The sequence below is a fragment of the Necator americanus genome, chromosome V, assembly GCF_031761385.1.
Source record: "Necator americanus strain Aroian chromosome V, whole genome shotgun sequence".
NCBI lineage: Eukaryota > Metazoa > Nematoda > Chromadorea > Rhabditida > Ancylostomatidae > Necator > Necator americanus.
The window spans coordinates 28,422,598-28,704,124 of record NC_087375.1 but is presented as its reverse complement, the minus strand read 5'-3'; the positions used below and the strand labels follow the sequence as shown (position 1 = coordinate 28,704,124).

Below are 281,527 nucleotides of genomic sequence, written 5' to 3'. Positions count from 1 at the left end.
TTTACGGAGTCAGACTATGAATGAAGACATTCTTTTTATCCTTCCAGATGAGTCTCTTAACAATTTATAGGTCGCGGATGGATGAAAGGCTTGAATGACCTGTAGCGGTTTCAAACCATCGACCAAATCAGAACCGCTTACCAGCGTGTTGCAGCCGCTGTTACAACCCAACAAATATTCTTCTTAATTTTTTTTACTGCTATTATTATATTAGGTTCGCACCTTATATATCACCAGAAACAGATCTTGCTGTTTCTAACATTCTCAAGTTTTTTTTTTTCAAGGGGCTTAAGAGTCACCTTCACTTTTTGTATGGAACATTGTTAAAAGTTAATGTTTCTGGCGCTAATCAATCCGCTTGGGATGCGCCACCACGTTCACTTCAATTCAGAATCGTTTGAGGTTTACGAACGTGTATCTGGCCTATACAATGACTTGCGGTGGCTAGCCGATGTGTCAAGTCAGTGCTTTTATCCTCCCAGACAAGTCTGGTATCAATTTATCGACCCCGGAGGGATGAAAGGCATGGTGAGCACTAGGGCGAATTCGAACCTCCGATCGATCGTGCAGGAAGCGGAACCTCTAGCCGCTACACCACATCCTCCCCTCATGGAACATTGTTATGTTCAACGAATTGACAATGATTGTAATGTAAACAAAACTGTCGGCCTTACTCGGCCAAGGTGACTGGACACTTCACTCGTCGGCTCGAGATAGGCATGAGCGGCATTGAGAGTAAACAGGTGAGGACGCTATTTGGATTATCTGGCCCTGCAGCAGAGAATGATCCTATCAGATATTCTCATCATCATGCTATCATCAGAGCAACTAGTGCCGCACCCTCCGAGCAGATTCGCACTAGTACAGAGCGGTGGCGTGGGATCACCTCTCCCGCTCCAGACCTGGTATCTCTGGATGATCAAATAAAGTTTCATGTGATTCCGAAGATATCCGAAATGATAGTCCAAAATTAACGGCTCCTCTACAGCACCAATCGAGGACTCGTTTAGAGGCAGCATACCATGAATCTGACGTGTTATGGATTTCTCACAGAAAGCTTCTACATGGGGTCTTAGAGTGAGAAGAACCACGTGATTCCGCTCATCTGTTCGAGGTTTTCGAAAGAAATGGCATGGAAATTGCTTTACTTCCCACGAGATGCGTTAGAATGCACTTTTATATACACGTTTCGTCCCTCTTAGCAATATATTCAATAAGTTGAACTTGAATAGGCTGGCGAGGAGAACTTATCGAACCTGGGACGCTCGCTCGTTGATGCGATGTGTGCCGTGCAACTAAGTCGTTTTTTACCTGAACATTTGCCTCAAAGATTTCTATATGATAAAGAAGAATAAGTTTCAATATTTAGATTTATACCTGTGTAGAAACCAATATTGCACAAATGTCAGTGAAGCAGTGATTTGGAGCAACCTTTGTAAACGATTTCCCTAATTCCGATCGCAGACTATCATTTAATTTCTGCCTAACCGGGGAAGGCTGGAGAGTCGTAAAAAGTCGCAACGACCACTCCAGGCCAAACAGGCCACCCTTCATTTCTACGGGGTCGATAAGTCGGTAACTAATTTGTCTGGGAGGATAAAAACACTGAATTGATACATCGGCTTGTTCCCTCGCGTCTCTGTATACGTCGCGGACGTGTCTACAAATCTCAAAAGATCCTGAATTGAAGTCGAACGCGTTGATGCGTCTCATAGAGGTTGATCAACGCCAAGTTTTTAAAGAAAAGTGGAGCCTCACGTACACGCAGAGGCTGTTGCGTAGGTTGAGTGAAGATAGCACAGATATTGAAAACATTCTGCGCTGAAATCATAAGACGATCATTGTTGAGCACCTTTGCAAACCACAAATTTAAAACCAATTGGTGGTTCTTGGCGGACTCTTTTAGAAATTATCCCCGTGAAAACTTCAAGTTACTGATTTCTTGTGATGCGATTATTTCCGAACAAGTTCGAGTTGTTGTTCTCCCATGGAGTTAAAGATTTCTCTGCCTATATTTGTGATGTGTATCTACCAATAAAAAGTAGAACAAAAAACGGATTGTTCACCAAATTCTGTTAGTAAATAACATTTAACATTTACCATATTATGAAATATTTTCAAAAGACCTATATGAACTACCTGAATTTAAATTCATTTCAGAAATAATTCAATTTATATCTGAAATTTATTTCATTTCGCAGTTCAAAGTTTTCCAAAAGTTTTGTGGAAATTTCAAGACTGTACCCCACTTGTCCGTGTACTTCTTACATTACTGTCACTGGTCGGTTCGTAGGAAACCAGTCGATGCGCCTTGACCCTGATCGCGCTGCTTATAAAACTCATATAAACTACTACGATCGCTTCTCTCAGCTATGGATCAGTTTCTCCTTCAGCGGCGGAATGTCGTAGTGAGTATCAAGAGTTATATTTAAGTAAGACTATATAACTTCTTTTTTTTTAATTGAGTTAGGAATTATTCCAGACTATTCTTTTGTTATGTTTCTTCGCAACGCCTCATCATTGTTTCGTGAGTAGTTCACAAGACAAAGTTCATGGTAAGTGGCACATGGAGCAGTTTAAACGTTCAAAAGTTTGAAAATTGCATAATAATAAATATCATATCGTAATGTCCTTGCTGCAAATGTACGATATAACGTATAATGGAAAAGGTGCACAAGTTCCCGAAAATTCCGCCAGTCTATGAAAAATCTCGAAAATGGCCCTTAGGTTTGAGTTGCTACGTGCCCCCAATGATACATGCACAGAGAAAAGAGATCCAAGCAAACCCCAAATTCCGAAAAGATTGGGAACATGAGTGAGTCGTCCATTATTCCATTTGATGCTCAAAAGTGTGGGTTTTTTCTCTGGAAATTTCTGGAGTTTCCTTTCAAAGTGCGTTCAAATTAATATCGATCTAAGGCACAATAACTGTTCTTTATCAAAATATTGTGAGGATCAAACAAATGAAATTTTCTGGAAACTTCTAACAGTATCGTGCTGATAATGACTTGAAATGGTTCCTGGTCTTGATTTTAAGTCAAGCGAACACAAACTGTATGAAATTGGAGTCAAACACTGTGTAGTACAGGATCATGATAGATGTGCAGGATTGCAGCTCGACTTTTTCTTTTAAATTCGTTCTTCTTCATGGAATGCTTCAATTTTCGTTTTTGAGTTCGATAAATAAACGGATAACACTACATTTGAACAAATTTGTTCTTTCATTTTTTTGTGGAGATTTAGCTCGGGAATAATTCTCAGGTGCGCAAAATGCACGATAAAATCATATAACGTGAAAAAATATACAGCTACTAGTCTTCGTTCCTTTCCAGTCGCCATAGTTGCAATTTTTTGTAGAGATTATAGCGAATTCCTAGCCGAGCTCCAAAGAAGAACGGAGTCTCAGAATTTGCCTATTTTAACCTTTCCTCGTGACAGTTCCGAATATATTGTTCTTTGAATAAGGATAATCCCTGACTCGATAGGAGACACGAAGTTATGGATTTTAGCCGGAGATTTTTTCAAACAGCAATTTCAGAGACCGGCTGTTGTAAGGAAAAACCATTTGGCGCTAGGCAGAAGTGGAACTCTTGTTTTTATTATCCTTTATTTATTTCATAAGATTTTGTGACCCATTTGAGTTTAGGAACATGTAACTCCATTCGCTGCTCCGAAGATACCGAATGCTTGGAATATAAAGGGGAAGCAAGCTGCTACAATACAAGTAGGCTTATTCACATTGAATACCGTTCAAGTTTTGAAATTTTCTTATGAGAGATCTCTTCCAGCATGTCCCGTGGACGAGGTTTTTCTACTGTGCTCCTCTGGGTGTGAACCGACTTGTGAGTCAACAACTGAAGTAAGCGATAAGCACAGCATTTGTTGAAATCTGTCAGTTTTTTCCTCGAACACCTTTGGAAAATTGCAGACTTGCAAGAATTCCTGTGGTCCACCTTCGTGTCAATGTCGACCTGGTTTCGTGCGCAAAAACGGGAAATGCATTAACAGGAAAAAGTGCTCGAAAACACCTACGAAGACGGAGACACTGAGTTTGGTTTGACTGCTGAGAGCGCAACTGTGAACTCTTTCATCTAAATAGTGAACGTTTTTTTAACTTCCAGCTGAAGGAAACCTCCCTAAGCCGTCTAACTGAGTTTCGTTCCTCTGCTCTCCAGGACATCACTGTGAAACAGTTTCTGGACAACCGCAGTGTTTGTCTGACACTGGTGGGTCTTCTCAATAGAATTTTATGAAAAACAAACGTAGCGATTGTTGACACATTTATTTTCATTGTACTCAGATAGGCTAAGCGCTACAAATTTACGAACCAGTGTCCGTTTTCCCACTTTATGACAATAGTTCATTACGGAGTAACGATCTATTGTAATTAAGTTCTTCAGAAATCTGTTAAACGTTAGAGCATTAGAGACTTGTAGAAATGTGCGATGACTGGCGCCACATAGGCTCACTAAAGTTCCAAATTGCGACTGGATAGGCTTTTTTTCTACATATTTTCTACATACATATACATATATTATCCTTTTTTCTACACAACAGCCTGAGACTGCGCTATTACGTCACTCCCGGAACATTGGAGCAGCAGTGCAGCGTTAGATTAATGTGAAAATTAAAAGAAAATCTCTTGACATTGACTCGAGAAAGATCTCATAGCCGAGTTTCACCGCTGGCGCAAAATGAGCCGGCGCTAACAATGAAATCGTGACACCTACAGTTCACCTTAGGGGCTAGTAACATCAGGGCGACAGTTTTTAAGACCAAAAATTAGAAAACGATTAGTCACGCATCCTCGCTTGCACGCCCTGGACGTCTCGTGAACAGCGTGGGACTGTCCACAGAGATATTCTGGGTATGTTTCTTTTCTGTAATATTTCGAGGGTGACATTAATGTAATTTTTGGGCCAATTTATGTGCAGGATATAATTATAGGATATAATTAAGTTAATTAATTATAAGAGGATATAATTTTCTCGCTTAATGAACAAAAAATCTCATGTCTTCCGCCTTCCTCTCTACGAAATACAATTTTGTAGTGTCTCTCTATGTATGAGGTTAATGCTACATTTTAAAAACAGTATACCACGGAATTGACGATGTTGGTGTGTATCCATAAAACAGACAGGGTTAGTGGTGTTGAAAATGAGTTTGAGCGCGTCCATGGTCAATTCCCCATAATCGTTTTGAAAAAGAGGAGCGTGGGAGACGCCCGGTTTTCGAATTTCTTATGAGGCGCTTCACTTCTCGCCGCATTCGCGAGCGAGAGGATGGAAGTCAATGAGCCCATTCAAGCAAAATGAATGGACATCCTGTTAAGGAATCTGGCACGAGTACACGTTGGCGCGTTATGAGGTGCCTCGTAGCGAAATGCGCACACAAGGGGGTTTCCCACGCCAATTTCCGCGGAAACAGGCGAATTGAGCACGAATGCGCTTATATTTTGAAGGTCAGTGCTATATTTTGGAATAGGAGTTCCTCTACAACTGGGCGCTTTAACAAGAAGAGCACCACACATTGAGGAAGAAACAATCACTTCGATCAAATTTACTACTTAAAACAGACCTTTGGTTTTGCATTAAGAAAAATTGTTCGGCATTTACTTATGCGTAACTTATTATCTATCACATTGTCCATTTTCTGATAGAATTATTTGATTTTATTGTTCCGTATTAAGTGGGAAAACATCTTCTCATTTTGGTTTCTCTTCTGAAAAGGTAGAAAGCAGAATGCGAATTTTCTCTTCAACTCTTTCACATTCCATTGTCCAGCTGTAGTCAAAAAGTAGACAACTACACAGAAGACAATTTTCTGTGACAGAATCGAAGCGGCTGAAGGGTTATTTCACATCATCTTAAGGGCATCACCCCACGCATCTGAGATGGTACTGATTTCAGGTGGATTATTCGTATACGGAATCGTAGATTAAGGAGAGGGGCGTGATTCCGTCCTATTCTTCCTAATTGCCGTAAAAAGGTTCCGGAAGATGCGGCGCCGCACAGGACTGGCGCGCTCCAATCGAGCTCCTGGTAGGAAATAGTGCGCCGGAGCGCTCGAAGCCGTATCTTCCGAGCCGTTTTCTACGGCAGTTAGGAAGAAATGAACGGAATCTCCTTTCCCTCGATGATCTACGCTCATGTATACCAATACTCCACCGGAAGTCCGTACCACTTCAGATTCGTGGGGTGATGCCGTTAAAGGACTGAAGAATTAACGTACCACGGACTCTAACTAAGTTGTTTTCTATGTGACTGATCCAGGAAAGTGCGAAGTGGGATATAATGGATCTTGTTGTTTTAGCTCTGAACCCTACTTGTGCTGTGGTTGATATTGATTGTCTTCCTGGATACCATTGTGAAGACACGAGCACAGGAATGAAATGTGCACCGGACCGAGGTAATTTCCCTCCAGCATCATCGATCTATTTGGTCCGTACAGGACTGCAGTGATTTTTGTATTCTTGGAACTTCCAGAGCAACCAAGGAGTCATTCCGCCAAAAAAGCTGTATAGCGATTATTTTGAGAACAACAAACGTCCTAAAGAGTGAAAATAACCTAAGAAATCAACAACAATAAATTATTTTTTTGTATTTTTGCATGTATGGCCGTTTGTTTTGATCTGGGGTCGTCAAAGTACAGTTTTATCGTTGGAACAATGCTTTCCTTGTAATTTCTTTTCTTTTCTTGTTTCTTTTCTTGCACTCTCTTTCAAGCTATGTGGTTTTGCAAGAACTATAAATTTTGATATTTGACCTAATATGTAAGTATGTATATATCACAAAATTGTTCTAAAATGTTTTTTCTGTATCAAGACAGTATCTAAAAGTCCAGTATCTAAGCATTTAAATAATCTCAATGAACGAGAGTTATTCGATGTCAGATGATGGAGAAGCCAAGCGAATTCCACCTCTCACCTGCAAGAATACAAAGAATCCTCCAGCATGTTTGGCCGGGTATCACTGTGAAGTCGTCAACGGGAATCCCAAATGCGTGTTTGGTGCAGGTCGAGAGTTTTACTTTTTGGTTACATCACATCATCCAAAATCCCATACGCCATAAAGGTACTGTATCTCGAAATTTACAGCTTAAGGATCAGGAATGAGCTGAGTTATGAGTTCAGGTTCCAAAAATTAGGGAGTTTCAGCGTATTTCTGCCTTGGGAATTCCAACGTACCTCTTTGAAAAGAGGAGAAATGCGAAATCGGAAGTTTTTCTTCGAAAGTTGGAAAGTCTTCACTTTTCCCAATTTTATTTTCCGCATTTCACCAAACCTTTCATCCTTCCGGGGTCGATAAATTGGTTCCAGAGTTGTCTAAAACACTGATCTGACAAATCAGCTACCCCCGTAAGTCATTGTCAGGCCAATTACACGATCGGAATCCTCGAACGATTCTGAATTGAAGTGAACGCAGTGGCGCGTCCCAACCGGATTGATTAACGCCAGACAGTTTCTCCTTTTACTTCACCCTTATGATACTTTCTAGGGAAAATCAAAAATTATCTCATTCAGGAACGTTTATTTGTACTTCTTTCCGTGGTGGTCCGAAAATTCATCACAACTAGGTGAAAACTGAAGGGTTTGAAAGAAAACTTGCATAAATTCCACAATTATTTAAACCACACTAATAATTATAAGGTAGCACAATCTTTGCTGAAGTTATATTATACTAGGTTCCAACGCGGCAAATGCTTTTTTTCTCTGAACGAAGTATCAACGAAATAGATGGAGCACATTTCAGCCCCTTCTCAAGAAAGTAAATCATCGTGCGCTTTACTCGAGTGTCCAGAAGGAGAATATTGTGAAGTTCTCGATGACGGACCACGATGTGTTGTCTTGTCAGGTCTATACTTTAAATTGACTTTTTCATGATTTTTGAGATTAGAAGATGTTCAATGATGCAGTCATCTTCCGTTTTAGAGCTGTGTGCAGCAGTAGTCTGCGCTACTGGTCAGTGTGTCGAATTCAGTGGCAACTTTGGATGCTTTAATACAAGTATGTTACTCAGTTTATTCTTATTCCATATATGCATAGGGTGGGTCCAGACTAATCAAAATAACAATGGCGAGATAAAGCTGCTCCCACCCCTTGATTCTTTGTTTTCTCTTCCTCTGGTTTTTCTCTTCGTACTTTAGAAGGACACTTTTCCAACAGTTTTATGGTTTTTTCCTGTTGAGGCGCCTCTAAAATTTCTTTTTGTAGGTGATGGATAGGCTGACAGTTTTTGGTGTAATTGTGGATAATTGGCTTCTCACTACAAATCATAAGAAGCAGTGGGGAATGAGAATCATGCGCAATCAAAAAAAGAAGAAAAAATTAGGCCAAGATCTTGTCGCTATAAAATGAAGCCTTAGAGGCACCATAGGAGCAGAACAAACTGAAAAGGATTCTGCTGCTAGTTCTAGTCACGTACATACTGTTCCACAAGAAAGAAAAACAAACAAAAAGCAGAAAGAAAGGGACCCTATCAGCCCCTGAGGAATGGGTCCTCGATCGCTTTATTCGAGAGTGTAACGCGCAACGTGGATTGTACATTTATATGCATATGTAATAATTAATGTATAAATATGGTGGAAAACTCCTTTGAGTACCCATTTTCAATAGTAAAAATTTAATTCATAAATGGAAAACAGTCACATTAAAGCCCTTTTCCAACCGCCATTTGGAACATTCTGAACGATAGCATACGAGTTCTCATATGTCAACTGCCGCATGTGCCGCATGTGCACACAGAATGGCCATTTTCGGCCCTTTGCATTACTCTAACGATCTTTTACCTTCAACTATCCAGAGACGTTCAAAGTTGGACCTTTTTTGAAACTTGGCATCATAGAGTTTGAATGTGTACTACTTTTTAAGCAGAACCAAGATTGTTATTGATCTTTATTCTGGCTAACGTTTCGGCGTCGTCGCCTTCTTCAGAGCCTGGAAAAATCAAAGACACGTTTAATCTACTCTCTCAAACGCCTCGAGATCCCACAAGATATGATTTGGCAAACAGATTATTTAAAAACGTGAAGAGAAGGTTCGTTAAGTTGACACAATTTCATTCAAAATATTCAGTGCCACTCTCGAGAACGTGATGCGAGGATTGGAATGGAATGAAATACGCCATCTTCGTTTCGCTGATAACACCGTTCTTATAAGAACAAGCATCAAACAGACGGAGCGGATGCTGGCCGAATTTGATGAAACCTGTAGAAGTATCACTCTTCGGCTGAACATAGACAAGACGAAAAACGGATGGGTTTCCGAAGCCCATTCACGCTCAACGAAATGAACATATCTGAATGCTCCAGGTATGTATATCTAGGTCTGGAAATCAGCATGATGAACGACCTGAACTCCAAGGTGGGCAGAAGGATACGAGCAGCTTGGGGAGCATTCAAGAGCATCGAGGATGTAGTGAAGAGGACCAAGAACACCCGACTCCGTGCTCCCCCCTTCAACACCACCGTTCTTCCTGCTTTGACCTACGCTTCAGAAGCGTCGGCGTTTTGCGAGCAGGAGGAAAATGCGATCAGCGTCACAGAACGCGTAATTGAAAGGGTGATGCTAAGAGTAACCCGAAATGAAAGAAGGGATTCGAACTTCACGTCTACGTCACCGGTCGAAGATCAGAGACGCTGCCGTATATGCCAAAGAAACCAAAGTTAGGTGGGCCGGGCACGTGATGCGTTTTAACGACAACCGCTGGACGGCCGTGAGCGAGATCGATCATGTTGCAGCCACTACCGAACCTCTTACCGACTGCGCTACAGCGCTCCCTCCACATGCATAGAACTATTCATTTCCTTTCTACTCATCTATGCTTAACTTTGCTCAGCAAGACCATTACCTCCGCTATCTCCTTGTTCTTTGCTTGATGCTTATCTTGGAATCTCAGAGATTTTTAAGGTTTCAATCTGTAATACCTACCTACTTATTTAGCCGCCAGCATTGCGAATTGCTGATACTTGCGTTAAAAGAATCACTCGGAGGCTGGGCTATACTTCTAACAGGGTGTGAGACTGTTTTTAAAATTTGGAAATGGGAATTCCCATTATTACCACTAAGATTAACACATTTTGATAATTAGATCACACACAACACTGACATTTGTTTGGCATACTGAGTAATGAGTTACATAGAGTCCTACAAAATTCTTTGAATTTTTGACGGCACATCCACTGCTCTTTAGAGTATGGCTTAGTATCCTCCAACTTTAACAGAAATAGCTATGTTTCCACGTTCTGTAGAACGATTTTTCCGACTAATAAGAACAGCAAACCTTGCTTCGACCTAGTCTCCGCATCTACAACAGGTTTCCAATTCAGATTCAAGTAGATAACGCTAACTTTCTAGACTTACCAGAAGAGTAGCCGCCATTGCTGTTAGCCGCAAACGATGAGTTTGTGGGCGCACAAATCCGCTACCTTTTTAAAGGAACAGAAGCAGAAAAAATTGCGTAGGAGGTGACATTCCGCTTCTCAATAGAGGAGCCTGTGAAATCGAGAATATTACTGACAAACTATTGTTTTCAGATGCGGGGATTTCATGTCGCGTGACAGCGAAAATTGATTAAATTTAGTGTTTTCAATAAGGGAGAAACAAATTTGACGTCCAACGTTTTCATCTTCCCATGGATGTGACTGCAACTGCTAAAACAACAAAAAAAACCTAAGTTAGTATGCAGTGAAGCCAGTTCCAAAAACGGAAAAGGGAGCCAAAGATTGCTCAGAGCGAGTCTGTCTATGCTTTTGGCATGTGGCTTCCTTGACGACTTGTTAGCCTTAAGATTGACCGGTTGACTTGTGCATGCTCTATCTCCTTATCACGACTCAAACATATAGTCCAACTGCGATTTGGCTTTCACTGAGCCTGCTGCAATCTATGTTCGACCTATAATCAGTACTGTAGAAGGGGCATTTGTTTTTGTGCTGCAGTTGCAGTTACATCCAGTGCGTTGAACGTTGACATTTCAATAGAAGAGCTCGCATGAATGCAAACATTACTGTCAAGCTAAGCTATTGTTTGCGGGGGATGTCACTTCGAGCGATAGCGAGATGACAACCCAAACAATAGTTAGTTGGTAATATTCACATTTTTGCGAGCTCTGAATGCTCCTCTACATTGACTGAATTTCGTGGTTCTGTAAAGGAGAAAAAGATTTAATCTATGAAGAAGAGGAAAACGTTTAACAGAGTTAAACGTTTTCCTTTTCTTCATGGATGTAATTGCAACTGCAAACAAAAACAGATGCCCTCTCTACAGTACTTATTATAAGTCGCATTTTGATTTTAAACGGCTCAGTGAAGGCTACACGGCAGTTGGATTAGAGGTTTGCGTCTTGATAAGGAGATAGAGCATGTACAAGTCAGTAGGTCAATCTTAATTCGAGCCACCCATAAAGGAAGAAGCTCCGCGAATTTTGCTCTCCCAAGCCATTCTCTGTTCAGAATGTCACACTTCTTCATGAATTCGCTGCCATAAGGTAGATGGTGAGACGTCTTGTGAGAGTCTCTCTGGTATTCATACCCAGCTGGTTTGTGATTACATATCGAGCTTCTGTTTTGTATACATCATAGGCAAATAGACAGAAGTTTATTTCTATACTTCGAGTTAGGGTATTGTTGTCCAAAGAACACACAAAAGCCAAAAGTATCGGCAGACTCCCTCTGAGCAATCTTTGGCTACCTTTTCCGTTTTTGGTTTCACTGCATACTAACTTTCTTAGGTTTTTTTTGTTGTTTTAGCAGTTGCAGTCACATCCATGGGAAGATGAAAAGTTTGACGTTAAATTTGTTTCTCCCTTATTGAAAACACTAAATTTAATCAATTTTCGCTGTCACACGACATGAAATCCCCGCATCTGGAAACAATAGTTTGTCAGTAATATTCTCGATTTCACAGGCTCCTCTATTGAGAAGCGGAATGTCACCTCCTACGCAATTTTTTCTGCTTCTGTTCCTTTAAAAAGGTAGCGGATTTGTGCGTCCACAAACTCATCGTTTGCGGCTAACAGCAATGGCGGCTACTCTTCTGGTAAGTCTAGAAAGTTAGCGTTATCTACTTGAATCTGAATTGGAAACCAGTTGTAGATGCGGAGACTAGGTCGAAGCAAGGTTTGCTGTTCTTATTAGTCGGAAAAATCGTTCTACAGAACGTGGAAACATAGCTATTTCTGTTAAAGTTGGAGGATACTAAGCCATACTCTGAAGAGCAGTTTATGTGCCGTCAAAAATTCAAAGAATTTTTTAGGACTCTATGTAACTCATTACTCAGTGTGCCAAACAAATGTCAGTGTTGTGTGTGATCTAATTATCAAAATGTGTTAATCTTAGTGGTAATAATGGGAATTCTCATTTCCAAATTTTAAAAACAGTCTCACACCCACTGTTAGAAGTATAGCCCAGCCTTCGAGTGATTCTTTTAACGCAAGTATCAGCAATTCGCAATGCTGGCGGCTAAATAAGTAGGCAGGTATTACAGATTGAAACCTTAAAAACCCTCTGAGATTCGGAGATAAGTATCAAGCAAAGAACATAGCGATAGCTGTGGGAGACTATCTTGCTTAGCAAAGTTAGGCATAGATAAGTAGAAGGAAATGAATAGTTCTATGCATTTGGAGGGAGCGCTGTAGTCCAGTCGGTAAGAGGTTCGGTTATCCAAAATCAAGCCCTTCTCAGTTCTCTCTTAAAAGGTTTATTGTTCCTTTTCTTTCTAGAAAACAAGATATCTGTCTCCTAAAGTTCTGCTCTTTTTCTTCACTCTTCAGCACCACTATCATCATCTAACGCTGCAGAAACAAAGAGACAAGAAAAGGAAATAACGAATAAAATAGGAATGAAATGTAAAAACAAATCTACAATTTGCTCCATGTATTTGAATTCCACCTACTGTAGTTTCTCCTTGTGAAATTTGATGGTCTATAATCCAAATACATTTTATAGGCTGCTATTATCGTTGTTTTCACCGTGCCAGCTATAGATGCTACTGCAACTGCAAAGATGACAGGTTAGTTCTCACCACTGCATACAAACATTCCTTGAGTAACATTGTTTGTAAAATATTTGTGTTATGATGATTGGAAATGACTATATCTGTAACCTATGACCCACTGCTTAGTAGTACAAGCTATGCTACTTTTTTAGGTATGAAAAACTCGCTGATTTCTGATCAATGGAGGAAAACAGTTCTGAACCTTCATAACGATTTTCGTAGAACACTCGCCTCAGGAAAACAGATGGGGAAAAATGGTCCTTTGAACGGTGCCAAAGACATGAATGAGCTCGTACGTCAACTTTATACGATCTTAATCAATATAAGCCATTCTTCGATTATTCGACAGCTAAACACTCTCGCCACAAATTCTCACTATCATTGTAAGGTTACAAATGAAGAAGAAAAGCTGATTTCTGAAATCCCGAACTTTCTCACGGAATAATCTAATTTCTCTTCGAAAAGTGAAGTTATCGTCGAGTCAAATGGTGTATGGTTCATAAATTTCATTTCGTTGCTAACGTTTGGTTAAAACCCAACCCATAACATTAGAAAGCTATTTTTTGTTATACACTACTGAACTGTAGAGCATGAAAACCATTCTGCTTTCGAAGTCGCCTACAAAACTGAGCACTAGTTAGAAACGAGAGGCGCACACACTGCGGAGTGTGCTTATTTTAACGGGTTGCATATGTGGCATAAAGTTTGGTAAAAAAAAATTCCAGGAACATAGGTCATTGACTCTGTTTAAGGAAAATATCGCAAGAAATGTAAAGCTAACTACATATAATGAGGACATCTGAGCACTGCAAAAGGGAGTCCCATTCGAAGCGAATCTGATCGATGTGAATAATCTTTAGTACAAGAAACCTCACTGCTATGTTATCAGTGCTGTTTTTTTTTCAGATCATTGTATTGAAGAGCAGGAAGAGCAAAACGCTCTATTTTTGACACCTGCTTTTTGCAGTTAATCTATATAATAAGACGCTTGTTACTTCTCGCGCGTTGTGTGCTCTGTAGTGAGAAAGATTAAGGCATAAGAAATTTAAAAAAGGTAAATGTAGAGTACAGGAAGATACAAAGATAACACGGACAAAGATAAAATGTAGACAAACTAGTATGAGGCATTGCAAAATTTATTGAAGACAGAAGAAACCCGTTCAGATGTACGGAATGAACAACAATGGTGAGCACGGAATAAATTGATCTGCTGACATTTTCGGTTTGAAGAAAGAACTAGGGAGAAGGATTTCCTTTTGATCCACCACGATTTCTTAACCGGTGGAGGACCAGTTTCAGCGGTCAAAATTACATTTTTTGGAGGATGAGGACCAGCGGCGCTTCTTTCTCTACATGCAGTATTTTGATCGTCCGTAAAAACTAAAATCAATTAAATTCAAACGTCAAAACAGTTACCATGTAGAGCAGAATATTCTATATCAAGAGACATCATCAGAGATATCATCAGGCTTTGCCAGTACTTTTTGCTTCTATAGATTTTTAATTTCAAAGAACGGTTTCGACTTGTTTTCTTACATGTGACCTAGCTTGTCATGTTTCAAAGATTGAGTCGCTTTGATTTTCACTCATTTTTCCTATCGAGTAGAGTTGGGACTACAATGCAGAAGTGCTTGCTCAAACAGAAGCTAAAAAATGTGGCTCAATCAAAGCTCCAACTGGCTACGGATCTATCCAGAAAATGTAATGTTTTTTTCGAAATTTATTTCACTTGCCTGTTTCTTAGCCCTCTTCTTTCAAGGATTGCTGTGAAAAATGCATGTGACCCAACCAAAACTGTTAGGAACGAAATAACGACGTGGTGGAACGACGGTGCAGCTAAGCAGGAAACAAACGCTAAGGTTGCTGACAATGACAAGTTCTCTCAGGTTCGTTTTCCTAGGAGAAGAGACCGTTGCTGTACATGTAGGACGCATTTATTTTCAGATGGCTTACTTTGAAACTAGTGCAGTGGCATGCTCATACTATCCATGCTCTTCTACACAATTAAGCTTGGTCTGCCTCTATAACAAAAAGTAAGGGAATAGCCTTCTCGTTATCTTATACTGGATCAAGCATAGCATTTTGCAGCGGAGCAGCAAATGCCGTCCAGAACCTTTACACTGAAACTACAGGAACATGCACTTGCACAGGCTGCATTGCGTACCTTTGCCCGTCAGAATTCACTCCTGGTGAGAAATTTTCAAGGAATTCCAAGAGGAGAAGTTCCAAAGAACTAGAAAGTGTTTGTGAACTTCTTCAGCTCTGTATTGTACACGTGTTACTTTTTAAGTGTTACAAAGTTTCACTGTTTTAATATAAAAAACATTTACCGAATGAGAATGAAAAGCATGAATTTAGTATAAAGAACCATAACTTGAAATTTGTATGTCTCTGGAATAATCCTGTCACTTCCGCGTGATTGTATTATTTCAATCCCCAATGTAAGGAAAATTTATTCGGAAAGCGGCGCCAAGCAACTAATTATCCCAAACGTTGCAGTTAAGCTGCCAAGCTCAGTATGTCCAACCTGCGCCAAATCGACTGAACTCTTCAGAGAAGTTGCCCTGTATTCACATAATTATTACAGGCATGACCGTTTAACGTACAATAAAGGGTATATTTACTGTATTAAGAAGAATTAAAGGAAACAACTTCTTCAGAAGATTGGTGGCCACAGGATGGGCTGAGGACAAAAAGAGCAAATATGCGAAACCGGCGAAGGCAATGATGCAATTGGTGGGCTTCTTCGTTGTCTCAGCTACTTTATTCACATTTCAAAGGTACCTCATATGTAATTGACAGCAATACGACAAAGCATTAGAAGAAAAGGCGAAAAAACACGCGAATAAATGCCTCACAACTCCGGAAAATGCGGGTTATGCAGGAGAAAGCTTTTGGACAAGCGAGAAGTACTCACTGTCTGAAGAAGAGGCCGTTAAAAAGGTTGGGCGAGAACGAGTTCATTGCTTTGCATTTTGAAAAATTCACTACTCTGCAAGCCGTTCTCTTCATGGAAAAGATGACGTATTTGTTTTATAAAGGAGTTTTAATTTAAAGTAAAAGAGATGATAAGGTGAATTTACTAAATTAGAACCATTTTTAGAAGAATTTCCGTTACTTTAAAAAAGACCTGATAAGATTTCGCCTCAGTAGTACGACTGTTTTGAAAATTTCTGTTTCATTGAGGCGGTTGTTTTGAAAGAGAGTATATCACCTCTTTACAATTTACCTTCTCCAGGCCGTTGAGAAATGGTTCAGTTACCTGAAAAACAGTGGTCTCGGAGATGATATGGGCTATGAAAGTCTTAAAAAAGCCTCAGGCAAGCAACTCGCAAATGTTAGTCGATAAACAACTCATTTGTTAGAAACAGTGAATAACAGCGTTTTCATTGAAGGTAATCCATGACAAGACAACGAGCGTTGGTTGTTATGTTAAAAGTTGCGCGAAGCAGGGACTGATTGTCGTCGATTGTCGCTATTCTCCGTATGTTAAAACCCATGAAACAAATTATACTGCTACGTTTTTTGGCATAAATGTTAAAGATGCTCGCTACTGAGCTGATTCGTTCTCAAAAATTAGACAGGTCGAACTTTTGCACTTTTTTCAGTGAGGCAGGTGGAGATGTCTACGAAACTGGTAAGACCTGCAGCGCGTGCGCCAAATCCGGCAAATCCTGCTCGCCAGCTGGTGGACTTTGTGCCTGAACAAGTGCTTATGGGTTACTTTGATGTACACGTAATGATGTAAGCATCGCAGTAATCTTCGAATAAATCGGTTTTTCATCTGCATAGCATGTGGCACTACAACACGCAAAAATAAAATGCCCTTGTTTTTGTTTCATGTATAGTGACGGATTTGTGATTTTATTCTCACTCTCCCACCCTTTTCTCCATTATAGATAAATCCAATCTTTTCACACAAACGAGAAAGCGCGGGCTAAACGAACGACATTGAGAAGTTAGAATTCAGTAACGCAAGGGTTCCTATCAAATGAATTTAGATTTTTCCCGGAAAGGAATCTTTACGTAGCTGAGCTAACGTTCAGGTGGATGATGAGAACGCATACGTATCTGCTAAGCGAACAAGCAAATAGTATGTAAAAAATCTAAATCAACTCTGAAAAGAACGAAACAACGCGCAGAAGAACAGCTTCTCAGTTTCGGAATAACAAGCAGGGTGCGATTTTGATACTAGAGCGAGCAATTGCGTGAATGAATTGACAATAACGAAATTTAAATCTGTAATTTCAATGGGAGCTCTTTTAGAACCATTTTCATCCGCTGATGGAATGATTTCAGCAGCATGCGGTGAAATTGAAAACATTTCTAATAATGCGAACTAATTCTTTGCAGCGATCACTAATATTTTTCGTCACGAATGTTTTGCATGGTTTGACGATACGGAAGCTGCTCGGAAGACTACAAACTTAGTCTTTTACGAGAGCACAAGCAATTTTTCGCCTTCAACATATGTCGTGAATACAAGCTTTTGTTCAAGCTCTGTCTGTCCTTAACGAATATCTTCGATAGAAGTCATCATTCGATGAATTCTTCAGACTGCGATCAAAACGGCCTGACTTGTAATGTAACCGCGTGCACCTCTTTTCGGACTTTTGCTAAAACCTGTCAGGCTGCGAAGCTGAGTGATGGCTTCACCGTGCCACTTCGAGAGGAAATGCTTTATGGAAATGCGCCATAAGTCAGGTCGTTTTGATCCGACTGTTTACACAAAGCAGCAGAAACAAAATAGACCGTAGCCTCCCAACCCAATATAGGTCTGGGAAACCACGCCCATGTTAGAAATCTCAGTGAAGGCAGTACGCTCTGATTTGCTCTGCAATACTGCCTAAACGGTTGGAAAATAAACTTGTCAGCGGTTGAAAATCAGTCACAAGCAAATGCGAGCATTTCTCTTCTGAAAATAGACATTGGCTTCCTTCCCGGAAGCGGATTAAAGGCAGAACACCACAGAACTGACGATGACAGTGACAACTTTTCTCATGTACTTTTATTATAAGAGATGAAGATAGTTAATATATAATTATTAGCGCACAATTAGAACGCACATGTTTTTAGATGGGTTACTTTAACACTAGTGCAGTCCCAGGCTACTATCCACCCACTCCTTCACAATTCAGCTTGGTTTCCTTCTATAAGAGAGAGTGAAGGTAAAGCCTTCTCATGATTTTCTACGAGCTGAGGAAACGTATTTGATGCGGAACAGGTGCAAACGTCACGAATCTCTTCAAAGTGCAGACGGATGAAATTGTACAGGCCGTACAGCACCTGGATGCATTTTTGTCCTTTTGAATTCAATACTGGCGAGAAATTTTGAAGAAATTTCAAGAGGTAAAGTTTTCAAAAAAAAAGTAGAAAATGTTTCTGGATTCGCTGCTGATCCATTTGTGCTGCTTCTGAGTTTTACAAAGTTCCAACGTTTCAGTATAAATTACATTTATTATCCAGAAATCAGGGGACAAAATCAGCATGAGGAAGCCGCAACTTTATAATTCGCCTCCGCATTCCTTTTTATGTTTGCTGCAAAATCGGGAAATTCCAGGAAAGGATCCGTTCCGCATTCATCCTTTCTAAAACAGCTGTGACTAGAAATATCGCAAACGCCGTGTTCTTTTACCATTGTAGAATTTTGTGTGTTTCTAGAATAACCCTGTCATTTCCGCGTGATTGTATTATGTCAATCTCCGGTGTAATGAAAATTGTTCGGAAAGCGGCTCCAAGCAACTAATTATCCCAACTCTTGCAGTTAAACTGCCAAGCTCAGCATGTTCTTCTTGCGACCAATCAACCGAACTCTCCAGGTAAGATGCACTGTATTCACATAATTATTACAGGCATGACCGTTTAGCGTACATTAAGGGGTAAATTTATTGTAATAAGAAGAATTTTAAGGAAACAATTTGTTCAGAAGATTGGTGGTCACAGAATGGGCTGAGGACAAAAAGCGCAAATATGCGAAAGCGGCGACGGTAATGATAGAAGAGGTGGGTTTCTTCGTTGTCTCAGCTACATACGTTATTTATATTTCAATGGTACCTCATACGAAATTGACAGGAATTGGAAGAAACCATATAGAAATTACTCGGATGCAAGTGTAGACACATGGGCTCCAGAAAATCAAGACTATGTTGCAGAAAACTTTATGCAAGCAGTGAATTCACATTGTCATTTATTTATAACTTCTTATACAAGCAGTGAATTCACATTGTCTGAAGAGGAGGCTGTAGGCAAAAACAAGTTCGTTATTATTAAATTTTAGTGTTTATTATTTTCTAATGTAATATTCTCTAATACATTATTATTATTATTTTATTATTATTTTTTCTAAAAAGAGCTTGGACTTTAAGAATAGAAGAGAAAAAAACTGGATTTCTTAGGTCAAATCTGTATTCAATAGGATTTCCAGTGCTATACAATATACTTGATAAGACTTCGCTTCGAGAGTGGTACCCTCATCACAATTTCCTATCTATTTTCGTCAAATTTGTTTCGAAGTGAATGCAATGTCATCTCCTCATAATTTTCCTTATATTGAGTAGACCGTGCAAAGTTGACGTACTTGTCCAATGATGTCTTTGCAGCCGTCAACAACAAGCATGCTACCTTAAACAAACACATCTGTGAGAAGAATGGAGAAGACGGTAATACTTCATTCACTACTTCGCTACTTTATGGCTATCAACGTTTCCAGCAAGAGAAAAAAAACACAACTACCATTTACCGCCGCTCCCACTAGCCGCACATACAACATGATTTCTTCGAACAGGCGTTTCAAAGAAACACATCGAAATTTTACAAGAAAAAACACCCACCTCTCGGAAACTGCGACCCTACCTGCAACGAAAACCAGTGTGTTGTGCATAGTTCAATATATGAACAACTCGATTGTATATTCTTTTCGTATGCTTATCTGTCAATCTGTCAACGTTCAATTTTACCACACGTTACGGCATAAATACCGAAATTAGTATTGTACCATCAAGAGATCATTTTATTACAATGACATAATAACATACCTTATCACTTTATCCTTTTATTTTCTGTCCAGTCTGAACGTCCGGCAAAGCCGGACTTCAGACTGCTGTTTGCTTCGCTCGCCTTCACTGATCAACGAAATTTAAAATTTTTGCGTTTTTCTATGAAATTGGACTTGTGTATCTCCTCCAATCTTTCTTCCTTATTTATATTATAACTAAAAGCGAAAGGTTTTCTTTCTAAACTCGTCAGTTCTACATTTGGAGAACACTCGAACTTTAGCTTCAAACACTCTTTACCAATACATTTTAGACAAAATTTAAAAGTATCACTCGAAATATGGATTTTCCTACTGTTTTCCCCAGACAGTTATCAAAGGATGATGTTTTGGCGTAAAATGACGTGAAGGACATCATCTTACTGATAAACATAACTTTCCACGTCAGATCACATAAACGTCTAGCTACTATTTAAGCAGTCGTTTGCATACGTGTTTCTACTTTCTGAGAACGGCATGCTACAAACGTGAGGCAAACGAAGAAGGAAATACGCACGCGAAGGAGTCATCGCGAAGGAGAAAGATGAAAAGCCAAGTGTCCAGTGACCACTGCTATCAAACGGCTGCAACCATCTATCTTTTGCGCCATGCACACGAAGTTATTGCGCACCAATCCGACGCCGCAGAATCTGTCGCAGCCAATTTTATAGCTGTCTGGCGCCGGCGTACCAATCCGACGCCGGTGGATCCGTCGCACCCCTTCTATAGGTATCTGGCGCCGGCCCTGGCGCCGGTGGACCCGGCGCACCCCCTTCTATAGGTATCTAGCACCGGCGCGCCAATCCGACGTCGCGGGACCCGTCGCAGCCAATTTTATAGCTATTTGACGCCGGGTGGACCCGTCGCACCCCCTTTTTCGAATTTCTTGACACACAGACAAACAAACACACACACGGACTAAGCTCATCACATACACATCTCACTGTGCCTCGCCTATCATATTTCTCGATTGTCGTGGACAAGCTATCCCTTTATTATGAGGAGGTGACAGTCGTACCCAATTGCTCTCTCCCCTGGATCCTCTCCACAGAGCACGCCTGCTTGATAATTCATTCAAAAACCACTTCTACAACGACAATCATGATTACTTACGAAATCCCGTCGAACAACACATTGCCTACATCGCATCTTATAGCTCGAGTACTAGCTTACTCAAGAAATGTAGATGTGGGGATGCAGTTGCAACAGCTGATATACATCAGGTGTTGTCGGAGGCAGTCCTTCAACGAGATAATAGTCTCCCCTCTTCGGCCACCCGGCTGGCGCGACCTCCTCTTTCCTACTCCCCACTTACGATTATTTAATGTGTAAATGCATAGTGATAAATATTAACAATAAATAACTGAACTCTCTGTAACACATCAAGTATAAGTAGACGTTCCTATATCTTGACAGAATAGAGCAATCAACTAAATAAAGGGATTGACAATAACAAGGTTTAAAAATGTTATCTACACAGCTCTTCAAAAGTCATTTTCATCTGCAGATGAGATGTTTTTTTTAAAGTTTTCTTTCTGTTTTTCTTTTGTTCGTTACTAGAGGTTCAATTTAGCTTTTTGAGAAAACGCAAGTGCTGTTCTTTTTCACTCACCGAATCTCATAAGCACATGCTTATTTCTGTACTTGCTAAATATCTTCGACAAGAGCTCATTATTCCATAAATTTCCAAAACTGCCGTCCACTCAAAACGGTCAAACTTGTAATCGAAATGTGCTGAATCCAGACTGCACATCGAGGATGTAATACAACCAGGAATATTTGTTTCCGTATTCACCTCTTTAAGACCATCGTTCTTCCTTCTCTGACCTATAGTGTAGAAAACTTGACTCTTCGCAATCAAGAAGAAAATGCAGTCGGCTTCAATGAAGCTCCAGTCAAAGAACTGACGCTAGGAGTATCTTTCTTCACCAAAGAGAAAGATTATTGGAAGTTCTATTCCGCTTCACTGATCGAAGTATAGAGGCGCCGCCGCAATTACCAAAGTTAAATAAGATTGTCGACCATGTGATGCGTCTCAATGATACAGTGATGATACGTGGGTCCAACTCACGCGATTGGACTGCTGGTGTCAGAAAGAATTGAAATGAGGTGAAATGGACCGCCTACCGTCAGATTGGTGAGCCGAAGCTGGAACGTAGTGAGAGCGGTGAGATCAATCAAAGATACCGAAAAGCGGTAAGACCGAGCTAGCGCCGACACTTGAATGAGGTCATTTTAGGATGCGCTAACATCACAGAAATTTTGTTTGGCGGTATTGCAAAACATTGTCTTTACAAGTGTGCTTGTCGTATTCACTTGGTTCTATCTCGAGAAAAAGGAGAACTCCCCGAATATTTTGAATGTTTCCAAACTGTGGTGGATGCAGCCCTCATGTCTGACTATCGTTGAGCGATTGCTGTCGAAATTCTGTTACAGAATGAATACAATTTTTGAAAAATTTCATCTATTGTTGATGTCGCTTTCGAAATTCTATCGTTGAAGAACTGACATGATTAACAAATTTCTCTCCATTGTTAATATCCGTTGGATTAGTGCAGTGATTTTTTTAAATACAAATTGAGAGCAGTTGAGAGAAAATTGAGAGATTTGGGATCGCTTTTAAAATTCTATTGTTGGAGAACCGACATGATTAACAAACTGTCGTTCATTGTTAGCCAATCTTTTCATTTGCCTTTCAATATACGAACTGTAGTTTTGAACAATTTTATAAACCATTCCGGATGGCAGTAGCTTTCCAGGCAGTTTCATGTTTGGGCTCTCTGTATGAAACTGCAATTATCGTGGGAGAGAAAAAAAAATATTGCTTGTTGGATTTGTAGTTCTAATTCATCGTTAAAGCACATATTCACGACTTAGAAGTAAAACTTATTAAACACTATTATTATTAGCAACTTATTAAAACACACATGAGTAATGGAAGGATTTGCTTTTACGCACCGATCTTCTACTCTAAAGACCAACAATGGATATATTAGGTTGTACAAAGAGAAATAAGCCTGAATTCTTCTTTCTCGTTTCCTTGGATCTGTTAAAAACTTCTGCATTGGTTGAATAAATAGACGACACAAATAGGGAGGGACCGCCGCCTCGAGAGTTTTGTGCGTGCCCGAAAAAATCGAACAGATGACGGAGAATGATTTTCACCACAGGGGTAACTTAGCTTAATTTTACTTAGACGTGGTCGGTGGAAATGGGATTCAAAAGACTCAAAAGGGGAAATGCAGAGAAAAAACTCGTCGTCTGAGGTAAACTATCATTTTTGAAATGAATCTAAACAGATAGCAAAAGTATTCAGAGATTTTTGCAAATGAAAGATTATAAGCGAAATAAAAAAGATGTTGTAGTTGTCTAGAGGCTGCTAAAACACACAAATCCACTTTGTTTAGGACTTGGCAGCGAGAAGTAAAATGGACTGACCGCTTGAAAGGACTTTCACCGTTAGAATTTGCAACGAAGCCAGCTATTTCCTTCAAGGAATAGCTAACAAAGTGCACCTGCTTAGGTCAATGCAGTAATAGCAATCAAGCAGCAGATCTGGAAACCAACAGATTTTTGCTCTTCCGTCTCTGAAGTACAGACGGGTGAAACTATTTATGAACTTTGAAAAGGACATTAGGCGTCGCACATAAGTCCAACGCAGACGATCCTATCACTTTCTTAAATCATAAACTGAATGAAAGTTATTCATATTGTACAGTTAATGTTTACAAATGTACATACATCAGTCTGGTTTCAGAGTCTAACTTGGACTGAACTGCAAAGAAACAATGAATCTGCAAGATTTACAAACGTAAATTACCTTTCTTTTGCCTTCCTTTCTCACAACTGCCTTTACGTCAACGACTTAAGAAGTTTGGCATTAAATCCCTTTTTCTCCTTTGAAACTATAAAATTTATTCAATGTTTACTACCATGCAACGTGACTTTTCCCGTAAGTACAAACAATAAGTAATATTCTCATGTGCCACTAATATTCACATTTTGAAAGTTCCTCTACTGGGAAATTGAATTTCATGTTGTACACAACTTTTTTATCTGTTTCTGTTTCTTTAAAAGGGGGTGACCGTTTGCGTGTCCTCATACTCATCGTTTCCAGCTAACATCATGGCGGCTACTCTTCTGGTAAGTCTTGATAGTTAGTGATATGTTCTTTAATCTGAAGTGGTGACTAGTTTGAGATGCGAGGACTGGACTACACAAGGTTCACTGTTCTGATCAGTCGCAAAAGTCTTTCTTCCTTGACACCCAACCACAACTATTTTTGTTAAAATTGGAGCAATGCAGATGTAGTTTACGAATACATAGCATTTGCTGTGCGTTCAGAAATTCAGAGAATTCCTCTGGACTCCATGCTACTCACAACCCTCTTTTTAAGAAGAGTGGTCCAAATAAATGGCGGAGTGTGCAGAAACGAATAATTAAAATAATGTACTCGCTGCAACGAATGAGAACACCTCTCCTGCATGATACCCCAATTTTATAAACATCCACCCAATACTGTTAGATGCTTGAATGTTAGATGTGATCCTCACAAAGCAGACATCAATTACTCGCAGGGCGCAGAAGTAGGTGTAAATGTGAGAGACGGTCATGCCCAAGAAAGCTCAGCAGTAGTCAAGTGGGAAAAAAAAACACTTTTTTGTAGGTGAGAGGTGATAAGGTGGCGAGTTCTCAGCTTCCCGTCTTTGAAGAACCGTCGGAAAAAAAGGTGTTTGCCTTCCAAAGTTTTAGTGCTTCTTCTTTGTTGTCTAGCGCTATATTTGTCATGTAATACTGAAGAAACAAGGAGAGTGGAAGAAGGACCGTCGAAATAGAAATAAAATATTAACGTTAATCTACTCTTGTTTCCACGCATCTAAATTCCACCTACAGTGGTTGCTCCCATTTAAATCCTAGGGTCCATTATTCAAATATTTCTTGTAGGCTGGTGTTATCGGCGCACTATCGCTACCAGCTGTAGATGCTGCAACAATTGCGATGACAGGACAGTCTTTCCCACTGCTTTGAAATATTCCTTGAGTAGTATATGTGAACTGTTTGTGTGGTCTTGACTGCAAATGACCCTGGCTGTGATCTACCCATTGCCTAACCAACCGCATAGTAATATAATCTATGTCAGAATTTCTCAGAGTCCAGGAACTCACTGATTTCTGATAACTGGAGGGAAATGGTTCTGGACCTTCATAACGGATTTCGTAGAACACTCGCAGAGGGGAAACAGGAGGGCAAAGGCGGCGCCTCTCTGGTTGCTGCTGCAGACATGAGTGAACTCGTATGTCAAATTTATGCGATCTTATTCTCTACAAGCTAAGCTTCACTAATTTGACTCCTGAACATTCTTCACCATCACACCATATCAAAGAATGCGGGTTAGTAGAAGAATAAGGTTATTCCAAAATTCCGAATTCTGTCACTGAATGATCTATTTTTTCATTAAAAAAAGAAGCTGCAGTTTAGTCAAGCAGACTAAGGCTCATCAATCTTTATTTCATAGCGAACATTCAGTTCGAAGCCACTTTCAAGATTGCAACAACAACGAGAGCAAATAGATTCCTTTTTGATTGAAACGGAGCAAACAAACTATTTTGTACACATTAGAAAATTATTTCTTATTTTGCAGTAATGAAGTAAGTGCGCCTTCAAGAATTCTGCCTCGAGAATTATGCTTTCGAGGTCACCAACAAATCTGAACACCAGTCACAAACGAGAGCAGGGGCTACGAGGAGCACTTAATGAATTTTAACTGTATATGCACATTAAGTGTACTAATATTTAGCAGCACATGGATTATTGGTTAGGAGTCATGGACTATTGATCAGAAAAGTATTATAAAAACCTGGTGCAAATGCAACGTGATGCAAGAATATCTGAGTAGTACAAACATGAATACCATTCAAGAATACAATGTAAGTGCAAAAGCTTCAGCATTATGAACCTCACTACAATCTTAGTAGTAAATAAAGCCGCTGCTGATTTTTAGGTTCTATTAATTCCTTTTTTTAAATCACTGATATGGAAGAGAAACGTAAGCGAAATGGAGGTTTTTGGACACCTCCTTTTTGCATTTAATCAAAGTGATAAAGAAGTTGTAGCCGCTTGCGCGTTGTGTGCTGCATAGAGGGACGGAACAAGGTCTAAGAAAACTATTTTGAAAAGTCAAAATAAACAAGAAGAATATACAAAGAAGACATAAACACAAAATGGGGCAGATTAATATGAGGAGTTGCAAAACTTACTGACAACGGGAGAAAATCGTTGGGAACTACAGAGGAAACAACAGTGATGCACACGAAGTTGATTGATTTGTTGAAGGTTTCGGTTTGGAAAACGGAGAAATACGAATTTCTCTTTAATTCACCACAATTTCTTAACCAATGTGTGAACAGATTTTGAGGTCAAAATTACTTTTTTTTTGAGGACGAAGACTAACGGTGTTTGTTTTTTCACTTTCAAGCATCTGTTCCTCTCCATACACAGCAGTTTGAAAGGCTACGATTCTTCGATTAAATGCAAAAAAAAAACAAATGGTGCCGAAGATGACTAATGAAAAACAGCTTCGTGCTGTCTGAACACCACTTCAATGATCTGATGAAAGGCTAGAGAAAGTAAAATTAAAGAATCAAAAACACTTATCGTTCAGAGCGAGATGAAGTGACATGCAGCATTTTGCTAGCACTTCTATTTTTCTGTAGTTTCGAGTTCAAAAAAAAAAAGCTAACGACATGCTCACTTGTATAGTTATCTTCGCAGTTTGCCGTTTTCGAAATAGTATCTAACGTCGTTTGATTTCTACTCGTCTAATTCTATCGCGCAGAGTTGGGACTACAATACAGAAGTGCTTGCTCAAACAGAAGCTAAAAAATTTGGCGCCATCACCGCTCCAAATGGTTACGGGTCTACATACAGCAAGTGATGTCCTTTTTAAGATGCCTTTGCTTGCACCATAACATGTCCTTTCGTTTCAAGGATCACTGTCGGGAAAACATGTGACGCAAGCAAAACAGTGAAGGAAGAAATAACGACGTGGTGGAAGGACGGTGCAGCTAAGCAGGAAACAAAGACTAAGGTTGCTGACAATGATAAGTTCTCTCAGGTTCGTTTTCCTAGCAAAGAAGACCGTTGTTGTGCATGTAGGATGCACTAGTTTTCAGATGGCTTACTTTGAAACTAGTGCAGTGGCGTGCTCATACTACCCATGCTCTTCTACAGAGCTAAGTTTGGTTTGCCTCTACAACAAAGAGTAAGGGAATAGTCTCCTCATTATTTTCAACGGACTCAGGTAAAAAATTTCAGTGCAGCGGATCAAGCCGTCACAGATCTTTACACGGAAAACCCAGAACAATGCCAATGTCAAAATTGCCATTCGTAACTGTGTCCGTCGGAGTTCACTCCTGGTGAGAAATTTTTAATCAATTTTAGGAGGTGAGGCTCTATAAAACTTAGACGCGCATATGAATTTCCTGCATCTATAATATTCACATGCTATTTCTTCAGTGTTACATAATTTTACTGTCCCGTTGAATGATATTTTCTAAAAATCGAGGTACAAAATTGGCATGGGAAAATTATAACTCTCTTTTGGCGGACTTCTACATTTCGGCATTCCTTTTCATATTTGCATAAACTCCTAACTAGGAAAGGATTCATTCTGCATTCATTCGTCGTAAAACCGTGTGACTAAAGATATCGGCGTGTTCTTTTACCACTCTAGAATTTTGTGAATTTCTGTATTTCCGCGTGACCGTATTATCACAACCTTCAATGTATGTAATATGTATCCGCAAAGCGATTCGAGACAACTAATTCTTCCAAACCTTGCAGCTCCACTGCCAAGCTCTGTATATTCTGACTGCGACAAAGCAACTCAACTATTTGGAGAAGCCGCGTTGTATTCACACAATTACTACAGGTGAAACCATTTAACGTACGGTTAGAAGAATAGTTCTTGTAGAAGGAAAAATTAAAGCAAACAATATGTTCAGAAGGTTGGTGGCCACAGGATGGGCTGAGGACCCAAAGAGTAAATATGCGAAGCCGGCGAAAGGAGTGATGGAACTGGTGAGTTTCATAGTTATCCCTGCTACCTTACTTACATTTCCTTCATACCTCATATGAACTTGACAGAAATCCGAGAAAACGTTAGAAGAAAACGCAAAAAATTACTTGGATGTAAATGCAAACACATGTCCCTTAACTCGGGAAAGTGCAGAAAGTATTGGAGAGAACTTCTGGAAAAGCAATAATTTCACATTGTCTCAGGAAGAGGCTGTCGATAAGGTTGGACAAATAAGTTGATTATTCTACATTTCGAAGGTTTTGTCAGATTTGTTTCGAAGGCGAATACAATATCTCGCTTTTCATACTTAACCTTCTCCAGGCTGTCGAGGAATGGTTTAGCTACCTGACAGACATTGGTCTCGGTGATGACATTAAATATGCAAACCTTAAAGGGGATTCAGGAAAGATGTTCGGAAATGTTAGTCGGTAAACTGGCTCTTCTGTTGAGAAAAGTAAACAGCAGTGTTTTCATTACAGGTAATCCATGACGAGACAACGAAAATTGGTTGTTATGTGAGAGCTTGCGCGAAGGAGGGAGTAATTGTTGTCGATTGTCGCTATGATCCGTATGTTATAACCCATAATCCGTGGAACAAATAATACTGCCATACTTTTGTCCCTAAACGTTAAAGATAACAGCTTCTGAGCTTACTCATTATTAAAAAATCGTGTCCGCAAAAAATAGCAACTTTTTCTTTCAGGAAGGCTGACGGAAATATCTTCGAAACTGGAAAGACGTGCAGCTCGTGCGGCAACGCCAAATGCTCGCCTCTTGGTGGACTTTGTGCCTGAGCACATGCTAACAGATTATTTTAATGTTTGCGAAATGCTGTAAGCAAATCCATCACATCCATAATCCTCAAATGAATGGTTTTTTTTTCACTTGTTTGATATCTAACAATGCGACCCAATATAATAAGATGGCTTCATTTTCTTTCCATATATATTGACGGAATTGGCCCTTCTTGTCACTGTTCCACCATAATCGCACTTATGAACGTGTCTTAAGTAATTGATTAACCAAAGGATTGTTATCAGTTAAGTTTGGATATTTCCCGGAAACTTCAGCTGAATGACGGGACCTGCGGACAAAGCAACCAAATGGTCCCCATAAGACGAGAACGCTACAACGCGCGAAAGAACATCTACTCAGCTTTTTTTACATAGAATCACGGAGTGAGATAGCGCTGTCTGCGGTTTGATCATGTTACGGAATTCATTGCAGTAATTAATCCCAATTTTGCCCTTATGATTTGATGTTACAATGGCCAGACGGAGGATTCGTCTTCTGCGAGATGACATGTCTTGGACTCTTGCATATAGGGTAAAGCTACGAAGAGAAAAAACTAGGAGTTAGCTTCCAGAACTTCTAGGAACGAGGGCGTAGTTGAGCCCTTTCCCCAAAAAACTACATTTCAGCAAAACTAACTCGAGGGGTTTTTTAAGGACGGTTAGGAAGTTGAGTATGGTCACGCTCATCTTCATAGTATATACCTCTAACTCTTTATTTGTGAGGAGAGCCCCCAATATCGTCAATTTCGTGGTGTGATGCCTTACATACAACACATCTATGAGAAGAATGAAGGACACGAAAATACTTCTCATCACTAACATTTTTTTTCCTAGATTAAAGGCAGCATACCACGAACCTGAGGTGGTGAGGATTTCAGGTGGAGTATTCGTAATAGTAGAATGGATTATGGAGAGGGGGTGCGGTTCCGTCCATTTCTCCCTAATTGCTGTAAAAAACGGCCCGGAAGATGCTGCGCCGCACAGGGCTGGCGCGCTCCAATCGAATTCCTTGTAGAAAATAGTGCACAAGAACGGTCGAAGCCGTATCTTCGTTAGGAAGAAATGAACGAAATCAATCTCTTCCCCATAATCTACGAGCCCGTATACGAATACTCCACCGGAAATCAGTGCCACTCCAGATTCGTCGGGTGATGCCTTTAATAACATTTTGAGGATTTCTACTAGCGAAGGAAAACAGCATTGTGTTGAATTATCTCGCAAGTTCATTTGGTTCTTCTTGTGCCATTTTTCTGAGTTTTGCGAATAAATAAACATGGAGTTGGTCATATACCATCAGCTGTTCACTGTCACTTTCAAGAAAGGAAACAATCGTTGGTACTTATTTGAAACTGCTAATTACCAAACATTGCTGCCGAGAGTAAACAAGAGGATGTAAGTGATCAACTGTTTTCTTGTATTCTAAGAAATTGTTCCTAATGGAGTCTAAAAAAGCGGAAAGCGGAGCGTATGGAACAAATCTCCCAAGCCAACGCGCTCGTTTAAGGTTAATGATTGATGATATTGCATTGAGGTTCATTGCGGACGATCCTCAAGCTATAAGCTATTTTTCGTTAGTTGTCCTTCTTTCCTTTTGTTTAAATGAAAGGATAAATTAAAAAGTGCTCGGCACTGATTAACTCCTCTACGATGCTTAAGTCAATCGAAATCCTTCAAGATTTGTACGCAATGATTTACGGAGTCAGACTATGAATGAAGACAGTCTTTTTATCCTTCCAGATGAGTCTTTTAACAATTTATAGGTCGCGGATGGATGAAAGGCTTGAATGACCTGTAGCGGTTTCAAACCATCGACCAAATCAGAACCGCTTACCAGCGTGTTGCAGCCGCTGTTACAACCCAACAAATATTCTTCTTAATTTTTTTTACTGCTATTATTATATTAGGTTCGCACCTTATATATCACCAGAAACTGATCTTGCTGTTTCTAACATTCTCAAGTTTTTTTTTTCAAGGGGCTTAAGAGTCACCTTCACTTTTTGTATGGAACATTGTTAAAAGTTAAAGTTTCTGGCGCTAATCAATCCGCTTGGGATGCGCCACCACGTTCACTTCAATTCAGAATCGTTTGAGGTTCACGAACGTGTATCTGGCCTATACAATGACTTGCGGTGGCTAGCCGATGTGTCAAGTCAGTGCTTTTATCCTCCCAGACAAGTCTGGTATCAATTTATCGACCCCGGAGGGATGAAAGGCTTGGTGAGCACTAGGGCGAATTCGAACCTCCGATCGATCGTGCAGGAAGCGGAACCTCTAGCCGCTACACCACATCCGCCCCTCATGGAACATTGTTATGTTCAACGAATTGACAATGATTGTAATGTAAACAAAAGTGTCGGCCTTACTCGGCCAAGGTGACTGGACACTTCACTCGTCGGCTCGAGATAGGCATGAGCGGCATTGAGAGTAAACAGGTGAGGACGCTATTTAGATTATCTGGCCCTGCAGCAGAGAATGACCCTATCAGATATTCTCATCATCATGCTATCATCAGAGCAACTAGTGCCGCACCCTCCGAGCAGATTCGCACTAGTACAGAGCGGTGGCGTGGGATCACCTCTCCCGCTCCAGACCTGGTATCTCTGGATGATCAAATAAAGTTTCATGTGATTCAGAAGATATCCGAAATGATAGTCCAAAATTAACGGCTCCTCTACAGCACCAAACGAGGACTCGTTTAAAGGCAGCATACCATGAATCTGACGTGTTATGGATTTCTCACAGAAAGCTTCTACATGGGGTCTTAGAGTGAGAAGAACCACGTGATTCCGCTCATCTGTTCGAGGTCTTCGAAAGAAATGGCATGGAAATTGCTTTAGTTCCCACGAGATGCGTTAGAATGCACTTTTATACACACGCTTCGTCCCCCTTAGCAATACATTCAATAAGTTGAACTTGAATAGGCTGGCGAGGAGAACTTATCGAACCTGGGACGCTCGCTCGTTGATGCGATGTGTGCCGTGCAACTAAGTCGTTTTTTACCTGAACATTTGCCTCAAAGATTTCTATATGATAAAGAAGAATAAGCTTCAATATTTAGATTTGTACCTGTGTAGAAACCAATATTGCACAAATGTCAGTGAAGCAGTGATTTGGAGCAACCTTTGTAAACGATTTCCCTAATTCCGATCGCAGACTATCATTTAATTTCTGCCTAACCGGGGAAGGCTGGAGAGTCGTAAAAAGTCGCAACGACCACCCCAGGCCAAACAGGCCACCCTTCATTTCTACGGTGTCGATGAGTCGGTAACTAATTTGTCTGGGAGGATAAAAACACTGAATTGATACATCGGCTTGTTCCCTCGCGTCTCTGTATACGTCGTGGACGTGTCTACAAATCTCAAAAGATCCTGAATTGAAGTCGAACGCGTTGATGCGTCTCATAGAGGTTGATCAACGCCAAGTTTTTAAAGAAAAGTGGAGCCTCACGTACACGCAGAGGCTGTTGCGTAGGTTGAGTGAAGATAGCACAGATAGTGAAAACATTCTGCGCTGAAATCATAAGACGATCATTGTTGAGCACCTTTACAAACCACAAATTTAAAACCAATTGGTGGTTCTTGGCGGACCCTTTTAGAAATTATCCCCGTGAAAACTTCAGGTTACTGATTTCTTGTGATGCGATTATTTCCGAACAAGTTCGAGTTGTTGTTCTCCCATGGAGTTAAAGATTTCTCTGCCTATATTTGTGATATGTATCTACCAATAAAAAGTAGAACAAAAAACGGATTGTTCACCAAATTCTGTTAATAATTAACATTTAACATTTAACATCATATGAAATATTGTCAAAAGATCTTTATTGACTACTTGAATTCGAAATATTTCACCTTGCAATTCAAGGTTTTTCAAAAGTTTTGTGGAAATTTCAAAACTGTACCCCACTTGTCCATGTACTTCTTACATTACTGTCACTGGTCGGTTCGTAGGAAACCAGTCGATGCGCCTTGACCCTGATCACGCTGCTTATAAAACTCATATATACTACTACGATCGCTTCTCTCAGCTATGGATCAGTTTCTCCTTCAGCGGCGGAATGTCGTAGTGAGTATCAAGAGTTATATTTAAGTAAGACTATATAACTTCTTTTTTTTAAATTGAGTTACGAATTATTCCAGATTATTCTTTTGTTATGTTTCTTCGCAATGCCTCATCATTGTTTCGTGAGTAATTCACAAGACAAAGTTCATGGTAAGTGGCACAGTCCCACGGTTTCTTCTCAGTGGTCCAAGAATTCAGAACTGTCTTCTTCATGCTTCATTCTCGTCATTCCTGGATGTCCTTGATGCAGTTGCTTCAAAACTGCTTCTTGAAGTGAGGTTGGCACGACGATTCTGTGGCCAAAATGCAGGCATCCGTTCTGCACTGACAATTCGTGACTCAGAGCCTTCCAGCTGTTGATTTGTTCTTTAGGCTTGCTTGGCCATGTTCCTGTCTGCCGCATCCATATGACCTGCGATACCCTTTCAGCCTTCCTTGACTCTTCTTCAATAGTTTTCCTGGTCACGGGCAGTGCTTTCACAGCAGCACTCTAAACAGCAAGAATGTCCAGTTCAATTTTGGCTATTACAATATCTTCTGTCTGAGCCGGTCTTGGAGGGATCAGGTGTGACAAGACGTCAGCTTGTCCAAACTCTGTCGTCTTCTGATATTCGATATCAAAGTCGTATCCGAGAAGTATCAACTTCCAACGTTGCAGTCGATTTGCCGTGTATACGGGCACCATTTTCTTTGGTCCGAAAATGTGTAGCAATGGCTTATGATCCGTGAGGAGCTTGAATCGACGTCCATATATGTAACGGTGGAACTTCCGAACAGCGAATATCAAAGCGAGTCCCTCTTTCCGACCTACCGTAGTTCCTTTCTGCAGCGGTGAGACCTCGGCTTGTATGCTATATTGACTTCGGCATCCTGTGCAGAATCAATGCTCCAATTCCATGGTCTGATGCATCGGCCGCTACAATTATATCCAGACTGGGATCAAAATGCGTCAGGAACAGGTCTGAAGCAAGCAATTCCCTGGCGCGATTGAAGGCTGCTTCACATTCCTCATTCCATTTGAACGGAACGTTCTTCTTCAACAAGGCATCCAGCGGTGCGCGTAACTGGCGCATCTCCGCGACAAACGATCCGTAGTAGTTGATCATACCAAGGAACGAGCGAACCTCTGCCACGCTCTTTGGTACTGGCATCTGGCGGATGACCTCAATCTTCTCTGGGTCAGGATGGCGTCCGTCCTTATCTATGATGCATCCGAGATAACGGATCTGAGGCATCAAAAAGTTACACTTCTCCAATCGGACACGGAAGCCGTATTCGTGGATCCTTCCGAATAGTGCTTCCAAGTTATGGCGATGCTCCTGTTGTGTGCGGGCTGTGACTATCACGTCATCCAGATAGGCCGCAACGCCTTCCAGTCCACATATCATTGAATCCATGATCTGCTGGGATATGCCAGGTGCTGACTTCACGCCGAAGGGTAGACGATTGTAGCGATGCAGCCCTCTGTCCGTATTAATCGTCAGCATTTCCTTCGATTCTTCTTCAACTTCCACCTGTAGATATGCTTCTGCGAAGTCGATTTGCGTAAAAAGCTGTCCTCCATTCAGCTTCGTAAACACGTCCTCCGCGGTAGGCAACGGGTGCTGGTGCAACTGCAGCGCATCGTTCAATCCTGTAGAGAAGTCTCCGCACAAGCGGATTTGCCCATTTTTCTTCTTGACTACAACGATAGGCGTGGCCAACTCTGAATGCTCTACTGGGAATATCACTTGTTCGGCCACCAGCCGATCAATTTCGGCATCCAAATCCGGCACTGAGGCATAGGGCACTGGTCGCTTCTTCTTGAAAACAGGTACTGCGTTGTCTGTTATCAACAACTTCGCCTTAGTCTTGACGCATCTGCCAAGTCCGCACTTGAACACTTCTGCGTATTGCTTCTTCAAGTCTGCGATGATTTACTCTCGGTTTGCTTCTTCTTTAGTCACCATTCGCAGTGGTGTTTGTCTTTCAACTCTTTTTATGCTGGAAGTTGAATACTTCAAGTTGAATACATCATGACTTCCTTCCATGTCTGTGTTGTCCATCTTCAATGCTGTGAAGTTCTCACGTTCAGCAACGAGGTCTTCTGTCGTCAACGGCGCATCTTCTGTGTGCGTATCCAGTCGACGGAACATTCTCAGTCGAACTTCACGGAGCGACGAATCCTGAAGTCCTGCTACGAAATGTAGCGTCTTCAGTGCTGTGTAGTCCAGCTCCTTCAGTCGAGCGTCTTCGTCCATCCGCTTGATCATGTCAGCGTAGTCGCGGAATGGTACATAACTGGCCGTCAACGGCGGGCAGTTTATTCTGAGACACTCGTACCGTCGTCGAATCAGCGTCTTCTTTGACGCGAAAAGCTTCTCCAGATCTGCACCGTCGTCTCGAAATCGATCTCGTGCGGTTGTTTCGGCAGTATGTCATCCGCATATTTGAGATATGCATCATCGTCCAGCTTCATGAGGTTCAAATCGTGCTTCTTGCTATCCAGCAAGACCGAATCCCTGATGACCGTGCCATACCTCTTGTACCAATAGGCGAAAGTGTGACCCACCTCTTTGTCGGACACGAACATTTGCACATCCTTACCCAGCTGGTCGTATTGATCCTTGCTGACGTCCTGGTTCTCTGCGAGGGTGCCAAGGAGGTGAGCAGCGTTTTCATTTCTTCATGTTGAATCCGCATTTGTTCAACCATTGCTGCAAGAAAGTTCTCGAGTTGTGATTCCGAAGCCTTACCTTCGGCTCCTCGCGGCATCTTGGGGGATCGCGACGGACTCGTTTGCGCTGCTTCTACTCGGTCTTTTTTCTTCTGAATCCTTGATCGGCTGCTGCTCCGTCTTTTTCTTCTGAATCCTTGATCGGCTGCTGCTCCGTCTTTTTTCTTCTGAATCCTTGATCGGCTGCTGCTCCGTCTTTCTTCTTCTCAATCCTTGATCGCCACTTGTTATGTCCTTGCTCGAGTTGTGATGATGGTTTATTGGACCGAGTACTTACCCAAAACTGAACCAAAATCGGGCAACTGTGCCAAACATTGCTACGTACATTGAGCTGGTGAATAAGATCTCTCAACACATGGTAATTACATGCAATGGCAACAACACAAGATATACAACTACATGAACTAACATAGTTAACATCTCTACGGCTCCAACACAGACTATGAATGAAAAGAGTATTTTTCTCCTCCCAGATGAGTCTTCTAGCAATTTATAGATCGCGGATGGATTAAAGGCTTGAATGACCTACAGCGGTTTCAAACCATCGACCACATCACAACCGCCTACCAGCGTGCTACACCCGCTGTTATAACCCAACAAATATTCTTCTTAATTAATTTTTTTTACTGCTATTATTATATTAGGTTCGCACCTTACACATCAACAGGAACAGATCTTGATGTTTCTAGCATTCTCTAGTTTTTTTTACAAGGAGCTTAAGAGTCACCTACACTTTTTGTGTGGTACATTTTTATTTTCAACGAATTGACAATGAATGTAATGTAAACAAAACTGTCGGCCTTAGTCGGCCAAGGTGACTGGACACTTCACTCGTCGGCTTGAGATAGGCATGAGCGGCAATGAGAGTAAACAGGTGAGGTCGCTATTTAAATTATCTGGCCCTGCAGCAGAGAATGATCCTATCAGATATTCTCATCATCATGCTATCATCAGGGCAACTAGTGCCGCAGCTTCGCACTAGTACAGACGGGGCGGTGGGACCCCCTTTCCCGCTCTAGACCTGGTATCTCTGGATGATTAAATAAAGTTTCTTGTGATCCAGAATTAACGGTTCTTCTACAGCAGGGATCACGGACTCGCTTAAAGTCCATGAACCTGACGTGTTATGGATTTCTCACAGAAAGCTTCTACATGGGGTCTTAGAGTGAGAAGAACCACGTGATTCTGCTCATCTGTTCGAGGTCTTCGGAAGAAATGGCATGGAAATTGCTTTAGTTCCCACGAGGTGCGCTAGAACGCGCTTCTATGTACACGTTTCGTCCCACTTAGCAATATATTCAATAAGTTAAACTTGAATAGGCTGGTGAGGAGAACTTATTGACCCTGAGAGGCTCGCTTGTTGATGCGATGTGTGCACAAGGGTCCCGCATTGCAGTGCATGCCCTAAGAAACAGCGGCTTCTGAGCCGTTTTTTACAGCGACTACGCAGAGATGAGCGGTCCACCTGTCCCTGTATAGAAGCTTTCCATGGGAAATCCACACCACGTCAGATCCGTGATATACTGTTTTTAAAACTAAAGGACAAATATCTATAAGACACCCTCAAACGGAAATCAATCTACTTATTTACGAGGGATACAATTTATTGACAACATTTTAAAAGGACATTCTTACTGGAGTGGTACTGGCAAACGAAAAATGCCACTTGTCCAAATATTCCTTCTTGTCACCGATTACTCGGGTCACCTTAGGACGATGATGTCACACTCAAAAACATGGAATCAATTTTAAACCAACAATAGAAGTATTTTTGGAAAATTGAAAAACGAGAATCCGACGAACATATTGTGAATACGGACCTGAAGCAGAATCGAAGAGTATGTGACTTCGTAGTACATGCATTTCTACTTTAAGAATGACAAAATAAGATTGAAAGTGATTGTTGCAATTGCTGGAATCCAATCAAAGACAAGACTAATAGTCTAAGCCAGACGTTTATGAGGTACAAGTGGATCTTATTATTATATATTTATTTTCGCCTAAGTCTGTTCTTGTATTGTGTTTGTTTCGGTCATTGTTATTTATTAATCATCACACCCCATTTTTAATTTTTCTAGGATTTCAACTTTTTATTTTCCCTTACCTTCCTAGGTGCCAAAATTTTAGTGCACATCTTATTTAATTCGTGTTCGAGCTTTTAAAAATAAAACACTCATTTAGTTTTAACGACGCAGGTGTTCCTGTTGCAACAGAGGACAGCGACTTGTATTCGATCCGCCGCATGACTACAGAGTGGCTTAGTAGAGCGGCGCTTGAACACGTTTTATTCGGTACGAGATAAATAGCAGAAAAAAATCTGCAAACAACTTCTTTGAAAAGATAGGCAGGACTAATTTCAAAATCCAAGTGGTTTAGGCCACAAAATAGTGGTTTAAAATTTACGAGGAGAGCACCATGGGATCCCGTGCAACTAAGGCGTTTTTTTACCTGAACATTTGCCACAAAGGTTTCTATATGATAAAGAAGAATAGATTTCAATGTGTAGATTTATACCTGTGAAGAAAACAATATTGCACAAATGTCAGTGTAGCAGTGATTTTTTTAGCGACCTTGGCAAACGATTTCTCTAATTCCGTTCGCAGACTATCATTTTATTTTTGTCTAACAGGGGAAGGCTGGAGAGTCGTAAAAAGTCGCAAGACCACCACAGGCCAATCAGGCCACCCTTCATTTCTACGGTGTCGATGAGTCGGTAACTAATTTGTCTGGGAGGATAAAAACACTGAATTGATACATCGGCTTGTTCCCTCGCGTCTCTGTATACGTCGCGGACGTGTCTACAAATCTCAAAAGATCCTGAATTGAAGTCGAACGCGTCGATGCGTCCCATAGAGGTTGATCAACGCCAAGTTTTTAAAGAAAAGTGGAGCCTCACGTACACGCAGAAGCTGTCGCGTAGATTAAGTGAAGATAGTACAGATATTGAAAACGTTCTGCGCTGAAATCATAAGACGATCATTGTTGAGCACCTTTGCAAACAACAAATTTAAAAAAATGTGGTGGTTTTTGAAGGACTCTCTCAAAAATTATTCCCGTGAAAAGTTCAAGTTGCTGTTTTCTTGTGATGCGATTATTTCCGAACAAGTTCGAGTTGTTGTTCTCCCATGGAGTTAAAGATTTCTCTGCCTATATTTGTGATATGTATCTACCAATAAAAAGTAGAACAAAAAACGGATTGTTCACCAAATTCTGTTAATAATTAACATTTAACATTTAACATCATATGAAATATTGTCAAAAGATCTTTATTGACTACTTGAATTCGAAATATTTCACCTTGCAATTCAAGGTTTTTCAAAAGTTTTGTGGAAATTTCAAAACTGTACCCCACTTGTCCATGTACTTCTTACATTACTGTCACTGGTCGGTTCGCAGGAAACCAGTCGATGCGCCTTGACCCTGATCGCGCTGCTTATAAAACTCATATATACTACTACGATCGCTTCTCTCAGCTATGGATCAGTTTCTCCTTCAGCGGCGGAATGTCGTAGTGAGTATCAAGAGTTATATTTAAGTAAGACTATATAACTTCTTTTTTTTTAAATTGAGTTACGAATTATTCTAGATTATTCTTTTGTTATGTTTCTTCGCAACGCCTCATCATTGTTTCGTGAGTAATTCACAAGACAAAGTTCATGGTAAGTGGCACATGGAGCACTTCAAAAGTTCAAAAGTTTGAAAATTGCATAATAATAAATAACATATATTATTGCTGCAAATGTATGATAGAACTCGTAATGGAAAGGTTCACAGGTTCCGGAAAATTTCGCCAGTTTATGAAAAATCTCGAAAATGGCCCTTAGGTTTGAGTTGCTACGTGCCCTCAATGATACATGCACAGAGAAAAAAGATCCAAGCACACCCCAAATTCCGAAGAGATTGAGGGCATGAGTGAGTCGTCCTGATTCCATTTCATGCTCAAAAGTGTAGGTTTTTTCTCTGGAAATTTCTGGAATTTCCTTTCAAAGTGCGTTCAAATTAATATCGATCTAAGGCACAATAACTGTTCTTTATCAAAATATTGTGAGGATCAAACAAATGAAATTTTCTGGAAACTTCTAACAGTATCGTGCTGATAATGACTTGAAATGGTTCCTGGTCTTGATTTTAAGTCAAGCGAACACAAACTGTATGAAATTGGAGTCAAACACTGTGTAGTACAGGATCATGATAGATGTGCAGGATTGCAGCTCGACTTTTTCTTTTAAATTCGTTCTTCTTCATGGAATGCTTCAATTTTCGTTTTTGAGTTCGATAAATAAAGGGATGACACTACATTTGAACAAATTTGTTCTTTCTTTTTTTGTGGAGATTTAGCTCGGGAATAATTCTCAGGTGTGCAAAATGCACGGTAAAATCATATAACGTGAAAAAAATATAGCTACTAGTCTTCGTTCCTTTCCAGTCGTCATAGTTGCAATTTTTTGTAGAGATTACTGCGAATTCCTAGCCGAGCTCCAAAGAAGAACGGAGTCTCAGAATTTGCCTATTTTAACCTTTCCTCGTGACAGTTCCGAATATATTGTTCTTTGAATAAGGATAATCCCTGACTCGATAGGAGACGCGAAGTTATGGATTTTAGCCGGAGATTTTTCAAACAGCAATTTCAGAAACCGGCTGTTGTAAGGAAAAACCATTTGGGCGCTAGGCAGAAGTGGAACTCTTGTTTTTATTATCCTTTATTTATTTCATAAGATTTTGTGACCTATTTGAGTTTAGGAGCATGTAACTCCATTCGCTGCTCCGAAGATACCGAATGCTTGGAACATAAAGGGGAAGCAAGCTGCTACAATACAAGTAGGCTTATTCACATTAAATACCGTTCAAGTTTTGAAATTTTCTTATGAGAGATCTCTTCCAGCATGTCCCGTGGACGAGGTTTTTCTACTGTGCTCCTCTGGGTGTGAACCGACTTGTGAGTCAACAACTGAAGTAAGCAATAAGCAATTTTTTGAGGTCTGTCACTTTTTTGCCCGAACATCTTAGGAAAACTGCAGACTTGCAAGAATTCCTGTGGTCCACCTTCGTGCCAATGTCGACCTGGTTTCGTGCGCAAAAACGGGAAATGCATTAACAGGAAAAAGTGCCCGAAAACACCTACGAAATCGGAGACACCGAGTTTGGTTTGACTGCTGAGAGCGTAACTGTGAACTCTTTCATCTAAATAGTGAACGTTTTTTTAACTTCCAGCTGAGGGAAACCTCCCTAAGCCGTCTGACTGCGTTTCGTTGCATTGCTCTCCAGGACATCACTGTGAAACAGTTTCTAGACAACCGCAGTGTTTGCCTGACACTGGTGGGTATTCTCACAGGAATTTCTGACAGGAAAGCGACTGTTGACGTATCTTTTTTCATCGTACTTAGATCGGCTATGTGCTACAAATTTACGAATCAGTCTCCGTTTTCCCACTTTATTACAATAGTTCACTACGGAGTAACGATCTATTGTAATTAAGTTATTCAGAAATCTGTTAAACATTAGAGCATTAGAAACTTGTAGAAATGTGCGATGACTGGCGCCACATAGGCTTACTAAAGTTCCAAATTGCGACTGGATAGGCTTTTTTTCTACATATTTTCTACATACATATACATATATTATTCTTTTTTTCTACACAACAGCCTGAGATTGCGCTGTGACGTCACCTTGGGAACATTGGAGCAGCAGTGCAGCGTTAGATTAATGTGAAAATTAAAAGAAAATCTCCTGACATTGACTCGAGAAGGATCTCATAGACGAGGTTCACCGCTGGCGCAAAATGTACCGGCGCTAACAATGAAATCGTGACACCTACAGTACACCTTAGGGGCTAGTAACATCAGGGCGACAGTTTTTAAGACCAAAAATTAGAAAACGATTAGTCACGCATCCTCGGTTGCACGCCCTGGACATCTCGTGAACAGCGTGGGACTGTCCACAGAGATATTCTGGGTATGTTTCTTTTCTGTAATATTTCGAGGGTGACATTAATGTGATTTTTGGGCCAATATATGTGCAGGATATAATTATAGGATATAATTAAGTTAATTAATTGTAAGAGGATATAATTTTCTCGCTTAATGAACAAAAAATCATGTTTTCCGCCTTCCTAAATTATTAGATGCTCGAGTTGGACGCTTTTTGTATGATGAATGCTCCGTCCATTACTTTTTAGTAAACTTTATAGAAATTACGATCCTTGAACAGACACTCTTTGAAATACAATTTTGTAGTATCTCTTTAAGTATGGAGTTAATGCTACCCTTTATGAACAGAATACCACGGAATTGACGATGTTGGTGTATATCCACGAGACAGACAAAGTTAGTGGTGTTGAAAATGAGTTTGAGCGCGTCCATGGTCAATTCCCCATAATCTTTTTGAAAAAGAGGAGCGTGGGAGACGCCCGGTTTTCGAATTTCTTATGAGGCGCTTTACTTCTCGCCGCATTCGCGAGCGAGAGGATGGAAGTCAATGAGCCCATTCAAGCAAAATGAATGGACATCCTGTTAAGGAATCTGGCACGAGTACACGTTGGCGCGTTATGAGGTGCTTCGTAGCGAAATGCGCACACAAAGACGTTTCCCACGCCAATTTCCGCGGAAACAGGCGAACTGAGCACGAACGCGCTTATATTTTGAAGATCAGTGCTATATTTTGGATAGGAGGTCCTCTACAACTGGGCGCTTTAACAAGAAGAGCACCACACATTGAGGAAGAAACAATCACTTCGATCAAATTTACTACTTAAAACAGACATTTGATCACTATTAAATACGGCATAGTTTCTCATTAAGAAAAATTGTTCGGCATTTACTTATGCGTAACTTATTATCTGTCACATTGTCCATTTTCTGATAGAATTATTTGATTTTATTGCTCCGTATTAAATGGAAAAACATCTTTTCATTTTGTTTCTCTTCTGAAAAAGTAGAAAGCAGAATGCGAATTTTCTCTTCAACTCTTTCACATTCCATTGTCCAGCTGTAGTCAAAAAGTAGAAAACTACACAGAAGACAATTTTCTGTAACAGAATCGAAGCGGCTGAAGGGTTATTTCACATCATCTTAAGGGCATCACCCCACGCATCTGAGGTGGTACTGATTTCAGGTGGATTATTCGTATACGGCATCGTAGATTATGGAGAGGGGCGTGATTCCGTCCATTTCTTCCTAATTGCCGTAAAAAGGTTGCGGAAGATGCGGCGCCGCATAGGACTGGCGCGCTCCAATCGAGCTCCTAGTAGGAAATAGTGCGCCGGAGCGCTCGAAGCCGTATCTTCCGAGCCGTTTTCTACGGCATTTAGGAAGAAATGAACGGAATCTCCCTTCCCTCAATGACCTACGACCCTGTATACCAATACTCTGCCGGAAATCCGTACCACTTCAGATTCGTGAGGTGATGCCTTTAAGGGACTGAAGAATTAACCTACCACGGACTCCAACTGAGTTGTTTTCTGTGACTGATCCAGGAAATTGCGAAGTGGGATATAATGGATCTTGTTGTTTTAGCTCTGAACCCTACTTGTGCTATGGTTGATATTGATTGTCTTCCCGGATACCATTGTGAAGACACGAGCACAGGAATGAAATGTGCACCGGACCGAGGTAATTTCCCTCCAGCATCATCGATCTATTTTGTCCGTACAGGACTGCAGTGATTTTTGTATTCTTGGAACTTCCAGAGCAACCAAGGAGTCACTCCGCCAAAAAAGCTGTATAGCGATTATTTTGAGAACAACAAGCGTCCTAAAGAGTGAAAATAACCTAAACAATCAACAACAATAAATTATTTTTTGTATTTTTGCATGTATGGCCGTTTGTTTTGATCTGGGGTCGTCAAAGTACCGTTTTATCGTTGGAACAATGCTTTTCTTGTAATTTCTCTTCTTTTCTTGTTTCTTTTCTTGCAGTCTCTTTCAAGCTATATGGTTTTGCAAAAGCTATAAATTTTGATATTTGACCTACTAGGTAAATATGTATATATCACAAAATTGTTCAAAAATGTCTCCTTTGTATCTAGACAGTATCTAGAAGTCCAGTATCTAAGCATTTAAATAATCTCAATGAACGAGAGTTATTCGTTGTCAGATGATGGAGAAGCCAAGCGAATTCCACCTCTCACCTGCAAAAATACAAAGAATCCTCCAGCATGTTTGGCCGGGTATCACTGTGAAGTCGTCAACGGGAATCCCAAATGCGTGTTTGGTGCAGGTCGAGAGTTTTACTTTTTGGTTACATCTCATCATCCAAAATCCCATACTGTATCTCGAAATTTACAGTTTGGGGATCAGGAATGAGCTGAGTTACGAGTTCAGGTTCCAAAAATTAGGGAGTTTCAGCATATTTCTGCTTTGGGAATTCCAACTTACATCTTTGGAAAGTGGAAAAATGCGAAATCGGAAATTTTTCTTCGAAAGTTGGAGAGTCCTCATTTTTCCAAATTTTATGTTCCGCATTTCACCAAACCTTTCATCCTTCCGGGGTTGATAAATTGGTTCCAGAGTTGTCTAAAACACTGATTTGACACATTGGCTAGCCCCGCAAGTCATTGTTTTGGGCCAGTTACACGATCGGAATCCTCGAACGATTCTGAATTGAAGTGAACGCAGTGGCGCGTCCCAACCGGATTGATTAACGCCAGACAGTTTCTCCTTTTACTTCACCCTTATGATACTTTCTAGGGAAAATCAAGAATTATCTCATTCAGGAACGTTTATTTGTACTTCTTTCTGTGGTGGTCCGAAAATTCATCACAACTAGGTGAAAACTGAAGGGTTTGAAAGAAAACTTGCATAAATTCCACAATTATTTAAACCACACTAATAATTATAAGGTAGCACAATCTGTGCTGAAGTTATATTATGCTAGATTGCAACGAAGCCAAAGCTTTTTTTCTGTGAACGAAGTATCAACGAAATTGATGAAGCACATTTCAGCCCCTTCTCAAGAAAGTAAATCATCGTGCGCTTTACTCGAGTGTCCAGAAGGAGAATATTGTGAAGTTCTCGATGAGGGACCACGATGTGTTGTCTTGTCAGGTCTATACTTTAGATTGACTTTTCCGCCATTTTTGAGACCAGGAGATGTTCAATGATGCAGTCATCTTCCGTTTTAGAGCTCTGTGCAGCAGTAGTCTGCGCTACTGGTCAGTGTGTTGAATTCAGTGGCAACTTTGGATGCTTTAATACAAGTATGTTATTCTTCTATCCTTTTATTTTAAGTACCAGTTTATTCTTATTCCACATGTGCATAGGGTGGGTCCAGACTAATCAAAATAACAATGGCGAGATAAAGCTGCTCCCACCCCTTGATTCTTTGTTTTCTCTACCTCTGGTTTTTCTCTTCGTACTTTAGAAGGACACTTTTCCAACAGTTTTATGGTTTTTTTCTGTTGAGGCGCCTCTAAAATTTCTTTTTGTAGGTGATGGATAGGCTGATAGTTTTTGTTGTAATTGTGGATAATTGGCTTCTCACTACGAATCATAAGAAGCAATGGGGAATGAGAATCATGCGCAATCAAAAAAAAGAAGAAAAAATTAGGCCAAAATCCTGTCGCTATAAAATGAAGCCTTAGAGGCACCATAGGAGAACAAACTGAAAAGGATTCTGCTGCTAGTTCTAGTCAGGTACATACTGTTCCACAAGAAAGAAAAACAAACAAAAAGCAGAAAGAAAGGGACCCTATCAGCCCCGGAGGAATGTGTTCTCGATCGCTTTATTCGAGAGTGTAATGCGCAACGTGGATTGTACATTAATATGCATATGTAATAATTAATTGTTAAATTTGGTAGAAAAGCCCGTTGAGTATCCATTTTCCATAGTAAAAGTTTAATTCATGAATGGAAAACAGTCACATTAAAGCCTTTTTCCAACCGCCATCTGGAACATTCTGAACGATAGCATACGAGTTCTCATATGTCAACTACCGCGTGTGCCGCATGTGCACCCAGAATGGCCATTTTTCCGCACTTTGCATTACTCTAACGATTTTTTACCTTCAACTATCCAGGGAAGGATGCAGGATGAAATGGGAGGACAGACAAACAGACACTTCAGACAAACATAGAGGATGAAAAGGGAGGAAATGTAGAGAAGCTACACATCCAAAAAAAAAGGAAACCCGCCGTACGTACATAAACACAAAAAATATCGCGGTCCGTGGTTGACTAAGCCTCGTGTTACTTTGCACTCAATGATAGCCTTTGGCTTTTGGCACATAACGTTGTTCATTGTTGATATTTGTTCTTCTTCTCCATTATGATAAGGAAGAAGAGAAAGATAAGGTTTTCTATATTATTTCAGCTTGTGGTTTGCACGAGGAATTCAAGAAGTGCGCAAATTGTGAGCCGACTTGCGAACGGAAGCAAGTGAGTTTTTGGAAGATTTCCTCCCATTCTTCACTTCCCAACACTAAAACTGTAGAAACAATACATTGTTTTTCTACCATCTTTTTAAACGAGATGTGCATTAAAGATCGTTTTTCTGGAACGTCTTCGCTCTCTCATTAAATGCTCTCTGTTGACATCAACAAACTCTTTCCCTTGAATTCCTGACGGTGATGTTTATGCAAAGATTACAGAAACCATGTGCGAACGAGTGCCTCACTCCAGCATGTCAATGCGTGCAAGGCTATGTCAGACATCGTGGAAGGTGCATAAAAAGCGAGAATTGCGAGAAGTTTGCGGATTATGGGAAATTTTCGAAGCGATTTTTCCCAAACACCTGAAATACAGATTGTTTCACGGGTATGATAGTACATTATATAGTCGGGTCAAAAAAAAAAACATGAAACATGGTGCAGTTGCGTAAGCAGCTGCGTTCGAAGCCCTGCGGTAGAAATAGCGGATGGAGTCGAGTTGGAACCATCGCGAATTGAAGCGATGGGTAGTGCTAGCAAGAGTCCCGCCACGATCCAAACCGCTACGCTCCACTGCTTCGAGCGAAGTCGCTTACGCAATTGCACCAATCCCTCCATATCGTTTTCATCCGACTATATGTTAAACACAGTGAATAGCTATTTTTTGATTATATGTAGTTACATAATAAATAAGAATGGTTTTGGATTGTTGTACGCATTCAAAATTGTAAACAAGAAAGAATTTCATTCTTGTAGAAGTAATGAAGTTTCAAGAAGTGTTCCTCAATAATCTATGTCTTGTAGCGTTCTTTCAGACTGCTACAAAGTGGGTTTCAGGCAACAACATGGCACTGTCTGAATTTTCCCTCACATTAGCAATTTGAACGTGAAGGCTAGCGCGCATGATATGCATATACTGTTGGCGTGAAAGGTCTTGTAAAGCGTTGACGCAGTGGGTCGTCGATGACATGGCATGAAATCTCTCGAAAGTATGTGGAAAACTCCCTTATTTGCTCTTTTCTTTTTGCTTTTGTAGTGTATAGGACTTTGATTGCTATCATGCATGGTCATGCAAATGGCTAGCTATCACTTGAATAGTTACGTGCAGGTGTATGTTTCTAGTTCCCTTCATGTACCCATCCCTTTTCTAGAAACTTGGTCTGGAAACACCGAACGAGAAACAAGGGAGTAGACATACAGAATGCTAGGAATTGGACTGCTGGCGTAGCTGCCATAACCATAAGGTTTTTTTTTAGCGCTTCATATAATTTTTGTACAATTCCTTCTACTTTGCTTGGTAATACCAACAACCAACCGTCTGCCCATCTGTGATCTGATGTTGCACAGTTGCGCTTGTCGTCTTCTAGCGCCCTAGTTCTCTGTCACTTGCTTTAGGGGATGGTAACCATTCTAACGTCCTTGGACTTCCGTTCGACCTGCGGTGTTACTGCCTTCTAGCTCTGGTGTATGGTAGGGTCAAAACAACATGAACCACGGTGAAGTTGCGTAAGCGCCTACGCTCAAAGCGGCTTGAGCGTCGGGGTTAGGATCCAGGGAGGACATACTAGCACCGTCCATCGCTACAGTTCGCAACGGTCCCACATCGATTGCAACTCCACCGCACCACTTCGAGCACAGCCGCTTACGCAACTGCACCGTGCTTCATGTCATTTTTCCGTTACTATTTCAACGCAAGGCTGTGGCACAATGGTATCATTGCCTTTTGTCCCAGCACACTAATTAGAGCCTCTAAACACCTTTGACTGCTTTTTCGAATGGCATGTCAATAAGACTTCTGGGGTAGACACTACATACTACATTTCATGATAATTTGTCTGGTGATTGTTGCAAAAAAGACTTGATCGTGGGCGAGATGCCCAATGTCATGACTGTCATGACTGCGCAAACCCAGAGAAGTATGCGTTGGTAGCCATTCAGTTCAAGCTGCCTTTCCACGGACCGCACGTGTACAGCGGTACCAAGCCTCACTCTGTCCCGGATCCTTCTTGAGAGTCTTAAAGTTACTCTATAATGGCATTACTTTCTCTCTTTCGGGTTCGATAGGAGCTACGGCAATCAAGAATATGAGTTTAGTTTACTTGAACTGCGAGATACGACTTAATGCAGTTATCCGCTTTTTCGTCGAGGTATGTCGCCCTTGTGCATATCTGAGCCCATCTTAGTCCATTTTCGGCCAACGCTAATTAACAAATATACCATGAATAGATAATGCAGTTATGGAGAGTAGGTTTATAATATGCGCATATTACAGGGCAGAATAAGAATAGCAGAACGTTATTGTAGTTTTCTACCGTCGTTTTCTTCACATACATGGTCAGGATAAGCTGAAAATTTCGAGACATACAGGTTGTCTGATAAACTTCAACTCATAAGCCTTAAATTTTATCCAGTGAATTTTGCGGATAATTAACAAAATGGCCTGGAAGTTCCTAAAAATGAGACAAAACTTTAACTTTAAAATAGGATCTTAGAATTACTAATCAAACAAAAAACAGAAATACACGTAAGTTCGACCTGGTAAAAATCTTCAAAGAAAAATTATTGCACGGCTTTTAAAAAATAACGACTAAAATCCCAGCCACATAAGCGGCTGACAAAACAGTTCTATAGAATACTATAGTCAACAAGGAATAACAAACAACAACTGGATAAATAATAATAGATAATGAGTATCTTCAAGAACTTGCTACGCTAACAACTGTAGAACAACAAAAATTCGATTCGGCTAAAATCATGCTTAGCTTGGAATTACATCTCCTCGTGAATACGGATTCGGATTGTTTTTCCTCAACATCACAACTTGAGCAGCGAATATTAAAGGTGTACTCCTAAAGACATAGTCGTTTTTAGTTTATAAGGTACGTTCGTTTAAAACTATAAACCAAACGTAACAAGGAATAAATAGTTTTCAGTTGGGAATAGTTAGGACTGTAAAGGAAGGAAAATATGCAATGAAAGTAAATAAAGTAAAAATCGAAAAAAATGCGAAAAGCCCATTTATAGCAAAGATAATTAAATCTTACTCATAGGACTTGTCTAGCTGGAATGTTATCACATTTGTCCCATGCTGCAGAGGGCAGAAATACACAAATGTGTTCTCGAGTAAGTACGGGGTAGGAACACCTGTCGGTACACTTCCAGTCATAGGCTCCAACAATCTTCCATTTAACTTCGGAGCAAAACAACTTATCCGTCCATGACATCGAAAACTCCACTGAAATGAAAAGAATGCAAAAAAATTCAAGAACGTTTGTTCAAGCCTTACAGGAGATGTAACATGATCATAAGGTGTATAATAAAACCTGGTTCCATCTCAAACAGAATATTTCTTGGTACACTATATCATTCCCTTATACAGTACCTACTGGAATGTTTGCAGTAATAACAGCTCTCTAAGCTAGTTTTATCTAAGAAAAAAAAAACGTCCTTAGAAGTTTTGGTACCAGTCTTAATAATACTTCACACTCTTTGAAAAATTAACTTATCAGAAACAAAAACGGAAGATGCATATTTGCTCGTACTTGGCTGACAAAGAAAATCCTATGAATACTCGCCGTAGTGAATTGGACCAACTAAACTTCTTCTAAGACATATAGATTCAAATCAGACCTGAAATTATCACCAGGTTCAGTGCGCTCACCTCAACGCCTCTTCTTCCTTGTACAGGACGGTTAATGGCGAAGTACGTGAACAACATAGGAGCTTGCATGCAATCTATAGCATACTGGGGAGTTGGAGTGTATGAAAACTAAATAGGAACTACAACGTGAAAATTCATTCATTCGTCACAGACGTTTCTAATTCTTCAGAAATGAACAATTCGAAACATTAGTAGGATCAACCAATCACATTTTTCCACTACTTATCATCACATCCGCCAACCAGAAGATGAGAAAACGAGACTGCAGATAAGAAGCCACTTGCAAACAAAACACTTACGCGAAAAACAGGATGCAACCCATCCCTAACCGGAGCGATGAATATCGGAGAGAGTACTACCGTTTCTCGGATATTCCTTAAAGGTTTCAATCTAATATCAACAAGCAGCCATCGAAAAAAAGCTAGCGAGAGTATAGCTAACTGACGAGGAAAATGACTATTGCTTGCCACCGTTGTGTATACTCACCTCAAGATCTTCCTTCGAGCTCCTCGCAACAGTCCATTCAAAATACCGCAATGTTTGAGAAGTGTGCTATATAAAAATCTTCTACTTGTTGGAGGTAACCTTAACGGAACTTCGAGCATTATTCACTTCAAAAAAGTTCCTTGTTTTAGCAACGACGATACCTCTCTTCAAGCGCTAATAATTCGTGAAATGTAGCTCCCGCATTCAGCAACAATTTCAGCATGCCAAGACCTCCTTTCCCATAAGCTATGTCTACCGGCGAAAAACTATGTGAATCATGCCACGTAATCGGCGATCCGAGCTGCAGCAGCTTAGACGCACGACATATCTGGAGAACGGCTGTCAACAGAATTGTAAAATCCGTTCAAAACTAGTGTTTTCAAAAAACGATAACTCACTTCTCCTTTTTGAACAGCGATATGCAGTGGTATTTGGAGCGATTTGTCTCGTATACGTAATAGTTCTGGACTATACTTCGCTAGTAAAAATATGAGATCGTCTCCTTCGTGCGTTTCGTTGCATTTTATCTTACGACATACCTAAAGAAGAATTCTAGAGGAATGAAATTAAATAAGAAAAAGAAAAAGTGAACTATTTCAAAAAGTAACCACGGAAGTTACATATTATGCGAATTTAATAGCGAAAACCTTCGTCGATAGAAAACGTCTACGTAAGCAAATTATCAAGATCTAAACAGACTCAACAACCCCTACTCTTCGTAAGTTGGTCCACTATAGTTAAAGCGGTGGATTGCGAATCTTTGGGTTATTCGTCTACTAAACTAAGATAACGATGCAACAAAAATAAAACATTATTTGAAAGCTGTACCATGTGAATAAGGGTTCCACCATTCTCGTCTCGCCAACCGGAAATAACAGAGCAAATCTCATCGAAACAGTCGTAGGTTGCATAGGGCGCACAAAAATGCACTGTTGCCTCACGAAATTGTTTCAAACTACCTGCTTGGACCGCTTCCAACAGCTTCTGAACAAACTTCATCATACGCAATTAACAAACTAGAGCTATGAAACCTTCCAAATTCCGACGACAAGAAATTGACCTTAACTCACATTTGCATCGAAATTTGCATAGGATGGGATGAACTTTGCTGTTACTTCTTCGTGCATTTCGTGCCGCATTTCTGATAGATGTTTCATGGAAACAGGTCCGGGAAGAGCATCAAGCATTCTACGTCTCGTTCGCTAAACATGAATTTTAAAACCAAAAATGAATTCTTCTTCCTCAAGTGTTCAGAAACTGGGAGCTTCCTAAAGCGAAAGTTCTCTCAATAATGGGAGTGTGATTTGCAAATAAACCAGTGGATCAAAAAAAGTGAGTTGAAACGAGTGCATCAAAGCACCAGCGAAAGAAAACATCAACGAAGACGCACGAATTTTTCTTTTTGCAAAACTTTTACTGGAGCATATAAATATTTAAGGATTTCGTGAACTAGGAAACAAAATTCACCGTGGAATCGAGGTGGAATACGCAGAAAAAATGATCACATAGTGACAAACTTAATTTCTAAAGTACCCCATTCTTTACCATGTTTTTTTTTACATTTTCGTTTTGCTTTAAAAAAAAAGAAAGTAAGCATGAGGAAGGAGTCCTGGATCACCCTTTTTACAATTTAGAGAAAGATAGAAACTGATCATGACTACACTCAAGTAACTAAACTGTAGCAGAATTATTTTAAAAATATGCTACTGACCGTCTTCCTTTTTATAATCTCCTGATTCTCATCAAGTCCCATGTCAACTATGTTTTCTTTACCTCCCATCGAATAAGATTTCTTGCCTAAAAAGCAAAAAAAAAAAGATTGCCACATTGTTGACAGCTCGTCAAGCAAATTCGTCTAAACTTACTACTGCTAGGCGTACGAGAGCGCTTGTGCAGTTGACGTGTGGACTGCAGCAGAATAATTGTTTTGAAAACTGATAATGAAATGTAGTGTATGGTAAACAAGAAATAATGTAACCGTGTTGTCTTCACGTTTCTTTGCACGAAAATTTTCAATTTCCTGTTGGTTAGAGATAACCATTTCGGCAATGTCATCAATAGAGGATGAAGCACTGGCAACGGATAGGTGCGGAAAACACTGAAGAGATCACAGACAAACAAGATTAATATTCTGAAAGCTCACGAAGCACAAGAAAAAGAATAGACTACTAAGAACTTAAAACCTTTGCTGGGGTGCACTGAAGATTTGTCGATGAGTTTCCAGCAGTAGCAAATGTATTACTGGTCAAATCACTCCGCTTTACGTTTGGAGAGTCTGATGCACTTTCGAAAGTCAATTCCTTAGTTAAATGGAAAAATCATTAGATCATTGAACAAATTAAATGAATTAAGCAAAATGAGGACCTATGAAAGAGCACCAACTTTAGATTGCTTACGCCGAACTGGTGAAGTTGAGTCCCCAAGATCCAGTTGGTTGGCCTTCGTACCATCGCTCGGTTTTAGAGGCTTTGGAGAATGTTGAGCACATTCGGTCGACAGATCCTAAATGGATCTGTTTAGCATGCAACGATTCAATAAAAAAAGTTAGAGAAGTTACCACGGAAGGAGATGGAGAAAGTTTGAAGGGAGAGAGGTTCTCACAGATATCTTGAAACTGCGTGTTGACAGTCGCTTCTGACTTCTGCGCAGGCTCTACGTGTGACAGTAATTTCATTGAGTCATCGAACTTCGCAGAAAAATTTGAGAAAACAGTCTTCTCCATCTGAAAATTCAAAACATAGATATTCTTTTACATCATTCAGAAAAATGGATAAAAAGAAATAATAGATAATGGACAAATATCCAACAATCTCGATTTCCGGTATACACACAAAGTATTAGAAGAATCGTTGTAAAGTCTGAAGTTTCAGATTGAGAAAAAATTAGATACAATTTTTTGAGATGAAACGGGCGATTCCATAGAATTATTCTGCACGACAACACTGGCATGAAGATGAACGTACATACCTCACAAGGGTCTTCCTTTGAGCTGTCTTTTGTATCAGAAAATACAAGTTTTCTGGGACGACCTCTTTTTCTCAATCCTCCAACAGTTCCGCTAGAGCTCTGAGCCGGCTTCTCTCCCTGTTTACAACGATTTTTCTCACAAAAAATATTTCCAATGTAGGTTAAAATCACTCAATATCTTACGCTGGAAGTAGAAGATCTTTTAGTCTTGGATTTAGAGCCTCTGGGCCTTCCTCTAGGACGCCTGCTACCTCTGTCTCCTTCCGTTTCACAACTATATACTGCAGTAGGCGTGTGTTCATACTCTAATTTCGACTTTTCCAAAATTTCTGCCAACATCTCATCATCGGAATCTGTGTCCTGTATAGACATACAAAAAATACTCTGGTGTTGTTGGAAAATTTCTGCATAAAGCTTTACCAGTGGTTGCTCCATCATTAAATAGGAGTTGAGAGGAAACGTATTCTGCTTATTGCTGGAGATACTGGGTGACATTTCCTCTAACTTTCCTCGCATCTGGCTTCTTGTCAATCTACCAGAAGAATCAGATTTCAAAAGCAGCTGAAAAGATTTCAGAAAGAAAGTTTAGTGAATATAAATCTAGATGCTGTGGAAATTTATGACGGCAGGGTACACAAAATATCGTGTGACACTTTTCTGAATGTATAGTAATGTCAAAACGGCACGAAGCACGATGCAGGCGTTCCTTAAGCGAAGCGCTGAGAACCGCATCAAAGGTCCTCTCTAACCTAAGCAAGGATCCAAACCGTTATTTTCACCGCTTCAAGCGCAACCGCTTACGAAACTGCACCGTGACTCGTGTTGTTTTGACCCTGCCACACAAAAAGAGAAATAGATGTGAAGTATGCGCAGCAGCTAATTTGTTGAAAGTTAGATGAAGTTAACCTGTTCTGTCGGGGTGTAGATATGTGTGTCATCATGTAACTTCTTACGAGCACGAGCTGTCGCTTCATTCAACCCCTCAACAATTTCTTCGAGATCCAGAGTTCGTGGTCGTAGTTCGCCATCGTCACTGCCCGCATCGCTTGATTCATCGCACTCAGCTGATCGAACGGCATCAACTGGAAGTGAAAAGCTATTCATGACTACTATAGGTAAGTTTTATAACCTTCCATGACCATCTCATAATTGTTGGCTCGCTCCAAGGAAGAACCGCGAGTGGCGCTTTTGTGACCATATGATTGTGTCGAATAAAAAGCAGTAAAATATCACAATATTACTATTGGACGAGAGATACCCGCAATAATCAACTGGCAGCCATTGGTCTGCCCTGCAGCTCCTTGCGTCACGGCGTAGATACGGCCGCCGCTACGCCAATCCTTATGGGAACACTTAGGTTCCGCTCATCCGCCAAACTAACGCTAAGTGCTTGCGTAGCCAGGGAAAGCGGAAAACAAGGGATATAGGGAAGAAGGATGAAAGACAGTGTATTGAGTATATCCCTATCCCTATGCTAAAATAGTAATATATTCACGATGTTTGTGAGGTAGCGCTCCACAGCAGTCCGTGGTATGCAATGGCGGCTTTGCAGATGAAATCTGTCCCGGGTAAAGTGGGAGGAGTACTAGAGATTGTCGGTCGCATAAAAACAATTAGATGAGTGCATTATAAGACGATATATCGATGTAATGGAAGAGAAAATTATGGCGAGAGAACCTACCTTTCTTCTCAATATTCACCATTTTTCTTCTATGAGCATGCTTGTAATTGTTAATGACCTTTGCATTATGAGGACCTGATAATAATGAAAAAAAATCTCCAGTGTCCTTTGTGAGGATCTGGGTACTAATCTATAAGACCTTCGGATTTCATTGAGAACATACACAACTATTTCACTCTTGGGTAGGGAAGTTCAAGAAAAGACATACTTTTAAGATTCGTTTCTAGTTCCCAAGAACTTCTGCGCTCACTGTCGATCCACTGTACTTTGAATTGAACTTCTCCCTCTCGTTCTCGTGCATCGAGAACGGCTTCTATCTAAACAAAAACAAAAGAAACAATAGGAAGTTGTTGTCCATTTTAGTGACTCTTCATTGTATCTACAGATGATTTTTGAAGGGGATTAGAAATGACTAAAAAATCTTCACCTACTCTTGTATCTCCGCGAGTAGATATAGTTAGGAGTGTAGTTCAAGAACACGAGCACGACCACGTGATTACGTCAGCAGTCTGCTTGATTGTCCGCCCGTTCGCAGATGTGAGCGTGAACGGACGCTCTCGCAGACGTGTTATCAGGTGTCTCGTCGGGGATACGGAACTACATCCCTAACCCTACACATTCATGGTGTATTCGTATATATTGAAGGATCCCAACACCTCTTATTTTGTGATATGCTAGCTTTAAACATTTCCTGCAATGATGGCTTGGTCACCCAGTGGATGTACGCAGGGTGTATGACTTAGTGCGTTCAGGATTCATGGAAATGAATAATAAGTTCCCTTGAACCTATTTCGATCAGATAACGACGCGAATTATACATATAACAGCTTCAACGAAATACATGAACATGACAATGTTCATGTTGCAAAAGGAAATGTGGCCAATAATAATGATGAAGTGTACTGCGATGTACCCATAGACTGCTATGATATATATGACAAGTCGAATATAATCGTGGCATTAGCATAACACTAATATTATGATAACGCTTATAAAGTACAACGTAATTATTATAATACATATGCGACTACTAATGCGATTGCATAGTTCGGGCCGGAAAATAGCTGTCTCCCCGTCCTTTATGTTTCCAACAATCAAACAATAGACGCCTAAGAAGGAACCAGCCAACTGATCTTCCTGCTGCCATATGCCAGCGGTTGGAAACAGCCGCAACTTGTACGTAACTGCTCACGCAATAATGGACCATAAACCAAAACATTTTCACCGAAATGTGGCCGCCTCAAATCATTCGCCTAAACGGAAAAACCGGCGCAAAATTTGTGCATTATGTTATTAGGATATTGACAAGTGTGTCCGTATTTCCTCATCTTCTGACAACTACCGTTCCTCTTGGCTCACACAAATTTTGTGAATATAAAGTACAGTGCTCAAGACACAAAACAAGACAGCCGCAATTAGCGCTCGGTTGGGGAGCGGCAGAGGGAAGAGGGATTTTGTGATTGCCAAGCAAAGGAAGCAAATGAATATTTATAATAAATAAAAAAACAATAAAAAACAAAAAAAGAAACTGATCCTGAGCATCAAAATGGAGAAATATTCTAACAAATCTGTAAAGTCTCAATCGCACTGTAGAACTTCATCTTCTCAAGTTTTTGTTTGTATCAGGTAAGCAATCTATCTCACACATTTTGCAAAAAACAAGTGTCATGAATATCTGCAAGAATTCTAACAACAGGTAGTAGAAAGACTAATAGTATTCCTATATTTCATATTCTATTACATATATTTTATACATTCTTACATATAATGCTATAAGCTAGGGTCGCTGCGATGGGTGTTCCATTTAGTGACGTACTCGCTAGAAGTACAACATTTTTATTTACGAGCGATGTTTTATCAAAAAATGTTTTTTTGCGTTAAGATGCTTGATTCGTACTGGTTGCAAAGATCTCTCTCTTTCTTAATTATTATTTTTAGGACCAGGCGCACCGATATCTCACTAGAAAATAGAGAAAAATGAGAACGAATATCCTCCAGGAATGCCCCTAGGAAATATACAGAGCCAGAAATGTGCAACCACTAGCATGTAAAAGCGTCTTATATCACGCGGCACTCGAAAAAAAAAAAACTAGTTTCAGCTACATAGTGATATAATAAACACTAGAAACTAGGCGGTTATCTGTTCTTCGAAAGGATGAAAGCTGGTACCAATGCAGAAGGCATCAGGAGCTCAGGGGCTAAAGCATATGCGGGACATGAGGTCTACAGAACTCCAGAGGATCGCTTTTGTAACCATGATAATGATCCCTCTAGAATATTTGCTAGCTAAGGCAGCATCTGCATGAAATCCCTGACATTATATCATGGAACCACAATGAGACAATATCAGTGACGTAATGGTAAATGATTACCTTCACCTCCTTATCCATCTTTATTGCTGATCGCTAGGAATGCTCTAGGAACTCTAGACTTCCTGAACTCAATACTTCAGGCTGATCCGACTCAGAACCTTCCGATAATGACGAAAAAACGAAGAACTGACTCTCTAAACTCTGAAAACACCGAAAACACACGCGTAAGAAAACTGCTTCTCAGCTTTCCCGCATGGAATAACGAGAACTTTTGGGATGAGATAGCGCTGCGTACGCGCTGCGATCCTGACAATAGAGCAAACAATTAATTAAGGAAGATCAACAATAATATGATCTGAAACTGTAATCGCCACAGAACGTCTTCGAGCGTCATTTTTATCTTCCGGCAGGATGCTTCTGGAAGTTCATGGTAAAATTAAAATACTTTTGGTAATGTGACGAAATTCATTGCAGTTAACGCACATATTTTTTTTTCCTTTTTAGGAACTGTTCACAAGATTTGACGTCATGAGGGTTAGCCGGGAGACGGGTAAACCGTGACAGCACATGTTCTGTTTCTTTTCTGCTCAGCACATCCCAGGAGCAGAAAATTTTGTACGTTCTTGCTGAACGTTCTCGATAAGAACTCATTATTCCATTAAATTTTCTAAATATAGTAGGGTCAAAACGACATGAAACACGTACGCAGTTGCGTACGCGGCTTCTTTCGAGGCAATTCGGTGGAACGTAGTGGCTAGGAGCGTGGTGAAATTCTTGCTGGCACCACCCATCGCTGCAGTTGGCGACGGGCCCACCTCGGTTCTAACTGCTGCCTCCACAGCGCCGTTTCGAGCGCGTACGTAAATGCACATCAACTACACTCGTGTTTCATGTCGTATTGACCGGACTATACATTCGTATCAAAGCGGCAAAACTTTTACCACACCAGCACACATTTGCGTTCGAGTTGGGACTTTTGGCTGCGAAGCTAAGTGACACCTCTTTTGCACAACTTCGTGTGCAACTGAAACAGAAGTCAGTTCGTTTAGCTGCATGACAGCACAAACAAAATGGATGTTACATCTCGAAGCCTTCAAAGACGTACAAAGCAACCACGATTGAAATTTCAGTCGAGAGAGAATTTCTTGAAAATAGTTCTGATTTATTCTGCAACATCGCGTAAGCGGTTGCACAAGAAGCCAAGGCGACGCGGGTTTCAAGCGCTCGCATGCGCGGTACGAGCGTGTCACTTTAGCGCAACTAGCGCAAGTTGGCTTCTTCGCGAAGGCGGATTAAAACAAGGATCTCGATGCGTAGATATGGACCACAGGGTTTTGTACCTTTCTCCGTTGCAGAGCCCCATTCTGTACGTGCTGCGGTAACTTGGCAGTGCTTTCGAGGGGCCATCCAGTGGGAAAGGTGAATGATGACTTTTACTAACGAAGACGTACACAGAAAATTTACCCCCTGCCGACGCTTCACATTCGGACGGATGTCAGTGATTTTGGACTCGACTTCACATCGACTTCTTTTTTTTTTCCTTGTAAATTCACAAAACATCTGAAGTGGATAAATTGTAGGGTCAAAACGACATGAAGCAAAAACAGTTGCGCAAGCGGCTGGGCTTGAAGCGACGCGGCGGAGCGCAGCAGTTGGAATCGAGGTGGGACCATGGCGAGCTGCAGAGATGGGTGGCGGTAACGAGGATCTTCACACGACTCCGACCGCTGCGCTTCACCGCGCCGCTTCGAGCGCAGCCGCGTGCACAAATGTCCGTGCTTCATGTCGTGCTTTGGTCCAACTATAACTCATAATTTTAAGGAATTTTTCTCGAATTTTCTGTTGCTCAAGACAAATGCGTTTTGCATTCAATTTCCGTTCGGCTTGCATAGGGCAGAACACTCCTAGCTTATTTGTTTGCTAATTACAGACGTTCATGTACTATTGACTTAAATGAGATACACTTCTACAAGGAGAGTTCGAGAAACCTGCGGGTTGGTGCAACAATCTCTTTAGTTATCATTTTTATCAGATTTATGTATTCATATCCATTATTCGGCAAGACCCGTTAATAAATCAGTAGAAAAGAATTCGTTGAAGCTGTTCCAGGAACGATATGATTCATAATGATCACAGAACAAAATCCGTAGCAACAAAAAAAAACTATGAACTCTAAAACGCACAGTAGACGCCGTTTAAAAAAAATGATTGAAGACAACCTGAAACTGTGAAAAGCAAGCTACTCAAACCCGAGTAGGACGGTTACATGAAAATAACGCATTGTTGCAGTAGGAGCAAACCGAGCTGACTTGTGGTGCAATTGTATAGGTGGTTGCTCTCAAAGTGGAGTGTCGGACTAAACATCGTGACTGAAGTAGTGATAGTCCCATCGCTTACGCAACTGCACCACAAGTCAGCCCGTTTTGACTCAGCTGTAGTTGAAGCTGTACAGGAGCGGATTTGAAGGAATTGGTACAAGCGGGTTAAATTAATAAAGAAAAAACTTTGGTCAGTCAGTAGTCGTGCAACTGCGGATCAGTTCACGAGGATTCAGGCGCGATACGTTGCGACGGCAAACTGAGTGACGATCCAGTAGAACGTTGCGGTCAATGGTGATGTCAGTGTTTCGCATGATATCTTGAGCTTCTTCAAGTAGACGATCGTGATCCGAATTTGTGAGGTAGACCTAGAAAGAAGAACACCATGAGATTAGGAGCAGAAGCGGTCAGAAAGACACATTTGCCTTATTTAAGAATATCCTGTGTGCTTTTACAGTTAATGTATATTAAGGTCAAAACGGATTGAAGCACGGTCCAGTTGCGTAGGTGGCTGCTCTCGAAGCGGCGCTGTGGACGGTTAGGATGTGGTGGAACCCTTGCTAGCATCACCTTCATTGCAGTTCGCGGCGGTTTCACCACGATTTCAAAAGCTGTTTCCACCGCGCCGCTTCGAACGCAGCCGTTTACGCAACTGCACATTGTTTCATTTCGTTTTGATCCGACCGTATACAACTATGTATGCAAATAATTTCACGAATTTTCTTCCTTTTCGATTTCCTTCTTTATTTCTTCGAATTTTCGCATTTGAATAAAACCTACTTGCGCGACGTTCTCGTCAATACTTGTGCTATCCGTCATTTCTTGACCTTCAGCACATCGCCACGCTACTCGCATTTCGCTTGTTTGTCTGAAATCTTACATATTTATTCGTTTGTTTACTTATTGAATCAATGTTATTACATTTTTTAGAGAACAGAAGCACACTGAACATGGCATGCACTCCCAAATTGTAACCATTTCCACTCATTCCTTCATTGTCTTGATTTCTTCCTCTTTTCACCTCTTGTCGTTTCAGTACAACAACAGTAACCCAGGTACTGCCATGTATTTTTGCAAGATTCCCAAGAAACATCGTTTCAGAAACTAAGGAATAAAAGAGGGAAGAGAAATTTCAAATTTTTGTCTTATTTTCAGAGTTTCACAGGTTCTATCCCTAGGTCTAGCTATCCGTTCTATTTTCTCGATAAAATCAGGCGCTACTTTCAACAACAGAGCCCTTTCCACTCGCAGAAGAAAATTGTCGGACTAAAGGAGCGACCACGTCAAGATCAAGTCTTCAATCAAAGCGAAGATATTCGTTCGAATCTGGTCCACGTGGAAACGTTGTAAGATTTCCAGAGTCTAATATCTCGATATGTCTTTTTTGATTACCTTACAGCGCATTTCCATGAGAAATCCAGAATTCGAACAATAACTAACGTACTTCCGAAAGCGTGCACGTCTTCACTAGCCCTAAGGAATCGAACGAACCACAGCTAGACATTTCCATGAACAAATTAAATTCTTGGGTTAAAATATATGTTACGCGAATAGAAGTGGAGTGCTCGCATCGATCACACCCTAATCGACTCACCTTTTTGGTATCGATGTCTGATGTATAAGAACTCCTTCGGCAGTTGGAAAGTTCACTACACAATGATGGATTGGTGACGGTGCGGAATGACCATTCTAAAAGGCTCAGAAAACTGATCGAGCATAAAAACATCATTGCTTTTCTAAAAGATTCAGTTACCCACCTGCATGTTATCGTTGGTTTCGTAATGACTCTCGATTAGAGCAATTTCCCAAGGCATTGTTTTCGACATAGCTAACAACGTTCGAAGTGTTTCCGACTCTGGTTCCAAGGAGAAACCCAGGAAGAAGATATCGTTGTGATCCTAAGAAGTTTTTATATTCGAGTAGATCACAAAAAAATTGAAATCTGTTCTTATCCTGGTTTCTGCGACTACAGTCAGATGCGCCGATGTTTTCTCAATTCAAAGGATCTTTCTTTTTTTGTAAGGAGTGGCGTAGTGACATTTTCATATAAAATTGGTCTTGCATATAAAGAGAAAAAGGCTTTTCTCCTACCAAGCAAAATACAGCTGGTCAACAACCGTAGTCAGCTGGGCAAATTCACCCCAAAAATGTCTTTTTTTAATAGCATTTTTCTTTCTTACATCCCACAAAAGTCTTCCATAAGTATTTTCGTATTCCAATGTGCAGGCGTACAACCTATCACTTCAGATAAAAATAGATGAACTTCAAGATATTCAGGATTTTATCGGCAATTCCTCAAGCAGTACAGTACAAAGTGCACCACCCAGTAGTGTAGAGTTCAAGGAATGAAGTTATAAATTCAAAAGCAATTTTTATGTCTAACATACCTTGTAAAATCCCTTGATGAAAATTGCACCTGAGTAGCTTTTTGAAAAGGTAGCCTTGATAACCTAAATAAGCAATCTTCAAAAACATTGTGAAAATCTGGTATTCATTTGGTAAGCGTGCCAGAACTGGTCCCCAACCAATGATCGTGACGTAAACGTACGATAATTCCAGCTTTTAGAAAAGAAGCGGTGAAGAACAGTGATTTAGAGAATGAGAGAAGAAATGTGGTGAAATCAGTTACAGATGTTAAAAAAAGTGAAAAGAACTGGTTTTTGTGCAGCTTGAAGAGAATACTAAGTGTTGAAGGGTGACTATGACCGCTAACTAGTGCATTATTAAAATTCTACGTCTAGTACATGGCTATCATGAAAAAAAACTTTTTGAAGAAAGAGCCGGCATTTTCATTATTACCGCCTCAAGAAAGAAAAGAGCAATCGAATGGAATAAATCATGGTAACATTAGAGAAGTCTTAAGAAAGGAGGATAGAAAAGGAAAACAGCAATACCTACGTCAGTAGCCAACGGCAATGTACCAGAAACAAGGACACACAGCTGCTCAGAAATAATCACTAAACGAACCTGAGTAGCGAACGATTCCACTCCAGGTAACATATCTCTTGTTTGCTCCACTGTAAACAACTGTACTGCATACGGTAGCTGGTTTTGGATGCATTCCAGAATGGTCCGATGAGTTTCCATAGAAGCCGTGCAAGCTGAACAAGAATTTCTGTTATCACGTAGTCTCCAGAGATAAATCTAGTGTAATTTCTTGCCCACCAATCAACCCTCCTTTAGCAGTACATAAGGCTGTGAATTCGTAACCATCGTCAATAAATTCCTGTACGACGTACTCTCCACAGTGGTGTACGGTAGAGTTACGCTAAAACAATGAAGTTTAGTTCGTATCGAATATGTTCGAATGGGTGAGTGTGGCGCTTCTTCCGCAAAATGTGCTCTTTTCTATGTTAGATATTCTCTCTCCTCTCTAGTGTGCTGCCAAATGAAGTCGACCATATTTATGGCTGGCACCATACTTGTTCAACCGGGTGTACCGCGTACATATGGTGCGAGCCATAAATATGGTCGACTCCAAACGACCCGAAGCAGGGTGCAGTTGCGTAAGCGGCTGCGCTCGAAGAGGCGCGGTGGCGACAGCAGTTGACGTTGAGATGGGACCATCGCGAACTGCAGCGATGGGTGGTGCTAGTAGTGGTTCCACCACTATCCTAACTGCTACTTACTACACCGCCGCTTCGAGCGCAGCCACTTATGCAACTGGCATCGTGTCGTTTTGACTATAGAACACGTTTGGCGCCGACTGTAGGTCTAGTCCACATGGTGCAGTATTATGATACAGCTCCGGTATTTAGTAGCAGATGTCCCGATGAGAATAAAAAGGATCAGATCTGTTCAAATCTCGGTTATGCTTCCGATGTCGCATTATGATCAACGTACGAAATAGCTGCACCAACTTCCACGCTTTAACTAAGAATTTAAAAGAAAAAATTGTGCGTCATCGACATCTTCTCTTCGTCTTCGCTTCGGTGGATTTTAAAATCCACGACAATGGTCAAATACAAAGAAAGTACGTTTCTATCCACTCACTCTGAAGTATTGTCGAAATTCTCGTTCAGTACGCAATATTCCTTGAAGTGGATGTTGACGAACAGATCGTACAACCACTGGAAATCCGCCTACTTGAGATCGAATAACTTCCAACCACGGTTCCGGCTGAGGACTTCCGGAGAGTGAACATTGTCTGAAACCCATGTTAAATGGACCAAACTGCGGTTGCAGGAAGAGAAGAACTAGAACTCCACCTCAAAGTAGCTAGCCCATTCTTACGAGGATTATGGATTGCGTCGCGTACGCTGAGTATTTGTTCTAGTTGTTCCGGATAAAATCCCTGAATATTAGGTTTCATTTTATTGGAACTGTTGGCAATGGGAACTGTCTACAGTTCCATTGCTCTTGCAAGTCCTTTTCACACTCACTTAGTTCCTGATGACGATGGATCGAATGCGAATCTCTTTAAAAATCACACGTGTTCATTTGGCAAGGCACGATCACACTTTTTACATCCTGTTGCCACGGGGCATACAAATTACTGATCCTTTCTTTTCATTTTTTTCGTAGGTACGTATTTCTACAGTTTTCAAAATTGCCTAATTTGTTGACAACAATTTCAATGCCATTCAATGCTCCGTTTCATTTCACAACATTTCTCGACTATTTCCCGGAATACTACAATAATATAGGGTTGGTGCAAATACTGGAGGAACCCAGAGTTATCCTTGGAATATTGAACATACCTCAGCATGGTCAACGACATTATTTGTATTCGCATTATTATTATTCTAAGACCGATCTCTACGGGATTTTCTCGGCGAAGTTCATCTTGCGATTGACTAAATAAAACACATAAATAGAAAAAATACGACTGCACCTCTATGCTCATCTCCTTCCTTATTCTGGCCACCGCTTTTTGCAAACTTCTCTCAAATGCGACAAGTCGTCGTTGTGACGCTGCATACATTGAGCACAATTCTCGAACCTAGAAACTGAGTCTTTCAAAAACTTTGGAATTTCGCATAGGTACTGTGGTGGTTAACACAAAAGAGTCAAAACGAAATGAAGCACGGTCCAGTTACGTAAGCGGTTGCGTTCGAAGCGGCACGGAGTAAAGTAGCTTTTAGGGAGGTGGTGGAACCTTTGCTAGCAGCACTCATCGCTGCAGTTCGCAGTGGTCTCACCTCGGTCCCAACCTCGGTTCTAACCGCTCTCCCTATCGCGTTGCTTCGAGCGCAGCCCCTCACACAACTGCAGCGTACTTTATTTCGTTTTGACTATACAGTCCCGTTAACCATCTACTATAGAATATTGTTTTTGACGTAGAAAAAATGAAAAAAAAATGAAAAGAAAGGGAAAAATTTATGAAAAAAAATTAATGCGCATGAGCAAGTATATGCAGATTTTAGCGGTCCATGATATTTCGCTTAAATCTACTACAAAGGGCTGTGTGAAGGAGAACAGTTCATATACGCAAGTGGTTTCTTTCAACAAACTGCCTTGAAAGGTGGGGTGACACGGATACAAGTAAACGAGCTAAAAATAGCGTACTGTTTGAAGTTTCCACAGTTTCCAGGCAAAACGACCGACGGCTGCTCTAGTATTTATAATCGATGTAGCAGCATTGTTAACCACATTCGCGCTACACAGCTAGAGGTGGACCCATCTTGATTGCAACCGCGATCTGTAACGCGTCGACTGGAGCGCGGCCGCTTGAATGCAGCACGTTTTGAGACGTTCCGATCCGCCTATGAGCCTAAATACTACGTCGTACAAACGATGACGTAGTATTTTTGGTGTAGTCGAGTCAAAATGTCTTACTCAGTGGCGGAAGATTTTCACGAGATGGGAAGGTGGCGGAAAATTGAGGTGGCCTTTAATGGGACAACGGGAAATGTTTGGAGAAATTTTAATCAGACAGGAAAAAAAACCCTAAAATAATGAGTAAATGGAGCATCGGTTAAGTACATACCAATTCTCTGTCAGGTTGCAAAAACTTCTTAAGGCGTCTTCAACCTTCTGTTTTGTCAACCTTTTTCTCTTTTCTTATGCAGCCGTCTGTAGAAACTCTCTTTTGGTGAATGCTTGCTTGCCCAATCCTACGGTTCATTCTGAACAGAATGCCCTCTAGGTTTCAGGAACGCGTCTTTTCCAGTCCCAACTAAGCTTGGATTACAGGATATCTCCCTTCGTTGCCCTATGTGTTTGGACATCTTTTTTTTTCGTCCAAGGTTTAATACAGAACATATTTTTGAGACTATGAGTTGTTCTGCAAATAAATGTAGAGAAATTTTAGCAGACAATACTTGCTCTGGGAGGATCTGTAGCTAAACTTCTGCGCATTTGGCTTCACTCTACGCCCGAAATGTGCGCATCGTCCAAATCTCCTAAAGATAGAAAATGCCGGGCAATTCTTTCCTGCTCAGGAAGAGATGTTGATAACACTCCCTCTTAATTTCTATGTTTTGTGGAAATACAAATTCGAATTCTCACCTTCTGAAGCAATTGCTGATGGTCGTGGTCACGTATAGGCGACTCCACTTGGAAGTATACATCCACACTAAAAGTAGGCAGCGTCAGTTTTGCAAAATGGAAGTGCGATATTTAAACGGATTACGCCTTGTAAGTGCACTTTTTCGGTAAAATATAGTTGGAGGAGGCACAGAGTGGTCCCTTGTTTCTCGAAGTAAATAATTAATTTAATCGGGGCCCTAAACCTCAGGCATAACAAGAGGTTCGATGACATGTTAGCTAAAGTGTTAGCTAAAAGCAAAAATAAGCCAGAGTGTCGAGAAATAAGGGCGTCACTGAGCTCTTCGTCCTGCTGCTAGGACACTAACATAAGGTTGGTGCAATCACTGGACGAACCCCGAGGTATCTTTCATAGGAATATTTAACACATAGTAGGATCAAAACGACATGAAGCCCGCTTGCGACGCAACGCACTTACGTGAGCGGTGGCGCTCGAAGCGGCGCGATAGAGCGTAGCGGTTCGGGTTGAAGAGTAGAATCTTGCTAGCACTACTCATCGTTGCAGTTCGCGATGGTCCCACCTCGATCCTAACCACCGCGCCGCTTCGAGTGCAGCCGCTCGCGCAACTGCGCTGCGCTGTTTCATGGCGTCTTGACTCAGTCGTCGTGTTTCATGGCGTTTTGACTCTATTGTATGTATGTCAACAACACTGTTTAAACTACACTCACTTGCTCTCGTCCACAAGCGTCCTCGGAGGTCCTACGACGAAAATCCGTACATTTCCAGGTTTTCGTAGTTTTGAGAGGTTTAGACGATATTTCCATAAGACAATAATTATGGTATGGGTCTGCATACGATTTTCTGAAAAAGGGAAATTTTGATTTATCAAATGGTTCTCGAACCATTGGAAGCGTAAGTAGTTACGAGTACTTGTCACGAAGTTATTTGGCGATTCGCGAAAAACCGAAATGACCGAATGATTGGATGGATGAATGAATGGTGGAACAAATAAGTGAGTGAGTGAGTGATTGGATGAATGAATGAACGAATGAATGAACATCAAAATGATGAGTGGGGAATGACCTATCGCATATGGCTTGCCTATCAACCATGGGAACGCCGTCGAGTTCTCTCTGGACCTTTCCCGACGTTTCTCGAGATTGACGAGACAGGACGTCCGGCGTGCTTAGAAAAACCAGCTCCGACTCGTGTCTTGCATAGTTTATGGCATGAGAGAACACAATAATGACATCATTATGAATGCACACAGAGAACGTACGCTGAAGGATTCGAGGTGGTATCCAGGTCCACATGATCGTTTCTAAGAGCGACTTGCATGCAGTATAAGACCTCTGAGGAAAAAGCGGCGGAAATTTTGTCTACCTTCTCTTCACGGCCCGTACAGGTACTCGGAAACCTCATTTCTGCCTCATTTAAAATGATTGCAATGAAAAAGAGGAAACAAAAGGGGTGAATGCTAAGGAAAACCTTCGGCTGAATCGACAATATTGAATGATAAAATGAATAAAATTAATATAAACGAATAAGCACATTATTCATGAAAAGAAAATGTAATTGTATTTTCTGTAAACAAACAATAAGGAGCATGTAAGGACAATTTTCAATATGCTGAAAGCATTCACAAATTTAGTATAAAGATGACAAAAAACAAATTTAAAACGTGATTCAAAATAGAAAAAAAATTAATTAAATATTTAAAACGAAGGACATAACAATTATCATTGGTGAACATACTTAAAACACACACATATAATTACAAAAGCTAGAGTAAAACAAAGAAAATAATAAAAAACTTAATTCTTTAAAAATTTTATAAAGTATTATCAACTGTCCATTAACCTTATTCCATAGGAAAATAATTATTACTGTCGAGTAATAACTCCTTCTTCTAATTAAAAATAATAGGAAAACTTTTCTTCACTAACAAAACAAACCCATCCTAAATAAGAGGTTAGGGTAAAAAATTTTAGAACAAACAAAAAAGTATGATCAGTAGATATCACATAGCAAAGACAACTCGTGTTGTCCAGTTTCAAGCTCAGAAAATTTCAAGTTTCTGATTAAAAAATCACGCAAACAACAAAAACAGAACTAAAAAAAGGTACAACACACCAACGAGCAAACGAGGATAATAAAAATGGGAACAGGAAAAAAAAATAACTCAGGAGTCGATTTCAAAAAACCTCATTTATCTCAAGAAATTGAAAAAATAGATCAAATAAAGTACAGTACGATCAGACAAAACCATCATTTCTTTTGGTTGTCCAGAGAAGAAAAAAAGAAGAAAAGAAAAGCATGGATACAAAATTTTATAAAGGTGTCGTTAAAAATTCCACAAACCCTTTGGAGGTTCATCCGTGTAAATACGATAAGAATGGCTCACGTAGAATCAAATCAAACTGCTGAGGTCTATGCAGGTTACGGTAAGAATGAATTTATTCTGCAATACTCGCATTAATTTCACAGGGCGAAGAATACTGTTATCTAATATGCACACCAAAGTGTGATGCGATGGTGCGGAAAGCACAAAAAAGTACTGAAATATTCTGTCAAAAATACTAACGAATAAAATAACAAAATAAATTACAATTTTGGCTACTATCTGACATTGTCAATCGAATACTCACAGTCATTATGCCAAGATTTAAGGAAGGTCGAACTTTTTACGCTTCTAAAAACGTTTCCATTTTGATTTAAGATGCAATTCCCTTAGAATTCATGAGACTTCTGGGCGAACAGAATACATGTGTTTTTTTCATGCTCTATTGAAGGCAGTGATGCCGAAACATAAAAAAAAGATCTGAAGAATAGGAAAGCGCCAGATAAAAATCTATACCCAATCGTCCTACTTCAATTCAAAATCGTTTAAGTTTTAATGGGTTTTTTTTAAGAAATTTAAAGAGATCCATCCATGGTTTATGAAGAAAAAACAGCGACGGCTCATGCACAAAGTCTTATGGGTTCAACTGCAGCATCAAATCAGTGACTTTACCTCCCAAATGTAACTCTGAACAAAACTCTGATACTTAATCTGAAGCTCAGAAATTATGAAAAGCTTGGTTAGCCTCAGGCGGTGTCGAACCATCGATTGTGGAAATATTGTGATGACCTCTTACCACAGCGGTATAAAAGACCTACAGAAAAATGCTAGCAAGCCCAATATTGACGAATTAATTTGGAAAATGTCCACTTCCTCTTCATTCCGAAGCAAGAAGTTTCACAAATTTGAAAAAGAGGGATTGCGATTGGAGAAGATCCCTTCGGTTCCTCGGATGATACGATTTCTCGGAAGCGGAGCTCCAAACAGTTCTAGAAAATTATGTGACAATGTTATGGCTTGACGGACCCACTGCCGGTTTGAACTATCTCGGAAGAAACATCCTATTCCCACGAAAGTATCGCTCATCTTTCCAATTTTTTTTTAATGAAAGGAAAGATAGAATATGTATAAAGTTGCAGAAAGCTGAAGATTGAATGCAAGGCGGAAAAACATGTTGTTGTGACAGCACTGATGCAAGAAGACAAAGTGAGTGTAGCCTAAGTAAAGGGTAATGAGGGTGTTCTGGATGATAGAAGTCTCGGGAACAAATTTTAGCTTTTTTATTTTATTTGATTTTTTTTTGAGAACGCTATTGCTCGAAAATAAATTTCCAGTATTTTCTGAACATGCAGAGCTTTATTTATATTTTACATACATATTTATAATACTTGTTTTACTCATAATTTTATATTTTGTTTATACTTATTTACCACGTGAACCTAATTAAAAGAACTAAGTTGTTCCCTTTTTCACCTTTATGTAGGAAGATGCTTGATACAACGGATATATCCCTAACTTTACAAATCCGTAATGAAAATATGTAAGTCCAAAGGTCATCGGATTAATGTAACAAAATAATTTATTAGGATACGAATTACGGACTACGGAGATTCGGATTTTGCAGATAATAAAAAAAAAACAAAAACGGAAAGGGTTCGGCACAAAATCTTCCTTCCATTTCGTGTTTCGTAGCCTAGGAACGAGAACAATAAATTGTGTGCAAATCACCTATACTGATTTTGTAACGAGGATTTCCTTTAAGTCCCCGCCCGAGGCCTTCCGCCTAGTATATTTAGATTCTGTCTAGTAGATTTGCCAGTTCTCATATCTTATAGTCATATAAAGTTTTGCCCTGTCTTTTTGCATATCGCAGTAGTTTGTTTCGTAGATCCTATTTTAATTTTTCAATTTATTCTAAAAAAATGCCTAATTTTATATTTTGAAATTTATAGGGTCCAAACAACAATTCGTACAAATTACACACATACTAATAGAGAAATTTTTGAAACTTAAGACTTAAGAAAGAAACTTGTTAAAAGTCTGGAGAAGGCTTGTAAGAATTTCACAAGTTTGACTGAAACGTTATTGTAACAATAAAACTAGGCAACTTAAAAATTTTTTCTAACCAGCACCGTTCGATTAAGCAAATCCCGTCAAGGCTGAACAGTTCAGATGTGTCGGAAGCTCCAATGAAGTCGACTATTCTTAAAAATACAAAAAAAAGATTTTTAGAGCTAAAGGTAAAAATTCGTATCTGCTAATGGAGAAAAGCTAGATGGAAGATATTAGTGGATCGCGATGCTAAGTTAGCGAGGGATACATGTAGGCGCATAAAATCCAGGATATCCGAATAGTATTAATATCTGGAAAACAAAAAAGAAGATTGGAAAAGGGATTTGTGCTCTCATATGCTCTAATATGGAAATTTGCACGAGATCGTGATCGAGCAATAACTCAAAAAGATTTTTTGTTCGTTTTTTATTTTATTTATTATTAGACAGAGGAGGCCAACGTGAAGCTTCAAAAAAGAAAAGAATAACTCTTGAAAACAGATAAGAAAAGGGAACAAACTCATGAAAATGTCAAAGTATGAACAGAGATTTTTGAAAAAAAATTCTTTTAAAAAATTCAAAAAATAAAAGTAAAAAATTAAAAGAAAATTTTAAAAAGAACAGAATATGAATAAATATTTTAAGAAATAAAATAATTATACATGAGAGATACATGCAAAGAAGAAATCTAAAAAATATATATAATCATCCGTAGAAAAGCACCGTCCTCTGGAAACGAAACACGAACACAGACATCGCTCAGAAATGCATGGCGAACAGTCCCGTTCATGTGACATTTGAGAAACGAGGCGATAAGAAGCATCGAGTTTATTTTTTCTCACTAAAATTATAACCTGCAGCGAATATTGTGGCAGTTGTCCTTAGTTGGCCAAAAAAACCTCATAGGTATTGCAGCCCTAGATTGTCCCCTCTGACCCACGTGCTCTCATCTCGTTGCAGATCTGATGACGTTTCCACAGAAACGATCTCATAAGCATTCAATCGCTCCGAACAGGAATGACTCAAGTGCGAATAATGCTAGGAATTCAAAGAGATTAGCCGATGATGTGCGGACTTGCTGGGAATGTTACCAGCGACAGACAGAATGATCCGGAGTAATCGGTTCAACAATTATGCGATCGCTTTATTGGTTTCATAATTCACATAATTTACATTCAGAGATACGGTACATTACTGTAATTGCATTGTACCGATCTCTTTGAAGAGAATATAGAATGATACGTACTTTTTGTATTATCGATGCGAGGTAGGGGTCGGAGGGTGGGGAAGGTTCGATGATAGGGATTCAGGTTTTAGAGATGATCTAATCATCCAGAAAAGGTGTGATAGATCCCAGAAAAAAAATGAATAGTCAGAAATTTGTATTTCCAAATGTCGAAAAATTTAGTCCCCCGCACTTTTGAATTATCCAATAATTTAGAAACTTTTCCATAAAAACTAAGCAAAACTCCAGAGTACCCGAAGCTCATAACAGCTCCTTTCGGAGGATCTCTTTGAAAAGATACGGAGAATAGAGAAGAGTTGCGGTAGGGCACGAGAGCGGAAAAAAAATCTCCAATATAGTTAGCGGGAAAATTTTTCAAAAGAAAGAAGAAGAAAGGAGAGAAAAGAAACTTTTATTTCAAGAAAAAAGAATAAAATCACTAGAAACTCAGTAACTTCCACTCCAAGGAACTCAGCAAATTCCATTGAAATTTTGTTATAATTTTCTATTTATTCCAGCAGATGGAAAACATTTGATCACCGCGTTTTTTGTTGGTTCACAGCCGTTGTAATCGAGGTAAAAGTAGTAGGTTTTATGTTTAGAAAAAAATGAGCTAATAAAAAGGAGCAGATCTAGAGACCAATACGCATCATTCGTGTTGCGTGTTACATGGAAGCATGGCAAGAAGTGGAATATTTTAGCAGTTCAGAAAAAAAAAACAGCTACATAAGCGCTACTTTCAAGATATAATATCGAGAGGTAGTCCAGAAAAGTGTTGTTTGGTTCCGGGAATTTTCGATCCTGGGAATACCGGGGCAAAAAACCAGCTCAAGGAGATTAGAAGTCTTGAGAACTTCACATTACTTCTATTTTTTAGTTACAATAAAAACAGATAGTAATTTAGATATTACGGCAAATTATTCTTATTTTCAGATGCAAATGCGAACGCAAAGAGGAGACTGTAAAGTATTCGGCCACATAGGCAACTTCAAAAAAAAAAGAAAACTATCGGTGGAGAAAAATAAATTATTACACTTTACAATTATTACAATTATTACAATTATACAATAGTTATTACAAGCTAAATAGCTATTACAATTTATTCCTCAGAAAATTACTTCCTTGAAGAAATTAGACTTCTTTTAAAGCTACCAATTTATCAAAGAAATCCGTGTATTTAGCCTCTTAACACTAGAGAAAATTAGGTCACATAAACTTAATAGAAAATCATAGTTTCCGGTCCGAAAAAAGGGAAATGATAGAGGAGGAAGAGAGAATTTCTTAATTCCTTTCTTATCATCCTTCTATCTGATGCTATTAAGGAGGTATTAGGAAGAAACTATTTGGAAGAAACTGAAGAAAAGTCAGAAAATACTTCATTAAAGATGGACGGATGTTAATCCTCGATTTCCTGGGAAAACCCACGCGACACGCGTTTAAGCCGGAAGAATCCCGTCAAGGCTCAGACACGAGAGTGATTCAGAGAAATCACCTCGTTGATAAGCGACTTAAAACACGATCTTCCACTTATCAGCACCATCTCCTTGGTTATAATCCGTAGTCGGTGTATTTATGGATCAGCGCGTGTGTCAACGTCGAAGCGACACGGGACGGTTGCTGCCAGCGGCTTTCATCAGGACGAGAACCCTCTGTAAGACATACTTTTTTTCGCCTCCAAAACATTAGATGATCCGATATTTTCAAGCTCCTGGAAAGTTTACAAGATTTTTTCTAGGACTTCCGAGGTTTTCTTATTTGATAGCATGATGGTGATGAAAACCCATGGTTAAGAAAGAAAGAAAAGGGATTAAAGAATTAGGGAGAATAAAAAGGATAACTCCTTTTGCGCAGAAGATGACAGAAACTAACTAACACAGTGATCGTCTATAGAAATTATCAAAAACCCATGGAATATGCAAAAAACCAAAAGGAAGGTCCGAAAAATCACGATGTAGAGATGACGAAGCTATCGTGCTCCACTGCGAATACTCTGTCTAAAAGTCAAAAGTTCTGAGAGTTTTCTCTCCGTAGATGACATATGTCGAACTCGTTGCTGTCTGAAACTTTCGAGAATATAGTCCTGGTCAGGCCTGAAGCCCGCTGTGTCGGTGTTAGCCACTGCACTCGAAGTGACGCAGCGCAGCCAGCGGTTGCAATCGAAGCGGGACCCTGCCTATTGCGATTGGACCGTAGAGACAGCGAGGGTCCCTCCTCAATTGCATTCGCTCGCTTTACAATCATAATTCCTTAAAATTCTTTGCGCTTTCAGAAGAAGCAATTTTATTCTTAGTTGCTTACCATACGAAGTACTAGTAATTTTTACTTTCCTCTTAGTACCTAGTAATTTTTGGCCGTGGAGTTTTGGTCACTACATCGAAACGATGCGGAATTCTACATAGTAGGGTTGAAACGACGTGAAACACGTTGCAGTTACGTGAGCGGCTGCGTTCGAAGCGGCGCAGAGAAGAACGGTTCGGCCGACGTAATGGAATTGTTTCTAAAAAGGAGCGGGCGGACACATTCGTATGCCTGGCAAGTGAGAATGGAAACGAGTTCATCCAATGCGAAGATGGTATCGTTTTAAAGGCTACACTCACAGTAAAAAAGAGGAAATTAAGCTCAGGATTGGTTAGAAAGTTGCGGTTCGGTTAATTTCCTATTCAATCAATTTTTTAGGTACGAAAACGTGCTGAATTCTTCCTTTTAATTAACCTTTTTCCTTTTAGATTGATTTTTACGCAACTTTCAGTGTAATAATAAAAGATTTGGAGTAGTTAGAGAGAATTTGGAGGTGCGCTTGTGTGTTCAATGCGAATATTACCTTTACGTGCTGGAGACCTTTTAAAGACCTTTTAAATTTTAAAGACCGAGACGAAAATATGCAAACAACAAACTAAAGCAGTGGGATATTTAGATCTCTGCACAAATTTGTGACCACAAATGTGTCTTTGCGAACCACACTCACGCGTCGACCAAAGAAAAATGAGAAATTTCGGTAAATTTAAATGGTGAAAGGAGAAAAGGGAAAGAAGCGAAAAAAACACCTTCCCCTCTATCTTTTTCTCATCTCTTCTCTTGTGCAACTCATACTCGATTTGATTTTGAGTAAAGTAACAAGTAGGACAGGAAAATAAAACGAAAAGAGGTTTTTCCATAGACTTCGAACATACGAAGAGGTGTTTATAGTCGAAGATGAACGTTTTCAACCGGGTGACCGCGCTACGCTATTGATTGGAGAAAGGCAGAGAGAGAGGACGCAGAGAAACGTGGCAGATGCGCCGCATACGCCTGGTTGAAAATATTCGGAAAGTAGCTATGCAAATGATTAGGAGAGGACTATTGATTGGAGAAAAAATTGAGTTCATATACATTTTCTTTTGTAAACAATCCCAATGCAGTCTTGGCAGAGGAGGATCACATAAAAACGGATAAAATCTTTGTCGGAGTGGTCAATCGCTTAATCATTCCGGAGTGACAGGAACTAAAATCTGGATATCTTGAAAGTGACGTCAGGCAATTCACTCAGCAAATAGTTAAAAAAAAGGCCAGAGCAAATATAAGAGGCGTAAATAAGATGTCATGCGATCCTGAATAGTGTGACGACGATACGAGCACGACCTATCTCCGATGTTATAAAATGACATATGCATCCAGAACCCTTCGTCAATGTATTTGTCTATAGAGGGATGAATGCGATAGAAACAAAACCACGAAAGCGGGGACTACTTTTCCCATCTATCCAGTACGATTTGGTAATTCTGCTGACGCAAACTCGGTCCTACAGCACATCCCAGCGGGACTTAGGGATTTCTTACAGAAACATTTCCAGTGCTAAAATGAGTGCAAGCGTATTTCTGCAGTCCGCTGCTTCTGTTCGTGGACAAATTTTCATGAGATAACAACTCGTTCAACCAAGGCACATTTTTCCACTGGAGCTCGTCTATCCAACTGGAAAAATCTCGCTGGATAAAGGGGGTTAGAAGTAAAGTCAGGAAAACGAGTGAAGCAACTCTTCCAAGTCACGCCGAGTCCAGCCAAAAACGATATCTTTTGAATTTTCGAGATGTGCTTATGTCTGACTACTAGTAAGAAAGGTAAAGTCTCTCGATCTCGTCTCTCGATCGTTAATCAATCCGCTTGGGATGCGCCACCACCAGGTTTGTTTATAGATACATCTGAGTATGAATATCCTATAATAATCAATTAATAATATGTTGTAATATTAAGTGAGTATCCCAGAATATCCTTAACTGCATAAAAGGTAAGGGTAAAGCATCCGGCATTAATCAATCCCCTCAGGATACGCCGAAATTCGTTGCTACTTTCCTAACAGGAAGAAACTGTAGCTCTAGTCCACAACCACGAAACTCTCCAATGCAGAGCTTTGGAAGACGCTTTGAAACTCAAAAAATCAATTCTATTCCAGTAACATCTGCTTGAGTTATGTAACACTCTTTTCTGTAAATATAATCCACCTGTTTTCTGTAATTTTCCGAAGAAAAAAGGAAAAAAGAAATTTTTTGGGTGTTTTTTTTGCATAAAGGATACGGTCTTTAGGTAAAAGTGTGTGAGGTGTTTTGAGGCATTAATCAATCCCCTCAGGATGCGCCACCATGTTCACTTCAATCCAGAATCGCCTGAGGCTTACAAACGCGTAACTGGCCTATACAATGACTTGTGGGAGCTAGTCGATGTGTCAAGTCAGTGTTTTTCTCTTTCCAGACAAGTCTGGTAAAAAATTTATCGATTCCGGAAAGATGAACGGCTTAGTTGGTACTAGGGCGGATTCGAACCCCCGACCGATCATGCTGGCGCCAAGGCCGAACCTCTTACCTACTGCGCTACTCCGCTCGAACTACTAGTAAGAAGCAGAAATCCTATTACTTTACAGTGGCAAAATTTAATTGATTTAATTGTACTTTAATAAATTTAATTATAATTTACACAGACGTTACAATGAAATCGAAGCGAGCTGAAGCTTAGTGAAATTGCGCTTACGATTAAACTGTTGCGATAGAGCTATCACCATCATTATCCTGTATTTCGCTTTAAAAAAACTATGAACACCTAGAAGTGGGCAGTCATCGCATCAATTGTCCGTAATTTTTGGAATCAAATGACTTTGTTGTTGGGTTTTATAATACTAGGGAATATAATAATAGAAGCTAATTTAGATCGCTATTTGAGGGGAAAAATATTTTCTAAGAGAAACACATACCACGACTTTTCTACAGGTAAGGTCTTGCAGGGACTTCATTTCAAACACATAAATGTTGGGAAGAAATTGAAAAAAAAAACATTGCCTCATTTTACAAATGAAAGGAATACAACGAAAATAATAAAATATGAAGAGTTTTACAAAAAACATGGCGAATGAAAAGGCAACTGAACAGACAGAAAACAGGAATAGATCGTATGTTTACCGGTTCCTGGACAAATATTGGTTTTTCTCTTGCAAAACCATCAACACCTTCCTATGGTGATAAGAGGGATGGCTCGAATCAAATATTTGTCAGAAATATCTCTGCACTATTTTTATGGAATCATCGAGAAGGATTAGCTGCTCAGCGAAACACAGATAAAAATCTCATGTATTGACACCTATGACGCAGTAACTGGTAATAGCTGTAATGAGTGTCGTAGTCGTATTGAATAGAGTTCTAGAAAATATATCGTAGGAAAAAGATAAAAGGTGATATTAAAAAGTTAAAAAGTTTTGAATTTGAATAAAGGATTGACGTTCTCATTCAGAACTGGAGCAGACAATAAATCAGAGAAGTGGATTTTTACACGAACCCTAAGCAGTATCGCGGAACCTCCACAAGATAGAAGTTCTTACGACTCCCCTTAGAGATTTAAAAGACGCAGCATCCTTTAAATTCTCTTTCTGTTCAGGAGCCACACTCCGTAAGATTCTCGGTATTCGAAAGACGGGCCCATTCATTCTTTCCCCAACATTTGTTTATTGTGTTGTTTTTTGTTTTGTTTGCGGCTCGTATTTTTCATTATACCATTGTGATTGTATTTCTTTTCGATTTAATTACCCAAGTTTGAAGTGACGCCACATAAACCCTTACTCAGTACTGGTCAAAGCGTGTAGAAGAAGGCAGTCCGGAGAAATCCTGCTTATTCTATCAAATTCCGTTTAAACGATTTCGGACGGGAATTTCATGAAATTCAGAGGTGAATTCCAACTATTTTAGGCAGATACTTTAAAAGCGTACCAAGGATCCACATCTACTTCGGTCCTCGCATCCACAATGCTGTTTATCAATCGCCGTGTAAAGAGATATGCACTTATGTTCGCTTGTTTGTTTGTTTATATGTTCATTTTATTCCAAATGCATTCTGCTTGTGGATATTGCTTTTGTTTTGTGAAATTTTGAATTTTCTGCACTTCGGGCGGGTAACTACGAAGGTACTACTGTGGCGCGAACAAAAACACGGTCCCACCGCGGACATGTCCACTGTAGATCCGTCGGTGGGGTTAAGAAGGGCACCACGGAGATCGCGTGCTATCCACACAACTGCAGCACAATTAATGCTTTTTGACAAATGAAATTCTCATTCCAAGCACAAGAAACACATGTATATTAGAAAAAAGTATAAAATAAATAAGTACACATAGTGAGTAATAAATGAAAATAAAAAATAAATAAGTTCCAATAAAAAAACGACAACTAAACAAAAAAAAAAAACGAAAATCCACTTGAATATCCATTTACAAGATAGGATCCGTGTGTTTGAAATGAGCGATGAGGTCAGACTTAGTGCCGCGGCGTTCGCTTTGTGGACGTAAACTCACACGCAAATGGAAATACCTCTGAATGGTTTCTTGGTAGTCGAGAAAAAAGTAAGATCTCAAAAAAAGATCTGAACATTATTTATCAATGAGATTTAGTGAGATCAGAAAAATCTCATGTAACCCTATTTCGGATTCAGAAAATATTTAAAACAACTTATACAATGAAGCAACATGGATAACGTACTTTAGACGATGCCTTTTAGCAAAAGAGCGCTGTGCTATAGAGTGCAGCAGTTTTTATGGTGGCAGGTTTATTCCGCACTGGCTCTTTCGACATTTTGCCCCGGAATTGATGAGGCTTACGGCATTTGTGGCTTTCATACTTCACCCAGAAATATCATTTCTTACTGCTTTTCCCAGCATGATTGGAAAATTACAGGGAAATGTTAGCTTTTTTCCTAAGACTCACAAAACCTTAAGGTAGCATCGGACTATCGAGCTGAGATGATGTCCAAATAACTCCGGAAATACTTTGAGGAGAGAAAAACTTGAAAAATTCAAAAACTTTGATGGATAATTGTGTAATTTCAAGAGCAACGACAACAAATAATTGGGGTAACTTTATCAGAAAAATTACTGAGGAAAAGGGGCATGAAAATTCTAGAAAAAAAGTCTTGCATGTATTTCATTGAACCACAGTTTTTGACATGGATTTCTGGGGATCGTAAGTCATATCCTGAAGGCAAACTAATTTTAGAAGTAAAATTATTTCTAACGACCTTATTTAACTCCACATAAGTTATTCTTACACTCTTCTTACTTTCACGAGTAGATTATTCTTCTCGTGCTGTGCTCAAATGGCAAGCGGTGACTCATCGAGGTAGAAGGTAAGTCAAGTCAATAAAGGAACGTGTAAATAACGGCGCGTGTTTCGTTCATTAAGCAACTGAGAACTGAAAAGTACATACACGGTTGTTACAGTAAGTTTTCTAACCGGCAGTTACTTATAAAAAATCGCCACAAACATGACAATTTCTCATATTTGACATTTGCAATTTCCAAACAAAAAACAATGCTCTGCGGCTCGATTAGGTTCGCCTATGAAAACGGCCGTATTTTCCAACCGAATAGGTGCCTTCTCATGAAAAATGACCATTTGACGAGTATAAAATCAGAAATGCTCTCAGCCAGCAAAAAATACAAATATTGGGTTGAGGATTAAGTTGTCGGATTTTTTTCCAAACATAAATATGCAGATAGGAATTAAAAGTATTTTCAAAATATTGAACGTTATTTGACAAAGAATTTCTCGCTGTACACGAAACTGGGGCAGCGGTTTTTTTATTTTTATTGATTTTTTTCCAAAGTAGTAAAATAGAAAAAAAGCCAAATAGAAGCGTCAAGTGAACAAAATGGAGAAATTTCTGTACGTCCTGCTTTTTGCATTTAACCAAGGTCTAATATTTTAACCGAGGTTAAAAAAAAACTGAGTGATGAAAGGAAAGCATTGGAAACGAATAAGAGGAGGAATAAAAGTTAAAGAAAGAAAGAAAGAAAGGAAAGAATAAAGGATCGAAGAAGAAGAGAAAAAGAAAGGAAACGAAATAAAGAAACTATGGGGACTATACTGTATACAAATTTCCACTTACTTTTTTGTCTGCAAGAAATCGAAAAAAAAACACACGAGGATTTCCTCAACCTCACGAAAATTAGTCGAACGGTGTGCAATCATTGCGAAAGCTCAAATGTCGCTTTTTTGAGGTACGAAGGAAAACGGTGGGCGGTATTTTTAAGTATTGTTCGTGAGATTAAATTAAAATTCCATTGAATAAATACTAAAAAAGATAAATGGTGTCGAAAATGCCTCGTTTTGTTTAATTAACTGTGAGTTTTCCGATTTACTTTGATCAGCGTCACGCAATCCATAATTTTCTACTACAAATGCTGGGAAGTTTATCTAAGAACCCTATTGCTTGCGAATTTTTACCTAAAACATTTATCAATTGCACTTTCAAGCTTTTTCATGCCGTATTTTACTTGCTTTTCACTTTAGCAACCCAAAAGAATAACATTAGAGGCAAAGCTGAAAAGTCCCAGCCCTTTACTCTTGCATAGCGCATTGAGTTTTGTCAATATTTTTAAAAAATTTTCTTTGCCTTTTTTAGCTCCGAAAAAAGCTTCAACACTTATTCCTCAACACTACTATAGCCCTCAAGGCTTGAATTTTAGTGCGCAAATTTTCCCGCATGAAAGAATTGCGCTTAGAATAGAATTTTCATCTGAAAACACACATTACGAATGTGCATTGAAAAGTGCAAGCGAAAGGTTGTTGAAGGAATCCGATGAGAACAAGTGGCACAAATATGAAAATTGTGGAGAGCGCGGAACGCTTCTGGCAGCTGTGAGGACTTATAGTGAACAGCAACATATTTGGCGAACGAGGACCGAAAACAGTGTGAAAAAATACGTCCATTGAAGAAATGTCCCGTTGCCAAACACTAAAGGTCACAGACGAGAGATAAGCAAGAAAATTTATGTTAATGTGGACCCTTTGTGCACGTATTCCTGCAAAAACTATTGATATTCCGCTAAAAAGGAGTGGCGTCAGTCGAATTTTCATAAATTCTATCACAGTTACCATGAAATTAGCAAACAAAAGTTAGTAGCTTAGAAATGAGATCGTCTTTCCTCTCAAAAAAATGTATGCTGTTGACATTTCTGACAAAAGTGCCGTATATTCCATTGCTGAAGTGTAGTGAAACATTAAAATGTCACCTTAATTGGGGCTAGACTCAGCAAAGAGACTTAAGATGTAAACAAAGAGTGAAACGTCGTGAAAAGGCATGTTGCCGAGCAGCGGCTAAATGAGACTGAATGTGAGACGGCGGCATACGCTGTGGTCGGCCGGCCGGGGTCTCCTGGGAAATGCCGTTAAACACCAGAAAACAAGCAATGAAATTAAAATTCGCACAGGCATACGCCAGTAAAAAGCGTTCGTCCACAAAAATTTCCGGGAAAATTTGATCGTAGTATTTCCGCAGATTTTCGTCCGGTGTGAAATAAACAACAGTGGCAAAACAAATGAAAATAAGCGACATAGATGAGGATAAGGATGAGAGAGTGGATTAGCCTTTTGAGAAGTGGAAATAATGGCATAATTAAGCTCCGTGAATAGAATGTAGAGTCGCATGCAATAGGCGGAGGGAAAGAGAGGGAGGAGAGGAAAATGCCACATTTCCTTTAGCGTCGCAGTATCTTCCTGCATAGTAGAAAACAAAAAAAAACGAGTGAGAAGAGAATTGCAGACACCCGCCCCCAGCAAAGTAACCAATATAGTTCCAAAGACTCCGCCCCTTATTCTCGTATAATCTTTACATTTCCTTATTCTCATCATATCCATGATATTGTCCAAAAACATACAAAGATTATTCTATATTTCTTTGGATTATCTTAACTTCATGGTTTCAGTTAAGGTTGCAAGGATTGATATGACGTTACTTATTTATTTATTGTGTACTACTTTTTAAGCAGAACCAAGATTGTTATTGATCTTTATTCTGGCTAACGTTTCGGCGTCGTCGCCCTCTTCAGAGCCTGGAGAAATCAAAGACACTTATATTTATTTATTTATTTATTGAAAACACCAACACATGTGCCATAGAACAAAAATGAGATGGGGCTCACTAGAATTTCGCCTAATTTTTACACAAAAAGACTGGCCCTTCAAAGCATGAGGAGTGATGGGCTGGCAGGTCATTCTCCTTCCAGAGAAGGTGAGAAATCCTCACGCGTGGAATCGTTTTCACAGATCCAGAACGCTACAGTAGATAGACGGACGCCAGGGTTCGGGTGGTCAACTTATCAAATTACAAGTTATCGTTACGAACTGTTCAATAAGAAGAAAAGAAAAGTAATCTGACGGCTGATCCTATTTTTGGTTCCCCTACATAATAGCCCATCTATCCTTTAGAATATAAAAAAAGGGCGGTTCCTCTTCCTGCACAATCGATCGAAGGTTCGAATCCACCCTAGTGCCAACCAACCCTTTCATCCTTCCGCGATTGATGAATTGGTACCAGACTTGTCTGAGAGGATAAAAACACTGACTTGACACATCGACTAGCCACCGCAAGTATAGGCCAGTTACACGTTCGTAAACCTCGTACGATGCTGAATTGAAGTGAACGGGAGCGCATCCCAAGCGGATTGATCAACGCCAGACACTTTATCCTTTATTCTTCATGAAAAAATCACATAGTAATATGAATTATAATTATAAATAAGAATGTAGCTTTTAATAATAAATTTTGACATCTAAGTAATATTGACATTGATTATAATGATGGGTAATATAAGTTATAATAATAAACAGCAATGTAGACCATAATAATAAATAATAAATGAATATGAATTTGATCTTAAAACGAATAATCCTTAATGAAAATTCACCTAATTTTCGTGAAATTTCTTTGTAGTTGATGAGAAACAATGAATAAACTGTTTGATAATATATCTGTTGCTATGTTTAAAAATGTTGTGTGTCAGAATGAAAACAGAAAACAAAATTGATGTGATACAGGCGAAACGTAATTACATGTTGGTAGAAATAATGACAGACGTGGAAAGCGACAAGCCGTAAAATTCGCTTTTGCAATCGAAAAGACTCGTTCGAAACGAATCCGATCAAATTTCGGTCCGAAAAAAAAAGTCAACGGCTGCCCATTTTCTCTCCACTATTACTCTTAAGGGGCGATTAAGCCGCATTTCCAAATGCATAATCAACTATATTACCAAGTCTCTTACATCCTGAATTTAAGACGTTTGCCTCGACGAGTACGGTAACCGCATCGGAAACAAACCATCAAGTTCAGATAAGAATACGAAAGATTAAGATACGAAAAGGCGCAGATGTGAAATGTTCCGTAAAAATCGAAGCCAAATGTTTTTTTCTCAGTTTGAGCGCGTATAAATCCAAAGTTTCTAGACAAGGAAAGACCAAAAAAATGAGGAGAGAACCAAAAAAAAGGAATAATACAGGAATAGAAGAAAAACTCAGAGAAGACGGCTGAAAAAGTGTTCGGAAGACAGAATAAAAGGGGAGAAAGTTGCACGTTGTTTAGCTTTGTCGACATATTTCATGTTTTCAAAGATTCTCCCCACAAAATGTTTTCGACTCAGTCACCGGTCTCTAAGCTAATAAATAAAAGAACGAAACAAAAAATAAGTAAATAACAGCCACTAATTTTCATCCAGTGTATTTTTGCACAATAACAGCCAATAAAATTTTCTCGGGCCAACTTAGCAGGATTAGGGAAACCGCATCGCCTCACACTCCCCAGATGCATTCCTTCATTTATGCCATAAATTATGCACAGCCATCGAGATGCCATTCTTTGCTCTCGGATTGCGCCTTCATCACGAAAAATCCACCTTAAACCCAACAAACGCGACTAAAATAAATTTTTAAATAAAAATGCAGCAAGCAGATAACGATCGAAACGTGTTTACCTTCATAGATAAATTATAATTAATTATCACGCGTTTTTATTTTATATTTTCCATATTTTCTCTCTGACGCTCAGTTTTCCCAACAAAACTCTTTTATTAATAGGTGGAAATGTTGTGCCCATATTCAACCACATGAATGCGACGCGTCTGCCACAACACACGGACTTCTGCTTGACACGTTTTCCATCTTTTTTCCAGTGGAAGTATGAAAAAGAGTAGTAATGAGATCGTAGTCAATATTTTAGAGTTATCTTGACTGAAAAAAATAATAAAAAAACTTATAATAATAAATTTTAAAAAATGCAGAAAATCAATACGACGTCATAGCATGTTGATGTTTATTGAAAGTCGAACATTTCGATTGATCTCCAACGGATTCCACAAGTAAAGGCGAAGCTATCCTTTTTTCCCAGAAAAATTTATCATAATTATTCTTCCTCTTTATTTTATTATTTTGTTCGAAAAAAAAACATATCAGTCAAACTAACTCTAAAATAGTAATAACTTTAAAGTAAATGCACTGTTGCAGTAGATCAAACAGCAGCTGAACTTTATCCTCAATCAAAACAAATAATTAAATAAATGAGGGAAAGAAACGAAACGGAAGTTTTAGTTTAAGAGTGCAATTGAGTGTGTGCCATTTTCGAAAGTGTCATTTAGTATAATAATTTTGCAAGTAATGAATAATTCAACAATGCGAATAAGAATTTATAAACAATAGCGTACGCAAAAGCAAAAGGAACAAAAATCTTTTCGTATTCCGACGCAATAATGTATGTTCTGCTAGTTTTTGTCCGATTATCCGAGATATTTCAGAATTAAGCAAAGCAGTTAAACATGATTGGAATTGATTGATTGACTGATTGATTATTAATTATAATTCAAAATTATTTTCAACCTTAATATTTTAGAATTTTTTTCAACTTTACATCTAATTACCTCTCATTAAACCCACGAGCACAACCTTTCTTTCCTCATTGTCATTATATTAAGTCATTGTTAGCGATAATCCATGATATTTAAAGCAATAATTAAATAAATAAACGCTGCTAAATACATTGTGATAATGTCTTTAGTTGCACAGTGCTAGAATCGGGGATTTCGTTTTGGTTAACATGATTTTTTCATGGATATTCCATGAAGCTACCAGCCAAAGGTGATACGAATTATGTGAATTAATCGAATTATAATTAGTTTTGATAATATGCACGAAAAGGAGATACATATATAAAAACAGTACAAAAAAAGTGATTTTAAGACAATACATGAAAAGAGATCGGATAGAAAGGAATAGAACGGTTGAGAAGAAGACGCGTTGAAAAAATTTGCATTCTCCTTCCTCCTCCTCCTTCTCCGTCTCTTTTTCTCTGCTGTGCATGAAAAAAAATATTCCAAAGAATTCAGATACACGCTGCGGAATTAAGTTTTTGGAAGGTAAGGGCCGGCTATTTAATCTTAATTTACTACCATTTATTTTTTCATTTATCACGTAAAGCTTTCTAGGAATTGTTTTGATTTTTTTTCAGTTTAGCTCCGATTTGTTTGCAGAGAATCGGTTCTGTTTTCGCTCGCACGGTTTTTTTTTTTTTGGCAACGTCGTTTTTGCTGTCTCCTTCTGGGATTTCTGAGAGTTCTGGAACTTTTTTGGCACTTGCTAGTATGGGAACAACTTTTTAAAAAGTTTCAGGAATGTTCTGTGACGTCTATGACTCATCGACTACCGATTTATCTTGTGTAGTTCTTAGTTTCTTGTTTCAGGCCTGATCCTCTCTTATATACAGATTCTTTCAATGGCAATCGAGGTAAAAATAGAAAAAGAAGCGATCAAAAATGACTTGGTAAAATATAGAAAGACAGATATAGATAGAAAGACAGAATTTCTACATATAATTCTTATTTCATTCCCTAATACCGTGGATTCAGCATTATTCTCGGCCTGGATCTGATTAATGCAATAAGAGAAAATTTGTGCCTAACAACGAAGCTGAGATCAGGAAAAAGGGCTGAATCATTTATGAAAAGAAACTCTATTAAGCTCTATTGAGAAGGAAATAGAGTCGAGAGGGTGTGTATCAAAAAATAATCGCAGAGAATGGGCGGTATTAATAAAAAAAAGCTATGTCCAATTGATTCTCAGTCACTGCGAATAGTCACTGCAACCAAACCATCTTCTAATTTTAAAGCGACGTGGAAAAAGAACTCTTATCTGTCCCGTACTGGGTGTAAATTAAAAAACAATCGTAGCAGGAGAGAATTGTCGGAGCTGTGGATGTCAAGCAAAGCCGAACGCAGCACTGCTTTTGGAGCCGCCGCCGGTGCAGCGGCAGCGCAAGCAACAGGAATTCAATACGCGGACGGACGGAAAACGTCGTCGGCGTCGTCGCCAAATTAGCGCCTTCGTCGCTATAGTCGATTCATAGAGTTTGAGACGAAGATGAGAATTGAAGTTCTGCCGAGAAAAAGGACAGAAAACATCTTTTTTTTTCTAAAATCTCATCTAAAAAGAATGGCGTAAAAAGTGCAGCGTAGTACACATATATCCTCCTCGTGTACCACCTTCAAAATTAAAAAAAATAACAATAGACGAATAATGGTAAACAAATAGGAAACAATCAAAAAAATAGAATTTTTCAAATGGTTAATTTTCTTCTGCAATAAAATAGCATTATGAAAAAACTAAATAGAAAACATGAAAAAATTCCAGTATAAGTGAGACATTCCCGTTTCACGTCATCAATATGAACTAATCAACTCAGGACCACTGGTATTGTCTTCCACATACACATTTCTCTGGAATGTGCATTTATTGGATTCTTGATTAGAGCGACCAACAGCAGCGGTAGATCACATTTCAGAAGCACAAAGTAGTGAAAATATATTCTTAGTGCCTGTAAAGAAATTCGCAGATGTGGTCCGCGAGTCGCGCCGCCGCCGCCAGCAGCAAAGAAACCCAGGCTTGTGGAGAGGGTTCGGGCGAATTCCTGACGTTTTGCTTTTCTTGGTAATAAACGGCACTCAAGAAGTTTAGTATTGAAAAATAACAACAGAATTACGGGGCAAATCAAATAAATCAAAGAATCAAAAGCACCCTAACCTCATTTCATCCAGCGAAGCAACTTTCTACATTCATCTAGGACTGACGAAATGAACCGCACAAAGCAGGCTTCACTGCTTTTACCAAGGAGGATGGATTGATGGATAATTAGGAAGCCAATGCACTTTATACTGATTAGTTTCGACAGACCAGTCCATGAATACGAAAGGTCCCCCCTCGTTCCTGGCATATGCAATGGTGCAGCTGCGTTTAATGCCTCAGATTTCTGGATTCGTAGTTTAAAAAAAAGGGGAGGGTATTTTGCGTTTTTGTACCGATGCAAATGGCGAATTACGGAGTAAATCAAATAAATCAAAGAAATTACGTCTACAACTCTATTACGATACTATTATTTTAATTATTTTTTATTGTTTTATTTTATTACTATCCATTATCTCTTATTATTACTACATATTTTTATCTATTAATTTTATTCAATACAATTCAAATGCATATTCAAACCCTTATTCATCCTTTGGAGAAAAAACACTAGAAATTTCGTCCGTGAATGGTGCCCTTAAGCTAGGCACTTCAGAATTATCACCTGAATCAAACGACAGCAGTGCTGAGGATTTTTGGAAATTATGCCAGCCTATTTCCTTTTCCTCCGAAAAATCCTTTGCTGACCTTTCTAGAAGAGAAAAGCTAGAAAACGTTTTAATCACCGTTGGCAGCAGCAGAAAAGCACTGGAAAAATTTGCAGGAACAAGATAACGTGGTAATCCGTATGTTGAAGATGTATGTACGCCTAAAGAGGCTACTCATTGATGGCGGACAGCTCAGCTGAAGCCGGCGGAAAAACAACGACGTCTCGTACGAATCGAAAACATTTGCATTTGTAAGACAATTCAGCCGAGCCACGTATAAATGCATTTTCTATTCGACGGCGAATGAAATGGAAGGTTGGAAAATTTGCCGACTGTGGCTCCCATCACTGTATCCCACCAAAAGAATTCATTTATTTCTACAGTAGGAAAACCGAAGGATGCAGTAGGAGTGACAAAACGAGACCTTCTTAAAATAGCATTGAATTAGAGGAGGAGAAAAAGAAACGTCTTTGTGGGCGAAAACACCCAAGGGGCTCTGGTTTCTGCTGTTTATGGAGACTAGTTCACATCGAAAATCACTGTTTATTGTTCGCAAACGGCTGGATTGCGAGTTCGCCTGAATTTTCGCCTAAAGTTCGCAAGAAAGAAAAAAAGGGATGTTCCGCAAAAATAATTACCATGAATAATTAATAAAATTACGAATAGATGATTAGGAAACCCTTAAATCAGTGGAATTCCGCCGAAGAGACACAAGCAAATCAGGATAACTGTCTCTGTCATTTGCAGTTTTGGCAAACAGCCAAATCTCATTAAATTGGGAAATTATGTCACTAAGAGCGCACATTCTGTACTGCAATTCACAACTAAGTCAATTTTGATTTCTCTCCTGGGGCCCTTCTTAACAAATCTTCTTATTTCGTATTTTAACTTGTTTCTCAATTTCTTCCACTTCTTACAAATGATTCCAAGAAAGTTTCTCCCCACTAACTTTTTACTCTAACTACACGGTTTTCTTTTCGTAATGAAGAGCTTCAGAAGAGACTGATCATAAATGTCGTATTGATTTTTCCTATGAAGCGTACTCGACTTTGTTAACTGATCATATTTACTAACGTTTCGACAAATCCCATACTCAAGAGCTTAAAACGGGCTGCCCGAAAAATAAATTCTTATAATAATAAATTTCAAAAAATACAGAAAATCAATAAGATGTCATACCATGTTGACGTTTATTGAAAGTCGAACATTTCGATTGATCTCAAACGGATTCCACAAGTAAAGGCGAAGCGATCCTTTCTTCCAGAAAAAATTATCATAATTGTTATTCTTCTTTATTTCGCAAAGGATGTATCGCGACCAGTTCACGTCTATCTATTAACAGAGAAAGAAACAGATTCTGAAGAATCCTTTTCTTCTGAGGAAGATTCTGAAGAAAAGGAAAGAAGAGGAATCAAATAAATCACGCCGGATGACTAAGATTCATCCGAACAGAGGAAGAATGCTAAAGTTTCAAGACAGAGTTCAATAGTTCTGCTGAAAAAACACAATAAAAGTGAAAAGAATTATTCCAGACAACCGTAACCGCAGAAGAACAACAAATACGACTAGATATATACCGTAGTCATATATTCAGTTAGCAGGAAGATGTTGAGCTCAATGCACGACTGAGTGCACAAGAAACGCACGCTCGAATAAATAATTTATAGAAGGATCTCTAACACGCCCACTTGAAATGTGAAAGGAAGAAAATGGATCTTCCATAGAACAGTCACAAATCGAATGAATTATGGATGTATGAGCGAGGGTATGATTAAACAAATGGAAATAGGTGCAGTAGTCTACGGAAACAATAATAAATTGTGAAATTGAAATTTCCAATGAGATAAATTTTCAGAGTAGTGTTACACTTTTCTGTTCGCATTCCTGCTTGAAATACTAAATTATTATTTATTTATCAATGCATTTATGGAAGGATGTGTTACCCGTGAAGGATCAACCTCTTCGCCTTTCGAATGTTATGTTCGATATTCTGTCCTGTTTTGCCTAATTAATGCACTCCCCTGCGGTCCCACTTTGCCTCCAGCCTAAAGTTATACCAAATTTCATCAAAGTACCAATAAAAACAGTTTTTCTTCGCTTCGTAGGGTTTACCAAAAATTTTTGTTATCATTTTGTGTACACATAATTGAGCCAATCTTCGTTTCTTTGTTAACATCTCAATTTTCTTCTGCAGCCATTGTTCGAGGCATCCGAATCTGGAAACATGAATCCACTGTTTGTGATCCAACTACAAACATTGCTGCCTTAGGTTCCTTTATAAGTTTGGGATATAAAAAGCGAAAGAAAAGGAAGAAAAGGAAAAAAAAGGAAAAGAGAGGAGTAGAGAGGAAAAAAGGAGACTTGGAGCAATCCAAAAACCAGTTTTCGTAAAAAAAAATAATGAGTCACTTTTGCAGTATTAGATTAGTCATTCACGTGAATTCATCAATTCAGTTCCATACAATTTTTTTTTAAAAGAAAACTTGGTAAATTTTTCAGAGCTGTACATAGAATATACTGACTACCATGAGTATGTTCTCCGGAGCGGATTCTTCGATTCAGGATGGAAGGGATAACGTTTGTAAACGTTGCTAAAGAAATAAACAAAAATTAGAATAATAAAATAAACCCTGCGATAAGCACCAAAACCTCTGCACTATCTATATGATATTGCGATTTTGTCAATTTTTTTTTTGTTTTGGTTTTTTTTGTAACCTTAAAAATCCGCAAAAGATAACCCTAACCCTACATTATCAATGGATTTTATTTTTTTAAACCTATTCTCTTTCTTCAGTATCGGACCCCATGCAAATGCTCACAGCAGTCGGTTATGGAAATTTCAGGGCAGCGGCCTTCGCACAGGCAATTATTCATCGGTTATGGGAGGAATGGAATTGCATCGTTCGTTATGAGCAAAATTGCACTGAAAGTAAACAGAAAATTCCATTATGGACTTAATCCACTAAGAACACGGATATTACGTCGAACGGGTTCGCTATTTCTTTTCTCCTTTAGAACTCATTTATTTTCTAAACGAAAATTGACTGGTTCCGAAATTTTTTCAATGCGTCTTTGATGAATCAAAGGCATAACAAGATTTTCTGTTCACTTGCAGTGCACTGTTACTCAAAACGTACAACAAAAATTCTCTTCAATTTCCAATTCAACGCATACTTCCTCTCCAATCCCTGGGAAAAAAAAGATAATTTGTCCTGAGAAACAAAGATTAAAAGGTGACGTTCCTAATGCAAATGACCTTGGAAAAGCTGGTAAGGATAACCGTATTAACAGTATTCGTAGATTCCATCTTACCTTAAAGTGTTTCATTATTGCTGCAAAAAATCATCAATCAGAAGTGGCTGAAATTAGTGTGGGGACCACTTCTCGCATGTCTCCATCTTCATTTCGAAAAATAAAGAGAAAAAAGAATCGAGGATTGTAAAGAAAAAACAGTTCTTATTCGAGAACAAAGATGTGCAGAGTAGCTCACAACCACCAATTGAAGTTCGAAAAATTTAATAATTCCGATAATTTCAGCGTATATGCATCTCAAATAATCTGTTTAATTAATTAAATTTCCAATACTATTTTATCATTTAATTAATTTCTTAATAAGCTAAATTCGCCGTCTCAGTCTCACTGACTTCATCGCTCTAGCGAATCCTCACATCTTAATAATTGTTTTATTCCTGTGTATTTTGTTTATAAAATGGGATGATTTATATGATATATAGATATACAATTACATACAATTAGGAATATCTTGTACATTTCCGGTAAATTAGTTTGAGAAATAGTACCACATCTATCAGTTCTAGTACGACAACAGATAAAATAAAAATAATAAATAAACATACAATAATAACAGATAAAAGTAATCGACAATAACCCGTGTATTTTTTCATCCAGTCTGTAGTGAAGAAAAAATGTAGATTGAATTGTTTCATTAGAAAAGAAACTAAGAAACTAAGAAAATTTGCTAAAAGGAAAATATGAAGAACATTTTCCCATTCAGTAGTTGTGCGCGATTGTGTTTATTTTTTTTAAGCAGCTTCATTCAGCCGAAAAAAAAAATTCCCGCAGAAGGTTTTTGAAGAGTTCTTCAATAAAAGAATCTATTGGTTAGTCTAAGACAAATCAGCCCCTGGAACACCTTTATTAAATTTTGTTTCTTCTCCAACTACCATAGTCTCGAATTTTGTCATTTTTTAGGTTCTTATCGTAATTTGTCTTATTTGTTTAGATTTTTTCAAATCTTCCCATTTTATAAATTTATGAATTCTGTGAACGAACGTCACAACCATTTCGACGAATAATTTTGTTCGGCTGGAGCTGAGAAAAATAATCACCTATGTTTTCCGATATGAGAAATATTGCCATAAAATATTGTTGAGCTTTCAGAAAAGCAAAATAGCCAAAAAAGAGAAAAATAATTTTTATTTGTACAAAAAGAGAAAATGTATCAATAGGAATAGGAAAAGTGAGAGACAAATTGCTAGACACAGCTTTTCTTGGATTGGTGGGTTTGGACTGTTATTCTCCTCAGACTAATGCATACGGCATTATTCCTCAAACTAATGTACCGGACATATATAAATAGTTTCCTAAGGGAAGAAGGAAGAGGAAGGAAAAAAGGAAAAAAAGAAGAAGAATTACCGTGAAAGTTAGGAGAAGTGTCGCGACATTACAACCAAAGAACGAACGATGTAGTAATTTTTGTGGGCGTCATGGTCGATTTCGATTTCTGATTCACTTCGACTGTGACACAACGCTGGTTTTTATCTACGTTTCTCATCGAAAATTTGTGTTTGGATGAAATTGCGTGGGTGAAAGTGAGAGGGAACAAAGACCGAAACGTAACTCGTCTCAAACATCTCTACGCAACATTCGAAAATACAAAAAAAGTATAAATAAAATATATAAAAATAGTGACAAATATTAAAATATTTGGTATTTAAAATATATAAAATATACAGTGCTTAAAACATTGTCAGGGCAGTTCACAAAAATTAAGAATGAGAAAAATCTGGAGGAATCCACTTTCACTTGAGGATACGAAACAAATATCAGCTAGAAATTTATTTGATTTGCTCAACTCGACCATTCCCTGGGAATACTCCCTACGGAAAAAAAACGCTGGAAGTGGGTAAAATTTATGTTAGTCATTCACTAGGAAAATAAAAGGAGTTATTTCCGGTTGCAGAGATCACAATGATCAGTTTCTACGTAAAAGTAGACTTTTGTTCTGGCGCTGAGCCGATTTTCCATGTTAAACGCTGCCGCTGCGGGTTTTATTGCCAAAACAGGTGCCGGGCGTAGGCGGTCACATTCAGAATGAATCCATACTGGATAATATCATATTATAGCGTTATTAACTCAGATTCTCCAACAGATAGTCATTCGAGAAGAGTCATCTATCACATTTCTTTCACATTCATTCATTTTTAGTCGAGCGGTCCTACATAGAAGCAATAGACCCCGATACAGTAGCCAGAACAATAGAAGGAACATAGAATAGAAGAGTAAGCGTAAAATCACTGGCAAATCTTTGAATGCAGAAAATAATCACATATTATGACTCATCAATAGAATACATAAATTTAAATTAGAATTCAGAAAAATTAGAATTTGAATTTAGAAATGAATGTGGGAGAGGAAAGTAAAATTTTAGCTAATGGAACACTGAAGGATCTAAGACAAATTAAGAAAGCGAAATTCTGGATTAGTTTTCTCCGTGAAACTAAGAAGAAAATAAATCTGAGAGAAATCAGAGTGAGTGAGGCTATTTTACCAAACTTATAGTGGTTTAAGAAGAATTTCTAAGGAAATTGTTCAAATCTACCTGAAGAAAAAAACACGTGAAATTCTTACAGAGTTTTCTTGTTATTCACTGCGTAATTGTAACAGGAGAAAAATAAAACTGACGCAAGAAAAGGTAAGTGAAAAAACTGGAAAAGTATAATATGTGTGAAGGAAATAGATAAATAGTATTAGTTAATTATATAGGCGCATTGTATCGAGAAGTAATGAAGCATTACTTAAAAAGAATTGTTCTAAAACTGAGTTACATGCAGTGAAATTTCAAAAACTTTTGCATAACCATGAAACAACATCTCAAAGAATGTTTCCTGCTCCCGAAATATGCAAAAATAAGTTATCCATAATTTATGGAGTTGGAAAACTGAAATTTTTCCAACTATTCCTAATGTTAGAGAGGTGCCTATGAATATAGGGCTTTGGTAGAGAATAAAAACGGTTCTTTAAAGCTATGAAGCTAGATTCTTAGTAAGTTTAAGAGAGATATAAATGCTAAAGAAAGTTAAGGATAGAGATCAAAGATCTATGCGCGCGCAGAAAAAGTTTTGAACTAAAAACTAATATGGCTAGTACTAACAAACTAAAACTAACTAATATGGGCTTAGTACAGAATGTAAAGAAAAATCTCGCAGAAATCCAATATGCATAAAAAAAACACAGTATTTTTTCAGTAAAAAAAACGAAAAAAAAAAGAAAGAATCTGCTTTGATACGTGTGGTCGCTCTCTTCTGACTGCGACTCAGCTGACAATGTTGCCTCCACGTTAATTCAGCGGCACTTAATCCATCGCACTCCTCATGCGATTAAGTAGCCGTCGACGGGGACGCGGACGTGGTGGACGTCGGTGGTCGGCCAGCTGAGTAGGCGAGCCCATATTGATTCCGCATGTCGTTGAAACTGAATTAGACAATACAAAAAAAGGCAGGGAGGAGGTGAACGTCGTCCCGCTTTACAAAAAACAACTCGGCTGATTTATTCCCGATGTCAGCTTACGTCGCTCATAAAGCATGAATAGCGCGAAAGTTTCGTCTTCAGTTGTTTTACATATCAAATATTGCTCTAAATATCAAATAAGCTTTTATTTTCTGTTCCATGAGCATATTTTTAAAGCGCTTTAAATTCGACGACATGAATTAAGGGCTCAATTTCTGATCAAACAAAGAACAGTTCGAAAACGAATCAAGTCACATTATGTACACATTACGTAGCAAAAAAAGAGTAAACTACTACACAAATCCTACTTCTGATCTCACAATGACTTCCACTTCAGAAATTTCTAATGAAAATTCAAAAAAAGCTATCTATGCACTGTGTAGAGTGGAGAAATGAGATCTGAACTTGCCCTCGGTCTTCTTTTCTATAATAAAATTTTTCGTTTGAATTTTCAACTATTCTTCAGCAATTCGTTATTAAAAATCAGTCATTCAGGCGAAAAAATCGAATTTCCTTTCAATGCTGGAATCCAGTGAAGCAGTATTTACATGCAACACACACATGCATGCAGATGAATACATGCCATTGTTTGGGAACATGAGGACCATTCGAGAATTTTTAAAATTTACACATTTTACATTTTTTTAAAAAGATTTTTAAGGCGGATGTGAACTCATATAGATTGCGTACACTCTGCTAAAAACAAAACGTACACTCTGCTAAAAACAAAAGCTGACTTACTTTTTTGAGGGTATGGAATAGTTAATTATCATCATTCCAATGTGGAAGTAGGAGGCAGTACCGTGCTAATTTTTTCCTGAATTTTTATCTTTGAAAGAACATGACACAAAGACTAGCGGAATTTCATCCGAAGAGTTCGCAAACTGGAAGTATGAAGTGCAAAAAAGTTGAATTGCATAGTTAACGAGAATTTGGAAGCAGGATATGTGTAAATCGGTGCTAGAATAGTAATAGTAATAATAATTGTTATTAATTATTACCAGTCTGACTTTTTTTAGTGTTCTTTTCGCTCACCTTCACTGATCAACAAACCAAAATTAATAGTAATGACATTTTCTGTAAAATCAGAGTTCTTGACTCTAACTACGTTTTCCTCTTTCTTTCTTCACTACAAATAGAGGCAAAAGACTTCATAGTCTTCTTTCTAAACGCTTCAGTTCTACATTTTGAGAATTTTCAAATTTCAGCTTCAAACACTCCCTCGGTGCCAGTATAATACAAACACAATTTGAAAGTATTACTCGAAGTATGGATTTTCTTCCAGTTTTTCCCAGCAGCTATCAAGAAATGATATTTAGCATGAAATGACGTGAACGACATCATCGTATTGGTAAAGATAACGTTCGTCGCCAGATCATGTAAACTGTTGCCCAATATTTAAGCAGTCGCTTGCTTGCGCGGTGGCCATGGGTATGAAACGGTTGCATTTTCCCATTTACCTTTTGCGACATGCACACGCGTTACTGCGCGATAATACTGCACTATGGCACAACAATTCCACACCCATGGACCCGTCGCACCCCCTTTTACCGCTCTTCGACGCCGGGGCATCAGTTCGAGGCCAGTGGACCCGTCGCACCACCTTTTTGGAATTTCGTTTCACACGCACACACGGACAGGCATGCACACACACGTGACAGACATAGACACACACACACGTGACAGACCAAGTCCGTTATTATATAGCATGATTATTATTGTTATTATGATAACAGTAATAACAATATTCATGTTGTATAATAACGGGCTTATTCTGTCAGGTGTGTGTGTGTGTGTGTGTGTGTGTGTGTGTGTGTGTGTGTGTGTGTGTGTGTGTGTGTGTGTGTGTGTGTGTGTGTGTGTGTGTGTGTGTGTGTGTGTGTGTGTGTGTGTGTGTGTGTGTGTGTGTGTGTGTGTGTGTGTGTGTGTGTGTGTGTGTGTGACTGACTGAGTGGAAAGAAATTTATTTCAAAAATGGTGTGGACGGATCCCAGAGCGTCAAATTGGTGCGCAATAACTTCCTCTTCATGTCACAAAAGGTGAATAAGACGTTGCAACTTTTAACGTTTAATGGCCCTAACCACAGCGCGCATTGCTTCTCACCTCTATAGCTCCTTCGTGAGTCTATTTTCTTGCACCTTTGCCTTAAGTCGGTAACATGCCTTCTTCAGAAAGTGGAAAAATGAATGAAATCCGCTGTTTAAATAAATAGTGCCCAACAGTTTACATGATGTGATGTGAAACGTTATTTTTATCAGTACGATGATGTTGTTCACGTCATTTTATATTAAAACATCATTCTTTGATAACTGTTGGGGAAAATAGGAAGAAAACCCATATTTCGAGCAATATTTTTAAATTATGTTGGTATCGAGGGAGTATTTAAAGCTGACGTTTGAATGTTCTCCAAATGTGGAACATTTAGGAGGAAACCTAGGAAATCTTGGCCTAATGTTATACAAAAAAGAAGAAAGTATTGTTAGAAAGGCACCAATCTAACTACACAGCAAACACGGCTACTATTAATTTTCATTGATCAGTGAACGCGACCGAACAAACGCCACAGAAAGTCTGAAGTCCGGCGTTAGCCGGACGTTCAGACCAATATATATATATATATAATATCATATATAATATTATATATATGATATTATATATATAGGTTTCGTAAGGAGAAGTTTCACCTAAACGTCGTTGGCATAATAAGTAAGTATAAAAATATCATTTTCATTAATATTAGGTTGGTGCAAAAGAAATGCAGATTTTTCTACCTAAAATCTAAATTAATATAACTCAGATCTAAAAAAATTTATTTAATCAAAGTAATCTCCATTACAATTAACGCACTTTTGCCAACGAGAAACAAGCTTCTTAATGCCAATATCATAAAAGTCTGGGGTTCTGGAAGCGATGAACTCATCGAAGGCATTTTCTGCATCGTCATGGTTTCTGAAGTGTTTCTCCCGCAAGAAGTTATCAAAGTGCTTGAAAAAGTGAAAGTCAGCAGACGAAAGGTCTGGCGAGTATGGTGGATGATCCAGAGTTTCATAGTTCAACTCATGCAGCTTTTGCCGTGTGATCAATGAGACGTGAGGTCTAGCGTTGTCATGAAGTAGGATTGCTCCTTTTCTATTGATCAATTCCGGGCATAAACTTCGCAGTTTCTGGTGCATTTTGTCGATTTGCTGGCAGTATTTTTCTGCTGTAATTGTTTCACCAGGGTTCAGCAAGGTATAGTGGATAATACCCACTGAAGACCACTAAACCGTAACCATAATCTTCTTTTGGTGAGTTTTCGGCTTTGAGTGATGTCGTGGAGCTTTTTTTTGGTCCAGCAACTGGACAGAGTGTCGACTGTTATCATAAAGTATCCATTTTTCATCGCAAGCCAAAATCTGTTCGAGAAATGGATCGTTTTCATTGCGCAAAAGATGGGCCGACGATATCTCAAAACGGTGATTTTTCTGACTTTCGGTCAATTCATGTGGAACGCACTTGTCAAGCTTCTTGGTCATACCAATTTGTTTCAAATGGCGAACAACTGTAGTGTGATCGACGTTGAGCTCCTTGGCAATATCTCGTGTGGCTTTGCGTGGATCAGCTTCGACTGTCGCCTTCAATAACGGCTGCCATGTGGTTCGTCTTCGAGGCTGGTGCTGCCGGCACGAAACTTTTGGTTGATACTTCTCTGGCCTCATACTTCGTTGATATTTCGAGCGGTTTAAGCGGCAGTCAGGCCCAGTTTGAACTCGTAGAAGTAAATTTGACGAAAATTGCGATTAGACATCTGAAAATAAAAACCAAATTATTTTTATAATGAGCGACTTGAATTAAATTCCACATACATATTTAGAAAACTCATATAATAAGCTTTCCAACAATGTATAATACCTCGTAAAAAAAGCCTTAGTTTATCAAAAAAAATAGTGTTGAAACTAATAAAACAAAAAAAAACCTGCATTTCTTTTGCACCAACCTAATATATGGTAAGTACACTGGCGGATTTGACCGCTTCTTTCTTAAAAACGCTACAGGAAAAAAAAATCATAATAAAGATTCATAGAAATTTGAAATGTAGTAGAAGGTCCCGTTTCTGAGTGTTTTGATTTAAACACCGAGTTATCAGTGAACCTCGTGATTAGTTTTTGTCCTTGCAGTCATCGTTCTCCTTAGTAGCTAGTATGGCTCATTACGATGCGACAAGACCTATTTGCCTCTCACGAGAGAATACAAAGCAGCGGATAACCGCACTCTAGGCCAATTTTTTGTATTCTGCATAAAATGCAAATTTTACTGGCTCATTTAATCGACGTTGTGCACTTTCCGTCACCGCAGAATTTGCCCACCCGGCTGAAAACGATTTGCTTTCGACTGTCACCGGAAAGAGCAAAAGGGAGGTGCACTTAGAGGTAGGCACAAAACTGAGGTAATTGAGAAACCTGTGGGAAAATATAGAGATCTGGGTGTGGATTACGAGTATGAGCATGACCCCGCTTAATTTCCTCTGATTATCCCGACAAATGGCGTGGGAACAGCATAAGTTCATACGAGGTACGTTAGAACGCGCCATCCTCCTACACGCTCCGGTTCTTTCCACAGCCTATTCGCTGCTTTTACATAAGTAGGCTGCTGAGGAGACCACACTGATTGACGACTGCTCGCTCTTGAAGGCGGCGCGTGCACAAATGTGAAGAATTTTCACGTACCTCGTAGGAAAAAAGTTGTTCCCACGCCGTTTTTAAGAATGATTTGGAGAAATTTAGCGGGCTCAGCCTCATGTTTGTAATGTACACTTCGAACTCTTTATTATCCCATAGGTTTCCTTCACAACTACGTCAGTTTCGTGATGCACTGCATTTGAGACAGATGAAGAACGTAATTTGTGGCAGACACGTCGCGTGCACGCGGTTGAACAAAGTCGACGCCTATGGAGAAGGCAGGGACATGCAAAGTGGTGAGTATTTTTGCGCACCAGAAATTGAGCATTTAATTTATTTTAATTTATGTTGTGGAAATACACATGCTTCAAAAATAATGTACGAAATAAGCGGAATAAAAAAATTATTTGATATTGAGAGCAATAAGTGAGTGGAACAGAAAACAAGGAATTAAACTCCCAATACTGTAAGGAAAAGATGTTACATATCTCATATTCGCAGTCTTTTCTCTTCTATTCCATTCGCACGCTATAAAGTATCACTGAATAAATGTTTCAGAACAGCAAAAAACGAACGTAATAAAATTAGATACGAAAATAAATAAAATACAACACACAAAATAAACAAAATGAAGTATAAACTAAATGATTCCGAAAAACAACTCCGAAATAGTTGCATTGTGAAAAACAAAGTTGTCATCGAACTAGTTCCCGAAACACAGGACTGCAGGCTGTGAGAGGAAATGAAGCTCAATTTGTCTGAACTGGAGGAATGGAAGAATTGATAGGAGTACGCTGGGCGGCGGTTCCACAGAAAACGTGTCTCCTAGGATGGATGTGAAAATTCAGAAAGCAAACCGTATTCGCAGCAAGTGATTTTTTTTTTTTGAGATAAAGTTTTGCACAAGTGTGGTCTAGCTTGGAGACATTAGTAAGAGTAGAAAGGATGCAGAAAAATAAAGAAAAGCTCTCTTGTAGATAAACTCTCCTTTTTCGGATGAAAACTGATACGGAATGTACTTGAGAGGATGTTTTGGAAACGAAACCGCGATGTCACTATGTCCTCCTCTCTCCTCTGCATGGTCTTTTTCATATTTTAGCGAATAAACGAGAAGATCACGATTAGATGCACTAGTTTAAAGCTTGATTTTCATTTGCAAATCTAACATTTACGTTATAATTCCGAATTAACATTTATGAATGTATGAAGCTATGTATGAAGCTTCGAATTATATTTTTGAAAAATTAAACTTTTTGTGAAGCGCGACATAATTCGCACCGTAACGTGCACGGAGCTCGATCTTCGTTTGAATAGCATTCACTAAAATAACTTTACGTGGACGTCATCGCTCAGGGCGTTTACGACGAAAAAATTTACTGGTTTTTGTGCGGGAAATCACATATCCAGTGCCCCTCATGTATCCACGAGATACAAACTTCGCGGAAGCGAAGCAAAACCCGAATGAAGAAACGAGTAAAGATTGTCTTGTGCTGGATTATTTCTCAACAACTTCAAATTTTTGATATGTGTTGAATATGTGCCTCATCTTTTCGGCGTAATTTTTCTAATTTTAATTTTTCGATTTTAATTTCAAAAACTGAATTATGCAAGGTAGTGATGTATTCCGTGTGAATTCAGCTGTCTAGGATGAACAAGCTTCCATCAGTATAGTATATAACATATATAATTTAATAACAATTAAAAATTAATAATATGATATAAGATGGGTTATATAATTATATATATATATATATATATATATATTTCGTAATAAATTATTTGCTTCATAATTTGTAATATAATAATATATAATAATGTATATTTACATATTTTTATAAAAAAAATATATATATTCAATTTCATTGGTTTTGTAGTAATCGGAAGGATAAGGTAATATTAAGAAGTGATAGAAAAACAAGGAAAACAAAACAATCCGTCGAGCCGGATTCGAACCAGCGACCTAAGGATAGCTGCCACTCTACAGTCCTCCGCTCTACCAACTGAGCTATCGACGGTTGGAGGCTGCAACTGGGAGGTGGTTTAAAATTCTTGCGAGGTTCATGGACAACTCATCAGAATTAACAGTTGTTGGTTATCGTTGGCTGGAATCTAAAAAAAATTGGGCCTTAAATTAATTCTTTAAAAAACTAATCTCAATTAATGTTAATCTCTATCAATAGATTATTCCTTTTCCAACAAAGCTGCCTTTTTCGAATATGGAAATTTCCCATAGGAGCAAACGACGCGGGTGGTGACTTTACCATAGGCTGCTGAGAAACGCTCCAATACAAAATCGGAATATGTTGAAAGATAATTCTATGATTTATCGGTCCTCACCGGTCCCTCACGGATTCGCCGTCTCTCTCGCGAAGTATGAATGCTGTGGGTACATGGGGAACACTAAATATGCCAAATTCACAAAAAAAAACAGAAAGTCTTTAAAATAAAGGCTGTGAGCGATATAAAATCTGCGTGGAGCAGAAGCTTTCCAAGGTCCGTGCACGTTAAGGTGCCAATTGAGTTGTGCTTCAGAGAAACATCAATTTTTCAGAAGTGTGATCCGAGGATTTCATAGGTCCTGTAAGTGGATTTGAAAATAAGATGTAAATGTCTATGTTGCAAATGGAAATTGAGTTTTGGAATAATATTTTTGCTAAATTGTATCAGCAAGAGAACTCCTTCTTTATTTTTCTCCATCTTTTTCTATTCTTATTAATGTCTCGGAGGTAACCTCTGCCCAACGTACTCCTATCACTTCTTTCATTATCCATGCCTCCAGAACTAGTGCTGTTGTGCTCCAGTTATGACAAATTGAGTTTTATTTCCTTGGACAACCTGCAATTCTGTGCTTCGGAAACTTGTTCAATGGGAACTGTTTTTCACAATGCAGCAATTTCAGAGTCTTTTCGAAATCATTTCTTGTGTGTTTCATTTCGTTTATTTTGTGTGTTGTATTTTATTTATTTTCGTGTTCAACTTTTTACGTACATTTTTTGCTGTTCTAAAACATCTATTCACTCGGACTCGATGTTGATGTCGGTGAGACTTCTTTTTAGATAATTTCAAATTTGGGACATGAAGATAACATACTGTAAAATTTACACCTCCATGGAATTCTCGTTAAACAAGTGCTCAGGCAAGTAACGAGAACTAGTTATGCTTTATCTCAAATTCTTTCAAATACCGCTTGCCGATTTGATTAGCATCCAGAATGACTGCCACATTCGCTCTTAGCGTGTGAAGTAACCTCAAAAGTGCTCGTGGATAGTTGGAAAATTAAACAGTGAAAAAATTGGGACCGCTTTCTACCCAACTGCCACTGTATCGATGGCGCTACTGCACGGTATTCTCCTTCCAACACCTGAATGCAGTCGTCAAGTAGTGTCATCTAAGGTCTGTTGTCAATAGGAAATGTCTGTTGTTCTTGTTTCTTTATGTTACTAAGAGCTGAATTTTATTTGAAGGTTGGAATTTACCCCAGTGTAAGAAAGTGTTTTCGTAACGTTTTGTAACCTAACAATATGAATATTTATGAAGGAAATATTTTTTATGAATTTATTTAGAAATTTGTTTATGAAGGGAAGGAAAGCAAGAAATTCTGCATATGAGAATGCGAACATGGCTACAGCTTTTACAACGTCAGCAGTTAAGTAAAAAAATAAAATAGAATAGAGTCCCTGGCGTATCAAACCACTTGGGATGCGCCAACGCGTTTTACTGGAATTCGTAATCGTTGAGGTTTTGGAACGCGTGTTGGCCTATACAATGACCTGCAGGGGCCAAACAATGACCTGCAGGGGCCAGCCGATGATCAAGTCAGTGTTTTTATCCTCGCAGACAACTCTGTCTGCAACTCATCGAATCCGGAGGCTTGGTTTGCAGTAGGGCGGACTCGAACCATCGAAAGCGTGGCTACAACGGACCTCTAACCGAATGCACCGCTCCTGCCTCATAAAATTAAATAATAAAATTTAGAAAATAAGGGAAAAAGTAGTTCTCCAGTGTTTCATAATAATAAAAATAAAGCGAAGCACTAGTTTTCAAGTCAATTGTTGCCCTACAAGGTCGTGGCTCACGTGGGACTCGTGGGACTAGAAGAGAGAGCATTATCCACTACACTAGACAGTAACTATTTTTATTATCTTAATTATTATCTTTATCTTCTGGAAAAAAAAACATTCATGCAGAGCAGATCTAGAATTGTGGCTAAAATCCGAAATCGAGCGATCTCCGTGGCGTACAGCATCTTTTAGCAGGGAATTGGAATGCAGAATCCTCGAATTTTTTCCTCGAATTACAAAATATAGGAGGATTACGATGGAAATCAGGAATTATATCGGTGAAATATCGAGCATATTAAACAAGTTGAATTGAGTCAACCGAGGGTCTCACGATGTCCCATATCTTCTCCAACAACCCTCAAGCTGAGTCGTCCAAGCGAGCGTGACTTGGATGCTCAATGGAGGAGCGTATCAATGGTTTTCTTGTTATCAACAAATCGGAAGGGAAAGTCATTAGGAAACATTGAGAAGTGGAAAAAATGCAGGGAAAATAGTAGAGTGTATAAAAAGAATGCCGACTCCCCAATTTCCGATTTTGCGCCACTTTTCCAGGATATTGGAATTGCGCAGGCACAGAAACGCTCGAAAATCTTAAATTCCAGGCCTGAGAAACGGAATTGTCCTCATTCCTGCTCGACAGGTGGGATGGGTGAAACCGTGGTTCAGTGAACAGCGTCCAGAAATTGCGATCATTCCCATAAATGAGATTTTGAAAAGTGCAACTATACATATTATATATTCTATGATGCTGCATTTCCAAAGCAAGAAATGGGAATGGTTTAAGATTTATGGTTGAGTGGATGGAATCAGGAGTAGATCCACATTAAAGGCATCACCCCGCGAATCTGAGGTGGTACAGATTTTAGGTGAAGTATTCGTAGTTTATGGTGAGGAAGGTGATTCCGTCCATTTCTTCCTAATTGCCGTAAAAACGGCCCGGAAGATACGGCTTCGAGCGTTCTGGCGCACTTTTTTCTACAAGACGCGTGCATCTTCCGGGCCGTTTTTTACGACATTTAGGAAGAAATGGACGGAAGCACCCTCCTCTCCTTAATCTACGATCCCGTATACAATACTTCACCTGAAGTCCGCACCACCTCAGATTCGCGGTATGCTGCCTTTAACTACTTCAGTAGCACATGTGAACAGTTACATTACAATATCTCTGTTTCACTATATAAAGTTCCAAAATAATTTATTCTTGCGCTTGCGCTTCGTACGATTCAACTCTAATTGCTGTTTACCCTCATTCCATATCTGGTGCATCTTTCACGCAGCCACCAAATCCAAGTCTTCATGTTTGTTCACTGTTCGGAGGCATACGCGTGATGCAGTCAATTTCCGTCTTTTTTATGTTGTTGACTGCACTTACGATGGTTACGCGAGGTAGAAAAGGTCACTTGATAGTGTCCTAAAAATTTGCTGACACAAAATTTGGAAAAACCCTGTCTCCACCCGATAACACTTGCGGAGACCTAGTATACCCATATTACCCATAGTCGAGTCAAAACGACACGAAACACGGCGCAGTTGCGTAAGCGTTGCGCTCCTAAGCGGTGCGGTGGACCCCAGCATTTGCAGCGTTCATTGCTCCGCGATGGTCCCATTGCACCGCTTTGCACTTTCTCTGGCACGTGAACCGAACCGCGCACAAAGCCGCTCTTTGCTTCCCAGTTACAGATTCGCCATTATTGAGAAAAGCCTCCACCACGACATTTTGATATTCGCCCAATTGTGACACAGTGAGGACTAAAAACGAGGTGAACGAACAATTATGTGCGCTCCCTAACAGAATGGACCGCAACCCTCTACTTTCTTTCAAGTCCGGCAGTGTAGAAGTTTTTACTTCTGCCGCAACCTCTACACATTTGTTGGCTAGGAGAGGAAAAATCGCAACACTCACATCTGTATACAAAGATCTGAGGTGGATCTATCTAAATACATCTAAAATATAAAAATAGTGCGGGAAATTTTGTAGAAGCTCGTAATGGTGGGAGCAACTTGACATTGGCTTTTCTTTGGTTCCTTTCTTCGGTTGAATCGTGTACAGTGCAGGAGAAGACGATGTTGGGTACTACTTTTTAAGTAGAACCAAGATTGTTATTGATCTTTATTCTGGGTAACGTTTCGACGTCGTCGCCTTCTTCAGAGCCTTGATAGCCACGAACTCGTGATGTTAGCGGACCACCAGTTGTTAGAGTTGCGCCAAGTAGTACACAATCGAACTCTACGATGCCAAGATTCAAAAAAGGTCGAACTTGGAACTTACTCGAAGACGATATTATTCGGTATAGTGGAAATAGAGTATGTACTGGGAATCGAGAACTCAAGTAGAGCCTTAATGGCTCATAGTGATAAAACAAGTTTTGTTTTAGTTTCCTTTGTTTTCCAAATATTTTTTACTGTCAAAATTTCAAGTGCTATATCCATAATTTTCGAGTTTCAACTTTTTGAATTTTTGTATTTTTTAATTACTGAATTATTGAAAGTGGTAGAACTCTGTTTGAATAGGCAAAAAAGAGAGGAGTACGCACATTAGACATCGTTTCTCTCTTCGAAGCAACTATGAAGAAACCCAGAAAGAAGTGGGAACCCTCTCTACAGTATACAGTATGCTTTAGGTGCTCTGCCTGTTTCCTCACAGGGCAATTTGGTGCGCTCTAGGACAAATACCTCCAGGAATGACAAGAATCAGTACGGTATATCCGATAAGTGCAGATGATCGGAAAGATCAACTTTGACGATTTCAGCTGAGGTTCATCAAAAAATGAGCGCCATCGTCGATTAAATTCATCACTGCACTCGACGAAGGTCGCATCTGATTCCACACTTTACTTCCGACAAAATGAGAAGAAAGACCAAATCAGGTAAGAAAAAATATCATTAAGAAGAGTTTTGATTTGATACAATGGCCAAACCACTCATTTAATTGTACAGACCCCATACGTGTCCGTAAAAACCTCAAATAATTTCGAATTGAAGTGATAAGCACGAAACACTTTATCTTTGAATGAATATTTACTTTTGAATCAATCTATCCTTTCATTCAGCTGTCAGAAGGTTCGGGAATGCTCCGTTGCTGAAAGACCCGACAACTAACTCGTGCTCTTCTGCAGATGGTGCAAGGAAGTGCATCGACTGGTTTAGTGTGTAGATGTTTCTGAAAGCAAATCGTCGTCAAACCTGCGATCAAAAACGTTCCCATAACTGTCATATCCAGCCAATCCAGAGTTTGTACGAGAAAGAAAAAACCTACTTGTTTACAGTGACTCCACAGACTTCTACCATTTTACCGAATTGTTTAACTCTCGGCTCCACGAAGTTTCCAAATGGTTCGAAATCGCTAAAGTTGGCTTCAGTCTCACCACTTGAGCCCTCTCCGTTCACCTTACAGTACCTGAAGAATTTCAAAATTCTATATCTCTGTTATTCCATCAAATTTCTGAAGTTTATGGGATTTAGCGGCTTACCACAACAACGGATTCTGCACCCATGCACCATTTGCTATTTTCGACCAAGCGTACGCATTTGTGTAGAAGCCAATTGTTACATCATAGCTCTGTAGGTAAACGCTACTTGACCTACCTATTGTCACCTATTTTTACCTACTGTCTGAGAGCGCAGCCCAGCGCCGCGCACTACAATACTGTGTACGAACTTTGTAAAAACAGCGACATATTCGAGGAGGTGGCTGTCCTTCAACGATGAGAGCATGGTGGGAGAAAGAGAGACTAAGAATGGTCGTTAGAAACGGCCTGGAAGATGGTAACCTTTCCTACGAAATCATTTGCAAAGCGTCACTCTTGAGCACGCTGCGCTTCCATGAGCGAGCGGTCAAAGATCAATGAGGTCTCTTCGCCAGCCTATTCAAGTAAAATCAATGCATATGCCGCTGAGTAGTCCGAAACGTATATAGGGTAGCGTGTTTTGAGGTACCTCGTAGGAAAAAAACGCAGTTCCTAAGCCGTTTTTTTTACGACGACTAAGGACATTGAGCGAAACCACGCTGGTTACCGCAATCTACAATACATCTACGATAGCACTACGCCTTCACTGCATATTCCGCATAACGTCGAAATTGTGACACGCTGCCTTTGAGAAGTACACTTCGGAAAAACAGTGAATAACCATACCTTTGCCTTATCGAGGATATCCTTTAGGAACGCAATGTTCGCTCTAGTGCTGTTCTTCCAGTTCATAGATGAGGAGACCTATTAGGGTACGCGTGAGAACCGTTGAAATCCCTCATCTATCCGAATACTACTGAAACGTACCTGAAGCCAAACGGTCTTCACCTCAATTTTTTGTTTCTTTAGTCCACGGTAGAGTTCTGTGAACTGTTTCTTACCGTTTTTGAGCGAACGAACGTTTGGTGTCATAAACACCTCTGTCTCAAGACCAGCTAAAATAATCCGCATATGCGGAGTCTTGTGGACGTTGATCGGTATCCATAAACCACACACTTACCCTTCTTGGCATTACGAATGTTATTGACTGCATTTGAATCAAATCTGCCTGCACCTGTAGGGTCATAGGCTCTAAAAAGTTCCTCTTTAAGCTGAAATTAATTCGGTTAATCATAACAAAGTAAAACACCTGGTGAAGACTGCACTGTAACCGGCACGTTTTACGCATTCGAAGAAACTCGGGGGTAGAGCCTTGTCGACGTCAACAGCATATGCAAAACCTTGCGGTGCACTCTGGAAGTGATTGATTTGTTATATGATGATGACTGTTTCAGCGATCACGAGCAAGTTTCTTCTCTATCAACAACCGCAACGAGCACTGAGTTGATCTGTGTTTTTAGCTCACAAAGTTAGATTCTTTTTTTTCCTGTGGGGCAGGTGTAGTGTAGCGGTTAGAGGTTCCACTTCCTGCACGATCGAGCGGAGGTTCGAAGCCGCCCCAGTGCTCACCAAGCCTTTCATCCCTCCGGGGTCGATAAATTGGTACCAGACTTGCCTGGGAGGATAAAAACACTGACTTGACACATCGGCTGGCCACCGCAAGTCATTGTATAGGCCAGATACACGTTCGTAAACCTCAAACGATTCTGAATTGAAGTGAACGTGGGGGCGCATCCCAAACGGATTGATTAACGCCAGAAATTTTATCCTTTATCCTTTTCATCCAGTTGCTCTTTATGACAATAGCTTCTGCGATTCTGATACGCTCTTTTTCGACGTTTGTCTCTGTAACTTACTGCCCCTACTGCTGTATCCGATTGTTTCGAAGTGTCCGAAGAAAAATATATTCCTAAATCATATATAAACCATATATAAATCCACTTATAAATCACTTTCTCTTTGGTTCTTCTTTTCAATTCTTTTTAGTTTGTTTTGTAGTTCTGTTGCTTCATTTATGGCGCTAACTAACAGGAATTCGCCCTTGATACTCTTTCTTTTAATTCGTCCATATAAATGGTCCTGATATTCTCTTCTTCTGGTGGATGCCGAAGATAGTTAGCCCTTCCGCCCCAAGACGGACAAGTCCGTTAGAGGCTCTGTACCCCCTACCCATTCGTCTAGAGCCTTTAACGGACTCGTCCGTCTTGGATTAAGTTGGTCACCCAAACCTTGCTAAGAGTTGTTCTACTGAGTGTTCCGGATTTTATAAAAAAATCTCCTGTGGGATTTCTCACCTTCTGTTGCACAAGTATGAACTGCCAACCCACCACATAATGTGCTGAAAAGGCTAATTTTGCTTCATAAAACTTATGCGAAGTCCCGGTGAGCTCCCTTCTTTCTTGTTTTTTAAAGGCACATTTATGGATGTTTTTGAATAAGTGAATAAATAAATGAGGAACAAATAACTAAATACTGCAAAACGACTGACTGACTGACGGTCAACTGACTTCTCCGGCTGGTTAGGTCTGGGTATTTGAGCTACACTTACAATAAGTATTTGATACAATAGGAAAATGACTTCAAGTTGAACAAAAAAGATTACAAATCTTAGTTTAATTCAAAAAAGATTATAAAGCTGTAGTTAATTTGCATGGATGGAGAGCCACTATTTTGGTGAGTTAGTTCCGACTCACATATTTCGGCAAGATATGTGCTGAATTGCCTAAATTCTATAAGCGGTTAAATTTAATGCTCAACGAGGGACGAGCGTTTGTGTAAAAAGTGAGACTGCTGTTGACTGAGTGCTCGCCGATGATTAAAGCTGCTTATTGTTGTAGCGCCGGTGGTCCCCTCCCAGACCAACAAGCGAGGTGCTGAGCGAGGGTCTCACATATAGGTGCCTGTTTCTGTATCTGGAGCACGGTAGAGAATGAAGGGTTTGGATTCTTGTCCTTACTTAAAAACATTTTTTGTCTTTTTAAACCAAATAAAAAAAAAGAAAGAGGAGCACTCTTCCTTGAAGTACATTATAAGCTGAAAAAAAATTTAGAGCCGAATTACTAAAATAGAGTCCAGTAAGTCGACATTTCACTATTCGATTGCGACAGAAAAAGAAGGAGCGCGTTAAAAGAAAACGGAGCGAACGCGCTGCGCTCTTCCCCGGGTGAACATACTTGATGCCGACTGTGGAAACTAATTTAAAGGCATCACCCCACGAATCTGATGTAGTACGGACTTCAGGTGGAGTATTCGTATACGGGATAGTAGATTATGGAGAGGGGGGTGATTCCGTCCATTGCTTCCAAATTGCTGTAAAAAAACGGCTCGGAAGATGCGGCATGTGCACAAGGTTGGCGCGCTCCAATCGAACTCCTTGTAGAAAGTAGCCTTTAACTGATACGAAGCAATGTGCATCGATCTTCATTATATTTTGTTTTTGTCAATCATATTGCTCATAGATTACAGAAAACTAAATTGAATTTCAGGAAGTTCCATTTCAATAAGATTGGCCCCCACGTTCACTTCAACAATTTGAGGCGAACGTATTGGCCTATACAATCTTGTGAAAACTTAAAATTTGAATTTCACTAGGGAAATTTTTAACCGTAACCACACCCGCCCATTTCCACTGCTTAACTCACTATAACTCAACTGCCACCATTGCTGAGCTATAACGTAGCGCAGGTATTTAGCGGTGCGCGTTGCGGTCTACTGAATCAACGTGAGCACTTTTGTCCTCATGTTTTGAATGGAAAGCACCTTTGTGACTTACCAGGACCGGTCCCGGAACGGCCAAACATGGTGCGAATAAGGTACCAAGGAAGAAGATCAACATTTTCTGAAGGGAGGGTTGTAGCTCCTCTGAAACGATGAAGGCGCTAACTTATTTAAGAAACTAACCTTTATAAGATGATAAAGCTAACAAAGTCGCTTTGTTGAGAACGTTTCATTTCTTCACTTTTATACAGAAATCTTTGCCAGAGTCGTGAGTGTACGACCTTTAGGGGCACAAATTTAAGTGAAAAAAAGCTCAAAACCCACTGTTATCACATTGAGATTAGCCTATCTTTGACATAGGAGCAAAGGGCAGACGTTTTCTATCTCAAAAACAAAAAAAAAAAACTAGGTCCATAGTTCGTTTATCATGTGTTCACCACATCGTACTTTCTCCTTTCACCTCAACGATGCGGTAGAATAATGTGAGGTTGGTCCGGTAGAAATTGTAGAACTCAGGTACCAGGGACAATCGAATATAAACGAGGCTTTTGTTCAAATAACATCATTTTTTATGGGAAACATCTGAATTTCTGGAAGCTATTTTCATACATAATATCCTTTTTTAATACACATCATTCCCATAGCTTTGGTAATTTCTTCATTCCGTTCTCATAGAAATATTCGTAAAAAAAAACGAGAAAATCACATCGCGATAAGTCAGGGGTGTAAAGTAAATGATCTGGCGTTTCCCAGTGCTTTCGCTCAAGTTTCTGCTGCGCTACACCTGCAATATGGGTTTTACTGGATTTCCTTCGCCTTTTTCCGATTTCAAACCAACAACTAAATGGAAATTTTCCTGCGCAATTAGATAAATATCTGTACAACTTCATTCTTCGAGAACAAAAGGATGAAAAAATTACCAAAACGTTGGGAAAATTCGTTAGAAAAAGGAGGAGATTATTCCGAAAAATAATTTGTAGTAATGCAGATGTTTCCTATAAAATAAAATTTCTTTGAAAAAAATGCTCATTTATATTTAATTATTACTACTGATTGATTATTTTTTTGATTTTACATATTTTTGTCACATCAAGTAACAGAATAGTGGTGTTGGAGACGTCTTTTTTGTACATTAGGTGTGAGGCGGAAAACCAGAAGTATTCTAAGTGAAGCTCTATAAGCATGGAACGGTCTGGCTGTGGCTGATTCCTGAAAATTTGATATTGTTCACCTTTTTTTTAGCAAAATACATGCTCCGAAAAAAATAATACAAATATGTAAACGCTACCGGTTTCGACGCGAAAATATTTTAGCCGCTCCACGTATTCATAGGCTATGACTAGCCTTAATTTCTGTTAATGGTAGCTTTTACGAGTTCGCTCGAAGTTCTGCTTTATTTGTTTTATTTTTCCACTTTGTTATTTTTTTTTTGTTTTATTTTTCCATTTTGTTTTCGATTCACTTTTATGTATTTCAGTTAGCGCATATACAGTATATTAGATGTAATAAACAAAATTCATTTCTTTGCTTGTTTATTTCCTTTACGTGACATCAAGTGATGATCCTATGATGACTGAACTTTAAATTATAAATAAATGTTTTATAATGTATTTTCATTATACTTATAATATGTTTTTTCTATGAAGTTTCTGTACCTCTTGAAATCAATAAAAAAAACTTTGCCCTTTGCTTCATAGACTAACATAAATTATTCTTCTGAATTTTAAAAAAGCACGTCAACGATACATACCGTGTACGTCAATGAGCGTGATTAAAATTCTTATCTTATATGTTGCTCGAATTTCAATGAAACGTTATCATTCCGTACAAAGCAGACTTCTGTGAAACAATTCAATTTTCTCCTTTTTCCCTTTTCCTTTTCATGGCAACGCGCTCCTGTAGAGATTAGTTACCGTCAGAGATTACGGATGCAAACACAGGGTGCCCGTAAGGTCATTGTGTGCACTTGACCGGATACAGAAAAACGACGAAACATGGTAGAAACGTAAAATCTTCTTCAAAGAGAAGTAAAAGCTTTCAATTTTTCGTAGTATAATACGCAGACGTGTGCGTACGCAGGTGATGACGCGACGCCTCGATCTGCGCAGCGGTAGCTCAGTCTTCGTCAACCCCTATCGAGAAGTTGGTGGTACAGAGAGAAGTCCAGTGTGTTCTGTGGCTTGCTTGGTTCGAACCCATGAACAAAGCGCAAAAAGAATATCCACACTACGGCAACGGTGCATATTACCCGAACTCTACGTTTTCGCTCTGGGATTCGCAGCACATCAAAACACACAGTGAAGTGCCTTCAAACGCAAAAAACGGAGGATGTCATAAATTTTCTTTTTCGTCGACTAGACACCCTATATCAATAACCTGAGAAGAAAAAAAGTATATTAGCATTAAAAAAAAATAACTAAACAAGCAATTTTGTAGAGTATATAATTCCCAATCGAATAGCATCAAAAGCATTGCTAAAACGTTTTATTTTTCGCGCATAACTTTCACTTAAAGACGCCAGGACCTATGGGTCAAGCCTATAGCTACAAATTCGATTTAATCTATGAAATAACCTCATTTAAAATACTGCTCACACTTTTTGGATCTTCGAGAGCAAAATACAAAGGAAAACTGAAAGAATTCAGTAAAAGATTACCTGATTGATGAGTGGTAAGGTATATGTAGTTTTGTTATTTGTAGTTTCGCGTTTTGTTTTTTTTTTTGTGTTTCCTTCGTTGGCAACACCCTCGTGCCTAAAGAATTTCCTTTTACATTCTAAAATTTGACAGTTTTAGATGCGAAATGGTTCTCAGAGACGTTTTTCGCATTTTGTAGTTTGAGAATTTGAGTTAAACCAACAAATATGGGATATACAAAGTTAATTATGATGCCTAAAAAGTATGTTTATTGTCTACAGTAATCTATGTTTCCGTAAGATGTTTGTCAGTGCTTCTCATTCATTTTTTGGTCAGGTCTATGAAGACAAGAACAAAACCAAGAAAGATCAGAACACAGTAGAATTGGTGTGTCTGTGGTCGATACAGGCAGGACGTAGAACATCATAACAGATGTTGAAATTGTTTATTCTGGAAGAACCCACCTACCTACTGGATTGTATAAACAATAGATAGACAGATCTTTATCTCTCTTCAATCGGAACGCCATTTTCTGAAAGGGTGACAGATTATGCATAAGACCGCGCCTAAATGGTAGGTAAATTTAGAAGAGAGTAGTGATATAGGAACTGCATCAGAAACGCTACTTAAATGTTATCAGCATTCCTGTTTAAGTGAATTCAAAGTAAGAAATTTGCGGAATTTTCTTGTTCTGACCCATTAAAGAAAGTGCGTGCTGTCCATTGAAATACGTGCCACTACTACTAGCTCGCTCATCAGGAAAGTCCGGAAAAGATTGATTTTCCGGGTGAATTAGATAGTTGTCAAGGACTATGTTCTTCTTGACCCCAGTGTTGCTGTTAATCTTATTTTCTTCTCATATTAGGCACCAGTCTGATCGGCCCGGTGATGCCGGACTCCCAAACTTTCCATGTGCTTGCATCGCTCGCCCAACTCCAGTATCTCGAAGAAAAAATGATCGAGTGAACAGAAATATCCGACTTAACGATAGGATTCGAAGATGCTCCACAAGTACGACAGGAATCGTTTAAACCTCACAAGTACGTAAAGAATGAGACTACACGTAGATTATCGTCTTCTATCTCTTGAAGGAGTGAATTTAGGCTCCTAGTTTAGTAATTCACTCGATTTTCCACTTTAAGATGAGTCGAACCATATGATGATGAAGGCGCCTGTAGCACTTTTAACGATTTCCTATTGTTTGCCTTTCTATTTATTTTATTTTCTATGTAAAAGCTAAGATATGATATGAAAGCTATGATATTGTACTGTGCTCTGATCTTTCTTGTTTCTGTTTTACGTAATATTTATGGGGGTTTTCGAATAAAAAATGTAACCTTTTGTTAATTTTCAGTAGCTGTTAAATTGAATAATTGGTGTTGCTTGAAATAATTCTCGTTTTTTTCCCTCTAACAGCTACATTCTACCGAAAAATGTGCAATAAATTAGCTTGTACGAACACTATGGACATTTCTACTGGCGGAAAATTGGTGAATTACCAGCAAACCTCGCACACCACACGGATCTAGGGAAGTATGCGTTGTAGTTTTGCACTGTATGCTTTAGGATTGCACTAATTCACCGGTTGTGGGACGTTCATACAACTCTATACAACTAAGATCAGTTCATTTCAATTATTTTTTTTCAAACTTTTGTTTTAGGGCAAAAGATTCCTGAGTTTTAGTTTGTTTTGTTTTATTTTAGTTTAACTTTCGTTTACAACGCTACAGACATTTCAAACTATCCTTTTTCATTGAGTTTTAGTCGATGTTTGTTCATTGACCCATTTTTATTGCTATTTGTTTATTTTTTATTTACTTTTGTCTCAATAAACACATGTTCTTCGGTTATGATATGTTGACGTGCATTTCATTATAAAAAAAAAATGAATGAACAAATAAATAAATATGTGATAAACAAGCGATCGTAGATCTCGCAGCTAATAAAATTAATTCCGAGTAACCTCGACGGTATTTGCGTTCAACCGGCTAACTATAGGTGCTACCTGGGTCGACCTCAATGCCATAACATGATTAAACCTCGATAACAGCTACCTCGATAACGTCTTAGCATTAATTGATGGCGCATCAGCGAATTCATTCCAGGGTATAAATAGGAGATGTGTTTGGTTCCTACTGAAATTTGGTTGTTTATCACAACCCTACTTTTCTAAGTCAAATTTATTTCACTAAAAGTTGTTAGATTTTTTGCATATTCCTTTTTTCCTTCAACACCTTTTTCCTTTTCCCGTTATTGCTCCTGAAAACGATGTATGTATGCATAAATCAATCTGTAAAACTAAAAAAGAAGTAATTTCTGAGCCTAATTCCTGAGCAGTTTTTTCTCTACGACGTCCCAATTCTAAACTGCTCACTTTAATTGAAGCTTTATGAATTTCTAAAGATTTTGAAGTACTGTAACTCAGACATTTTCCCCTATTCCCTGAAACAATGCATCTAAAAGTGGTTTTATTGGTCCCTATTCAAAAAAAGTTTACTTTAGTTTGGTTAGATTAGTTTTTCCTTGTATTTAAAAAAACGGAAGTTTCTGAACACTCCATGATAACAATTCAAAGACAGCCTTTTTTAAATAACAGCTATGTACGGAAATATTTTTTGCCTCGTAAAAACTGCACCATCTTAATTTTGTAGTGGTGACGAGAAAAAATGTGTGGACTCCAATTTTGAAATGACCTGTAATAAGGCTTCTTTCAGGATGAAGAGACTGATATTGGCGATTTCCTCATGCCTTGTGAGCTACGTTCAATGCGTGTTGCCTTCGAATGATGGCTACGTCATGCCACCACCCATGGACGAACCTTATCCTTCTCCGAAAGGCGGCTCATTTCAACCACCCATGGGCACCTTCCCCAAAAATCCTTCAAGTGACTCAACGTTTCCGTTGAGTGACAGCTCTAGACGGAACCAAATCCCTAGACCGACACCTCGTACTAATGTCGTAGGACCACCATCTATACGTCCACCTGTGCGTCCGCCAATTCGTCAAGGAACACAGACTGCTCGTGTTCGCCCTGCACCTCTTCCGGCACCTCGTCCACCACCTCGTCCAGCACCTCTTCCAGCACCTCGTCCAGCACCTCGTCCAGCACCTCTTCCAGCACCTCGTCCAGCACCTCGCCCATCGCCTCAACCTCAACAAACGGGTTTACGGGTCTCCATTTCGAATTCCATTTTGAGTTCGCAGAGCGTACGGTTAGGTGGACCATCATCGATATCAGCATCAGTAAATCCTTCTTCAGTTTCACGTGTTGCGCCACCACGTATTCAACTCCCCATTGTTGTCCCTACCGTAAGACCACAACAACCTCGACCTACGGGAGGATCACAATCATCGGGTTTGCGTGTCTCCATTTCAAGCCCGCAGAACGTACGGTCAGGTGGACCATCATCGGTGAGTCTGCCCTCAGTTCCACGTACGCCACCACGTGTTCAACCTCCTATTGTTGTTCCCACCGTAAGACCACAACAACCTCGACCAACCGGAGGAGCACAAACGTCGGGCTCACGAATCTCAATCTCGAGCTCACAAAAGCTCGTGTCGACCGGGTCCTCATCAGTGAATCTTCCCACGGTTCCACGCGTTGCACCGCCGAGTGTTCAACTTCCCATTGTGGTCCCTCCACAACCGCTACCCATCGGAGGACCACGACCAATTCCAACGCCAATCGCAGCCACGCCGCCGCCTTGTACTTACAGTAATGACGGTCGTGGGAACTTCATTTACCGTTGTTCGACCTCTGCACTAAGTCCTGCGAACCCGGTGAGCTCAACGAACGTGGCGAACAACTTCAATGCGGGAAATTTTAATTCGATAGCAAGTTCTTTACAAGATGTGCTACAGGTTGATGATCCCACTACTCGATTTCAAGGTAGGTGTGATCTTGTAACTGTAACTTTATGTAGTCGCAGCAGAACAACCTCCGCTTGTTGTTTAGGTTTAACCAGCGGACGATCGAATCCCACACCAGTGGTTTGTCTTCCACAAGGTCCAGGTGTTCCTCCACCTTTGAATGATTCCCCTCCCCCTGCTCCAGCGACACTACCAGTAGCACCGCCGGCTCCTCCGGTATTCATCTTTTTTTTTAAACGATTCTAATTCTGTGACAGTAACCTAGAATTACTATGTCTGTCTAGATCAGGTGCTCTCTTACACAGTGGTTAGTCAGAAAATCATAAGAAATTTTGTCCTTTAATTTAATTGAGTTAAATGTGATTACTGTACTAGTGGTTTAGTTAAGCGAGGACAAAAATTTTGTTAGTACGGGCAATTATTCACTCTACTACTTTGTACCTTCTCAGCATATTACAGGAAGACGCCCCGACTGACTTTGAAACGTTTATTTTAATCGTTTTTTAAAAGTTGTGTCTAAGAAGAGAAACTCAAATCCCTTAAATTCTTCCCTTGTTTCCCTTTTTTCTTCCTCTGGGAATTCTTGAAGGAAGGGCACAAATGCAATATTTGCACTGGCAATATTAAGAAAAACAAACAGACCCCGAAGTAAAATTCGCAATCCTCATTCCGTTGTGCTTCCGATGGAGCCACAATAAACGTATACGGGATGGAACCTCCGCCTAAATTTCCCTTTGAGCTGGAAATCAGCCTCTGGCAGTCACTCGCGACCGATTGTAAAACACGTCGGTTCCGACGAAAACGCTTACAGCATAGGCAGCTATGGAGCGAAAACAAATCTAAACTGGTCTCCAGAAGATTCTGCAACTATCTGCAATGAATTCTGATTTTGGTTCTCGCTGTACTCTGATTCCTTCAGTTTCAAACTCCATCAAACACCTACGCAGTGAATCCACCTGCCAAACCATCTTCAGGATTTGTTTCAGGGAACGGTAAGAAATGTTTTTGAGTTCAGTTTCTTGAGAGAGATATCTTTTATTATTCAATTATTTCTCAGAATACTTTTTCTAATTCGAATGCTTTTTAGATGCATCATCTCCGTATATCCCCCCTCAGGGTTGGAGCGGTGGCGCTAATAGCGGACAGGCTGCTCTTCCAGTGGTAATTTTTACGATGTATCTTTCAAGAGTTCCAGTTGTCTAGAATTTTAACAAATGTTTATTTCTACAGAATATTTTGATCACCAGATTTGTTTAAGGGTCCACCACCTCCTCCGGGAAATGACATAGGAAATGAACCAGGAGGCGGACCAGTGCTTAATCCCTATCGTCGCAGGCGAATTGTTTATTGATTGATTTCAGGTTCTTTGGAAGATCTGATGAGTTTCACGAATTTCTCTCATTTTTTTGTACTTGACTTGTGATTCTCTTTTTCAACAATTCGTGACGAGTTCCAAACCTAACCGGTGATCCCATTGAATTTCCCATTTTGCACATTTTTTTTCATTTATTGGGAGAACTATGAACGTTTGTCATGCTATAATGTGGAAATCAGGTGTACGTTGTTCTTTGCACTTCGTTTAAATACGATGTGAATGTTTTTTTTCTACCGAGGTTCTCACTTTCAAAAAACATGTGCGCCACTACTTTGGCAATATATCGACAGATAAACAATTCATCATAGCTATTTTCATGTGCAAAATTATGCTATAAAATAAAAAATAAAGGATAATGTGCAGAGTTGTAGGTGTAGATTACGGAAACCAGCGTGGTCCTGCTCATCTTCCTCTAATCGTCTCAAAAATTATCGTGGAAGACGACGCTCTTTCCTACGAAATCAGTTGCAACGCGCCACCCTTGCGCACGCGCAGCGCTTACGAGCGAGCGGACGAGAATTAATGAGGTTTCCACAGCAGCCTATTCAAGTAAAACCGATAAGACTGATAAGGTAAGCGGAGCGTGTACAAGGCTGTACGTTCTAAGGGACATCTTAGCAACAGCAGCAGCATAAGCGATTCCCACACCGTTTTTAGGAGTACTAGGGTGAGTAAGGAAACCCCGGAGAAAAGGAGAGTAGGAGAAAGGAGAGTCACGCTAGTTTCTGTAGGCAACAACTCGAACTCTACGTTTTCTCCGGGATTTCCTTACCACATCAATTTCGTACCCACGATTCCTTTAATTAAGAATCGCTTGAAGTCTATAAACGCGTGTGCGATCTTACAATGACTTGCAAGTGCGAGCCAATGTGTCAAGTCAGTCTCTTTATCATCTAGCACCAATTCATCGGATACCGGAGGAATGAAAGGATCTAAATAGTTGGCACTAGGGCGATTTCGAACCATCGATCATACAGTCATCATGCAAAGAAATAATATTCTTAACTGTTACAATTAGAAACAATTGCGCAAGTGCTTCCATAGTCGAGTCGAAACGACTTGAGGACCGTACAGCTGCGTACCCGCTTGCAGTCGAGCGGCGCGGTGGAGGTAGCGGTTGGAATTGAGGTGGGGCCATCGCGAAATACAGCTACTAAATAGTGAACGCTACTAGAAGGGATCCTCACTCGATCCTAAACGCTACAGTGCTGTCTGCCTAAGGTGCCTAACGTGCTTCATGTCACTCTACTAAATGTCTAATTGTACTTGGTTGGGTGCTTGTGCGCACGCCCATGCACCTGTGTACCTGAGCACGAACGGTCTGTTTGTGTTTCAGCGTGACGGAAATGCTTCAGTTTCTTCTGAAACAAAATTGGAGCACTTGAATCAATTCTATAACGCTTATAATACAGAAGTAGGTGAGTATACATCCACAATTACTCACCGGAGAACTGCAATTGTCGCTTCCGTCGTTAAGCCTAAACTTCATCTGTCGAGAATTCGATGCAACCAAAAGGAGTCCGTAAGCATCCGAGCGAATAAAAAAATTGGTGCATCCATTGAACAAATGATTCGTTAGCACATAACTACCATCACCAGATGAACAGGAGATTCTGAGACCAAAAAAAAAGAAACGCGTTTTCGAGACGTATAAGCGTTTTCAATAATTTGCCTGAAACATCCTATGATGCCACAATTTGTGAGAAACATTCCAGTTAACCAATGCTCATCGATCCCGTGTAAACAGGAGAGGAACAGAGAATTTTTCGTATATTCCTGTAGGATATTTATTGAGCACAGTAATTATGTCTCAGAAGTTTTATAGTTTTTTTTTTTTGATTGTTCAGAGATAAAACAGATAAAATCTATCTTTATCCGAGTGTATTCCTAATTAGCAAATAAAGATAGGTCATATATCTTATAAAATATCTGATATTACCTTGTGAAAAAAATTTATGCAGTTGAATCAAATCCTCTTTGTAAAAACGTCGACAATCAAAGCAACCAAGAAAATTTCTACTCTTCTAGGAAACGACTGCGAAAATCACTAAAAAAAAATTCTCGTAACCTCACAGCAGTTAATCGGAAAGTCAAGCGATGAATTCAACTACCTCATTAAATATGTGCTTAGATATTCACAAATCCTACCAGTTTCTCTAACTGCTCATCCTGTCCTCACCTATTGAAGACGATGGGACCTAAGCACATACCAACAATGGGCCGACACATTTCTACCCCAGGAAGGGAGGTTCTGGACCCGTCGATAAGGTGCTCATTAAAAACGATCTTTCCTAAAAATCTATAGAATTTATTAACTACTTTTTTTATTGATCTCTCAAAAAATAGGTCGATTATACATGTTTATGATAGAGTAAGACATATGAGATACCGCCACATTCATGTACATGTGACTGGGCCCCTTTCGTCTCCTGTATAGCAAGGAATAGAAGAAGAACTACAGCGAACACGGCAATTCCCCGACGAAATGCAACGTAAAAACACTGCAGCTACAAGGCGCATTCACATTCTACCTGCAGGCGGTTCTACAACTGATTAGTTTCGCCAAAGAACGAGGAAAAAAGTGGAGGCGACGTCGTTTAGCAATAAAATCGGCCATAAATTCGAACTCGATATGTTTTTTTTTCAGGGATTCAATTAACAAGAAAAAGAATTCGTAGGCATTGATGATGTTGTTTAGTGAGTTCGGACGGGCTGAATTCGTTCAGCACGATCCAGTATTTTAAATTCGACGTCGACTTCGAAGAGATGAGAAAAAAAACCACCAGCTGATAAGAATTCATGCGAGATCAGAAATTCCTTAAGGAAAAAATGAAGGAAGATTTTTTCTTTCTTCGGTACCCAAATCAATTCTCACATATTAAACATAGTCGGAGTTGGTTTTTGTTAAGTGGACGTCTCGTCAGGTGACCTTAATTTGGCGCAAAGTGTGCTGTTACCACTTACTTTGAACGAGAGACTAGTAAAGTGTGCTGGTCCACTCAGAATGCGTAAAATTATAGGAAAGAATGGGAATTGCGATTTACCTTATTCCAATTACGCTCTAACTTAGTAGATTTCAGAATTATGTGGTGACATCACTGCTACGGATACCTTCCCAAACACATATTTTCTTTACTTGAACCATAGAAGAAGTTTTATTGTTATCGTTTTATTTGTAGATAACCTATCGGCAAACTCGCCTTTTTCAGATCCCAAAAAGGTGAAAGCAAAAGCTAATTTGCCATCTGAGGCCTAAAATGACCCTCAAGGAAGATTTACTCATTAATTCTTCCCTATCTAAGGATGTTGCTTGATTGTGCTAATCGGCTTACCACAGGCACGGAGCACTATCAAAAAACAACCTTAAATAAGGAATAAGGAACAAGGACCGGCAGAAAAGGACACTCTCTTATCCCCTAAAGTGTAACATGCCCTTTGCACTTCTAGCTGTGAATTCCAGAAGCAGACCTAAGAATATCTTTATTAGTGGAGAGGACGTTTTTTCTTTTGAATACGTCACTTTCGATTCCACCTTCCTATCTCCGGACGCGAATCTCTGAAGTAGGCGAATTCGCCGAAACGTTAGCCAGGGCTAAAGACAACCTCGTGTGTGGCTCAATCGAAACAACTCGTACTGAATTAAAGGCATCACCCCACGAATCTGAGGTGGTGCGGATTTCAGGTGGAGTATTCGTGCACAGGATCGTTGGTTATGGTAGAGGAGGATGATTCCGACCATTTCTTCCTAATTGCCGCAAAAAACGTCCCGGAAGATGCGGCGCCGCACAAGGCTGGTGCGCTCCAGTCGAACTCCTTGTAGAAAATAGTGCGCCATCCATCCCGCCATCATAAGTCGTATCTTCCGGGCCGTTTTTTACGGCAATTAGGAAGAAATGGACGGAATCACCCCCTCTTCATAATCTACTATCCTGTATACGAATACTCCACCTGAAATCTGTACAGCCTCAGATTCGTGGAGTGATGCCTTTAAGGTTATGTCAATGTTCATTGAAAATTAAACATGCCCAACTGGTTGAATGATGAAGTGTCCAGCGTTAAGTGTCTCGGAATGCGCCACCACGTTCACTTCAGCTCGGAATCGTTTGAGTTTTACGAACGTGTAGCTAGCTTACATGGTGACTTACGGAGACTGGGCGATGTATCAAGCCAGTGGTGGTGAGTCTGATACAACTTCTCGAGCCTGGATGAAAGGCTTCATTGAGAGTATTCTGATAAGGCGTATTCTAACTATTGATCAATCGTGCAGTCACACCGGAACCTCTTGCCCTACACCGGTCGCTAATTACTCCATAGAAAAAAAGGATTGTTTATGAACCATCAGTTAAGATCCGTCAGCTAAGGAGAGAGGTGCGTCAATCCAATTGATTACCAAGATTTGATGAGGGTTTTTCTTTAGATTCGCTCCTAATGAATCATTAAGGATTAATGATCGAATATCTAATAAGACAGGAATTAAGTCCACGTGATCTCTGAAGCTTAGCCGTTTAGTCGAAATCATATCCGAGATTGGAATCGCAACAACTTTTGGAGTTTTTAAACGTTAAAAACCGGAAAAAAGAAGTGTTACCGCTGTTACTGTAAATTCTTTTTATTGTACTCGCAGTTAAAATTGGTAACGCATTCCTTATGGCATTTCTGACGAGAAGGCAATTGGAGCAGCTTTTCCTATGGGAATGAAGGTGGACCAATTGCTAAAAAGGAGGTAGAGAATAAGATTTATTTCTCTATCACCACTACATTTACAAAAAAATACCAAGTTGAAAACTTTCTAGCCATGCATCTTTGCTAAGCAATTAATAGAACATTTACGACCACCTTTGCGCAAAAAAGTGTTTTTTTTATTAGGCAGAGGTAAAAAAAGCTTGAACCTTATCACATAAAAATGAGCAGTTTTTTGTAAAGACATCACCCCACGAATCTGAGGTGGTACGGACTTCAGATGGAGTATTCGGATACAGGATCGTAGATTATGGAGGAAAGGGTGATCCCGTCCACTTCTTCCTAATTGCCGTAAAAAAACGGTTCGGAAGATACGGCTTCGAGCGTTCCACCGCGCTATTTTCCACAACGAGTTCGACTGGAGCGCGTCAGCCGTGCGCACGCGCCGCATCTTCCGGGCCGTTTTTTAGGGCAACTAGGAGGAAGTGAACGGGATCGCCCTTCCTTCCATAATCTACGATCCCATATTCGAATACTCCACCTGAAGTCCATACCACCTCAGATTCGTGGGGTGATGCCTTTAAACTCACGCTTGATGAAGTTATGAACTGGTAGTGATCTTTGTTATTATATCGGTAAATCCTCATTTAAGATTCCGTTAAATAAGCACATTGGATATACGCTCAACTTTCTTCGTTGTTTTGTTAGGAAATTCTTTTCAGCAATTCCTCTGATAACAGATAAAACTACGACAATCCTAAAACATTTTTAGGTTAGTAGGTAAAAAGTTGAAATGTAATGTAAATGGTAAAGTTACTTGGGTAAAAGTCACTTTTTCTCTTTCTTATTTCGTTTTCGTAGGAATATGCACACCATGTGGTAAATTTTTCACCTCTTTTATTCAATTTTTCATGAAACACGCTCTACCTACACTGTCTTCCTCGCAGTAATTTTTAGATTTTATTTCAGAATTAGCTAAGTAAGGAAAAACATTTCGCTATGACCTAAAAAGTGACCTTCAATGAGTCTGTCGACCACAGTATGAGAAATATTTGAAGAGAAAATCCGGTGCTGTCACTGGATAGTTAACCAACTTGACAACCCGGCACTCTAACGGTGCCGTTTTTCCTGCGTTATTCAAAAACGTGGGAATAAGGCCGTGTCTTTTAGAACCCGTTTGTTTCATTTCTCTTATTTCTTCCTTTCGGAGCAATCAAAAACCTCATAAAGTACATCTGCTATAATTTATTCGATGCAAGATCGGCGTAAAAACAGAACTTTCACACCTATTTCCAGAAATGTGAAGAAATGAAGACAAAAGATGATTTTTGTATTTTTTTCTGCTTCTTCTCGACAATGAAGAGTGAGTTCCAAGTTCGACCTTCTTTGAATCTTGGCATCGTAGAGTTTGATTGTGTACTACTTTCTTAAGCTGAACCAAGATTGTTATTGATCTTTATTCTGGCTAACGTTTCGAACACCCGAGCCGAAAAAAAGACACGTGTAATCTACTCTTCCAAACGCCTCGTCATCCCACAAGATATGTCATAAACGTTAGCCAGAATAAAGATCAATAACAATCTTGGTTCAGCTTAAGAAAGTAGTACACAATGAAGAGTGAATTGGAGCGAATTGGAAACAGCTCAATTCATTCTCCAATGATAATGCTTGACTGACTGTATTCTCTAATGACAGTACTGATGGTATCAGTCGCACTTACAGTACTCTAGCACAATCCCAAAAATAACCCACCACAAAGAACATGAATACCGTGAAAATCTGTAGATAAGTAAAAAAAAGAGAAGTCACTAGAACAATGATGGGTTAAAATTGAATTTGAGTTGAATTGATAGGGTTTATTTTGTAGAGGGCTACGATCCGTATAAAGTTTTATCTTTGGACGACGTTTCTAAAAGCTTAAAAGTGGTCCTCGGTTTTTTTGGTCTTTTGTCTCTTTTTTTTCGGAAGAATATAAAAAACTCTTTCGACATTGGTGATTTTTGAAGTTAATTTTTGGCTCCAGAAACCGGTGAAAGATTACACTTCATACACAGTAATTTTTCATAATTTTTAAAATTCTCTTTCACAAGTGCGGCCAGAAGATGTGAATCCAATCACGCTTTCCATATTTTGCTATTAGACAAGAACGCAGAAGATACGCAATCACAGAAAACTTTTCGGTGATCAGGCAGTTTTTAGCTTTCTCATTTACAGTGAACAAACTGTTCATCATGGACATTTCTGGATGCTCGAAGTAATGACATCAAACAGCAGTTGTAAAAACGCAACATTTAAGGCGAAAAATCTTTTAATATTTTAATCTCTTTTAATAATTTTCTCTATCTAGAAAAATCTTTTAATAGATCGCCCTCAAGTTTTGAACTGCATTAATTTTTGAAAAAAAAAAGCTTTTAAAATTGCTAGCTAACATAATTGACTAAATCTAGAAAACAGTAACCGTAATTACGGTCCCTTGTTGTCCAATACACGGAACGTATATGTACGTATGTTTTTGTAAATCTTGATATAAAAGCGGATGATGGAATTTGAAGCGGCGGTCACCGTGGTGAGACGGTATGAATCTTCGTACATCGATAATCATAATACCTAAACCCGCTTTGTCACGAACTTCGTACGTACGACACGTCCCCGGCACCGGTTCGTTTCCGCGTGTGAAACACGAGGAAGATGGTGTTTTTAACGTCGATTGAGAAAAAAAAACCCTGTATGATAGCCGTTTGCTGTTCAGTACTTCCATTTCCTTGAAATGGCCAACTGGTTCCGAATTGATGATTTTATTGGACTTGAATCGGATCACCAGCGTAGGCAGTGGATTTATCGCTTAACGTAGCACGGTTTTTTTACTAACTTGGAAGTGCTTTAAAACTTTTTAAGGGAAGTATCGTATGGAAGATTACTGTTAAGACTCTTGAAATTAGAAAGGTAGAAACCAAAAGGGGCAGAGAGACGTTTTCAGACGTAAATTTCGTGACCTCATATTTTTTCCACGCATAGGGTCAGTCAGTCATCTTACAACTAATCGGCTGCTATTTTCACTATATTTCTTTATTTTCCAAACTTTTAATGAGCAAATCCTTCTTCCAATCTAAAATGTATTTTCCTCTATTTCTCTACTGGTATACATCCAACGCTCTTCCTTAGTGATCCCATTCAGATTTTCAGTAATTGTGGAATCGAAAGAGAAACCGCATCACTTATGGGGGATTATCCTACAGTTTATGGAACACCCATAGAATTTTTGAAAACGCTGTAGCAAACAATGGTTGGAGACTGAAAACCGGTTCAATTCAATCATGACAAAAATTGAGGAAGTGATGTTCTTTCTCATGATTATTATATCGGATTTATTGAGAGTTTCTCGTTTGTGAAGAAATTTCGCAAAACCTGTTAGGATTAATTTATTCCATGGAATATATTCATGGTGCTTTGTTTACAAGTGAAAAAAACATAGGACAGAGAACAGAGAAAACAGAAAAAAAAAACAGAACTAAAATAATGAAGAACTAAGGAAATTAATATTGGTTCTAAATTAATTTCAAAATCAAATCAAATTAATTCGCAATTGGTATGAAAAATAAGTGGAAGATACAATAGTACTACGTCACATCCGAGATACATCTTACATTAAAAAAATACTTATACAGCGCAAATAAAATAACAAATAAAATTAATGATAATATTAATACTAACAAATAAAATGTTCTCACCAAGTACTTGGTGACTCGAACGACGGTAATGGGTAATTTTACGCAGTAAATCAACGATATGCCCTTTTTTCACCTTAACACTTAAAATTTTGCACCGAATTCAAGATCAAACACATTCCAGGGGTACAGCTTTCCATGCTGAGGGGAATCTGCTATTTTCACTATGAAGAACGAATGACAAGGACACTTTTTACATCCACCAGCAAGGGGACGCTGAAACGAAAGATTTCTAAGTTTCAGTTCGATTCCCGGCAAGTAGTTAACCACTTCTGGTACACAATGCATATCGGTTACTTGGAGTTTATACAAAACATATCGGTGGAAAAATGGAGCGAAATTCATCTTAAATAGGGCCAAAACTGTGCAAGATATTCAAAAATGGGTTCAAGAAAAACACATCAGTGAAAGAGTCCCGAAGAAGAGGTCGGACAGTGCTAAAAGCAGTTTATTCTATGTTCCTGTTCATTCAATATTTCTTTTTATTTAAACTGCTGCATCTCTCCCTCAGTTCCTCTCTATCACAAATGATTATGGTGCAAATGTAAATTTTACTCTTTTTCCGGCACTTTGTTCCCATTTAGCCACTATAATTTATTGGTCCTGCATAGATGAGTGGAACACACTTTCTTATCGTCTGCTGAGGAAAAATTTTTTAAAAATATTCAAAGGATGGCAAATACTTTGATCTCAAGTAAATTATTATTATTTCGTTCATTAGAAAAATCTAATTGTTTAAGTATACTTGAAATTTCGCATGAGTTGATGTATGACTGATTCTCGCATTTAATACCACTAACACTCCAACTATGATTCTCTCGTTTCGCTGCTGAGAGGAATAAATTTCATTTCAAAAAAATCTGAATAAATCTTGAGGTATACTTTTTATATTGCCCTAGGCAATTATTGTCCTACGAGAAACGTATGCTATGAAATTACTCAAAAAATTACGGTTTTAATTTTTTATATGTAGTGACTGCGGAGAATCAGAGCGTTTATCCAGTGAAGTGTGCTGAATATTCGAGCATCCTAAGGATTGAATGATTGAGCGTCCGCTCAATCAAAGGATCGATCGATTGACAAAAGTTTAGGTTGAAAGTCAGTGCAAACTCATTTTTCTTTTACCACAAGGAAGGATATCTTCATCACCTAAAAATAATGTTCATCGTAGGAAGAAAAATAGCGTGGAGATACAAAGTGAAAAATCAGGGATTTTTCTTTCTTTTTCTTTTTCCTTCTCCTCAAATGATGATCGACATCGTCACGATGAAATTGTGAGGAAGAACGACCCGATCCTGATGACAGGCGTCTTACATCGTTGCCCTTACCGCTCGTTCCGTTCCAGTCTCCACCAGACGTCGGTGGTGGGCGTGGCGTCCGATCGAAGACGATTGCCCCGACGTTTAAGCACTCCTCAGTCAAACGTAGCAATCAGTGTCAAGTCAGCCGGCCAGCACACGGTTCCCGATGAGTTCCGCACGTTTGGCTGCGTACGCGGCCATCGGCCTCTCCTCCGTATGTGTGATTATCACCTTATTCTATTTGCCGGTGTTCGTATCGAAAATTCACGCGATCCAGCACAGGCTTGCCCGGAATGTGGACGAGTTTAATGCTATGCAGGTGAGATCAGAGTGAATTGCACAGTTTTCATTTAAAAATTCACCTGAATTCGGTTAGGGCTCAGCCCTCAAATTCCCGGTTTTCGTTCACACATGAAAGGTTCCCTCGGTTAAGTGATCGTATTTATATAATGGAGATCTTCTGTTATTCAATAGAAATTTCGCAGAAGACTCTAAAATAGCGATGGTGTTCTAGGATGGGACCATTATCTCAGAATACAGAATCTACTATGAAAATTTATTTGTTATGTTCCAAAAAGTAGTATGTTCCAGTGATTTTCCTGTCGGTTCTGTCTAAAATAACGCCTTTATGTACACCACAACTTTAGCTAGCGCTTTCTGCTCCTTTTGATCGTCACCCAAAAATTTTCAAGTACTTCCTTTCTTAAAATTATTCTCACTCCCCCCCCCCCCCCTCTTGTTGTGAAAATTTTATCGTGTCTTAAAATCTGACCTGATTGTAAGTTTCGTTTTGTTTTTGCTCACCTCGACCGTATAAATGGACTTTCAATTGGTTTTCTTCGTAACAATGCCCTCAAGTGGAAGATTTTTTAAAGTAGTAAAAGTGGGAACAAATATGTGTAACAAAGTGCATAACTTTCTCCCGTCCAATCTCCAATCGACAAATCAGCACGAAATAATTGGATGCTTAGGGTTGCCATCCTTAGCCACGAGAAATGAGTTTCACAAAATCACTGGATGAATTCGTCCAACATCTCTGTAATAACAAGTAACGGTTGCATCAATGACTTTTATTATTAAGTGGATCACGCCCTTCTAAATCCGTGCTCAATAAGAAGAAAAAATCAGCAAAACATGAGTGTTGAAAGAAAATAGCACGATTTCTATTTCAGACAGAGATATGGAGTGATCTACAGCTAGCACGCACTGAAACACCAACGCGTAAGGTAACTAAACGTCAGGCAGAACCAGAATGCGGTGAGATTCAGACTACAGGTTACTGTAGGCGATTTTCAGAAATCTCAATAACTTTTTTTAAGTGTGTAGCTACGAAAACGCATGTCCTGCTGGAGAAAAAGGTCGACCTGGTATGGATGGCCTTGATGGAACTCCTGGAATGCCTGGCGAACCTGGAGAAGTGGGTCAACCTGGCATTGTGCCTCAGGTGCAAGTGAGTGCAAGCGGTTGTCGCGTATGTCCCCATGGACCGAAGGGACCAATTGGTGCGTTCAGTAGCTGAATTGTCTTGCTACAGTAATCATTGGGAAACAATCTAGGTTACCCCGGTCAACCTGGACCTCAAGGACTACCTGGTGTCGAAGGACCACCAGGAAACCCTGGGCGACCAGGAAATGATGGAGTGCCTGGTCCACCGGGATCTATGGGTGAGCAAGGAGAAGCTGGAAAACAGGGCGAGAAAGGAGCACCCGGAGCAACTGGCATTCGAGGAGAAAAAGGCCCTATTGGACCACCTGGCGTTACGGGAATGGTTGGACCGAGAGGGTATTCAGGAAACAGCGGATCACCTGGTCAACCTGGTACCATGGGAGCTCAAGGAGATGCTGGACCACCAGGAAAACCAGGTAAGTGTTGACCGTGGCTGACATCGTGAGCAGAATTATGTCGCAGAAAAACGGTTCCCTATGCAAGATTGTATTCAGGTGCGCCTGGATTCGCCGGTGGTCCTGGAAACTATGGAGGACCTGGATTACCTGGCGAAGATGCTGGCTACTGTCGTTGTCCTGCCAGAAGTCCGAGTAACAAAAAGTTGTAAATTGACGATCTTTACTATAGTAATAAACTTTTTAAAAGTCATATGCCGCAGGTTTCTCTAGTTGTCTCTTGAAGAAACCAAGTTACTGTAAAAACAAACTCATGAATCTTTCTTTAATCCCTCCACCAACCAAGTGCTTTTGTTTAAAGGCATCACCCCACGAATCTGAGGTGGTACGGATTTCAGGTGGAGTATTCGTATACGGGATACTAGATTATGGAGGGGGAGTGATTCCGTCCATTTCTTCCTAATTGCCGTAAAAACCTGTCTGGAAGATGCGGCGCGTGCACAAGCCGGCGCGCTCCAACCGAACTCGTTGTAGAAAATAGCGCGCCGGAACGCTCGAAGCCGAATCCCCTAGGCCGTTTTTTACGGCAATTTGGAAGAAATGGACGGAATCACCACAATCTACGACCTCGTATACGAATACTCCACCTAAAATCCGTACCACCTCAGATTCGTGGGGTGATGCCTTTAATGTACCGGCAACATATTTGTAAGTATCTGTAATCATTGCAAAGGTAGGTTAGCAAGAAGTGAAACGGAGAAAAGGAGAGGATGAGGTACCGCTCCATCAGAAGACATTCTTTATATTCTGAAAGAGATTTCGAAACGCTCAAGCGAGCCTCGGTGAGGCCACGTAACAAAAAAAGATAAAGATTTCAGTTCGACCCCTTACGGCTTGAACGCAACTGTTAGTCACACTGTATAATAATAATAATTAATAATAATAATAATAATAATAATAATAATAATAATAATAATAGTGATAATAATAATAATAATAATAATAATAATAATAATAATAATAATAATAATAATAATAATAATAATAATAATAATAATAATAATAATAATAATAATAATAATAATAATAGGAGAAGAATCTCATTTTAAAAATAATTTTTTTCGAAGAGACTTCACGCCTTCGATTACAAATTTCGGATAATTTTCGGATTAACATGCAAGTAATCAATGATATGATCAATTAACGTGATACCTTTTCAATTTTTCTTTATGTGCGAAACAGTACGATAAAATAAACAAACATTACGATGAGGGAAAAGAAGGAAAGAGAAAGAACAACAAGCATGGCCTTAAGGAAAGTTGTACTATAAGTGGATTTGTCTTGCTCGCTCACTAAACAGGAAGGGAATAATAGTGCACTCAGTATTCCTTGTCAAGTATGTAGCGCAGCGCCTTTGTCCTTAACATACTCCTACTAAGTGGAGATTATTATTATTCGTTGAGTCTATGATAGTTAGTAACCATATCTTCCGCTAAAAAAACGGGGAGTTAGAAGTGACGGAGGACACAAACGGAAAATGGAAAGTGTGGCAAGAGGGATTAGTTTTCAGGGGCCTTAGTACTAGTCGTTCGCAACGAATTTCTCACGACGAGCACCAACGCCTAGTGTCGATCCTACTAAACCTGAGGATAAATCCTGCCCACGTATGGAAAAAAAAAACCGCACAGTTTATGCTTTGCTTTTAAATAAATAAATAAATAAAAAGTGAAGAGATAAGTCGAATTTAATTTTAATTTTGTAAATAAATATTAAATTATTCTGAATACTTGGAAGTGCTATCATTCATATGGATTTACGAAAAGTAAGGTAACAGCCTTTAAATATACCATTAATATTTTTGGAAATGAGAACGTCCGGATGTAGTGGAAATGGCTCTGTTAGCGAAGTTTTTGACTTCCACAACAGAAGTGTTCCACACGTAACAAATCGTATAAATGGTGTATGTAAAATATCCTTATCAACAGCACTTTATACAATATTTGATGCTGAAAAACATTTTATGCGCTATAATCGCACACAAAACCCTCGAACAATTTTTGACCAAAGTTTTCAGTTTTTTCAAAATGTGGGTATAATATGTACATAAATTTAAAGCAAACCACGCACTGCTTTTCTGGCTAATGTCTTGTATTCGGAGCGGTTGTAGCGCAGTGCGTAACAGGTACGGATGAGTCTCCGCTATCGGCGTTCGGAGCTGCCATGGTGCCAAACAAACCCTTATATCCCACTGAGGTTAAGGTATCACTACACGAATCTGAGGTGGTACGGGTTTCAGGTGGAGTATTCGTATACGGGACGGGAGACTATGGAGAGGGAGATGATTCCGTCCATTTCTTCCTAATTGCCGTAAAAAACGGCCCGGAAGACACGGTTTCAGTCGTTCTGGCGCACTATTTTCTACAGGGAATTCGACTGGAGCGCGCCAGCCTTGTGCGGCGCCTCATCTTCCAGGTCGTTTTTTACGGCCATTAGGAAGAAATGAACGGAATCACCCCCCTCTCCATAGTCTCCTATCTCATATACGGATACTCCACCTGAAATCTGCACCACCCCAGATTCGTGGGGTGATGCCTTTGATATATTGGCACCAGAATTCAGACTCTGGGAGGATGAAACCATTGGCTTGACACATTGGCTCGTCGTCGCAACTCATTCAAGGAGGCGGCACGCGTGTTTGTAAACCGGAATCAGTTGTGAATTGAAGTCGAGCAACTAGGCGTATTCTCAAGATTATCACAGTCTTTTGAGAAGAGTTGTTTTACTGCATCTCCGCAGAATTCTGAAGCTTCTGAGATGAATCACAAGATAATACGAATGTTCAAAATCGTAATCATCGAGTTTAGTAAGGTCCAATGTTTTGCCTAGCCGAAGCCGAATTGTACGATTAAAACATGTACAACACCGCTACTAACTTGTGTCTCAAAATCCGTCGCAAACCGTCGGAATTCTTGGAAGTGGGAAAAATTGAATTTTGAAAATATCATTCGAAAGTAATTGAGCCGCTGATTTCAAATATACTTCGAAAATTTACTTTTGACGAGTATGTGGCCTGAAAACGGGAAAAGTTTTCTCAAGTCCCCGTTAATTCCTTTCGCACTTCCTGCCATTGGCATATCCCGCGGATACATCTCCATGGAAGGAAGGGGTGTTCATAGTATTTCCGCTTATTTCTCGAAATTATACGAAATGTTTATTGCATCCGTAATCAGAAGGTTTAGGATGATCAGGATAATCAGTTCGCGTATCCGCCGGCATATCTGGGCACGTTATGTCTCGGAGGCATTCGTGGAGAATACGCCGGGACCCTCTTTAAAGTTCCCCCGGATTTTGGGACACAAGTTAGTAGCGGTGTTGTATATATGCCTTGAGGAAGTCGTAATAAACGCCTTTGGTACAAATTGTCAAAGCTGCTCCAACCTGACCTTACTGAGCATAAAAGTTTGTTTTTTATAGCAGCAGCAACTACAAAACACTTAGATTTCCTTCAATTTTTCTAGAAATTTTCAATTGTCAACTAAAGAAATTCTCTACACACCGCTTTAAGCAACACCAATGCAAAAACTTTAATTATGCCCGATATTTCTATAATATCGGCCAAATATCACATGACATCGCCAGAATGCATGGAAGCAAAACACTCAAATCGTCTCTCCAGGAATAACATCTCGGATTTTCTTGACTTTGAACCTCTCAGAATTGTCCCTTTTTCTCACCCCCAAATCGACTTCATAGAGCTGAAAAACAGGATATTATCAACTCGAACCAATTTGATTGATTACTTCTTCTTATCTAAAGATATTTCTGAACTTACAGCTCGCTGTCCGTCTTCTACCAGTGGACAGTTGGCGGCATTTATAGTATTTGCTTCCTAAAAACAATAAGGACGACTAAAGTCCAAAGATGTGAACAGTTATGATTCTTTACTAAGTGCGACCTTACAAGACAATTACTAGAAATCTGTCGCTAGGAGATCGTTGAAAGTAGGGAACACCTACTCCTTTCTTGCATCCAGATTCGCCATACAGTGCGTGGAGGACGAAACTCGTGAAACCTGCAACTTGTGATGCAGCTCTCACAACCTTAAAGGCACCCCACGAATCTGGATGAGGTGGTACGGATTTCAGGTGGAGTATTCGCATTCAAGATCGTAGATTATGGAGAGGGGGTTATTCCGTCCATTTCTTTCTAATTGCCGTAAAAAACGGCTAGGAAAATACGGCTTCGGGCGTTCCGACGCGTTTCCTACTTTCTACAACAAGCTCGATTGGAGCGCGCCAGCCTTGTACATGGGCCGCATCTTCCGAGCAAGGAAGTTTTTTCCGAGCAGTTTTTACGGCAATTAGGAAGAAATGGACGGAATCACCCCCCTCTCCATAGTCTACGATCCCGTACTCCACCTGAAATCCGTACCACCTCAGATTCGTGGGGTGATGCCTTTAAGTACATTAATCAAGGTCTAACCTACCTCGTATTTCGTATGTCTTTCCCCGTCGGATCTCTATTGGAACCATAAGATTATCTCCGTCGTCAACGTTTTCATTAACAGCATCCACAGCTCTCCAAGCTATATCCTTGAATTTTTTTGTTTTTTGAGTTCGACATACGTGTAACTCAAATAAGGACAACCTGTTACAGCTGTTTGAAAGTAGAACTCTCTTTAACTACTTTTTGATCAACCTAACTACTCATAAGTTGTGATGTGAACTGACCATGTAGTCCGGATCAGGCTCTTCTTCATACGCAAGTACTCCTGGCATTGCTCGATTGCTCACAAAAATGACAATGCAAAAAATAACGAGAACAGAATCAGGATGTGACATGATTCCTAAAATCCTCACAGATGAATGGAACAGGAGGCACACACTCATCCGCATAGTTACGAGCTAGTCACCGATTGATTGCTTAAAGGCAGCATATCATGAATCTGAAGTGTTATGGATTCCTCATTGAAAACTTCTACACCGGGTCGTAGATTGCGGAGAACCACGTGGTCCCGCACATCTTTCCGTGATAGTCGTAAGAAACGGCATGGGAATAGATTCAGTTCCTACGGAACGTCTACGTAGATGTGCGCTAGGACGCGCCTCCGTGTACACGCTCCGTAGGAACCCCTCAGTCGTCTATTCATTAGTTAAACTTGAATGAGCTGGTGAGAAGACCTTACTAACCCTCGAAGGTTTGATCGCTGATGAGCCGCGTCCACAAGGGTGGCGCATTCCATTGCAAGCCGTCGTGAAAAAAACGGCGGATACCGGGCCAATTTGTACGGCGACTACGGAGAAATGAGCGTAACCACCTGGTTCTCCACAATCTTCGACTCTGTATAGATGCTTTCCCATGAAAATCCACACCACGTCAGACCCGTGGTATGCTGTCCTTAAAAGCATCACCCCACGAATTTGGGGTGGTACGGGTTTCAGGTGGGTTATGTTATACTAGGTTGAAGATTGTGGGGAAGAGGATGATCCCGTTGATCTCTTCTGCGCCACGTGCACAAGGTTAGTACAACTCTTCGTTGACAACACCGCCCCGGAACGCTCACTCGAAACCTCATATTCCTGGCCGTTTTTTACAGCGATTAGGAAGAGATGAACGGAATCATCCTCCAATCCGGTATACGAATAATCCACCTAAAACCCATACCACTAAAGATTCGTGGGGTGATGACTTTATATAAAATGTAACAAAAGTTAGTTCAGCACCCATAAGAGTAAATGATACAGTAAGAATCAGAACTGCACTGCGGGATGAGGAGAGAGGTCAGACATGAAAGGAATCAAAAATTTGCCCAAATTTTGCTGACTTGTCTGGAAAAAAGAGCTTGTATATGTGTGGATCATGCGTAGCGGAAGTGAGTTTAACGAAGGCACTAGGATATAAAAGAAAGACGAGAAGATATTTTAAACCGAAGAATTCTTGTGATCGAATTGACTTGTACGAAGAACAAGGTGGGCGCCTGTCTCGTGTTCTTTTTCTTCTTCATTTTCTTCAAGTGCTTTTTTTTCTTTTTTTCGGTATTTTTGGTTTTTTTTACAAACATTTCAAGAACCTTTGAAAAATTGACGTACGAAAAATATTTGATGAAAAATGCCTTTGGAGAAGTTCAAATTTTGCTGTAGACACACGCATAATCTTTGCATGTTCATGCACTAGACTCGTCACTTTGAAATTTTGACTCTTTTATGAAAATTTTCCAACAATTTCAAAGTTATACAAAGTTCAGTTGAATTCAATTGACTGTCCTTTAAAGAGTACGCGTAAAAGTACATTTTTTGCGAATTTCGCACACTTTTTTCGGAAAGATGGCGAGTTTTTGAAAACGACGACTCAAATTCAAACCTTCAACAAAATGTCAGGAACAAATTCCTTTCGCTAAGGAAAACCTGACCAATTTTTATAAAAATCTTTGTAGATTCGCGGCGAAATTCCCATAAATGTTCTTATAAGCTTAAAATACTGCACATAGCAAGCTGATGCTCGAAACCACTCTGCTATCCGTGCGGTGTGCGTTTCTCACATTCTTCAAAAAGTTCAGAACGATATTGAACGATATTGAAGTGGATTAGATTACCGAACTTTCTAGCAATTTTTCTATGGAACTCAGCGTACTAACCGACCATGGTCACAAATATTATTTTGACCATGTATATAAGATGATGGATAAAGTGTCTGGCGTTAATCAATCCGCACGGGATCCGCCACCACGTTCACTTCAATTTGGGATCGTTTGAGGTTGACGAACGTGTAACTGGCCTACACAATGACTTGCGGGGACTGGCCGATGTGTCAAGGCAGTGTTTTTATCCTCCCAGACAAGCCTGGTACCAATCTGTTGACCCCCGGAGGGATGAAAAGCTTAGTGAGCACTAGGGCGGATTCGAACCTCCGATCTGTCGTGCTGTATACCAAGCGGAACACCTTACCGACTGCGCCACAACCTCCCTATGACCATCCATGGTCAACCGAAATAAAGAATATCCTATAGGATAGATGTAGATTGGATAAATGCAGAGTGAGAGAGATTCGGAATGAGATTCAGATTGATTATTTGAGAAAAAATTAAAACAGCGGACAGAAGAGCTGAAAGAAGAGTTTGAAAAGGAGAATTATAAGAATACGGATGCATGTTTTATCTTCTAAACGGCTTTTTCCAAAAGTTCCTTTCCTCGAAAATTTTCATATTTGATTCTTAATGAGAATACAGTTTATCGCGTTATTTAGAATTGTTATCAACAAAGAAATTCTAGCGTTAAGAAGAAACGAAGAGGTCGAGATAGAATAGGACTTTGTTTACGGTTATAATGGTAATTTTCACAGAAGAAAACCAATATAAGACCTGTGTAGAATTCGTGATAGGCAATATGCCAATGAAATGTCCAAAATGCCAATGAAATGATGTGAAATGCGAACATGAACGGGAACGAAAAATATTATTCTTCCTCCTTAGTATTCCTTTGTAGTTCAGAAGAAACTTCATTCTCAAAGAGAAAACGAAAATATGTACATTCAAATTTCAAACTAGTTCATCAGAGGACTATCCATTAGAAGTAGTATTCCACAAATTTACAGTTTCCCTTTCTGGGTCAGGTTTGTGATTTAATTCAACTCTTTTCACATGATCTCAATACTCACTTAAGCTTGCTACGACGCCTAAAAATTAGTCCAATGCACTATTGTATCGACAGTTTATGCTTTTCCATGATTAATCTGGTTTTGACGGATACGCTGAACATCGTAGCTATATCCTGCAATGTTCCCGTCGTGGAAAGAAAATGGCGTTTGTTGAGAAATTTGCGCTATCGTGAAGCTATAGGCAGAGCAAAAAAATTGCAAAACAGGCATGAGAAATGTTGTGGTACCTCGTAAAAATAAAAATATTGAAGAAATCGGGAGAGACAAGGGTTAGCTCCTGCGTGCTTCAATCAGAATTCTTAGAATTCATCGAAAAAGGAGGTTCTTCATGTTGAGGATGCGGTTACGGGAAAATTCTCAAACCCAGCAACCGATACAATGAGAATATTATGGGGCAATAGGCTATGACTTGCCTTCTCGCATCCGATTCCAAGTGAACCAACGAGTAGAACAGTGGTCAGTGGTTTCCAAAACGTCTGCATGGCTGACAGCACAACTCCCTCGCCAAACTCCATGTAACTCTAGCTACATTCCACATTCCTCTAGGCTTGGTAAATTAGTAGCAGACTTGTTTGACGACATTAACTTGAAATCAGGTAAGCTCTGCAATACATTGTGATAGTTATCTCTTATAAAACCCAAACATTCTAAATCGGTGTTTACATGTTTTCGGAAAACGCAACATGTGCTTAAATTTAAAAAAAAACTTTGCGGTGTTTTTCGGGAAGTATCTTGTATAGATTATAACAAGTGTGGACGTTAGGCTAATACCGGACTTCAAACTTTTTATTGTCCTCTCTTTTCCATACCTTTGCTGATGAATAAAAAGTTAAAGTAGTGGCACTTAATATAAATTTTTGTTGCAGAAATGAATTTTCCTTTTTCAAACGACGCTTTTCTTCGTTACTTTTTAAAAAGTTCAAATACTGATAACAGATTTCTGAAGTTTACTTCCTAAATGAGTAAGTGTTTCGGGAATATTCAAAGTTGATTTTACACCTATATTTCTTCGGTAGTGCTACATTTTGAAAATATTATTTGAAGTTTTAGTATTAGTATCCAACAATTGGGGTCGGGTGTAGCGCAGTTGGTAAAAGCTTCCTCAGCCTGCACCATCTGTAGGTTCGAATCTGCCCTAGTGCTCACCAAGCCTTTCCTCGCTCGGGGACTGATAAATTGGTATCAGACATCTCTGGGAGGATAAAACCACTGAATCGACACATCGGCAATCTCGTGCAAGACGTTTTATAGACCAGTTACACGTTCGTAAACCTCAAACGATTCTGAATTGAAGTGAGCGTGGTGGCGCATCCAAAGCAGATTGATTAGCGCCACATACTGTATCCTTCATCCTTATCCAACAATTAAGATAGGATGGTATGCTAACTTGGGATGAAGTGAACGTCATCTTCATCCTGATAAAATTAAAGTTCCACGTCAGATCACGTGATCTGCTAGCTACTAATTAAACAGCTGTTTGCATGCCTCTAAAGAAATCTCTGAAGAAGGATGTTATCAATCTGAAACAAGCATGAAAAGTAGACACGCGGACTAATGCGCAAAGATGAAACGTAACACATGCAGTTATTACAGCCTCGGAAGGTCTAATCCGCTTTTTTACAAATCCACTTGGAATTATTGCCCAAGACTGCTCCACCAGTAACTGTGCTGATTCCAATTCTCGCGCCGTTGCGCCAACTGTGCAGTTCTCACGATCCCGTGTAACCATCTTTCTGCTCTGGATTTTTGCTCTACACATATTCGTACGTAAATGCACACGCGACAGACAAACTCCGTCATTATGTAGCATGATATTCCTTCTATACCGCTATAACATCGAAACCTTTTTTCCCAACATCACTTTAGAATGATTTAGATTTGGTGTGATTGTGCTAGACAACGTGAAATTTATCATCATACTGATAAAGGATAAAGATAACGATTCTGCTCCAGATAAAGATAACGATTCTGCTCCAGAACACATAAACAGGTAGCTCGTACCAAAGTGGATTCATCTGGCAGGTACGATGAGTGTAACGAATAGAGGACCGGACGTACGAAGGAGTAAATTTCGGTGCATGTGAACGGTCACACTTTATTACACAGCTTTCTTGCTTTGCGCACTATGACGTCGTGGGACTCCTTCTACTTTCTGGTATTATGACAACTACATGACGCCGTGGAATACGTTTTGCTACCTTTTGGTGCCAACATGCCTTACTGTCGCCGTCGCTTGCGTGCCACTGCTGCGCGTCCTACTGTCTTCTGGTGCAGGCGCACCAACCTGAGCACCAGAAACCAGAAACAAGGAGTGAAACCCGTCCTACCACATCTTTCTCCCTCCGGCAGTGGCTCATATATTTAACGTTAATGAATTCGCCCTCCCCCATCTTTGCACTTTCCATTGTTGTAACGTGGTCTCTCACCCCATCATTCCGCCTTCTGGCACACCACTTCAATATCGTGAATCACGCCTCACTGCCTTCTAACCCTAACACGCTCAATTGGCGTTTTGGCACAAGTCCTGCTCGACCTCACTATTTTGGGATGAAATCATCTTATTATTTTTTGGGATCTTACACTAAACACGAAAGAAAAAGGAGTTGGAGGCGATAGTTTGTTGTACCTTTAGTTTACGAAGTTTCTTCCAGATCAACGTGAATGAACCTAAGCGCTGAAAACTTCATAATTCTTAACATTAACTTACTTACCTAGGTACTTAGATGGCCCGTCTTCACTGGATGTGCGGGCTCCAGCATCTTTTCCATTCGTTTCGTCCCCTCGCCATTGTCATCCAAGATGTTCTTAAGTTCCGTGAGTTACGCTGACGAGGTCCTGAGAGCTCAGCTGGATACGGCTCAAGGATATCCGTGTAGCGAACACATCACCCCATCTCGTTGGCGGTCTCCCTCGAGGGCATTTAGCATCTCTTGGGATCCGCTCTGGCGTTCTTTTGTTCCATCTATCGTCGGTTCTTCTCATGGTGTAACCGACCCATCTACGTTTTGCTTTCGATATATATTCCACTGGGTCGCGAAGACGGGACATTCCTCTTAAGTCGGAGCTGCGAAGACCGGCTAGGTATTCTGTGCGCTGGTTAAACTTTAGAAGACATCTCTCAATGGCTCTGTGGGTAGTAAGTAGCTTCCTAGACGTGGCAGCGGTGTCTGCCCACGTCTTTGCTGCGTAACAGAGCGCTGGAAGAACTGTCGAGTCGAACAGATGGGCACGAAGATCTTGGTCCGTTAGTTGGTCCGTAGCATCCCTGACGGCTGTGAATGCTGCCCATGCTGCTCTCATTCTTCTATTCAGTTCTTTCTTCAAGTCGTTTTCCATGTTCATAGAACGTCCGAGGTATACATATGACGAAGTTCCAACGATTTGGGAGCCCTCAAGTTGCACTCCTCCGTCCTCGCAGTAGGCGTTCTCATGAACTGTGTTTTCTTTCTGTTCATTCGCAGTTCTATTCTCTTCCCTGCTTCGTTCAATTCGTTGAGCATCGTTTCTGCTTCATTGGTACTGCTCGAAAAGAGAACGATACGAGAACGAAACGAAGGTTCGAAAGAAATTTTCCATCAACACGTATGCCCCTTTCTTCCCAGGAGAGTGATTTCATTATCCAGTGCAATACAGCGGTGAACAGCTTTGGCGATATAGTATCGCCCTGTCGTACCCCCTTTCCAATGGGTATGGTGAGAGGGCGGTAGAAAAGCTGTACCCTAGTCGTGCATCGATCGTAGCAATTGGCTAATTTCTTCACATACGACGCGTACACACCTTGATCGACCAGCGCTGACAGTATTGCGTTCGTTTCTACTCTGTCAAAGGCTTTCTCATAGTCCACGAAAGTTGAAACAAGGGGTAAGCGGTATTCTCGGCAAACATCTATGACCCTCGACACGGTGTGGATGTGGTCGAAGCAGCTGAACCCTTGGCGAAATCCAGCTCGTTCTTGAGGCTGGGCTTCATCCAGCGTCCTATACATGCGCGTGAGGACGATCTTGGTGAATACTTTGTATAACACGCTCAACAAGCATATCGGACGGTAGTTCCGAAGGTTTTCTCGGTCGATCTCCGCACGAGTCGCGCCATTGGACGATTCCCATGTCCACCGACGATGATCTTTCTTAATGAAAAGAGAGTTCTGATGAAAGAGACGAGCGGCTGACAACAGCCCGGAGAGACGATTGCCATTTCATTCCGGTCCCTTAGTCCAAATCTTCTTATCCTGTTTTCCTCCTCTGTAGCCTCTCCTAGTTTTGCGTTGAAGTCTCAGACAACGAACTTGTAGAAGGACTTCTCGTTGCGAACCACTTCCTCCATACTTTTCGTAAAACGCATCCAATTCGGATTCATCAGCTGCTGATGTTGGTGAGTAGCAGTTGATGATACTGATGGGTTCTTGGCGCAGAGGGCGGAGACGAAGAATGGCCAGACGAGGTGACAGGATCTCGTGAGAATCGATAAGATGGACGACAGATGGGTGCATGACAAAACCAACGCCGCCTACATTTCGCGACGGAACCTTCTCTCCACGGATGACGAGTGTATCGTCATTCATCTGTCGTACGTCGCTCCTTCTGCACTTGGTCTCCTGCAGAGCAATTACATGAAATTTGATACGCTCTGCAGCTCCGAGAAGGACATACAGGTCAGCCTCTGTGGACACTTTTCTCGCGTTCTCGAAGTACACAGTCTGAGATAGTCTCCATGGCGAGTCGTGCGTGTGCCGCCTTGGTCCAGAATCAATGACGTCCTGAGCAAGCTGAGATTTGATCGCCTCTCAACGGTCGCCATACCGTCAGACGTCTGAGACTCCAGGGCCCAGTGTGCAGGGTACTGAAGCAGTGCATATGCTAGAGGGGCAAAAAATTTTTTTCCCAAACTAAGTAGCCTTGCCACAGCGAGCTTAGCTTTCACCACAGGTTGTCACCCAACCTATATGTATCAGGGCACCACCTTGCGACATTTTGCCAAGACGGTGGTGAATCTTAGCAGTGGTTTAATCTTAGTTAGGCTTCCGATCCCAAGAAGTCGGATTTGTCGAACTCCTTCTCAGCTTGGGAGACCCTGCCGGAGGACGAACCTCGGCTGTGCATCGCAGTTCGACGCCCAGAGTCACCTCCACGCCCCTATGAGGCTGTAAACCGTTGTGGAGGGAGTCCACGACATGTGCACTAATACGCCAAAGACGCGATGGCATATGTACGATCATGCACGTTTGATCCGTGGTGTACGAAGATAGAGAAAGGATTATCAATGAAGTGCAGGATACTTATGCCACTCATGTATTCAAAGTTTCTTCCAATAAGTTGAAGGGCGGCGCACCTAGCTACACCAGACAGTCCTGCTGCCTGAGCCCACATTGTTTTCACAGATGAATAGTTTCGAGGTGTAGAATTTCCGAAGAACGATTGGAAAATACGTGTCTGTGCGGAAAAATACTTTTTGTTATAGTGGCAGATGATTAATTAATTGGATGGTTTTCATGCTACTTGTCTTGACGGTCCAATGCCTTCAAAATTCCAGATGTCTTCTCAAACCCATCCCTGTTCGATAGAAACTCGAAGAGAGGTTTTGTTGGTTGGTTTTGGTTCTGTACAGTTTTTTTTGTCATTTTACTCTTAAAGTGAACGTCCACGAATTAGTAAAGGATCTTGCTTACTTTTGTCAGACTTTAGTGGCACGCTGCGTCATCCGAGCACTCATCGCAAGTAACTTCAGTTACAGTGAGACGGAGAAGAGAATCCTTATCGGCATCAGATTTGCAGAGTTGCAGGGTTATGGCATTAACGTCAACTGTCATCCTGTATGTTTCTAAAGTGTGTGTTAATGTTTTACATCTAATGAAGTACAACAGGCGGTGCAGTGAGTCCTGCAACGATTTCGAGTGTTTTGCATCTGTTTGCATCATTTGCGAGGCTACGGGCAGTAGCAGGATAGTTAGTAGAGAGTGCTCCTTTCCAAAGATGCGGAACAATTGATTCTGCTGCAGCATATTTCAAGGCAAGGATGAGTTGGCGTTCAGGTCTAAATCCCCATGCACCTCTACGGTAGTTCTATATTCACTGCCACAGGTAAAACTCATCAAGTCGCTACAAAAAAGTGCGGAAGGCATAATGCAACTCATTTCGTTTCGACTTTACGTCTTGAAAACACAAGAACAGAAAATTATTCATTCGCTTTCTCTGAACGTCTCTCTATCCGAATATCGTTGCTCCTGGTGGAGTGGCCCCAAAAATTGGAGATGGCCTGCAATGTGAAATTCTTAGTTAACAAGTTATCTTCTTTTCCTCAGATATGGTGGAAACTCAGAACATTAAAATGCTAATTAGAGTAAAATTGTGAGCTGTTCGAAGGTCCTTAGTTAACCCGACTTTTTTTACAATGAAAAAATTAGGAAATTCTCGTACTTTCCACTGACGGCGACGAGCACAAACAGCAGCAGAAATGACACAACGTTGTAGAACTTCATCTAAAACTAACAGGTAACCTTGAATTAGTTTTCTTTTATCTTCACCTCGGACAAAACAAACGTGAAAAAAGAATAGTTATCTGAGGACACCACCTTCTATTCTATTTTACCGGTACAGAAATATGCGAGGTACAACTCATAATTTCTAAAGCATCGGCAACAACTGCTAACGGCCAAAATCACAAGTCCTCGGTGCTGAGAGGTTTCAGCTCCCGGAGAGATTGCGATAGTCACAGATGATCTTTTTTGTATGAACGAATCATTAATATTTTCTATTTTTTCCCAGCGATAAAAGGATCCACTGTTGGAGTGCGAAGTAAGCAAAAATCGTTTTAATCAGTGTGGTGTGATTTGCAAAGTAACGAGGACAAGGCACAGCATCGAAAGAGATCGAAAAACTTGAAGTTTTACGGGTTTCACAGTAGTCTGTGAATTATAGAATTTCCCACCTGGTACAACTAGGAGAAACGAATGCACAGTTATCTAATGCTAGTCGCTGTTTTATACTCGCCTCTACTATGCTAAAAGGACCACTAATGCATATTCAATGAAGCTTTTATCGTGCTAAACGCTTCTGAAGTGTGTGTGTCAACGTTTTGAATCTAATGAAATACAACAGACGGTGCAACGATCCCACACTGACGATTTTGAGTTCTGTTTGTGTCTGTTTGAACCATTTGCGAGGATAACGGCATTAGCAGAGAAACAAAGAGCACTCTTTTTTTCGGAAGATACATTAACTTTGTTAGAGTATATTTCAACCAAGGATGAGTTGGCGTTGGGGCCAGACACCCATGCAACTCTACAGTTGTTTCTATGTTTGTTGCTAGAAGTAGAAATCATTACCTCACTATAAAGATAAACACTGTAAAAAAATGAGGAGGGTATTCTTTCCCCTATTTCCCAAAATTTTTCTAATTTTCAAAGCAACCATGGAGCTGAAGGTTAGGTCAAAATCTCTGGACACCCTCTACATATGTTTTACTTTCACTAATACCTGTAATACACATTCTTTCACGATAAAGATAGACATATTCCCACAAACACCGTCTCTTTAAAGGCATCACCCCACGAATCTGAGGTGGTGCAGATTTCAGGTGGAGTATTCGTATACGGGATGGGAGACTACGGAGAGGGAGGTGATCCCGTCCATTTCTTGCTAATTGCCGTAAAAAACGGCTCGGAATATGCGGCGCCGCACAAGACTGGCGCACTCCAATCGAACCTCTTGTACAAAATGGTGCGCCAAAACGAATGAAGCCGTATATTCCGGGCCGTTTTTTACGGCAATTAGGAAGAAATGGACGGAATCACCCCCCTCTCCGTAGTCTCCCATCCTCCACCTAAAATCCTCACCTCAGATTCGTGGGGTGATGCCTTTAACTGAACGACAGCAGGTAAATGTTTCTTAAAAAATCTCCTCATCTGAACGAAGAAGAGTCCGTTCTTCTTGACCCGACTCTATTCGCAAGGTGTTAGTGTCTCGATGATTGTCTTAGGTTTTGTTATGTTATGGAGAAAATTTCCTTGATCGTAGTACGTTTACTGTTTCCTTTACACTGAACGCTTCAGAAAGATATTCGCATGCATCAGTGAGAACACCTGTCAATGACTACATCCTGAAATCTCACACAACATTACAGGTGGCAGTCCTAGTCTGCGTACCTACTTTCTGCTAGAGAAACGCAATTTTGTTGACTTCAAAATTTAACAACAACAAAATGAAAGGAAATATTTAACTCTCTTCTGATTGTGTGTTTGAAGATATGAACTCAAGCCGAAATGAGTTGTAGTATGTGTCCAGAACTAGTTGAAATTAATACCGTAGTCCTGGGTAGTCTGTCATTTCAGAAATTTCAGCATAACTATCATTCACTACATTAAAATTATTTAACAAATTCTTTTATCCCCGTCCACTGCTGATTAAACGTGAATGTAATGATTAAGTCGGGGGTTTGTATGATCGTACATAGAACTAACATTGCATCCCAAAGTGGATTTGGTAATGGTTTCCCATCCACCCAAATTCCCAGACCTCATCCCGTGTAACAGCCCGTTGTGAAGGAACACTTTCAATTCTTCGACTGACCTCAGATTCGCTGATAAGCTCTTCTTTGAGTCTCCGCTTCCCTTCCCCTTCCTCCCTTCCAGTCCCGGAAATTGCAACTCTCCCAAGAAGAAGGAACACTGCTACAGACACTTATGGAGGATACATCGAATTAGGGGAAGTGGAGCGGAGGCATACTGGGTTCCGAAATCTACTATCCGAAGTATATGGGTTCCCTGAGGTTTCAGTACCATATCAATATCGTGATTCCAGTGGACGTATCTGATCTTTCAAAACAGTTTAGCAGCTCGTGGACTATATCTTGGGGGCTGATGCGACGTATGATTAGTGGTAGGTAAACAGAGTCAGCTATTTAGGTAGCAGCAAAGATGAATCTCTTTGAGATACACACCATCGCTAACTGCCTGCCTAGGCGTGATTGGGGCGCGCTAGAAAATCCGTTGGGACCCTCTTTGAACGCATCCGAAGAGCACAGACAGCAGCAGTAAAGACACATCGTTATGGAACATCATCTGAAAGTAACACATTCAAATTAACACTTTCGAGGTCTCAGTTTTTGCTTCCCTTCATCTTTATTTCGGAGAAGATAAATATGAACAATAAAAATAAGGGGCTCTTTAAAAATATTGGGCCACATTGTACTTACATATAATGTATGAGGTACAACTCTTAATTTACTGGCAACTGTTGAGAAGGCAACTGTCGAGGTAACAAGTTTTCGGTGTAGAGAGATTTCAGCTACTCGCAGAGAAAACAATTGTCACAGATGATCTTTTCTGTGAAAAACTAGAAATGCACAGCGCTCAAAATCGTCACAATCGGTAGAATTGTTGTACCATCTGCTGTATTTCATTAGATTCGAAACGCTAACACACACTTTAGAAGCGCTTAGCACGATAAAAGCTTCATTGAATATGCATTAGTGGTCCTTTTAGCAGAGTAGAGGCGAGTATAAAACAGCGACTAGCATTAGATAACTGTGCATTCGTTTCTCCTAGTTGTACCAGGTGGGAAATTCTATAATTCACAGACTACTGTGATACCCGTAAAACTTTAAGTTTTTCGATCTCTTTCGATGCTGTGCCTTGTCCGCGTTACTTTGCAAATCACACCACACTGATTAAAACGATTTTTGCTTACTTCGCACTCCAACAGTGGATCCTTTTATCGCTGGGAAAAAATAGAAAATATTAATGATTCGTTCATACAAAAAGGATCATCTGTGACTATCGTAATCTCTCCGGGAGCTGAAACCTCTCAGCCGAAGACTTGTGATCATAGCGGTTAACAATTGTTGGCGATGCTTTAGAAATTATGAGTTGTACCTTGCATATTTCTGTACCGGTAGAATAGAATAGAAGGTGGTGTCTTCAGATAACTACTCTTTTTCCACGTTTATTTTGTCCGAGGTGAAGATAAAAGAAAACTAATTCAAGGTTACCTGTTAGTTTTAGATGAAGTTCTACAACGTTGTGTCATTTCTGCTGCTGTTTGTGCTCGTCGCCGTCAGTGGAAAGTACGAGAATTTCCTAATTTTTTCATTGTAAAAAAAGTCGGGTTAATTTTTAAAACCTAAGGACCTTCGAACAGCTCACAATTTTACTCTAATTAGCATTTTAATGTTCTGAGTTTCCACCATATCTGAGGAAAAGAAGATAACTTGTTAACTAAGAATTTCACATTGCAGGCCATCTCCAATTTTTGGGGCCACTCCACCAGGAGCAAAGATATCCGGATAGAGAGACGTACAGAAAAAGCGAATGAATAATTTTTTGTTCTTGTGTTTTCAAGACGTAAAGGTGAAACGAAATGAGCTGCATCATGCCTTCCGCACTTTTTTGTAGCGACGTGATGAGTTTTACCTGTGGCAGTGAATATAGAACTACCGTAGAGGTGCATGGGGATTTAGACCTGAACGCCAACTCATCCTTGCCCTTAAGGTGCAACAAAATTAATTGTTCTGTATCTTTGGAAAGGAGCACTCTCTACTATCCTGCTACTGCCCGTAGCCACGCAAATAGCGCAAACAGATACAAAGCACTCGAAATCGTTGCAGGACTCACTGCGCCGCCTGTTGTACTTCATTAGATGTAAAACATTAACACACACTTTAGAAGCATAAAGCATGACAGTTGACGTTAATACCGTAATCCTGCGACCCTGCAAATCTGATGCCAATCATAAATCTTTTCTCTATCTCATTGTAACTGAAGTTACTTGCGAAGGATGACGCAGCGTGCCACTAAAGTCTGAAAAAAGTGATGTGTTCTCTCTGCATTTAAAAGTGAGTGCACTGCCAGAAAGCAGCACATATGCGTTGTATGGAGCCGTTTATACAAGTCTGATTGCGACCTGCTCGTGGTGGCTCTGCTCCATTAAACGCAATCAGGCGTTCGAGTGTATGCATTGGGAACGTGCAAGCCATATAACCTGCAGTGTTATGTGGCGAAAGGTTCCCATGACTTGACTTACTTGACTTAATCGGCGGGCTGATGTCATCGCCTGACGCGATTACCCGCATCTTCGCCGACGTGTGCCGTCCTTGAACACAGCTCTGCCCAACCTTCTCGATCTTCTGCGAGAGCTTGCACAGAATCAATCCATTCGTCGCTGTTCCATATTCTGCGAAAACATACGTCTCGCCTGAACTGCCTACCCACGCCGAGTGTCCTCAGGTCCTCTTTCACCACCCCAGTCCAGAACTCCATTTTTCGGCCAGGTGGCTTCTTCCAGCTCGAACCCGACGAACTCCTCAGAACTCGTTGAACAAGGCGATCTGCCGGTCTCCTTAATATATGACCAAAGAAGCGAAGACGATTTACTTTAACCACTTTCGATGGCGGTGCAAGATGTTGATGTCTTCAGTCTGTCATCCGCCATCCGCATCAATTTCTGAGTAAAAATCTTCATTGTGACATACCCTAGGCCAAAAGTAGCCAAGTAGCGATCTAAGCAGCTTTCGTTCCGTGCAGTCAAGCCTCTCCATAACCGTTGATGGTGCTGCCCAAGTCTCCGATCCGTACATCATGATGGGGCGAATTGCGGATAGGTAGACTCGCAGCTTGACTTCGTTGGTGATGGGGGTCGACCACAGGCATTTCGTTAAGGAGTTAAATGCAGAAGTGGCCTTAGCGCATCTTTGCTGAACATCTCTCTCGTAGCTGCCATTGTTCTTCAGCGTACAGCCTAGGTAATAGAACTCATCGACGAGTTCTATCGGTTGTCCGTCCACCCTGATTCCCGTTCGTGGTCTCGAAGAGATCCACATCTGCTTGCATTTATCAGGACGTAGGCGTAGTCCATAGCAGGGTCAAGCGTGTGTTGAGAATTTCTCAACGGGGGGTCGTAAAGGGGAGTGTCGGGCCAGGGGTGGGGGGTTCGCAAGGGGAGGGTCGGAAAATTGAGAAAAGATTAAGGTAGGGGTCGGAAAATTGGGAAAAAATGAAGGGAGCAAAGAAAAAAGACGATGTGTTGTTGTTTTTAAATAAACACATTTTAATAAAATTTACTGTAATTTATTTTTGTAATTTAGGGTTCACCAGAAAAACAGAAGCATAAACTGCACTGCTTCTTTTCAGACGTTATGCTGAAACGTGAAGGAGGATTAGCAGTGAATGGCACGTTTTTACCGCATATCAGAAGATATTCACAACTAAAACGTATTCTAAGGTTTATTCAGGTATCTGCGACTAAAAAGTGGAAGTTGCCTCAAGGAAGAAAAGACGTCAATGATGCGTATTCAGCACTTGCGTTCAAAATAAATTTGTTTGATATTTGAATAAACTATTGAAGAAGTCTTGTGGTTGCAGTTGAGGAAGACTACCGTAGCATAAAAAGTTATGATAAGAAGAAGGCACAGAAACCACAAAATGATTTTTAAAGAATTTATTCTTCATAATTTTGGTGATGAAAATACTGCGCTTTTTGAGCCAATCTTGAAAATGGACGACTTAGCATTTTTTGCTGCTCTAACTGATGCTTGATGACGTCGGAGTCGCTTCGGTGGCACAAACCAAAACAATTGAAATCTTGGATAAATGTGATGCATAATAAATAAAGCGATAATGTTGTGATGTGATAAAATAGGAAACCCATTATTTTAAATGCAATTAACTACCTGGAAGTTTTTATTCTTTCAAAAAATCGACTTTTTGTCAAACCCATCAAGTCTAAGCACTACAAAATTACAGTTCTACAAAACAAAATTGCAAAATTACAGTCTACACAACAAAATTGTCTGTTACTAATTTATATGAAAGAAATGAAACTAACCAGAGGTGACTTCGTATTGAGTACCATAAAAGGCAATCTTCATAGCTTGCACAGTGCTTTGGCACTCTTCGTCACAGCCAATTCAATATATTGAAGATCTGCAGTTGTACGAGAACGCAGCGTCGAAAATTCGCTTAGGAACGGATGACAAACGAGATCTTCAGAAGCTAACAGAAGTGTAAGAGCACTAAGTAAAAGTAGAAGCATAGCTGCAATGAAAAGCAAGTACGCTGGCTCAAGTTGGTAGGTGTAGTGCAGACTTATTTATGCGCGATTACAAAGACTTCGATAAGGATATCCGTTAATTGGACAGTACATGAAATAGGGCCAATGCTGCATCAAGATTCGATGGCTCAACGAGATGGCGCGCTGTTTTTATTGTGACGGTCAGGGATCAATCCCTACAAAGGTGCTGTTTTTGCATTTGGCGTAAAAGAATTTAGAGAGCACACTTCTCATCCTACAGTGACGAACTTCTTACTTTCAGTCGAAAAAGCAATTCTGATGCTGCTACTGAACGAAAAAAAGACATCTACAGGCGCAATTAGGGTTAAAATTAGTACAAAGTAGACTCCACTAGATTCTCAATATCTAGGCTCAAAGTGACTCTCGTGCAATAATGCTGATTTCTACAAAGTTTGGTGCCTCTAGCCTTCCTAGTCTTTTTGAAACCTAGTTGAGAAGAATCCCAATTTTTCCCTCAAATTTTTGAGTTTTTCTCAACTAGCTTTTGAGAGAACCAGAAAAACCAGAAGACCTACAAAGGCCAAAATTTGCATTTAGGGTTTTTCCCTGATGCTGTATCCAAATATGGAATCGAATTTTTGAACGGCGCTACAGCATCCTCGCAACGAGGAAAAGAGCGAAATCTCAGATTTTCGGCAACGCGTCAAAATCTGTGTGATTTCAAACAAACTTCCATAACTCAGTTCATAGTTTATAAAAACAAAATCGGTTTAAAGTGTGTGGTAGAGGAAGATTTTTGCTACTATAATCCGTTTTTGGTTTTTTGCAAATGGTTCTTATCTCTAAAAAAGCTAGTTGAGAAAAAGTTGAGAAAAACGGCAAATTTCTCAACTTTTTTCTCAACTAGGTTTCAAAAAGACCAGAGGGTCCCTAAAAAAGATTTTTTAACCATTTTGTAGCGCAAATCTTCCTCTACACAAAGCTGCCAGTTTTATCCTCCTGCGCCTTTTTGTTAGTGAGTTATTCGTGTTTATTTCAAGGTAACAAAATCCGACCAGTCCAGCGGTAATTTCCAATTAAGGCCTCGTTCTAATCGCTAAAATAACCTCTTTATAACACTTTTATATGGAAAACAGTGCTCTGAATACAATTCCAGAAGAATCTGCTTATGAAATGCTCTTCTCAGTGATTTTTTTCAATTTTTGCAAAAATATAGATTCCGGCGGGGATCGAACTCTCATCCGTTCAGTTCCATTGTCGATGAGTAAAATTATTTTTTTTGGGTTTTTTTTTTTTTTTTTTTTTTTTTTTTTTTTTAAAAAAAGGGGGGGCGGGGGGGGTGGAACTTTCGACCATCTCTTCATCAGTGCCAAACACTATAGGGAATACACATTTAGAGCTCACTTATCTTTTTAAATTGTATGTCTACATACATACTGACTCACTTCTAATTCTTGCAGTAACGTCTACTTCGTGCTAATCCGAGCAAATATATCTGGAGGATATTTTGGTGGATAGCCAATGTGGAATGGGTCGCGGCCTACCGGTAGCATCATTTGGCATTTATTATATTGGCACTTCTTTAAATCTTCTCGCCTAATTATAATCATTTATTGGATCTATTTATACACTAATTCCAGTATTTACAGATGTACCAAGATATTGTCAGCCTTTCTCCTGAAGAGGCTTACAAGCGTCTTAGAGAAGGTAATTCCGGACCGAAGCCTTCAGCTGAGTGGCTGGCAAAGAAGAAAGCGTTGAGAAAAGCGTGGCTCACTTTTCAGCCTGAGACTACGACGACAACAGCTACACCGACTGACCACTCCTCCATATTTATCTTCGCTGTACTCGGAATTTTTGCTTTGGCCACGATCATCGCGCTACTGGTAAGAGTTTTTTTTTTGCAAACATTTTTTTTCCAGTCTATCTGTGATTTTTTTTTGGAATTCGTTTCAAAATGTTTCCTGCTATTATCATTATTTCTGCTCAGGCTTGGGTCGTAAAACGAAGCGCTGTGAAACGGCAAAGGAACCGGGAACGCGAACTTCTGGAACACCAAGAGCTACTCCAGAAAGCTCTCCGCTCGAGGACTTTGCTGCTCGAAATAGAAGATTAAAATCATTTATTAAATTTTTTTGCATGTGTAAAAATCAATAAACATCTTCTTCTGTTGTCTTCTCACTGCACTGTTCCACATCTTCATGCGTGCTACCTGGAACACACATTATTTTAGAAATTCTACAGAAAATCAAACACAATATTCTAACCGTGTCTAGATCAGTCCATCGAGTTGTTAAATGCTTTTCTACCTCGATTATTATTGTTGATCTTCTTCCACCTGGCACACGTCACGCGGCATCTGAAACATACAATTAACATTAACATATACTTTCTAGTTATTTGTTTTATTAATATCGCTGCATTACAATATATATTTTGTTTTACTTTTAGCATTACTATTTTTAAAATAATCTATTATACTATTAATTTATTAATAAAAATTTAAATCATCAATTAATTAAATTATTGTAATTTATGTATTATTTAATTTATTTATTAGGCGTTTATTTGTCTTTTAATTCCTTTTATATTATTTGTTTTTACTATTATTTATTTTTTATTATTATTATTCATTTATTTTATTATTTATTATTTATTTATTTCACCCAACTTTTGATTGCTGTGTAGGCAGCTATACTGGTAGGAACGAGATGAGGGGGTCGTTTTTGGGAGGGTCGGCGAGGGGGGGGGGTCGTTTTTAGGAGGGATTTTTCTCAACTATACGCTTGACCCTGCGTGTAACCATCTTTCTGCTCTGGATTTTTGCTCTACACATATTCGTACGTAAATGCACACGCGACAGACAAACTCCGTCATTATGTAGCATGATATTCCTTCTATACCGCTATAACATCGAAACCTTTTTTCCCAACATCAATTTAGAATGATTTAGATTTGGTGTGATTGTGCTAGACAACGTGAAATTTATCATCATACTGATAAAGATAAATAGGTGGATAAAGATAACGATTCTGCTCCAGAACACATAAACAGGTAGCTCGTACCAAAGTGGATTCATCTGGCAGGTACGATGAGTGTAACGAATAGAGGACCGGACGTACGAAGGAGTAAATTTCGGTGCATGTGAACGGTCACACTTTATTACACAGCTTTCTTGCTTTGCGCACTATGACGTCGTGGGACTCCTTCTACTTCCTGGTATTATGACAACTACATGACGCCGTGGAATACGTTTTGCTACCTTTTGGTGCCAACATGCCTTACTGTCGCCGTCGCTTGCGTGCCACTGCTGCGCGTCCTACTGTCTTCTGGTGCAGGCGCACCAACCTGAGCACCAGAAACCAGAAACAAGGAGTGAAACCCGTCCTACCACATCTTTCTCCCTCCGGCAGTGGCTCATATATTTAACGTTAATGAATTCGCCCTCCCCCATCTTTGCACTTTCCATTGTGGTAACGTGGTCTCTCACCCCATCATTCCGCCTTCTGGCACACCACTTCAATATCGTGAATCACGCCTCACTGCCTTCTAACCCTAACGCGCTCAATTGGCGTTTTGGCACAAGTCCTGCTCGACCTCACTATTTTGGAATAAAATCATTTTATTATTTTTTAGGATCTTACACTAAACACGAAAGAAAAAGGAGTTGGAGGCGATAGTTTGTTGTACCTTTAGTTTACGAAGTTTCTTCCAGATCAACGTGAATGAATCTAAGCGCTGAAAACTTCATAATTCTTAACATTAACTTACTTACCTAGGTACTTAGATGGCCCGTCTTCACTGGATGTGCGGGCTCCAGCATCTTTTCCATTCGTTTCGTCCCCTCGCCATTGTCATCCAAGATGTTCTTAAGTTCCGTGAGTTACGCTGACGAGGTCCTGAGAGCTCAGCTGGATACGGCTCAAGGATATCCGTGTAGCGAACACATCACCCCATCTCGTTGGCGGTCTCCCTCGAGGGCATTTAGCATCTCTTGGGATCCGCTCTGGCGTTCTTTTGTTCCATCTATCGTCGGTTCTTCTCATGGTGTAACCGACCCATCTACGTTTTGCTTTCGATATATATTCCACTGGGTCGCGAAGACGGGACATTCCTCTTAAGTCGGAGCTGCGAAGACCGGCTAGTTGTTGTGTGCGCTGGTTAAACTTTAAAAGACATCTCTCAATGGCTCTGTGGGTAGTAAGTAGCTTCCTAGACGTGGCAGCGGTGTCTGCCCACGTCTTTGCTGCGTAACAGAGCGCTGGAAGAACTGTCGAGTCGAACAGATGGGCACGAAGATCTTGGTCCGTCAGTTGGTCCGTAGCATCCCTGACGGCTGTGAATGCTGCCCATGCTGCTCTCATTCTTCTATTCAGTTCTTTCTTCAAGTCGTTTTCCATGTTCATAGAACGTCCGAGGTATACGTATGACGAAGTTCCAACGATTTGGGAGCCTTCAAGTTGCACTCCTCCGTCCTCGCAGTAGGCGTTCTCATGAACTGTGTTTTCTTTCTGTTCATTCGCAGTTCTATTCTCTTCCCTGCTTCGTTCAATTCGTTGAGCATCGTTTCTGCTTCATTGGTACTGCTCGAAAAGAGAACGATACGAGAACGAAACGAAGGTTCGAAAGAAATTTTCCATCAACACGTATGCCCCTTTCTTCCCAGGAGAGTGATTTCATTATCCAGTGCAATACAGCGGTGAACAGCTTTGGCGATATAGTATCGCCCTGTCGTACCCCCTTTCCAATGGGTATGGTGAGAGGGCGGTAGAAAAGCTGTACCCTAGTCGTGCATCGATCGTAGCAATTGGCTAATTTCTTCACATACGACGCGTACACACCTTGATCGACCAGCGCTGACAGTATTGCGTTCGTTTCTACTCTGTCAAAGGCTTTCTCATAGTCCACGAAAGTTGAAACAAGGGGTAAGCGGTATTCTCGGCAAACATCTATGACCCTCGACACGGTGTGGATGTGGTCGAAGCAGCTGAATCCTTGGCGAAATCCAGCTCGTTCTTGAGGCTGGGCTTCATCCAGCGTCCTATACATGCGCGTGAGGACGATCTTGGTGAATACTTTGTATAACACGCTCAGCAAGCATATCGGACGGTAGTTGCGAAGGTCCTCTTCGTCAACTTTCTTATGGATAAGAACGGTTCGCGAGGTCTTCCACTGGTCTGGGATCCTTTCTTTTTGAAGGTAGGATGTCATGTGCGCTGCTAAGATTACATGAAGCGGATGGCCACCAGCCCGAAGAAAGTCTGCTGATATAAAATTAGGTTCGGGGGCTGTGCCAGATTTCATGCTCTTGATAGCGACTCGTACTTCCGAAGGGAGAATCCGTGGTGGAGCTTCATCAGTGGGGATAATCGGGCTTGACACAGGAGTTGATGGACGGAAAAGGTTCGAGTAAAACCTCTCCGTAATGATTTCCATCTCACGACGAGAAGACGTACGAGTCCCGTCTTCGCTCAGCCTTGCTGAGCTGTGCTGAGCTTAACATTAAGAGAACACAAAAATACGGGACGAAGTAGCAGACGTAATCCATACAAAAAAATCACCAATAAAACAAAGGACTTTCAGTAAATGCTAAAAAAAATAAAAACATTCGAAAAGAAAGAATTCAATTATCTAATGTAAAGCAAAGGTTAAATCTGTAACAAACTTCCACATTTAATTCTTTTTTCCGTTGTGTTTAAGTTTATGAACATCCCGACATGTTTTCTCTACAAAGAAATAAACGTAACTAATGTTGTAAAAAAGATGGTAAATCAGTAAAACGTGCAGTAAAAGTCATCATAAAAGATACTGGCCAGAAAAGTAAAATCATTATTTCTTAGCTTTTGGAATCCTGGACGAAAAAGCACTTTAAAACTACAGAAGAGAGTATTTGGAAAGGAATTGCATAAGTTTGTGATTTGTGATTACAACAATAAAGAAAAACTTTCAACAGTGAGGGAGGCTCTCCGACTTTACTATGACGACTAAGACTACCAATAGGAACACGCAATTCCAGAAGCATTTACACTGGAGGTAAAAGTTAGCTGGTGGTAGGTACCGTAATGAGACTCCCCACATCATCGTCAGTGGAAGGTTGTGTCTGACTGATGTTGCTGTGGCGCCGGAGTTCTGTTTGAAATCGGACCATCCCTTTTTCTTCTTTTTTTTTCTTCAAAAAAGGTTTCTTTCACACGTTGAGAAAAGAAAGCCACAAAGGTGAGAGAACAAAGTCCAAGAACTGTCACTAATCACTAACTAGGATCTTTCCGCTACGCTATCCGACTTTTGGTGAGATTCCGCAATGGACAGCATCGACAAGGAATGCGTGTTAAACACCTTTATGACTGCACGAGTAAGTCTGAAAGTTTTAAAACCGCAATGAAATGCCTTTCAAAACTCTTGAGCTAGATACATCACCGTGGAGCTCCAGGGGCCGCGCAGAACAAAGAGCTTCCGTCCGAGAGAGGTGATAAAGGAGACCTTAGAAAGAACCAAGCAGAAGTGCTGGCTGAAACTGCAGATTCGGGAAAGAGCATTCGCTATGTCCGTCGATACCTTGCCAATCGCAAGACGAAGATGATTACTCTCTGGAACCCGAAGGGAGTCATCGAGAAGGGAATGGAGAAAATCATCTATGATTTCTATTGTGATATCAGACTGCCATGTCCACCTGCCTCCTTACCATCTGAGGGAATACGGACATATCATTTCAGAGGTTCTCCCGACCAAAGTACAATATGCTTCCATGTCGGTAAGAAAAAAAACCCGGTTCCGACAAAATAAGATCAGAACATTTGAAGAACCTCCCGCCAGAACTTATCAACACTCTGGCAATGCCCTTCACGTTGAATAAAAAGAGATATCTACATAGCATTCACAACTGCTTGCGGTTTATGAACGCTCGTGTAGGCTTACAATTCAAGTCAGCGTTTTTGTCTTTCCAGACAAGTCAATGGTATCAGTTTATTCATAATAAATAAGGATGAAAGATACAAAGGACTTTGTTGGCACTTCGTCAGCTCCGTAGGTCAATCGCGCAGTCACAGCGAACCGTTTGCCAGCTGCGCTGCAATCGCTCAAGAAATTATCCGAAAACGTACCACATGGTTTATTTCGAGTTTATGAACAAGTGATATATGTGGTACATCCCAAAAAGACAAAATTTCCTATCCAGAATCGTATGCAATTTATGAGTGCTAATGAATACATTGTACTTGGCGAGCCATCTGCTGTATCAAGGTGGTGTGTTTGTCCTATCTTTTCTCAAACAAGTCTGCTACTAATTTATTTGGCCAAAAGAAATATGAAACAGTTAGCTGGTGCTCCGCGGAGTTTGCTAAATCGTCGTCAGCGCAGACCTGATGGGAACCTTTCAAAAGTGTTCGACTCTTTTGATCACTTGCAATCGACAGCGATTAGCCGGTCATAGCCATGATATTCTCAGTGTATCAGTTGCGGGATTCAATATTTTTTCATAGCAGCATCCTAAACATGAAGATCCTTTTTATGAACTCAAAAGAACATTGTGGGGATACTCAGATATTAGTTCTTGCTCCCGATTTTTCCAGTATCTTCATTTCTGCGAGATGCCACAGAATTTTCGTTGCATACTTCATAATCTTCTTACCTCTCGTGCAGCCTCAGAATTCCATGTAAATACTTCTCAACATGTGCTAGTTTCATATTTTTATTCTTATCTTATTTCTTATAAGGCAGGTGTGACGCAGTCGGTTAGAGGTCCGTTGTAGCCACACGATCGTGGGTTTGAAACCACCCTAGTACAAACCAAGCCTTTCATCCCTCCGAGGTCGATAAATTGGTACCAGACTTATCTTCGAGGATAAAAACACTGACTTGATCATCGGCTGGCCCCCGCAGATCGTTGTATAGGCCAACACGCGTTCCAAAACCTCAACGAATTGAAGTAAAACGCGTTGGCGCATCCCAAGTGAATTGATACGCCAGTGATTTTATCCTTTTTATCCCTTTTATTTCTTATAATTCTTCATCTAACTTTTATTTCTTATTCTCGCGCTCTTGAGCGGCCTCCATTAACGCAGAGAAGAAAAATGTGGATATTCTAAAGAATATTCATAGAATTTGCTTCCTAGCAATCCTAGTTTACGATTTGCTCTCTTCTCTCTTACTTCTTCTCTACTCTTCTGAAACGCCAGAAACCACAGCTGTTCGGAATAATGCGATGAATTGTAACGGGGAATAAAAAGAATAATTTTTTTTGAATCACCAATATGATAAAAGGTATATAAAATATGTAAAACATTTACAGTGTAAAATCGGTATAACTGTTATCGATTTACTGTTCATTTACTGTATACCCAATTGATTTCCCCAATTTCCTCGCTGTTCGGTACCAGACCTGGGCCGACACGTCACTTCCAGACTGAGTGAGAAGTGTTTGCCGCTCCTTTACAGCCAAAAGTTTTTCTATCACCATTACACTGTGGCAAAGACGTGTCCGTCTGCGATTTACATGTAAAGGGGCACGAGAATCAACGATTTTTCAAATGTTTGAGGAAGAGGAACCGGTAACTGTTTTGCCATTTTTAAACATTCAAAATTCATTCCAGCACTACCTGCGTGGATTTTCGCCTTACCATACATATCCCGTGCCGGATATCGAACCAATTTCAAATTTACCTTGTTGGTTTTTCATTTTGGTTCAATATACATCTTCGGCTATTACATTTGTTCAATGAGGAGCTCCGCAAGAACGTGGCCCGATTACATTTGGTTCCGAAACTTTGCGCCTCAGTTTAGCGCAGTTGGAAAGAGGTATTTGCTGCGACCGTAGGGTTGATGGTACAAAACTGTCGTAGAACCAATCAAACCTTTCACCTCTTTGTGAAAATGTGCTTACGATACTTGAATGACTTTGTCATTCACATATCAAACGTTGGAAACGTTGATTTATGCCCAGTTTTTTTTCGAGACATCAATGTTGAAGTACGGTAATGTAAAATTAATATTACTGCGGTTGATTTACTGCTCAGTCTCGACACTCAACTAGTTTTTTTAATTTCCTTTTTATTCTGTGCCGGATCGTCACCGATTCCAGACTAGGTGAGAAGTGCTTGGAGCTCCTTTACAGCTAAGAGTTATCATATCCCCACTGTGGTGAGAAGAGTGCAAGTACCAACTATTTCTTGAAAGTTTGAGAAAAAACAGAACCGGTAATGTTTCTGCCTTTTTAAAACATTCAAAAATGTACACGTACACGCACTACCTTCTTGGATCTCCCGCTTCCCATTAGCATTTTAAATCCCATCCAAGATATCGATACCAGATTCACATTTGCTTTGTTGGTTTTATTCCCAATCTCGGCATAATTTACATGACACAACACCGACAGCTATAAACGTTACGAAATGTGAAGCTGTGCAAGAGTTCTTGCACTGCTTTCTATCTGCTAGCTTTTTTTAGCTGCATTATACTTGCTACCGAAACGTTTCGAGCAAGTGAAGCATAGCTGGTTAGAGGTTTAGGTGCGACCGCGCAACGGTTCGAAACTGTATAAGAGCCAACAAAACCTTTGGTAATGGAATTGGCGCCATACTTACTAAAACTGACCTCACACATCGATGAGACTCCGAAAGTCATCCTATGGCAGCATGTTTGTAAACTTCAATTGATTCTCAGTTGAGGTCGCCAGATGCGTTGAGGCATCCCATGCTGCTTGATTGACGACGGACACTTCACCCACTTTGACACACACTCAAGAGCTTTTAAGGACAACTGAAATACATTATATAGGAATTTTCTTGAAGTTTTCAGACATCTGCTCGAGTTGTAGAATTTTCTCATCTTTCGAAGGTTTTCGTGTAGCACAGAAATATAAATTGAAATGTGCAGCAATTTATAGTATTACGTCTACGTGCTTCTCGATAGGAGAGGTTTGTTCCAGATAAACATTGGGCAAAACTCCTGACATCACCTCGCTACTCGTTCGTTATCGTTGCATCATCCATCATGGCTTATAGTCGGGTCAATGCAACATGAATCACGGTGCAGTTGCGTAAGCGATTGCTCTCGGAGCGGCGCAGTTGGGATAGAGGTTGGAATCGAAGGGGACCACCGCGGAGCAGTGAACGGTGGTAGCAGGACTCGTCACTCTCGTCACTCTAACCGCTACGCTCCACCGTACCGCTTTGAGGGCAACCGCTTATGCAGCTGCTCCTTTCCACAACGAGGAACGTCATTGTGTCATCAACCGGTACGTCATAATCACATTTGCATTATGTTCTTCATTGTGACATGCTCCAGACTGAAACTACCCAAACAGCCGTCTGAGCAGCTTCCTTTCCTGCTTCATGTCGTCTTGATTCTACTATACTTGACTTAATCGTCGGCTAACATCGCTTGAGGAGAATGTCCGCATGCTCACCGAGAAGTGTCACCTTTGATCATAACTCTACCCAACCTTCCCGAACTTCAGCAAGAGCCTGTACGGGAACAAGCCATTCATCACTATACCATATTCTGTGGTTTCGCCTTAACTACCTATCCACGCCGGGTATTCTCTTGTCCTTTTTCACCCAGCAGTCCAGAACTTTCGAACAGGTGGTCCCTTCCAACTTAAATGCAGGAGAAACCTCAGAATGCTCTGAACAAGTCTGGTGGCTTACTCATAACGTAACCAAAAAGCAAGGTATTTTCTGTGGCCACTTTTGACGGTGGCGTCAAATTTTGTGTCATAAGCCGGTACGCCATAATTACATTTGCATGACGTTCTTCATTGTGGCGTGCTCCAGACCGAAACTACCCAAACAGCCGTCTAAGCAGCTTCCTTTCTGTGCTGTCGATTTTCGCCATCACATGTGGCGCTATTTGCAATCTTTAAGTCATAATAGAGAGAACAGGGTATAGGTAAAGTACTTGTCACTTGACTTGGTTAGAGGAGTCGTTCATCCATCCACACTTTTCCCTGGAGGTCTTAAGGAGACCCACATCTGTTTGTACTTATCGGGGAGCAGGTATAATCCATGGGCCGTTGCTAGCTTTGATATACGATCGACAACATGTTCAAGTTTCTCAATGTTTTTCGCGAACATCGTCGGCATACTCGAGTTTGTTCCGGGGCACTCTGACACGTGCTGAGTCGACTGTCATTTGTATGATGTCATCCACAGAGCAGTTAAAGGAACTTGTTACCGCTTCATACGATGTTGTGTACCTGGTTGGTGTTCGAACTGAAGCAGTTGCTCATGTAATCAAGTAGGCGGACGAATTTTCCTGATAATCCAACAGCGCGGAGCGCGTTGAGAAGACGGCCGGAAGAGGAGAGTCGAAAATGGATTCAAAAGTCAAAAAGGCTAACTGCATTGACTTTGAAGACCGCCGCCGCATTTCGATCATTCTTTTGATAATAGACACCTGGTCAATAGTAGATGTGCCAAAACGGAACCTAGGTTTATGGTTGCGCTTAATCGTTGTTTCTTTTCGATGTTTGGTAATCCTGTTCACGATTATTCACCACGAGCTCTTATACATAGCACACAGCAACGGGTTCGATGGATCCGTAACGGATAACCTCTTGTGGAGGGAAATTATTATTACATGCCTCCACGAGTCACGTATCCTTTCGTCGATCCATTTTGAAAGGATGACTGATCTTCGTGATTTTAGAAATTCCAGATAGAGGAAATTCTAGTATCCCTGCACTAACTCCGCCTTCTCGAAAGGATTTGACAATTCTCTGACTCTTTTGGTAGTACATCGCTAACTGCGTAAGTCAGTTGCTGAGCGTGCTCAAGCTCAAGAGCTAGTCCCCTTGGTGGTTCACCAAGGTTCCGAAGTACTCCCCTCAAACTGGTAGGGTTGCCTCACCGTCAGCAACTTCATTAGCACTGGTGAGGACTGAACATCTTTTTATTTTGCCGCTATTCTATGTTAGCAAACGAAAGGCTTGATGTTTATTTGTTTTTTCGTCTTGTCGCAGGTGACAAAGCAGCTTCCTTCCTAGTCGCTTCTCCAGACCGAGGTCATCACCAGTGATACAGACAGAGTTATACGACTTGACTTCGCAGATGCAGGAGCGGACTTCTACTTTGGCAATAGAGCCACAAGCGTTTCTTTAGCCACCACTTGGATACACTTTGTGAAGGAACTAACATCGTAAAGCTACTTCTGGTCTTTACTCCTATATCAATAGACATACGTTGGGGAATTCCGTCTTGCATTCTTCGTCTTCTATATCTGCCATGTCGATTTTCGGTTGAAAGGGAACTTTCTTTTTCGGCTTCTTTTGTGGAGTAGTATATGAAAGCTAAGGAAGAACTGGACGGTGGTCGGAAACGTCCCAAATAGCTCCGGATTTTCGAAGTCCCGACTTGAGGAATGTTCCTCCGCAGAAAGTAGTCGAGCTGAAGTTCAAGAGTAATCATTCTTCATTAACGCAGCTCCTCAGGCGTCTAAAGAGCTGACGCCTACTACTTAAGCTGATGGTAACGATAGTTCCTCTCAAACGATACGACTTCGTCATCGCTTCGACGTTTGAAAGGAACTATCGTTCGATCACCTAAGTTTGACGTCCAATCACATAAGTCGACGGGACCGTAATTGTTATCCATTATCTACTTCGCGTGATTAGTCTATTTTTCTAGCACATTGAATTGGTGTTCAAGTCCCGTCCTCGCGTCGATTCCAACAATGACCACTTGCTGCCTGGATATTTAGCACATCAGCGCAATTCGTAATAGAATGTTCTCGTCACCGGTCTTTTTAGGTGCACGTGGCGCATTTGCGATGCGGAGTTTACATCCTCTGCTATCTCGCAGTTGTATGAAGGTGGATGTTCACAAAATTGGGTCAAACTCCTCCACGAAGTTTTTGTAGTCGTTCCTCACGACTTCTGCACACACTCCTATCTTTTTTCATCAATATTGTCGCAATAAATAGTGTAGTCCCCGACAATGATGACGGCCCATCTATGATGCGTGATTCCTGTAGCGCAACAAGCGGGACTCTCAGATATTGTACAACCCTAGATATTTTTGGAGTCCGCTTGATAATGTACGGCAGTGTGACAGAATTAATGGTTCTTGCCAAATATTTTATGCTCCCTTAAGGGGTAGACCTTTCGAGTTATGGACTTTGGCGATATGTTGCACGACAGCACCTTTTTGCAATGTATAGGAATTTTGCACCCCCTGCATATAACTCGCGCTGTTATATATTTCTAATGCGTACACTCAAATGCCTGATTGCGTTTATTGAAAGGAAGGCCACCGCCAGGTAGCAATTAGACTTGGGTGCGTGTACACATCCGACATCCTGACTTCTCAGAAGCCTAGCTAAAAGTAAACCACTGCTAAGATTCACCACCGTCTTGCAAAATGTCACAAGGTGGCTCCCTAATCCATATAGGTTCGGCGGCGACCTGTGGTGAAAGCTAAGCTCGCCGTGGCAGGGCTGTTTAATTTGGGAAAAAGTCTTTTTGCCACTCCAGCATATCCACTGCCTCAGTACCCTGCACACTGGTCCCTACCGTCTCAGACGTCGGACGGTATGGCGACCGGTGTGAAATTTCAGGTTGCGACGTACGACAGATGAATGACAGTACACTTGCCATTCGTGGAGAGAAGGTTCCGTCGCGAAATTTGGGCGGTGTTGGTTCTGTGTGCATCACCTGTCGTTCATCTTGTCGATTCTCACGAGATCCTGTCACCTCGTCTGACCATTCTTCGCCCTCAGCGCCAAAAACCCATCAGTATCATCAACTGCTACTCACCAACATCAGTAGCTGATGATTCCGAATTGGACGCGTTTTACGAGGAGCTGGAGGAAGTAATCTGCAACGAGAAGTCCTTCTACAAATTTGCTGTCGGAGACTTCACCACAAAACTAAGAAAGGCCACAGAAAAGGAATACACAATCGGAAGATTTGGACTAGGGGACCGGAATGAAAATGGCAACCGTCTTGCCGGGCTGTTGTCCGCCGCTCGTCTCTTTGATGGGAGCTCTCTTTTCATAAAGAAAGATCATCGTCGGTGGACATGAGAATCACCCAGTGGGGCGAATCGTGAGGAGATCGACCACATACTCACCAAGTACACATGCTTTGAGGCTTGATCCGAATGCATCGCAACATTGAACGGTTAGTAGCAAACACTAGCTGCAGAAAAGCGTTGAAAAAGAAAGAGAAAAAGAAAAGCAGGAAAATCTCTTGAAATACAGGCAGAAGAAGATTCTGGAAGCAGTACAAAGAAGAGCGAGTCTAAAGAACTGCCGCAGGGATTTCCCCGAATATAATATCCCGCTAGCAACCTTGCTGAGCCAAGACAGGACTCGCACGTCTTCTCGTCGTGAGATGGAAATCATTACGGAGAGGTTCTACTCGAACCTTATTCCGTTCATCAACTCCTGTGTTAAGCCCGATCATCCCCACTGGTGAAGTTCCACCACGGATTCTCCCTTTGGAAGTACGAGTCGCTATCAAGAGCATGAAACCTGGCACAGCCCCCGAACCTGATTTTATATCAGCAGACTTTCTTCGGGCTGGTGGCCATCCACTTCATGTAATCTCAGCAGCGCACATGACATCCTACCTTCAGAAAGAAGGGATCCCAGACCAGTGGAAGACTTCGCGAACCGTTCTTATCTATATTAAAGGAGACCTTCGGAACTACCGTTCGATATGCATGCTGAGCGTGCTATACAAAGTATTCACCAAGATCATCCTCAAGCGCATATCCAGGATGCTGGATGAAGCCCAGCCTCAAGAACAAGCTGCATTCCGTCAGGGGTTCACCTGCTTGGACCACATCCAGACCGTTTCGAGTGTCATAGAGTTCTGCCGGGAATACCGCCTGCCCCTTGTTCTAACCTTCGTCGACTATGAGAAAACCTTCGACAGAGTAGAAACGAATGCAATACCGTCAGCGGTGGTTGTGCAAGGTGTGGACGCTTCGTATGTGAGGACATTAGCCAATTGCTACGGTCGATGCACCACAAAGGTACAGCTTTTCCACTGCCCTCTCACCATACCCATTGGAAAGGGGGGAGGGGGGAAGGGGAGGGGAGGGGATGGGAGTGGTTGTACGAAAAGGCGATACTACATCGCCGAAGCTTTTCACGGCTGCATTGCAATGGATAATGAAATCACTTTCCTGGAAAAAAAGGGGCATAGGTGTTGATGGAAGATTTCAGTCGAATCTCCGCTTTGCGGACGACATCGTTCTCTTTTCGAGTAGTGCCAGTGAAGCAGAAACGATGCTCAACGAATTGAACGAAGCAGGGAAGAGAATAGGACTGCGAATGAACAGAAAAGAAGACACAGTTCATGAGAACGCCTACTGCGAGGACGGAGGAGTGCAACTTGAAGGCTCCCAAATCGTTGAAACTTCGTCATACGTATACCTCGGACGTTCTATGAACATGGAAAACCACTTGGAGAAAGAACTGAACAGAAGAATGAGAGTAGCATGGGCAGCATTCACAGTCATCAGCGAAGCTACGGACCAACAGACGGACCAAGATCGTCGTGCCCATCTGTTCGACTCGACAGTTCTTCCAGCGCTCTGTTACGCAGCAGTGACGTGGGCAGACACCGCTGCCACGTCTGGGAAGCTACTTACTTCCCACAGAGTTCTTGAAAGATGTCTTCGGAAGTTTAACCGGCGCACACAACAACTTGCCGGTCTTCGCAGCTCCGACTTAAGAGAATTATCCCGTCTTCGTGGCCTAGTGGAATATATATCGAAAGCAAAACGTAGATGGGCCGGTTACATCATGAGAAGAACCGACGATAGTTGGACCAAAAGAACGCCAGAGCGGATCCCAAGAGATGCTAAACGCCCTCGAGGGAGACCGCCAACGAGATGGGGCAACGTGTTCACTGCACGGATGGACCAGCTGAGAGCTCAGCTGGATACGGCTCAAGGACCTCGTCAACGTCATTCACGAAGCTTGAGAACATCTTGGATGACAATGGCGAGGGAACGAAACGAGTGGAGGAGATGCTGAGGTCCGCACGTCCAGCAAAGACGAGCCATCTAAGTATTTAAGCATCTAAAAATTCCCAAATGCCTAGCAGTATTTACTGCAAGCAGGACCGTGACCAGATAGCAATCAAACTCGCAAACACGGTCACGTTCTACGGAGTATTTAGTTTAATTACGGTTCCTGCTGAGTCCACAGATCAAAAACGAAATCGTTGATATGTGCGTACTTCGTTGTTTTGCCATTTGTTTTCCCAATCTGCAACACAACCGATACCATTTTTAAGCTGCCTGCTACGGGCTGCGCTTGTGTGACGCAGCGCGTACTGGAGTATTTCTGCTACTTAGCGAATATAAATTCTCTTACAATTATCTCTACTACCCTTGTATAGAATCTACCCAACAAAGCTCCAACGCTATACGCTTTAAGACAGATGACATTTTCTGCCTTCTTTTCTTAATTGGTGGCATACAAACGATCCAAATCCCGTGCTGAGCACGAATATGCATTTACTTTGTACCAAAACGCCACGCTTATGGCACTACAGTATCTGTGTTGCAAAGAGTAACAGTTGGCCGTTTTATCTCCACTGTTACGCTATTGTATAATAAGTGCACTTTGGGCCCACAAAACTTGTGTAATTGTGCAAAGTGGATATTGTGTATGACTATTATCTACTCATAACAACCACTCGATGTAAATTTCTTACCGAGAAGATGCGTAAACTATGCTTACAGCATGACATCATAGCTGTCTCTAAATCCCATTACCGGTACAAGGTGCGTATCATATTTATGATCAATATGTGAAAACACCCTTATACCAAGTTATAGGTGACGTCTTGTGTTCAGTCCATTGAATCCAGTCACTTCATGAGAGCTGGTCAAAAATTTACCTCTGCTTACAAAATTCCTTTTTGAATTTTCTAGAGGAACGATTTGATAAAGAAAAGATAAATTTTTGGTCTCTGGGACAAGAAAGCTGAGCTATTCGTAGCCAAGTCAATAATCCATGAATGAATTAAAACAGAGTGGTATGTATGTAGATAACAGTAGAGAGCACGCTGCTTTTTTTTCAAAAATAGCACCAATAAATAGCTGGAGTAGTTCTGTCGGTTGTAGTTACAAGATGTTATGTTGAATATTGCTATGGATCACCTCAAATCTGTTCTTCCGGTACTACCCGAAACTACCCGAAACCAAAGGGTACCTGGTCAAACACTTTTCTAGAAGGAACCATCTTCGACTAAACAGACTAAACAGTGATAAGAAACAGTTTAAAAATAGGAATACAATTATAGAAAAATTGTTCTGACGGATCTTGTTTAGGGAATGAATGTAGAAGAAAAACAGCCTCTGCAACTTTAATTAACTGTTCATTACAACTGTTCATGCAAATTACTCTTCAGGAAATGATTTCGAGTAAACTGCTCCTGTTCGTGTTCTTCATGTTTGCATTTGCGTACATAACTTCCGCCCAGTTTGGTAAGAAAGCAGCAAACACTTTCACTTTTTGCTTACATCATTTCATAACTTTCTTTCCAGGAATGGGTTATCCTTTCATGGGATTTCCTGGCATGGGCTCTCCAGGCATGTTTGGCATGGGAATGATGAGGCCACGAAGAATGCTAAGACGACTAAGACGACTAAGAATGCGTCAACTTATGGGTGGCATGGGTAATCCGTTTATGGGTATGGGATATCCCGGAATGGGCATGATGCCGTATGGACGCTAATAAGCGAACTCATTCTCTTCAACACGTTTTTATAGTGCACAAGTCAGCATAGTAACATGAGTTATGTGCATTTCTACCGAGTTGCCTATGTAGGAATAAAACTTTTTTTTACTTATACAGTTGCTTGATTACACTAATAAGAAACCCGCAATATGTTCTACGCTACAAATAAAATTGACTTAATAGTCATGTATTAATATACGTCTAAATAATTTTTTCAATGCTTCTTCGGATAAATAATAAAAGGATAAAGTTTCTGGCGTTAATCAATCCGCTTGTGTTGCGCCCCCACGTTCACTCGTAGTGGGTGAGGTGCAGCGGTTAGAGGTTCCGATTCCGGCACGATCGATCAGAGGTTCGAAACCGCCCTAGTGCTCACCAAGCCTTTAATCCCTCTGGGATTGATAAATTGGTAGTCGACTTGTCTAGGAGGATAAAAACACTGACTTGATACATCGGCCAGCCCCTGCAAGTCATTGTATGAGACAGTTACACGTTCGTAAAAATCAAACTATTCTTGCATGGATATATAGAAACAATCACATGCAAGCAGGAATAACTGCTTAAAGAACACCAGCGACAATTCAACACTGTGCAATAAAGTATAACTGGATTTGGATTAGAGAAGGGAATCGTATTGAAAGCTTCTTTCTTTCGTCTGCGCTTTCATATATCTGTTTATGTTTCATACGTACTCATATTTCAGTGACAATGAGATAGACAGAAGGGTTCTACCTGACCCTGAAAGGAACCGCTCATAAGGAGGACTAAGAGTTTGATCCACGATTGTGGGGGAGTTTCAAGGAAAATTGCCTAACTTGATGAGGTTTCTACTTTGAGAACTACTTACCGGAGAGTCTATAAACATGTTCTACTAATTATGCATTCTGTGTCAGTGATATGGGCTAAAACAGGATGAAGACGCGAAACTTTTGGTAAGCGCACAAAAGAAGCGGATGTCAGATTCTGATGTATACTAACACATTTCTTGTTTATTTTTAACTTTAAAATATAACATAATGGAAAGTGACTAAGTGAACATTTGCACATAAATTGGCGACAAATGACTTACTTTTCTTAATCGGCGGACTGATTTGATCGCCTGATGCGATTACCCGCATCTTCGCCGAGGTGTTCCGTCCTTGAACACAGCTCTGCCCAACCTTCACGATTTTCTGCGAGAGCTTGCACAGAATCAATCCATTCGTCGCTATTCCATATCCTGCGAAACCTTACGTCTCGCCTGAATTGCCTATCCACGCGGAGTGTCCTCAGGTCCTCCTTCACCACCTCAGTCCAGAACTTCCGTTCTCGGCCAGGTGGCTTCGGACCCGACAAACTCCTCAGAACTCGTTGAACAAGGCGATGTGCCGGTCTTCTTAATATATGATCAAAGAAGCGAAGACGATTTACTTTAGCCACTTTCGATGGCGGTGCAAGATGTTGATATCTTCCACGTGTCATCCGCCGGTATACCACATCAATTTCTGCGTAAAGACCTTCATTGTGGTATACCCAAGGCCAAAAGTAGCCAAGTAGCCGTCTAATCAGCTTTTGTTCCGTGCAATCAAGCCTCTCCATCACCGCAGATGATGCTGCCCAAGTCTCCGATCCGTACATCATGATGGGGCGAATTCCGGATAGGTAGACTCGCAGCTTGATTTCGCTGGTGATGGGGGTCGACCACAGGCATTTCGTTAAAGAGTGAAATGCAGAAGTGGCCTTAACGCATCTTTACTGAACATCTCTGTCGCAGCTGCAGTTGTTTTTCAACGTACAGTCCAGGTAACAGAACTCTTCGACGAGCTCTATCTGTATCAGCTCAGTTGTCCGTCCACCCTGATTCCCGTTCGAGGTCTCGAAGAGATCCACATCTGCTTGCATTTACCAGGGCGTAGACGTAGTCCATAGGCTGCAGCCAGCTTTGGTACAAGGTTGACAACATGTTGAAGTTTCGTACTGCTTTCCGCGAATACAACAACATCGTCGGCGTACTCGAGGTCAGTCAAGGGGCGTCCTGATGGTGCTAGAATGATATCGGCAGAACACTGATCTACTGTTCTTCGCATAATGTTGTCGATGGCGAAATTGAACAGGAAGGGTCCTTCCACTGCCCCTTGTCTTACTCCAGTTACCACCTCAAACGGTGCTGTATATCCGGCTGGTGTTCGAACTGCAGCAGTTGTTCGTTGATTCATGTCATCAAGCAAGAGAACGAACTTTCCTGGTACTCCATCGGCGCGAAGCGCGTTGAGAAGACGGCCTCGGTGAGGAGAATCGAACGCGTCTTCAAAGTCCAGAAAAGCTAATTGCATTAGCTTCGAATACCGCTGCCGGATTTCGATCACTCTCCTGACGAGGAACACCTGATCAATCGTAGATCGACCAGAACGGAAGCCAGCTTGCTCATTGCGCGTTGTTTCTTTAGGATGTTTGATGAGTCGGCCCAGGATAATGCGCTCCAATACCTTGTACATAACACGCAGAAGAGAGATTCCTTGATAATTTCTAGAGTCCGTGACGGATAACGTCTTGTGGAGGGGAATTATGATAGCGTGTCTCCACCAACCAGGTATCTTTTCGTCTATCCATATCCATCCGCATTTCTGCGCTTATCCTGTCGTCTTCACCGAATTTTCCATTCTTCATTTTTTGAATACAGACTAGAACCTCCGACTCGGTCGGTGGCTCCTCGTTAACCGCATATGTCGGCCTATGAACGTGTTCGAGTTCAGGAGCTGACGGTGTTTGCCGGTTCAGCAAAGTGCTTGTCCTCCCACGCCTTTTCAAACTCCATCGCTCTTGACGTCCACTCGTTATCGCGGTCTTGTTACAGTTGACGACGCAGCCTCCTTCTAAGACGCTTTTCCTTGTTGAAGTCACCAGTACTGCGCGCGACACACTCAGAATTGTACCTGGATTTTGTTTCCGCAGATGCAAAGGCAAACTTCTTCCGCGGCAACAGAACCGGGAGTGTTTCCCTTGCAGCGTCCTGGATGCACTTTGTGAAGGAACCCGCATCGCTAAACTTCTTCCTGGTTCGCACTCTAACATGAATAGACTAGAATAGAATAATTTTGTTCTGCATTCTTCGTCTTTCAGACCTGCCGTGTCGATTTTCGGTTGAAGACGAACTCCTCGGTTTTTCTCTTGGAACCGTATCTTGAAGCTGAGAAGAACTGGACGCAACGCAACGCAACGAGTCGAACGCAACGTCCCAAACAGCTCTAGATTTTGTGATATCTGACTGAGGAATGTTCCTCGTCAGAACATAGTCGAGCTGAAGCTTAAGAGTCCTCATCTTCCACTTGCGCTGCTCTTCAGGCGTTAAAAGGGTTTACCCTTGCCACGTGAGCTGATGGCGTCGATGATTCCTTTTAAACATGGAGGCGATGATGAGGCCCGTCTGTTCACACAAGTCGACCAGACGGTCACCGTTGTCCGACGTGCGCTCCGCTGCATAGTACCATTTTCCCAGCACATCGGATTGCTGTTCGAGTTCCACCTTCGCATTTGCATTTCATTCGATTCCGACAATGACCACCTGATGGCTTTGTATTTTAGACATCAACGCATTGAGTTCATTATAGAAGACGTTTTTACTGAGGTCCTCAGCGGTTTCCGTAGACGTGTGAGCACTTATGATCCAGAGTTTACGTCCTCTGCGATCCCGCAGTCGTACAAAGGCGCATCTAGACGACGTTGAGCCAAATTCCTCTACCAGGTTCTTTTAATCGTTCCTCACAGCTATCGCGCAGCCACCTACTTTGTTCTCATCAGCATCGCCTTAATATATGGTGTAATTTTTGACGCTGATGACAGGCCGATCTCTCATGGGTGTTTCCTGCAGTGCAGCAAAAGGCACACAGAGATATAGCAGAAGTCTGGATAGAGCGGTTTGTTGGAAACCACTCGATATTGTTCGGCAGTTCAGCTTGACGAAACGAATGGTTGCTGCCAAAGATTCGACTCCAGGCGAGAGAGGAGAGAGAAAGACTCCAGGCAGTTGACCTTTCGGGTTATGGGCTTTGGCGATGTGCTGGACGACAGCACTTCTTGCAATGTATGGGAATCTTTCACCATATAACAGTGCGGGTTATATAGCTCGTAGGTCCCCAATGCGTACACTCGAACGCCTGATTGCGTTTAGTTAAGGCAGGGCCACCACGTGCAGGTAGCAATCAGACTCGTATACGCGGCACCTGGCGACATATAATAATAATAATAATAATAATAATAACAATAATAATAATAATAATAATAATAATAATAATAATAATAATAATAATAATAATAATAATAATAATAATAATAATAATAATAATAATAATAATAATAATAATAATAATAATAATAATAATAATAATAATAATAATAATAATAATAATAATAATAATAATAATAATAATAATAATAATAATAATAATAATAATAATAATAATAATAATAATAATAATAATAATAATAATAATAATAATAATAATAATAATAATAATAATAATAATAATAATAATAATAATAATAATAATAATAATAATAATAATAATAATAATAATAATAATAATAATAATAATAATAATAATAATAATAATAATAATAATAATAATAATAATAATAATAATAATAATAATAATAATAATAATAATAATAATAATAATAATAATAATAATAATAATAATAATAATAATAATAAATAATAATAATAATAATAATAATAATAATAATAATAATAATAATAATAATAATAATAATAATAATAATAATAATAATAATAATAATAATAATAATAATAATAATAATAATAATAATAATAATAATAATAATAATAATAATAATAATAATAATAATAATAATAATAATAATAATAATAATAATAATAATAATAATAATAATAATAATAATAATAATAATAATAATAATAATAATAATAATAATAATAATAATAATAATAATAATAATAATAATAATAATAATAATAATAATAATAATAATAATAATAATAATAATAATAATAATAATAATAATAATAATAATAATAATAATAATAATAATAATAATAATAATAATAATAATAATAATAATAATAATAATAATAATAATAATAATAATAATAATAATAATAATAATAATAATAATAATAATAATAATAATAATAATAATAATAATAATAATAATAATAATAATAATAATAATAATAATAATAATAATAATAATAATAATAATAATAATAATAATAATAATAATAATAATAATAATAATAATAATAATAATAATAATAATAATAATAATAATAATAATAATAATAATAATAATAATAATAATAATAATAATAATAATAATAATAATAATAATAATAATAATAATAATAATAATAATAATAATAATAATAATAATAATAATAATAATAATAATAATAATAATAATAATAATAATAATAATAATAATAATAATAATAATAATAATAATAATAATAAGAAGAAGAAGAAGAAGAAGAAGAAGAAGAAGAAGAAGAAGAAGAAGTCAGCACCAATGTTTTCCACTTTTTGCAACTTCTTGTGTTGAAAAGTGTGCTAAGTTATGGCTGGTAATAAACGATTATGTCGAAAAATAAGGGCAAAACAGATCTTCGAACTACTAGCAGGATATCCATCAAAGATCTCCATATTTTCTTATAAATTTTTAAGTATTCAAGATAAACGGTGATGTTATGATGTTAAGAATTAAAAAGTAAACCGCTTGAAGAAAATCGGAAATGGAAAACGAGACAACTTTGACACCTTCACTTACTTGATTTGACTTAGTCGACGGCTTGTATTATCGCCGGACGCGGTTGCCCGCATCTTTGTCAACGCGTGTTGTCCTTGAACACAGCCCTGGCCAACCTTTTTGATCAACAGCAAGAGCTCTCACAGAATCCTCTATTCTACCATCGTTTGAAATATGTTTCCAAATTGTAACGGCATCAGTAGAATATGGATGTAAAATAAAGTTTGAATACTCTCCCAATGTAGTATTGACACATTTAGAAAAAAAAAACTATGAAATCATCACTCTATTCTACCATCGTTTGATCAGACTGACCAACCCCGAACATCACGACTCGACTCTTTGTGGTGCTTCCATCCCTTGTTTTCATCGATAAATAGAGATGGAAAGTGGTGAAGTTTTTCAAGGTTTTCCTTTTCCTTGATTTATCCAAAAATTTAAATTTATTATATATATATATATATATATATATATACATAAATATATAGTGGTTGGCTGTGGTCACTTCGCACGATTATACAAACAATATTCGATAAGGTGGCCAATCCCTACCTTTTCTAATTTTTGAATTCTGTTGACACAGAATGATCGCCACAATACTAAGATGATAAGTATAAAGATAAGGGACTTCAATCAAATATTTACCACCATTGACTATATAAGCTGTTGTACTTCTGTGTTTATCACTTCTGAAAGTAGGGCATAGCAGTAGGGCGCAGAAGAGTAAACATACTGGTTGTGCTGGAGTGCATTTCTATACAGCACTCCAGAGGACGGCGCCACCTATATTGCTTCTTCTATTTCATGTAATTCATGTTCATTTCCTCTGATATTCCTAGTACCAGTTCGTCACTAATCTGTTTGGTCATCACTGATTTCCAGTGCCGACGCACCACTCTGACACCGTTGATCCCATTCTAGTTCCTCTCACTGTATTCTGGAGCCGACGCACTACCGTGATGTTGCAGAACCCATCCCAACTTGCCTCGTTTCTTGCTTACGCTGGCGCATAACTCTGACGCCATGGGTACCTCTTATTACTTTTTGGTGTCTAATCTGATGTCGCAGTAGCAGTTCCATTGTGACCCATTACTTTCTAACGCCGTGGAGCACTTCTCACCCAGTCTCTCTACTTTCAATTGGTATATTGGTGCTTTTCGGAGTTCCTCCAAGAAGTAGGCTCCACATATCCATCACAGAAAGACATGTTGTGTTCTCACAAAGCTTGTAAGACTAGAGGCCTGCAACCTGCCTTTGGTGAACCTAATGATGGAAATCAGAAAGATTAGGTAAGACGTCATTAGAATGACAAAAACAAAGCCCATTCGACGCTCCATATGAAATTGGAGAAGAATGTCCTTAGGAACATGTGACAGTGGTGGAGTTAGTGTCTTCCTCGAATGGTAATGAACATCAACTCTTTCGAACAATCTACGACTCAAATCAGATGACTGAGGATGAGAAAATTTGGTCCAACTGCAGTTTTTATTCATAGCTTGCGCTCTTAGATGAGGCAACAGAGGGGTCAAAGCCTCAATTTTCTGTAAAGGTAGCGTATTACGAAGTTGACGTAGTGTAGAAATCTGCTGGAATTTCGCTATTTCAAAGTCCTTCTCTATATTCTACGTGAGAATCGCCCTGTGGAGGACAGCATAATGGTATAGACCACATCATCTTCAGTGATTGGTTTTTCCTGACGGATGTCATTGCCGTACTAGAGCTCTACACGGCAACACAACACCGACTGCTACATGAAAGACTTTTTTATATGGAAAGGAGAAAGAGCCCCAAATTTCATTGAGCAAGGTCTCAAGGGTAACATTCTAGGACCTCTCCGCTACGCTAGATGGCTTTTGAGAGGATCTCTTTTGACAGCACTGACGAATGGAATGGGTCACAAAAAAAATAGTTTCGCATTGTAGTTCTGTTTTTGTAGGTCATTCTAGAACATAGCGGAATAAACAGGCTTATTTATCAACAAAAAAGCAAAGCAAAGCACCATCAGTTAATTCATAGAAAAATATAGGGTACCGCTTACCACTACATACGTTTAGAAACACACTCTCTTTTGCTCCTTTGAAATGTAAATTCGCAAGTTTATTCTCGTATATATAAATAAATAAATAAATAATAAAAATATATAAATAAATGTAATTATATAAATAAATACGTGGCATTTCCAATAAGGTAAAGAAAGATCTCCTCACCGCATTCAAAAGTTTCCTCCTACAACTCAAATATGTGATCATCAAAAAGTAGTAATTTTTCAAATAAAATAAGAAAACATGTAATATTCCACAAGTTTTTTTTTCATTTCTTTCAAAGTACGCTCCTCCGGCAGCAGCACATCTATTCTATCACTTCTCCCAGTCTTGAAAACATTTGTAATCCTTCATTCACAGCCTTAAACCACTTCTTTGATTCCGCTTTTACCTCCTTAATCTATCACCCAATCAAAACGATGACCACAAAGTGATTTCTTGAGTTTCGGCAAAAGCCAAAAGTCAAACGGAGCCGAATCAGGTGGATAGGGCAGTTGCGCAACGAGACGAGTAGAATTTCTGATGAAAAAGCCGCTAACAACCAAAGCCGTGTGAGATGGTGCGAGATTAAACGAGAACGCGGACGGTTCTTCCCTTCCGCACATTTGCTTACAGTCGCATTCACATTAGTTAAACTCATCTTTTCAAGCCTATTTTTAACATTCGCTTTAAAAGAGGAATAGTTATGAATTCACTTTTTTTCTCGAACCATGCTTGTTTAACTTTGATTAATCACGCTAATGCTAATAGCTCTGAGAGTGAATTTTGAAGAAGGCTCATTTGATCGTTTCATTTTGGCCAGCAGCGACCGCATCCGAAGTAATGCTCTTCTTTTCTAAATTTTTCAAAAGTTCAACTAATTTGATCTTTTCAAAACATAGGTTGGTATCTTTTAAAAAGATCAAACTAGGAACCTTCTTGATCGGTTGTTTTAAGCAATTCCTTTCCAGAAACAACCCACTTCATTCTAACTCACTATCTGCGCCGTCAGTTGCCCTGCCACTGTTCTCCTCCGATGCGAGTAACATTAAACCGATATGCATTGATGAGGATCGCGGCGATTGACGGCATTTTTCCGCCTTCAGTAAACACCTCTGAGAAGATAAGATAGTCATCTGAATTTTAGTAGATTTAGAATTCAGAATTTCCACAATAGTAAAACACTTCATCGGTAATGTCCAATTAACAACATTTGTGATGTGAAGATCAGAAGCAGATTGGTAGATTTTCTAACGACGAGTGCTCGTTACTGTTGCTTACCTGAGAGGAAGTTGAGGACGAAGGCGGGACTCTCTCGATCATACCTTGCCACCACTTTTGAGTCTTCCATTACTCGAGCGTCGCTTGTTGGACTGCGGCTATACTCCAACGCGACTAACACTGAACCGATGCGCATAGATTGGTTGCGCCGCGACCGAGAGCATTGTCATGGCCTGTCGCAGTACTTATTGAGGATAAAATCATCATAGGAAAGAATAGAGCATGTCTCTTGTAGGAAGAGAGTACATGTATCGATCTACGTCATCGATTCCAAACTGGTAAGACGGCGGTTTTTGTTCCTTTACAACGCAACAGTTTTTTTTATTATCAACGGTTCCGTCACTCTTGAACATTTGCATTTATTTCCTTTACTATCAATACGTGTTTCCCCAGCATACCACAAATCTGGAGTTGTACGGATTTCAGGTAGAGTATCCATATACGGGGTCGTAGATTATGCAGACCGGAGTAGTTCCGCTCATTTCTCCCTGAATAACTGCAAGCAGCCGGCTCCTGAATGCTGTTTTGTATTCCATTGCAGCGCGCCACCCTTGCACGCGTAGCGTCCCTTACCGCCTATCGGGGCAGTCTGAATTGATTTTCGACGAATCGTATGGCGGAGGCGGCGCAAAGGCTGGAGCGTTGCAATAGATGGCGTCGTACAAAACAACATTCTGGAGGCCACTGTTTGCAATGATGCAGGGAGAGATGAGCGAAACTACCCCCGGTCTCCATAATCTACGACCCCGTATACGGATACTCCACCTGAAATCCGCACCTCCTTCAGATTCGTGGTATGCTGCCTTTAAGCATTTTGCATCAAACTCTTTTGAAACAACAATTCTCCAATTGTTTTTAAAAAGTGTGAAAATAGCAACAATACCGGCACAAAAATTCAAAAAAAAGCGCTCGAAGGAGTAAAAACACGCCTGATAAAAACGCAATTCTTACTCATACAAGTCGTGATGGTTGAATGATGTAAATTTTTGTATCTAAAACTGGTCTTTGTCCTTTAGTTTAGTTCAAGCAGTGAGTGTTAAATCCACTAATATCACATGCCATTTAAGCAGACGTATACAAATTCTTTTTCTGCGCAGGTCACGACAACTCAGTCAAATCCTTGATTCTCTTCATATTTAACCTATCTCCTGATCCCATACCACTTATAAATCGGATAATAACTAACTTTTGCTACATATTCCACTTATGTAATCGGTGGCCAACTCGTAACTCCACGAATGGCTGTGTTTGTGCAGCTGTAATAACTGCGAAGATATGTCTGTTTTAGGAATCATGTCGCCTCCTGTTTTTCTCCTCCTTTGGATCGTCACGTTTGTCGACAGTCAGATACTGTCGGGGGGGATCGGAGGACCCAAGCCTCTCAATCCAAGTGATCCTGAGAATATGGTTAGTCCACCCGCAATTTATGAGCGCTTAGGTTGATAAGCAAATAGTTCTACTTCCACAGTTATTGGTGACCTATATTTAAGCCACATATACGTAGAATAAAATCGAAAAAATTAAGGAAAGAGCGTGGAAAGCTGTGAATGCTGTCAACGAAAAGGTCAACGACGGAGACCAATTAATGGTTCCAATCAAGGTTTGACCATAATTATTTTTAAAAATAAAATATTCAGTCTGAACTTTTGTAGTTCAGGTTGAGAAAGCTGAAGCATATGTTGTAGCTGGTAGGAAATACATCTTTGAAATACTCTACGGGGAATCTACATGCAAGAAAGGAGTAAGTTTTTTTTTCTATTTTCAACTATTTTCACCAACCTCCTTCCATTTAATAGTGAGAATACGTCTAGTACAAATCCATAATTATTCCCTCGTCTAAAAGTTACTTCAGCTTGTTGTCTTCAGCAAACAAGTACAATCAATTCTGCCAACTGCCCACTGAAACCAAACGGGCACCAAGCAGTAAGTTCAAAAATATCTTTGTCTTGGGAGAGATATTTCCACTACTTCCAAATTTGTTGCAGTTGAAAATGTCCTATGTTTCAGTTGTACGAAGTCGTGCTGTGGGAGAAGCTATGGGAGAATTTCGAGCAGTACACTGTTAAGAAAATCCGAGATGTGCATGCCTGAGAGATTTGAGGGATATGTTTCTACGCTTGTTTGTAATTAATTAATGCCGTTTGTCATTTAAGCGGTAAAGAAATATCAACACAATAAATAATTTCGCATTGGAGTTGTAAGAAGCGGGATATTGAGCTAACAATGCTACTACGCGTACTTTGGAGTCTCGATCCACCACCTATAGTGTCGCAATTGCATACATCTCTACACAACTACGAATTCGTTGTCCTATTTCACCCAGCCCCTTGTAGAACTGTATGTAGACCTCTTACGATACTTCCCTCTCAAATTATTGCGAAATCAAAAATCTGCATATTCTGTGGAATACAGCTTAGATATTCGAACTATGTGAATAGTGCTGTCAGTTGAAAAAGGCTTATGGTGAAATATGATGAGATGTGTTAATTCCATAGAGCAGTGGATTTATTTGGACATCGTATGAAGCGTTAGTGAGAAATGAAATGAAAAGAGTAAAAATAAAATATGAATTGGAGTAAAAAAAATGAAAAGAGCGTTACTAATGTTATGGAATAGTTCGCTGGATAACTTTTTTGGAAACTGAAAATACTGTCATTCTACCTTCTAATTCCCCCAACAAGTGAATTGTTAGGCAAAGGAACGATGTTCTTCTTTCTGTTCCAGTTCTTATTCGCCACGTGTAATTGCTGAATAGACAGTTTTTCATACTTCGTACAACGCTTATCACGGAGACTGCAAATGCATCATGTTCGTTGTTTCATGTAAATATCATGCAACAGATAAAGATAAAGTTATTGACGTATCAATCGTTATTGTTGTTATCCTTTGTTGGCACTAGGGCGGTTTCACACCATGGACCGTGCGGCCACAGCTGATTTCTAACAGATTGCGCCACACAGTCCCGTGTTAAAATCCTAGTCGTATGTAGATGTCCATGAATAGAATTTGGTCTCTATGATGGTCAGGAACCCAAATGGAGCAACGATTGCATCGAGAAGGGGAATGGAGGAAATCATCCACGACTTCTACTCTGATCTCTTCGACAGCCATGTCCACTTGCCTCCTCACCATCTGAGGAAAGACGAACATGTCATTCTAGAGGTTCTACCATCCATATCATGTGAGTATTCATGGCAAATGGTCCCGACAGGATAAGATCAGGACATCTGAAGGATCTTCCGCCAGTTCTCATCAACACTCTCGAGAAGCTTGCTACACGTTACCTGTCGGAATACAAGATCTCTAAACAGACCAGCAAGACCGTGTTGCTGTTAGAAAGGGGAGATTCACATGGTATCGGCAACTATTGCTCAATTTACTGCTTATTATCCGTCATCTATTAGCTCTTTACGAGAGTGACCAGGATGCCACAATTTCTCGCTTTTATCGACCTAAAGAAAGTCCTCTACTCGGAAGCGGTCACGAAAGTCATAGACAACTCTCCTTACTCAGTATGTAAAGGTGCCTCAAAGGTTGTATAGTAAATTCACCACCGGAAGTTCGACATTTTACAAGAATATCATTATCAACGTGAAGAGGAGATCGGACAGGGTGTTACAATCTCACCTCAAATAATCACCGCCACTTTCAAAAACGCAATGAGAAAGCTGGAAAGAGACGACATGGAAATGAAGGTTGATGGTAGGCTGCTACACCACCTACGCTTTACTAATGACATCTTCCTTGTAACATCCAGTATCAAGTAAGCAGAACGGATGGACGGGTATCGGAGATACCGCTTTGCTCAACGGAACGAACATATCCGAATGCATCACCTACGTTCCACCAATGCACTTCCTACTTTCGTCTATGTTTAAAAAAAAACTGGGCACTTCGTGAGCAGGAAGATAATGCGGACAGGATCAGTGAACGGTCAATCGAAAAAATGATTCTAGGTGTATCCCGCTTCACGTAATTGAGAGAAGGGATTCAAAGCTTCTATGACAGCGATCAAAAACTAGAGACGCTGCTGAGTTTGCCAAGGAACGTAAAATAAGGTAGGCCGAAAATGTGATGCACTTCAACGACAACCGTTGAACTAGAGTTATCAGGGACTGGGTCCCAAGCGATATTAGGCACATCAGAGGAAGACCGCCGACCCCATGTTCAGACGTATTCACAAATGAAGATCGTCCTTCATCCTTCAAAGCAAACTTTAATGATGTTCGTGTGCCACGCTAGTGCCAGTGCCACCTCTACGACTATTGCATGCGATTGGGGCAAATGTAAACATTACAGGTGTCCGCTCAAGCAAATTGGCGAACAATGAGTCAAGGTAATAATCACTGAATGTTCTGAAGCCTGCAAGTAGGGTAGCTTCCTAGGGTTCCTAGCACATCAGTTGTACTCATTATCTCATCATTTTGGTTTCTCTTTTTGACATTTTATTAGAAGATGTTCTTTAAATATACGCCTGACTTTATCATTCCCTTTTCGGGAATTTCATTCAGGCTTTCCGCCCTAATTTTTAATGCCCTAATTTTTTTGTTTCATCAACATTGAGATAAGTCATAGGTAGTGAGTGCTCTAGGTGAGCTTGCCAACGTTTTCCCAACAAGGATTTAGTGTAATTTGTAGTGATGGTCCAATGACTAGATAATTTTGTTCGATTCAAAACTTACTTAAAGGAAGTACAACCTTGTTTTTTTTTTATTTTGAGAAAAATTTATTGCTTACATTTCCTGCACTTTTTTCCGTAAAGCAAAAACGAGAAGCCTGTCACAGAACTAAGGCTCAGAATTCATGGCGATTATTGGAAATCTAATCCCGATTTTTCGAGGAACGAAAGCTTTCTTGTCCAAAGTTTGTATGAAACGAAATTCTCTAACAGAAGAATATCTTAACCTATCCTATGCAGAATTTTCTAAGTTTCAATGCATTTTCCTGAAGTATGTGAATACACGACGAGCTGAGAAAATTTGATAGGCCGAGCAGTTTTCAGAGCAGAGCAATTTTCTTTCGATAAGCCCCTTGTAATGGAAATATTCGGTTATTTTCTTAAAATCTTTGCTTTGCTTTCTTTGCGGTGCTTCACATCTAGCGTAATTTTTACGGGCGTAGATGTTAAATCATCTGTATATTAGCCAAGGTGAAGGAGATCAAACAAAATAAAAGTGAATCTGCTTCCAACATCCAGAACGCATTCAAAATGCGAATGGTGAGAGGAAGTTTCTGCGAGAATTGCAGAAATTCATCTTTGATGCTACAAAAATGTAGAACCAATAGTGGTTCTGTCTTTCTGTACCATCAAGGATGAATTTTTGCACGTTATTTCGCACAAACGTTCAAAAATGATTGATACTGGTAATACACCACAGCGCAATAGTGATTTTAAAAAACCAACAACAACAATTATGAATGTTTGTGAAAGGAAGAACCATTACCGGTTCTGAAATCGCTTGTCAAACATCTGCACCTTTCCGTTTTCTCAATCATTCTGGAGACAAAATGATGGAGGAAGGACATTTACACGATCATTATGGTGCTACTTACATGAAACAACGACCATTCATAGAATTCCTGATAAGCATCTTGCTGATGAAACGTACAAAACATCTTTATTCAGCAACTAAAGAAGGCGAGCAAGAAAACTGCTTAAGTTTTGAGAGTCTGAGCTATACTTTTCAGAATATCCAGAATCTTCTTTTGCAAACTGAAGGTCATTCAAGGGCAAGAAATCAGTTCATCGAAATAGGAAAATTATGTCTGTTGAGGAGTCGATTCAATTGTGGAATACAGTAAATATATAATGGCAGAAAAAAATATAAGCGAGCAGATATCAATTTCTTGTACGATTTTGGACTAGGTGATTTAGTACTCAAACACCTATAATTCGGAAAGCAAGAGCAGCATCTAGAAAAAGCTAGGAATCTTTGAAAAGTTATCAAAGTTGTCAGAGCAGATTTTAGATATTACTGACATCCATTCACATCAGCCAGGAAGATGATCCTTCCCGAAAGAAAAACAGTAAACAAAGAAAGCAGTAAAACAAGGGAATTACAGCTCTCAAAAGTTTGACATATAGATGTTTTATGGAAGATTCGCTCAGATCATCACTAAGGTAAGAGAGAGGGCCGTCTGAACTAAACTGTAACTGCGACGTAATTGCGATCGCAACGACGGCGGGCCATTTGTGTAAAATGAGTTATGCAGTGAGAAGTGCCGAAATAGAGAAGGGAGGTCCTGTTTACGAAGTTTCCAGACAAAAAAAATATGGAGTAAATCAACTTCTCTTAGTCAGCGTTTGAACATTTTGTTGCTTTCAAGCAATAGGAACGTGCATAGGAAGGAGAGGAAGCAATTTAAAAATATTAATAATCAAAAGATATTAATACTAACAATAGAAAAAAACTTACTGGGCACCAACTTTCTTCTTCAATCGAATATTGTGACCGGGGATGTTATGATACATATCCAATTCTGACGAATTAGTAGCTAGTATTGCGAGTTTTGAGTGAGTTTTTGAAGTTTCTCAAAATTATTCTTAGTTTCTCAACGTATTTTCTGATATAGCGACTGCAGATTTATGAGCAATATTCTAATGGTGATAAAACTGAAGTTTTATACAGCAATGCTAGGATTTTTGGATCACCGTAGCGAATATTGTGTAGGGTTGTGAATTGTGCCGTGTAAGCTTTCCTCACAGCGTTAACAATGTGATCAAAAAACGTCAGAGGAGAACTGAACAATATATCATGGATCGAGCTATGACTGTCCTTCTCGCTCCTGCTTGCGGCTGAACAAGCAAGTAGAAAAGTGGTTCTCATAACATCTGTACGGAAAAAAGTTCTCATAACATCTGTACGGATCGTCCCCCTTCCACAAACTCCGGTCTTTTGGATATGTTTTCATCTTTTCTGGATTCCTAGAATGTCTATAAATTCAGGAAAACCATGCAGTTTATTCCGGGAAAACAATGTATTATTTAATATGATGTAGCTCACATGACTTTATTTGCTGCTGTTGTTTCAGTGAATGAACTTTTTTTTTGACTATTTTCTATAGATTTAATACCACTACTACCACCACCACTTTTTCCTGAGGAAAAAAAGTTCATCATGAATGGAAAATTCTCTTCAAAGAAGTTTCTGCAACAAAGTTGGAAAAGAACTACGTAGAGTCAGAAAAATGGAACACCACAACATTTTGAATACAGTTACTCTGAGCCCTTGTAAATGGGCTTAAAAGTTCCATAGCAGTAGCAAAGCTTCAAAACTGATTCACGTTTTCCTGCAATTTCCACCTATATTGTTAGCTTAATATCCCGGTGCTCACAATTCCAATGAGGAACTATTTATTGTGTTGGTATTTTTTTACCACTACAATAAGATATTGCATTAATTGATGCATGGAAACATATCACTAAAATATTCTCTCAGGCATGTACATCTCGGATTTTCTTAACAGTGAACTGCTCGAAATTCTCCCATAGCTTCTCCCATAGCTCGACTTCATACAACTGAAACGTAGGGTATTTTCGTTAGTAACAAAGTTGGAAGTAGTTAAAGTATTTCTTCCAATACAAAAATATTTCTGAACTTACGGCTTGGTGCCCGTCTGGTTTTGGTGGACAGTTGGCAGCATTAACTGCATTTGTTTGCTGAAGAAAACAAGATCAAGGGAATTCCAGAGGTGGAACGATTGTAATTTCATGCTAACTGCATCCTCACAATGAGCAAGTTAGAAATCATTCGGAGAAAATTCTTGAAAATAGAAAGCACTTACTCCTTTTTTGCATGTAGATTCCCCGTAGAGTATTTCAAAGATGTACTTCATACCAGCCACAACTTGTTGTTCTGCTTTCTCAACCTTAACTGCAAAAGCTCAGAGTGAACCTCTTATTTGGACAAATAATTGTGGTCAAACCTTGACTGGAACCATAAGGTGGTCTCCGTCGTTGACCTTTTCATTAACCGCATTCACAGCTTTCCATGCTTTTTCCTTAATTTTTTGATTTTATTCGACGTATGGGTGGCTTAAATATCGGTCACCAAATAAATTGGAACTAGAACTATCCATTCAACATAAGCGCTCATAAATTCTGGAAGAGCTGACCATATTCTTGGGATCACTCGCATTAATGGGAGATACTCCTCCCGGCATTACTTGACTGTCGATAAATGGGACAGTGCAAAGAAGAGCGAAGACGAAAGCAACACGTGACATGATCTCTAAATTATAAACATCTTTGTAGTGATCGCGGCTGGACAAACATGGTTTTTCGTGGAGTCACGAGTTAGCCACCGATTACATAAATGTAATGTAACAAAACTCAACTTAGTAGCAGGAAAAGTAAACCATGCGAAAAGAACAACAACTATCCTTCACGATAAAGATATGGATTAAATATGAAGATAATCAAGTATTTGACTAAATCGTCGTGACTACTGTGTAAAAAAAGAAACTTGGTCCCTGGTATGTAACACTAGTGAGCTTAATGGCATCACCCCACGAATCTGAGGTGGTACGGATTTCAGGTGGAGTATTCGTATACGCGATGGGAGACTATGGAGAGGTGGGTGATTCCGTCCATTTCTTCCCAATTGGCGTAAAAAACGGCCCGAAAGATGCGGCTTGGGCACACGGCTGGCGCGCTCCCATCGAACTCGTTGTAGAAAATAGCGCGCCGGAACTCTCGAAGCCGTATCTTCCGGGCCGTTTTTTACGGCAATTGGGAAGAAATGGACGGAATCACACCCCTCTCCATAATCTACTACCCCGTATGTGAATACTCCACCTGAAATCCGTACCACCTCAGATTCGAAGGGTGATGCCTTTAACATCTACGGAACTGCTAAACTAAAATAAGAAAGAGTAGATTGCTTTCAAAAACATTATGCACTATATTCATTCTCTGATGTTTTGATCATTCTTTCCAGTGATTTGAGATCTTCCACAAAGTTATAAAAAGTTCAGTGAAATTCAACAGAATACCGCTTTACAGATCATAATAGAGACATATTTTCCACTCACTTCGTTTTTTTTTCGAAAATTACTGGTTTTGTAGGACGAAAACTCAATTTAACGTCTTCATCGGAATGCTATGCTGAGCCGAAATAAAGAAAAGAATAAAGAATAGACAAAACCAATGCAAAATAGTTCTGATTGTTTTTTTTTCTTAAATTGTACGAGTACCAGAATGGCGAAAGTGAGTATGGTGGGACGAAAGTACATGTAGATGATAGGAGAACTATCTATAAATGTTTAAGGAAGGCGGAGCCGGTGATGAACAGAAAAACCATTGCACTGTAAAGGAACAACAACCACCTTTTCACCCACTTCGGAATTGATAATGGACACAAATCCGAAAGGAGATTCAGGTTATGAGTTGAAAGTACAAAATTAAGCTGCAGTTTGGTCGCACTCTGCTCTCTTCACCATAGAAAGACGAAGAAAAGGTCTATATAGAAGTATATGCAACAGTGAGGCTACTGGTGGATTGGGAACATAATAATATGGAAATGAGGAAAAATGTGGTATTGCTCTGGGGAAATAGATATGTCGATAAAATCAAGAATAAGAGGGATTAGCACCTGTGCGTCCCAACACAATTCTTCAAAGTGTTCGAGAAAAGCCTACCGGTAAAGGAAAGAGGAATTTTCCGAATATTACATGGCAATGCCATGTAATATTCGGAAAATTCCTTTTTGGGAAATAAAAGAGGAATTCGCTAGTAATAAGGCGCTTGTAAGAGGCTAGGTAACTTATAAGGTTAGGCGGGGACTTCGAAGTTTAAGGTTAAGAATTTGAGATGCAAAGGGTCAACAATAAAAAAACTTTTTATTCAGCAGCTAGTACCGAATAATATTGGAAATGGGTACATGCGATGGCAAAATAGCCCCACATTATCATAATACTCTATTCTTTGCGCCGATGATGATTTTATCCTTGGTAGGTGTTGATTAGGGCCAAGACAATTCCGGTGATTGTGCCGATCTCCATCGTATGGGTTCTGTTTCAGAAGCGCGGTCAGCGTGGTAGGGTGTTTCCGACGGAGACGACGGAATTAGCGTAGAAATGCTGAAATCTTTTCGTTCATCGTCTTGCATTCGTGAAATGGCGAAGATCATCCTTTCGTTATGGATTGACGAAAGTACACTTGGCTTGTGTAGACAGTCTACCATAATTTAACTTCACAAGGAGTTATTCATCATTGGTCCCCATTATGAAATAGATTACTATTGAGGAATATAACTGCGTCACGTACAAGGTCTCGGCAGTTAGCCTATTCAGTCCTCGAGCCCACTCTTCTCACTAGGAACGTCTTTTCAACTCGTTTCGCGCTGAAGAGGTACCAGGAAGGTTCGTCTCCTTAATAGGTGACAGTCAACGAACATTTGCGGTGCTAGAAACCCAGGCGGATGTACTTCGTCGTTCGAAGTGGAAACTAGAGCGAGACAAAGGATGTTGTGAAATCCGTCTTGTCCAACTTTGCTGTCGGTGACATCAGAGAAAAAGAGTCTATGTCTTGCCGAGATCGTCCTAGCTTAATCAGTGTGTCCTCTAACAGATCACGTGTGCACCGATGATATTGCGATTATCGCGAAAAGCAGCACAAAAATTCAAAATGTTTTCGATCTTGTTACGCAGCTAGCAGCAGACTCTAAACTACACCTGCGTCTTAATAAGCGTAAGCAGATGTGGGTATCTTCGTCAATTTCAACGGATATCAGGGTAGAAGGCCAACCGGTTGAACACGTAGATGAGTTTTGTCACTTGGGCTGTATGCTGAACAGCAACGGGAGCTACGAAACCTACACACGTCATAGATGCGCTGAGATCTGCTCCGGACTAAACTCTTCGAGAAACTTATTGTGATCGACTCGCGTCGCCCGCGAGCCCAGTTATCCACCATTCACCCCCAGCATGATTTAAGGAGAGATTTTGATTTTTCTTAGGCAACCATCTGCAGTGAGGGACTGCACGGAAAAGAAGTTGTTTGGACTGCTGTTCGGCTACTTTTGGTCCGTGAAATGTGAAACAGAAGTGAAAATGACGGATGAGACGTGGAGAGCATCAAAATCTGACGGCGCCGCCGAAAGTGGACGCAGAAAATCGTCTTCGCTTCTTTGGGTACATTATGAGGCAACCAGCAAACTGCCTCATTCAAGGTATTCTGGGGTTTCTTTTGGACACAAGTTGGAAGAGGCTACAAAAACGGAATTTCCGTACTGTGCTGAAAGACGACCTGACGACACTCGGCAGGTACTTTTCATGATGTGTTACTCGGCTGGATAGGCAGCTTAGGCGAGACGTCAAGTTTCGCAGAATATTGAATAGTGACAAATCAATTGATTCTGTGAACGTTCTTGCTGAGGGTTGAGAGGGTTGGAAAAGGAAGTGCTTGATGACGACATACCTCAGCGGAGATCCGGGCATTTGCGTTGGCCTATAATACCAGTCCCTGGATAAAGTTAACAAAGCCATGGTGTCTGATCGGTGGAGCCGTACAATAGCCAGATGATTTGAAGCGGTTTATTCGAACTTTATCTGTAATACTCCTTTCCTATCGAGGAACACGTGAACGTATTTCAATCAATTGTTGCACATTTCATGACTGTGTGCTGCACGAACTCCTTTGAAAAGTGAAAAAAATTCTACAAGTCAAGCAGATATCTGAAAACTTCAAGAAAATTCCTATATAATGTATTTCTGTTGTTCTTGAAAGTTCTAGAGTGTGTGACAAAAATATCTGTCATTAATCGAGTTACATGGGGACACCCCACGACCCCAGTTCAGATTCGTTTGAAGTTTACGAACAAGCTGCTTATACAATGACTTTCGATGGTCAGCCGATGTATCAAGTCAATATTAATAGGTGCGGTCCCATCTCCTCGAATCCGGAGGGATGAAAGGTTTTGTTGACTATAGGACAGTTTCGAACTATCGACCGTCCAGGCGCAGGGAATCCTTGTCCCAATAGTGCTTCTTTTGCTCCGAAAGCTTCGAAAGCAAATATAATGCAGCTAGGTCAAGAAATTTTGCCCGCTTCACCTTAGCTGATTTTTGCAGACGTATGTATTATATCATGTATATTCTGGGACCAAAACCAACCCAACAAAAGTGTATCTAGTCTTGATATCCAGGATAGGATTTGGAATGCGTATGATAGAAGGAAAATCTGAGAATTAGTGCAGATTTACTTCCTTTAAAATCTTCTAGAGAAGCAGAAACGTTACTGATTGTGCCTTTCTCCAAAATTCAAAAAATGGTTGATACTTGCACTCTCCAAAGCGTAATGTTGACAGACAAACTCTTTGCCGTAAAGAAGCTACAAGCACTTTACACCTAGTCCGGAGTCGGTGACGATCCGGCCCAACACAGAGAGGAAATTTGGGAAACTAGTTGAATGTTGAGAATTGAGCACTAAATCAATCGCAATAATATTAACTTTACATTACCGCACTTCACTTTAACACTGATAAGACGAAAAAACAGGACGGAAATTCTATAAGAACTATTTTTAAAGGGAAATGACAGAGTCAACTAAGTATTTCAAACACATATCCTTTTCTTCCACGGATCTCCCTCACTAGAGGGATCACAGCCGGTTAGTCGCGAGGCTACGTGGCGCGTCCCCGGGTGGCGGATAGGGGGCTAATCGCGGACCAAAAGCGACCTTGCACTTGCCCAGAGACGCAGGTGGATTCAGGGGATGGACTCCCTGTTTCTGCTGAGCCAGGACTGACTCATGACATCCTTGTATCCCGCACGTCGGTCCGGCCAAAAGCCTGCAATCAAGTGACTGGGAGGTGCAAGGGAGGCGGTTTGGAGTCGCCTCCAACAAATAAGCTCCACATGTCCACACCGGGAGAACGGAAGTTCTCCCAGAAACTCATGGGACTAGAGGCTTGCAACCTGCCCATGGGTTTTAAAATTTTTAAGCAAAACACAGTAATAGAAAAGAGTCTCCTGATTCCGGAGGAAAGCCTGGTACGGTAGCGCCAGGTAGGACGGGGTTGCAGGAGTCATGTAGGCTACCAAAACGGAAAAGGACTAGGATGGCGATCTGTACTTATAACGCACGTACGCTTGCATCGGAAGCGGCCATCGAGGATCTGATGATGCAAGCCAAGAAGATCAAGTACGACGTCATCGGACTGACCGAGACGAGACGACGTCACCCTCTCAACGCCGTATATGAAACTGGAGAAGAACTGTTCTTAGGAACATGCGACAGTAGAGGTGTTGGTGGAGTTGGCGTCCTCGTCAACACGAGTATGGCAAAGAACATCGACTCTTTTGAACAACTTACGACCCGAATCGGACGTCTGCGGATGAGAAGATGTGGCCCAATACCAGCTTTAACTATCTTCGTCGTTTACGCTCCAACATCAAGCTACGAAGAAGAAGAAGTCGAAGCTTTCTATATGGACCTGGAGAAGTTCTACCAAGAAGATCATGCCTTCTACAAGGTCATAGTTGGCGATTTCAACGCTAAGGTTGGCCCAAGAAGAACGCCGGAGGAACTTCACATCGGGACCCACGGCCTACAATGGAATGACCAGGGAGAGAGGCTCTCCGAGTTCATCATGACGACTAAGACCATCCATGGGAACTCGCAATTTCAGAAGCCCTCTTCTTTACGCTGGACGTGGGAGTCACCCGGTGGAGGGTACCGTAATGAAATAGACCACATCATCGTCAATAAAAGGTTCTGCCTGACGGACGTCGGTGTTGTACCAAAGTTCTATACGGGCTCGGACCATCGCCTCCTCCGAGGAAGATTTTCCTTCACAAGGAGAGCAGAGAAAGCCGCCAAGTTCAGAGAGAGAAATCCCAGGACTACCATCAACTGGGATCTCTTCGCTACGCTAGCCGGCTTTTGGGAAGATTCTACAATGGACAACATCGACGAGGAATATGACCGGCTTGTCGAACACCTTCACGACTGCGCGAAGAAGGCTGAGAGTTTTAAAGCCACCAAGAGGCGCCTGTCTCTTGAAACTCTTGAGCTGATACGCCAGCGTGGAGCAGCACGAGCCGCAGGGAACCAAGAACTCACGTCCGAGCTCGCAAGGCTTTGCCGAGAGGCGATAAAGGAAGACCTTAAAGAGAGAAGAGCAGAAGTGCTGGCTGAAGCTGCAGAGGCGGGGAAAAGCATCCGCTATGCCCGTCGAGACTTCGCCAGTCGCAAGACGAGGATGACTGCTCTCCGGAACCCAAAGGGAACAGCCATTGCATCGAGAAGGGGGATGGAGAAAATCATCTACGACTTCTACTCTGATCTCTTCGACAGCCATGTCCACTTGCCTCCTCACCATCTGAGGGAAGATGGACAAGTCATTCCAGAGGTTCTCCCGTCCGAAATACGACATGCTATCATGTCGGTAAGAAATCGTACGGCACCCGGTCCCGACAGAATAAGACCAGAACACCTGAAGAGCCTTCCGCCAGTACTCATCAACACCCTGGCGAGGCTCTTTACACGTTATCTGTCGGAATGCAAGGTTCCTAAACAGTGGAAGACCAGCAAGACCGTGTTGTTGTACAAAAAGGGAGATCCACATGACATCGGCAACTATCGCCCAATCTGCCTACTGTCCGTCATCTACAAGCTCTTTACAAGAGTAATCCTTAATAGGATTGAAAAAGTCTTGGATGAAGGACAGCCATGCGAGCAAGCAGGGTTTCGAAAAGGATTCAGCACGATTGACCACATTCACACTGTTTCGAAACTCATCGAGGTATCACGAGAGTACAAGATGCCGCTCTGTCTCACCTTCATCGACTTAAAGAAGGCTTTCGACTCGGTTGAGACGGAAGCGGTCGTGGAAGCCTTGGACAACCAAGGCGTCCCTACTCAGTATATAAAGGTACTTCGCGAGTTGTACGGTAACTTCACGACCGGAATTTCGCCATTCTACAAGAACATCATCATTGACGTGAAGAGGGGGGTCCGACAGGGTGATACAATTTCACCCAAAATATTCACAGCCACCCTCGAGAACGCAATGCGAAAGTTGGAATGGGACGACATGGGAGTGAAGGTTGATGGTCGGCAGCTACACCATTTGCGCTTTGCTGATGACATCGTACTGGTAACACCTAGCATCAGCCAAGCGGAACGAATGCTGACCGAATTCGACGAAACATGTGGATGCATCGGTCTTCAGCTGAACCTACAAAAGACGATGTTCATGCGGAACGGATGGGTTTCGGATGCCCCATTCACGCTCAACGGAACGAACATATCCGAATGCACCAGCTACGTTTATCTGGGTCGGGAACTGAACATGATGAACGACCTGACCCCCGAGCTGGGCAGGAGGAGACGAGCGGCTTGGGGAGCGTACAAGAGCATCGAGGATGTAGTGAAGAAGACCAGGAACACCCGGCTCCGTGCTCACCTCTTCAACACCACCGTACTTCCTGCTTTGACCTATGCTTCGGAAACCTGGACATTTCGCAAGCAGGAAGAAAACGCGGTGAGCGTCATTGAACGCGCAATTGAGAGAGTGATGCTAGGAGTATCCCGTTTCACGCAAGTGAGGGACGGGATTCGAAGTTCTCTCCTACGTCAGCGATCGAAGATTAGAGACGCCGCCGCGTTTGCCAAGGAAAGTAAAATAAGGTGGGCCGGACACGTGATGCGCTTTGATGACAACCGTTGGACCAGAGCCGTGAGCGACTGGGTTCCCCGCGATATTAAGCGCACTACAGGAAGACCGCCGACCCGATGGTCAGATTTCTTCACGAAGTCCTTGAAAGAAAAATATGATGCTCTTCGTGTCCCACGCGAAAGGAGGAACCACTGGGCTACTCTGGCACGCGATCGGGACAAATGGAAGAATTACTGGCGCCCGCTCGACCAGTTCGAAGATCAACGGGAGTCAAGGTGATCAAGGTGATCCTTTTCTTCGATAAGCGTCCTCTATCGAGAATTCCCATATTTTATTCTCAATTACAAGTCGTCGCTGTATTCTTAACAGTTCTGATTTCGACGTTTAATAAGGAAACAGTACGAACGATGAAAGAAGAACGCCAGAAAGCAATGTCTAAGATTTTTTCAAGTTATTTTTTTTACTCACTTGCCTCAGTGGCGTCCCAAAAGGATATGTCATACATTAATACAAAAAAAAACAGAAAAACACAGTAAAAAGCAGCAAAAAGGATACAACGAGCAGGATTTAATCCCGTTTACTACTTCGGCACAAAAATGATTTAGTACTCGAACTCATTCAGAGCTCAGGAAATTAGGTATTAAGGTTAAGATTATTATTGAGTGAAGGAGTTATCAAAGTGTAGGCAAGCTATAGATGCAAGCAGTATCTATTCACATCCTCCGCAAGGCGTCTTCATAGATGTCATAAGTACAGCACGGACAGTTCTGGAAACGCGTATACTGGCTCATCCGCTCTACCGGTGTGTAGAGAAAAAAGTACTAGCATAATACGCTTGATAAAGAAGAAGTAGAGGGAAATATCAACAAATCCAGACCAAAAATTTAAACGCAAGGGTCTAGAAATCGTGCTTGTCTGATCCGCGCTAATAAAGTAAAAGTGGATAGTGTGATTCAAACGTATAAATAAAACATAAATACAATCTAACTGCTAGCGACATAACAAATGAAATAAAGACAAACAGAAAAGACAAAAGAGAAGAACAAACGAATTGAAGGCAGTGAAAGGTCAACATTAAATCGAATTTGAAGGAAACCCTCAGAAAGTCGTCGAAGTAAGAGAAAAGGAGATTGAACTTAGGATTGGATTGCACAAAATGTTTTTTGAGGTGTAGGAGTCGTCCATTGGAAAGAAATAAATAAAGAAAGAGGCAAAGCCATTCAACAGTTCGAATAGAGGACAAATTAGAGAGATGAGGTCTTTTCTGTTCAGGTCTATGCTATAAAATCAAGATCCTCCTATCCTGGAACTGCTAAGTCAAAACACCCAATTTTTCTGAATTATCAAGGTCTTTCTTTTTTCAAGGTATTGGAGAGATTTGGAGAGAAAAAGAAACAGAGAAGGAGAAGAAGAAACAGAGAACTGAGTGGGCCACACTGCATATACGTTGAATACCTTTTTGCTATTTTCATGAACATCCAGATCTTCCCACGCTACTGGTCGTCATTTAAAAGTGAGAAATTTCCGGTTTAACGATAGTCTCGGAGAGATAAGAAAATGGTGTACGTTGAAATATGCTGTAGTTTCTTGCAGAAATGAAGATGTGGAAAAGACCGCATCAAGAAGAATCACCACCCGTGGGTCTTAACAGGAACCAATAGATTCCATTGAAGAAAATGGATCTTCATGTTCAGGATGCTGTTAAGAAAAATTGTGGAACCTAACAACAGACAGTGCGAATATTATGGACTATGGCTGTCCTTGTTGCTCCCGAGAATAGCGGTTGAACCCCCTTTTACCGGTTCCCCTCCAATGCCTAACTTTCATATCTCTCTTGGCCTGTTAGTAGCAGACCGTTTGATAAGGACACTGATTTAATACATCAGTTGGCATAAATTCAGTATTGCCATGGGTGTTTTAAAAGGAATAACTTGTATTTATTATGATGTTGATTTAGCATTTGAATTTTTAACTAGAGTCGAACGCGAGCTTGTTATAGCCTTTTCTTGATGACTTTCGAAGAGCTCACCCTCTTCAGGATCTGAAAAGTCACACGTGATATATCCGATTAAATGCCCTATCCGACCAACTAAGAAAGTTCTAAATTTACTATTGGGCCGCTAAAATAGCTAAAAATAGAAGGAAATGTTTTATATTAACATCAAATGACTATCCTGCCACTGCTAGACACCTGTTGTGAGGCGACCAGCGTAACCAAATATAAACCTCAAATAGGGGCGAGGTACCCCGTAATACGGAGGCATTCCTCTTTGCGATTATTCTTTTGGCTCTTGGAATGGATCGAAAATGTTTGCAGAGCTTTGCAGACAGTACTAAGTTCCAAACCTTTCGAACGCATGTTATTCCGCCTAAAGGTTCGCTTTCTATGATATTAACAAAATCTGCAAAACATTTCTTCACTTTTTTCCGGAGATTTCCACTCATAGTGCCAGCTCAATACCGCGATTCCTACAATTCCAGGGCAAAACTATTTATTATGTTGATACTTCTTTACCGTTTACACAACATCGGACATTCATCATTAAATCACAGAAACATGCTACTCAAAATCTGCATGCATGCACATCTCGGATTTTTTTTACAGTGTACTGCTCGAAATTCTCCCATAGTCTCTCCCACAGTTCGACTTGATACAGCTGAAAGATAGAAAATTCTCAATGATAGCAAATTTAGAGGCTTATCTCATTCAATTCAAAGATGTTTTTAAACTTACCGCTTGGTGTCCTTTTGGTTTCGGTGGACAGTTGGCAGCATTGATTGCATTTGTTTGCTAAAAATAAAAACAAGATCAAGGAACTTCCAAATGTGAGAACAATTATAATTTTATGCTAAATCTTACAAAGAGAAAAGAAGAAAGCATTCAATGATTATTGCTGAGAAAATGAAAGGCTCACTCCTTTTTTGCATGCAGATTCCCCGTAGAGTATTTCAAATACGTATCTCGTACCAGCTACAACTTGCGATTCAGCTTTTTCAATCTTAACTACAAAAGTCTATTCTGAATCTTTTATTTGGACAAATAATTTTGATCAAACCTTTACTGGAACCATAAGATACTGTCCGTTCTTAACTTTCTCATTAACAGCATTCACAGCTTTCCACGCTTTTTCCTTAATTTTTCTCAGTTTATTCGATGTATATGTAGCTGAAATGTCGGTGACCAGACACATTCGTAGTGCAACTACTAGTTCACTCGTTAAACTAAGCACTCAAAAGCTGTGAGTGAACTGACCATATTCTTGGGGTCACTCGGATCCAAAGGAGAAATTCCACCCGGGATTACTTGAGTGTCGACAAATGTGAAGCATAGAAGAGCGAAAAGGAAAGCAAGAAGTAGCATGGTTCCTTAATCATACACATCTTCGTAATGACTACCGCGACTGGAGAAACACAATCGTTGGTGGAGTTACGAGATATCCACTGACTATTTAAATGGAATGTAGCAAAATTCAATTTAACACCTATAGCTAAACTGCACAGAACTTACATGAATTACTTGTACAACAAGATTGGTCGAGGATATATGTTGGAAATGAAGAGAATCAAGGATTTGTTCCAATCGAGTTGAAGTGGACGGGGAAAAAGAACTCGTATATGTTTGTTTAGAAGTAAGCATACCGAAACGAATTTGACGTGGTGACGGAATCTGCGGAAAAATCTGGAGTTGTAGTTGATTGGTCCGGGATGGTTCCGCTCATCTCTCCCTGATCGTCGTAAGAAACGGCGTGGAAGATGACGTTTTTCGAGACGACTTCAGTTGCAACGCGCCACCGTTGTCCCAGCGAAGCATCCAAGAGCGCTCGGTCGGAGATCAGCGATGTTTTCTCACCAAGCCATTCAAGTGAGACCAATGAACGAGCTGCTAAAGAGACTGGAACGCGTGTAACGCGTTCTAATGTACCTCGTAATAATCAAATTGGGTCCCATATGATTTTTACGGCGATAAGGAGGAGACGAGCGGGACCGGCATCACGGATTTCATAACCTACAAACTCCTCTCTAGCTTTTCCAGCAGATTCCCACACCACGTCAGATTCGTCGTAACCTGCCTTTGAATCGCATGTAATACTAGTAACCTTAGCACCTAAGAAACTGCATGAACTTGACTAAAAGACGGAGGTGTATTTTAAATAGAAAAATTTATTGCATAAATCATGACAATTTCCATGAAGGAGCATCGTTGTATGTACGCCAAAGCTTGTTTTTCTCCTTAGAGTTATTTTCATCCAATTTTCAACTCGATATTTTTTGTTTCTTTTCAGAATTATTCAAAATAATATGTGAAAATGGTTGTCTCAATTTTTTTTTTGCAAAATGCTCATGAGCAGTGTAAATATGTGCTGCTGTGCAAAAGAATAATTATAAAAACGTTATGCACCAAACTCATCCTCTGAAATATCTCTGCAGGAATTTCCCAGTGATTCAAGATCTTCCTTAAAGTTATTCAAAGTTCATTGAAATTAACCAGACTATTGCTCTGTAAATTATAGTAGAAATATATTCTTTACCCATTTTGGTTTTTCGCAAAGGTAACTGAAGGTACTTTTAGAAGGCGAAAACTCAACCTCGCATCTCCAGCGAAATACCTACCGAGGAATGCTTGGACCGGTTTTCGCTAAACCTTTTGTTCTTCTCCAGCAAACCTATTCACAAAAGTTCTTATAATGCTGTGGTTACGGTATACATTGAGTTGCTGCTTGAAACGACTTTCTGTGTCTACAGCGTACAAATCACTTATCTTTTTAAAAGCTTCAAAAGACAAAAAAAAATGCTAAAGAAGTGAGGAAGTCGAACGTTTTACAAATTTTTGCATGGATCGCAGTGTAGTAATTGTTTTGGTCGCAAGTGTTATAATGATCATGTATTGGCTTGGCCGAAGTAAAGAAAACGATAAAGAATAAGCAAAAAATACAAACTGGTCCCGACAACCAAAGTGAGATGCAAAAATCAGCAGGACGAAAGTACATGTACATAAAGTAGTGGGAGTAGTTGTATACGACTGTTCAAGGGAGGCAGAACCGAAGATAAATAGAAAAACTAGAGGAGAGAAGGATTTAAGAGGAACAATGCTGTAGAGGAACGATTACCACTTTTTCACCCGGTTCGGACTCGGTGAAGCAATCGATACAAATCCTAAATGAAATTTAGGTTTTGGGTTGAATCCCCAGATTTATGCCGTAGTTTAGTCGTACGTTGATCTCGATCGATAAAGGAAAACGAACTCATATCCGGATAGAAGTATAAGCAACATTGAGGCTATGGGTTGAGTATCAACATAAGAACATGGATTTGAAAAAAAGCAGTGAAACCCTGAGGAAATTAATATGTTCGGGAAATCGAAAGAAGGATAAGCTCCTGCACATCTCAGCAGGATTCTTTGGAAATGAAGCGGACCTTTCCGCTGAGGACACGCTGGGTTTGGGGAAACTAGTTGAAGGAACTATAACCGACACACTGGCGATACGTTGGGTCAAAATATGCCTGATTTTTGACCCAACGTAAAAGAGGTCAAAAGCGTAGAGGAATCTGGAAGGAGCGCACGAACTTTTTGGAAGTTTGCATGCAATTACTGCTGTTCGGGAAATAAAAGAGGAGTTCAGGTATAACAGTGTTGCTGCTAAGAGACGAGGGTTAACCTAGGACTTGGAGGTTTCACGGTAAGGATTGTAACGTACGAATGGATCAACAGAGGTCAAGAAATATCGACATCTGGCAGGACCGAATATCATGTGAATGAGTTTTGATTCGATCACAAAGTACTCCGAGATTTCCACTGTACCTCACTCTATCCGACCGTGACGATCTCATCTTTGAGAGGTATTGATTGAAAGCGGAGCAATTTCAGCAATCACCGCGATCCTCATCAATTCATATCGGTTCAATGTTAGTCGCACCGCAGGAGTACAGTGGCAGCGCAACATACGATACAGACAATGAGTTGGAATGAAGCAGGTTGTTCTCAGAAAGGAATTGTTCACAACAACCTATTAAACTGCTGTTTTGAAAAGATCAAACTGGTCAAAAAAAATTTGGAAAATTTAAAAAAGCATAATCATCACTTCCGATGATGATACATTCGACATATAATCTTCTGTGACCGATTCACTAGCATTCAATAAACAAGAATGATTCCATAGTAAAGTCACAAGGACTTTTATCTAAAAGAAGATGTTTTTTTAGTTTGTTATTGTAGGCCATAATCAGCAAAAAAGAACCATAAACACAGAATTTTATTGCACATGTTTCGTGGTTTACGGCATATCATTCCAGTCATTTCACCGTAAACGACATGAACCACGGTGCAGTTGCGGAAGCGGCTGCGCTCGACGCTATGCGATGGAGCGTGACGGTTAGAATCGCGAGAGGACCCTCGCTGGCACCATCCATCGCTGCAGCTCGCGATGGTCCCACGTCGATTCCGATCACCGGAATGTGGTCCATCTCCATCGCGCCGCTTCGAGCGTAACTGCACCGTGCTTCATGTCGTTTTGACCTGACCATATAATGGTCAAAACAAGCCTTCTTCCGAAATTTCGCTGCCCAGGGTGTCAGCATGTGATCGAACAGAATTTTAAAAAATATTAGTCTTGGGGAAAAGAGAACTTACGGCTATCCGTTATTTGAGATGAATGACAAAAATAGACTTGAATAGAGGGGTCCAACAAATGTGGGCGTGAATGTGAACAAATCTGTAGAAAGGCAAGAACCATCTGCCTCCTCGCTGAAGTTCACTGTGTTGTTCAATACAAGCTGAGGCTATTTATACCCGGAAACTTTTGGGAACTGTATAGAAATTTTTCTCTACCTTATTGGAAATGCTATGCATCTATACTCGAGAATGAACTAGCGAAACCGCATTTTACGGGAAGAAACCAGGGAATATTTCCAAACTTAGTGGAAAGCGATACCATACATTTTCTTATGAACATGAATATCCTATGGATAAATTTAAGCAGGAGGAAATAAGGTGTGGTGTAAAAAAAAACTTAAGAATCTCTATAAACTTACGATAATCAAAAACGGACGAAGTGCATAACAAAATGGAGAACGAATTCGAAAAATGGAGATTCTAGCGGAGAGCGATAAAAAACCTATAAATGCGGAAAAAAACGACAGAAAGGAGCGAACAGTTCTTCTTCGCTTTTTAAGCGGAACATCTTCATATTCTCAAACATGCGGTGGATCAACGCTGAATTATTAGTCATTATGCACTGGAAGCCGATATTTTCGTTGAAATGAAACCGGTCCTTTTTTTTCTGTAAAACTACATTCGCTATTTCATTACCTGGTAAATAATGCTAAATTTTAAAATAACTTAGAGTGGATGTATATGAAGATAGTATTTGTGCAGTAATATGTATATATGATAAGTATATATGTATGCAGTGATAAGAAACTATCACTCCGTCTCCCCAGATAGTATTTCGAGACCGCAAAGGGTCTAACAACGCTTCCGCGTACGCGTTCATAAACCGCTACGCTTCTGCATAAAATTAAACTTTACAAGGCTTTCCATCTTTTGCCTATAGTTCAGCCTGTTTATTCCGTAATCCGGTGGTTTGGCCTACAACTACGAAACTACAGAACCCGTGAAGAAGTTCTTCGACTTAATCCCACACCTCACCAACGTTGTTCACTGCGATATCCTCCTAAAAGCCGACTGACGTAGCATAGAGAGAAATGATACCTCTGAGATTTCGGTCTACGAAATTTGGAAATTTTTTCCCTTTCCGTGTTAAGAGAAATCTCTTTCAAAGTGAACATTTGTCTGATGCCGTGTAGAACTCTGGTGCCACAACGACATTAGTCAAGCAAAACCTTCAACTAACAATTATATGTTCTATATCGTTATGGTGCCCTTAACCGGACGCTTCTCACATAGAGTATAGAAGGACTTCAAATTACCGAGTTCTTCTGTTCCCACTAATGATCTCCGCCGCCATGATAAACTCGGAAAGGCTTTTCTACTGTTCGTTTCTTTGTATGCAGTGAGTCGGTCCCGAAATGAAGTTTCTCAGACGTTCTACTTGGGCCAGTTTTGGCGTCAAAATCGCCAACAGTTATTTTGTGCAAAGAACGATTTTGACGTAGTGATGGATTTTGATGGAAAACATGTGTGAGGTGTAGGTTACGAATATGAGGGTAGCCTTGGTCAAACTCCTCCCGATCTCCCCAAAAAAATGGCGTAGGCACCGCCTCAGTTTCTACGAGGTTCGTTAGAGCACGCCCCATGTACACGTTCCGGTCTCCTCAGCAGTCCATTCAATGAAATTGTTTGAGTAAGCTGGTGAGGAGACTTCATTGATCCTCGACCTCTCGCTCGTCGACGCGGCGCGTTCTAACGTACCTCGTACGGACGAAGGCGATTTTTCGAGGCGATTAGGAGAAATCGGGCAATTCCACACTTTTACGCAATCCAAAACTCAAGCTCTGGGTTTTCCATCAGCCTCGCAAACTACGTCAATATTGTGAGACGCTGCCATTGAAGGTGGTTAACGCTTCGACTTCTTCGTAGCTCTGATGTAAGAGCGCAAACGGTGAGAAAGAGCTGCCGTTAGTCCACATTTTCTCATCCACAATCATCTGATTCAGATCGTAGGTTGTTCGAAAGAGCCAATGTTCATTAGCATACTTGTTTTGTCGAAGACACCAACTTCACTACTCTCGCATATTCCTGAGAATATTCTTCTCCAATTTGATATACCGCGTTCAGTGGGTGGCGTCGTGTCATCTCGGTCTGTCTGATGACGTCGCACTTGATCCTCTCTTGCATAATCAGATCTTCGGCCGATCAGGTCCATGCAAGCGTACGTACGTTGTAGGTACAGAACGTCATCGTAGTCCTTTTCCCGTTTTGGTAGCTTAGACGACTCCAGTAGTCTCGTCTTTCCTGACGCTAGTATAATTACCTTTCCTAAATTAGGATTTAGGAGACTCTTTCTTATATGTGTGTCTTGCAAATAACTTTAAAACCCATAAGGACTTTCCCGTCCGCTACTTCAATGAGTTTTAAAAGAACGTTTCGTCCTTCCGTAGAGAAACAGGAAATCCGTCCCCTGAATCAATCCGTATCATAGTGCAGTCACAAAGGTCGCTTTTGGTCCGCGATTACACCCCTATCCGCTTCCTCGAGACGCGCAACGCAGCCTCGCAATTAAACGGCTATGGTTCATTGAGTGAGTGAGATTAATGACTGGCAAGAAATATGATTACCGCCATATAGGCAAAGCAGTTAGAGAGAGCGAGATCCAACACCGTTAGATTGGTGTATCGGCTTCGGAAGGTAGTGAAACTGGGTGTTATTGGTCCCATGATGTCAGAAAACAATGAGAGAAGATGGGACGGTTCCTGCGAAGTTGGATTAGAGCGCCGAAGCAGCAAGGTAACGAAGCATGTCCCATGACTTCAGAGTTATGCGCCAGTTCCAGCAAACAGAGAGACAAGCGGCTCCAGAATACAGTGAGAGAAGATCGGGCGGGTAGCAAGTGGTATCAAAGTGGTACGTCGGCACTTGAAAGTGGTGATAATCAGAAAAATTGTGTACTATGAAAAAGTAGCAGTTGAAATGGACATCAAGTACATGAAAAAGAAGAAACAATATGATTATGGCAGCGTTCTGTTTAAGAATGCGTTCTAGCACAAACAATATGTTTACTCCTCTGCGTCCTGTTGGTAACGTGCTATGCCCTACTTTCAGAACTGATAAACAATGTACCCCAGTTGTTAATGCAGTAACTGGTTAAAAACATTTGATAAAGAAGTTCCTTATCTTTATTTCCTTATCATCCTAATATAGTGGTGATCATTTCTTGCCATATCACTCAAAAAAGAAGAAAAGGAGTGATTTGCCTATCACATCGAACAAACTTAGAATGATAATGCGAAGTGATCGTACGGCTAATATATATATATATATATATATATATATATATATATATATATATATATATATATATATATATATATATATATACCAGTCTGAGCGTCCGGCTAAATCCGGACCAAAGTAGGAATTGTGCTTTCCTAACAACACCTTCTTCTTTCTTTTTTTAACACAGGCGAAAAACTTCATGGTTTTCTTTCAATTCGCGTCATTTCTACATTTGAAGAACATTCAAACTTCAGCTCCAAACATTCCTTCGATACCAAAATAATTTGGACATAATTTGAAAGCATTATTCCAAGTATGGGTTTTCTCCCTGTCTTCTCTCCAACAGCTGTCACAGAGTGGTGTTTAACATAAAATGACGTGAACGACATCATTGTACTGATAAAGATAATGTTCCACGTCAGATCACGAAAACTGTTTGCTAGTATTTAATCGGCCGGTTTCATTCGTATTTTCACTTTGTGAGGAAGGGATATTACCAACCTGAGGCAAACGTGCAAGGAAATAGAAATGCAGAGGAGTCATAGAAGTGAAGCGCAGCACGGGCAGCGGCACCAGATATGAAACGGTAGAAACGATTCATTCACCTTTCGCAACAGGCACACGAAATTGCTGCACGATGCTATGGACCCGCGTGCACCTTGCGGCGCCAGTGCACCAACCCGACGCCGGTGGACCCGCCACACCCAATTTTATAGATATGTGGCGCCGTCGCACCAATCCGACGCTGTCGACCCCGTCGCAACCCATTTAATTGATATCTGACGCCGGCGCACCAATCCGACGCTGTGGGCCCCGTCGTAATCCACATTGTGGCTATCTGGCGCCGGCGCACCAATCCGACGCTGTGGACCCCGTCGCAATCCACATTGTGGCTATCTGGCGCCGGCGCACCAATCCGACGCTGTGGGCCCCGTCGCAAGCCACATTGTGGCTATCTGGCGCCGGCGCACCAATCCGACGCCGGCTAGACCCGTCGCACCTACTGTTTCGAATTTCGTGACACACAGACAAACAAACAAACAAACAAACAAACAAACACAAGTGACAGAATAAGCCCGTTATTATATATCACGATAGTTTTGTGCTAATTGCTAAGCTTTCTAGTTTTGAGTATAAAAATTCCCTTGCAGATACCTATAGCAGGAAAAGAATGCTGAGACTAAGCTCGTCCATATCGATACTTATAGAAAATATAATGTTATAGGTCAAACTTTCGCGGAATTGTTGTATCACGCATGCGAATCGCTGCTTTTAGGATTTCATCTTCAGTTTCATCAGAGTGAATAGGAGTACCACTTATAGAAGAAAACTCCCAACGGGTCTTCAAGTTCTTCACTATACTTGCACGGACACCAAGTTGAGTTGGTACACCCGGAGTAGAGCCCACAACTACGGTTGTATCCTGACTACCGCGCCACTGTGTCTGAACTCTTGGAGTAGTTAAAGTGATTGGTGCTGTATGAGTGATGATTGTCGTCGGAATGGTGGCGACAGGTGTTGGGGTTGGGATCTTAGCTTGGGTGGTTTTTAACTTCTTTTCAAGCTGTTAAGCAATCGTTCTGCCTTAGCTGACTCCATAACAGCCGTTCGAATGAGAGACATTTGTTTTGTAAATGTGTTTTCCTTCTCATCAGCTACACTCTTCCACGACGATGACATGGGCGTAGTAGCTTCTGAAGTACTTGCACTTTTCGCACGAGCTTTTAACTCGTCCATGAAGTCCTTTCGAGTTTCGGTTGGTCTCAGCTTCACCTCAGATATAGGAATCTCTGCAGTCATTTTCGTATCCATGGTAATTGTTCGCAAGATTTGTCGACGATGTTGTGACGGGGTTAAAATGCACCGATGAGAAATGTGTTTGACTGGCACTACGACTAAATGGTTTTGGCGATATCATACTAGTCGAGGATGTAGAAGAAGACTTTGTTCTTGGTGGAGTTTTGTTTTTAAGGAATGTATGCGCCCCATACTCATCGCTTGAGAGATCCACTTGTTCTTCCTTTTCCTTGATGGACCCCGAATTCATTGTCTTTTTGGTAAATGTACGAGCCCCATATTCATCACTTGATAGAATTCTTACTTCTACGTTAATTTATGCTGTAACTAATAGATCAAATGCTCTCTTGTCTGGGGACTTGGAGGAGCTCCTGATAAGATTGTATCGTTATCAGTCGTGCTTAGTGGTTTTATAACGATGAAAACGCTTAGAATTGGCTGAACTAGATGCGGCTTTTCGCCGTCTAGAGGCCTAATTAGAGGAGACTGGAGCTAATGCTACGATTAAAGCGTCAAGTGCCACACGATCCTTGGTCAGTGCTACAGCATAATCGTTCAGAGGTAGTTAAAACTGAATTCACTACCTCTGAACGATTATGCTGTAAGCACTGATCCAGGGGTGGCCTTACTTTCTTCGTCATAAACGTATGCCTTACTACAGTTATCTTCTGACTACGGCCTCAACTAGTTCGTCCAAAGTTAGGCAAATAAGCGTTTTTATCGTTAAAATAGCAGGCACACTATAACAAAACACAGACAGAATATGCCGAGGTTTCAAGACAAAAGAACATTTGAACCAGAAGTTACAGTATAAATTAATAGAATAACAATTTCTAGAATGATAATTTGTATTAATCATTATTACCAAAAAGACAACGAATTCGGGGTCCATCAAGGAAAAGGAAGAACAAGTGGATCTCTCAAGCGATGAGTATGGAGCGCATACATTCCTTAGAAACAAAATTCCACCAAGAATAAAGTCTTTTTCTACATCCTCGACTAATATGATATCGCCAAAACCATTTAGTCGTAGTGCCAGTCAAACACATTTCTCATCGGTGCATTTTAACCCCGTCACAACATCGTCGACAAATCTTGCGAACAATTACCATGGATACGAAAATGAGTGCAGAGATTCCTATATTTGAGGTGAAGCTGAGACCAACCGAAACTCGAAAGGACTTCAAGACGAGTTAAAAGCTCGTGCGAAAAGTGCAAGTACTTCAGAAGCTACTACGCCCATGTCATCGTCGTGGAGCTGATGAGAAGAAAAACGCATTCACAAAACAAATGTCTTTCATTCGAACGGCTGTTATGGAGTCAGCTAAGGCAGAACGATTGCTTAACAGCTTGAAAAGAAGTTAGATCCTAACTAAGATCCTAGCTAAGATCCCAACCCCAACACCTGTTTCCACCATTCCGACGACAATCATCACTCATACAGCACCAATCACTTTAACTACTCCAAAAGTTCAGACACAGTGGCGCGGTAGTCAGAATACAACCGTAGTTGTGGGCTCTACTCCGGGTGTACCAACTCAACCTGTCCGTGCAAGTATAGTGAAGAACTTGAAGACCCATTGGGAGTTTTCTTCTATAAGTGGAACTCCTATTCAGCCTGATGAAACTGAAGATGAAATCCTAAAAGCAGTGATTCGCATGCGTGTTACAACAATTCCGCGAAGGTTTGACCAAAAACCAAAGAATCTGCAACCGTATCTAGCTACAAAGGTGGCGCAGCAAATTAAATATAATATTATATTATCATGTGTATTTCTGCTTTGAAAAGTTCAACTTTTTAACAGGAATATGCTTTGCTGAAGGACTGGGGGTATTATACCACTTGTTCATCAGTTTTTCTGTCGGTTGGTAGAATCCTTATATGCTTGATTGAATTACCGTTAGCTCACTCTGAAGTGATAGTCGTTATACGGACTGGAACTCAAACATGATACTCTACGCCTCCGTATGCACTCAATTGCTCGCATACGCAGAGCATGATCAGCTGCGTGTTTGTGGTGCCCCCGAGATGACAGATAGACATCGCAGACAGAAGATCTTCGCATAGAAACGGTTCCTCTTATCGACTTGTAAACATGGAATTTTCAAAAAAGCAAGGGCATCTTAGTCAAAAATTCCTTTTTTAACGTACGTAAGAAGAATTCCCTTGGTTCGATCAGTATTCTTCGTTGAGCATATTTCTGCCTCGTTCAACTCATGAATTTTGCGTCTACTGTCCCCGCGTTTCTCTTCTTATTCTTCTTTTATTCTTCTTATTTCTTAAAAGGTATGATCACCGTCCGCCGAGAAGTTGAAACCCATCCACAAAGTTTGCCATTTCACAGGAAAAAAGGAAAAGTTTTACAAATCCTATTCCTTTCATCTTTTTATGCTAACATTTTGCTCAATTCCAGTTCAGACTTCACGAAAATTGTGTGTTTTTAAAATTCAAAAACATTTATTGCTCTCTGCGTGCCATTGCACGAATATCACTCTAAGGAAATCTAAGTGACCTTCCAAACAGTTACGATTCACATACGTTGCGGTATGGATCGTATCTGGAAACGGCATATTCATGCTTATGTTTTTGCGTGAACATAGCTTGTATCCTGTGCGTCAAGGCGAAGGCGAAAAACGTAGAATCAAGTGGCTATGAGGTGAGAAGCTGCTTTCCAACACCTACGTCCCACTGCGTTACTCCGGATTTTTCCTCGCAGAAGACCATGAGATCACTTGGCTCCATAAAACAACAGCCTAACAAGCTCCTCTTAAGCTTTCTTAGCAAACACTGTGGCAGCAAATAACCAGCAAGTTGCAGCTGCTGGAAAGGAGACGATTCGGGGTGCGTACGAACTGAACTTCATGATCACTGATACTGTATTTAGACGAATCTTGAAAAGTTCCACAAGGGTAATACGAATCGAAATGAAATCTGTTGTTAGTTCTATTTGAGAAATCAAGGTTATCCAGACATTTCTTCTTCAAACGGTCAACCTTCCTATTCCTAACATCGTAAAAGTACCGTTCATAGCTTGGATACTTGAAAGTCTACAAAGAAATGTGAGGAAGAATTTTATAAGAAGCTTACTAATAGTCCAAATAGTCAGCTTTAACAAAATAAATAACAACAAAACAAAACAACAAAGTGATTATGCCGAAATCGAAAACTGATCCCTGTTCGTCGCTTTCTTTTTTCTGACCTTTCACTCTCTAATTACTCTGTTTGTTTTCTACTTGTCTTTACCACGTCCTTTTTGGCACGTCAGTGAACCTGATAAATAATAAGTAAATGAATTATTTAGCACAATTGGTACAGAAAATTTTTTTTAACATAGAAAACATTGCTACCGATTAACTGTGACCTCGTATTTGATCTATTGTGTCAATAATCAAGTACTATGTATGGTCAAATTATGTGTAAATGTGCCTCCAATCTAAAAATTCTTACCAGAAAAACTTCACAGTCAGTCATTTTCGTTTATGTTATATTTAAGTATTTACATTTAAACTATTTACATAAATACTTATTTTGAGGATTAACCTCCTGATGAGGTTCAACAATTTAATCCACGATTACGAAGAAAAAAAGATGAATTGTATTCAACGAATAAGTTTAATTTCAACACAGGGTTCAGTTTTGTATGGATATGAGTGTTTCTCTGCGGAACTTCTACGATTTTCGAGAAATCTCTACCAGACATAGATAAATGTAAGTACTCATAATAGTTATGTGGGTCACATCTATCCGAACGTCGTGACCGTGGGGGGAAATGAGTAGGCGTTTCACGCATATGCCACTTTTTGCTCGTCTTCGCCATAAAACCATGAACACACGTTGGACTAGATTCTTTTACGCACTTGCTCTGTTAATTTCCAGTCTCATTCAGAAGGAGGTGGAGCGAACGCTCGACGTCCTCACCCGATAAAGCCCCGTCCATGTCGGGCTTCGAATGACAGTGTTAGCAGCCAGCGCTACGATGGGTTCCGCTCGCTTGGCTGCTTATGTCGCCATCGTTCTGTCGTCCGTATGCGTGATGGCCACCATATTCTATTTACCGGCTTTTATGGCGAAAATCCGGGAGATCCAGCATCGACTGGCGAGGAATGTGGACGAGTTCAATGTCATGCAGGTAATTGTCGTCCTGAACTGAGTTCATTCGGTAGATGAAGCGGATTTACGTGCGACAAGCTTCAGAGCTTTTAACGACCTCACTGATGCACATAAGTTTTTGTTTCTGTCTGTGTTGCCACTAAGAGCTAAAAAGTCTAAAGCTATTCCATTTCATCTCTTCGTTAATTCATGGAGATAAAAGTGGTTGTGGTTGATTCAGCGAATTCCTTAATTATGGTCAATTCTCACTGCGCCAGCGCCAGATATCGAACCATTCAAACCTCTTCAACCTCCATGATTCAATTATGAGGCGTCAAACTGGACTCTTCTCAAATAATCGCTCAATCTTAAGCAACAAAATTCAGTCGATGTTTGTTTCTCCTATATTCGACACGATATCCAGAAAATCCTAAGAAGTTCTGCTTTCTTGCTCTAAAGTCTAACAGACGCGGGATTAATTGCACAAAAACTTGCGAAAATTTGGATTTTTCAAAGTATTTTAAAAAAGTGTTCAAAGGGATGAGGAATTGTTGGATAACTGCGGTTAATTGTATTTTCATCTACGCAATCCCGGAATTTGGGTACGCCAGAGTTCGGGAACGAACCGTTAATAACTCAACGTAGTGCTAGATTTTTGTCCCGAGCGAAAATTTGAAGAACCTCATTATGACTGCTTGAAAACGAAGAAAACTATATTTTAGATATATTTGAAGGTGCTGGAATAAAAATAAACGCAGCTTGTGCATGTCAAACCTATTTCACTGCTAAAAAGACGTGTGCCTCAGCGATTTTGTTCACATATGTCGAAATGTGCGAAAGCATTAGAACGAGACGATTCAGCCACTTCAAAATTGGCGCAGTTCTAAATAGGACTTGTCTCGGCTGGGAAAAACCGTTGTTGCATGTTGATAAAAAGTGGCCAAACCGTTCCTCTTCAGATCCGCTAACGTAGTTCTTTTTTAGGCCGAAATATGGGGCGATCTGCAACTGGCACGCAATGAACCGTACTTACGAAGAATGGCGAAGCGTGAAATCGACGAAGAATGCGGTAATGTTCTTCATATAAGAGTACTATTCCTAACAGTCGTATTTCCATATGTATTTAGTGTGCGTCTATGAAAACTATTGCCCACCTGGTGAAAAGGGGCGGCCAGGCATAAGCGGAATAGATGGCGTTCCTGGAATGCCTGGTGAGCCTGGCGAACCGGGTGCACCTGGAACTGTACCCATTATGCAAATAAGTCCGGATGGTTGCCGTCTTTGTCCGCCAGGACCGCAGGGACCTCCTGGTATGTTTCATCAATGCTAAAACTAGGTACCCCGAAGTTAAACAAATTTCGTAGGTTATATTGGTCTTCCGGGACCTCAGGGAGTTCCCGGCGCTCCTGGGGTGCCAGGCAATGATGGTCGTCCGGGAAGTGATGGAGCGCCTGGCCCACAAGGGCCTATGGGTCAACCCGGAGAACCCGGAGATGAAGGCGACGAAGGACCACCTGGAAGTGATGGGATTCGAGGAGAGAAAGGACCTACTGGACCGCGTGGTCTTCAGGGCATGGTTGGAGCACGAGGTTATCCAGGGAACACCGGACCACCCGGTAATCCCGGACCCAGCGGACCTGCTGGAGAACCTGGTATCGAAGGGAAACCTGGTATTATACACATTATATCTCCAGTATTATTGTTTGTTGAAGGTATATAATCAGTGTTGTCTTAAGGGATGCCTGGATTCCGCGGCGGTGCTGGAAATTACGGGGAACAAGGATTGCCCGGCGAGGATGCTGGCTATTGTCATTGTCCTGCCAGAAGCGCAGTCATGAAAGAAAAAGCGTGAAATTATGCAGTTTTATGCTCAATCTTTTAAAATTGTATTATTATGAGTAACAAATGCTGTTGTAAATTGTGGTGTACGTGCTCATAAACGCTTTTCTCTGAAATTCTTCGAAATTAAAGAATTATTGGATTATTTATAGAAGGCGAAATACCAAAGAATTTATTTATTATTTACATACTTTTGGGTCCTTCACTTTGATGGTTACCGTAACTGGGATTGAGATGAATACTTATTTGAACATTCGAATATTATTTGAATATATTTGATAATAATATTGATATTAATACTGATATTATTTATTGATTAGTGAAAATGTGGTAAAGATTTTGTGAACCCTGCCATCATTTAGAAGTGGTAATAATAAATTGAAAAGTGAATTAGTACGTATCACTACTTATAATACTTTCTTCGTCTACTACGAGAACTACTTTTTTTGAGATTGGAGCATTTCCTCCTTCTCCTCTAAAGTCTGAAGCATCAAAATGTGCTCCCACTTTATTCAGCTAATCTTTTGTGTGTTTCAAATTATTTCATCACTTAATTAAATTATTACTACACTGCGAAATTGTAGACCACTATTTGGTTGCGATTTTACGTCATACGTATACTTGACGCTAAACCATTTTGAAGCTGAACATGTCTGGAAACAGACAGATATTATAAAAGTAAAAATTGTGCTCAAAAAAAGAATACAAAGAATAACCTGAAGAAGAAAGAAATATACTGTAGATAAAGATAACAGCAAAGTAATGAAAAATAAATGCGAAAAGGAAACAGGAGAAATGTGTTGAAGGTTTGTTAGTTAGGATAAATTTGAACACATCGTTCATCAATAGATTGACTGCAAAACCTGGAACGCTTCCGTATTGTTCGCTCCTACCTCAAAGGTATTCCTTGTTATCCGTAGTCAGTGACTATAATTACAAACTTTTTCCAACCTACGAGCGTGAAATAAAGGATGAATTGTCTGGCGTTAAAGGCATCACTCCACGAATCTGGAGTGGTGCGGGTTTCAGGTGAGTTATGTCTATACGGAGCCGTACATTATGGAGAGAAGGGTGATTTCGTCAATTTCTTCCTAATTGCCGTAAAAAACGGCCTGGAAGATGCGGCCTCGAGTGTTCTGGCGCTTTCATTTTCATTTTCTACAACGAGTTCGATTGGAGCGCGCCAGCCTTGTGCACACGCCGCATCTCCCGGGCTATTTTTTACAGCATTTAGGAAGAAATGGACGGAATCACCCTCCTCTACAGAATCTACGACCCCGTGTAGGAACTCTCCACCTGAAATCCGCACCACGCGGGGGTGGGGTGATGCCTTTAATCATTCTGCTTGTGATTCACCACCAGGTTCACTTCAAATAAGAATTGCTTGAGGGTTACGAACGTGTACCTAATCTATACTTGTAACTTGCGAAGCCTACCCGCTGTATAAAAACAGTGTTTTTATCCTCCCAGACAAGTCTGGTCTTTATCGACCGCGGAGGGATGAAAGGCTGTGGAATGACTGTGGTGACGGAATGAAAAGGTTGTGGAATGACAAGGCGTTTGAAGGCTTGGATTACAGGTTCTTTGATTTTACAGGTTCTAAAGAAGGCAGCGACATCAAAGCTCTAGGAGAAATAAAAAAACGACAGCAGCCCAAAAGAAATACGTTACTCAAATTTATACTGGCAAAATTCAGAAAAAACGTTCGGGACCTACTCAGAGGTGTGCCTGGAAATTACGTTCGACTCGTAAATAAGGGACTTCCCTTCAGGGAGAAGATCATTTCAGAAAAACAAATAACCCACTTTCTTCATAGCTACATACTTCACCCTTTTCTCTCACTGCGTGATTCTTATCTTCATCGCGAATGAAGGTTTACACGAAATATCGGAATATAAAATGGAAAAACGATAACTCAAGAACACAAAAGATCGAAGGTCGCATTTTGGGAGCAGAATTAAGGGTCAAACGAGATTCCATTTTTTCCTAATGAGGAAATGCGTGTACAAACACTACGGTGTTGTCAACGATTGTTAGTGGACATTCCTTCGGGGAGTGAATCAAAGAACATATGTGATTCCATTTGTTCCAAGGCGAACTTGAAGCTGTAAGAGAAATTTGGCGGACTGGTAGCTCATAACCAAGATCAGAGGACTTAGTAACCAGTGAATCCTAACCGTTTTAGCTTGGCCCATCATTACTTGAAGGTCGCGCCAAAAATTGCATCCCCTCAATCTCACAAAATACTCAGAATCACTCATAAGTGATGTTTCTGCCTTTTTAAAAACGCTATGCAAGTCTTGGACCTGGGGCCATTTTCGCATCATCCGATCAGTACGTCCCATGGTTTCGCGCAAAATTGTAGGCAACTTCCAATCGGTTCGTGAACGTTTGCGATTGAGAGCAGAAGAGGAACAACAGGATAGAGATAGGAAAAACGCTACAGTCCTTCCTTTGATCTTCCATCGCTTTCTTTAGTAAGCAAGCTGCAGGAGGCAGATTGGTAGATGCGAAAATCCATTTATGCACACCTCTGGTAAGTCGTAATGTCAGCTATTGAGAATATGCTCAGGACAGCTGCAACGTTTCCATCGTCGGACGAAGAGCGTATTTTCTCCACAAATATGGCTCACTATATCAATAATCCAATACGAGTCTAAAACAGGTTTCCCATTCAAGTCGGAGCCATATCACAGAGCGCCAGTATCACATAACAGAACACGCAACAACGATTCATTTCTTCTTTCCTTCTGTTCCGAATGATGTGAGCAGAGCAGAGTAAGCACGACTTGAGTAGTGGGCAAACCACTTGCAATCCCAAAGAGAGTTTTTCTTTTTTACAATCGCGTCTATGAATGAGTTTTGAAACATGAAAAACAAAGAAACATGAATGAATTCTGTTTTCTTCGAAAGAAAAACAATGCTTTTCTGATTACCTGCAAATTATAAATTGCAAATTTGCTTGAGTTGACGGAAAAAGGATCACTCTTTCTCACCTAACTAAAACGATCCACAATTTTAGGTGCTCATCGCAGGGAATGTCACGAAAATACCTCCTGAAGGATGGCAGCCATGCCACCATCACTGCGAACCCAACGACCTTGCGCGCAAAATGCTCCGTTTTGAATTGCAGCCAAAAGTCCTCTTATGAACTGTAACTTGAAAAATCCATCGCTGGCCAATTAGCTAGCGCTAGCGTCCAAACCCAGGAGTTCTTTGTCGGTTTAGACTTCTGGGATTAAATCCAAGAAGGGATTTTCATTGGTCACTCTTATATTATCGGCGCAACTCGAACAACTGGTGGCACAGGAAAATCAAAGTCACATAGCTGTTGAAGTAAGTGTTAATGTGATCTGCTTCTCCGATGTTGTCTTGGATCGGTTGCTCGATCACGCCTTGGGAAGTGGGGTGGCAATTGAGGAGGTAGGTCGTCTAATTTATGTTCTAGAAGAAAACAGCGATACTGAAATAACTTATGAGTCAATTTGTAATTATCCCAGATAAGGAAAAAATCTAGACCGTTTCAACCTATCAACCTTCTTAGTACAAAGAGTAGCTTTTTTTTGCGTGTATTGACCAGTCCGTTTTTCCTGATTTCTTCTGATTATTTTCCTGATCTCCTCTACATACTCGGAGAAGGTGTTCCAAAACGTCTCCGTAATGCATCCAAACTTTACCTACTAAAAAACCCAACATCGAAAATTTCGGCGAAATTTGTTCTCAAGGGTAACGACTTTGCGCGACTAAAAGGGAGTGTAGACTTACATTCTCCATTAGGATTTCCTAAGATTTCCAACAAATCTTTTTTAGGGTTATTAATCTCTAATGCATTAGATCGCCTTCTTGATTATTTCCATTTTTAAGAGCACCTTTTTGCAACATCAAATATTTCACTAAATAAAAAGTAAAGGGTATCTTGCACAATGACTTCGGATTCTTCAGTTCAATTTATGATTGACTTCAAGTCCGTTGCCACTTCAGAACAGTCCTTTATTCGAGTGCTGCTTTTTGCGGATTCCCTGATCAAAATGACATTCCACTTGGACGCAAAATTATGTCCTGTTTCAGTGCTTATATGGAAAACAGAAATGATTTCTTTCGGTCCGGTTTCTCTCTGGATGATTTAATTTTGTTATCTCACAGGAAATCATTACTTGTGCATACCGCATCTAAGATTCCGAGTATTCGTTAATACATTCTAGAGTATCTCAATCACTGTTACGATTATTTAGAAAAAAAAAAACTTAGTTCTTAACACTCCGATCCGAAAAAACTGCCATCAGAGACCATGCGGCGTGTCCGACCGCCACGTAATCCAGCTCACTTATTTTGTAATTAACTCGCTACAAGCACCTCTTCTTTACTTCCTCGTAATTTTCCTCAAACAAGGACTACGGGATGTTTTTGATCAGGATCAAGTATGTTTAATTTGAGTTTTTCACTCAGAGAAAGTTCCCATTTTAATCTCTGCTAATCTCAACTCATTCAAATGTTTTCTAGCGTCAAGAAATTCCTCGGCAAGACAGCTTTCTTCAATGCGGCCGCCTTGCTATTCCCAAACAGAGGCTAATTTTAAGAGGTAGTTGTTTTGGAAAAGACTTGTACGGTACAAAAACCTATCACTGTTGTCACCTGTAAAACGAGTAAGTTCACCACGACCACTTGTTTGCGGACCAGGTATGTCAATTGGAACTAGAAGAAACAGAAGTGGCAGCCGACCTACATACCAGAGTGTGGTTCACAGAAATTTTCGGATTGCTCGAATATTCAGTCGACTCAGTCTTCAGAAAAAAGCGAAAAAAATCGATCAAATTAAATTTTAAGAAATTTTGATTAGCAAAGACTTCATACAGGTCCAATATTTGCACATGCTAGTATTCACCTCAAGCAGTTTCATTTCACTAGTTCTGGAAATTCATTCTACCTCGCATATAAATTGCTTCGAACACGAAATCTTCGAGGACAGAAGTAAATATCCAAAAAAACTTTGCTTTTGTTAACAATCATACGCTTTGATATCAGAATTTTGTAATCATATATTAGGAAAACCTCCCTTAGTGGACAGCTGTTTGCATTGAGGAAAAATATGAGTACAGCCACCCAATCAGTCCTAATGGTTCACATAACCTGGCGATTGGGAAATTATCGGCTAGAAGGTCATTTATAAAAAAAGAACTACTTGGTTGGTTCGCTAAAAACTCCGAATGGAACCAAATCGAATAAACCATTCGGAGAATTGTTACTGCCGATAAATAAGTGAATAAATACACGTGCGGATAATATGTATTTTAATTTCTTTTCGTTTTTTTTACCCTCCAATATACTAGAATGTCTAGCTTGATATCCGAATGTATGGAAATTCCAGCCTTCCTCAGCACCTAAGTGTTGAAATAAAATGGAACAATTCGTATCTGTTGCTTGCTTAAATATTCGCGTAATTCAAAAAGTAAGCCTTCTCAAATATTCGAATGTTCCACTTAAAAATTGCACCTATGTAGTCAGACAAATATTCTAGATATATGCGGTTTGCTCATCGCTTTACTATGTGCCATCATTTTAACTTATAATCACCTGAACTGTGGTATCAAGGGAAAAAAAGAGAGGAGAAAAATAAACAAGAAGATAAATAGGCTGTTATGTTCAGTGGATCCACAAACAAATGAAAGGTTGTCATTTTCTAAGACTTTAAACTATGTAGGTGTGAACAATACGTCATTTAGCGCTGCAGCTAAAATTCCAGAAATTTTATGTTGACTGGAAGAAATTTCCGATTTGTAGAGGTCCTTCAATACTTGGCTGTTGACACGGAGCTATACTCGACGTCGAATTAAAGGAAGCGCTCTACCAGAAGATAGAGCTGAGCGGCTCCGTTCCGAACACAAGTTAGAGGAGATAAATCTGCTCAGAGTAGAGAGAAATCCCATGACGCCCGAAGTAAACATAGGAGGTAAAGATCACGACAAACTTTAATTCTAATCAAGATTTTATTGTAACGAAGCATGAAGTTTATTTTGATTTATAGTTTTTGACTTATTATATGTAGTAGTCCAAATCTAACCGTTGAGGTATTTTATAAGTACGAATACAAGGCAAGATATATAGATCACAATGGTACAAATCATCTACAACCAACTGTTCGCAATGTCTGACAACATCCATTGTAGGAGTCTTGCAATGTTTGGGCCAACGCTTGGCAAGCAGCCTTAAATAGATTTAAAAACAAATAAATTTATTTTTGTGTGAACTAAAGTAAAATTTCCATTTTAGAATTAAGTAGTGTTTAATGAGAAGGAAATCCAAAAGCAGCACCTGTCTTGTAAATCCATTTAATGTGGTAGAACTGTTCAAATAAATCTTAACGTAGTCACCACACCAGTATGGATCAGGTAGCGAACATGGATCTGAATGAAACTTCCAGTTTTATGAAACAAGTGTCACCTTTGTAAAACTTTATTGAATATGATTAACGATTAATTTTGTGCCACTTCTGACTGACAATGTTGATTTCTAGAAAAAAAAAATTCAAGAACTTCCAAAACCTGTGTTGGCGTCTCTGAATAGAGTGCCTCCAGCCAACTGGCTCGTACCAACTTGACTACTGGCCGCTTGATTTCCACCGTAAACGTATTGCGTTGATGTTCTGCAAGTAAATAATAAACAAAGCGAGTCACAGTGCAACAATCCGCCGACCCCGGCGTATCCGTCGCAACAGAACGCCCGCACACAATCAGCTCTACATAAGCGCCTAGATACTTTTCCTACTCGTTCAGTGCGTAAGGTAAAAAAACTACTCGTACGGAAGTAAGTCAGCTCAACATGCACGGTTCGATCAAAAACTTGCAATTCCAAAAACTAGCTAAGTCCGGCCATAGCGTGCTTGTATTGGACGAATCCACCGCAGGCCGGGGCTCCAAGGGGAAGCAAATCATGCACAAAACAGAAAGAAACTCAGTAAGAAACATTAATCATCTGTTTTGGTAACTCGAACTCTTATTGAGATGACGCCTAACGTAATCCGGAAAAAATATGTTTAGAATCTATGATGTGCGCAAAAGCTTACGCGCTCTTGCACCACAAGCCAAAATATCATAATCATAATAATCTTTGTAAGGTTTTTCTAATCGCATTACACTAATCACAACGTCGATTAGCAGACTAAAACAACAAAAACAAACCTACGTGCGATGTTGTATTCAAACAATCGAGCTGATCATGGTCTTTTTTTTACAAGTCGGAAAGTTAAAAAAAAATTCAACAAAAAAAGCAGAGTATATGCAGAAAAATATCCAGAAAGGGACCTATTAGAAAACCGGATGAAGCGTATTTAAACAGGTATTCAAATTTTGATTTTGAATCCTGAGAAAAAACATACCTGTATGGATAGAACATTGCTTGATTACTACTTGCTGACGTCAATCCAGTACCAGAGGAAGAGCTCGTCGATGGGTCGCGCAGTCTGGTTGTTTTCAGATCGGCAACACTTTGATACGGAGCTGACGCTCGTGAAGCGCTGGCTGTTGGCGTAACCTCAATATATGCACTATATGAACAAAAATTCTATTTCTCCTGGGGACTGTGCTGGATTTTTGCACTACGGTAGCGGCAAATGTGTTCAGCCATGTTGGCGCGAAGCGACGCGCCCGCGGCGCAGCGTTGCTCTGCAGCGGTCCGCAGTGCTCGGCGGTCGACATCGCGCCAGTTTGGGTGAATGAGTCCGACCAGCGGGGTTTCTCCTTCTCCCGGTAGATGATTTATCCAGAGGTTTTCCTTTCAATTACAACATATTAATGGAGAAAATGATCCCATCTCGGCGGCACCATTAACCCCGAGCAACCCATGCCTGACCAAATGAACCACCATGAATGCAAAAACGAGGTGCCAAGTATGTATCATCATAAATTTAAAGGACAAATGAATCAACTGTGACGGCTGCAAATCCTCAAGTAAACAATGAAATAAACCATACTATATAACCATGAGAAAGGAATTCGAAATTATACGACAAAGAAAATATGAGGTGGTGGAGAAACTCCATTTTTCAGTGTATAATTTACTTGGGTTGTAGAAGAAATTTAAAAAGAACCTGATACGAGTTCACGTTTGTCACCGATGGTCCACGAGTGATCTGCGATCCTGTTCGTACTGGAGTATCTGAAGCGAAACTACAGTTTTTTTCAATGCAATTCTGTATGTACATTCCACAACGCAGCTGTTATTTTTTTTTAAGAGATTCCTCTTTGTTAGACGTGTATGGGAGTAGCAGTGTAACGCAAAAATACACGGGTGGCACCCGTCTATGGGAGTACCAGAAGAGGCGGGAAAGAATTTAAATATAAAATCAAATTCGACTACCACATAAGGGTGAAAAGTGCCCTTGACTTCCACTTGTTTCAACCACTTTCTTGCGCCTTTATATAAAATCAAGTAGGTTAATGAAGAATTTCAATGAATTCACGCAAGCTTCCTCAAAAATTGCTTCAATTGTTCCGTGACGTCATTTGATAGTGTTAGAGATAGTGTTTGTCACCAACCGCTGTATGTCTGATGCATTCAGACCGAAACTCAAAGTTTTTTCAAGGGATTCTTTGGTGGGTTTCGAAATTAGTTTGCGGCTTCCAGGCCTCGCACGTTCGTAGCACTCTTAAAGGCATCACCCCACGATTCTGAGGTGGTGCAGATTTCAGGTGGAGTATTCGTATACGGGATGGGAGACTATGGAAAGGAGGTGATTCCGTCCATTTCTTCCTAACTGCCGTAAAAAACGGCCTGGAAGATGCGGCGCGTGCACAAGGCCGGCGCGCTCAAGTCGAACTCCCTGTAGAAAATAGTGCGCCAAAACGCCTGTAGCCGTATCTTCCTTGCCGTTTTTTTACGGCAATTAGGAAGAAATGGATGGAATCACCCCCCTCCCCATAGTCCCCCATTCCGTATACGAATACTCCACCTGAAATCCGTACCACCTCAGATTCGTGGAGTGATGCCTTTAAGAAAACTTCTTGGTCCACGTTTAGGTCCTCCTCAACGTCCTTAAGACAAGGAGCAGTCCTCGAGTATACAGTCGCTCTATGTGACTTTTTTCCCCTTTGTTCTCGATAACAGATGTTCTCTTACATCTTTTAGCTGAGTTTTATTTTCACTCAGAGGAAAAGTTGAACAGAATCACTGCAAAAGGATATTATCATGGAGGTGTCACCACGGTTTGATGAATATGTGGTTGATCCCAGCACGAGTGGTACAGGTGAGCCATTTCCCGTGTCCACCGACAATTACCTTGGTTCACAAGCTTTTTGGAGCGTGAAGCGGTAAATCCAACAGCGAAAATAACAGAGGAAATGTTCTGCAGAACTTTCCACTGACTGATCCGCATCTTTTTTCTCAACTTTCTCAATGATTTCACAAACTCTTTTCGTATGTTTTGTGGATAATTGAAGGAGTTATGAAATGGTATAATAACTTCGGAAAACACCGTCATAAAGCAACGATAATAAAGAGTGGAGATGTAAAAAAGTGCCTAACGCTAGTTACACAGATAGTTGTTTGAAATCAGTGTTTAAAAAAAATTACTGAGAACACTTCTATTCTTCGATAGAGTGTTGAGGCAGAATAACTGCCTCAAAAAATAAATACCTGCATATGCGTAGCCATAAATGTTGTTTGTATATTGTTGAGTAGATGTCGATCGGCTGGGATACATCTGAAATAAAATTAACGAAAAAAATTTAGCTGATATATTGGGTTGTCCATAGTGTTTTCCAATTGACAATCACTTGGATTGTGAACAAATCAGAAATCTAGCCAGGTGATAGTGGAAGGTTACTGACAATTTTGGTAACAACTGTGATGATCAAGATTTGTTTGGTGCTGAATAATAAAACAAAAACCTCAAAAAAGTGGAAAGAAAATCGTTATGGACAACCTAACATACCCATTGTCGATGTCTCCTTTATTCGAATCCACTCAACAAAAGGATAAAATAGTAGGCGCTGATTCAACCCAAAATAGTGGAGATTGATGAGACGCACATACAGCTACAGTGACTTGCAGAGGTCAAGCGTTTCATTTGTTCAATGAGCTGTCAGTGCATCTTCCAAAATAAATCTGGCATCTATTGCTGGTGTGGATGAAAGGTTCGGTTGAACTAAACCGATTCCAGCCCGCTGACATCGCATACACGAATCTCCCTTACTAGAGAGAGTCGGTTAGTCGTGAGGTTGCGTGGGGCGTCCCCAGCAGGCAGATGGAGAGCTTATCGCAAACCAAAAGCGATCTTGTGCCTCTGTGACGCTAGTCGATTCAGTGGTTAGACTCCATGTCCCTGCTGCGCTAGTATCACCTCATAATACTATTGCATCCGCACTTCGGGCCTGACAATATCCTCAAATCAAGTGACTAAAAGGTGCAAGGAAAGTGGTTTGGGGTCGCCTCCAACATATAAGCTCTACATCCAAGAAAGAGTCTTTTGATTTCGAAGGAAATCCTGGTACTGTAGGGCCAGAAATGACGGAAGTCAAGGAGTCATCTAAGTTACCGAAACAGAAAAAGACTATGATGACGATCTGTACTTACAACGTACGTACGATTGCATCCATTGAGGATCTGATGATGCAAGCGAGGATGATTAAGTGCGACATCATCGGCCTGTCCAAGAGGACACTATGCCTCGTACTCAACACCGCTTATGACACTAGAGAAGAACTGTTCTTAGGAACAGCGACAGTAGAGGAGTTGGTGGAGTTGGTATCCTCTTCAACAGGAGTGTAGCAGTGAACATCAACTAACGGCCCGAATCGGGCGTTTACGGATGACAAGAAGTGGTTCAATGCCAGCTCTGACTATCTTCGTCGGTTACGCTCCGACATGAAGCAACAAAGAGGAAGAAGTCGAAGCTTTCTATGCGAACATCGATAAGTTCTATGGGGAAGATCATAAATTCTACAAGGTCAGAGTTGGCGATTTCAACCCCAATTTATCCCCAGAATAACGCCTGAAAAACTTTGCATCGGAACTCACGGCCTTTAATGCAATGAACAGGGAGAGGGGCTATCGGAGTTTATCATGACACCTAAGGTCACCCATAGAAAGTTGCAGCTTCAGAAGCCTTCCTCTCTTCCTTGGACGTGAAAGTCACCTGATGGACGGTACCATAATAAAATTTTATGCGGGATCGAACCTCTTCGAAAAAGATTTTTTCGCATGGAGAGAAGAAAAAGCCGCGAAGTCCACAAAGCGAACTCCAAGAACCAACATCGACTAAAAGCTGTTAGCTTCGCTTGTGGGCTTTTGGAAAGATACCGTCATAGACAATATCGACAACGAATATGATCGACTTCTAGGACATCTTCACAACTGCACGAGGAGAGCGATAAGTTTTAAAAGCACCAAGAGACGCCTATCTCTGAAAAATCTACAGCTAGGGCCGCCTACAAGGTTCAGAGCCGCGCGGGCGCGCAGTTTGGCGGCTCTACGCGTTTGGTGGTTATTGGCTATTCAAAACAGTGCACTCAATGACCACCAAAACCGTAGAGCCGCCAAATCGCGTGCCCACGCGGCTCTAAACTCTGCGGACACCTCACCTTGAAGCTACACGAGCTGCAGGCATGAACTTACATCCGAGCTTGCGAGATGTTGCAGAGGAGCAATGAAAGAACACCTCGAAGACAATAGAGCAGCAATACTGGCTGAAGCAGAAGAGGTGGGTACGATGTTCGTGAGAAACGGATGATTTTCTATGATCTAAGATCTAAGATTAAAAACATCCGGCTCCATGGTCACCTATTCAACACCACTGTTCTTCCTGCTTTGACCTACACTTCAGAAACCTGTCACCGCAAGCAAGAAGAAAATGCTATCAGCGTCATAGAACGTGCAATTAGAAGGGTGATAATAAGAGTAACCCGCTTTGCGCCATTCAAAGAAGGAACATTTTCGAACTCCTTCAAGGAAAATGCGATGCTCTTCGACTTTCTCGCAAGAAGAAAAGCCACTAGGCAACATTTGCACACGATCGGGACAAATGGAAGTAATATTTGTGCCCACTCGAGAAAATTGATGAACAGCGGGAGTACAGACAGAAATGGACGGAATTCCCCTCCTCCCCATAATCTACGACCTAACCAGATTCGTGGAGTGATGGCATTAAGCTCTCACTATTAAAAACATCGGCATACCTTGAGTTTCTTCTTTTCAGATAATAACTAGGTTTTGCTTTCTTTTTCTCCATTCCGCAAACACTAATGAAGTAATAACTGCAAAAGAAAGAAAACCTGTTGGATTTGTTGGTAGTTAATGGTGTTCTGCTGCTCATTACTAGTGACAGGGTCATTCAAAGGAACTGCTGCTGGGGCAGTGTTGAAGAAAGAACCTGAGATAGTAACATATGTTTTGTTTTCAAGCTTTAAAGGCACCGTATCACGAAATTGACGTGATGTGGAAGCCTGGTAGAAAACATAGAGTTCGGACGGTACACTGTGAATATGAACTTGGCGTCGCTCAATTTCCTCCAACTGTCCTAAAAAAAACCATGGGAAGTCTTAGCCTTATGTTCTATGAAGTACGCAATACTTTTACGCGCTCCGATTCCCTAAACAGCCTATTCATTGCTTTTAAATGAATAGATTACTTGGGAGCCCTAATTGATTTTTGACGTCTCGTGGATGCTGGGCGTGGTCAAAGGTGGCTCGTTTGAATGTACCTCGTACGAACGAACTCCATTTTCTAGAACGATTGAAGAGTGACTGAGCAAGGCCTTGCTTATAATCGTAATCTTCGCCCCAAACTGTGAATTTTCCATCAGGTTTCCACATTTCGTCAAATTCGTGTTACGATGCCTTTAAAAGTCTTCTAAACTTTTTTTTGAAGCATTCACCTGGATTTTGTCTATAATTTTGTTCCGCTTTAACGTAGTTCTGTGCATACCCACTCGTTAAATCATCATTAAGGAAATAATAATTCGGATTAACGATTAAACGAGCTGCACTGCTATCAGATGACGAGGAGGAGCTGTAGTCGTATCCGTAAATGTTGTTCGTCGGGACATAACTGGAAATAAAATTATTACGTTAAAAAATTGATGTAAAGTTATGTTTATTCACATTAAGATGTTAATATTTATAACAGTGCGTATAGTATCACATTTTCCTCACCTAGATTGTCTCTTACTCCTGTATTGGCCAGAAGAAAGTGGTCCTCCAAAATCTTGGTTCAGATTGTGTCGTGCAAAGCTGCTTCGTCTCTGTGTCGAGAAAAATCGTGCATGGAAGCTTCTATTTTATAGTGAACCAGTTTTAACGTCGGGATAGAGCCGGACTTCAGATTTCATTTTTTAGAAATGTACTCATCTATGGATGGTTTTCATGCAATCGTTTTGCTGTAAGTCTTTGAATATTCTACATTTAGGAGCTATTTAAATCTGGTCAGTCCTAATTTTACTTCTATATTCCTTCGATACCGCAGCAACTTGGAAACATATTTCAAAGAATTAGACAAAGTTTTCGTCTTTCTACTCAATAATTAACATGATTGCCAATGCGAACTGACATAAACACCATCAAACATTCTGATAAAGATAAGGGTGCTACAACAAATCTCGTAAACAGCTAACTACTCCGACAAAATATGTTGAGGATAACCACGGGGATAGGGAGACGTACATTTGGGTGCACGCAGTGTCACTGTCACAAAACGGTTCACATTCACTTCACGAAAAAAAGAAATCGCTTGACATTATTTAGCAGTGCTAGGGCAGAATAACCCCGCTGATTCCAATTTCTGGCGTCGTCGCACCAAACACTAAGGGGGTGGAATCACCTTTAGTGCTTTCTGGCGCCGGCGCACCAATTCCACCCCGTGGGACCCGTCCTACCCCAATCATAGCTTTCTGGCAACAACGCATCCGTTGGACCCTTCTCCCTGCTTTCTGAAATTTCGTGACTTTCACACACATACACATATACGTGACATAATAAGCACATTATTACATAGGATGATAATCTTAGACCAAAATACCCCTCTTTTTCACTTTTTCGAGTTTAGTTTGAAGAACTTTGAAGGAGTACAATACTGTATTTGAGTTAGCAGTGCATTTTTGCCGGATGTGTGTCCTTAATACACAATACTCGTATTGTGATGTAAAGCGCCAGTAAAATGCGATCTATATTATCTAGCAAGAGTTATCCCAGATAACAAAAAAGAAGGAATGAACTCATTTTTGAAGAATGGTTATCGTTTTGTTTTTTTTTTACAATTTTATATTCCCACCCTATTGAAACATTACAAGTCTGCGGTAAAGGAAAAAGAACTAATGTTTTAACTTCAACATACCAATCTATACTGTTCCAATATGGCCATAATTCGTGGATTGGAAATCGCAGCACGCATAAACTCTTCATTTAACAGTTCCCAGGCGTCACAGTTTCGCGTAACGTTGCACACTTAAAATCAACGAGAGTTATCTACGTCACTTTTTGCATGGTATCTTTAACTTATCTTTAATCGGTCATAATTCTTCCGCGTTACGTTATAGGTCCCGTTTTGATTTTTTAATGGTGTTGTGATGAACTGAAAATGGCAACAGATTTTTGGTGGAATACTGACATGAGGCTATATCTAACAATCATAAATCGATTTAGATCAAGTGACTTTTTTGCAGCGTTTTCTCTTTCGCTTGATTACTTTTCTTTTTTGAGATTTGCTCCTGTTCACTTTGTAGCTTATGTTACAAAACACCGCCCAAATAATTAATTAAAATAAAATCAGGCAAAATAATATTAATCATTGAAAAAGCCCCGTTCTGATGCTGATAAAATTCTTGGATACTAACTGGCAGGTTATGGATAGATCGAATAAAAACATTAGTATTCAACATTGGTTCTCAGTCATATGCATTTGACCCACTGACGACAGCGCCCTTTTTTGCGTATCTACCGCCACTCGACTATATTTACGAGCTATATTTGAGCAAGGAAAAATTTAGTGAAGTAGAAAGTTCTGTGTGTTTTTTCGCTCTATTTCGACGACGAAATTAATATGGTTCGGGCTAACCAATTTAGATTAATTATGCCCCGTTTTGTTAAATAACTTTTGTCCACTTTGACGGGAATTTCATGAAGTTCTGCTTACATCGATATGGAGGTATGGCTAATTAGACAAGACATCTAGCGAAAACGTTCGGAAATTTTTAATTTACCTGATAATAATGACAGATACTGTAGGCTCATTAAAAGAATAGAAGGATAAAGTCACTGGCGTACCAATCCACTTGGGATCCATCAACGCGTTTTACTGGAATTCGCAATCGTTGGGGTTTTAGAACGCCGATGATCGAGTCATTGTTTTTATCCTCCCGAACAGGTCTGATACCAATTTATGGACCCCCGAGGGATGAAAGGCTTGGTTTGCACTAGGGCGGTTTCCAACCCACGACCGTGTGGCTACAACGGACCTCTAACCGACTGCGCCACACCCGCCCCATGTAAGTCCATTAATCACAACAAAATAGAAAATTAGAAAATCATAAAAAAATAACCCTTGAACAGTGTGTTTCACTACGTCTCCGATGAATAAATAAGCGAAATCACATTTGTAGTCCTAGAATAACACTAAGTGTAAAAGCCAGTAGGACGTATCTTTTCACGCGAACGATTCACTTTTTCTAGATTAACAGTACTCTCACTTAAAGGAAAGACTTATAAAGCTTCTTTCTTCTTCTTTAACTTTTCATAGAAAAACAACATAACTTACTTTGACACGATCCCAAAGTAAAAGAAAAGAAACCATTGTGGATTTATAATTACTTATGAATCTTTTCCTCAATCGCACAAAAATCACCGCTTCATCTCAGAGCTGAGATTTCGATTACAAACTTCCCTTCCCATTTTCTAAGAAGAACTGAATCCAAGAATAAATTACAAACGAACGTTCCACATCAGACAATTATTCAAATCTGTGAGCTCTGATACGATTGGTCTGGAAAACTCCACGAACAGCTTCTGGCCACTGAAATAAAAATTTTCTTGGACCTTTAAAAGAGATGCCACGATCGATACAAACCTGTAATTCGATCGTAAGATGGTGACTGTGTCGCGAACACGTAACGGAACACCTAAGTGATGCTGGTCCACATCGAACTGAAAACAGCACTGTTAAACTAGTACTGTGGATAGTCCATAAATTTACGATTATAAAGAGTTTTTCACAGACTAGACGACGTTTCTTCGAAAAATTTTATTAACTAGAAAACTTTGGAAAATTTAATATATCTTACTTTATTCTTTACCCCATATTGAGCAGAAGGAGCACTGTAGTCGAAGGCGCCTCACCCACACATGACTACCTTCGTAAATTATCTCCTCTCATTGTTTCTACGCATTCTTCAGCCTTTTTCGTTCTGCTCATTCTTGCATGTTACAAACTAGCGTTAAAGACAATTTAAATCGTTGTCTAATTTTCTATTTCGAGAAAATATTGCGTTTTTTCGGGATTATTCACATACATTTCTACCGGCATTCACTTGCTCCTTCTCACCTAAATCGCTCCAAACTCTATAATCCGGTCGTGTAAAAGCAGTATCAAAGTGTATACTGTAACCCAGAACATCAGTTGAGATCCATGAAGGTTGAAATTAAATGAGGTGAGTTCATTACATCGAGGAGCGAACCGAAATGAAAAAGGAATTTTGCTCTCACAGAATTCCAATGTTTGCGCGATTTCTATTTAAATTTGTGTCTTTTTTTTTCTTTTGCTCAAAAGAGGTAACAGCTATTATCATTATTATTATCATTCATATTACTGTCATTATTATTACTATTATTATTATTATTATTATTATTATTATTATTATTATTATTATTATTATTATTCTGTTTAGAAAACACAAATGGACAGAATTTCATCATTATTTCCCTTGCAAAACCTTTTTGAATTTAGTCAGTAGCCGAAAGATGAGCTTGAAGCAAAAATTGTTTTCTTTCCATTTAACTTAAAGGCATCACCCCACGAATCTGAGGTGGTACGGATTTCAGGTGGAGTATTCGTATACGGGATGGGAGACTATGGAGAGGAGGGTGATTCCGTCCATTTCTTCTTAATTGCCGTAAAAAACGGCCCGGAAGATGCGGCGCCGCACAAGGCTGGCGCGCTCCAGTCGAACTCCTTGTAGAAAATAGTGCGCCAGAACGCCCGAAGCCGTATCTTCCGGGCCGTTTTTTTACGGGAATTAGCAAGAAATGGACGGAATCACCAACCTCTCCATAATCTATGATCCCGTATACGAATACTCCACCTAAAATCCGTACCACCTCATATTCGTGGGGTCATGCCTTTAAATTACTTATAAGAATTATTATTATTATTATTATTATTATTATTAATTATCTTATTATCAAGAAAAAATACGATAACTTACCACATCAACTCCTCCTTGATTAACTTCGACAATTATCGTTTCAGAGTCTCCATTCTGTAAAATTATATATACTAAAGAAATTTCAATTCACTAATCAATAATCAATTTTGCAACTTACATTTTCTGTTTCGAAACTGACACCAGTGAAGGAGCTTGGAGGGAAATTAGTGAAGTTAAGACGGAAAATCACGTTATCGCCAAGAATCAACCAACGTAACGAGTATCCTCTTGGGTGACTATAGGAACATGTTTGACGGGCAGCGTGAACGCAAAACAGCACTGTAAAAATCGAACGATGAGATAGAACACAGTGGCTTTCGTTATTTTGAGTTTCTGAAGTCGAGTCAAAACAGCTAGACTTGTGATGCAGTTGCGTAGCGGTTACGCTCGAATGGGCACAGTGGGACCCTCGCTCAGCTCTACCGCCCAATCAGAGCCAGCGATACTCTTACCATGAAAGCAACCGCTTAGGCGAATGCAGCCCGCGTAAATTCATTTTTATGCGGTCATAATTCTCTGGTACCTTATAAAACACCTCATTCTGAATAGTTTCCATAGTTCTTTTTGAATAAACGTAAATATGTACATACATTTCTACTCTCGATACTTTACTTTCAAATTTTTTCCTTCTTACTACTATTTATAATTTATTTCGTTTCGTTGACAGAACCGCTTTAAAACACCTACAGACACCTATGCGATATATGAAATGTTACTGCTACTGTTACTACTATTACTATCATTATTATTACTGTTATTCTTACTACTACTGTTATTTTTTAATTAAATTTATTTGGTCGTTATTATCATTTAAAAATTCAAATTTGAATAAAAGAGTTTGAAAACAACACATATGTTCTCTCCACTAGTAGCTGAGCCTCTAAGGGAACATCTGTCCACAGCTTATTTCCCCACACAGAATATTAACTCCCTTATATAACAGAAAAAAAAACTCTTAAATCAATGCTTGTTGTTTTTGTATGCATTCTAGATCAAGGAATTTATGGATTTATGGATAAGGTCACCTCAAGATAAATGTGCTAACCTTACACAGTTGAGAATAAGTAGTCTGAAGAGTAGAGGATTATTTCAAAAATCGCAACGAACGCCCCGTATGATAGGTTCAAAACAAAATGAAGCGCAGTGCAGTTGGGTAAGCGGCTGCCCTTCAAGCGGCACGGTGGGACGTAACGATTAGGATTGAGGAAGGACCCTTGCTAGCACCATCATCGCTCCAGTTCGCGACGGTCCCACTTCAATTTTCCATTTTTTTTTCGACAACCACTTTGTTCACCGCGTCGATTGAACACAGCCGCTTACGCAACTGCACCATGCTTCATGTCATTTTGAGCCGACTATACAACTCGAATCTAAATCATGTGGGTACGGTATCGCAGGATCCAAGAAATGGTCACAATTCCGTACTTACAAATTTTTTAGAATGTAGCTGCAACAGAAACATCCTAATTAACGATTAATTATTTATTATAACGTTCGTAATTATCCTTAATTTTTTTTTTTTTTTTTTTTTTTTTTTTTTTTTTTTCCTCTCTAATAAACTCGGAACGTTTAAAATTCACAGTCCCTGGCAGGCCGGTTTTTCGGGAGAAGATAATAAAGAATCTAGGGAAAATTTAGGGAATCCGGCTCTGTTCTTTTCGGTTTCTATAAAACAATGTTACGTAGATATGGGTAATAATTTGTTAAAAAGAAGTTTTTTTTTCAGAAGTAGATGTGGAGGAACACCGTTAAGGTAGATGACAACTAGAATAAACATTTGGACGAAGTTGTTTACAAAAGCGAATCTCTAACCTTTAAGTAAACATGAAGTGAAGTGTAACGCAATTTATTTGCATACATGATTCATGAACAAAAAAAAAGCAGATGCCCTTCGTTCTCAGCCCGATAATCCCACCAAGAATTCCACCAGAACTGATACCCTATAATCTTCTGGATTGTGAGTGAAACGGGTTAGGCAAAAAGTTATCGGTGCTCATGTAAGCAATGAACCTCTCACCGCATCCAGAGTTTTATTCTAATCTAACTGTTGCTGTACGAAATTTTCCAAGATTGGTTGTATAAGACCCAATTTCTTCGAATTTCCTAATTGATAGTTTGAAAAAGGAAATTTATAAAAAGTAGGTTGAAAATTTTGAACCTCTTACAAACTTTTCTAACACGTTCACATAAGAGGGAAGAGCAAAATTTTTGATAAAAGTGAATAAAAGGTACGAGAATTGATCCCTATTGAGATGTGCCAATGAGTGTTCGACTTCAATTCTGAGTGAATTGTGATTTATCCTGGTCCAGACAATGACTTGCGGGGGCGAATACATCTACCGACAGTGTTTAATAAACACTAACTACCTTCATTGTTGTTGAGGCTAAGATTTTAAATGAAGAGTTCTACAGTTCAACAAATGGAGATTCCTAGAAAAATAAGGATAGAGTGTGGTTTTTGTATTTAAAAAAAACGCCTTTACACGGAACGAAATGAAATACTTTTTCCCGAGATCATGGTAGGGGAAATGATCTGAAACACTTTGAACAGATAACAAGGCTCAAAACGGACGCTCGTCACACATCCATGGTTAGAGATGAAGAGGGTAGAAGCTTTATGTAGATGGAAGAGGAAATAGTACATCAACATCACCTTTTTAAGTTATAAGAGAAGCGTTAACGGAACGAATGAGGCAGATTAGGGAGAGATAGGGAAGTAGATTAGGAGGAAGAGTGATCCCACCACTCCCAGTTGCCCAAAAAGCCCGGAGGTGCGGCGGCACAAGGCGGCGCGCTCCAGTCGAACCCGTAGAAAATATGCCCAAACCCCGAAGCCGATCTTCCGGGCCGTTTTACGGCAATAGAAGAAATGGACAATCACCCCCCCAAGCCCCATCCCGTATACGATTACTCCACCTAAAATCCGTACCACCTCAGATTCGCGGAGTGATGCCTTTAATAAGAACGAGCAGCCGAAGAGAAGTGATAATATAGAGGTCGGTGCCAAGTAACGACGCAAAGGTGATAGTAACTCCATTAATCCTTAAGAAAATTAACGTCAGATCATGCTCATACCTTAATTTATTACATTTGCCAGTCAAAGTATGCAGATATCTTTAGAAATTTTTCACAGAGGAGGTCAAACAATAGCACAAGAGGGGTGGAGTAAGATGCTGCAGAATTTACACAATTTACACAACCAGCAGCGAAATCCTTCCCATTATTGTTGGTTCTAACTCTTACGGATGAACATAAGGAGCTCATAGCTAAAACTACATCACCAAATTACTAGCTAATTCACATTTTATCAAATTTACATAAAGTCCATTAATTATTACTAAATTTACATAAACTTCATTTCATCGAACAAAAATTGGCAGGGACTGGAAAAAGTGAGGATTCTGACTGAACTGAGAAACTGAGGACAAAAATCTAATACTTGTATGCCTATAAAATTAAAGGCAATGAAAAATGCTGTTTCTCCTCAAAATCCTCAAATTCGATAGCAATAGCTGCGCTCAAGATGTGTGACGTGTGCGGTAAGTGCTTTTCACAAATGAACGCCAGGCAATCCCTGGATTTCTACTGGTAAACTGAAGAACAAGGTTTGCTGCTTCAAAAAAAGGAGAAAATCACATCCTGATCCTACTTCTAATATCTAATTAATATTGAATCTACTAATATCTAATCTTCTAATACCGAATTAATAATGAAACCTATATTCTTAACAGTACCAAGTTTAAAGTAACAAATTACTGAGTTTCTTTTTACAAATGCTAAACCACATTCAGAGGCACAAGAAAATGTTCAAAATATTGAAGTGTCTATGAAATTTGAAAACAGAAACGGTGATTTTTTAAACGAAACCCGGTGGTGAACTATTTCGATTTAAATTAAATTAATTAATTGATTATTTAATTATTAATTACTTCGATTTAAAGTGTATTTCGATTTTCAAACCTGTGGATGCTTTCTGGATAAGAATCGCATTAATTAAAGTTGTATAAACATTATAAACATTGAAAAAATGGTAATTTCAATTAACGCCAGCATCTCCCAAAATTGAAGGTGCTGGGATCTTTCTATGAGCAGAGAGTATTGGTAAGGATGTAGTTTACCACTGAGATCTTAATTCCGCCTAGTAATTTAGAAGTAGGGATTTGGAACAGCCCTGTGTGCACACATACTTCCTACGATGCAACTTATTACAGAATGGAAAGCACGCGATTCCGTCATCTTTCAACATCCGCAATCCGTGTAATGTACAATAACTCAGATAAGCAACAGAGGATCCCCTCCCTACACAATCGCGGGCGCGTTTGGATCGTCATTGTTCTACTGCACGAAAGATGAGGATATTGGCGCAAACAAGGCTGTTTCACACAGTTTTTTTCGGATTACTAAGAGGAATTAAGCGCCACAATGATCGTAATTGCGAACTACTCCCATATCCCTCTCTATTCGCTCAGAGATCCCAAAATTTTCATGGAATGTTGCCTTTAATAATAATGGAAATATACTCACATTCCATATATATTTTTGTACGAAACATTAAGTGCTATTTTGAAATCGGCAAATTTCATTAATGTCGTATATTTTACCGTAACAATTTTATTTTTAAAGTTACTATATTTCTTTATTATATAATATATTTTAACGCAATTTCGTTGCTAAGTAAATGTTATAAGAAACGCTGAACTCACGTGTGAGAATAAGAAAAGCTTGAACTGACATCACTTTGAAAGTAGATGAGTCGAATCCTAAGCTCTTATAGTGGAGAGGTCGCGAAACGTTGGCAAACCGGCTTCGCGATGTTTGGCAACGCTGGTGCCGCAATGTGCTGTTCAAGCCGCTCAACTGCTTGCGGAATGTAAACAAGTAAAGTAGGAATCAAGAAGAAAAAACCTCCTTGAGCTATCATTGGTTGAGTAATGTCAGAACTGAGACTGTTACCAATCGATACCGAAGCACTACACCACCATAGGTGCGGATTTTTGGACATTTCTTTGCAAATGTACCATAAATATTGATATAATAGAGTTCGCAATATTTATTTAATGACGAAATAATAAGCAACGGTTGGTTTGAATAATAATAATTAATTAAAAAATAACTTCACAATAAAATAGAGTAGAATATAAAAAATATTTATATGAGCTAATAGTACCAAATTATAGTGCTACAAGAATTACAGCATATAGAAGTAGTAATTAAGAATAATGAAAAAATGAATGACATTTGTTCAATAAATATCAATCGTGCAAAACTAGGCGAAAGTTCTATTGCGAAAAGTTTCGATTTTCTCTATTTTTTATTTTTTCATTCGTATTTATGCTTGACATAATCTACGATAGAATCTGGCTGCTTCACGTTCACATCTAAGTCGCAGAGCATGTCGTAAAAGGTTTTCCCTACTGTTGGCTCCGACGTCTAAGCACAAAACCTTGGCAGGAAAAATTCCTTCCAAATCAAATTTACTGCATTTGACCTCTTTTATTTGTAACCTAAAGCAAAATTCTACAGAAATGGATAGAAGAAAAAAAGATGTTTTTGAGAGCTTTTTTTCCGTCACATGAGATTTTACAAGACAGCGCATTGAGTAGTAAATTTTCAAAAAAGGACAGATTGCTTGGCGTGGTAAATTCTTCTAGAATCGTCAGATTTCAATTCAGAATAGTTTAATGTTCCTTAATGCATTAACGGTCGACGCAATTATTTCCAGGCGAATCCATATATGAAGTCAATATCTTTATCTTCCCTGACAAGTCTGGTGTTGCGACGTAACGAAACCGAAGAGAAGAACGGCTTGGTCATGTTTGGTTCGTTAGTCATAGGGCGTTTTGAACCACCGAAAGCTCAGATGCTGCAAAAACCCTTTGCCCCCCCCCCCCCCTTCCCCTCGTAAATACTCGGAATAGTTTTTAAAAACTTCTGAATAAACTTGATTCGAAAAGAAATCTAATGCTTCTAAACGCCAAAGAAAATTCCACTAAAATTCTTTGAAAGAGCCATTATTAAAAGCTTTAATAGAAGTTGCATTTTAAACGTTGCTTGTTAGTGGAACAAATTCTCCTGAACTATATTATATCAGTGCTTTCAAGGTGCATCTTAGTTTTCGAGTGCACTTTTCTGTCACAGGAAACATTTTTTAGGACACATTTGTCAGAAAGAAGGTTGTAGAAGTTATTCAGAGTATTTACGGGCGGGCAAAGCATTTTCACACCAACAGGACTGTCGGTGGCTCGAAACAGCTTACAACTAACCAATTCGAGACACTTTAATTTCGATTCAACAAACAATTGAAAAACTTTGTTAATATTACTTGTTTTCCATGGCGGTACCAAGACGAAGAATAAGTTTTCATTCAGGAGCTTCTTCTCGCTTAGCAATGAAATGAGGCGACGCCTAGGCTTGAATGTTGCTGGAAAAGACTTTGGGGTGATTCCTAAGGTTTGCTAAGGACGCCTACATATGAACCGAATTATTTATTTATTTATTTACTTATTTATTTATTTATTCACATACACCAATGGTGCACCAGGAAAGAAAGATAAAAAATGGAACACACTTTGTCTGAGTCAGAGAATCTTACGAGCAAAAAAAATTACAAACTTTACTAGAACCGGAACCCAATTTATTGTCGGAGAAAACTTTTTTTGCGGCGGGTAACAGGTCCAACTTGTCAAATATGTCGTTCTCCTGCTCCAGAAGGTGAAGAATCCTCTTATGACATCTACTCTCATATCCAGAACGCTTATCATTGGTCCAATTATCGAAACATCAGGGTTCGGAGAGCCGAGTAAGCCCAAGGCATGAGGAGCACGTTGGAGCTAGAGGCGAATCCTACGGGGGACCTAAAGCAAGAGGGTTCACCAACTTTCGTGATCCTCAAACGACTGATCACCTTGACAATCTAGACAATCTAGACAAGCGGCAGTCAAGACCAAACCTGCCAAAAGATGCGGAACTTAGCAAGAGGAGTTTGTTCAGAAGTAATCGAGAGAGGAGGTAATATGACGGAACAAATTAAAGAGAGACCTAAACAAAAGATATCAGTATCGTTGACAATTGGGCTTCAGTGACAGGAATAGTCTTCAAATATCGGAAGAGTGAAAAGAGTAGCCTCGTAGTAAGCTGAAAAGGATAACTATAGGAGAACCAGTGCAAGAAATGGAGAAATGTAAAAGGCAACTAAGAGGTATCATTGACTGGAATCCGTGATCCAGTTCCATGCCCTGTGCAAAAGGCATCAGACATCAGAGAGTTGTTAGAATCAGAGGCATGCGGTTAGACATCAATATTCAAACATCGGCTTATGTCAATTTTCTTCAAATTACTCTTGAATATCCTACTATGTTCGGCTTTATCAATACCGCGCGGTAAGAGCTCCAACCATCTAGCAGTTATATAGAAGAATTTATTGAACATCAGGTAAAATTATCTACGTTGTATTTTAGCATAGTATAAATAGAAACCACCAGTTCTTTCACTAGTAAGTCTGAAGCATCAATACTGATATTCTTCTGAATAGCATACTGATATTCTTCTGAATAGCATGCGGATAAAAGTCTCTTGCATCTTTTCGGACTTCGCTGTATGTTTTTTTCTTTGAAGGGCTCCAAATTCGAGAGCCATATTCAAGATGAGGTAAGACAAACGATTTGTATAGACGAGTGAGAATAACTGGGTTAGAGGTGTGAGCAATGCGGAATAGTCAAAAAGGTGGAGTATGCTTTTCCTACAATATGATCAATATGTTCTGTGAGGTTGAGGTTATAATCCACAAAAATTCCTAAGTCTCGTACAGATTTACAATTTTTAAGAGATACTCCATTCATACTATACTCAGCCACAACCTCCTCACCTACATGCATAACCAGAGACTTGCCGTAGTTAATGCGCAGATCCCATCTGGAAGGCCAATCGGACATTTTAGCCAGTGATGTCTGAAGTGCAGTGCGTACTTCGAGATAGTTTTCGTCATCGTATATGAAGTAAATCTTAATGTCATCAGTTTGGACATTTGGACACTGAGCACATTAGGTAGGTCGATAGTGTAGATGAGAAACAAGAGAGGGGACCGGACTCCTCCTTGTGGAACTCCACTTCAGCAAGGGAATTTGGCTGAGTATTTGTGGCCAACTTCGACTGTCATACTTCTCATGATAAGATACGAGATCATCCATTCTATAACATGGGCCGTTATTCCGAAGTACTTAGGTTTTGCAATTAATTTAGAGTGACATACTTTATCGAAGAATTTAGTCAGGTCAGCGTCAATTATATCAATTGATTTACCTTGATTCGAAGCTAAAGGTCAAAAATACTATCAATTAGGTTGGTAGATGTCGAAGCTCCTGCGACAAACCTATGCTGTTGAGAGGGAATCAGATGAAACTTCCTTAGCCAAGACAATAGTTTATCCCTGATTATCTTTTCCATAATTTTGACTGGCATTGTTAATAAGCTAATGGGACGGTAATTGCTCAGCAGACTAGTACATGGGGATTTAGGAATAGCTGCAACTATGGCGCTTTTCTACAACTCTGGAACTTCACCTAATAACATTGAGATGTTAAAAATATGACTAGAGGACAAAATAAAGTAGCAGCGCACTCCTTATATACGACTGGCGGGATTCCATCATACGTTTCACTAACCGACGGTTTAAAAGACTTGAGGTATTTGTAGACATCTGAAGGATGGAAAAATATGACACTACGCTGCTGTTGGATAGGAGCTATGCCAACAATTTCTGGAGTGTTATTACTGCATACTGAAGAAAACACCATGGCAAAATGCAGGGCTAGAGCATTAGCTTTATCAGCATCTCTGATATAAGTAACTCCTGTTTGATCCACAAGGAAGTCTTTTTTGCCCTTCATTTTATGCCTTAAGTATAAATAAAAGGGCTTCATGGATTCGCTGTGCACTAAGCAGCGTTCTCGATAAGAAAGATATCTTTTCATGTGGAAGTTAATGTCAGAACATACTTTCTTGTACAGCGGTTATGTAAGGAATAGTCTAACAAGTGGTGTAATTGGGTATCGAGGGTCGAGATTATGGAGGGGTTCCGCTCATTCCGCATCACTGCAAAGCCGCCATTATGCGCTGTACGAGCCATCATCAAGGCTCCACCGCGCCGCCTCCGCCGTGATTCGTGAAATCACCTACGCCCAAGGCGTAAGGGCGCATGCGAAGGGTGGCGCGCTGCAATAGAAGGCATGTACAAAACAGCATTCAAAGGCCGGTTACTGCATGATGAGGGAGAGATGAGGAACCACCACGGTCTCCATAACACGACCCCGAACGAATATTCCACCAAATGCACCACCGGTTCTGGGGTGCCTTAATTAGGTCTGTGCGGGTAGGAATGAAGGGCTAGTGACCTATTCGTACGTAATTTATAATGAAAACGGGTAATACGAGTACCGTACAATTATCATTAAAAACCAACATGGAAATACCAAACTATACGCCTCATAAGTGTAGATTTTAGAAAAATTAATAAAAAAAAATAAGTATAAAAATTAACAAATAGTAGATAAAAAAAGACAACTTAAGGAATATTAGAAGCGAAGGCGCAGTTAGTTTGACAAATCTTTAAAAAAGCACGAGAAATGACTCACGAAAACACCACTTTCAATACCCCATGAACAAAAGTTAATAAAAAAAGAAAAAAAACAAAAAAAGAACAATTCCAGTTAGTACACGAAAAACATAATTTATATTTGTTTGAAGATCAACGATTAGCTGCATCCTAGTTGGAAAAAGAAAAAGAAAAAGAAAATGAAAAGAGGAAAAAACTAAGCTTAGCCCCACGAAGTGGAGTAATCGATCGGTCAAAATTAGCCGGACAACAAACGCATCGCCGATAATTGAGATCAAAAAAAAATTGTGTTCAAATCATCTTTTTCTCCTCAAAAAGACGCCTTTGAGAGATTAAAGCTTTCAGTTGAGGTGAAAGATTCAAACAAAAGCGCGAGGAAATCGAAAACGAGCAAATTTTGAAAGATCCTCATAATCCTTCTTGCAGAATGTGAGATAAATGTCCGAACGTGAAGAGTATCAAATAAATAGAGTAAACCAGTCAACATCAGAAGACTAATTGTTCAAGGAAAAGTAATCAGGCGCGAAAAAGTCAGGCATCGGAATTCTTGGAGCTGACATGGATACAGGTGTGTCGAGATGGACAATTGCGGCTGCAATGAGGCTAGCGGTGGAAGGAGCTCAACATTAGGAGTGTAGGTGCTGGGTGTAAGGAGAATGTCAATGACCCTATCAGCGTGGGTAGGCAGATTCACATTTTGCACGAAATAAGCAATGCTGAATAAATCTAAGAAAAGTGATAAGAATGAGTTGAAAACTATGGAGTTAATCCACTTCACATGCAGATTGAAGTCGCCAAGAATAATAGTTTAATTATTCATAACCGTAAGATCGCTGAGTACGTCTACAATTTTTTTTTATCGTCAGCAGCAGAACTATTTGGAGAACGATATACGAGTATAAAATGAAGTTGCGATAAATTATCAGCACACAAAATTTCAGCTGAGTGTAAGCCAGTTTTAAGATCGTTGTCAGAAGTAACGATTTGGGCAATGCCTTGAATTATACAGAGTGCGATCAAAAATTCGCGCAAACTGTGCAATGTCCTCAATTTTTCTGCTGACGAGCCTATAACTAATGTCTACAAAATGGTAAGGTACCATTACCACTGTGCAGTTGTCCTAACTATGATAGGTTCGTCAGCAGAAAGTCATCACCTCAACCTCGACCCTGACAGTGTAATCTGTAACAACGCACCGAACGAGATCACTCATCCCTTAATAGACCACAGGTGAGGTCGTTAATCGGATTGTAGCTGCTTAATTTGGAGCAATTCCATCACTTTATCAGCCCAATTTAGCCTTTTCTCTGAACTGAAGTGAACGTGGGATCACATCTCAAGCGGATCGATTAACGCCAGGCACTTTATCCTTTATCCTTTATCAGCCCAATTCGGAGAAACGTTCACGCTCAACGCTCAACATTCGTCCTCAATTGATCCGTTAAAGAAAAGTAACTGAACAGCTTTATTTTAACATATCGAAATCATGTAATGCTGCTTTTCTGTTAGTTACTTAGGTGGCAAACGGGCTGTCATGATTTTAGAATCACCCTGTATCTTCTTTCGCAATGATCTTTTCTTTAAAGTGGCATCCGATTGTTCCATTTTTAAGCTATTCACTTTCTCCAGAGTATCATCCTCATCCGATCGTTCCTATAATTTCATTCTTACTAGCATTGTTCCGTACAAAAAAGATGATGCTCATGGCTGCTCTATTTAGCATATTCATTGTCCTTTTTCCACTTCCAACTCTTGCAAAACCTATTTATTTTAGAGCGTCAATGAAGTGAATGTTTTTTTTTTTACAACGAGAAATATACAAAGAAGGGGAAGCAGTGAGACTGGTCTTTAGAAAGGTGGATGGGTAAAATCAGATTGCGATAAGTTCGAAACTAATTGACAGAATTGGAAACCTAGAGATTACTTTAAAAAAAAACAATCTTTTAAAGATATTGTTTGACTTATATTATTGAATGAGAAGGTCTGCCACTTACTGGTATTCGCTTTTTAACGATGTGGTTATTACCCTCTTTTTTTTATACGTTTACTGACTGAAGTAGTTCAGTGTTTATCTGCATATGCTGGCCTAAATTTTAACATCTACGTGCATAGTCCACCGCATATGTGGAATAATTGACAGGACTGTCGGCGTCACAATCAATTTTGCAAAATAAAAACAAATATTTTCTGTGAACTTACGCTGTTTTAACTTCTGAATAGTGCTATGAAATTTTGACTTCACAGGGAAACTAATGTCAGATACAGTACCTGATAGAAACCTTGAGCTATTTTGTTCTTTTTTTCTTTTTCCAACTCTTCATGTCGACGTTTTTTCGCACTTGGTGAAGGCTCCCTAACTTCTGGATATGGTAGGAATTTTACGCTTTTTTCCTGTGTTTGATATTGTGTTTGATCTTCTTTTAACGTCGGTTTCGGAGTGTTATCTTTTGGTGGATCAGCACTATTTTCGCTTCGATTTCTTGGGGTCGGAGCTTCACTCTTTACTTTGGCAGAACTCTAAAAGAATCATCTAATCAAAGCCAGAAGAAATTCTTTTCCTTCAAATCAGAACGCAGACAAAAAACACTGTTTGAGATAATTAGTTCATATATAATTGTCCTCATGGATAAGTTAAGTCTCTTTTTTGAAGTTTTGCAAAGCGAACGCTTATTTTTGATAACACGTAGCCCAGGAGCCAGATCCAAAAAATTGAGGTGTAATAGTAGTAGTAGCTGTAGTAAATCGATCAATTAAAGTTTGTAAAGTGGATTCAATCACTCGTACTTCATGTAAAGAATGTTCCATAAGGTGATCTTGAATTTAATCCGCATTGCGGATTTCATTTCGTCAGTCTTCATGTTGTAGAGTTAACTCGTTAGATAAATTGGATCCTTGAATCTCGATCAAACCATGGGGGCTCCTTGTCATCGCTTGTAGTTGCATCAAGACCACTTATACCACGTCTTTGCAGCAGCATGGAGATTTTTGTAATAGGGTCCATCCCCACTCAACAGAATGGAATCGCCGTTATCAAGGATGTAATCGCCGTTGCCGAGACAGTCATTAAAAATATTCCCTGGGAAAATCAAGTTCTGAGTAGTTTTTTGACCCAATGTGTTCCAACTTATCCTACGGTTGCGCCAGTGGTACAATTTTCCTTCACATATGATCTATCATTACGGGCGCATCTGCAAATCGTAGTGTTCTCTTAGAAGATTAAATTGTTGATATTTGTTAATCGTATGTAGCATCTCATTCTCAAGCTCACCATTGTTACAAAAGAGTACTTCAATGGTCCGCACAGATACAATAGAGAAGAGACGTTGTGTTCTGATTGGTGAACAGATCTATTCAGGCTTAAGTACTGTGCCGAGGCCAAATAAAAAGATACACTGAAACACGTCGTCAGTCTTGCAAGCCGGCACCAAAAAGCAAGCGGGTTTATTTAGCGTTTAGCGGGTTTCAACGTATTCGGTGGTGGGTAAAGAAACAAAAGAGACTGGCCATTATGGTTAAAATGAGAGAGACCCAAAAATGGGAGAAATATAGAAGTCAGGCATAACCCAGACACTCAACAAATGTTGGCTAGCCATAATCCCTTAACGGATAGGTGTGAGAAGATATCACAAAGTTCGGAAACCCTACTCTACCCTACCCTAAAAAGATACTGCGCTTCTGAAAATCAATGACTCCCGTTTTTCGTCGAAATGGCTCGAGTGGCCGGCAAAATCCTTCCTTTTACCTCTATCACGTATGAGAGTCACCCAGTTGTGTATCATTTCGCGTGGTAGATGGAGAATATCAAAATTTCCTATGAAGAACCTTCTTTGCGAAAAAGTTTGACCATCGGGTCGGCGGTCTTCCTGCAGTACGTTTAATATAAGATATATATATATATATAAAGTGGAATAAAGTCGTTCACGGCTCTAGTTCTAAGGTTGCCGCTGAAACACATCACGTGTTCAGCCCACACATTCTTTTGCTTTCTTTGGCAATGCGCCAGCGTCCCTAATCTTCTATCGCTGATCTAAGACAGTATCCCTCACTCGTGTGAATCAGAATACTCCTAGCATCATTCTTTTAATTGAGCGCTCCATGACGCTGACCCCACTTTCCACCTGGTTGCAAAGCGCCCTGGTTTCTGAAGTGTAGGCCAAAGCAGGAAGTACGGTGGTGCTAATGAGGTGAGCAAGGAGTCGAGTGCTTGTGGTTGTCTTCATCACATTCTCGATGCTCTTATATTCTTTCTGCTCTTTTCGTCCTACTCAGCTTAGGGGTCAGGTCGTTCTTCATGTTCATTTTCCGACCTAGACCATGTCGTACTTCAGGCAGGAGAACCTCTATAATGAAATGTCCGTCCTTTTTTAGAGGATGGGGAGGTAAGTCGCTAAAACTGTCGAAAAAATCAGAGTGGAAGTCGGGGGTGATCTTCTCCATTTCCCTTCTCGATGCAGAGGTTGTTCCGTTTGGGTTCCGCACAGCACTCAGCTTTGTCCTGCGAATGACGAAGTCTCGGAGGGCATAGCGAATGTTCTTCTCATTACCTACAACTTCTCGCAACACTGCTGCTCCTCTCTCTTTGAAGTTTTCCTTTGTCGTTTCTCTGCAAAGCCTTGCAAGTTCCTGGTTGCCTGTTGCCCCTGCTGCTCCACGCTAGCGTATTGGCTTAAGAGTTGATGAATCCAGGCGTTTGTTGATGGTTTTGAAACTCTCAGCATTCCCTGTGCAATCATAAATATGTTCAACGAGTCGATTGTATTTCTCGTCTATGTTGCTCTTTGCGGTGTCTCCCCAAAAGTCGGCTAGCGTAACGAGCTGATCCCAATTAATGATGGTCCCTTGACTTCATTCTCTGAATTTTGCGGCCTTTTTCTCCTTTTGGTGTAAAGAAAAATCTTTCTCGTACGACTTTCTCATATGAGGACGGTGGTCCAATCACGTATACTACTTTGGTACAACAGCGACATCCATCAGGCTAAGCCTTCTACTCATGACAATGTTGTCTATTTTGCGATGGTGCGCTCCTTCGGCCAATTCGATTTGGAAAGAGCGCTTTTGGATTTGCGAGCTTCCATGAATGATTTTTGTCGTCATTATAAACTAAAAAAGTCTCTCCTTGAACGTTCATTAGTATTCCTTGGGTTTCGATGTGGAGTTCCTCAGGGATTCTCCTGGGGCCACATTTGGAGTTGTAATCACCATTCTACTTCTTCTTCGTAAATTGATGTTGAATGTAGCTTGATGTTGTTCATAAGCGACAAAGATGGTCAAAGTTGGTGTTGAAACCCACTTTCTCACCCGCAGGGTGATTCTCCGATTTGGGTCATAAGATGTCCAAAAGAGTCGATATTCCTTGACATACTCACGTTGACAAGGACACCCATCCTACCAATTTCTTTACTGTCGTATGTTCCTAAGAACGGTCCTTCAACAGTGGATGGTGTCGTCTCGACACGGTCATTCCGATGACGCCGTACTTAATCATCCTAGCTTGCATCACCAGATTTCCAATGGTCGATTCCGATGCAAGAGTACGCGCGTGGTAAGTACAGATCGCCATCCTCGTCATCTTCCGTGTCGGACGCCCAGATTACTCTTGCGACGCCGTCCTTCCTGGCGCTAGCGTACCAAGCTTTTCCCCGGAATCAGAGAACTCTTTCTTATCACTGTGTTTTGTATATAATTTTAAAACCCAGCCGCAGGTTGCAAGCCTCCAGTCCCATGAGTTTTGGTAGTCGTTGTGTTGTGTCCTGCCGTAGTAGACAAGTGAAGCTTATTTGTTGGAGATGACTCCAAACCGCCTCCCTTGCACCTCCCAGTCACTTGATTGCAGGCTTTTGCTCAGACTGACGTGGTACAAGGATATTATGTGTCCCTGCAATTCCTGGTACAGTAGAAATAGAGAGCAACCCCCGAATCCATCCACGTCTCAGATCAGGCACAAGGTCACTTTTGGCCCGCCATTAGCTCTCTATCTCTAGAGATATGGACAGGATCCAAAAACGGAGTGGTGGTTAGTTGCAGTACAACAAAAAACCAGCAGCAACAGAATAAGCTGGAATCCAAAGAGACTGCACTTGGGATTAATGACAAAACATGTGTGCAAAGGGACACGAGTTCTAACAATAAAAACAATAATAATAACAAACAATACAATAGTATCAAACGGATGCGAGAATTCACAGAAGCGCCGAGTCGGAAGTTGTTGTTATGTTTCAGAATTCCCAAGGGCAGTACTGCTTTAATATGTCTATGAATCTACTCCTCCGACTCTGCATTACGGTGCAGTATTCTTTCCTCCCTTCTTGTGAAACATGTTTTATGAAGTAATTCACACACGTATGCACAACTGCTTAAGAAGTAGCTAGCTGCTTAGATGATCCGAAGCTAATCTCAAATCTTAAATGATTGTTATGATATCCAAATCATTTTTTGTCAGCGCAAGTCAAAAAGCAGATAAAAGTGCATGAGATTTTTTTCAAGTAGAGCAGCAGTAAACAACATTACCCTCTCAAATTAAGTTCGCCAAATCGTTCTCTAAAAAAGTGAGTAGCTTGAGCTAACCATCAACTTCAGCAATACTAGAGCATCAGAACGCCTACGCAACAATGCAAGTCGACTGATGCAATTCGAAGCCATGAGGAAGACCATTAATTGAAAGTAATATGAAATTCATTCTTTAAGAAAACGGACAACTTTTTACCGATGTCGTCATAGATTATGGAGGAACAGTTTTCAGTTTGCGTTCTTAGCGGCGCAAGCCTTACATGAATCCTACCTTCAATGACTGCGATGGCCTTGATCTTGATATAGCTGACGTCCGGTCGACACCGGAAGCAGACCGCGTCTTTTGTTTGCAGCATTTCGTAATACTCTTCAGTACAATAGATACGGATATCGCGTGCAGTAGTATACTCTGAATTGCTTGTGTTTTTCCCTGTTCTTTTTTGATCTGACAAAAAACTCTTACCGTAACCGTGTTTATAGTGAAAGGAAATATTAGAGGACGTGATTCCATTACCGCTCTTCCTGAACTTGTGTAGAAAACTGGCACACTCCTAGATGAAGTTGCTTTCATTCCATGATTGATAGATCTGATATCACCCATTATCCATAGCGGAAACATTGTCATCAGTTGGTCATGCACGTACTGAAAGCAGAATACCACGAAATTGATGAGTTGGAGTCTCCACGAGAAGATAGGGTTAAGAGTGTAGATCACGAGTATAAGCGCCATCAGGGTCAGTTCCGCTCAAAGATATTACCCCACGAATCTAACATGGTATGGATTTCCGAGGGCCAAAGACTGTACTAGGGTGTAGTCTGTCTGTCCTTGACTGTCCAAAAATGGGTGTGATATCGTTCATCTCTCTCTGTATCAGTATAAACAGACGGCTTAGGAATGCGGTTCCTTACGAAGTCCTCTATTGCAACGCGCCACCACTGCGCCCCTTCCCCCTCGCCTGCAATTCGTCAAATGAAATGAATTCATGAATTCCCCATAGGCGCATCCGAATGGATTCTGGGGCGGGGGCGGGGCGCAAGGGTGGTGCGCTGCAATAGAGGAACCGTATTATGTAGCCGTCTGTTTACACTGATACAGGGACAAATGAACGGAATCACCCTCTTCCCCACAATCTACGCCCCGTGCAGTCTTTGGAGCTCGGAAATCCATACCACGTCAGATTCGTGGGATGATGCCTTTAACTGCTCAAAAAACCTACGTGGAGTCAGAAGCACGTCAAGTGTCCGCCTCAAACGCGGCGTGTTCTCCAGCGCTCCCAACACGATGTGAGGTGCTTCGCATGTAAATTTGATCGACGAGGCTGTTCTACACGCCATTTTTCAAGACACCAGATGGCGTTGACAGTAACTGTGCTTGTACTCTTGATCTATATCCTTAGTCTTATCTTTGCCAAAACAGATCAAATACCGAGGTTGCTGCTTTTAAATCTAACATTGACCTATTCAATATGTACCTATGTCCAGTCTGTTCGAAAAGTCACATGGGTGATCACCCACAGAAAGGTGCAGATACTCGTCGCAGGTGCATTAATTGAAGTTGAATGCGAATTGAAAATTTCGAAGAATATTCGAACAACTCTAGAGCTTAGGAGCTTGGTTGCGCTAACAAAAAAAAAACATGGAAACTCTCAAACATGGAAATAATAAACTAACTAATGATAAACTATCTAGAAATGTGAATACAATTGAGACACTCTGAAGTGTAGAACACTGGAAATATCTACATACATACATCTTACATACATCACACACACAAGGGTCATTATTTGGATCCTTTCCCTTGATGTGTTCCAGAAAAAAGAATAGATGAACCCTTACTTTATTAATCAACGCATGATTTTTTGTACTCTTGCAAGTGTATAACAAATAATTTCTTCAAAAAGTTACTACAATAGTGTATGTCTTTAATGTAGAGCAGTTTAATGTTTAATGTAGAAATGTAGAAATGCAGTTAAGATCAAGAAGGGATCCCTCGTTAGCACCACTCACCGCTACAGTTCGCGACGGTCCCACTACGACCTCATCCGCAAGCGCCACCGCACCGCTTCGACTTCTTCCGCTTACGCAACTCTACCAAGCTTCATGTTTTTTGACTCGACTGTACATCGAGCTATTTTAAAGCCTTTGATAAAGACGGAACTCCTAGAACGACAGCACAAAAGTAAATTCGCAACGTAATTTGGTTCAAACAGAAACAGGAAAACATAAAATTGCATGAGACTGATATACACTAAGAATACTCCCCCCTAATACTCAGAATACTGAAAAAGTCAGATAAATCTGATCACAACCGAGTATCTGAACATTTGAAAGCGAGGAATCGACTATATATATATATATATATATATATATATATATATATATATTTCTTCCCAGACAATACAAACACAGAGAACCATCATTCTAGCTGCTGTCTGACACAGTCATTTTCAGTTAAAAATAATCATTTCAGAACAACGAGGTTTAGGTGAAACTTTTTTATTGGCCTGACGTTTCGACAAACTCGTCTTTTTCAAAATCCTGAAAATGGTTCGAGGTCTTTGATACCATGCATACCCCATCAAACTCCTCCTCTCTCCTCGCCAACCTCCGATATTGCTCCAAGTACACCACGCAAGACCTTAAAAGGAAGACAACTGATCAGTTTCACCGACTAGCGGTGGTAAACCACCGCGTTCTTAAAGACTGTCACCAAGGCGAATGAGATCTACGCACTGTGCAGTATCCTTAAGTACTGGTGTGTGGATAACGTTAAGGAACTGCATGTGGGACAATCTTATAGCTCACAGAGTGGCAAGAAGTCATTGGTAATTGATAAGCACTCACTTTTGTTAATCATGGACGGATTCCTGACGGAAATCCAAAATGCTTCCAATGCCTTCCTAGCAGATATTTCTTTCTCGTGTGCTAATATTGTACATTTTATTTCAAACTCATTTCTATCATGCTTATCATTTTTGTGGCGCCCTAACGGTGTCATCGAACTCCCTCGCCTTTTACCAGCCAAATGTTCCTTGATACGCACGTTCAGCATCCTTCCAGTTTCTCCAATATAAATGGCGTTTCACGTTAGGTATTCTATTTGGTAAAAAATAAATAAAATAAATAATAAAAAATAAATAAATAATAATAAATAGTAATTGACAAGCACTAATTTTTGAATAACAAAAATGAGTGCTTATCAATTACCAATGACTTTGTGCGGAAAAGCTGTCGTTGGTGGTTCAGTGTACTGCGACATTTCTCTGTGTTCCTTCGGGCTACGCACGACAGCAGCTGATAAAAACGTTTTATGTGCAACACCTCAAACTTGGGTAATTAAACCAAAAGTAATGATAAACAAAGATTGAACAGAGTGAAGAAATACTAAGTAAGGAAAAAGGAACAACATAAAAAGGAACAAAAAAGGCTTAAGAAGGCAAGTGGGCCTATCTTCGTTTTTCTTCTGAGAATCTAAATAAGAGTGGTTCCTGAGGAGAAAAGTTAAAAGGCGTAGTGTCCGAGGGTCTTTGGATACCATTGGGTTGCGGGCTCTGCGATAAAAACTCGCGGACGTTCCGCGATAGACTTCTTGCCGTTCGTAACACTCTGTGAGCTATAAGATTGTCCCACATGCAGTTCCTTAACGATATCCACACACCAGTACTTAAGGATACTGCACAGTGCGTAGATCTCATTCGCCTTGGTGACAGTCTTTAAGAACGCGGTGGTCTAGTCGGTGAAACTGATCAGTTGTTTTCCTTTTAAGGTCTTGCGTGGTGCACTTGAAACAATATCTGAGGTTGGGGAGAAGAGAGGAGGAGTTTGATGGGGTAGGCATGGTATCAAAGACCTCGAACCATTTTCAGGATTTTGAAAAAGACGAGTTTGTCGAAACGTCAGGCCAATAAAAAAGTTTCACCTAAACCTCGTTGGCATAACAATAAAACATAAATACACTATCAAATGCCAAGGTTTCAAGAAGAGAGGACTTGGAGATTCATTTCAGAATATTCTAACATATTTTGGACAGAAGATTTAGTACAAAATTCTATGCCTACATATCAGAAGTATCGCATATGAGAGTATTTTCGCTAAAAACCACGAAATAACAACTTGCACTAGAAACCAAGATTTTACTGATTTTCATAAAACATTTGAACACAATATTTGCACATGTACATATAAAGCCGTTCAAGCTTTTCAAAGAAGATCGAAGTATAAACAAAGTACAAAAGGTTCAAGCAACTAGAGGACAAGAATTTTTGAAGTGTTAGATTTCTGAGATAGCATGGGACTGGGCATTCGTCCGACGCGAGTCACTAATCTACAACTTAACACAATAAACATATGATGCTAGAATGCCCTCATTTACCTATACGAACAGTTTCAGGACGTTTGACGTTCTATAAATCACAGGCATCTTATTGAGAGTGGCTGCAATCGTTTACGTTACCGAACCACCAACCCCGAGTTTTTTGTTCCAAGATTTCATCATTTGGCCATAACAACAAAACAAGAACGACTGATGCTTATTCTTTTCACCTAACCAAGATTCAAACTTCGAAAGTGTGCCGTTTTTGTCGCACCAAAAAAGAAGGAATTAAAATAAACCCCATAATTTAGAAAAAAAAATTAAAAGTCCCAAAAAAGAAACGATCGCAGTAACTCTCGTAACGAATCATTAAGCATAATTTCAATGAAACATTAGCAAGAATATGTGAAATCTTTGCTGTAGAACTTTTAGCAAAGTTAATAAGATAAGTATCATAAGAAATTTAAGATCCTAGTTGTACAATAGAAATGTTGAACTACACGTCATTTTGCTATAACGAATCACCCTTGTAAGCAATATTATCTACACCCATTGTGAGGCTCACGGTTCCGGAATCCGGCTTCCTCGCAAGGTCACCCGACTTTTCGCGATCACTCCACGTCGTGACATCATCGATCGGTAGGCTGTCAACAGATAACGTGGAAGCATCTATCGACTTCCTCGCTGCTGTTTCTGATATGGACTCCGTTTCGGGAATAACAATTACATCAGGCTGAATTCACAAATTAGAGGATTATTGGAGGAAGAGGATAGTAACAGACTGATACCTTTTCATTTCCATACTGTACATTATAATAGTCTTTTTGAGCATCTAATGTCAAATAGCTATACTCCTCAGTAATTTCCTCGAGTTGTGCTGCTAATTTCTGGCGAATCGCAGAGAAATCGGGACGCTTCTCTGGATCACATGTCCAGCATTCGCACATCACCTCATAGCTGTAAGAAATAAGAAGATTTCCTTTAATCCTTAAACTTCAATTTATGGAAGTTCAAGTTACCACCACTTACAAGTTCTCTGGACAATTGTCCGGTCTTTCCATTCGACCACCGTTTTCAAGGAATTGAAGCATCTCTTCGGGCGGTACGGATGGATACGGCGATCCGCCAAGTGTTATGATCTCGAACAGTAGAACACCGAAAGCCCATCTACAAAGACACTGTAAACCTGCATAAGTCCATCCCACATTCTATTCTCATTCTTAAAAAATGAAGGCATGTATCAGATTCCTAGTACTAAGTATCTCTGTTGTACTAACGGTGGACCTCTAAATGAACACGTGAAGTTGAAAGTTATTAAGTCTCTTCATACACTAAGGTTTGATGCATTGAGCAGAAAATGTGGCAATAACACCACTAGCACTAGCACTACATAATCATCATGACCTGCCAAAACCGAAGACAGAGCTCGCGTCTTTTAATGCCGAATTCCACCAATATTTTAGAAATGTCGTTAGAGAAGAAAAACATGAGTCTGCATGGTACTGTAGGTTGGTACTGTATGATTATCAAGAGCATAGGTGATTTGTTAGAAGCACTTTTGTTGACTCAATGTCGTAGTGTAAAAGTACAGTTCTAAGGAAATGTGTTTTTTTTTTTTGAAGAGGAACGAAAAACAAAAGCTGATTTTTTCGTTCGGACACCGCTTATTTGTGTAAGAAAGAAAAATTCGAATCATGTATGTAGGAAATAAAAAGATGAAAAGTGCATAATTATCACAAGAAGAATTCAGCTACCAGAACAAGACGAAGGACGAAATTAGCGTAGTGTGGAAACCTGATGGAAAATATAGAGTTCGAAGTGTAGATTACGATATAAGCGTGGTCTCGCTCCGCTTCTTCTAATGATCCTGAAAAACGGGATGGGAAACGGCTTTGGCTCCTACGAGGTACGTTAAGACCGGCCACCTTTCTGCATGCACCGTCTCCGTGAGCCAACGATAGCAGATCACAGAGGTTTTCTCAGCGGTCTCTTCAATTTCAGGTGGGCTCCATCACCCCACAAATCTGAGGTGGTACGGATTTCAGGTGGGCTATTCGTATACGGGATCGTAGGTTATGGAGAAGGCGGTGATTCCGTCCATTTCTCCCTGTATCACTGGAAACGAAACGGACAACCCCGGAACGCTGTTTTTCACGACATCCTTAATTGCGCCCTCCTTGCGCCCCCCCCCCCCCCCTTTGCGATTTGCCCGAATGGGTTTCCGACGAGGACGCAAGCGGAGCGGGGTTGGGTGGAGCGCAAACGTTGCGCATTGCAACACAAGCCGTCACAAGAAACAGCATTCCAGGATCGTCCGTTTCCACTAATACAGGGAGAAATGGACGGAATCACCCCCTCTCCATAATTTACGATCCCGTATAGGAATACTCCACCTGAAATCCGTACCACCTCAGATTCGTGGGGTGATGCCTTTAAGGCCAGTAAACATGCTGTTAAAGACAGCATACCACGAATCTGAGGTGGTGCGGATTTCAGGTGGGCTATTCGTATACGGGATCGTAGAATATGGAGGGGAGGGTGATCCCGTCCACTTCTTCCTAATTGCCGTAAAAAAAACGGCCCGGAAAATAAAGCTTCCAGCGTTCCGTCTCGCTACCTTCTACAACGAGTTCGATTGGAGCGCGCCAGCCTTGTGCGGCGCCGCATCTTCCGGGCCCTTTTTTACAGCAGTTAGGAAGAATTGGACGGAATCATCCTAATCTACTGTGCCATATACGAATACTCTATCTGAAATCCGTACCACCTCAAATTCGTGGAGTGATGCCTTTAAGGGATCGCAGCGTAAACAAGAGGCGCGTTCACCTCCTACCTCGAAGGAAAAAACACTGTTCCCACGCCATTTTTTTGGACGATTAGGGGAAATTGAGCGAGGAGACGGTCATATTCGTAATCTACACCTGACCATTATTACGATTTAACCATCATTCATTTCCACACTACATCGATTTCGTGATACGCTTCCTTTAATCCGGTTACGATTCCTTACTCGCATCTTCCACGTGGCTCGAAAAAAATGATACGGATGCGTACTATGCCTGCTGAAAAAGGAGGCTCGCGTGATTCGTTATGGAGCACACAAATTGCCGATGAGAAAATCAAGACCGGATTAGAATTAACACGACTGCAAAACCAATCAACAAATTCCTAGAGCGCAAAAAATGAAGAACCTCGTCATGAAAATGTCTTCACAAGCGTAAGATGGGTGTTATGACTACGTAAAATGTAAATTACTATGGTATTTCATCAACGCACTGTAAAATTTCAAAAATCAACAAGTTAGTAATGATTTTTCCGAATATTAGTAGGGTAGAAAAAATGTTTAAGAACTACTCCTAGTCGTTCAGTCCGCAAACGCGGATCACCTTAGCAACTGAAGGAGGTATAGCCAAGAAAATGAAGGAAAGATATACAGAACTCACACATCACTCTGTGCTGAAAACTCGTAGTGTCGTATAGCTTCTGGTGACATCCATTTTAGTGGTAAACGACCTCCCTTAAATAAAATGGGATTTCGTCGTCATTCGCTGATTTTTCACTGATGAATTAACCTTGCTCTTATACAACGAGCTGTCAGAGTATAAATTTCGGCACAATCCAAAGTCTCCAATTTTACAAGCATTTTTTCCATTTACAAGCACGTTCCTTGCTGCCACATCACGATGTACAAAGCCTTTTGAAGAAAGATATTCCTAAAATCGCTCTTTGGCAAAACTTATCCATAATTTATTAGCTCTTTCCGATATCACTCACCAAGCCGTAACTGATCTGAACAGCAAACATTAACAACTGCTTCAGGGTTATGACACTATCGATGTCGTAACTATCATCGACAGGTGGCTCGTGATAGTTGATACCTGCTGCATCCAGCTATAAAATAAGTCGTTATTCTAAACCTCTTGCCTCTGAAATTACTTTTGCAAGGCCGGGCTAGCCGTACAAATCATAAGTTGTCGATCTACCGAAAAATACACAATACAACTAAGTAATGCTTACTTTCATCATGTATTTACAGCGCACTCGTAAGAAACGCAGCAAATCTCCGTCACTACAGTATTCCACTATGAGACAAAGTGGTTCGGAATCCGTTATACAAGCAAGCATATTTACGAGCCTAAAAACAAGTGAATGTAATGTCTGAAAAAATGAATGGTACAACTTTGGATCCACAGGACTAAACAAGACAAGAATATTCTGAAGATATTCCTTTCAGAACATTTTCAAATATATTCAATACTAAGATGATGATTATTTTCGCGAATCATCAATTATTTTTTTCGCGACACTAAACTAAGAACAAAAAAGGCATACGATATGGAAACTTCATACATGAACTATATGAAAGCTATCGAAAGTAATCAAAAAAAAAAAAAAACAAAAATACAAGTAGCTGTAGATGGTCAACACGACATGAAGCACGGTGCAGATGCGTAAGCGGCGCGGCGGAGCTAGCGGTTAGGATCGATGTAGGATCATCGCGAACTGCAGCGATGAGGGGTGCTAAGAGGAGTCCCCACCTCCTCGAGCCTAACTGCTACGTTCTAATGCATCGCTTCCAGCGCAGCCACTTACGCAGCTGCACTGAGCTAGTTTAGAAAAAGTAGATTTATCCTCTCAAAACTTCAATCACTACTTGTATTTCTCTGTCACAATGTAGCCCCAAAATTTAAATGATTTAAACGATCCACTAAAAAACCTGAAAATGAGTTCAGCTTACCTTTCATGATAACCTAGTGTTTTCATAAGACCGATTTCTCTAAGGAATTCGCTTCTTGACATGTCGTCGGCATATTCCGGTAACATTTTCACAGCTACCTAAAGGAGAAATTCATGAAGGGAGAAATAACAATTATTGGCAATTATAGAAACGACCAGCAGTAGACAAGACAAATTTTTCCGACTTCTCTGCTTTAATGCGGGATACAATTTTACTTGCAAATTTTAAAATGCTGAACTACCGAACACCCGTCGTCCAGAACGTTAAACAATCCTCCTTCCTTTCACTGAAATCCTTCAATCAACGAACTTTATAAAGTTGAGTCAAAACGACATAAAGCATGGTGCACTTGCGTAAGCGGCTGCGCCCAAAGTGGGGATAGCGGCTGGAATAGAAGTGGAACCTTCGCGAATTGCAGCGATGTGGTTGTAGCAGGGTCCCGCCTCGATCCTAACTGCTACGCTCTACCGCTTCGAGCGATGCCGCTTCCCGAGCTTCACGTCGTTTTGACCTTACTGTACTTCTCTACTGCACACATGCTGACAATTAAAGATAATAAGTTGGTAAAAGAAACAGACCTGGCAATTCTCTGCTCTCATTAGATTGACACCTAATGGTGAAGTTGCGTCTTTATTCGTCAACGATTTTCCAAGAAGTTTTCCTTAAATTTGAAGATTTCGATAGAAAATTTGGGTGCTGATGAATAGTTAAAGTTCAGATATAAGCTTTCCTTTTGGTATAAAATGATAAATTTAAAACCTGGACCCGTTACGAAGTAAAAGCTAATTCTTTGCACATCATGGCAACCATAAGTTGCGAATGATGCTATGATGCTCTCAGGAATACATAGTATGCTACGCTACGTATGCTACTGATATTTTGCTTCGTGAGAAAAATTGCCCACCTAAGTAAACAGCTCCAAAAGCTCCGGATCCAAGCTTCACTTCATCGAAAATGATCAAGTTACGGCGCTCGATTTCCCATATATCGTGCCTAGACAAATGATCAGAGTAACATGATCCTTTTAACTGAAATTTTTCACATACTTTTTAGGAAAGTCGATGTAGCGACACTCCTTTTCTCGTTCTAACTGTGCCAATTTCAGCTGGTATAATTTGTTCTCTTGCCTATGCTTTCTACTGATGTAGCAGCATACTCCAATAATACCAAGCACCAACAGCGCCACAGCTCCCACCACGATGCCGACGATCAGGCCCACTTTGGCAGAAGCATATTCTAAACGAAAATATACAGTTCCACGCACTTAATAAAATGGAAACAATCGCAAGAAATCGATACCTTTGGAATCCACAAATATTTTGTTAGCTCTAGGCTTGAACGCCCGGTTTGTCTCTGTTAAATCAGGAATCGTAAGGTTTCGTGGGTCCTTCACAGCACAAAATGTTATGCCGTATAAATTGTCAAAATGGACACCAGAAATGTTAACACTGTTGCCTGTATCTGCCTAAATTTACATAGAAATTACAAAATTGATTAGTTTAACTATACGTGAGGAAAAATTAAAAACGCGCTGTAGTCCTTTCAACTTACCAGACAAAGGCCGTTGCTATCGAATGCGAGACAATTCGTGGTGTTACCGAGAACATGCGTCATATTCACTCCGGCCAATGCCTCCTAAAAATATCCAGAACTAACAAATCAATGGAAAAATAAAGCAATCTATGATTCATGACAAATTTTTTCTAATTGCAGCTGCGATGTAGTAACACTCTGCTGGCAAAGGGACCAAAAAACGTTGGAATCTGCAGCCAAGCGTATGCTGCTCCAAAAGCATGAAGTGATCGGAAAATAACATTTGAACATAACCATATTCAAAATCATAGTCAATGAAGTCACTGAGCAATTCTTACTGCCTAGCAAACCAAATGTCGTGCTCCCGAAAAAAGTGTCGAGGAATTCTGGAGAAAGTATGGCCAGAGATGGACGGATGGTTAACCTCATAACATGAATAACAATTAAAGGCAGCATATCACGGAACTGACGTTGTTGGAGTCTCTGTGAGCAAACAAAATTCGAGGTATAGTATTGGCATGTCTCCGCTCAATTCTCCTTCCTGAAAAACGCGGCGTGATAAACGTTTGTTGCTACGAGGTGCGTTAGAAGTTTTACGTTCCTACGTTTAAGGTTACCACCTCCCACGTTTCGGTTCGCTCCAGCAGTCTATTCGTTGGTTTTACGCAAATAGGTCTGTTGAGTAGACCCCACTGATTTTTGGCCGATTCGTTGTGCTTGCGAATGCAAAAGGGTGTTTTTACTTGCCTCACGTCGCATGAACATGGCGTTTTTCAATACGATCGAGAGAAATTGAGAAGAGCCACGCTCATACTCGTAATCTACACTTCGAACTCTATGTTTGTCCACAGAGACCCCAACATTGTTAATTTAACGGTTTGAATCGATCAATGCTTTTATTTTCTCTTCATCAGCTTCGGTTGACCACCTTGTCCGATGAGGGCCGTTAACGTTGAGAAAAAAAAAACAGAATTTGGTGAACCATTTCACTGAATTAACCAAATCATTCGATTTTTTAAGGAATGAAGTTATAACTGTAAGCTATCAATTGACATAGCAGTAACATAGATGGAAATGACTCTAACACTTCGAAAAATATACCAGCATCATCAGCTGCGTCATGACTTTTTCGACAACCCAATGCAGTTGAACTTAAAGGCAGCATACCACGAATCTGAGGTGGTGCGGATTTCAGGTGGAGTATTTGTACACGGGATAGTAGATTATGGAGAGAGGTGTGATTCCATCCATTTCTTCCTAACTGCCGTAAAAAAAATTGCCCGGAAGATGAGCGCGTGGACAAGACTGGCGCGCTCCAATCGAACTCCTTGTGGAACATAGTGCACCGGAACGCTCGAAGCCGTATTTTCCTGGCAGTTTTCTACGGCAGTTAGGAAGAAATGGACGGAATCACCCCCTTCTCCATAATCTACAATCCCGTATACGAATACTCCACCGGAAATCCGTACCACCCCAGATTCGTGGGGTGATGCTTTCAATCAAAGTACCTCTTCTTTTCTCGAATACGGTAGGGCATCACCGTAAAAGGCTTGGAAGTACAAGGTTGGTGCTTCATTTTCTCGCACGATAGGATCAAAAGTAATGTTAAGAGAGAGATTGTACTCCTTCTCATCAGGATCCATGTACTTCTTGATAACCTAGAAATTTTCAATTGATATATTCGATAATTGACGCATTCCAGATAATTCGTATAGTGGCGTTCAATTACCTTATAGTGTATATCATTAATTTGTCCACAAATTGGTGGCTGGAACATGTCCACCTTTATACAAGGATTGCGTTCCACTGTGTCACAACCTGCAAAAGAAATAATTTTTGAGACAGGTATGAAGTGAGGCATGAAGTAAACGTACTGATAGTCATTGTCTGTAGATCACCGGGTGGTGGCTGGCGGATTTCCGTACGAGTTGCGCACCTCCGACTGGATACACGTTGTGCGTAGTACACAAATCGACATTTACGATACATCATATCAGATCCCACTCGGCCTATTAGAGTATTTGGTTCCGAGCCTTTCGTCTGTACAAAAATATCGTTCATTCAAACGCCTAGACAAGGAAGGAGACGAATTTTGAGGGAACTAACAAAAACTGGTGTAGGTACTCCTTGGCTTAGATCCGGCTCTGCGCATGTAATTAGATAGAACATTGGTTCTATATGTAGATCTTGAGCTCCCGGACGCCAAGCTGAAATTTTGCTTTAAACTTCTATTTTTAATAGTTTTTTGCTTAAATTTCAAGTCAAAAGAATAATTTGTTACTTCTTGTCCATCAACAACATGCAACACAATGTCAGACAAGGCGCATTTGCTGTGAGAAGGATATTTCGTGTCTATTCGTAGCTTCTTTCAGTCGCCTTTACGAGTCTCTAACACACCACAAACAGCATACGAAAGAATTCTACAATATTAATCCAAAGCACTGGTATACAATTCAATCATTTCGATATTCATTTAAATTGTTTATTATTATTAGCAAAATCTATTAGCAATGCAAGCAGGAAAAAACCTGTTTTCGTAATGTTAGTTCGACGAAACTTCACAGTCGCTTCGGAAACAACATAGATAAAAATAATAATATAATAATAAAATAATAAATAAAAACAATAATAATGTTCAAATAATGAAAAAAGAATAAATTCTTCGAACAGTCCAACAAGCATCTACTAATCCTTTAGATTCTATGAAGTTTAATGGCGAACTATACTATCGGGTTGATTATTGGTTGGCGCAACTTTTTCGGAGTTTTTTTTTCTGGACTTTTAACCAAAAAGATGATTGTATCAAATAACTAAGGAACAACGCAATATAAAATCATTGCCACCCATATACTGGAGGAGAAAATAGTAAAGTACGTGATAATAATAGTTACGAGTAGAACGTGGTAACTATTTTTCCTCAAATCATCCAAAATTTCCCTGAGTTTTAGAAGTATGAAGCTGGAAATTCTGCGTTATTTAATTTTCTGCAACTTTCTGCATCCATCATCCATTTCATCCTTCAACAAAAGTTAGTCACAAGCGATGATAAGATGTGACTGTTATAATATTTATTTATTTATTTATTCAAACACCTGCAGGTGTGCCATAAAACAGAAAAAAAAGAATAAGATGGAACAGAGTTCACTAGAATTTCGCTTGAATTTTACACAACAAGGCTGGCCCTTTAAAGCATGAGGAGTGGTGGGTTGGCAGGTCATTCTCCTGCTACAGAGGGTGAGAAATCCTCACGCGAGATCCTTTTCCCAAACCCAGAACGCTACGGTAGATAAACGGATACCAGGGTTTGGGTGACCAACTTAACCTCGAACGGAGGAGTCCGTACGGGACCCTGGGCGAACGGGTGGGGGGGACCTCAAGCGCAAGGGCTCACCAACTTTGCTATCCTTGAACGGCTTTCCACCACCAGGAGAGAATAAGGACCAAGTGTAGGAACGAATTTGAAAAGGAGCATATCAAGGCAGAATTCTAGCTAGCTAGTATCATAATGAACAACAGCAAAGGAGGAATCAAAACTGTGAGCTGAAGACAGATATCAATCCAATGCTTATTGTGGTCGCTTGTTATAGGAGGAAATATCCATACGAAAAGCGTAAACCATCGCAAATTTAAGCGCGCTCTAAAGGATCCAATTTCTGAACTATTTAAAAAGAAATCCTACATCGTGACAGATAAATGATAAAGGATGAAGTGTACTGCGTTAATCAATCTGCTGGGGATGCGCCACCACGTCCACTTCAATCCAAAATCGTTCGAAGTTTACGCATGTATAACTCGCGTATGACGCACCCAAGACGGTGTTTTTACAGTCGGATCAAAACGACATGAATCGCGAGTGTAGTTGCGGTGCATTTGCGTACGCGCTCGAAACTGTTGGGTGAAGGCAACAGTTGACACCGAGTCGGGACCGTCGCAAGCTGCAGGGTGATGCCAGCCGCTACGCTTCACCGAAGCGCCTCGAGAGAAGCCGCGTACGCAATTACTTACGTGCTTCATGTCGTTTTGACCCTACTATATCCTCCCATACAAGTCTGGCACCAATTTATCGACCCTGGAGGGATGAAGGGTTTGGTGAACACCAGGAAGGATTCAAACCTTCGATCAATCGTGGTGACAGCGGAACCTTTTACCGAGTGCGCTACACATGCCTAGTCTTCCCGTCTCCAACAAGGGAAAAGATAAGGTCCAGCAAACATTTTCTTTTACCGTTTTAATTGAATCCACGACATTTTTAACTCTCATCCTCGAAAATTAGAGAAGTACCTAGGGAAGATTTTTTTTTATTTCAACATAAAGGACTCGAAATCATACCTCCAGCCTCGAACTGAAAAGTGATCTCGACAGTACCATTCGCTGAGTAGAAGTCACTTCTTAGAGGAATGTCCTTGAAATTGAATTATTCAATCCTCCCAAAAACTACTTAGTAAGTAGTTGAAAAATTTATTCTGAATGAGCATCTCACCAAGTAAACCATCCGTGACAAATGCAGTTTCGGATTGACAAGTGGGCGAGGAGCAGCCATTGAATAAGGTTCAGAAAACGGTCCGGCTCCACTGGACGAAACAGCCGCTACTCTTAAAATGAAGAACTTATAAGAATGAAAGAAATACAATGAGCACCTCCTCCAAAGCAAAAAAAAAACATAGTAGCAAAGTGTCAAACGTCCTCTGATCTATAGATAACTACAATATACAAGATTCACTTCTTCCAGTGCAGTCACTTTTTCAGTTCTACCAGTTTCCTTGTATTTCTAATGTTATTTGTATTTTTAACGTTTAGCTGGTTTAATACTTAAAAATACGGACTCATGCAAAACATGAAACCGCTCACCTGATCTCAATAGGATCGCAGAAGATCGGATCTGGTTTCTGTGAGTTTGACATGACAGGTTGTGAGGAGATCTGGAACGTGAACGGTAGTCGTATTCTTTTCTCCTCATGTTAGTTAGAGAACTGATACAATTTTATCAAACCTCAAAATGATCTGGTGCAAAATGCTCCTCATTCGAACCCTTGTACTGCACAACATAAAACGTTGCTCCTTTGACCGGGTTGAAGACGACGACACTTGTTAGATTGTTCTGCTCCATGTGGAACCCATCAGTGACACCAATAGGCTGTGCCGGTTTCTGATCCTTGCACTTTTCCCAACATTTCAGGTCGTCCGGTGCCTGGAATCAGCGAAGCAGTAAAGAAGCTGCTCGTATAATTCACTACCAGCAAAAGTTGATAATGATTCCTTTTCAAGGAATTGAAGACTCACGCAAAGCTGTGGATCGTCATATGGCTTGCAAGTAGCTAGGCAATGTTGTACATTTCCACCCTAAACAGAAACAATAAACTTGAAACAAAAAAAAACTTAAGAAAAAAAGAAGCTGAACGAATGCTAAAAGACCATGAATAATCCATTCAACGAATATTATCACTGAGAAACCGGCACCAATAGTGATCGCCGAAAAAAAAAAGGAGCTAGACTAATGCTATAGTAGTGTCAAAAACGAAGTGAAACTCGGTGCAGTTGCGTAAGCGGCTGCGCTCAAAGCGCTGCGGTGGAAAGTAACGGTTAGGATCGAGAAGGGACCTTAGGCAAATAATCTAGAGTCGAACGATTTATAATATTCCGTCAACTCCGTATTTGAAACTTGCCATTTTCGGACTATAACTTACACTAAGTGGTTAACGGAAGAAAACTAATTATAGTATCCAGAGTTTCATTAGAGTTTGATACCAACGTTTTGTTCTTGCAAGAACATCAACCAGTAGCAAATTAACGAAATTTTGAAATTAACTGAGGTATAGTCCTGTTTTCTCATTACAACACACCTAGTCGGGTAAAAACGACATGAAGCATGGACAGCTGCGTAAGCGGCTGCGTTCGAAGCAGCGCGGTCGGGATCCTGTAAGGACCCTCGCTATCGCTAACAATCTCTGCAGTTTGCCATGGTCCCACCTCGATCCCACCCGATGTCTCCATCACATCGCTTCCGGCGCAGCCACTTACGCAACTACACCGTGCTTCATGCCGTTCTGATCCAACTATACATATTCCTCACAAATCCTTCAGACAATCTTTTCAATGATCATAGTGATGATTGTTTCTGCTTGCGCAGGTTATTCACAGGAGGAAAAATGAAACTGGTTTCCACTTTTGATTTCTTGTCAGCTTAAGCTGGCACCTCTTCACTCCTACCATATCACCATATCATGTCTCTTCTAACAATACATACAATGATAGATTACTTTTCTATTTTCGATGTCTATACACGAACTCCCTTACAATTATTTGCTGTAGCTGTCTAAAAGTCCCGAGTTTAAACATCAAATGCTAACACCAAACATCTGCATCACTTCACCGCCGGTGCATCCATTATAACTGCTAGACATCTATACTGAATAAAAATCGACTTGGGAAATAATGTGCGCGTAGGTGTGCCACCTATGTACACAGGATTTCAGAACAGTCTTTCGAACCTCATATGCGAAAAATTCCCGACCTGAACTGTAGTACCGATCTTCTGTTTACTTAACGTGCAAAATTTGGTGCGCAAACACTAACAGATCCTTAGACTTTCGCTCTACTTTCCCGTCGCCTAATAATGAATCGCACTGGCGATGGCAGCTACACGTTTGGCAGGCACGCAATGGAATGAAGATAATCGTCATCGTCTTCGATTGTCCAAATCATCAACAATCAGTACCTATCTAAAATGAAATCCCCACCAGGAATGTTGCCCGTCATCGCGCTGACGGCAGCGGAGAACGGGAACCTTTAGCGTCTCACATAGAACAAATGGTCAAATATCCTATGCAAATCTAGGAATCGGTTACGAATCGGAATACGAATAAAGTTACATGTAGAGGGAGTTTGAAAAAAAAACGAGTGCCTATGTTTGCGATGGAACCTTCTGGGGCACCATAGCAATTATTAATACAGTTGGCCACGGCGCAGCCGCCGAAATCAACACGATCCAGTCACGATTGACCGTGGCCAATGTGAACATGGGGAGACGATCCACCAGGTCCAGAAATTGCGTAAAAGAATATTTTCGTTTCCAGGAGGCTACTGCGATTTCCATAAGAGAACAATATGAAACTGATATTTCACCGGTAGAAAGACTGTCCCGGAAATTCTATCATATAATCTAAGGAGCACTGCTTCTACATACAGTACACATAGAGAATACATAGAGTCGACACCAAATGTGTTAAACCGGCTGAACGTGATGCGATTTCGATTAGAGCAGAAGTGAAAATCTATGGCAAGCTAAGGAGGGGTGTGTGTTGCGGCGGATGCGTCGCGTTCATCCCGTTGAACACTTTCAAAATAACAACAATAATAAATAATAAAAAATACCTTATGTTCATTTAGGCAAGAAGCTGTACATCGGAACCAACACTTTTGTGGATTAATGAGATCATCAGCAGCACAGATCGACAATAGGAACCATAGCAGTAATAAATAATTCATCGAGAATGAGAATCCATATGGTTTTACGACCTAAAAATCAAAATATTTACTTTTTTCAGAACAGGAACCGCTGTCTAAGAAAAAACGCGGAGAAACGGTACGCATGCATGTTAACACAAATACCGGTCACGTAGTAGACCTCAAATATTTGCAACAGTGAGTGTAATCAATCGAATGTGAAAGAATTTGTTCACTGAATTAACCATAAGGAACCGCATCTACACTGAAAAATGAGAAAGATGCAACTAATACCGCCAAGAAATCGTGCAAAATGACAACGGAACCAAGAACAATTAGGGGAGAGCGAGTACGACATATTTCGACACAAATAAAAGATATAGTTCGCCACATCAATAAATTGCAACACCGGACAAGTAAAACCATTGAACGCACATACATTAAGTTCAACAAGAACCAACTAATCAATAACGAAAACGTAATGAAATCAGCTGATGAAATCCTTACGAAAGTGTGACGCAGCGGCTGTGCTACGCCGTCGGCAAAACGGGTTTCACTGAGATTGCGATTTCAGAGGACACGTCGTCTTGAAGCTGCTATGCTTGTCTTCTCTTGGTTTTCTTAAACTAATAAAACAGAGAGGAAGTTCTTTTTTTTTGAGTGAACACAAGACTGAGAATTGTGACATAACCGGAAATCTAAAGCAAAAAAAAAAATCAGAAGAAAGATGTCTTTCTTCTGTGAAAAACAGTAACACGCATTCCCGGATGTTCTGCTTAGTTCTTTTTTGTATCTATATCAACTCTAGTTCCTCATCAGACACCTCTATCCACCAATGTTTTCACCGATTTGTTGCCCCTAGCAAGAAATCTGACCTAAATCCAGAAATCTGCACATCATCTCCACGGCTATGTCATCTCCGATAGATAATGGCTGCTTTTGAAGTGATCACAATGCTCAGAGACCATGGTGTGTTTAGTTCCTTTTTTTTTGCACCCCTTCCACCAGAGAAGGTCCCCCTAAAAAACGGGGTTCGCATTTACACAGACGAACGCAAGTAATCCCACCTACGCATAAAAGAGATGGTTCGCAATGCAGTCGTGAAATTTATTTATTTATTTATTCAAATGCTCCTCATAATGCACCACTTCTAAAATATCGTTGGTACAGCGTCGAATCAGCGCGATCTCTCGAGAATCGAAAAGACAACCCTCAAAATGTGTGGTGCCCATTGATCTCCAGTTTTTTTTTTTTCGGGAAGCGTAAGCAAAAAAAATCTGGGTTCAAGTCCTTGCGTGGTTTTATGGGACGATATGGGATTGACATAGATTTCTATGCTGCCTTATCTATCTCCATTAAAACCAAAAAAAAACCATAAAAAGTAAAACAAAGCCATATTATGGAGAGAAAGAGTCGCGTTACGGCAACGGAGCGCCAACCAGGTTGAACACAGCCGCAAGCGGCTACAAATTCTCGCCCATGGGCCGCATATTTGTCTCGGTGGTTATAGAAATTCGAAGCAGCACGTCACCACCATTACTATAGTTTATATTCCACAAGAATTTGCGTTCAAAGCGGACGAACGGTAATGCCAGTTCCGAAACTATACCCGATTTGGACGATAATTCGAGTAATCTTCACATCGCACGACTGGAACCAGTCGATGGCACGAACCATAAAGAATGTATGGTATTTTGCACTTCTTACTGTCTCGTTCAAAAATCTTGCTGAGACGTAAAAGTGGCTAGAATTTCGTCGCTCAGCTCTAACTCGTGAATGACAGCCAAATGCGGTCAAGTAGCTGGAAAACGCAAAGTTTCAAACGACAACCGATTTTACTAGCTACTGTACGATCCATTACAGTCTCGAGCGAGCCCTTCTCATAGACTTCTTGTAGACTCCTCAGTTCACAGTCTGTCCACTAAGAAGCAGTCTGGCAGCATTTATGATGGCGTTCTTGCTCATAGTAATGTTTCTGTTCTGCATCGTATGCTAATAACAGTATCACGTGGTAAGAAAAAAGAAATACGAAGGAAAGTAAAATAATAAAAAAAATCATAAGCTTCGATAAAATAAAGTGAGCCTTAGAATTTTGAAATGAGACACATATGTATGTAGTGTCAACATATTCAAGACCTAAGTGCCTACTTGTCCACACGTTTTCCGTTTCGGAAACACGAGCGATTGCTTCTCGCCAACACCAACGGCGCGACAGAAGCGATTAAACTTTGTCTAGAGGAGCGAGGTCCTTCACAAGGCTGAAGACCCTACAAAGAACTAAACAATGTCATACTGTGCAACAATGCAACAGGTTGTTATTTGACGAATATCGAAGAAACAAATGCGAACTAAGTCAGGAACATAAATGACTTCGGCCTTCCTTGCTGATGAGAAGTGATGTATTGATGATGGGGATGGTGCTACGATTATAAAACAGAACTTCCCTACGTTTCTTATCCCTGCGCACGTTCGGGTATAAAATTGAGGAATAAAACACAAGATAAGAAGGAACGAAGGGAATTAAACTATTCAGCGACAGAAATCGCACGTTTTCTAACAAATGCAATGATGAAAAAGAAACACACGGTATCAGGTCAGTAGAAGAATGAAGTGCAAAGGCAATCCTCACCTATCTCTGAGAAAATTCTTACAGCAAATTTTACAAAGTAAAGAAGAGTACAGTCAAGTGAAGAGTTCGCGAGGTTATCTTGTGTTTTTGTTGTCGAGTGCCTTCGTTACCGGCGGATCTACCGCGCACGTCTCGGTAAACTTCTTCACGTTCCTCCTTTGTCTCCGCCATAATGGAATTTTAGAAACCGTGTTCAATCCCTCGAATTCATGGATAATTAGTGGCAATCACCAAATAACAGAAGAACACTCATAGAAACCATGGTACGTGACCGTTCGTGATATATTACATTGAACAGAGATATGCAGTGGTATTTGGAGCGATTTCTCTTGTATACGAAGAAGTTCTGGACTATATTTCGCTAGTAAAAAGATGAGGTCATCTCTTCCGTGCGTCTCGTTGTATTTTATTAATAATTAGTTAGTATTAATTATTTATCAATAAAGGGCTAAAATTTTTAACAGGTTCTGGTTCTCATGAAGCTAAAAACTTGAATTTAATTCTAAAACAAGGCTAGCATTATCTTTACAGCAAAGACGAATTTGTAGGAAGTTCCAAATGAAAGTGGCACAAATGTGGGTACAAAAGCGAATTTGATCTCGCCTCAACTGCTATAGTCAGTGCCGATTGTTTTCATCCGAATGACCGCGACGCATCTGACACAACGTACACTTTTTCTCTACGTGAGATACACCTCCTCTTTCCTCTGAACCACTCCCATCAAACTCATTCATCGACTCTTCACTTTAAGAGGGCGAATTGATAAATTCTCGCCATGCCGTCTCCAATGGGTCGGAATAACTCTCGACAAGTCTTTTTTTTTTCGATTTTTTCCGAGTGCTACCGAGAGATCAAGGAAAAAGCCTGATTCAATTAGGTCACATTGTTCTTTTCAATGGAACGAGCAGTTTTGAAGTAGAAGTAAACATTTTGAATTGCTGTGTAGATTCAAGTTGTGAAGAAATAATGAAATGGAAATGAAGAATGAACAAATGAAAGGTTTTCTTAGCCAACGATTATGTTAAAGGCAGCATACCGCGAATCTGACGTGGTGTGAGAATCCGCTGGACAGGCTAGAGAAGGAGTTGTAGATTCGGAGTGGTTGCGTTCATCTCTCAAAAATCGTCGCAAAAAATGGTGTGGGAACCGCTTTAGTTCCTACGAGATACGTTAGAACGCACCTCTACGCATATGTTCCGGTCCCTTCAGCAGTCTATTCATTGGTTTTACCTGAATACGCTGGTGAAGAGACCTCATTATTCCCGACCACTCGCACATGCAAAATGCAGCGCGTTGCAACTGATTTCGCCTTTTAGACCGTCTTTTACGACGACTAGGAAGACGTGAGCAGAACCATCCCGGATTCTGCTGCCATCTACAACCCCATCTCTTGCTTTTCACACTGATTCCCTCACCACGTCAGATTCTTCAAGGATATTGGAACTAGTACACGTTGAAATAAATGGCCGAATTTTCCGACCACAATCAATCGAACACGATGACCGGCATAGTGTGTATGTATTTGTCCATGTAGCGGTACTTTGATGTTTGCTCAAAAGAAAAAATCTCATCACCACGGAAATTTTGTGGGCAGTATTATAAATGTATACTACCGCATGTCTGCTATGATGTGTTTAGGAAAGGCCTACCATACAGTATTTGATCGAGATGTACACACATACTTCCAAAGGGGAACACACATTGAAGAGCATCTATTAAGCCTGCAACAAGCACAAACATCTACATTTCTACAATATTTTGACCGTAAATTCTAATTGTTAGAATTTACGGTCAAAATATGTTATGTGAGTGAAATAAACGGCGTTCCAAGAGTGGCAGCGTTGAGAGGAGAATAGCGGAGGTAGGACACGACACATTCGATGAAGATTCGGAGTAAGTGCTCACAAAGTATCAAAATTAAGAATGACAATAGTGTGGAAACGATCATAAGAACAATTTAGAATGAGCTAGCTGCAATCAATCAAAAAACATTCGTCGGAATTTAGCTCAAGTCCGCACATACATGTGGGTGTGCAGGCGTACGGGCGAATCCAAAAGCGAAACATTGATTGTACCTTGCTTTTTAGGCCTAACTCACAGTTTTAGTTGTCGCCAACCACAACTTGGTGTCGAGAAACAAATGGTTGGTTCCGAACAACTTTGGAGATACCCTCATCTGTTATCTTCATTCTACGTTCGGAACCTTACAATACCTGAGGAGATTCAAAGGAAAGGAGCTTTAAAAACTCCTTTCCCTTCTTGTATCCAGCAATTTGAGGAAACAAGAACACGCTTAGCCATGAGTCCGCACAACATCCGCGAGAATACGTTCGACAAATGCAGGTATCGTGCCAGTGTTATAAATTCTCCTCACTTGTTGGTGATTTGCTTAAAGGCAGCGTTTCTAGAAAATTCTCCTCAATTACAAATGCGTGTATAGTGGGGTCAAAACGACATGAAACACGTACGCAATTGCGTACGCGGCTTCTTTCGAGGCGCTTCGGTGGGACGTAGTGGCTAGGAGCGTGGTGAAATCCTTGCTGGCAAAACCCATCGCTGCAGTTGGCGACGGGCCCACCTCGGTTCCAACTGCTGCCTCCACAGCGCCGTTTCGAGCGCGTACGCAAATGCACATCAACTACACTCGTGTTTCATATCGTATTGACCCGACTATACACTCGGATGAAAACGACATGACGCATGGTGCAGTTGCGTAAGCGGTTGCGCTCAAAGCGGTGCGGTGGAGAGTAGCGTTCGGAATCGAGGTAAGAGCCCTTCTCTCCCCGTTCACTGCTGCGCCGCGCGACGGTACCACCTCGATCCTAACCGCTAGTTACACCGCACCACTTCGAGAGCAGCCGCTTACGCAACTGCACCCAGCTTCATGTCGTCTATAGCATACAAAAGTTTTAGTCGGGCCAAAACTATAGTCGGGTCAAAACGACATGAATCACGAGTGTAGTTGCGGTGCATTTGCGTGCACGCTTGAAACGGCTCGATGGAGGCAGCAGCTGGAACCGAGTCGGGACCGTCGCAAACTGCAGCGATGGGTGGTTCCTACAAAGGTTTCACCACGCTCCTATCCGCTACGCTCTACAGAAGCGCCTCGAGAGAAGCACCGTACGCAATTGCGTACGTGCCTCATGTCGTTGTGACCCAACTATAGATGAATCGCGAGTGTAGTTGCGGTGCATGTGCGTACGCGCTCGAAACAGCGCGTTGGAGGCAGCAGTTGGACTCGAGATGGGACCCTCGCAAACTGCGGCGATGTATGGCGCCTGTGAGGGTCTCACCACGCTCCTAGCCGCTACGCTCCTCCAAAGCGCTTCGAGAGAAGCAGCGTACGCAATTGCGTACGTGCTTCATGTCGTTTTGACGCCATTTTACACTGCGAAAAAAAGGTTCTCTCCTCCATTGTCGCGAGCAACGATGTCGACCGTTACAAGGTCGATGATTTCACTAGGTCTGAGAAGCATGTGAAGCGGACATGTCACTGTTACATCAGTTAACTCAACTACCGGGAACTACAAATTCATGAAGAACATGGCTATCGATCAGTGGATAAAAGAGCTGGAAGTGCAGTAATCGACAGCCTGACCAAACATTCAACAATAGGAACGTCAAAATTGTGATGTTTTGCTTGAAACAATATTGCTGTCGTGAAAGTACCCACAAACGTGCAACAGGGTGTTGCCCTTATACAAAGTTTGAGACCACCGCTGTGCATTTGAATTCATTTCGATTTACTCTTCATCAATAAAATCAAAATGATGCACATACTTAAAAGAAACAACGGATAATCAGTATAAATATCGACTTCCCGTAGATACTCAATGAAAAAGCAACGAGGAACGAACCTATCCAAAGTATCATTGGAAATGGACAGTTTACATTTGCGCGCACTCCCATACACTTAACGTTCAAGGACGAGACGACGGTGACCTGTTGACATTTACTGATGGACAAATTTCAATTCGCCGAAATCAATAATGAGAGCACGAAAGGTCGCTTCTTTTAGATTTTAATTTGTTCGGAAAATTAGCGACTATAGAGACATTGGCGACTAACACGGTATTCACGCATCAAATTCGGCTTAACCTCAGTTTGTGTAGTAACCTTTGAGTAGCATGAGTTGTCCAACGACACAAAAATCCATCCTAGATTCTCTAGTGTTTATCGTTCCAGCGCTATAGCCGAGTCAGAACGACCTGAAGCAGAGCGCAGTTGCGTAAACGGCTGCGCTCGAAGCGGTGCGTTTGGGCTCGCGGCTCCGATCGCGGTGAGACCATCGTTAGGTCTGCAGTCCGAGTGGAGTTAGCAGAGGTCCAACCTCGATTGGAACCGTGGCGCTTCCAGAGCACCCGACTACGCAACTGCGTTGAACCTCTGGTCGTTTTGACCCAACTGGTTGTACAGAATTGTTAGTAGTATTAGTGAAATCAGATAGGAAACCACAACCTAATAAAGCCATCACAAGTCTGCAAATTTTGTAAATGGAGCCGTCCACGAACTCAAGTAAAAACACTAGAATTTCTTCTTATTTGAAATGTGTGAGCAAGAGAAAGAATTTACCATGGTCGGATCAAAACGACATGAATCACGAGTGCGTATCTCTCGAAACGCCTGAAAACAGCAGTTGGAACCGAGTTGGGACCATCGCAAACTGCAGCGTTGCGTTGTGCCAGCAAGGGTTCACCACGCTCCTAGCCGCCACGCTCCACCGAAGCGTCTCGAGAGAAGCCGAGTACGCAATTGCGTACGTGCTTCATGTCGTTTTGACCTTGCTATACGTATGCTCTCATAATTCTACTCATGGAAGAGAGTGCAATGCTTCGAAATTTCAGATTTCCTTTCTCCCTGCTACTAAGAACTCTATCTTCGATTGCATTTAAAAGGAGATTAACTTCCATACTTTTTTTTAAACAGCGAATTCTCCCCTACTTCTGATTACTGCTTTTATAGTCGCTAACATTTAGGCTCGCCGAACAAACGCGATGAATGTTCGATTAGAGCGTGGCAAAGCAGGAAGGGTGAAACAACACAGAGTACATAGAAACTACGCGACTTGCGGCGGATCCGTCATCCGTCATGTTTTCTTGGGCAAACATATACGCTACTTACTGCAAATAAAGTGTGCAAAGTTCTCGAAAAAAAAACCTACAAGTAGTTAGCAGAACTCGCATAAGAAAACATTGAGCCAAGTGCAATAAATCCAAGAAAAAATTAGAAAAAAACTGAAGTTAACTTTTTCACAAAAGTTCCTTAATGCGTGAAATGTGAAAATGAAAAGAAGAGTTCAAAGAAAAACTGCGAAACTTTTTTAACTTCCAACTTGGAATTCACTTCAACGCACCATTCATGTACAACTATCACTGAAAATACGAGATATTGCGGCCTACCAGAAACAGCAGCACGCATAGGTCGTGATGCGGCCCAATATGGTCAGAAAGCTACAAGGAGTACAACATTACATCCGTAGAGGTATAGGAGATGTCGTCTTGCGAAAAAATACTCATTGATCAAGAACATAGGTGATAGACGGATCCGGTGCTCTGACCACTTTCACTTTTGGATGATTGGCGACGGGACCCCTTTCACTTTTGCACAGTTGGCGAAGGGATCCTCATCACTTGAGCTGCACCCCATGAGCTAGACCACCTTCACCTGAGGAGGGTGCGGCTCCTCTCCATCGCACCTATGATCAAGAGTGATCACCTGTCTCTTATGGAAAATGGTGAAGAAGTGTGAATCTCTAACCGATCAATTAATGAAGTGACGCGTTCCAAATCTGGTCAGGAACGTTCACCAGCGTATTGTTCTCTCAAACAGTGTTTCCTCTGCGCTTATAATCAAAGTACACAAAAAGTGCAAATGAATCTTCGATATGGCAACAGCTTGCAGCATGGGTGAAGTTATGCAACTGGAATCGTATTTCACATAAATATCTCCGTCCTATACGGGACGTTATCCTTCAAAGAACGTTAAAAGTTCATTTGAAAAATTAGACGATCCTCCTGCAGATCAAACGTTGCTCAATGCTGATGTTTTTAGTGGGTTACGGATACCATTTATAGAAGTGCAGTTGGAGTGAAAACTCGTAAAAAAAAACAATAAAGAATCGCGGAACGATCAATTAAAACGAATGTGTCGGGAACCGGTGGAACAATTAACAAGAACGATACGTGAAAATCGATAGAGCGCAAGTTTACCGAGACAACGGCAGAACTTACGTGTGTGCACGATAAATTTGCGGAACTGCTGAGAATGCGATACGGGATCAAACGGATGATACTCTCTCGATACAGTACCTAACGGTGCACGGATGCATGTACAGCTATGAGACCTTGGTTGTGCACATAACGAGTGACGTTATCGAGTCCCATCTCATATATCTGTTTATATCAAAGTTTTTCCAAACATCGTATTGTTTAACTAACACAAATATTCAAGGTCATAGTTGCAGATATTTTTGATGAATCACGAATTAGGGCACCGGCGTTTTCATGAATGTTATTTGAGACTAATCTAACGAAATGATGTTATCTTTCAAATATCAAAGCACGTGACTTTTATGCTAACTAATTAAATTACGATAATTCTGCTCTGGGAACAGGGCTACAGGCTTAAAAACCCGAGATAAATTCCTCAGCATGTTCCAGCTAGCTTGTCAGACTCTGTCTTTCATTTTCTATGTCTGCCTCTTCAAAAAAGGAGCAATTTATTTACTTGTTTATTTATTTATTTATTTATTCTTCGCGTGGCTTTCTATGTGTTCACGAATGGAGTATACAGAGCACAAATAACAAAAGCAAAAGAATAGTAAGTAGAGTACATACATGCCTTAGTGAATACAAGTGAAGAATTGCTTTCAATTCTCCAATTACTTTCTACTAATTACCTCACAATTACTAGTAATTATTTTCTAATTACTTGTTTAACAATTTTCCTAAATAGTGGAAGCTGAATGAGAGAAGGTATTCTTTTGCACTCAACTGAGTAGTCCGAGCCAGTTCTGTTTACGAAAAAGTGTTGTCTCACTGAAGACCTATAATGAATATAGTGAAGCTAAGTCTTCCTGAGTTTTGGCCACTCGTTAGGATGGCTAAGAGCACGGGAACATTTTTCATCTAGTATGAACTGTAAACATACACATAAGACCATGGGTGCGATAGGGAGAAGCCGGACCCTCCTCAGGTGAAGGGGGTGTAGCTGATGGGGTGCAGCTCAAGTGAAGAGAGTCCTTTCGCCAACCGTTCAAAAGTGAAGGGGGTCAGAGCACCGGCTCCGACTATCGCATCTATGCATAAGACATTGCAACAGTAGTAAAACTGTGATTGTTCTGAGTGCATAAAGTTCTTTTGAAGAAAAGTCAAACACCCCCAAAACAGTCCGACAAAAGAGAGTTTGTGTCATTTGAGGGACAAATTGCAGCGAACGCACTGCAGCCACTCGCGTAAACATAAGACCGCGCCCTAGGAGTCGAGGTGAATAATAATGTGAATGTTGCAATCTTAACAATGTTGATCAACAAAATTGCGTAAAAGTAAAAGAAGTTATAAAATGAAATAGATGGTCTATTGTGTTGTTGTACTTGACGTATAAGGTTTGAAGTGCAACGGAAAATAAAACTCGTTTGATTTTTCATTTCATTAGAAATCAAGTGATGGAAAAGAAACCGAGGTTCCTGTCTTATTAGTCACTGCCGCACCCAAATTTTTGCAGAATCGCTTCAGAAAAAAGTCTCCCGTCCTTTTTACTGTTCATTTCGACACAGAAAATAAATTAAATGAGTCACAGCAGGAAACGTATTGATGCAAGGTTTCCGCATAGTTTGTACAAACATTATTCTACAGTGGTGGTGAACATATAAACTACGCATTCTTACCACAAATGCCACAAACATTTCTACGAAAAGGAGTTTGAAATGAAAAAAGCAACAGAGGCTATGATCGAATTGGAAAACCGGAACCAATTCCAATCGACTTTTTTTATCGGACTAAGCGGAAAATTATCCTCGAGCTAAAACAAATTGGTAAATGAAGGAAGGAATAAGAAAATTAGCTGGATCTCTATTTTCCCTTAGGAGTGTGAAGAATGTGTCAAAAAAGAAAGTCTAGACAGAGGCGAATGTAAATACGCAAAACATCTCTCAAAGTACGACCGAATTGTGTCCCATGGAGCAGTTGCTCAGCAAATTCCTGCGCACTTTAGGGACAAAGGAAAAGGAAAGAACAAGCGTTCTCCGTGAATGATCGCAAAATAGTTCAGCAATTTAGCGAACAACATAATGAAAACGACAGGAAGTAAACAGAAGTCTGGAAAAACGATGATTAATCGTATGCAAATAATAGTTTGCAAGAGTCAGGCTACTTCTCAAATAAAAATTTTAAGATAGAAACAAAAACAACGGTAGGGGTGGGAGAATACGACAAACCGTGTTGGAAAAGTGCTTAGATGAGATCAATAATTGGTAAGACGCATTTTATTATGAAAAGTACATGATGCACAGAACCAAGGCAATGGACCAATGGCTAAAGATTCACCATTAGCGTGGATTGCCTTGCTGGAATCCACGATTCCTCAACTGTTTCCATTACCCTCTTGCTACAAAAATCCCTCAGTTATTCTAAAAGAAAAACCACTATGTCACAGAAAACTCCACACATATGTCGTCAATCTCAGAAATCCTCGCTGTAGCCAGTCGTACGTGAAATGCAGACTCTGTAATTCATTCCAGGCTTTTTTTTTTCAAAATGAAATTTGGCGAACTGCCAGTCTTTGTTCCGCAGACAAATGGGACGAAACGAAGAGACGAACACCATACAACAAATTAGCTGATGCATCATTGCCACGAAAAATTATGGAAAATTAAATATGGCATAGCGAAACAGCAACAATTCCAACTTGAAACTACATACACGAAAAAAATGAAGATTCATGCAAGACGAAAAAAGCTGCCAGTGTTTTTGACAACGACCAACACTGCAACGTGATTGTGAATACTTGGTGCAGTGTTAGAATTCGTACAAATTTAAAGCAAAAAGCTTACAGGATCAATATTGTGAACATGGTAAAATTATGTGCATTGACTAGAAACTCGTGTCCATAATACTGTTTTACATTCTGCTCGTAGAAACAAACATTAGTGACTCATACTAAGTCTTTTATTGACGTAACAAAATTGAAACAAGATTTCCGGAAGATTTTGAACTTCGTCAATGCTCATATAAGTGAGGAGAATTTCTTCAAGGTACAGTCCGGAAGAAACAACCTGAGGTCTGGTGCAATTACGTAAGCGGTCGCGCTTGAATTGGAGTGGTGTGACCCTCTTGGAAGTGAAACTGGAGCTGCCGTAGGTCCCATACCTCGAGTACAACCGTAAATCCGTAAACGCACTGGGCTTCAGGTTTCCTCGACCCGATTGTAACGTTTGAGAAAGTTTCCAAGGTTGGGATCTCCCCGCCACTTTGTGGGACTGCAACATAGTTTACGAGACTCACTGAACTCCTTTCACAAACCAAGGAAGTCTAGGTGAGAGGAAAAATTGCGCGATACATGTATCTGCCGAACGTGTTCTCGCAGCAGTTGTGCGGACTCATAGCTGTAAATGTTGTCGTGTCCACAAATTCCTGGATTCAAGAGGAGAGTTGCTGTCGCTTACGCAGTGATATGTGAGATAGGCGCTGGCTTCTTTCTACTTGAGAGAAGATCCCAACCTCGAAAATCCCCACGAAGACTACCTTCAATTATTTTGAAAACCGGAGATGCATGTTCAGTTGGAGGAGAACACAGCGAACAGCGAGTGCCCGTCGTAGCGGCTACGTCGCTGCGGATGCGTGGCGGTCAGCCGGTTGAACACGCTCCGTGTCATAATCATGGGGCGATGTACCTGCGTACATCGCCCCATGATTATGACAGTCCAAAAGATATGGAGTAGAAGAAAGATGAAAATCAAGCAGATAATGATGCGGGGTGCATACGGGACCTAGAAATCGAAGCGTGTCACAAAACGGACGATATTGGGGTCCTTGTGGGGAAATGTACAGTTCCGAATGTAGACTGGGACTATGAGCGTACATCAATTCAGCAAAAACTCAGGAAAAATGTATCTATCAGGAACAAGTTAGTTATGTACGTACAAATTTCCCAAGTAATAAAAGAAGTACCCAGAGATTTTTAAAGCGCAAATTTTTTAAATAAACTCAAATCTGGAAGCAAAACTTGCAAAGGGATGCTTTAGCAGCCAACAGTATCTACTACTTACTGACAGTATCCACTCTGGGTACGCGATGGGGGTGGGCGATTAATATCGTGACGAGCAAAAAAACAAGTAGTGGAACAGAATTTGTTACAGATGTATGGACATCCTAGTATTTCGGTTACGGTAATCCGACTTTGTGTGTTAATACATACAGTAGGACCCTTTAATTGAGAAAACATTGCTGCAGTCTTTCTGCACCTTACACACAATACATACAGCAGAGTTAAAACAACATGAAGCACGGCGCAGTTGCGTAAACGATTGCGCTCGAAGCGCTGCGGTGGAGCGCCGCGGATGAGGACTCTTGCCACCACCGTGCAAAGCTCCAGTAAGCGATGGTCCCACCACGATTCCAACTGCTATCTACAGAGCGCTGCTCCGAGCGCAGCCGCTTACGGAACTGCGTGGGGCTCCATGTCGTTTTGACTCGGCTATCGCTTGCCACTCCTAGAGACACTCCGCGGTCATTGGTGGATGATGGTAAGGGCCCGTTGGTTCGTAGAAGAATCAGGATAATTCTTAGAAAAAGGCAAAACTATCAGTGTAGAACTTTTTTTTTATTCCAAGGTCTTCAGAAGGGTTGCGAAAACAGAAAACATTGAAAAATTGTCTAATGAAAGTACTGTAGCCGAATAATATTCTGGATGAGAACCATGATAAGCTGTTCTACCTACAGAGAAGTTCGACCCGTGGTCAATCCAGATTCCGATTGTTGATTTTTTCGGGAAAAGAGAACATGTACTGAGTAATCCGAATGGAAATACGAATCTAAGATCACGAGCACATAACGTTTCCGTTTTTCCACTCATTTTTGAGGAAGAAATTTTGCCACCCCTGGTAATCTTATCTACTAACTTTTTTTTGAAAATTTAAGGCACAGAAAAATAAGCAATTGATCGCAAGGATTCGATAAACTTGCCTGGAACTGGCAGGGAATTGAACGGATATATGCACGAGTACGGAACTTTTTTTCAGGCTGTTTTCAAACGATCACCGTTAGACGTGAAATCCGGTTTAATGCAATGGCGCACGTATTTACGCGTAATAATCCGCAGCTACGCCATGCATGACCTCGCCTGAGTTTTCTATTGATTACGATCTAACTTCATAAAACCCTAAATATGGGCCGGAATTTTTGGTTTTCACTTCGTTAGCTCGGAATCGCTATCAGAAATGTTAAAATACGGTTGGGAATTAGATTTCTGGGACAGTTGAGCGCCACTCATTCGTTTTTGTTCCACGACGGAAGTGGGCGGAACCGATTTCTTCTCCTCTCTTTTAGGCCAAGTCGCTTTCACAAAAAAATTAGGTCACATAATACTGAGCATTTCGAACTCTCGTAAGTAAACGCTTCCCTTAATTCAAACCTGATTAACATCAACACGAATACATCTAAATACTACCAGTAAGGTGTTACAGCAGAGAATGAAGCAACCGTTAAAGTAAGTTCCTATACCTATCCCATCAAATGATTTTTTCCACCCACTCATGTGTAGTTTTATCCTTTTTGTAAGGCCTATAAAGCTTATAAAGTCATGCTCCAAAATTCCAAAACTGCAAATTTTTTCTTCGAGTTTCATCTAATCTGATTTTTACCAAAAATATGCAGCTTCATGTAAAGAATCTACTTGCTTCGAAATGTTCGAGAAGAAGAAGTAAACTCCAAAGCTGGGCTTTCTTGTTACAAAAAGTGTCTGGCGATTTGAGATTTTGGAACGAGTGTAGCGCTATACAGTGACATGTGTTTTTACTTTTTCTTTGTTTTTATAAATTGGTACCAGACTTGCTTTATCGACTCTGGAGGGGTGAAGAGCTTAGTTGGCACTAGGGCGGAATCGAACTCAAAATTCGATTCCAATCGATTGTAGCCACACCGGAACCTCTTACGTGCTACACCCGCGACTTTTTGCTACGCTTTTTTTTTCAATTGGGGCTAATTTTTTTGTCTGTCCTTCGGCAGTTCACGTCGCTCTCGAGAACGATCCTTGTGCTCCCTTTGATGACTTTTATACCACTCTTAGTATTCTTCAATCGGAACCAAATGAAATAGGTGATTTCACTAAAGAAGAATTGGAATAGAAGACTCAGAGGGAACACAGGTTGCACACTAATAAGAAGGATGTAACATGGAAATTACGTAGGGTGGATTTTCGCAAGATTCCGAATTCGAAAGTAGAGGTATGGAAGAAAATTGAGTTTGGGAAATTGATTAATCATCATCGGAACTTAGAACTACGAACTTCGAAGTGATGTAGATTTCCCGTTGCCCAAAGGAGAATGAAAAGGAGAATGAGCGAAAGGTGTAGCCTTCTAAAGCGTCTTTTAGCAAATGTTCTGAAAAATGAGTGGCGAAAACGAAACAAAATTGCTTATTCAAGAGTTGAAAGTTTACAAAACACGTAAAAAATTCGCTACGCCACAGCAAATACACTTCAGTACCCAAATTTGTTAGTTAGATGTAGGAAGTATGTTGAAGTGTTCATTTGATAGTCTGTATGCATAAATTTCCTCTTCTCCTGTTCATTCGCTCAAAATACAAAAGTGTGCAGGAATTCGTCCTGTCAAACTCCCCTTTATTTATTGATGTACACTAGAGCCGCCCCGGAATTTCTGCGCACACCATGCAAACAATCAAAAAACTTATAATCAAACAGAGTAGCTAGTCAATGGCAAATGTAGTTTGATGGAACTCTGAAAGGGATTAAAAAGTCCTGATATATTGGGCTGAAAAAACGATTTATAAACTTTTTCCTCAAAGCTAAAAATGCACATAAAAATAATGATTTCTGTTCTGTGTTACTTGAAGGCACTAGAAGACACTAATAGTTCTAAACTTAATGATTTTCGTCGTTCAATGATGATTGATTCTTAACGATTTTCGTCGTCGTCTGAGAAAAAACATGAAATGGGTAAGAGCGCCGCATTTTCAACATCAATTGCTCTTCGCATTTATCTGGTGTTTAAAGGCATCACCCCACGAATCTGAGCTGGTACGGCTTCGAGCGTTCCGGCGCGCTATTTTCTACGAGTTCGATTGGAGCGCACCAGTCCTGTGCACGCGCCGCATATTCCGGGCCGCTTTTTACGGCAATTAGGAAGAAATGGACGGAATCACCCCCTTCTACATAATCTACTATGCCGTATACGAATACTCCACTTGAAATCCGTACCACCTCAGATTAGTGAGGTGATGCCTTTAAGGCCACCCAAGCTGAATGAGATTTGTGTACGGCGGACATCCAGTAAGGCATCGCTTAAGGCATCGAATGAAGAGCAGGAATATAAGTTAAGGAATTTAAAGGAAAAGAAATATAACTCTGTAATTGAGACAAAACCGAGATTCCTCAGAGTGTTCTGCAAATATGAGTTCCAAAACAAAAACCAAAGCTCTTCCAAATTATCTTGCGGCTTTCGGTAGCGTACGTCAAAAAAGGATAGGAAATTACACATCATAAAGGACTGAAATAAGAGATGTAGGCATAACGCAAACATGCAAGACGATAAGGACTACACTCGATTCATTTTGTGATGGAACTGCACAAACGATTCCGGTCGAAGTTGCGCGATGAGACCTTCGTTCAACTCCACAGTCAGATTGGAGCCGCCGAGGATCCCGCCGCGAGCGCAACCGCGCGCACCACGAGTCAGGTCGTTTTAGCCCGGCGGTAAATAAAAATTCCTAAGCCGTTAAATGGCACACTAATTTCTGTTCGATGCAATTCATCCTTACAACAAGTATGTGGCATTTTTAACGAAATAAAACAAACTGTAGCACAATCGACGGAAATCCGTCTGCTATCTACGTTATTGAGCTGAAAAATCGGTATGGATGATATGATACTGTAGATTACACTTCAAGCACGAAGGGCTCCCCTTTAGGGTAGATCAGAGATGTGAAAAGTTCCTTAATAACCTTCCGTCAACAGTGTAGAGTCCCACAAATGAGACCCGGAAATACTCAACAGATTGAGATTTAGAGAGTTCAAGAAAGAAAAAAAAGAACAGAGAGAACCTCTTAGAAATTTTGCAAAAGCTCATAATTCAGAGATCTTAGACATACTTGCTGGGTTTTTTTTTTTGGTATGACATTGTAAGTACACACAAAATTACAGTAAGTCGATTCTAACTCCCAATACTTTGCTACTTTGTTATCCTACAATTTCACGGAAAAAAGAAACAAAGAAAGAAATAGCGAATTAAGGTCAATATCATCTGGAACGAGCAAATTGATGGAAAATGACCTATCAATTCTTAGTGACAAATGCGCGAAATAACATATGAGAATATGTAGACCAAAGCATAGTTTCAAGTGAAGAAAAAAAAAGAGTAAGGAGAGAGAAGGAGAAAGAATAACTCAGATAATCATTGAACGACATAAGGAGAGAGGAATTCCGTTACATATTTGTATTAGTCAAGTCACATGCAATTCATTCCGAGAAAACCCCAAATCAGATCAAAGACGTAAGAAGATCTCAATCAAACAAAGAATTTACGCTCTGCCTGGATTTCTGGTCCGGAGATCAACTGATTGATTGATTAATTGGTCGCAAACAACGAAGTTATCTCAGGATCCACAGTTCAATGGAAAAACCTAGATACAGATACCAAAATAGCATTTTCCAGGAAGAACGCTTGCCAAGTGATCGATAACGCATGGGATGTCTGCGAAGGCGACGGCGAATAAAGCTGGACGAACTCTGGCTTACGCCCAACCGGTCCCGAAAATACGTCGGCGCAAACATGACGATGACTGTGACGGGGACGTCCGGCTTACAATCAAATGATGGCCATGATCTACGGATCGATAGACTGTGATCTGCTGCAAGTGGATCCTTACAAACCTACTAATGCACATGCAGCTACCTCACTTTCGAGATCTTATCTTTTTCTATTGGTTCTGAGCTCGCATCCAATAGAATTTTTCCAATTGGATTCAATGCGCCCTAACGGAAAAAACTGTGCTTTGCTTGGTTACATTACGGCTAGGTCCCGCAGCGAAGTACTGTTGCATCAAGCAACTTACTAAGGTTAGATAGCACGATTGGAGGAAGAAGTCGCCGATGGTTTCGTTTCCACTGTATTTATCCTGTATTGATGTATTATATTATATATTTCTATGTACTATATTATACCATTATACTGTATTATTGTATTATATTATATTATACGATATTGGATGCGGGCTGTGATCGCTGTTTTCTCCACTTACAAAGGGTGCTTGTACTTTTACAAGTATTGCACGTTGTCTGAATGGTTTCGTACGAAGTGGCGCAGTTTTCAGTTTGCTCGCAGGCGATTGAGAGAATATTACTCCGGCCTCTGGCGTTATTAAGCCGCTCACATAGTTCTCCTCAAGCGCGTAGCGCGAAACCACACGCAACCCGCTCACTCAAGTCATCTAATTTGCTGCGCGAAAGTTACGTGGAGAACTCGCATGCAATAAATTTTGTGGAAGTATGCCCTTTTGCGTAGTTTTTTAGCCAGAGTTCCCGCGTGCGTTGCCGCTTCCTTTTCCTTCATCATATGCTGCGACGCGACGCGGAAGGTATGAAAACCCTTCAATGATTGGTTTGTATACAACAGGCGACATAGTGTCAGGGTTTCGCTGCGGAAATCTACTGCAAATTCATCGGAAGTGGGATAGGGAACAGCTCAGTAGTGCCGAATTTTTGACCTTGCTTTAACTTCTAGAATTCTCTTCTTTCTATGCACTTCTACGATTCACTTCTTATAGCAGGGTAAAACCGACATGAACATAGTGCTGTTGCGTAAGCGGCTCGAAGTGATGCGCCGGAGTTTAATGTAGCGGTTAGAACCGAGTAGGGACCCTCGCTAACACCTTCACTCGCTGCATTTCGTGACGGTCCCATCTCGATTCCAATCGTTATCTCCATCGCGCCGCTTCGAGCGTTCAAGCTTACGCAACTACACCATCACTGTGACTACCATAAAGGTCCCACTGCACATTGCAAGCAGGACGCGACACGACACGGTAGTCCGGGATTTCAAGCCGTACCTTAACTTCCGAAATCCTCTCCTTTCTACACATTCATTTTCATTCCCTTTGTGTAATCAGATCGAAAAGTCTTAGTCAGTGTTGAATACTTCATTGCGTAGCGTATGAGGTGTGGTCATTTCGCGTGCGATTCCGCAACACTCCAATACAAGCTGCTTTATATAGTAGAGCAAAACGAAATGAAGGTATGATATAAAGCACGGTGCAGCTGCGTGGGCGGTGGCGTTAGAATATAGGAAGGACCCTTGTTAGCACCATTCTTTACTATAGTTCGCGGTGGTCCTACCTCGATTGCAACGCAGCTCGACTGCGCAACCGCTTACGTAACTACGTGCTTCATTTCGTTTTAACCCCACTACACTTCTGATTATTTGAATCCGTTTCATCGCACATTTTACATTTTTTGGTTGTAGCTTATGTCATGGAAAGTAAACAGTGATAGCGTCGTTTTTATGCTTGTAATGTTGAAAACATGCCTTTTGACAACTCTACAGTTAGGTCAAAACGACTTGAGCATGGTGCAGCTGCGAAAGCGATTGCGCTCGAAGCGGCACTTTGGAGATAGCAGTTGGAGTTGAGGTGGGACCATGGCGAACTGCAGCGAAAGGTGGTTCCATCATCCGATCCCAACCACTACGCTCCACCGCACCGGTTTGACCGCAACCGCTTACGCAGCAGCACCGTGCTTCATGTCGCTTTAAGTCTACTATACTTACAGTCCGGCTTAACCGATTTGATCTGTTGTGCAATATGGCAACTGAACGGATGAGAGTTCGATCCCCGCCGGAATCTAGATTTTTGCAAAACCTGAAAAAAATCACTGAGAAGAGCATTTCATAAGCAGATTCTTCTGGAATTGTATTCAGAGCACTGTTTTCCATATAAAAGTGTTATAAAGAGGTTATTTTAGCGATTAGAACGAGGCCTTAATTGGAAATTACCGCTGGACTGGTCGGATTTTGTTACCTTGAAATAAACACGAATAACTCACTAACAAAAAGGCGCAGGAGGATAAAGCTGGCAGCTTTGTGT

The 281,527-nt window shown here is 40.4% G+C and overlaps 44 protein-coding genes across 63 annotated transcripts; 18 read left to right on the top strand and 26 right to left on the bottom strand.

Annotated features, from left to right (window-relative positions):
- Positions 1-2,372: 2,372 nt before the first annotated feature.
- RB195_015526 (uncharacterized protein) lies at positions 2,373-16,696 on the top strand (the record flags this gene model as incomplete). 2 transcript variants are annotated; one of them, XM_064206274.1, is made up of 21 exons in its annotated part: positions 2,373-2,408; positions 3,647-3,724; positions 3,789-3,842; positions 3,929-4,054; positions 4,122-4,226; positions 6,273-6,408; positions 7,752-7,853; positions 7,931-8,005; positions 9,324-9,547; positions 12,943-13,006; positions 13,144-13,283; positions 14,598-14,692; positions 14,751-14,877; positions 14,936-15,024; positions 15,080-15,180; positions 15,491-15,578; positions 15,652-15,727; positions 15,794-15,934; positions 16,230-16,328; positions 16,387-16,475; positions 16,600-16,696. In XM_064206274.1, 21 exons carry the CDS (start codon positions 2,373-2,375, stop codon positions 16,694-16,696), a joined length of 2,142 nt encoding a protein of 713 aa, XP_064062155.1. The 2 variants fall into 2 exon arrangements, with proteins under 2 accessions (XP_064062155.1, XP_064062156.1); XM_064206275.1 differs by lacking the exons at positions 2,373-2,408; positions 3,647-3,724; positions 3,789-3,842; ... (4 more) ...; positions 7,931-8,005; positions 9,324-9,547 and adding an exon at positions 12,017-12,034.
- Positions 9,338-9,667, top strand: RB195_015527 (uncharacterized protein; the record flags this gene model as incomplete). The annotated part of the gene is made up of 1 exon (XM_064206276.1): positions 9,338-9,667. The coding sequence occupies one exon, from the start codon at positions 9,338-9,340 to the stop codon at positions 9,665-9,667; it is 330 nt and encodes a 109-aa protein (XP_064062157.1).
- Positions 16,697-24,146: 7,450 nt separating the features above from the next.
- RB195_015525 (uncharacterized protein) lies at positions 24,147-28,892 on the top strand (the record flags this gene model as incomplete). Of its 3 annotated transcripts, XM_064206273.1 has the most annotated exons (12): positions 24,147-24,164; positions 26,857-26,951; positions 27,009-27,135; positions 27,194-27,282; positions 27,336-27,351; positions 27,427-27,436; positions 27,864-27,951; positions 28,025-28,100; positions 28,167-28,319; positions 28,420-28,518; positions 28,578-28,666; positions 28,802-28,892. In XM_064206273.1, the coding sequence occupies 12 exons, from the start codon at positions 24,147-24,149 to the stop codon at positions 28,890-28,892; spliced, it is 951 nt and encodes a 316-aa protein (XP_064062152.1). The 3 variants fall into 3 exon arrangements, with proteins under 3 accessions (XP_064062152.1, XP_064062154.1, XP_064062153.1); XM_064206271.1 differs by lacking the exons at positions 24,147-24,164; positions 26,857-26,951; positions 27,009-27,135; ... (1 more) ...; positions 27,336-27,351; positions 27,427-27,436 and adding an exon at positions 27,564-27,585; XM_064206272.1 differs by lacking the exons at positions 27,427-27,436; positions 27,864-27,951; positions 28,025-28,100; ... (2 more) ...; positions 28,578-28,666; positions 28,802-28,892 and having other exon boundaries at positions 27,336-27,411.
- A 4,237-nt stretch (positions 28,893-33,129) lies between these two features.
- Positions 33,130-33,636, bottom strand: RB195_015524 (uncharacterized protein; the record flags this gene model as incomplete). Its single annotated transcript, XM_064206270.1, has 2 exons — positions 33,130-33,441; positions 33,529-33,636. The coding sequence occupies 2 exons, from the start codon at positions 33,634-33,636 to the stop codon at positions 33,130-33,132; spliced, it is 420 nt and encodes a 139-aa protein (XP_064062151.1).
- RB195_015523 (uncharacterized protein) lies at positions 33,442-35,203 on the bottom strand (the record flags this gene model as incomplete). 2 transcript variants are annotated; one of them, XM_064206268.1, is made up of 3 exons in its annotated part: positions 33,442-33,821; positions 33,886-34,811; positions 34,872-35,203. In XM_064206268.1, 3 exons carry the CDS (start codon positions 35,201-35,203, stop codon positions 33,442-33,444), a joined length of 1,638 nt encoding a protein of 545 aa, XP_064062149.1. The 2 variants fall into 2 exon arrangements, with proteins under 2 accessions (XP_064062149.1, XP_064062150.1); XM_064206269.1 differs by having other exon boundaries at positions 33,803-34,849; positions 34,898-35,203.
- Positions 35,204-35,283: 80 nt separating this feature from the next.
- Positions 35,284-35,523, bottom strand: RB195_015522 (uncharacterized protein; the record flags this gene model as incomplete). The annotated part of the gene is made up of 1 exon (XM_064206267.1): positions 35,284-35,523. The coding sequence occupies one exon, from the start codon at positions 35,521-35,523 to the stop codon at positions 35,284-35,286; it is 240 nt and encodes a 79-aa protein (XP_064062148.1).
- On the bottom strand, positions 35,284-35,994 carry RB195_015521 (uncharacterized protein; the record flags this gene model as incomplete). Its single annotated transcript, XM_064206266.1, has 3 exons — positions 35,284-35,614; positions 35,745-35,879; positions 35,945-35,994. 3 exons carry the CDS (start codon positions 35,992-35,994, stop codon positions 35,284-35,286), a joined length of 516 nt encoding a protein of 171 aa, XP_064062147.1.
- Positions 35,995-39,142: 3,148 nt separating this feature from the next.
- On the top strand, positions 39,143-46,395 carry RB195_015520 (uncharacterized protein; the record flags this gene model as incomplete). 2 transcript variants are annotated; one of them, XM_064206264.1, is made up of 11 exons in its annotated part: positions 39,143-39,178; positions 39,254-39,326; positions 40,408-40,485; positions 40,550-40,620; positions 40,686-40,811; positions 40,879-40,983; positions 43,139-43,274; positions 44,606-44,707; positions 44,785-44,859; positions 45,972-46,036; positions 46,249-46,395. In XM_064206264.1, 11 exons carry the CDS (start codon positions 39,143-39,145, stop codon positions 46,393-46,395), a joined length of 1,014 nt encoding a protein of 337 aa, XP_064062146.1. The 2 variants fall into 2 exon arrangements, with proteins under 2 accessions (XP_064062146.1, XP_064062145.1); XM_064206265.1 differs by lacking the exons at positions 39,254-39,326; positions 40,879-40,983; positions 44,606-44,707; positions 44,785-44,859 and having other exon boundaries at positions 40,686-40,731.
- Positions 46,396-48,784: 2,389 nt separating this feature from the next.
- RB195_015519 (uncharacterized protein) lies at positions 48,785-57,211 on the bottom strand (the record flags this gene model as incomplete). The annotated part of the gene is made up of 22 exons (XM_064206263.1): positions 48,785-48,875; positions 49,071-49,261; positions 49,688-49,795; positions 49,987-50,062; positions 50,174-50,272; positions 50,335-50,501; positions 50,572-50,712; positions 51,002-51,157; positions 51,244-51,375; positions 51,885-51,970; positions 52,039-52,081; positions 52,152-52,271; positions 52,357-52,473; positions 52,556-52,675; positions 52,731-52,895; positions 53,141-53,257; positions 53,324-53,500; positions 53,561-53,701; positions 54,047-54,222; positions 54,822-54,896; positions 55,030-55,138; positions 57,194-57,211. The coding sequence occupies 22 exons, from the start codon at positions 57,209-57,211 to the stop codon at positions 48,785-48,787; spliced, it is 2,625 nt and encodes an 874-aa protein (XP_064062144.1).
- Positions 57,212-57,560: 349 nt separating this feature from the next.
- Positions 57,561-58,940, top strand: RB195_015518 (uncharacterized protein; the record flags this gene model as incomplete). The annotated part of the gene is made up of 3 exons (XM_064206262.1): positions 57,561-57,563; positions 57,638-57,683; positions 58,714-58,940. 3 exons carry the CDS (start codon positions 57,561-57,563, stop codon positions 58,938-58,940), a joined length of 276 nt encoding a protein of 91 aa, XP_064062143.1.
- Positions 58,941-59,642: 702 nt separating this feature from the next.
- On the bottom strand, positions 59,643-66,734 carry RB195_015517 (uncharacterized protein; the record flags this gene model as incomplete). The annotated part of the gene is made up of 12 exons (XM_064206261.1): positions 59,643-59,819; positions 60,232-60,319; positions 61,046-61,140; positions 61,209-61,349; positions 61,839-61,901; positions 62,419-62,552; positions 62,617-62,719; positions 63,445-63,598; positions 63,660-63,745; positions 64,286-64,393; positions 65,902-65,968; positions 66,610-66,734. The coding sequence occupies 12 exons, from the start codon at positions 66,732-66,734 to the stop codon at positions 59,643-59,645; spliced, it is 1,341 nt and encodes a 446-aa protein (XP_064062142.1).
- Positions 66,735-97,442: 30,708 nt separating this feature from the next.
- RB195_015516 (uncharacterized protein) lies at positions 97,443-97,880 on the bottom strand (the record flags this gene model as incomplete). Its single annotated transcript, XM_064206260.1, has 1 exon — positions 97,443-97,880. The coding sequence occupies one exon, from the start codon at positions 97,878-97,880 to the stop codon at positions 97,443-97,445; it is 438 nt and encodes a 145-aa protein (XP_064062141.1).
- A 3,217-nt stretch (positions 97,881-101,097) lies between these two features.
- On the bottom strand, positions 101,098-111,217 carry RB195_015515 (uncharacterized protein; the record flags this gene model as incomplete). 2 transcript variants are annotated; one of them, XM_064206259.1, is made up of 14 exons in its annotated part: positions 101,098-101,110; positions 101,178-101,240; positions 105,841-105,861; positions 105,924-105,935; positions 106,002-106,061; positions 106,158-106,298; positions 106,372-106,460; positions 107,035-107,112; positions 107,176-107,303; positions 107,369-107,439; positions 107,498-107,601; positions 110,021-110,086; positions 110,149-110,166; positions 111,197-111,217. In XM_064206259.1, the coding sequence occupies 14 exons, from the start codon at positions 111,215-111,217 to the stop codon at positions 101,098-101,100; spliced, it is 885 nt and encodes a 294-aa protein (XP_064062140.1). The 2 variants fall into 2 exon arrangements, with proteins under 2 accessions (XP_064062140.1, XP_013307103.2); XM_013451649.2 differs by lacking the exons at positions 101,098-101,110; positions 101,178-101,240; positions 105,841-105,861; ... (1 more) ...; positions 110,149-110,166; positions 111,197-111,217 and having other exon boundaries at positions 105,944-106,061; positions 110,021-110,083.
- Positions 111,218-115,316: 4,099 nt separating this feature from the next.
- On the top strand, positions 115,317-117,822 carry RB195_015514 (uncharacterized protein; the record flags this gene model as incomplete). Its single annotated transcript, XM_064206258.1, has 5 exons — positions 115,317-116,490; positions 116,557-116,687; positions 117,391-117,463; positions 117,559-117,632; positions 117,730-117,822. The coding sequence occupies 5 exons, from the start codon at positions 115,317-115,319 to the stop codon at positions 117,820-117,822; spliced, it is 1,545 nt and encodes a 514-aa protein (XP_064062139.1).
- A 9,896-nt stretch (positions 117,823-127,718) lies between these two features.
- RB195_015513 (uncharacterized protein) lies at positions 127,719-129,605 on the top strand (the record flags this gene model as incomplete). Its single annotated transcript, XM_064206257.1, has 5 exons — positions 127,719-127,871; positions 128,725-128,809; positions 128,872-129,054; positions 129,109-129,414; positions 129,493-129,605. The coding sequence occupies 5 exons, from the start codon at positions 127,719-127,721 to the stop codon at positions 129,603-129,605; spliced, it is 840 nt and encodes a 279-aa protein (XP_064062138.1).
- Positions 129,606-130,300: 695 nt separating this feature from the next.
- RB195_015512 (uncharacterized protein) lies at positions 130,301-134,234 on the bottom strand (the record flags this gene model as incomplete). 2 transcript variants are annotated; one of them, XM_064206256.1, is made up of 6 exons in its annotated part: positions 130,301-130,492; positions 133,128-133,148; positions 133,226-133,282; positions 133,410-133,465; positions 133,880-133,985; positions 134,124-134,171. In XM_064206256.1, 6 exons carry the CDS (start codon positions 134,169-134,171, stop codon positions 130,301-130,303), a joined length of 480 nt encoding a protein of 159 aa, XP_064062137.1. The 2 variants fall into 2 exon arrangements, with proteins under 2 accessions (XP_064062137.1, XP_013307107.2); XM_013451653.2 differs by lacking the exon at positions 130,301-130,492 and having other exon boundaries at positions 133,053-133,148; positions 134,124-134,234.
- A 5,617-nt stretch (positions 134,235-139,851) lies between these two features.
- RB195_015511 (uncharacterized protein) lies at positions 139,852-140,388 on the bottom strand (the record flags this gene model as incomplete). Its single annotated transcript, XM_064206255.1, has 1 exon — positions 139,852-140,388. The coding sequence occupies one exon, from the start codon at positions 140,386-140,388 to the stop codon at positions 139,852-139,854; it is 537 nt and encodes a 178-aa protein (XP_064062136.1).
- Positions 140,389-140,530: 142 nt separating this feature from the next.
- On the bottom strand, positions 140,531-141,031 carry RB195_015510 (uncharacterized protein; the record flags this gene model as incomplete). Its single annotated transcript, XM_064206254.1, has 1 exon — positions 140,531-141,031. One exon carries the CDS (start codon positions 141,029-141,031, stop codon positions 140,531-140,533), a length of 501 nt encoding a protein of 166 aa, XP_064062135.1.
- A 210-nt stretch (positions 141,032-141,241) lies between these two features.
- Positions 141,242-142,261, bottom strand: RB195_015509 (uncharacterized protein; the record flags this gene model as incomplete). 2 transcript variants are annotated; one of them, XM_064206253.1, is made up of 2 exons in its annotated part: positions 141,242-141,802; positions 142,133-142,261. In XM_064206253.1, the coding sequence occupies 2 exons, from the start codon at positions 142,259-142,261 to the stop codon at positions 141,242-141,244; spliced, it is 690 nt and encodes a 229-aa protein (XP_064062133.1). The 2 variants fall into 2 exon arrangements, with proteins under 2 accessions (XP_064062133.1, XP_064062134.1); XM_064206252.1 differs by lacking the exon at positions 142,133-142,261 and having other exon boundaries at positions 141,242-141,607.
- Positions 142,262-145,795: 3,534 nt separating this feature from the next.
- Positions 145,796-147,357, top strand: RB195_015508 (uncharacterized protein; the record flags this gene model as incomplete). The annotated part of the gene is made up of 4 exons (XM_064206251.1): positions 145,796-145,919; positions 146,588-146,596; positions 147,044-147,105; positions 147,277-147,357. The coding sequence occupies 4 exons, from the start codon at positions 145,796-145,798 to the stop codon at positions 147,355-147,357; spliced, it is 276 nt and encodes a 91-aa protein (XP_064062132.1).
- Positions 147,358-148,084: 727 nt separating this feature from the next.
- Positions 148,085-148,857, bottom strand: RB195_015507 (uncharacterized protein; the record flags this gene model as incomplete). Of its 2 annotated transcripts, XM_064206250.1 has the most annotated exons (3): positions 148,085-148,211; positions 148,246-148,376; positions 148,510-148,857. In XM_064206250.1, 3 exons carry the CDS (start codon positions 148,855-148,857, stop codon positions 148,085-148,087), a joined length of 606 nt encoding a protein of 201 aa, XP_064062130.1. The 2 variants fall into 2 exon arrangements, with proteins under 2 accessions (XP_064062130.1, XP_064062131.1); XM_064206249.1 differs by lacking the exon at positions 148,085-148,211 and having other exon boundaries at positions 148,242-148,376.
- A 315-nt stretch (positions 148,858-149,172) lies between these two features.
- On the top strand, positions 149,173-152,163 carry RB195_015506 (uncharacterized protein; the record flags this gene model as incomplete). Of its 2 annotated transcripts, XM_064206247.1 has the most annotated exons (3): positions 149,173-149,268; positions 151,697-151,933; positions 152,038-152,163. In XM_064206247.1, 3 exons carry the CDS (start codon positions 149,173-149,175, stop codon positions 152,161-152,163), a joined length of 459 nt encoding a protein of 152 aa, XP_064062128.1. The 2 variants fall into 2 exon arrangements, with proteins under 2 accessions (XP_064062128.1, XP_064062129.1); XM_064206248.1 differs by lacking the exon at positions 149,173-149,268.
- Positions 152,164-152,172: 9 nt separating this feature from the next.
- On the bottom strand, positions 152,173-153,468 carry RB195_015505 (uncharacterized protein; the record flags this gene model as incomplete). The annotated part of the gene is made up of 3 exons (XM_064206246.1): positions 152,173-152,259; positions 152,315-152,385; positions 153,396-153,468. 3 exons carry the CDS (start codon positions 153,466-153,468, stop codon positions 152,173-152,175), a joined length of 231 nt encoding a protein of 76 aa, XP_064062127.1.
- A 448-nt stretch (positions 153,469-153,916) lies between these two features.
- Positions 153,917-154,453, bottom strand: RB195_015504 (uncharacterized protein; the record flags this gene model as incomplete). Its single annotated transcript, XM_064206245.1, has 1 exon — positions 153,917-154,453. One exon carries the CDS (start codon positions 154,451-154,453, stop codon positions 153,917-153,919), a length of 537 nt encoding a protein of 178 aa, XP_064062126.1.
- A 142-nt stretch (positions 154,454-154,595) lies between these two features.
- RB195_015503 (uncharacterized protein) lies at positions 154,596-155,483 on the bottom strand (the record flags this gene model as incomplete). Its single annotated transcript, XM_064206244.1, has 1 exon — positions 154,596-155,483. One exon carries the CDS (start codon positions 155,481-155,483, stop codon positions 154,596-154,598), a length of 888 nt encoding a protein of 295 aa, XP_064062125.1.
- Positions 155,484-163,616: 8,133 nt separating this feature from the next.
- On the top strand, positions 163,617-164,063 carry RB195_015502 (uncharacterized protein; the record flags this gene model as incomplete). The annotated part of the gene is made up of 1 exon (XM_064206243.1): positions 163,617-164,063. The coding sequence occupies one exon, from the start codon at positions 163,617-163,619 to the stop codon at positions 164,061-164,063; it is 447 nt and encodes a 148-aa protein (XP_064062124.1).
- A 77-nt stretch (positions 164,064-164,140) lies between these two features.
- On the top strand, positions 164,141-166,028 carry RB195_015501 (uncharacterized protein; the record flags this gene model as incomplete). Of its 2 annotated transcripts, XM_064206242.1 has the most annotated exons (4): positions 164,141-164,160; positions 164,241-164,393; positions 164,437-165,019; positions 165,213-166,028. In XM_064206242.1, the coding sequence occupies 4 exons, from the start codon at positions 164,141-164,143 to the stop codon at positions 166,026-166,028; spliced, it is 1,572 nt and encodes a 523-aa protein (XP_064062122.1). The 2 variants fall into 2 exon arrangements, with proteins under 2 accessions (XP_064062122.1, XP_064062123.1); XM_064206241.1 differs by lacking the exon at positions 164,141-164,160 and having other exon boundaries at positions 164,374-164,393.
- Positions 166,029-167,415: 1,387 nt separating this feature from the next.
- On the top strand, positions 167,416-167,739 carry RB195_015500 (uncharacterized protein; the record flags this gene model as incomplete). Its single annotated transcript, XM_013441398.2, has 2 exons — positions 167,416-167,488; positions 167,549-167,739. 2 exons carry the CDS (start codon positions 167,416-167,418, stop codon positions 167,737-167,739), a joined length of 264 nt encoding a protein of 87 aa, XP_013296852.2.
- A 1,077-nt stretch (positions 167,740-168,816) lies between these two features.
- Positions 168,817-169,362, bottom strand: RB195_015499 (uncharacterized protein; the record flags this gene model as incomplete). Its single annotated transcript, XM_064206240.1, has 1 exon — positions 168,817-169,362. The coding sequence occupies one exon, from the start codon at positions 169,360-169,362 to the stop codon at positions 168,817-168,819; it is 546 nt and encodes a 181-aa protein (XP_064062121.1).
- A 194-nt stretch (positions 169,363-169,556) lies between these two features.
- Positions 169,557-170,216, bottom strand: RB195_015498 (uncharacterized protein; the record flags this gene model as incomplete). Its single annotated transcript, XM_064206239.1, has 1 exon — positions 169,557-170,216. The coding sequence occupies one exon, from the start codon at positions 170,214-170,216 to the stop codon at positions 169,557-169,559; it is 660 nt and encodes a 219-aa protein (XP_064062120.1).
- Positions 170,217-170,247: 31 nt separating this feature from the next.
- RB195_015497 (uncharacterized protein) lies at positions 170,248-171,201 on the bottom strand (the record flags this gene model as incomplete). Its single annotated transcript, XM_064206238.1, has 2 exons — positions 170,248-170,966; positions 171,081-171,201. The coding sequence occupies 2 exons, from the start codon at positions 171,199-171,201 to the stop codon at positions 170,248-170,250; spliced, it is 840 nt and encodes a 279-aa protein (XP_064062119.1).
- RB195_015496 (uncharacterized protein) lies at positions 170,248-173,579 on the bottom strand (the record flags this gene model as incomplete). The annotated part of the gene is made up of 2 exons (XM_064206237.1): positions 170,248-170,986; positions 173,527-173,579. 2 exons carry the CDS (start codon positions 173,577-173,579, stop codon positions 170,248-170,250), a joined length of 792 nt encoding a protein of 263 aa, XP_064062118.1.
- On the bottom strand, positions 171,921-176,977 carry RB195_015494 (uncharacterized protein; the record flags this gene model as incomplete). The annotated part of the gene is made up of 2 exons (XM_064206235.1): positions 171,921-173,309; positions 176,927-176,977. The coding sequence occupies 2 exons, from the start codon at positions 176,975-176,977 to the stop codon at positions 171,921-171,923; spliced, it is 1,440 nt and encodes a 479-aa protein (XP_064062116.1).
- Positions 176,535-176,943, bottom strand: RB195_015495 (uncharacterized protein; the record flags this gene model as incomplete). Its single annotated transcript, XM_064206236.1, has 2 exons — positions 176,535-176,662; positions 176,808-176,943. The coding sequence occupies 2 exons, from the start codon at positions 176,941-176,943 to the stop codon at positions 176,535-176,537; spliced, it is 264 nt and encodes an 87-aa protein (XP_064062117.1).
- A 1,123-nt stretch (positions 176,978-178,100) lies between the features above and the next one.
- Positions 178,101-178,898, top strand: RB195_015493 (uncharacterized protein; the record flags this gene model as incomplete). Its single annotated transcript, XM_013441399.2, has 5 exons — positions 178,101-178,214; positions 178,333-178,407; positions 178,465-178,548; positions 178,674-178,730; positions 178,815-178,898. The coding sequence occupies 5 exons, from the start codon at positions 178,101-178,103 to the stop codon at positions 178,896-178,898; spliced, it is 414 nt and encodes a 137-aa protein (XP_013296853.2).
- A 1,100-nt stretch (positions 178,899-179,998) lies between these two features.
- On the top strand, positions 179,999-180,707 carry RB195_015492 (uncharacterized protein; the record flags this gene model as incomplete). The annotated part of the gene is made up of 4 exons (XM_064206234.1): positions 179,999-180,161; positions 180,212-180,319; positions 180,384-180,509; positions 180,565-180,707. The coding sequence occupies 4 exons, from the start codon at positions 179,999-180,001 to the stop codon at positions 180,705-180,707; spliced, it is 540 nt and encodes a 179-aa protein (XP_064062115.1).
- Positions 180,708-184,242: 3,535 nt separating this feature from the next.
- On the bottom strand, positions 184,243-185,033 carry RB195_015491 (uncharacterized protein; the record flags this gene model as incomplete). Its single annotated transcript, XM_013441400.2, has 5 exons — positions 184,243-184,326; positions 184,411-184,467; positions 184,593-184,676; positions 184,734-184,808; positions 184,923-185,033. 5 exons carry the CDS (start codon positions 185,031-185,033, stop codon positions 184,243-184,245), a joined length of 411 nt encoding a protein of 136 aa, XP_013296854.2.
- Positions 185,034-189,868: 4,835 nt separating this feature from the next.
- On the top strand, positions 189,869-192,709 carry RB195_015490 (uncharacterized protein; the record flags this gene model as incomplete). Its single annotated transcript, XM_064206233.1, has 1 exon — positions 189,869-192,709. The coding sequence occupies one exon, from the start codon at positions 189,869-189,871 to the stop codon at positions 192,707-192,709; it is 2,841 nt and encodes a 946-aa protein (XP_064062114.1).
- A 2,285-nt stretch (positions 192,710-194,994) lies between these two features.
- RB195_015489 (uncharacterized protein) lies at positions 194,995-202,923 on the bottom strand (the record flags this gene model as incomplete). 3 transcript variants are annotated; one of them, XM_064206231.1, is made up of 8 exons in its annotated part: positions 194,995-195,087; positions 195,165-195,221; positions 195,346-195,429; positions 195,487-195,561; positions 195,684-195,796; positions 196,437-196,535; positions 201,084-201,365; positions 202,824-202,923. In XM_064206231.1, 8 exons carry the CDS (start codon positions 202,921-202,923, stop codon positions 194,995-194,997), a joined length of 903 nt encoding a protein of 300 aa, XP_064062112.1. The 3 variants fall into 3 exon arrangements, with proteins under 3 accessions (XP_064062112.1, XP_013296855.2, XP_064062113.1); XM_013441401.2 differs by lacking the exons at positions 196,437-196,535; positions 201,084-201,365; positions 202,824-202,923 and having other exon boundaries at positions 195,684-195,791; XM_064206232.1 differs by lacking the exons at positions 194,995-195,087; positions 195,165-195,221; positions 195,346-195,429; ... (1 more) ...; positions 195,684-195,796; positions 196,437-196,535 and having other exon boundaries at positions 201,040-201,365.
- Positions 202,924-203,870: 947 nt separating this feature from the next.
- On the bottom strand, positions 203,871-204,134 carry RB195_015488 (uncharacterized protein; the record flags this gene model as incomplete). Of its 2 annotated transcripts, none has more annotated exons than XM_064206229.1 (1): positions 203,871-204,134. In XM_064206229.1, one exon carries the CDS (start codon positions 204,132-204,134, stop codon positions 203,871-203,873), a length of 264 nt encoding a protein of 87 aa, XP_064062110.1. The 2 variants fall into 2 exon arrangements, with proteins under 2 accessions (XP_064062110.1, XP_064062111.1); XM_064206230.1 differs by having other exon boundaries at positions 203,871-204,122.
- Positions 204,135-208,069: 3,935 nt separating this feature from the next.
- RB195_015487 (uncharacterized protein) lies at positions 208,070-210,061 on the top strand (the record flags this gene model as incomplete). Its single annotated transcript, XM_013441402.2, has 5 exons — positions 208,070-208,249; positions 209,194-209,278; positions 209,337-209,519; positions 209,574-209,879; positions 209,946-210,061. 5 exons carry the CDS (start codon positions 208,070-208,072, stop codon positions 210,059-210,061), a joined length of 870 nt encoding a protein of 289 aa, XP_013296856.2.
- Positions 210,062-216,166: 6,105 nt separating this feature from the next.
- Positions 216,167-266,394, bottom strand: RB195_015485 (uncharacterized protein; the record flags this gene model as incomplete). 6 transcript variants are annotated; one of them, XM_064206226.1, is made up of 29 exons in its annotated part: positions 234,525-234,583; positions 238,610-238,712; positions 239,328-239,576; positions 243,838-243,975; positions 244,030-244,209; positions 245,574-245,654; positions 248,444-248,611; positions 248,667-248,835; positions 248,908-249,045; positions 251,319-251,392; positions 251,448-251,588; positions 251,650-251,766; positions 251,893-252,010; positions 252,614-252,711; positions 253,192-253,274; positions 253,518-253,606; positions 253,660-253,849; positions 253,913-254,078; positions 254,165-254,248; positions 255,655-255,804; positions 255,876-255,964; positions 256,021-256,186; positions 256,253-256,353; positions 258,476-258,548; positions 258,627-258,738; positions 258,995-259,065; positions 259,137-259,334; positions 259,427-259,486; positions 261,518-261,631. In XM_064206226.1, the coding sequence occupies 29 exons, from the start codon at positions 261,629-261,631 to the stop codon at positions 234,525-234,527; spliced, it is 3,579 nt and encodes a 1,192-aa protein (XP_064062105.1). The 6 variants fall into 6 exon arrangements, with proteins under 6 accessions (XP_064062107.1, XP_064062109.1, XP_064062106.1 ...); XM_064206222.1 differs by lacking the exons at positions 234,525-234,583; positions 238,610-238,712; positions 239,328-239,576; ... (1 more) ...; positions 244,030-244,209; positions 245,574-245,654 and adding an exon at positions 266,317-266,394 and having other exon boundaries at positions 248,390-248,611; positions 261,518-261,661; XM_064206227.1 differs by lacking the exons at positions 234,525-234,583; positions 238,610-238,712; positions 239,328-239,576; ... (24 more) ...; positions 259,427-259,486; positions 261,518-261,631 and adding exons at positions 216,167-216,250; positions 216,358-216,449; positions 216,588-216,688; ... (11 more) ...; positions 227,568-227,728; positions 232,153-232,183.
- RB195_015486 (uncharacterized protein) lies at positions 220,546-220,809 on the top strand (the record flags this gene model as incomplete). Its single annotated transcript, XM_064206228.1, has 1 exon — positions 220,546-220,809. One exon carries the CDS (start codon positions 220,546-220,548, stop codon positions 220,807-220,809), a length of 264 nt encoding a protein of 87 aa, XP_064062108.1.
- Positions 266,395-267,216: 822 nt separating the features above from the next.
- RB195_015484 (uncharacterized protein) lies at positions 267,217-268,536 on the top strand (the record flags this gene model as incomplete). Its single annotated transcript, XM_064206221.1, has 2 exons — positions 267,217-267,350; positions 268,404-268,536. The coding sequence occupies 2 exons, from the start codon at positions 267,217-267,219 to the stop codon at positions 268,534-268,536; spliced, it is 267 nt and encodes an 88-aa protein (XP_064062102.1).
- Positions 268,537-281,527: the final 12,991 nt, after the last annotated feature.